The 252,928-nt window shown below is 54.2% G+C and overlaps 9 protein-coding genes across 10 annotated transcripts in view; 4 read left to right on the top strand and 5 right to left on the bottom strand.

The window, feature by feature from the left end:
• Positions 1-16,866: 16,866 nt before the first annotated feature.
• On the bottom strand, positions 16,867-58,170 carry IGFN1 (immunoglobulin like and fibronectin type III domain containing 1). Its single transcript, XM_036398573.2, has 25 exons — positions 57,995-58,170; positions 51,802-51,975; positions 47,072-47,140; positions 46,470-46,592; positions 44,122-44,261; positions 43,458-43,557; positions 42,604-42,651; positions 42,016-42,061; positions 41,152-41,326; positions 40,486-40,599; positions 39,131-39,302; positions 38,269-38,541; positions 31,871-36,541; positions 30,545-30,669; positions 29,969-30,110; positions 29,203-29,499; positions 28,287-28,586; positions 27,241-27,414; positions 26,732-26,860; positions 25,994-26,299; positions 21,928-22,016; positions 20,649-20,844; positions 19,177-19,476; positions 18,392-18,718; positions 16,867-17,663 (listed from the first exon to the last, which is right to left on the bottom strand). Exons 3-25 carry the CDS (start codon positions 47,088-47,090, stop codon positions 17,650-17,652), a joined length of 8,280 nt encoding a protein of 2,759 aa, XP_036254466.1. The 5' UTR covers positions 47,091-47,140; positions 51,802-51,975; positions 57,995-58,170; the 3' UTR covers positions 16,867-17,649.
• Positions 58,171-81,131: 22,961 nt separating this feature from the next.
• TMEM9 (transmembrane protein 9) lies at positions 81,132-87,741 on the top strand. Its single transcript, XM_036398523.2, has 6 exons — positions 81,132-81,205; positions 83,543-83,644; positions 83,741-83,832; positions 84,284-84,392; positions 85,278-85,409; positions 86,706-87,741. The coding sequence occupies exons 2-6, from the start codon at positions 83,552-83,554 to the stop codon at positions 86,853-86,855; spliced, it is 576 nt and encodes a 191-aa protein (XP_036254416.1). The 5' UTR covers positions 81,132-81,205; positions 83,543-83,551; the 3' UTR covers positions 86,856-87,741.
• An 881-nt stretch (positions 87,742-88,622) lies between these two features.
• On the bottom strand, positions 88,623-94,371 carry LOC118696374 (alpha-1,6-mannosyl-glycoprotein 4-beta-N-acetylglucosaminyltransferase-like). The gene is made up of 4 exons (XM_036398521.2): positions 94,328-94,371; positions 91,562-91,685; positions 91,124-91,271; positions 88,623-90,163 (listed from the first exon to the last, which is right to left on the bottom strand). The coding sequence occupies exons 2-4, from the start codon at positions 91,664-91,666 to the stop codon at positions 89,022-89,024; spliced, it is 1,395 nt and encodes a 464-aa protein (XP_036254414.1). The 5' UTR covers positions 91,667-91,685; positions 94,328-94,371; the 3' UTR covers positions 88,623-89,021.
• A 5,063-nt stretch (positions 94,372-99,434) lies between these two features.
• TMEM183A (transmembrane protein 183A) lies at positions 99,435-112,764 on the bottom strand. Of its 2 annotated transcripts, none has more exons than XM_036398568.2 (8): positions 112,636-112,764; positions 111,824-111,913; positions 108,794-108,946; positions 106,463-106,622; positions 104,892-105,072; positions 101,646-101,726; positions 100,869-101,024; positions 99,435-99,913 (listed from the first exon to the last, which is right to left on the bottom strand). In XM_036398568.2, the coding sequence occupies exons 1-8, from the start codon at positions 112,730-112,732 to the stop codon at positions 99,728-99,730; spliced, it is 1,104 nt and encodes a 367-aa protein (XP_036254461.1). In that variant the 5' UTR covers positions 112,733-112,764; the 3' UTR covers positions 99,435-99,727. The 2 variants fall into 2 exon arrangements, with proteins under 2 accessions (XP_036254461.1, XP_036254462.1); XM_036398569.2 differs by having other exon boundaries at positions 106,463-106,619.
• Positions 112,765-116,438: 3,674 nt separating this feature from the next.
• Positions 116,439-177,290, top strand: PPFIA4 (PTPRF interacting protein alpha 4). Its single transcript, XM_054517265.1, is given in 32 exon segments — positions 116,439-116,520; positions 142,065-143,033; positions 150,804-150,905; positions 151,013-151,177; positions 151,669-151,743; positions 153,297-153,392; positions 153,915-154,136; positions 154,552-154,698; positions 154,802-154,940; positions 156,415-156,494; positions 157,291-157,422; positions 159,039-159,101; positions 160,272-160,363; positions 163,130-163,271; positions 163,501-163,706; positions 164,127-164,367; positions 164,561-164,596; positions 165,185-165,318; positions 165,460-165,617; positions 166,269-166,362; positions 166,584-166,665; positions 167,437-167,469; positions 167,471-167,638; positions 169,556-169,618; positions 170,830-170,856; positions 171,715-171,890; positions 172,616-172,713; positions 173,320-173,495; positions 173,720-173,788; positions 174,378-174,555; positions 175,699-175,786; positions 176,156-177,290. Coding segments are annotated over 30 exon segments (3,690 nt in total). The 5' UTR covers positions 116,439-116,520; positions 142,065-142,796; the 3' UTR covers positions 175,758-175,786; positions 176,156-177,290.
• Positions 177,291-177,885: 595 nt separating this feature from the next.
• Positions 177,886-182,464, bottom strand: MYOG (myogenin). Its single transcript, XM_036398458.1, has 3 exons — positions 181,909-182,464; positions 179,033-179,110; positions 177,886-178,154 (listed from the first exon to the last, which is right to left on the bottom strand). The coding sequence occupies exons 1-3, from the start codon at positions 182,450-182,452 to the stop codon at positions 178,033-178,035; spliced, it is 744 nt and encodes a 247-aa protein (XP_036254351.1). The 5' UTR covers positions 182,453-182,464; the 3' UTR covers positions 177,886-178,032.
• Positions 182,465-194,852: 12,388 nt separating this feature from the next.
• LOC118696387 (adenosine receptor A1) lies at positions 194,853-219,179 on the top strand. The gene is made up of 3 exons (XM_036398541.2): positions 194,853-195,151; positions 195,623-196,005; positions 218,211-219,179. Exons 2-3 carry the CDS (start codon positions 195,665-195,667, stop codon positions 218,845-218,847), a joined length of 978 nt encoding a protein of 325 aa, XP_036254434.1. The 5' UTR covers positions 194,853-195,151; positions 195,623-195,664; the 3' UTR covers positions 218,848-219,179.
• A 3,366-nt stretch (positions 219,180-222,545) lies between these two features.
• MYBPH (myosin binding protein H) lies at positions 222,546-233,474 on the bottom strand. The gene is made up of 11 exons (XM_036398429.2): positions 232,925-233,474; positions 232,576-232,710; positions 230,612-230,779; positions 228,091-228,179; positions 227,001-227,196; positions 226,524-226,663; positions 226,229-226,388; positions 225,346-225,482; positions 224,739-224,925; positions 223,058-223,099; positions 222,546-222,772 (listed from the first exon to the last, which is right to left on the bottom strand). The coding sequence occupies exons 1-10, from the start codon at positions 233,280-233,282 to the stop codon at positions 223,089-223,091; spliced, it is 1,581 nt and encodes a 526-aa protein (XP_036254322.1). The 5' UTR covers positions 233,283-233,474; the 3' UTR covers positions 222,546-222,772; positions 223,058-223,088.
• Positions 233,475-245,110: 11,636 nt separating this feature from the next.
• Positions 245,111-252,928, top strand: part of DENND2D (DENN domain containing 2D) — a 14,022-nt gene continuing 6,204 nt past the window's right edge. The window contains 7 exon segments of the mRNA XM_036398623.2: positions 245,111-245,402; positions 247,049-247,204; positions 247,207-247,569; positions 250,696-250,880; positions 251,411-251,523; positions 251,654-251,723; positions 252,834-252,911. Of these exon segments, the coding sequence (XP_036254516.2) occupies positions 245,111-245,402; positions 247,049-247,204; positions 247,207-247,569; positions 250,696-250,880; positions 251,411-251,523; positions 251,654-251,723; positions 252,834-252,911 (1,257 nt within the window).

The raw sequence follows: 252,928 nt of genomic DNA, 5'->3' as shown, positions 1-252,928 counted from the left end.
CAGGGCCGGGTGGGTGATGCCCAGTGGGATGAGTGGATGGGGTGGATGGGGCGAGTGGTGCCCTCCTTTCCTGCTGCTCCTGAGCATTTCCCGGGTGGGGATCAGGCCGTGCTGTCCCGGTGCAGGCAGGAGCAGCACAGCAGCAGTGCCCGGCTGTTGTTTTCCCCTGCCCCACTTGTTTCTCCTGAAAGCTTGATATCGATGCCAAGCGGTGTTTTCGCAAATCAATGACAGGCTGTCAGCGTCAGGTGGCTCCTGCACAACAAAGTGCCAGCTCTCGCAAACCTGTAATGTCACTTGGCCCGGGGCGAGGAACAGCCCTGTCCCTGTCCCCGCGGGAGAGCCGCGTGTTTATCGCATCCCGTCACTGCGCTCTGGCATCTCCCGGTTTCATAACTCGCCCAAATTGCTGAGCTGGGCTGCGGAGCTGCGGACAGAGAGCTCAGGGAGGCTTTCAGGAAACAATGGTTTCTTGGGGCGAGTTCGCACGGTTTAGCCCAAGGGAGGGAATCTCCCGGGATTCTGCAACAAATTCCAAACCCGAATCTGGAAGAGCAAAAGATGCTTAAACGAAGGTTTTTATTGCAGTTCTGTGCAAACTGCGTTCTGGTATCGGGCTGGGGGTGTTCCTGAGCGGGGCAGGGGAGCATCATCCCAGCGCAGCCCCGGCAAAGCAGCAGCAGCAGCAGCAGCAGCAGCAGAGCTTTCATCCCGCAGCGCCCCGAGCAAATTCCCTGTCTGCCTTTGTGTCTGGAGCTCACGGGCACAGCGGGCAGGGCTGGAAGGGACGCAAACCCGTGCCGAATCGGGCTGCGATGGGCAGGGGTCGGAGGGTTGATGCAGTCGGTGTCACGGAGGACGCGGGCGCTGCTCCGGGGGCTCGGGGGTCCCGGCGCTGCCCCAGCGGCGCACGGCGAGGCCGTGACTCACCCTCCGCACCCACTGCGGGACACGCCCTGTGCATCTGGGCTCTTCAAAGCATTTTTGTGAGAGTTCCTGGGATTCCTGCCAGCTGCCTGATCGCAATCAAAGCGCTCGCTGGCCCAATGCTGCTCCCAGAGAGGCGCAGGGTGCCTGTTCAAACTTGTCGGGCGCTCCTGAGCTGGAAGTGTCTGAGGCGCGCTCAGATTCTGTTGGGGGGAATAATGGTCCCCAGCCCTGGTGTCAGGAAGTCCCGCTGTTGGGGGTTACTTCAGCACCGGGGGTTGATCCTTCCTTCGGACAGGTGGTCGCCAGGAGGGGCAGAGGTGCAGATGCTGGGAATTCTTGTATTTCCCAGGATTACGCTGTTTTCTGAGAGTGACTCATCCTCGCCCCAGCACAGCTGAGACTTTCCAGAGCCTGGCAAGGTTCTGCAGGAGGGAACCTGCTCTTCAGACTTGCACACCTTGGTTTCACTCTGCCTGCCTTGAAAGTGTCTCTTTTATGGGACTAGAAAGCACCATAGGAAAGGGGCAGATGGAGGGCTCAGACCTAACAGACTAACAGGATACAGCTGGAAGGGAATGTGGAGCTGCCACAGTGAGGAAAGCCAGGCAGAGGCCTGCTAAGACTTGTGGCAAGGCTGTTCTTGAGCAAAACCTCCCCTCTACTCCTGGCACACCTGTGGCACTGAGAGGTTTTTGGGGTCGTGCTGTGGGAGGACAAGAAGGCAAAAGTGCCAGGCAGGTCGTGGGCTGGCCCTTGGCAAAGCAGGGACACTTCTCCGGCCCCAGAGATCTCCCAGTGTGCATAGAAGCTTGGAAAGAAAGGAAATCCCTGATTTCTCCCCAAAACAAAAGGATGCATCAGGCAGAACAGCTGCATCCAGCCAGCTGAAAGCCTGGGCTGCATAAGGGAGATAAAAGACCTGGGAACATCACTGAGGTGTTCCCTGACAGAAACGTGGAATGTGTGAGTGAGGAAGGGGCTGCCCCTCTGCCCAAAGCAGGCCTGAACCAAGACAGGACCCAGTTGCTCCAGATGTTGTCCAGTGCAGGTTTGATGGAGATTCCACAGCCTCTCAGGCCTCTCTCCCAGTATTTGACTGTCCTCATGGTGAATTGTTTTTCAGGTATCTAAAAGGAATTTCCCATGTCCCAGCTTGTTCCCGTTGCCTCTGCTCTCCCCATGCACCTCAGAAGGTGTGACTCCACTGTCACAGAATCCCAGAATGGATTGATTGACTTGGAACTGACCTCAAAGCTCATCCTGTTCCACCCCCTGCCACAAGCAGGGACACCTTCCACTATCCCAGGTTGCTCCAGGCCCCATCCAGTCTGGCCTTGGCCAGGGATGGGGCAGCAGAGCAGTCCCTAATGATTTTAATAGAGTTACCTGTGTATTCCAACGTCAGCAGCTGCAGTGTCTGTAAAGCTCCTTGGTGCCACAGAAGGGGGAAGCCTCCTCTGCAGCCTTGGCAGCTTCCACTGGCCAGCAGGAGCCTTGAGTTGGCAGAAATGGCAAAAAACCACAATTAAGTCCCCAAATCAGCTGTGTTTTGCTGTCAGACCCCTCAATCCCCCCCTCTCAAATAGGGGTTTGCAGTCCCCTGGATGTTGTGAGTTTGGAGTTTAAAATGGTTCTACTTGGCCAGTTTTGGTTGCATAATGTTCACTCCTGGTCTGTGCATGGAGGCTCTGAGTCCATGGAGTTGTTGTTTAATTTGCCTAAACCCCCATTTTTCCCTTCTCAGGGAAGACCTTTGGTGCCAGAGGAAACCAAACCCAGCGCTGAGTGAGGAGGTGACTCCAGCCTGAAGAAGCAAAGGTTCCCCAAAAGTTCCTCAGAGATTCCCCAGAGGTTTCCTTGTCCCTCTGGGGAAGGCCCAGAGCCCCACAGGGTGCTCTGGAAAAGGAAGAGTGACACCGTGCAGCAGCTGCAACAGGGACAATTCCAACTGTCCATAAGGAAAAAGCTTTTCCCATGGAGTTCTGCAGCCTTGGGATGGGATCTTCTCTGAGCACTCAGCGGGGCAAGGACTGGAGCTGGCCTTGCATTGAGCCCTGCTTTGAACACGGCCTGGGGCTCAGGACCTCCCAGAGTCCTTCCAACCTTTCCTGATTTCCCTGACCTGAAGGGCACTGACAGTTCCCACACATGGAGCTCGTGGGTCCTGCAGGAGACACAAGAGAGGGAGATGTCCCCTGACAGTGACAATCCTTCCTCGGCTTTGGCAGCCTGGAGCTGAGTGTGGCCCAAGCACCACCTGCTCTCCCTGCCCCAGGACAGGGCTGTGTGGGACATTCCTGCACAGATGACTTGATCAGTCTTCTCCATTCCAAACAGGGATGTGTGGCAGGAGGGCAGGGATGCACTCCGGAGCATCAGCCTCCTCCTCTTCTCCTTGGCTTTTGTGCCATGCTCAAACACCAGACCCTGCCTGAGGGCCAAATGCCTTCTCTGCTCCTGGCTCCCCTTTGGATTTGCCATCGAGTGTCACCAGCTCCCTCTGCAGTGCCTGAGGCTGCTGGGATGTGGAGCAGGAGCTCAGCCAAGCACCTGGGAGGTGGAATAAATCCCTAAAGAAGGGCCCAGAGGAGGTGACACTGGCCTTGCCCCGAGCTCCTCCAGCCAGGGGTGGGAGTCTGGCCAGGCTGTCCCAGACTGGGGTATCCATGCTCACTCCCTGGAGTGTGGAGCCACAGGGAGAGGGGATGCACTGGCAGTGCTCAACTTCCCAGAGCACCCCAACCTCCCCTCATACACAGAAACAGCACTGCAGAAGTTCAGCCTGGTGCTTCAGCACATTTCCAGTCCAGAGGGAATTTTGCATGGACAGACCTGGCAAAAAGGACTTGCAAAATCAGCACCAATTGTGCAGGGATGACTTGGATCTTGGATGCTTGGACACCCCCTTGGATGTAAGGAAAGCTCCTTGCTTGTCTCTAACACTGTTCCCTGACAATGTTTCAGGTTCCAGGTCATAAATTCTCTTGAAAAATCTGTGTTTTCCTGAAGTTTGAAGGTGAACATGTGGATATTTGTCCACCTTGCAAAGCCAATCCAGGACAGACTGTTCCTGGAAAGCAGGAATGAAACAGAGAACCTCTGCAGGCCATGCTGGTTGGCCTCAAATGTGATCTCTAATCTCTGGTGCTGCGTTTCAGTATTAAAATAAAAGATATCCTTCAGTAATCGTGTCAGTAACATGATTTGCATAAAGCTATGGAGTGGTTCAGAGCAGTTTTTATTTAACAGGGTTTCAATGGTTATTTAGAAAACAGAATGAACTTTCTGTTTATCCTGTTCATCCTTTCCTGCTGGAATTGTTATCACCAAAGTCCTTCCCTGCAGCCCTCAGTGGGTGCCAAGGGAGTAAATAAAACCTGGAAGAAGCAGCTCTGCCCCACACTTAGCATCCAGTGCTGTCTTCATCCCCTCCTCCTTGGGTTTGCCCCCAGCACCACAGGACCCCTGGGTCTCAGGAGTGGGGTGGGATGGAGGATGAGAGCCATGGGTCAGCCCTGCTCTGTGTGTTCCTCCTTGTGAGTGACCCCAGAGTGGTGCTGCCACAGCCCTTGGCATCCAGAGCCTTCCTTGGAGGAAGTCTGGTGCTGCTCAGTTGGTCCTGAAAGTAACCTGGGACAGTCTATGCTCTCTTCTCAGCCATCTCTTCTCCTCATTTTCCCAGGGCTCCCTCACAGCAGCAGAGGCTCCTCAGGGATTGCAGTGGGATGCCACAGGACACACGTAGGGGGAGGATGGTCCCCATCAGCACAGCCTGCTGCATCCCACCCTAGGGAGGAATCAGGTGCTGCACAGGAATCAGAGCCTTGCCAGTGCAGACAGCAAGGTGGGTGGAGAGTCCTGGAGCAGCTGCTTTTGCAGAGGAGGGGATGATCATGATCATGGACTCAGTGATACTCGATACTCGTCTGCCATGGCACGTCCTGGTGGGCAGCAGTACCAGGCAGTGCTGGGGCCAGGGCACCATGGGCATGGGGCCAGCCCAAGGTCTTCATCTGAAAGGGACTGACCTGTTCTGGCAGCAAAATCTTCCTGGAATTCAGGAGGGCGGGAGGCCAGGCCTGGAGATGGCATCACTGCAAAGCTGTGATCCCAATGCTCCGCTCCTCCCTGTGACAGGACAAACAAGGCAGTGCCACTTGGCAGCCTGTCATGGGGACACAGCCCTGCTGAGGGGCTGCCACGTCCCCATGGCAGCCACAAGACCCCAGGCCTGAGGGGGGTCCAGCACAGGGCACGTGTCTGACCCAGGCACTAGGGCAGCCTCCCACACTGACCTCCCAGCAGGGCTCATTTTCAAGGGAAGGCTCTTGCAGCCACCCTGGGTAATGGGGCCCCAAGAACAGGCTGCACCCCCTGCCACCAGCACGAGGAGTTCCTCCTTGCACCATGTCCTCCCACATGTCCTCTCTGAGGATGTCACACCCTGCCACGGAGGTGGCACCAGCACCAAGGATCCCTGGGACAGGGCCAGCTCCAGGGATCCTGAGCTGGGCTCTCTCTGCAGGGTCCTGGGCTCCATCTGGGTCTTTGCTCCCAGACTCAAACTCCACTGCAGGCTTTGCCCTTGGGCTGCTGGGCCGGGTCTGTAGCAAGGAGGGGCTTTGCCAACAGCATCCCCAGGTGAGTCTGTGATATTATCTCCTTGAGCTAGGTCTTATGAGCTCTTGGAAAAATATATCACACCCAAGATAGCTCAGCCACCTCAGATGTCCTAAAATCAGCAGGATGGCTTCTGTGGCAGTGTTGGAAACAGGAAAGTTTTAATAAAAGGCAAAATAACAAAGCTCTTCACAGAGAAAACCCAAGCCAGAGCAAGAGGTTCTTGCTCCTGGTGAAACGCCTCACAAAAGTGATTTGTTCCTTCGTTCTCTTCTTTTTCTAGTAAATTGTTTAGGCAGGACTTTTTAGCTCCTGTCCAATTGGCTATCTGTAAGTTTGAGGTGAAGTCCCCCAGGTCCCATGAAGTGTCTTTTTACCTAATTGAGGAGAGAAACTTCTGGGCATTTTTCCCTTTTAAGAAGACAAAGGATAATTTGGTCACTCCGTCAACAGGAGGCACATTCCTACAAGTCTGGGTGTGAACATCTCCCCCCAGTGCAGCTCCTTCCCAGAACTGGGACAGGAGACAGAGCAGGGGCAGCTCCCCCTGACCAGGGCACAGAGGAGGACACACAGAGAGGACTGGGAAGACATGGGAGAGAGCAGCAGCTCCTTGGCCTGTTCTGGAGAGGCTTCTCAAGTGAGATGGGGACACAAGGAGATGGAAACTGGGTGGGTTGTTCTTGTCCTGGAGGGGAAGCAGAGATCCTTCCTGCTCCATCACCATCCTCCCCTCCCAGGGCACCTCCCTGGGGCCAGCCCTTCCCTGGCAGCTGCATGACCAGTCCTGGTGCCTGTTTTCAGTGTGACCTGCTGACCATGTCCCTTTTCCCTGCTGACCACATCCCTTTTTCCCTGCTGACCATGTCCCTTTTTCCCTGCTGACCATGTCCCTTTTCCCTGCTGACCACGTCCCTTTTTCCCTGCTGACCAAGTCCCTTTTCCTGCTGTCAGGCCTGCACAGCCCTTGGAGCTTGGAGCAGTTCAGAGTTGTGATGCTGTTGCTCATCAGAGGTGGGACCTGTTTGTCAGGGGATGTCCAAGGATGTCCAGAGGGGACAATCTGTGTTCTCAACCGTGATGGAGCTGAGTCTGGAGCTGTTGTCAGGCCCCTGCACTGAACTCTAAGGGCCACCCTGTCCTGCCTGGTGTCCCCCTGTCCCCTCCATGTGCCATTTACCACCAACAGGGGAGCCAGGACTTGAGCCCATGGAGGTCCAGTACAAGGGCTTGGCCTGCCCTTCAGCCCCAGGGTGGTCAGGCCTGGAGAATAGGAGACAAAGGAAAGGCTTGGAGAGCTGGGTTTGCTCACATTGAAAAAGGGAAAATTGGGAGAGATCTTTCAGCTCTCTGCAGCCAATTAACCGGAGTTGACAGAGAGGCCATGGAGAAACCCCAAGGGCTGGAGCCCCTCTGCTCTGGAGTCAGGCTGGGAGAGATGGGGATGCAGACCTGGAGAAGAGAAGGCTCCACCTTAGAGCTCCTTCCCCAGTGCCTAAAGGGTCTCCAAGAGAGCTGGAGAAGGATGTGGGACAGGGGCCTGGAGGAACAGGACCATTCCCAGGGGGAAGGGCTTCCCACTACCAGAGGACAGGGTTAGAGGGGATAGTGGGAAAGAATTGTTCCCTGTGAGGGTGGGGAGGCCCTGGCACAGGGCCTTAGGGGTGGCTGAAAAGGAAATCTTACATTGTTTCTGCAGATTAAAGTGCCTCGTGCTCCTCCTGTAATCACACCAGGCTGACATTTGTCCAATGAGTGCTCTGGAGAACCAGGGAGGTGGTTTCAGGAGTGACTGAGTAGCAGCTGTCCTGAATGGGTTTTAATCTCTGATTGAACTTGATTTGACAAAATACAATAAAATTTAGAGCCTTCTGGGCAGAAATGGGGTTTAACACAAGTTTCCCAGACACTTCTACTCCATATTCCACTTGAGGCCTCATGTCCTGGGAATTTCCTGCCCTTGTGGGGAACTGAACAAGAGAGGAAGAGCCCCTTGCTGCAGCCCAGCAGCAGCTTTGGGAGGAGGGAACCTCCTTGGGAAGAGAAACTTCTCGTTCTTGGCACAGCACATGGCATCCAAAGCATTTGCCCTGGCTGTGGGAAAGCAAAGAGGACAAATGTGCAACTAGGACACTTGTTCAACATGGGCCAGGATGATAATTCCTGTCCCAGTGGCTGGGACAAGGAAACAGTGGCAAGGGGACCCCCACCCACCCACCCATGGGTGTCCTGAGGTTCTGCCCTGCTCAGCAACATTGGAAAAGTCATCACAACAAGAGGCACAGAGACTGACCTGGGGTCCTTGGATCATCCATCATCCATCCATGGATGGGCTCCCAGCTATTCTGCTTTGGACACCCCTCCTCAGAGCAGGTTGTGTCCATAGATCCTGCTCTCAAACCCTTGTGGTGGCCTGTGACACAAATATTGTTCTCAGAGGGGTTTTTCCTGTGTCAGAAATAGCTGGAGGGAAGGTGAGGTGGCTTTTTATAGCACAAGCCCCAGGCTTTGTCCTGGAGAGAGCTGGGTGGAACAGCTCAGAAAAAGCTGAGGAGGGAGCTGGTGGTGGAGGAGCCTGGGCTGGAGCTGCTCCCTGAGCCCTCCCTGCAGCACAGGGACAGCAGGACAGGCTGTCACACAGTCGAGGCACCCACAGAGGATCCAGTGGGGGACAGGTTTCTCCAAGGCCCACAGAAACCCAAAAGCCCAAGAGAGATGCTGAAACAGCCTGGGCAGAAGCAGAGCCCCTTCCCTGAGTGCCTGGCTATTCCCAGAGGGAACAGGAGTGTCCCAAGGGCTCTGTGTGCTCCCAGTTTCACCAGGCAGTGCTGCCCTCTGGGCAGGAGGCTGCACCTGAACTCTCCCTGTCTTGGATGCTGGGGAGGCTTCGTGGGGAGAACAGTTCCTGGACTCTTCCTATCCCTGAATAGCGGGGAAAAAATGAGCTGTTGATGATTTGAGGTAAGTGCCTTTTACCCATGGAGTTGCTGCTCTGGAGCCTTTCAGGAGGGGTCACAGTGTCCTGCACTGGAGCAGGGAAAAGACCCAGAGACTGTTTGTGCTTCCTTCCCACCCTGGACCATTCAAATCCTGCCCTTCCTCAAGCACCATGAGGTTCCCCCTGGCAGCCAGCACAGCAGCACCTCACAGCAGAGACAGGGGTGCCAGGGGAGCTCTGGACTCTGCCCTGGGACCAGTCTGGATGTGACCAGCCATGCCTGCGGTCCCTGCTGGCTCCTCACGTGTGCCCAGGGCTCAGCTCTCAGGGCAGGGAGGAATGGTCAGGTTGCCAGGCTGCCCTGGCAGCACCGGGTCAGTGCTGGCCACAGCTCCCGGGACCATGGGGTGGGACTGACTCACGTTTGGGACTGGGCTAAAGGCAATGAGCTGTTCCCTGGGCACTTTTCCAGAGGTGGCACAGGGAGGTGGTGCAGCCCTGCTGAGCCAGGTGCCCTCTCCTCAGCCTGGCTCCCTTTGGACAAGGCTCCAGGAGCTGTGAGTTCCTGGCTGGACGAGTTCTAAAATCCAGCTCTCAGCTTCTTCTCCCAAACACGTGTCCCTGTAATAGAGGAGTTTATCCTCTGCTGGAATGAAGCAACTCAACCCTCCCCTTGCATTGCTGAGCCTTTCAAGCATCCTTTGATAAGCAGTGTGAGTGCAGCTCCCTGGGCATTGCCACATCTGCTGGCGTGCTCTGCCCTGCCAAAGCCGAGCTCCAAGTAGTTATAAATTAGCACCACGCTGGGCTTTCATCTGCTCCCGAGCAGGGGCGGGGGCAGAGGCCACGCCAGGGCAGGGGAGCAGGGCGTGGGCAGGGGAGAGGCAGCACCAGGCTGGGGAGCAGAGCCCCTCAGCCCCTGCCAGCCCTGCAGCAGGGAAGGAGCTGAGCTCTGGGGCATAGCAACAGCAGAGAAACCTGGGGTTCCTGAGCAGTGACAGCAGCAGGAGCAGCAGCAGCACCAGGCAAAGAGGGAGGAGAACATAGGGAAGGGGCTGGAGGGGAAGTCATGTGAGAAGTGACTGAGGGCACTTGGTTTGTTCAGCTGGAGAAAAAGAGCTGAGGTCGAACCTCAGCAGGGACTGCAGCTCTGATCTCTGCTCTCTGTGAGATGGGATAGGACCCAGGACCCCAGGGAATGGCTGGGGCTGTGTCAGGGCAGGGTCAGGCTGGAGATCAGGAAAGGTTCTTCCCCCGGAGGATGCTGGCACTGCCCAGGCTCCCCAGGGAATGGGCACAGCCCCGAGGCTGCCAGAGCTCCAGGAGTGTTTGGGCAGCGCTGCCAGGGATGCCCAGGGTGGGATTGTTGGGGGGTCTGTGCAGGGCAGGGGTTGGACTGGATGGTCCCTGTGGATCAATTCCAACTCAGAAGATTCTGTGATTCTCTGAGGCAGCACCATCCCATCAAAAGGACCACACAGAGGGCAGGTGGCTGTACAAAGACAAAGAGGGAAGAAAGGCAGAACTGTGGGCAGAGGAAAAAAAGATGCTGCGCAAACCATCATGTCTGGAACCTCCAACTACTCCAAGGCCATCCTGGAGGGAATGGAATTGCCCAGACTGGAGCTTTGGGCCAGGTCACAGTGAGGCTTCCCTGCAAGGAGTGAGGAAATGAGAGGAAATGTCATCTGCAGGGTAACAGAACTTCCCAGGTCAGAGCCTCTGGGTCTGTCATGCAAATCTGCATCTGCTGCAGAGGCTGAGCCTGCCCAGGCCGAGGAGGAGCCCGAGCCACTGGAGGGATGAAGGAAACCAGTGTGAGCCACTGCAGCAATGGCAGTTTGCTGCTCACAATGGTTATGTGCATGTTTCATTTCATAGAATCCCAGAATGGTTTGGGTTGGAAGGGACCTTAAATTCATTCCATTCCACCTCCTGCCATGGCAGGGACACCTTCCACTAGCCCAGGCTGCTCCAAGCCCCATCCAACCTGGCCTTGGACACCTCCAGGGATGGGGCAGCCACAGCTGCTCTGGGCACCCTGTGCCAGGGCCTGCCCACCCTCACAGCCAAGAATTCCTTCCCAATATCCCATCTATCCCTGCCCTCTGGCAGTGGGAAGCCATTCCCCTTGTCCTGTCCCTCCAGACCCTTGTCCCAAATCCCTCTCCAGCTCTCTTGGAGCCCCTTTAGGTGCTGGAAGAGGCTTTAAAGTTCTCTTCAAAGCCTTCCTTTCTCCAGGCTGGATAGCTCCAATTTCAGCATGTTCCTTTCTCTCTGAGTTTTCAGATACCTCTGACCCCCTGGGCAGACCCCCAGTCCTCTCTCAGTACCAGGGTTGGGCACACACTGAGAAACCTCAAAAGTCCCTTTATAGAGCAAAACCAGCAGCTGAGGCACCCGGATGTGGAGATGGTTTCCTCATCAAACAGCTCCTTGTGTGTAACAAGATCTTCTCCATGGATCAAGGTGCCTCCCAAGGCTGCTGTCAGAGCAGCACACACAGCATCACCTTCACTGAACTGGGGCTGCTCTGCTGCATCCCTGGATACAGGAGCTCCACCAGGCACAGCAGGGGTCGGTTTAATCCCACACTGTGGCCCCCAGGCTGTGTTCCATGAGGATCCCCACATGGGGGATCCAGCCCCCACTGCATTCCCCAGACATGGCCTCAGCAGGGCAGGGCAGGGCAGGACAGAGCAGGGCTGGCACCATCCTACTGCATGGCATTGGTTTCCCTTCCTTGTCATCAGCCCCAGAATTAAGATTAGGCAGGAAATGGTGGTCTGGTAGACACCTCCATGCAGCTCTGCTCATGGCTGACAGATCCACTTCAGGGCTGGACAAGCTCCTTCATCCAGACACATTCCCTGCAGGAAAAGTGCCATGGGTGGGAAGTGCCCTGGGAGCTGCAGCTCTGCAGCCACTGCCCAAATCTTCAGCTGAGCTGGGCCCTGCTGTGCTCCCACCACAGCTGAGCCACTGCTGGGACACTGCAGAGGGTTTCAGAACACCCCACACTTGTCCAGGTCTTGTTGACTGCAGTGCCAATGGCAGCACCTCCAGCTGGAGCCTTTGGGGTGACTGAGCCAGGTCATGTGAGCTGTCAGTGTCCCCCTCCAGCCTCCACAGAACCCCTTTCCTGTGCAGGAAAGAGAGCCCAGCTCTGAGGGTTCACACCAGGACCCCCAGCCAGAGGGGCACAGGGAAGGCACCCACACCCCCATGGCATCCAAACCCACAGGAACAGAGAACGAGGACTTGAGGTAACAGCAGAGCTTCCCCCCATGGGAGCTTCATCCCTGCACATGGAGGGCTCCAGGGAGGGAATGGCAGCCAGTGCAGATCCAGGGCCAAGGGTCAGATAGAGGCTCCATTATGTCCCCATCTTGTCCCCTGCCCATCCTGTCCAGGTGTGCTGGAGAAGGAAACCCATTTCCTGTCACTTCCCATGAACAAACTGAGCTGCCTGACCCTGTAGAGGGGGTGCTCCAAACCCTGCCCCAAACAAGCCATGGAGCAACCCAAGGCCCCACTGGGGTCCCATTCTTCCTCCCCAGGATGGCCACATCCCAAACCAGCCTCCTCCAGCACAGAGCATCCCTCCCTGGCTAGACATTTCCAGTGTGGGTGTTACAGGACACGGGCTGGGATCACCCCCTAAGGAATAGACAGTGCTGTACAATCAGTGCCAAATTCATTCCTCTCATGTGGCCTAAGCAGCTGCCCCAGGACTGCTCAGGGGTCCTGCTGGGACCAGTGGTATTTAATGTCTTCACCAATGGCACAGGAAGGGATCTCTCAGCAGCTTTGCAGCTGCCAGGGCACCCTCGAGTTTACAGCTTTTCCTGCCCGAGTCTCCTCAGCCAGGAGAGAAGAGCTCCAGGTGAGTGATGCCAATGGCAGCTCCTAGACGAGGCTCACGGGGGCTCCGGTGTCTGCAGGCTCTGAAGGAGCTGAATTGCAGAGCACAGAAAAGCCCTGTCAGGGAGAGCCAGGGAGCTCCGCAGTCCTCCAGCACCACTCCCTGGAGAGGGAGGGATGGGACGGGCTGTGCAGCCAGGGCGGAGCTGCTCCAAGGCTGCGCTCCCTGCTCAGCCCTGCGAGACCCAGAGGCCCCCGGAGCCCCTCCTGCAGCCAAACTCGGCTGCCCAGCGTCAGTCCAGACCCGCCTCGCTCTGCCAGGACCTCGGGCCGTGGAGCCACAGAGGAGTTACCCTTCACAAAGGGAAAAGGACCCAAATTCACCCCCAGGGACTGCTGGGGGACTGACACCAACATAGCCAGGCCGTGCCCGGGGAGGACTCCACACCGCGGGATGCACCGGAGCTCTCTGGGACAAAAAGGGGCTGAAGACACGAGCACAACTCCTGCCCCCACTCCTGCTCCCACCAGAGCCAGACCAGCATCCAAACTCCTCCTGGAGGCAGCAGCAGCTCCTTCCTGAAGGCCTCCAGCAAGAGCTGAGTCCTAAGCCCTGAGCAGCTCTGTCCTGGAGGGAAGGGATGGGACACACAACTGAACAGGGCAAACAGAGGGACATGGACATTCCCAGCCCACAGAGACCAGGAACCTGCAGAGGGTGAGGAGGCACGGCCTTGGTCACGGTGCTGGATGGAGAAAAGCCTTTCCTAAGCAGGGCCTATAGAGGGAAAATCGACAAGGAAAGAAGGTGCAGTGCATTCCTGAGTGAGATTTCAGCACTCAGAAACAGCCTGGAAAAGCCTGCTGATCCTGCTGATTCATGGGCAGACTTGGTCTTGCTCTCCAAGTCTCCAAAGATGAGATGGAGTCCAAACAAAAGAATTGGGAGGCATGAGGGGAGGGGGAGAGGGTGGTGGAGGAGGATTGGTACAAATCAGCCAAATACCCCAAAACTCCTGCCCAGGAGGCTCCTGTGTGAGGAGCTACTTCCTGCCCCAGCAGGATCCACCCTCCCTGCTCAGGGGCTGAGAGGGGATTTTGCTGTAATGCTGCTGGAACCTGTTCCCCAGCTTGTCCATGCCAGGCTGGCACAGCCACTGACCTCAGCAGTGACACCAAAGCCAGCCCAGGAACAGGGGAAATCCCAGCGCTGGCAGAGAACAGCTCAGCCCATCAGAGCACAGCCTGCCCTGCATGGGCTGGGAGCCCCAAGCTCAGCTCATCCCTCCCTCCCAGCTCGGGAGCATTTCTCTCCTCGGTGCTCACAAACTCCACCAATGAGACACTGCTGCTCTCTCATGGGATGGGAATTTTGGGGAGTGGCCCCAAGGACTCCCAAGTGCCAGCAGAGGCTGCAGCAGTGCCACCCCCAGCAGCACCACTGAGACCCTGGTGACAGTGAGCCACAGGTCAGGATCCTTCTAGGACATCCTTTGGCCATTACAAATAGTTCCTGGAAGGAGGAGCAGCCCCCCAGAGTCACAGAATCTTTAAGATTTGGACTGGAAATGATCTTAAAGACCAACCAATTCCACTCCCCTGCCATGACGAAATACCTTCTATTAGCCCAGGTGGAAAAGGATGAAAGAAACATTCAAGTTACAAAAAAAAAATTTATTTATGTGTTATTATTAATAACTGCTAAATTGAATTAAGAGCTGGACCTGCTGGATTGGACCCAACTGGGAAGGTTTTCCAGTTGTTTTGACAGCGAATGAAACAGGTGGACAAAGAGCTGCTAAGGAGATGCTGGCACTCAGGGAGAGACAGCAGAACCTGGTAGCCAGTGGGAAAATGGTCCTGTCCACCCTGTCCCACCATGGCAGTGCCCAGGCCATGCTGGGTGTGCTCTGAGCTGTGCCCACACCTCCCAATCCTGTCTGTGGGAGAGCAGGATGGCAGAACAGTGTCACCCTCTGCAGCCAAGTGTGGCAGGTGAAGCCCTTCAGCAGCTGCCAGGGCAGGATGTTCCCGTGCCCACCCCTGCCATGAGGCCGGGCACCACTGCCCAGGATGTGCTGCTGAAGAGGAGCTGATCCCAGCCATGTCCAAGTTCTGCTCAAAGGGGGGCTCCCCCCGTGTGCAGGGGACACACAGACTGTCCCTGCCTGCCTGAGGCAGCGCTGGGGATCCTCTCTGGTGGGACACACACCCTGTGCCTGTGGGATCCACAGGGACGCTCCCAGGCCCTCACCGCATCACCCTGGGATGTGGGACTGCCCTGCTGTGACTCCCCTGCCTTCTCCCCACACCTCACTGGTTTACAAATTCCAGGCTGGAAAAGGAAGCTGCCGGTGTTGGAGGAGGACAGCGGGACCCAGGGAAAGGCCGGACCTCTCTGGTGAGGAATGAACCCACCTGCGGGTGGGGAAAATCCTACCTCTGCTCCCCTGAGCACGGCCAAAAACTTCATCCTTTTTCCCAGCAAGGAGGGAATCTCTCCTGCCCTCCAGACTGGACCCAGTGCCCAGGACCGGGAACATCCCCAAGATTTATCCACGAACTGGGTGTGCAACAGGTCCTGGACAACTGTGCTGGAACCGAAGCCAAGGAGCTGCGCCGGTGCCCCGGCCCGGGGGATGCCACCTCCCGCCCGGTGTCAGCGCAGCGCCCGCGGAACAGCCCTCGCTGCTCTCCCCGGAATGAATCCCCGCTCCACGATGAATTCCAGGGGATCCCGAGGGTGCTCCGGCCGCTCCAGCGGCGGCGCGGAGCTCTGGGGGAGCTCGGACCGCCCCCGGAGCTGGGAGAGGCCGCAGCAGCCCTATGAGAGCGCCCGAGGCGCGGCACCAGCCCCGCGGGCACTCGGAGCCGGTGGGGGAATGGCGAGGGCGCATCCCCTGCCCAGGGCATCCCCGGTGCCCCGTGCCCGTGCTGGGCATTCCCGGCCGTGCTGGGCATCCCCGGCCCGGGACGCTCCGGTACCCGGTGACCCCGCGCCCGTTCCCCCGCTCCCTCGCAGTCACGGAGCTCCTCTCGCTGCCGCCCTACGCCCGGATCACCACCTCTGTCTGTTTCTCTTTCTCTTCACTGTTGTTCTCCCGCCCTCTCACCCCTCCCCGGCGCTGCTCGGCTCTCCCGGGCCCGTCTCGCGCTGCCGCCGCTCCCTCAGAGACCGCTCGGTGCCCGCGCCTTTCCCGAGGCCAGAGCAGCGCTCGCCGTCCGAGCAGCCTCGGGCAGAACCGCGGCACCCTCGGGAGGCACAGACCCGGAGCCCAGGGACGCTTGGGAGGCACAGACTCGGAGCCGAAGGATGCTCCGCAGGCACAGACCCAGCGCTCAGGGCCCACCGCTCCCCGGGCCCCTGAGGGACAGAGGAGCCCAGACCAGTCGGGCTGGTCCTGGGCGCCGCCATCTTAGCTCAGGGCAGGAAGGGCCGCCATTGGCTGGGTCGGGAGGGCCCCGAGGATCGACCAATCACTGACAGCATTGGCGTGATGGACGTGTGGGGGCGGGACCTGTTAGCGGGGCGGGAGAGACCATCTACGGGCGGTGCCGGGGGCGCTGGGGGGAGCCCCGCTCCGGGCCCGGGCGAGCCCATAGCGCTGCCGCGGGGGCGCAGGCCGATGCTGAGGGCGGCTCGGGCTCGGGCCGCGCTGGCAGCGCCACAGCCGGGCCTGGCCGGGGGAACCCCGAGTCCCGTCCCAGCGCACCCTGCCACGGGCGGGGACACCGGCCGCACTCCGGGGTGCCCTCAGCCCCTCCAGCCCCGCACTGGGGATCACGAAGGCGATCCCCGGCAGGGACCCGCCTGCGGCTGGGATCGCAGCTCGCTGGTAAAGCGGCAGCCGAGCATTTGCTGGAGCTGGTGCAGACACCGCAGCAGGGCTTGCAGGAATCTCCTGCTCCTGCTGCGCCGCGGCTGCCCGAGGTCCCTCAGCCCCAATCCCAGCTTCCATCAATCTTGTCTGTTGTGCTCATCAGCCAGGAAGCGAGTTTGCCCTGCAGGTGATGTCCCGCTGCCTCCGTCCCCGCAGCAGGAGGAGCTGCGGGAGCAGTTCCGTGAGGGATGACCATGTGCAGCAATGAGATGTGAAACTGCAGCAGACAGGACCCAGGATGACCATGTGCAGCAATCAGATGTGAAACTGCAGCAGACAGGACCCAGGAACTGACTGGGATTCCTTCTCCAGAATAAACACGGACTCGGGGTAGATTTCCCTGAATTGTGGTTTAATTTCATTATCTACTGCTGCTACATCTGTACAACATTGTACAAAATGTAATCTCAAGAACATTCCAGCCCCACAGCTGTTTGGCTCTGCTCTCTCCTGTCTCGAAGTACCCTTGGTGCTCTCTCTGGCTGTCACACCCTCCCACAGCCACCAGAACATTTTGCTGTCCAGGCCCAGTGCTGGGAGCCCCTGGCCATGGCAGGAGGACCCTGGGAGTCCCTCGGATTTCTGGTCACACAGGAAGGATTTTTCACCTCTTTTGCTCGAGGCAAAGGCTCCCAGCAGTGCCATGACCAGGGGCAGTTGGGATGCACAGGTGGTGCTGGGGGTGATTCAGGACTGGCACGGCCTTTGTACAGCACATGCTGAGGGTTTGGGGAGTTGCTCTGCTCACATGCTGGTTGTAGACTGTGAGTCCTTCCCACCACTGCCTTTGCACTGGGAGCTTTACCTGCCCCATGAAGGATGGTTTGAGATTTCATCTCATGCTCAGACAAAATGAGCAGGCAGATATCTTTTAAACTTAGGGGTTAGGGAAGATAATCTACTTAGCAGCTACTGGTAGTAGAACATATGCAGAGCTGCTTTTGCCAGATTTGGGAAACCTGCAGAGAATCACATGGAATCCAAAGTGACTGTGTTAGCTTGAAAAAGCATATGTGAAAGGACCAGAGATCCCTGATGTCCAGAAAGGTCCTTGTTGTGGGGGAGTGCTGTGGCAGGATGGTCTCTCCCCCCACCTGTGTTCTCCACTGAAAGTTTCAATTTGGCCAATTATTTTTCCTCTCATCTTCTGTGTTCCTGAAGCTTCTAAGCTGTGTTTTAAAGGTCTCATAGAAAGCCTGATTATTAAAAAAAACATACAGTGCTCTTAAAGCTTTTTTCCCCCAGTATTGATGGCAATGCAGCATCATGTTCAACATGCAATCACTGGATCTGAAAACAACACCCTCAGACTGTGAAGAACATCTGGCAATAAATGCACAGCCTTCATATGGACGAGTCCTCACCAAAACCTTCTTATCCTTGGAGCCAGGCAGGGATGTTCTCAGCAGGGCCACGCTACAGGGAGGAGTCTGAAAGTGAGAGTGAGAGAGAAGCAGCTCAGGGTTGTAGTGAGGAAGATCAGAAATAGTCTGAAAAGCTCCCTGGGAGGGGGAGCTGAAATATTACAGGGCCTAAAACTCTGCAAGAGGGTGACAGGGGTTTAACTGACCCATTTTGCCACTCCTGTAATCCCAGCAAGGTATTTTGCATTTAAAGAAAAATATTTGACTCCAAGTAAAGGATATTTCCCTGGGTACGGTCACCAACAATACTTATCCCTAAGTATATCCAAGAGTCTATCCCTAGCCAATCCCACTGCCCTTCCAACCACATGAGGATCCCAATGCCTCTGACCATGTCACTCTTTTCTCCCTTTGTGTTGGTTTTGGCCAAACATCAGCTGCTCCCTCAATGCTCCCCTCACCTGGCACATTTGCCAGGGTCTTTATTCTGCAGCTCCTGCACTCGAGAAGAATCCTTGATATTATCCTACCTAATGATGATGGGATTGTTCCTTCTAAAAAATTTGTTCAAGCTCAGCCAAAACCTCTGGGTCATGTAGAAATCAAGTGGTCTTTCCCTTTTTATTTCTGCTTCTGTTTAGTACTTGATCACAAGTATCATGATCAGGAATTCAGTTAAACAGCCCAGATGTCCCATTGCTTTGTCAGCAGGTGGAGCTGGCTGGGGACCATTTCTGAGGCCCTGGGCAGCAGTGACACCCCTGGATCTGCCAGGGAAGCAGCCCTGCAGTTACCTTTGATGGCAAGGAAGGCTTTGCTGAAGGCACGGCCCACTTCATTGCTGGCTTCCACCATGTACTCCCCCTCGTCCTGCTTGGTGACCCCCAGCACCACCAGCGAGCACACGCCGAAGTCGTTGGTGCAGAAGTAGTTGGGATCTCTGGAGAGGTCTCTGCTGTCCTTGTACCAAGTGACTTTTGGTGGGGGATGGCCTCCAACAGCACAGCTCATGTGGCACTCGCTGCCTGTCACCACCACGTGGCACTTTAGTGGCACCAGGAACCTCGGGGGCTGGTTCTGGTTAACTCCCCTGTATTTCTGTGCTTTCACTTGAAATTCAGCTGTGAAATATAAAGCACCAAGCACACACTCAGATACTGCTCCCAGCACTGCAGGGTTTGCAGGGGTTTGTTTGTGCAGTGTCTGGAATTCTGCAAATTACCAGAGATCTCATGCACCTATGGATTGTAACCTCTGCTGCTCCTCAGAACTACACAACATTTAACTTCAAAGTCAGAAACTTTGGTTTCTACAATACTAAAGCCTCAGATTTTGCTGGGAATTCATTTTGGGGCAAATTGTATGTCATAATGGCTGGGAATGAAGGGCCTGTCTGCATAATGCCCCTGCAGAAAGGACAAACCTTCCCTGCCCAGCTGGAATTCCTCAGGGCATCTCTGTGCATTCCTGTTCTGGGCCACTGAATATTCCCAGGAGGAGAGATCCATTTGAGGGTGGGGTGTTAGAAGCAATGAAAGGAACAAAACACAACACAGAGAAATACTTGAAAATGTTTTACCCTTTTTTTTCCAGATCCTCCAGGGCTGCACAGTCTCTGATGGATCACTGGCTCCCAGGTCATTTTTTGCCACAACCCTGAAGTAATAATCCCTGCCTGGGACCACCCTGGTGAAGGTGAACTTGTTGTTGTAGATCAGGTCCCCCAGCACATGCCACAGGCCCTTCTGGGATTCCCGTTTCAGGACAGTGTAGTACAGGTTCTTCTCCCACTGCTCAGAGGCTGAGGGCTCCCAGGTCACTGTCACTGTGTTGGGGACATTCTCCTCCAGCCGGATGGCTCCAGGGGGCTGAGGGACATCTGCCAGGGAGGGCACACAATGTCACAGCTGTAGGGACAGTGGCACAGAACCCTAAAATCCTGGAGTCTGTTGCACGTGTAGGGCTCAGTGACCATGCTGGTGACTGGAAGGGACAAAATGCCATTCCTTCTGCAGGCACACAGCTGCATTTGCTATGGACTGAGCTGCTGCTGCTGCACAACATCTGCACTGGCTGAGAGGAGGGTGGTACAGCTCAGCTGCTTCTCCTCCTGGGGTCACAGCTGGGAGAGCCGTGCTCAGTGTCCTACAGCCTGTGCTGATCACCATCATTCACAGGACAGTTTTAGTCAGTGGATTGCTCTGTCCTGCAGATAAGTGAGATCCTAAAGTGCCTAGACAATCTCATAGAAAACTGTACCCTGGTTCTCCCTGTGCCTGCACAGACAAACTGCAGCAGAGCTCCTGCTGCTAAACTCAGCTTGTGGCCTTCTGCCTACTCACAGTAAATCATGGAATCCCAGACTGGTTTGGGTGGGAAGGGACCTAAAAGCCCATCCAGTCCCACCCCCTGCCATGGGCAGGGACACCTTCCACTATCCTGGGTTGCTCCAAGCCCAGTCCAGCCTGGCCTTGAACACTTGCAAGGATCCAGGGGCAGCCACAGCTGCTCTGGGAAACCTGTACCACCCTCACAGGGAGGAGTTCCTTCCCAATATCCCATCTAACCCTGCCCACTGGCAGTGAAAAGCCATTCCCCCTTGTCCTGTCCCTCCAGGCTTTTGTCCCAAGTCCCTCTCCAGCTCCCTTGGAGCCCCTTTAGGCACTGGAAGGGGCTCTGGGCTCTCCCTGGAGCCTTCTCTTCTCCAGGTGAACATGCCCAGCTCTCCCAGCCTGGCTCCAGAGCAGAGGGGCTCCAGCTCTCTGAGCATCTCCGTGGCCTTCCCTGGAATTGCTCCAGCAGCTCAACATCCTTCCTTTGCTGGGGGCCCCCAGGGCTGGGGCAGCTCTGCAGGTGGGGTGCCACCTGAGGGGGCAAGGGGCAGCATCCTCCCCTCCCCTGCTGCCCATGCTGGGGATCAGCCCAGGGCATGCCCAGCTCTCACCCACCAGCAGCCCCAAGTCCTTCTCCAGGGCTGCTCTCAGTCCCTTCATGCCCAGCCTGGACAGGCTGGGAGTTGCTGGTACATTTGCTCGGATGACAGTGAGTTACCTGTAATTTGAACCTGGAAGCTGAAGGTTTCCTTTTTGCCCAGCCCATCCCCAAGCTCCACAGTGTAGGTGCCGCTGTCGCCGAGCTCGGCTGCCCTGAGCAGCAGCTGGCTGCTTCCCTCCTCGGTACTCACGGCGGCGCGGCCGGGCAGGGGGAGCCCGTCCTTTAACCACGTCACCACCGGCTCGGGAGATCCCTGCAAACAACAACCACTCACAGCCACTTCTTTCACCTCCAGACTGTATCTTGTATCTTTAGCTTCATTATCTTACCCCAAACATGCACCTCCTCAACATAGTAATGTTTAGAAGTACAGATCCACAATGGATCTGAGAGCCCTGATCTGTTCTACAGTTTCTTTACAAATTGTTTTTCCTTTTTGTCCTTTAAGGATGTAATTGCAGTAAAGTGTTCAGAACTGTGTCAAACAAGCTATGCCAGATCAAGGACAGATAACTTCAGGAGACAGTATTTTCTGCTTTTAAAAAAAGATCTGTTAGTTTTGGAAAGAAAAAACATCCTTTAAGTCTTTATTTCCATTGTGCCATCTTTGGTCTCTTCTCCCAGAGGAGAAAGGCCAGCAAATACACACACAGTTCATCACCCTCCTCTGGTGTCCCAGACTTTAGAGGATCATGGAATCATTTATGTCTGGAAAAGACCTCCAAGAACATCGAGTCAAACCCATGCACCATCCCCACCTTAAAAGCTCTTTTACAGTTTTTACACAAAAGATGTTCCTTGGACACCTCCAAGGATGGGGACTCCAAACCTCCCTGGGCAGCCCCTTCCAAAGCCTGGCCACACTTCCCATGAGGAAAAGCCTGTGTTGTTCCAAGCTCACTCCAAAGCACTGAGATTTCTCTCAGTGCCTGCCAAGTTCTCAAGTGCTGCTGCTTGGTGAGACAAGCCCAGTGAAGGTGCTGCTGGAAATGGTGCCCCAAGGCCTCCTGAGGGAGTCACAGGGAAATCTCTGATTTGGGCTGTCTGACAGAGCAGGACCAGATGATGATAACATTGATAAGGCTAGGTGGACAGCACTAAGCCTTGTCTGCAGAGGTTAAGGAATGATCACAATGTCATAAAACACCACTGCCAAGACTGACTGCTCGATTCTGGCTTATGTTTTCCTCACCCTGAAAGTCTACACAGCACAGGCAGGCCAAATTATTTGCCCAGTGACTTATAAACAAAATTCCATGACATAAAAACAGTGGCTCAGTTTTCCTGCCTGCTATAAAACCAGGCAGGGAATTCCTCCAAAGCCCTGAATACCCACCTCAAAGGGAATCTTCACCCGGATGGGATCCCCTGCTTTTATAAGCAGGAAGCTTTTCACCGTGTCATCTATCAGGAACCTGGGAGAGACTGAAAGAGACAAAGATTGCTCCCAGAAGGTGGATGTTGGTGCAGTCACTGGTAACAATTGCAGTGTTCCACCCCCTGGTGCCTCTCCCAGCTGAATGAGGCTGCTGAGGGACTCACAGTGGGAAAAAGCTCCCTGGTTCAGTTCCAGAGTGAACACCTCTCAAATTTCATTACTACTTATTTATCACCATGACTAAACAAGGGAAAATGATGTAAAAATACATTCACAACAATCTTTGTATTCATGTGATGTCTCAGTTACAGAGAAATTGGCTCTTTGCCACACTTTATCCCATCACAGGGATCATCTTTTGTGTTTAAATGGTGTCTGAAAAAAGGAAATTCCAATGGACACTTATAAAATATATATGCAGTACAGAGGACAGAACATCCACAGGAAAGCTGGCAGAGTTTATCTAAAATAGTATTTTTTAGTATTTAAAATATTTTCTTTTCTCTTTTCAACAATATACTACACCAGTTAGTATTTATCTAAGCATACCAAATACGGTAATGCTAAATTGCATTTAGTGTTTCCAGTGTACAACTGAACACCTGCTTTAGATGGATTTATTTGATTTTATTTATTTTAGGTTTTTTATTGATAAATGGAGTCTCCAGGCATATGCCAAAGAAGACATTTTCACTTAGGATCCAAGTTAAGGAAGATGAACCCCTCAGAGAATTATCTCTTAAATCTGTAATTCTGCAATGTTCCCAAAGAGCAGGGAAAAAACAGCTACAGATTGTAAATAAAGATGGAAAACTGAAAATGGTGAAAACTTTCAAACTAAACAATTAAAAAGTAAAATAAAGTATCCAAAACATAATTTAAAAATGTGATTTAGGAGAACAAAATAAAATTTTTAATTTCAGAAGATTGTCTAAAAATGGAGTGGAAACTCTATTTTTCCCTTGGAAGAGTGCAAGCAGGGGTAAGGCACATACAGGTTCTGTCTGGTGACTGTGGTGTGGCCCTGCACAGAGGGCAGAATGTAAGTACAAGGAGAAAATGGAGTTCTGAGGGTTGTTTTATCCAAAGGAGTCTCTAAATGAGCTGAGCACTGTGCACTGCCTATGTGGTATCAGTTAATATTGAGACTGCCCTGCTGAGGTGAGCAGAGAACCCCGAGGTGAGCAGGAGCAGCGCTGCCCTGTGCGAGGCTGGGCCTGGGGGCAGCTGCTGCCGGTGTGCCACAGCCCGGCCTCTCCTGCTCCCGGAGAGTGCCCCGTACCGGGACAGAGCTACAGGAGAGTGCCCCGTACCGGGACAGAGCTACAGGAGAGTGCCCCGTACCGGGACAGAGCTACAGGAGAGTGCCCCGTACCGGGACAGAGCCCCGGGGAGAGTGCCCCGTACCGGGACAGAGCTACAGGGAGAGTGCCCCGTACCGGGACAGAGCCGGGGAGAGTGCCCCGTACCGGGACAGAGCTACAGGAGAGTGCCCCGTACCCGGGACAGAGCTACAGGAGAGTGCCCCGTACCGGGACAGAGCTACAGGAGAGTGCCCCGTACCGGGACAGAGCTACAGGAGAGTGCCCCGCACCGGGACAGAGCTACAGGAGAGTGCCCCGTACCGGGACAGAGCCGGGGAGAGTGCCCCGTACCGGGACAGAGCTACAGGAGAGTGCCCCGTACCGGGACAGAGCCGGGGAGAGTGCCCCGTACCGGGACAGAGCTACAGGAGAGTGCCCCGTACCCGGGACAGAGCTACAGGAGAGTGCCCCGTACCGGGACAGAGCCGGGGAGAGTGCCCCGCACCGGGACAGAGCTACAGGAGAGTGCCCCGTACCGGGACAGAGCCGGGGAGAGTGCCCCGTACCGGGACAGAGCTACAGGAGAGTGCCCCGTACCGGGACAGAGCTACAGGAGAGTGCCCCGTACCCGGGACAGAGCTACAGGGAGAGTGCCCCGCACCGGGACAGAGCTACAGGAGAGTGCCCCGTACCGGGACAGAGCCGGGGAGAGTGCCCCGTACCGGTACAGAGCTACAGGAGAGTGCCCCGCTCCCGGGACAGAGCTACAGGAGAGTGCCCCGTACCCGGGACAGAGCTACAGGAGAGTGCCCCGTACCCGGGAGAGAGCTACAGGAGAGTGCCCCGTACCGGGACAGAGCCCCGGGGAGAGTGCCCCGTACCGGGACAGAGCTACAGGAGAGTGCCCCGTACCCGGGACAGAGCTACAGGAGAGTACCCCGTTCCCGGGACAGAGCCGGGGAGAGTGCCCCGCACCGGGACAGAGCTACAGGAGAGTGCCCCGTACCGGGACAGAGCCGGGGAGAGTGCCCCGCACCGGGACAGAGCTACAGGGAGAGTGCCCCGTACCGGGACAGAGCTACAGGGAGAGTGCCCCGTACCGGGACAGAGCTACAGGAGAGTGCCCCGTACCGGGACAGAGCTACAGGAGAGTGCCCCGTACCGGGACAGAGCTACAGGGAGAGTGCCCCGTACCCAGGACAGAGCCCCGGGGAGAGTGCCCCGTACCGGGACAGAGCTACAGGGAGAGTGCCCCGTTCCCGGGACAGAGCTACAGGAGAGTGCCCCGTTCCCGGGACAGAGCTACAGGAGAGTGCCCCGTTCCCGGGACAGAGCTACAGGAGAGTGCCCCGTACCGGGACAGAGCTACAGGAGAGTGCCCCGCTCCCGGGACAGAGCTACAGGAGAGTGCCCCGTACCGGGACAGAGCCGGGGAGAGTGCCCCGTACCGGGACAGAGCTACAGGGAGAGTGCCCCGTTCCCGGGACAGAGCTACAGGGAGAGTGCCCCGCACCGGGACAGAGCTACAGGAGAGTGCCCCGTACCGGGACAGAGCTACAGGGAGAGTGCCCCGTACCGGGACAGAGCCCCGGGGAGAGTGCCCCGTTCCCGGGACAGAGCTACAGGAGAGTGCCCCGTTCCCGGGACAGAGCTACAGGGAGAGTGCCCCGTTCCCGGGACAGAGCTACAGGGAGAGTGCCCCGTACCGGGACAGAGCTACAGGAGAGTGCCCCGTACCGGGACAGAGCTACAGGAGAGTGCTCCATTCCCGGGACAGAGCTACAGGAGAGTGCCCCGTACCCGGGACAGAGCCCCGGGGAGAGTGCCCCGTACCGGGACAGAGCTACAGGAGAGTGCCCCGTACCCGGGACAGAGCTACAGGAGAGTGCCCCGTACCCGGGACAGAGCTACAGGGAGAGTGCCCCGTACCGGGACAGAGCTACAGGAGAGTGCCCCGTACCCGGGACAGAGCTACAGGAGAGTGCCCCGTACCCGGGACAGAGCCCCGGGGAGAGTGCCCCGTACCCGGGACAGAGCTACAGGAGAGTGCCCCGTTCCCGGGACAGAGCTACAGGAGAGTGCCCCGTACCGGGACAGAGCTACAGGAGAGTGCCCCGTACCGGGACAGAGCTACAGGAGAGTGCCCCGTACCGGGACAGAGCTACAGGAGAGTGCCCCGCTCCCGGGACAGAGCTACAGGAGAGTGCCCCGTACCGGGACAGAGCCGGGGAGAGTGCCCCGTACCCGGGACAGAGCTACAGGAGAGTGCCCCGTACCCGGGACAGAGCCCCGGGGAGAGTGCCCCGTTCCCGGGACAGAGCTACAGGAGAGTGCCCCGTACCCGGGACAGAGCCCCGGGGAGAGTGCCCCGTACCCGGGACAGAGCTACAGGGAGAGTGCCCCGTTCCCGGGACAGAGCTACAGGAGAGTGCCCCGTACCGGGACAGAGCCGGGGAGAGTGCCCCGTACCCGGGACAGAGCTACAGGAGAGTGCCCCGTACCCGGGACAGAGCCCCGGGGAGAGTGCCCCGTTCCCGGGACAGAGCTACAGGAGAGTGACCCGCTCCCGGGACAGAGCTACAGGAGAGTGCCCCGTACCGGGACAGAGCCCCGGGGAGAGTGCCCCGTACCGGGACAGAGCTGGGGAGAGTGCCCCGTACCGGGACAGAGCTACAGGAGAGTGCCCCGTACCGGGACAGAGCCCCGGGCCCCTGACTCACCCAGGGCAGCAGCGGCAGCTCCAGCACACGCCTCCAGCTCCGTGGCCTCCCCGGGGCTGCCGTCGCCGAGGGCCCTGACGCGCAGGAACACCTTCTCCCTGGCCTGCAGGCCCTGCACCCTGCACGAGGTGCTCCCGGCAGGGAGGGTGAAGCACTTGGTCCAGCTGAGGCTGTTACAGGGCCTCATCTCCACCTCGTAGCCTTTCACATCATTCCCATCTTGTACTTCAGGTTTGTTCCATGTCAGGGTGACACTGGTGCTGTCACTGCTGCTCACTTTAAGGTCCTGCACTTGTCCTGGAGATTCTGGATGAAGAAATTTTATTTAAACTATTTTTTCTAGGATTTCTCTTCCCTCTTCAGTCACTGCCTGAGATTGCCAACATTCTTGCAGTGCACTGGATTTCCACCGTGCTGTGTTGCCCCACATTCCAGTTTTTCAGAGCTGGATCTGGGTCCTTGCTCCTACCAGCCCCGCAGTAAATCCACAACATCCCAAAACACTCTGGCCCCTCCTGAGTGTTCCTCTACACTGCACATTTCCCCCCACTGGGGTCTGCCAAATCTTGACTTGGACATCCTACAGGAAATCCTTCCATTCCTTCCTCCAGCTGATTCTTAGCCATGAAACATTCCCCAATTACTGATCGTTGTCTCCACACACTTTTACAGAGGATTTAAGAACATCTCTCCATGAATACCCTGAAAGCAGAGCACAGGGCAGGGCAGGGCACTTACTGGTGGGGTCCCGGGCAAAGGCAGGCTCTGAGGGGTCACTGGGCTGTCCTGTGCCAGCAGCATTGACAGCTGCCACACGGAACTCATACTGCACACCCTTCTTGAGGCCCGTCACCTTCAGTTTCTTGTCTGCAGAGAGGAGAGAGGAGAGAGGAGAGAGGTGTTGCCTCAGGGGAGCTGTTCCCCATCAGGAAAGGTGGCACAACAAAGCTGTGCCTTACTTCAGGCAGAATTATGGACAGAAAAAGTCTCAGGAGCCATAAAAGCTGTCACTGATTCCCCTGCCATTCCCTAGCCAAGTGCATGTGATCTTCTGGGATGTGTTCATTGTATTCCTTTCAAAATCAAACAGCCCTTGAATCACAGAATCATTTAGTTGGTAAAGACCTCCAAGGTCACCCATCACCACCTTGATGTGAAAGGTGTAAGATCCTAAGCAGCTCCTAAACCCAGCTGACATTTTTGCCATTTCAAATCCACTGGGCTGTTCCAGGAGTCAGAACACCCACCTTTGACAGGCACATTGGTGACTGGCAGCCAGGTCACAGTGCCCTTCTTGCGTTTCTGAACAATGTATCCCATAATTTGGGAAGTGCCGGTTTTACAGGGAGCTTTCCAGGATATGGTGATGGTGTCCCTGCTGGCACTGATGATCTCAGGGCGATCTGGGGCACCAGGGGAACCTATAAAGAGACAATGGCTTCATTATTGGCAGGTATGTTTTTATGGCAAGATAAAATGGTGCTGCGTGGAATTTCTTCTTCCAGATTCTCCCAGGTATTCCTATGGATGTGCTTTGAAAACCTGGCTGAGACCTGAAGCTGTGGATCCTGTTCCCCACACAAACTGGATCCAGCATAGACACTGTTCCTTAGTTTGGATTTCACAAAAGACCTGCTGTCATCAGGACTGACAATTCCTCTGCCAGTGGGGTGTGTCATTCCTACATATGAACAATCAGCATCATTCTTGCTTACAACAACAGGAACTGGTAACAAAACGGATTTTCTTTGCCCTCTGCTAAAGTGTCCAAGGTACAGAATCATGGGAATGAGAATGGAGAAAGAAGATAATTAGAACTGAACATTGCTCTCTCTAGTACTGCATTTGTGCTCATGGCAAACCTGTTCTAGTATTTAAACTTCTTGAAGGACAAAACCAATATTCAGTTGTTTGGAGATTGGGGGAGTGGAGTGCTCATGCTGAGAGGGGCTGCACATATAAGTTCTTTTGTCTGTGGAATTAGAAAAGGCCTCACATGTTCCCTTTGCAGCCACACTGAGAAAAATTTCCTTTGATCTTGATGTGTTTTGCATTTCCCCCATGAAACTTCCTTTCCAATCCAAAATAGAGAATGACCAAGGAATAATTACATCTCACTCAGCATCAGCAGAGCCTACAACAAACTGCTGCTCTTGCTGGGCAACCTCCACAGCTTTGTGTGGAGACTGAAGTTGAGATCTGTAGCAACATCCACAATGCAGTGAGTTCCCTCTGATGTCAGCTTTGATAATGAATTTACCAATTTGAATTATGAATTATGAGTTCTCCTCACCTTTACCAGCAGCCTTCACTTCCCCTGACTCCAGTGCATCGCTTACTCCCTCGGCATTCGTGGCCCTCACCCTGAAGTAGTAGCTCATCTCTTCCTCCACTTTGTTTGTGGTGAAGCTGGTGCAGCTCCTGGGGGTTTCTCCCAAAGTCTCCCAGTCGTTCCTGCCCACCTGCTGCCTCTCCACGAGGTACCTTTGCACTGGTTTGCCCCCATCGTCCTTTGGGGGCTTCCACTGGATCGTGATGTTGTTGGCGGAGCTTTCGACAATTTTGATGGGTCCTGCTGGAGGCTGTGGCTTGTCTGGAAAGATGAACAGACACACAGCTGGCTCCAGACCCAGACCTGCTCCTGGGTTTGGAGCAGACACTATCCCTTGCTCACCAGCAGGGAGACTGTTCTGATGAAATGCAGGCACAGTTGTAGGATGAGGGCTGGACATGTGAATTGCCTCTTCCAAACTTGACCTCTTCTAACTTTTGATGGAGAAGATGGAAAGCCATGCCCTTGCTCTCCCCGAGTCAATAGTTCTCATAAGCATTGCACCAGTTCAGCTTGCTAATACAGGCAAAACATCATTTCTGGTCTCCCAAAGGAGACATTTATGGGAGGGCTGAATTGGACCTTGATATCCTATTTCAGATTTGCATGTTGGTTACAGTCACATCTCCCACAGTGTCTGAACACCCAAAACTCAGCTGCTGAGGCCATGAAACACCAAACTAGGTTTGTTTTCCCTTGTACTAAAGGGCATGAAGCATGTTCAGCAATCTTTCCTTGTACCCTGATTTTGGGGCAATATACAGAGTCTTGTTCCCTTCTAAATACCCAGTCACTCCAAACAAGGTTGTCACCATGTCAATGGATTCCCTGCCTAAGCTTTACAGTGAAAGCCACAGTGAATGTTATAGGATCTTACCTATCACCATGAGCTTTAGGTTGATCTCCAGGACACCACTGTCATTCTTGAGCCTGACTTTGTAATCCCCACAGTCCCTCCTGTCGCAGCTGGAGATGGACAGCGTGGTGCAGGTATCTGTCTTGTCCACACGGATCCTGGAGTCATCCCCCAGCTCCATCCTGTCCTTCAGCCACGCCGCCCTGATGGGGCCCCGACCCTCGAATGGGATCCGCAGCTTCACCCCCTCCCCGGCCTTGGCCACTGTGGGGACACTGGTCAAGTTCTTGAGGAGAACTTTGTCCACCTGGGGAGGATCTAAGCAGGTGATACAAGGTCATTAAAAACCACAATTCAAGGAGGATAAGGTTCACCTTGGAGAGAGGGGATCCCCTCATGGTGCTGCCAGCAATGCTTAGAAGCTCACAACACTTGGATCTGAACCTTTAGTTGTGCTTTGCTACAGGATAATTATCACAAAATTTTGTGGTATCCCACTGTCCTTTCACTAGAGAAAATTTCTCCTAGGCAACACACTAAACACAAGAATGAAGAGTCTGCCCTGGTAAAGTGTTTTGTGCACCCCAGAAATATTTGAATTGCTGGCAGAAGGGTCCTTAGTTAAATTTGCAAATGCAAAATGAACCAACCTGTACAAAAAACATTTCTAATTTATTTTGTAATTCTTTATAATAAATTTATCTCAATAACCAATAACATGTCTCTGAGTAAATATATTACATTTAAAGCCCATTTCATGCTGCCTTGGTGGTTTGAGTAGACTCACCTTCAACAAAAATTGAAGCTTCAGTTTTTACATCTCCACCTTCAAACCTGTATTTCCCAGCATGAATATCTTCAGCCTTGTTGATGATCAGTTTGTGGACAAGACCTTTCTTTTCAAAGACGACTCCATCCATGCTTGTTAACTACAAAGTAAAGGATAGAGACCTATCCTTTTTAAAAAAAAAGTAAACATGCAATCCAAACTAAAACTGGACAGACTACAATTTGAAATGCAGTTGAAAAGATTTAGGAATGTCATGCATATTTAATGACAATATTCTGGTATTCTGTTGCCCAGAGAAGCTGTGGCTGCCCCATGCCTGGAAGTGTCCAAGGCCAGGTTGGACAAAGCTTGGGTCTAGTGGAAGGTATGTCTGCCCAGGGCAGGGGTGGGACTGGATGATCTGTAAGGTCCCTTCCAACCCAAACCACTCTGAGATTCTGGGAACCCTTCCAGGGCCCCAGTCAGACTGCAGGTGACTGTCGGGGGAAGGACACCTTGACACCACCCTTAGGAAGTAGAGCCAGAGAGCAGAGCATTGCTACCCAAAGCCAACAGCAAGCTCAAGGAACCCACCTTTAGGCCATCCTTAAACCAGGTTCCTGTCACATTGTCCCTGCTGACAGTGCAGGACAGCTCAGCCGGCTCCCCCTTCAGCACTCGCATGGTCGCCAGCTGCTTGTTGAGGTAACAGCGCGGGACTGAACAGCACAAAGGAAGGGAAAGAAGCTAAGTCTGTGCTACAGAGAGACACCTAGAGCTGAAAATGCATGTGCACGTGAGATGAAAAGAGCTTAAAAAAAAAAGGTCCTCTGGTCAGGAGAGGCTTTTGTGCCACCTTGCTGTGGGCCAGCTGGATACACCCAGTGCCTTGAGGACCATCCCAACATCCATCTCATGGACAATGGATTCACCACAAATCACATTTTCCAGCTGTGGATTTGCTAGTTTATGTCTATGCTAATTATCTTGGCTCCCTCTACAGCCAGTGGAAAAAAACAGGCTGCTCCAGGGTGTGAATACACTGCTTCAACCTCCTCTTCCTCTGCACTGACCACACATGGGCTGCCCAACACATCCCCTAAACAGCCCCAGGCACACTGTTCTCCACCCTTGTATTCCTCTTTCTCTTACCAAGTTCTCTCCATTACCATCACGATTTCCTCTCTAATATATACCCCACACTTCCTCCTGAACCCCAGTTTTGATGATTTTACTTCCTTGTTTATATTTATGGTTTAGCAATGATAATTCCTAACTTGTGAACCATCCCATTAGGTCAATATTCCTCTCCAATTATACACCTGATATTTCACATTCCTACAATTTTCACATCATCATCTTGTTGGTGGAGCCACAGGTTTTACTCAAATGACTGCAAACACATTACTCCCCTCTTACTCTATGCAACACCTTATTATTCCTGATGTTACAAGAGAAAAGAGCTCTTTACATTATATAATCCCATATATGCAGGCACAGAATTGTTCCCAGAACTTAGAAAACACAGTTCTTTACAGTAAGTATATGAAAAATAAAGTGAAAGCTTCATTTTGAATGGGAACAGTATCAAAGAAACATGATGATATTCCTTGAAATCTTATAGGAACTGGTATGTTTGTGAACTGGTCTGTTCCATGATATGTGAAACACAAATGAAGAGATGAGACCTGGTTTAGATCATTTAGACAAAGAAAGTAATTTAGACTTCTAAGGCAGTTTGATCAGAGCACACTGTGTAAGATCAAGCAGCCAGTCAGTGGAAGAATTAGGAATGGATCATGGGACAACCAAATTTCTATACAGTTGTGTTTATCTAAACCATAACATCCAATTTCTTTTCAGGATTAGGGATGTGAGTATCAAAATGCAAAGAGCAGGAGTCACCAGTTAACCACGTACCTTTGAGATCATCCAGGACACTCCGTCTCTTTTGTGCTGTGCTTTCCATCTTGTTCAGGGAATCGTTTGCTTTAAGATCCAGGTCAGGTTCCTGGTTTCTCTGGTTTGCTGAAGGAGGTCCACCAAAAGGACCTGACCCCTGGCCATAACTCAGTGGACCTTGACCAAACCCACCTGAACTACTCCCATCAACAGATCTGTCATGGGATTTACTCCCTGCCTCTCCAAAGGCAGAATAAAGGGAGCCCAACTGTGTGAAATCTCTGCCCTCTCCCCTGGCTCCTCCTGGACCTGACAGGGACCCTCTGTCACCAGCTGAACCTTTGTTCCCTGGCCCTCTGACATCACTGGCAGTGCCCTTTCCAGTTTCACCTCTCAAAGATCTGCCAAGATGTGCATCCAGCACATATTCACCTCCTGGTCCACCAGCAGCTCCCACACCTCCTTTACCACCGACTGAATCCCATCCGTCCCCTCCCAGCCTCCCAACTCCACCTGCACCAGCTGTGGCTACACCTGACCCTCTGTCCTCGCCATAGGGAGACCCTGCACCCCACAGGGCAGAGCCTTCCCTGGAAAAGCCCTCTCCTCCTGCTCCACCTGCATATCCCAGAGCTCTGCTCAGTGTGGCATCCATGCCATGGCCCAATCCCATCGCTTCCTTACCTCCAAGAGGGAAATGAGCAGCTCCTGCCACAGCCCCAGCTGGGAGACCATCCTTTCCATAGGGAGCTCCAACACCCCCTGCACCAGCACCTGCTCCAACTGGGAGACCATCCTTTCCATAGGGACCTCCAACACCCCCTGCACCACCAGCTCCACCAGCACCTGCTCCAACTGGGAGACCATCCTTTCCATAGGGAGCTCCAACACCCCCTGCACCACCAGCTCCACCAGCACCTGCTCCAACTGGGAGACCATCCTTTCCATAGGGACCTCCAACACCCCCTGCACCACCAGCTCCACCAGCACCTGCTCCAACTGGGAGACCATCCTTTCCATAGGGAGCTCCAACACCCCCTGCACCACCAGCTCCACCAGCACCTGCACCAACTGAGAGACCATCCTTTCCATAGGGACCTCCAACACCCCCTGCACCACCAGCTCCACCAGCACCTGCTCCAACTGGGAGACCATCCTTTCCATAGGGAGCTCCAATTCCCCCTGCACCAGCACCGCCATCTCCAACTGGCAGACCATCCTTTCCATAGGGACCCGCAACACCTGCTGCACCACCAACACCAGCACCAGCTCCAGCTAGGAGACCATCCTTTCCATAGGGACCCCCAACTCCCGCAGCACCACCACCACCACTCCCAATTGGCAGACCATCCTTTCCATAGGGAGCTCCAACTTCCCCTTCACCACCAGCCGCACCAACACCAGCTCCAACTGGGAGACCATCCTTTCCATAGGGACCTCCAACACCCCCTGCACCACCAGCTCCACCAGCACCTGCTCCAACTGGGAGACCATCCTTTCCATAGGGAGCTCCAACACCCCCTGCACCACTAACACCAGCACCTGCTCCAGCTGGGAGACCATCCTTCCCATAGGGAGCTCCAGGTCCCCCTGCACCAACACCACCAAAACCATCTCCAACTGGAAGACCATCCTTTCCATAGGGACCCCCAACTCCCCCTGCACCACCAGCCCCACTAGCACCTGCTCCAACTGGCAGACCATCCTTTCCATAGGGAGCTCCAATTCCCCTGGCACTCGCAGAACCAGCGCCACCAACACCTGCTCCAAGTGGCCGACCATCTGGACCATACAAAGCCTCTCCTGCACCAGCTCCACCAGCTCCAACTGGGAGACCATCCTTTCCATAGGGAGATCCAAATCCCCCTGCACCAGCCCCACCAACACTTGCTCCAAGTGGCCGACCATCTGGACCATACAAAGCCTCTCCAAGTGCTCCTACACCAGCTCCACTAGCTCCAGCTGGCAGACCATCCTTCCCATAGGGAGATCCAAATCCCCCTGCACCAACACCACCAAAACCAGCTCCAACTGGGAGACCATCCTTCCCATAGGGAGCTCCAACACCCCCTGCACCACTAACACCAGCACCTGCTCCAAGTGGGAGACCATCCTTTCCATAGGGACCCCCAACTCCCCCTGCACCACCAGCCCCACTAGCACCTGCTCCAACTGGCAGACCATCCTTTCCATAGGGAGCTCCAATTCCCCTGGCGCTTGCAGAAACAGCACCACCAACGCTTGCTCCAAGTGGCTGACCATCTGGACCGTACAAAGCCTCTCCAAGTCCTCCTACACCAGCTCCACTAGCTCCAGCTGGAAGACCATCCTTCCCATAGGGAGCTCCAGGTCCCCCTGCACCAACACCACCAAAACCATCTCCAACTGGGAGACCATCCTTCCCATAGGGAGATCCAAATCCCCCTGTACCACCAGATCCACCAACACCAGCTCCAGCTGGCAGACCATCCTTTCCATAGGGAATTCCAAATCCCCCTGCACCAGCACCACCAACACCTGCTCCAAGTGGCCGACCATCTGGACCATACAAAGCCTCTCCTGCACCAGCTCCACTAGCTCCAACTGAGAGACCATCCTTTCCATAGGGAGATCCAAATCCCCCTGCACCAGCTCCACCAACGCCTGCTCCAAGTGGCCGACCATCTGGACCATACAAAGCCTCTCCAAGTCCTCCTACACCAGCTCCACCAGCTCCAACTGGCAGACCATCCTTTCCATAGGGAATTCCAAATCCCCCTGCACCAGCACCACCAACGCCTGCTCCAAGTGGCCGACCATCTGGACCATACAAAGCCTCTCTTACACCAGCTCCAGCTGGCAGGCCATCCTTTCCATAGGGACCCCCAAATCCCCCTGCACCAGCCCCACCAACGCTTGCTCCAAGTGGCCGACCATCTGGACCATACAAAGCCTCTCCAAGTCCTCCTACACCAGCTCCACCAGCTCCAGCTGGCAGACCATCCTTCCCATAGGGAGATCCAAATCCCCCTGTACCACCAGATCCACCAACACCAGCTCCAACTGGCAGACCATCCTTTCCATAGGGAATTCCAAATCCCCCTGCACCAGCACCACCAACACCTGCTCCAAGTGGCCGACCATCTGGACCATACAAAGCCTCTCCAAGTGCTCCTACACCAGCTCCACTAGCTCCAGCTGGAAGACCATCCTTCCCATAGGGAGATCCAACTCCCCCTGCACCAGCCCCACCAGCACCTGCTCCAGCTGGGAGACCATCCTTCCCATAGGGAGATCCAAATCCCCCTGCACCAGCCCCACCAACACCTGCTCCAGCTGGGAGACCATCCTTTCCATAGGGAGCTCCAAATCCTCCTGCACCACCACCAGCACCAACACCTGCTCCAAGTGGCCGACCATCTGGACCATACAAAGCCTCTCCAAATCCTCCTTCACCAGCACCACCAGCCCCAGCTGGGAGACCATCCTTCCCATAGAGAGATCCAAGTCCCCCTGCACTACCAGCCCCACCAGCACCTGCTCCAATTGGAAGACCATCTTTCCCATAGGGAGCTCCAAGTCCCCCTGCACCAACACCACCAAAACCAGCCCCAGCTGGAAGACCACCCTTTCCATAGGGAGACCCAAATCCCCCTGCACCAATTCCAACAGCACCACCAGCACCTGCTCCCAGTGCCTGACCATCTGGACCATACAAAGCCTCCATTTCTCCTCTGGAATTGCCACCTGTACCAGGTGTAGCCCCACCTCCACCTGGAAGCCCTCCTGGCCCATACAATGAGCCAGATCTTCCTGTCTGCCCTAACTGACCACTGACATGAGGTGTCAGGCCATCCTTACCATAGGGAGTCCCTGTTTGTCCCTCTCTGTTTATACCTGCTCCATTCATATCACCCACAGTGGCATCCCCATCCTTGCCATGGTGGGACCTCATTCCTCTTGCCATTCCAGCACTTGCAGCTTTCCCCCCAGCTCCAGTTCCTGGACCAGTCCTGCTGAACAGATCACCCACACTGGCTCCCACTCCAGTTGAATCAGGATCAAGCCCATCTGGCACAGAGCTTCCACCACCCAACCTCCCAGCACCCCCAAATCCAGCTCTGTAACTGGCATCACCTAAATTCCCATCCTTGTCATGCTGAGAGCCCAAACCTTCTCCATCACCCATGTCAATGTCAACAGCACTCAGCAAACCTTCACCTCTGCCATCTACAGAATTCCCTTCACCTGCCCCTCCTCCTGCACCACCAGGACCTGCTCTGCCTGACACAGAGTCCATGCCATGGACAGCTCTTAACCCACTTCTGCCCCCTTTTAGTCCAAAGATGCTGCCATCATTGGCTGCTGAGTCTCCATCTAGACCTGCTCCAGAAAACTGCCCAGACCCCATCTCTCCATTCATGTGGGTTTTGCGTAGCCCTTCTTTTCCCAAAAAAACTTGGCTTCCATCACCAGAATCAAGGGAGTGTCCTTGGCCCCTGCCTTGACTGCTGCCTTGACCTGTTCTGTGCCAGCCACTTTTCTCCCCACCAGAGGATGTGGAGAAGGAAGCACGATCTTCAGCAGCAGCTTGTTCCTGGCGCCGAAGCTTCCTTGCCCTTTCGTTGTCTGCCATTGTTTCTTTCAGCCACTCAGATGTCTCCCTTACAATCTTTTCTCCTTCATCCTGACTCCTCTTTCCTTTGGCATCTGAAGTTGCATTGTTTCATGGCAGCAGATTTACAATATACAGAAAAAGAAGGGAACAAAATAACAGAAAATCAATAGGACATGCACTGCATCAACAACCAAAGAAAATTTGTTACCACTTTTTGAATTTCATTTTAGGACATACAAACACAATACATTTAAATAAATTTAAAATAATTTCAAATCCTGAATTTTTCAATGCCACACTCAGACAATGAAATGTTAGTTAAAAACAATTATTTTTAGTTAAAATACATTGGTTTTTAATGGAAACATGCTCATTATAACAAACAAACAAACCAACCAACCAACCAAAAATAACAGAAAAAGGGACTTCCAGCATGGCAGATCTGATTTAGAGGGGCTGAGATTGTATGTGGGATTCATTCATTCCATCTGCCTTCACCCTCCAGATATGGAGGAGTTACAGAATATTCCATGCACAGAAGAGCCATCAGTTCCCACCCTGGAACTGGGATTTCACTGCTCTGGAGGCAGCTTGCACATCTGGATAATGGCTGGTTTAGGGATGCCCAACCTGAGGACTAAAGGTTTCAGATATGTGAATAGCTTTGGATTAATCTGAAATTCAGGCTGTTCTGAGAGCAGGTCACTCACTGCTTTGGTTTCCAGGTCAGATATAATTTATCAGAGCTCACAGCTCACTGAAATCCATGGGAAGTTTCTTTGTTTCAGAAACCTACATTGCTTTGGAGAGGCCTTTGTGAGAGAGATCCCTCCTGCTGCTGCAGGAGGATCCCAAAGGAAACCAGAGTCAAAGAGAACCAAAGGAACCACCCTTCATAAGCAAACAAATATAAGCCAGGTGACTGTCAATGTGCCTGCACTGTGTTCCCACCTTCCCAGCTTCCTCTGAGCTCCTTCCAGCATGTTTAACTCTAACTGGGAATGAAAAATATTATCTAACAAGAAGAATGGCATTGATAGTGTAGAACTGAGAGTATCAAAAGCTCCCTGAGCCCCTGCCTGCTGCACTGTGATCCCTGGGATAGCTTCCTCAAAAACATGTGGGGAGATAGGGAGCATTTTTCCAATAACTGATGAAGAATGTGCTACTTCATCAAAGCTGTAGAGCAAACAAGCCAATAGGATTTGTCAGGACTAATTAAAAGGGGAAAAGTTGGTCTCATATGAAGAGGAAAGAGGGTGTAACCAGCCATTCATTTTTCCAAACAAGATTTAGAGTAATGGAATCACAAAATGGTTTGGATGGGAAGGGACCTTAAGACTCATCCCATTCCATCTCCTACCATAGGCAGAGACACCTTCCACTATCCCAGGCTGCTCCAAGCTCCATCCAGCCTGGCCTCAGACACTTCCAGGGATGGAGCAACCACAACCTCTCTGGCACCCTGTGCCAGGGCCTGCCCACCCTCACAGCCAAGAATTCTTTCTCAATATCCCATCTAACCCTGTCCTCTGGCGGTGGGAAGCCATTCCCCCTTGTCCTGTCCCTCCATCCCTTTGTTCCAAAGTCCCTCTGCAGTTCTCCTGAATCCCCTTTAGGCCCTGGGAAGGGCTCCAAGGTCTCCCTGGACTCTCATCTTCTCCACACTGAACACCCCCAGTTTTTTCAGCCATGATTTCGGAATTAGAGGCTCAGCAATTCATTTTCCAGCAGAGCAACATCTCCCTGAGCCATCAGGCAGTGAGAAGAATGCTTTGTGCCAACACACCACAGGAACAACCCACTGCCAAGCACTCACACTCCACGAGGAGCCAGGCGCTGGAGGAGCCCTGTCCCGCGTCGAGCGTGTACAGGCCGCTGTCCGAGGGCCCCACGTTCCTCACAGTCAGCTTGTGGGTCAGGCCATCAGGTGTCACAGAGATCTGGTGCTTGTCACTGGCCTGGAGGGGGTGGCTTTTGTGCAGCCACAGGGGCTGGTGGCAGGGCGTGCACAGCACACACTGGAACTCGGCGTCCCCGGCCTCGGCACAGCGCACGTCGGAGAGCGGCTGCCGGAACCGCACCGGGATGGCTGCAGGGGAAACCGAGAGCTATGGGAAGGAAACAGCTTCTGTGCTCCCAGGGAAACTGTTACAGCTGAAGGAGGAAGGAACAGGAAGTTGTGGTGCCTCTGAGCAAAAGGAAAAACTCAGATGTGCTTCTGTGCCCAATTCTGCAGAAAAGCAGAAAAGTAGATTTTTGTCTTTATTATCTTCTGAGACATTTGTACCTCACAGCACCGATGTGTTGCCAGTCTGCAGTCATTGATGTGTTCCTGCAGTACAATACTTGGATTGAATTTGTTATTATTCTGAGCTCACAGAAGCAAACTGTAATGTGGGGTAGTTAAGGCGTGTGTTCACTGTCACCCACTGCCACACTGGTACTCGAGGTTAGGCCTGCTCCCTGGGACTGCAAATGCAGCACCTAAAGCATTTAGTCACCCTCCTGCTCCTTTTCACCTGTGCCAGACAAGGAGCCCTTACTGGGCAGCACAAAACCAATCCTCGGTGGTGGTCCGGAGTTACTGAGCTTTGCACTTGCTCCTAGACACATTTTTCCAGCAAAAAAATAAACTTTTGTCACAGTTGCACACCAAAACCATCAAACTAAATTCATACCTTGAGCATCCAGTTCGGTTGAGAAGACAGGGACGTCCTCCACCCTGACCTGGTACACCCCTGCGTCCTCGGGCTGCACATCGTTGACAGTGAAGTAGTACCTCCTGCCGACCCTGCGCAGGCAGTGCTTCCTGTACTCATCCCCTGTCCCGTAGCGGAGCCGCTCGCCGTCCTGGCCAGGGGAGGGCAGGGAGGGAAGGAATGTCCTCACAAAGGCTCAGCCAGTGCCAGGCATTTCAAACACATCAGGACAGGTTGGCGCTACAACCCCCTTGTTGATATGAGTACCCTCACAGTGCATAGGGCTCTTTGCAGTACACAGGCAGTGTCTGGGCAGTGAGTCCTGCACAGAGCAGGGCACCAGGCTCTGAAACTCAGCAAAACAGCACCTCTTGGCTGCCCACATAAGGGTCTGAAGCTTAATTAATACACAGTTCTTGCAGCTACAAAGACAAAGCACTTTCTTTTCTAGATTTCAGCATCCTCACAGCTGGATGAGCAGGAGAGTTCACCACTTTCTGTAGCACACTTGGGTTACATTGTCCAAATTGTGGCTCATCGACTTCATGTCATATATTTGATCCAGAAGATTCATAGTTAGTCTGTCCTCCCCCTCGGGGCATTCTGATTTCCCCTGGATTAAAGCCTCTAACCAAAATTTGACTAAAAATTATCTTTCAGACAAACACACCTAGCACTGAGCACCTGCAGATTCTATCTATGGGACTATGGATCTAGAGGGAATGTTTTACCTCTCTGAGATCTTCTTCCACAGAGGGAGTTATAGTGCAATAACACACTTGAGAAAGTGAATAAAATTTATATGAAACTGCACAATTTCTGTGGCCTGAAAGACACTGTTGGGGTGATGGTCTTAAACTGAAGGAGGGTCAGGTTAGATATAAGAAAGTGGGTGGGGAGGCCCTGGCACAGAGTGCCCAGAGCAGCTGTGGCTGCCCCATCCCTGGAAGTGTCCAAGGCCAGGTTGGATAGGGCATGGAGCAACCTGGGCCAGTGGAAGGTGACCCTGTCCATGGCAAGAGGTGGAATGTTTTAAGGTCCCTTGACCTTTAAAAGGTCCCTTCCAACTCAACTGTTCTATGAATCTCCTGAAGACACAAGGATGTCAGTAACTGACTGCATGCTCTGTACTTGGATCTACAAATCCACAGGGATATCCACCACCAAAGGTCACCCCACACCCACACTTCTCCCTAACCAAGCAGGGAACTGCAAAAGACAGACAACCTTAAGGCATTTATGTACTCTCAGCCACTGCCTAGCAGATGAAGCCTTTTCTGTAGAACACTTGAGGGGCTGCTCTGAGCTGCTGCTGCCTAACTCATCCCCCTCACCTTGAGCAGGTAAACGTTGTTGTTGCTGTTTTTCAGCTCCATCTCCAGGCTGAACGTAGCATTTCCCTCCTTGTTGACTTTGATGTGTTCAAAGTTTTTGAGACTGTGAATTAACTGCAAAGAAATATTGAAGAACCTAGTAAATGGTAAAGCTGCCATGACAAAAGTTCTTAAGCTGTTGAATTAATGTGAAATCTACTTTAAAGACCTATCTCTAACATTATGTAGTAGAAGTATGTGTAAGTCACAGTTCTGGTACAGTGACTTGCAATGTCTGTAAGTTGCCACAGTTTCCTCCTGTGTATAAATTATTTTTTATGTGCTGCGTCCTGGTCACTCCCACACTGCCCATCCAGGTCTCTACATGCCCCTGTATGTGAAGGCCAATTTTTACTTTTGGACATATAATTTTTAATTTGGCATCCAAATTCTCATCATAGACAACTGAATTACCCTGTGGTCACTATCTCCTAAAATCTGTGAACTGAGCTTCAAAAACTTCATTAGCATTTTCACCTGCATGAGTAAAGAAGTGGAACTTCTTTAAAATATTGTCATAAATCACTGTCATACAACAAAATTTTCATCTCCAAAGCAATTCAGGAAAATATAGCCTGTTTTCAGAAGCTGCAATTTCTTAAAAATGAGTGGTTTCAGTTTATTTACCTTGTCTTGTTCACTCTCTGTTTCTTTCCTCATCTCCTGCAGCTTCCTCAGCATCCCACGGAAGTCAGCAATTCCATATTTTATACAGATTTTCTCATAATCTCTCCTATCTGCATGCAGCAGCAGCTGCCACACAGCTTCTTTGTCCAGGGGCTTTGGTTTTGGTACTGCAGCCCTGAGAACCAGGGGGGAACCATTCAGACGTTTTCATAGACAACAAGATGTCCTATTTTTCTATCCCTAATTCTCTTTCATCTCTCTTCATCATTCCTGTAGTTCATTTGGCCCTGTAGGTGCAGGCAGAAAAGACTGGGACTCTTCCAGAGCAGGTTTTCTGCATCTGTACTACAAATTAAATAGTGCCAGAGAACAGCTTCCACCCTGCTGAATTATCACCAGAGGGTCTGGCACAGTTTGGCCCAGGCCAGGTAACTGCCTAGCACAGCTCAGGACTCTGCACAGAGATCATTATCAGCAGGCAATCCTTAGAGCTTCCCACCTGGGATGGGAAGGATTCTGCCCTGTGCACCTGGCAGTGCAGCTGGGCTGGCAGCCAGAGCCAGCAGTGCATGAAGAGTTGTCCTTTGGACAGGAAGCCACTCGTGAGCTAAACACAAGGAATCAGAGAAACAGCCTCCCTTCAGAACCTCGTGGTGCAGAGGAAGTACCCCGCAAAATGAGGCTGGAATCTTGTGTTTATCTCAGTCCAGCTGGCAGTGTCAAGCTGTTGTGGCCTGTCTCTCCACAGGGAGTCTCACCACAACTTTGGACACAAGAAGTGTTGCCCTGAAGGTCTCTGGAGCTGTCCCCTAGCACTGAGAAACATCCAGAAGTGGGAGCATGGCCCTCACTCCAGAGCCTTACCTCTTCCTCAGCATCTTCCTGGAGTCCAGGAGTGTCTTCTTGAGCTCTGTTACAAGAGTGGGGGAAGCAACAGTCACATAGCCAGCACTGTGAAATACATCTCCCCAAAGAAGATATGCAGAATAGCCACTGACAACAGGTCATTCTGCTGGGGTCTCTGGTGGTTTTTTTCACATTTTACCAAAAAACTGTCATGAAACTTAGTTAGTTCTCACTGCCATTCTCATCCTTTGAGTGCCAGTGAAGTTCATCTTTCCCTAAAGGGCTTCCCTCTAGACACCGACTCTTTTCAGCCATGTTAACAAGTTTGATGTTAAACACAAGATGTGTTTAACATCCCCAAATCCCTTTTTCCTTTCCTAATGATTCCATAATCACTAATTACAACAGCCCAAAACTGTGTCTAAAATCATCACTTTAGCAAAAGGTAAAGAGCAAGCAGACAGAGATGACAGAACATCAGAGGCTCATTAATCCTTCTCTTACTCCAGTCTTTATGAGTTTGGGGTAGCAATAGTGTGGCAGAGAGAGTATTTTTCTCTCTGCTCCCTCCCAGTAATATATTACACAAATAGATCTTTAACTTACCATCAGCAGCATGAACAGGAACATATTTTGCCTTCCTCTTAAAGCCAACTGATCATTTATAAAACAGAAGGAAAAAAAGCCATAGGATGAACAAGATTAGATTAACAGCAGTGAACCAATGAGCCATGAAACCACTGTATCTGTTACCAGTGCAAGAAGGAATCCCAGTTTGGATTTCCTTGTCAATCTGACATTTGCTCCCAGTAGACTCCATCTATAAAGGTTATATTCCTATTGCCATTGACTCTGTGCTTGCTGCAGACTCCACACAGAGGAGGAGAGCATTTTTGCCCTACCAATTTTATGGTCTAAGCAATGGGAGGAAATATCAACATCTTGTGTTAGAGATGGGAAGCCAAGGTGGAAATGGCAACTGCAGATAGGTACCTTCTAAACTTCTAACCTTGAAAGGCACAGAGGTGACATGGACACTTCAGATATAATCCATCTTCTGCTCACGTGGATTCCAAGAAAATCAGTTATATCTGACCCACCAAGTGCCCATTTCTCTGCACTGACTGTGACAGAAGAAGGAGCAAGGAGCAGAGACAGCCACAGAGGGATGGAACCTTCCCAAAGGGCTGATTCATTCAACACCATAAAGGAAGAACTGGGGCAGTTCAGCAGTAAATCCAGAGTGTCTGATTATGGACCAGTGCAGTGAGCACAATTCCACTTTCTTCCCCCTTGCCTTAAAGCTCACAGTGTTAGGGAGCCACCAAAAGATCTCCAGTCTCAATGAAGGGAATACCAAACCTTCACACCAAGAATGCCCAGACAAAGTCCAGACACCCAGCCCAGGAACAGCACAGGCACAGCCTCTGGCCTGTGGAGCCCAGAGCTGCCAGTCCTACCTTGGAGGATCCTGAGGCCAGCAGAGCACGAGGCCTCTCCGTAGGCATTGACAGCACAGCAGCGATACAAATCACTGTCATCTGGAACCAGGCTCTTGATCTTCAAAGGGAGAGCACAGAAACTGCTCACAGAAAGGGCTGGGGTTCAGTTCACCTTCAGCTTCTCATAAAGCAGCTACTCAGTGGTACCTCAGAGGCTTCTTCTGTTCCCAGAAGGGCTCTAAAAAGCTTTGTTTGCTTATTTTTGTGTTTTCTCAGAGCTAGGGATCTACACTCTTCCATCAGTGTAGAATCATAGAACACCCTGAGTTTGAAGGGACCACAGGATCATCCAGTCCAGCTCCTGGATAGGACACTCACATCAATCCCACCCTGGGCATCCCTGGCAGCGCTGCCCAAACACTCCTGGAGCTCTGGCAGCCTGGGGGCTGTGCCCATTCCCTGGGGAGCCTGGGCAGTGCCAGCACCCTCTGGGGGAAGAGCCTTTCCTGATCTCCAGCCTGACCCTGCCCTGGCAGAGCTCCAGCCCATCCCTGGGGTCCTGTCCCTGCTCAGAGGGAGCAGAGATTGGAGCTGCCCCTCTGCTTCCCCTCATCCCACTGCAGGTTTTTCTTGTCCATTTCTCTCAGTTCCACAAGTCCTTTCTGAAATATTTGATCTTTACCTGCAGAATGAATTCATTTGTAGCACTGTTGAAGGACATTTGATATTTGGCAGGATCATCCATTCCTTTCCGTGTACGTGACCATTTCACCTCAGGAGCTGGAACACCTTTGACCACAGCTCTGAAAATGGCATCTTTGCCTTTGAAAAGAAACAGGGATTTAGTTATTTAAGACAGGCTTGAACATGAGGACACTCAGACCTGGTCCCTTTTCTAATCAAGAGTTATCCCCAGAGTGAGTAATTTCTGTTATTTTATGTAGAAACATTCTTCAAAAGTAACATTTTCTTTTGCACATCAATAATTCAGGTTTTGTGTGTATTCAATCATAAAAGGCCTTTAAAACGTGGCATTGCCCTGCCAGATGTGGCTGCTGACATCTCTGACCATCACTGAAATCAGAAGCCTGACAGCAACTTCAACTCAGACTTGCTTTTTACCCATGAAATGTCCAAATCCCTTCTCATCACACATATTCTCTATCAAATCCCACTGTTTCTCCAATCTTTAACTGGCACCACCTTGCACTCCAAACCCACCAGGCACTGCTGTTTGAAGAGACAAGGGAGGGAGAGGAGAAGGGGGTTCTTCTCCTTCATCCCTGCTCCCCAGGAGCCTGAGTACCCACCAGCCCACCACAGAAACCTCCAACAGCTTTCCCACTGCCCAGTACAAACCTCTTCTCCAACAGGTTCCAGAACCACAGGAAACACTGGGAAATAAGTCAGAGAAGTGACTTGTGGGAGTGAGAGGGAGTAGAAATGGAGGTGAGTTATCCATGGAAAAACCTCAGAGTAGAAACGATCACTCTCTCTTATTTTTTAGTACTCTTGGTCTTCAGGTGACCAACACTGGTAAAGATTCTCCCTGGAAAATCTGGCAATATTTCTCACACCTTTCTGCAGTCACCATCACCAAACTTATTTGATGGAACAAGTTCCTGCCAGCAGATCCTTATCAAAATACCTCTTCCAGCCTCTGAGATTGCAGTGCTATCTCTTATTGAAGTCTGATTGCAGTTTGTTATCCCTCTATTACATTTTAGCCACTTTGGCTGCACTTCTCCAGGCTTGCCACAGACCACCCAGCCAGAAGAATCAGCTCAGCCATGCACTGAACACAGTGGGGTGATGACAGAATTAAAGGCCCTCGTGGTGCCTCTACACAGACACAGAATTACAGTGACCAACATGAATGCACAAAGAACCTGCTGAAAATGAAGTAACTTGGAAAATTTACACAGGTGAAAATATAGACAGGTGAAAACTTAGCCTTGGGTAGTTGCTGAAAGGTGCAGGTGGAGGAGGAGGAAGAGGGACAGGTTCCACTAGAGGCCACTGTGCTCCTTCATAAAACCTCAGTGGCTCCTGGAAATCCATAGGTCAGTGTGGAACACCAAAACCCAAGCTGCTGGTTCAGTCCTGGCAGGGAAGAGGAGCTACACAGGAGCTTCACAGGCCACTCCCCACCAACAAAAAAGAAAAGACAAAAGGACTCTGCAGGTGCACAGAGACACCTCTGGGAGGCTCTTCATTGATTCCATTTATTGGCTCATCAGCTGCCTGCTCTGTGCTCTGTGCAAGATCCTTATGTTTTTCCTTGCAGAATCATCACAGAACCATGGACTGGCCTGGCTAGGAGGGACCTCAAAGCCCATCTCATTCCACCCTCTGCCATGGGCAGGGACACCTTCCACTATCCCAGGGTGCTCCAAGCCCTGTCCAACCTGGCCTTGGACACTTCCAGAGATTGAGGGGCAGTCACAGCTTCTCTGAGCACCCTGTGCCAGGATCTTACCACCCTCACAGCCAAGAATTCCTTCCCAATATCCCACCTAACCCTGCCCTCTGCCAGTGGGAAGCCATTCCCCTTGTCCTGGCACTGCAGGCCCTTGTCCATCTCTCCTGGAGTCCTTTTAGGCACCGGAAGGCTGCTATAGACTAAACAGCACCTCCAGTCACCATATCCTACTTTAAAAGCAGCTGATTTTAGTGCTGAGCACAAGTTCTTTCAACAGGAAAACAAAAACAACAGCTTTTTCAATGTGCTTAATCTTTTGCTGCAAAATCCTTACTGTGAGAGCTTCCTGCAGAATTCACTGGATTTGCTGTACACATAAGAGCCAGATGTTGGTCTTTCATACACATAGTGACAACTCAGGACACCTTTGTGAGTACTGATGGAATTGTCATCAGTGTAACAAAGACTTTGGCCACACAAGACTTTTTTTGTGGTCATGTCAAATCACTTTAGAAACTCAGTTGATTTAATCATGATAATTTTTAATGTAGGTGGGACATGGAGTCAAACCCCCAGATCTGTGGCTTTGCCTGTTTATCAAGTCTCACCTTCCTGCAGTGTCAGAGTGAGTGGCTTCCTCTCAAAATCAGGTGTACTGCATCCTTCTGGAACATCATTCACAAACTGAGTGACAACAACTCCTGGGATAGAAGATTTCTTGAAGATTTTAACTAGAAAATCAAGAAAAAATACATTCAATTTACATGTCTATCCTTCAGAAAGAATCTCTCAGTCTGCATTGCCTCCTGCAGAGCAATAACTGCTCCTGCTCAGCTCCTCTTGAACCACAAAGGTCCCACCCACTCCAGCGCCACAGGCTGTAAATGTGTCCCAAGGCTTGGGGAGTAAGGTTTGGGTGGCTTTGGTAAAGCCACCTCCTGGTTGTGGTGGCTTTGGCAGAGTTGTGTCCAAGTAGGAAATTCTGCAATCAAAGTCCTAATCCAGGACCACCTCGGCTCACAACTCCAGCCACGGTTTGAACAGGGAGAGCTTTGCATCAGTTCTTGTTCCAAATACAAAATCTGGCATGAGAAAAGCCCCACTGCCAAGTCAGAGCCTGGTGGGTCAGTCCCTCCCATCTTCAAGGTAGAGAAGCAAGCTGGAGTTGTTCTTAGGGGAATATTCTCCAGAGCTGTGTCTGTTCTCTCACCTGTCTGATGGCTGCTCATGATGCTTTGCTCAGCTTTCTGGGGTCAGCACAAACAGATTACAAGTTCTCCTGTGAAAAAGACAAATACTTTCATTATTTACAGTTTGCAAGGTAAAGGACAGACCGTAACACTGCTTCCTTTAGTGACACAGTTTGTCCTTCCTCACTTGCCACATCCTTGTAGCCAAATAGAGGCAGACCTGCCAATCAGCCTGTCATGCCCAACACAACCTGGGTATGAGGATGATTAGCAGGGCTGAATGGAAAATGTACACATCCAGTGGCATCCCTCTGTGTCACCTGGCTTTCCTCTAAAGACCTCCTCTCGTGTTTCAGGCAAACATTCACCACATGGCACTCACGTGGTGGGTTCTGATGGATGGCAAGAGCAGTTGCTGAGAAGAAAACCACAGAGATGGATGTCTAAACTGGGGCATGGAGCAGAGGTACATCCTGATCTCATTTAGCTTGGTTAAATTAGCAACAGACCTGAGAGCAGACAAGAAGCCTTTAGAAGGGAATGGTGAAGTGTGAGCTTGGCATTAAGGAGTTATTGTTATGGATCATTCAGGGGACCTTCTGCCAAAGGAGTCTCTTTCCCTGTATTTTAAATCAGACAATGTGTAATGTAACACATCCCTGCCTTGCAGCAAGCTGGGAAAGCAGATTCTCTGTCATGTGAGAGATGCTCAGGAACTATAGAGTTACTGCAGCTCTGAAAGAGCAATTAGATTGGATTGCCTGTGGCATTAGTGCTGTGTCTCTGCTTACCCTCTGCACTCCTTCAGTCAACAGAGGGACACAGGAACATGCAACTTCCATCAGTTTTGAAAGGCACAGGGACTTTGGGAGCACACTTACACCAGGCATTCATCCAGCTGAGCTCTGGCACCTGGCACCTGATGAAAACATAGGGGTGACATCTCCTTGTCACACATTCAACTTCGAGCTGCATTGTCTGGGTGAGAATTGGTTGCAGCTAAAGGTAAGAGACAACCTAGTTGAGCAAAAATAATTTGTGCTGGATAAACCATGCCCAGGCCAAAGAGAATGTCACTCACAGTACCTCTGGGTCAGCTTCTGAACCAAAAAGTGTTTTGCCATTACTCAGCAGCTGCAAAGAGCCACAGACACCCCCCTACAAAAAATGACTGGCTCCACTTTGTCCTTACCACCAATCTTGTTTTGGGGCACTGCACACACCAGAAATCTCAGCAATAACTGACATCTCTGAGCCTCCCTGGCCTCAGTGGAAATGCACTGAGACAACAGCACTGGGAAATGGGAGAGGGCTGTGTGAGCACCAGCCAAGCCCTCTCTTCTGTCCCCTCCTGGCCTGATCTGGATGTCCTCTGCTGCTCCCACCACACAACTGTGTGCTGCTAGTCTGGTACATCACACAGTTACTTCTGTAACCCCCTGGGAGATGTCTTAAAACCTGGGAATGAAGGGAATGAGGAGCTTGTGGGAAGGAAAAGACACAAAACAGAAGTGAAAAGAAGCTGATTCCAGGGCACCCTGTCCTGCCCCAGGCAGGGCATTGCACAGTGAATGGCTGAGATTTTTAGAGGCTCTTGATCACCCTCTTATGGATTTAATTTATCCTCCACAGTACTGAACCACATTAACAACAAACATAATCCCCTATTGCCTCTTGTATATTCCTAAACATGTCACCACTCCTGGAGCTGGAATGCCTGATGCTTACAACACTCACCAAACAGGATGACCTGACACCAGCTTGCAGCAGCTTTCCCCTAAGCTCTGTTTATGTTACACTTGCATTTATTCTTTGCTCCTCCTGACTCCTTTCCTCCACGCTGGGCAGTGGAGAGGAGCAGCTACTCTGAAACAGCAACGGGTACAAACTCAGCTCCAAAGCCTTTCCTGGCATCTCCAAATGTTTCATGTCAGAATGTTTCATTCTCAGCCTGGTGCAACGGTGGACATGTGTTACCATAACAAAAACTGCTGAGAGAGGGCTAAATTCAAATCTAGTTTGGTAAAAGCCCCAAATACTGGCAATATTTGCACAGGCAGTAACAGGCCCCATCTCCCAGTGGACAACATGCACTATGTGCACTATGTATAAACTGCTGAGTTTACAGAGTCTTAAAGATTTCAGAAATTCACTTGGATTAAAAATAAGCTCCTGTGAGTCCTTAAACTCCTGTGAATTCCTGACTTCTGGAGAATGAGAAGGAAGCATGTTAATGCCACACATTGATTACAGGGTTAAAATAACAGTGCTGGATATGAAGGGAACATTCCTTCAGTGTAATGAATCCAACCACATTGCATTTTCCAGTGTCTTGTGTATTAAATAAGGACCAGAAAATAACACCCTGATTGGCACAGAGCCCCTAAAACCTACCCCTGCTTACTTTTAAAATTTTTACTCCCTTGTTACATGAATGATCATGGCTTTATTCTGACTTCAGTTCAATCTAGTAAAAGAAATCACAGGATTTTTAAAATGAGACAGCAAAAGCCTTCCAAAAATTGTCATAGTGTAATTCATATCTTCACTCACAGGTGCTTGAAACATTGGTGTCCAAATGAGGACGATTTATTCAATGGAATAAATGCTTCCAAGAGGGAGTCACCCCTCCCCAGGTGAATGCTGCTAACACCCCCAGCACAAGAGAGTGACACTGGAAGCAGCTCAGCACTCTCACTCCTCTGTAAAACACAGCCCTGTCATGCATTAGCCTTGTTCATGTATCCAGTTGGCCATTCCTCATTCCAGGCAGAAGTCTGTCTGCTCTGCAGCTGCAGGGACATCCCCACTGGAGACACAGGGAAAGCTTCCATGGCTTTCAGCACAGAGCTGGAGCAAGCCCTTGGCTACTGACAACATTTTTAATGTCCCAAAATAAAGCAAGAAGCCTGGCAGGGTGGGAGGTTGCCCTTCATCCTGTGTGTTCATCAATCTGTCTGGATGAGACAGAACAAGAGACCATTCCCTGTGAGCCTGACTGGACACCAGTGCTGGGGCCATAAATCAGCTGAGTGAATAAGCAAAACATTTGGGAGTCAGAATTTGTAGGTGTTGGGGGCGTCACATGGAGTTATTTACAGGCTTCAGACAGTGCAATACACAGACAAGATGTGACATAATTGCTGGCAGACTGGTGAGCAAAATTAGCCAAAGCTGTAGGGAAGTGATACGCAGTGAGTGGTTCATGGGGAGGGGATGGGTGCAGAGGCTCGGGATGTGCCACGGGCATTGCACAAGCACAGACACAGCGGGGACAAAGCCATTACCACTTAAACCAGTGATAGTAAAGTAATCAGCAACACAGGCAGCATTTCTTTCATAGGAGCATGTATCACAGAATCTGCTGAGCTGGAAGGGACCCACAGGGACCGTCCAACCCTGCACAGACCCCCCAACAATCCCACCCTGGGCATCCCTGGCAGCGCTGCCCAAACACTCCTGGAGCTCTGGCAGCCTCAGGGCTGTGCCCATTCCCTGGGGAGCCTGGGCAGTGCCAGCACCCTCTGGGGGAAGAGCCTTTCCTGATACCCAGCCTGACCCTTCTCTGACAAAGCTTTTCTCTTTGTAATTCTCTTTGAATTTCTCTTTGTAAATCATGAAAATCAGGGTGGTCCTGACACAGAAAATATTCTAAACAAAATAGCAAATTGTTGTGAGCTCAGTCAAATTCTGGCTGTGCTTTACCCCAGAGATCCCGATACTCAGTGAGTATATTCACCTAAAAGTTCTCTTCTAGCTTTGGGTCGGCTTTCTGTGGTTTTTTGTTAACTTGAAGTAATCTTTTGAGCTCGAGTCTTCCCATTTCAGATGAATTTTCAATGAAAATTTCAAATGCTTTGGTTAGAACCACAGAACTGAAGGCCAACAAACTGCAGAAGGGAAACTTCATGAAAACTTCTGAGCAGGTCACAGAGCGGGAATGTCACAAGCTCTCCAGTGATGAATGGAGGTCTTGTGCAGAGTGGGGAGGAATGCCCAAGGATCAGATTTTGTGTGACTTATCCCTTTGGTAAATCTATACCTGACCTGATCTTCTCCTCTGCTCCAGGGATTATGAACACGACCTAAGTGCTTGCTCAGGATCCATAGAAACACAAACTAGATACCCTGCACCCATTTATGTATGAAAGTGGCACTGATACCAAAGGCCAAGGGGAGACACACACCATCCCTATTTTCTAAGGCAGCAAAGGCCATTCAGCCCCATCAGTGAGCAGGAGAGTGAATCCATGTCCCTTTGGAGCAGCAGGGATGGGATGGCAGCAAGAGAACTGCTCAGTCTGTGCCTTCCTGTGGCCACAACACTCCCATGGATTTTTCATAACAGAAACAGACTTTGACACAGGCAATAGATTTACAGCAAGGATCACAGAGCAAACACAACAGTGTCTCACTGCCAGGAAGGAAAGATAACATATCCCTACTCACTGTTCAGGATGAAAACCCGAAGGAACCCCAGTGTACCTGTGTCACAAGTCCCCTGCCAGCTCCAAGGGACAATGACAGCAGATCTTCAACAGCCTGGCATCTTCCCAGGGAAATCCAGGGAAATCAGTGTAGCCTACAGGAGCAAAACACTACAGGAGCCCACTACTCCCAGAACGTTTACAACCATTTCCAGACCTACTGCAACACAAACCCACATTCAGTGTGACAACAAAGGTGTCACTTCCCAGTCCCAGTTCTGCATCACCCCCACACAAATCAGTGCTGACATGGCCAAACTCACCACTCTACAGGCTGAGCTTCTGAGAGGAAGTCACTGGAAGTCACTTCTGGAAGTCAATGGAAGTCACTCTGGAAGTCACTTCTGCGTCTCGAGGCCCACAGTGCCTTTGTTCACTCAGAGAACAGAGCTCTTCATAGCTGTCCAGTGGGTCTCCTGGTCCCAGATATCAGTGACCTGTGGGAAGGAAGATAAGCCCCTTATCTGTCTGGTGTAAATGTCACTAAATGGCAAAAGAAACAGCAAACTGCCATCCCCCTCACACCTCTTCAGTCTCGCAGAAAGTGGGGCTGTGCCCAGGAGCTGTTGGGTGTCTCCACACTGAGCTGGAGCAGCCCTGGGGGCTCATTATAGCCCCACACTCCCCCAGCCCAGGGGAGGTGCCCTGGAGCCCTTGGCAAGGCCAGCCATGGCCGGGGCCAGCCTGGACAGATGCGACCATCAGTCAAGCCCAGGCTGCATCTCCAAGGCAAGACCTTGGGCCTCAAAGGACAAACACTTGTGCAGATCCAAGGAAAGGACAGGCTGTACACCAGGTTGTGTAGGACACACCAGAAGATGGGTGTGTCCTACTAAGAGGCCATGAGTCCTTAGGAGATACCACAATTCCTTAGCAGAGAAGGAAAAACAGTGAATTATTGCATCTGTATGTGGGTCAACCATGCCTGGGCTTGGCCCTCAGCACAAGAGTCCCTCAGTCTGTGCTATTCCAAGAGGCCTGAAAGATATCCAGTTGCTCTAGAATAGCTCCACTGCTACAGCCAAAAGACACACCTCAGTTTGCTCCTTTCCTTCCAACACAGATACAAGCTGATCCCCTTCCCATGAGCAGCAAACAAGGCCACTTATTCCACCAGTGGAAGGTTCCCTGGCCCTGGCAGGGAGTTGGAATTAGATGGTTATAAAGTTCTCTTCCAACCCAAAGCACTCTGGGATCTCTGATTTCCATGGACAGGAACCCAGATGTACAAGTTCAGTGCATTGTGACCTCAAATCTTTTGCTTCTGGTCTGCCCTTGAAGACCTTGTACACCTTCCTTCCTCTGCTCAGAAAGCTCCCCTAAAGCCGAGGAGCCTTTGTGTAGTTCCTGATGTTCACAGAGACGGCCAGTCTGGGACTGCAAGTTCCCTTCTCCCAGGAGCTCGACCTGCCTGGACTGAAGGCTGCTGTCACTCACTTCAGCCTGAGAGCCCACAGTGGTTGCTTTCCTTTGCATTGGGTGAATAAATTCATACTAAATCTCATGCTCAGCTGGAGAGGAATGGCTGGCTCCAGAAGATGGCAAGAGAAGAGTTTTTACTGTGATGGCCATGGCTCATAGGCTGTGCTGGCAGAACCAGAAGAAGGCTTTCCTATGAGAAGATGATAATTTTAAAATCTGAGGCCAATGGGAAGGGAACACAGAAAACCCTTGGTGCCACAGCTAGATTCCTGTTAGATTGCATCAAGACAGAAGAACCACAAAGAGCACCATTTCCACTAGCCTGAGAAAGAAGATTCTCACTCAGGTATCAAAAATTTCTCCCTTGCAGGGCTGGGAATCACCATTTCAACCAACAATTTTAAAGATAAATGTGAAAATTAAATTCTGGAGTAATTTTCTTTACTCCTTCTTTCTTTTTGACCATTGTTGCTGTTGACAGTGTTTAAAGCTTCCCAGTTCATGAGAAAAGCATGTCAACAGAGGAAAATGGAATTGCTCAAACTGATGCCTGGGCTAAGATCCTTCCTGTTACCTTTGCAGTGATGTAAAAGTAGAAAGTAGAAGCAATTACAAAGTGAAATATAAACCATTTGAAAGTTGACAAGCCAAGAAAAGAAGACAACAAGGATCTGGGAAATCTGGACTGCTGCTGGAAAACCCTCTCAGTAGCAGCCACTGTTTTCTAGCAATGTGGGACTCCCACAGCATTTTCACCTGCTTTGGACAATGATCATTCCAAAGATGCTCCCTCAGACATCAGCCCTGCTGGTCCAGGACAGCAGTTTGTGGCTTTGCTGACTGGATGCTGCAGCTTTAATAAACCCCATTGCCAGACAAGTGTCAGAGAGAGCAGCACTTTGGGTAAGGCCTAGGAATGCTCCCACAGGAAGCATTTACCTGCCTCCACTGAAACCTGAATTCAGCTCTCCTCAGCTGCAGCAGAAGCTGAGTTATCCCAGAGGCCTGAGCTATCCAGGACCACAGGGATTTCTGCTGTTCCTCTTCGCATGTGTTCTCCCTTTGCAGGCATTTGCTCCCCACAGGAAAGTGCCAATGGTATTGAGTCTCCAGTCACATTTAGCTGTTGGGTCTCAACTGAGGAATTCCTAATTAGACAGACAGTGGGGTCTAATGGGTCTAACAAGTCCCAGGAGATCCACAACTGCTCCTGTTCCACTGATCCCACAAAACTGATCGCGCTTTGCCTCATTTCCAGCCCTGATTTTACAGTTTTCGTGGGGCCTCTTCTCCAGGGAGACTGATAATTTAAAACCATCTGCAACAGAGCAACCTCCTCCAAGAGCTTGACCTTCTTCCATTTCACAGCTTGTTTTCCACCCGCCCACCCAAGGCCCTGTTAACCCCTGTGTGCCAGGGCTGAGCCACCAAGTGCCACTGGGAGCCTGCAGAATTGTCACGGTGAGGCCGGCACGCTCCGTGGGCACTGCTTCCCCTGCAGAGGGAACACGTTTTTCCCTGAAAGTGAGGCCATTCACCTAAGGAAGGGCAGTGAAGAAATGTCCAGAGGCAACAGCTGAAGGACAGTTATTTCAGATTGAATTTAAAACTCTGATTTAACTGGAAACAAGACTCTTCCAACGTTCTGTTTTCCCTGTAATTCTCTTCTTGGAAAATTGGTGTCAAGTCTTCCTGCTCCGACCGGTGACAACTGGCACAGCTCTTCCTACAGACTTTGGCACCCACATGGCTCAGAAAGGGCAAGAACTCAACAAACCAAGACCTGGTAGGTCCAAGACCCTGTCTAGATTTTCAGTTCATAAAGAAATGACCAAGATCAAAAACCAGGCCAAGACACCCCATTTCCCTGCAGCCTGGTGGACAGTCCTGACTGCTCTAAGGGTGGCATTGGTGGCAGGGAGGCTTGTTTGGGACAGAAATATTCACATATGAAATGGGTGAAGATGTGCAAAACTCAGTGGTTGTGTTCCAAGTCCACATAACAGCAATGAGAATCCCATAAAAACTATACAAGAAAATGGGCATGGAATAAAGGCCCACATTCAGGGAAGATTCCAGGTACCTGCAGCCCTCCAACCACCCAACACACTACACCAAATCAGGTGAGTCTGGCAGTGCTGGTCATGCTGGTCATGTGTGAGCACAGGGACATTGTGTGTTCAGATCAGGCCAGGGGCCAGCTGGGTGACAGAAGGGCATTTTGGTTTTCCCAGGAGAATGTCCTACACCACGATGAGGAACAGTCACACCATGCATGTGAGTGCCCCAGTGAGTCTTCCGTAGCCACAGCATTTGAATTTAAGTAAATGTGATGTTCCAGTTACTGAGTACTTGCTGCTCTTTTAGTGAGAGATGCCCATTCCCATTCCATTCCCTCAACACCAGTTCATCCATGTTGTAGAGTCCAGAAGAAATGGAAGGGACTTGTTTCAAGCTTGAACATGTGGTGATTTTCCCTCCCCACCTGAGGTTCCAGTATGTCCCTCTGTCACCTGCAAGCTGAGGGCTGCTGTCACTGTGCACACAGAGCCAGGGTCAGACCCACTGCAGTTCACTGGACCTTCACACAACACAAGGAGCTCAGAACCAAGGAAATGAAAGCAAGAGGCACCAGTGCTCTGCTTTCACAGTGCAATCAGCTCCCTCATTCCCACACTACTGAGAATTCCTTCTGTTCTTTTGCTCAGTTCTCTTCTCACTGGTCCAGTGTTTGCATCCATGACTGACTGAAGGGGTTTGCTAGCAGTCTAGGATATAGTTGCAGCCTGGTTGCCTATAAACCCAACACTCCCACTTTTCCCAGTAATAGCTGCTCCCATGACTATCTTCCTTGCATGTCCCAGTCTTGGGGCTGGGATTTACTTACCATTTCCATCCACGAAACAAAATAGCAGACAACAGACATTTAATAAAGACTCACCAAAGATGTGATTAAACATCAACTTATTACCAGGCATATCCCTCCACCAGGACTTTCCATTCCCCTTGAGACACTGAAGAGAACAAGGGTTTAAGCCCCTCTGGGCTTTAATGAATGCAGAGAACAAGAGGTGCCTGTACACCTTCCATTTGACCTTACATGGCCCTCGGGTTTTGCTAAATGTCCCTCTCCAGCTAAAATTAACTCTGTGTGTTGGGAGCACCTCACAGACACCACCCCTTAGGCAGTCAGAGGGTTAACAAAGCTCACTGCATGTAACATATTAAACAATAAAATGCAACCAGGGATTGAAGGATTTATCTCTGTCCCCCTCTCTGCTTCAAACCAGAGGCACAGCAAACCCTCCAGCACTGAGTTCTTTATGTTGTTACAGGATTTATTGTGCCCCAGACTGCAAGTGGCAACAGATGAAACAAACCCCACCCTGGCCTGACCAGCTGTTTTAATGTTTCATTCCCTGATGTGCTGGGAAGTTTCCCACTGAAATAAATGGTAAGAAATTATCTCTGGAACCTCAAGAGGCCGCAGCATGTGCCATCTTCCCGTTGTCTATGTGGGACACCAGAATTAATCTCAACACTGTCCTGGTAGTGCCTGACCTGTGCTGGCAGTGAATGTCTGGCACCTACAGAGGTGCCAGGGACTCACATTTCTGGGAATGCTGCCCCATTCCTTCTGAAGTTTGTTCACTGTCACACTCTCCTTATCCAGCACTAAAATATGAGAAGAAAATGTCATCTTAAGCCAGAAAATTGTAAGAGCATATGTACAAGAAAATAGACATGTACTAAATGAACCAGCCTAACCTTCTGGAACTAAAAAATGAAGTCATCTTTATAGATAAAAAAGCTAGTATTACAAAAAGAAAAAAGAAACAAAAAAATTACTAACAGACATAAGGGTGTCAACCCCAGTAAAATAACACATCTAACAATTAGACTAAGAAAGAGATGCGTGCTTACCTCATAACCAAAATAAAACTACTGATCCAAAGATGCATAGACAAAACAGAACTACCAATTAAACAATACGTGACTGTATAAACCAAGAGAAGTAAATATAATCAATGTTTAGAAGCACAATAAACAACTTTTACTTAATTCACATTGAATCGTACAAAGTCTTTTGTCTTCTCTCCTCAGAAAATTATGCCAGCATCCAATGGAGAAATAATCAAAATCACAGAATTATAAAATCATAGAATGATTTGGGTTGGAAGGGACCTTAAAGCTAAGCTCGGTCCACTCCGCACCAAGGGGAGAACATCAGGTTTCTTGGACCCCTCTCCAGAAAACGGAACTACAGGGAAAAAAACCCCAGAAATACAGAAAAACATGGAAATATAGAAAATCAGAGAAAGAGAGGGCATCTCTCTCCTTTCATCCCCACTCGTTCCTTGAATCCTGTGGTTTTACAGAAGGGTCACTGAGCTCCCCTTTCTGCAGGAATGAACCTCCCAGGGTCTGCACCTCTACAGGGTCTGTCCCTGTGCAGGGTCTGTCCCTCTGCCGGGTCTGTCCCTCCGCAGGGTCTGTCCCTGTGCAGGGTCTGTCCCTGTGCGGGGTCTGTCCCCCTGCTGGGTCTGTCCCAGTGCAGGGTCTCACCCTCCGCAGGGTCTGTCCCAGTGCAGGGTCTGTCCCTGTGCAGGGTCTGTCCCCCTCCGCAGGGTCTGTCCCTGTGCGGGGTCTGTCCCTGTGCAGGGTCTGTCCCCCTGCCGGGTCTGTCCCTGTGCGGGGTCTGTCCCTATGCAGGGTCTGTCCCTGTGCAGGGTCTGTCCCTGTGCGGGGTCTGTCCCCCTGCCGGGTCTGTCCCAGTGCGGGGTCTGTCCCCCTGCCGGGTCTGTCCCTATGCAGGGTCTGTCCCTGTGCAGGGTCTCACCCTCCGCAGGGTCTGTCCCTGTGCGGGGTCTGTCCCAGTGCGGGGTCTGACCCTCCGCAGGGTCTGTCCCTATGCAGGGTCTGTCCCTCCGTGGGGTGTCCCCCACCTCCCCTGCCCTCGATCACACGGAGCTCAAACGCAGCACAGCTCGCAGCAAATACGGCTCCGGGTCCGGAGCAGGTGCCAGCACTCACCTGCGGCTCTCAGCCTGGCTGTCCCCTCTAGCCGAGTTCTGTCCCTCTAGCCGAGTTCTGTCCCTCTAGCCGAGTGCTGTCCCCTCTAGCCGAGTGCTGTCCCTCTGGCCGAGTTCTGTCCCCTCTAGCCGAGTGTTGTCCCCTCTAGCCGGGTTCTGTCCCCTCTAGCCGAGTGTTGTCCCCTTTGTCCCCTCTAGCCGGGTTCTGTCCCCTCCGCAGCTGCACCAGGGCCGGGCCGGGGTCAGTGCGGGTCCCTCGGACCGGGCCAGGCTGGAGCCTGCTCAGCCTCCCGTCGGTGCCGCCTCCCTCCCGCCGCTGTCCCGCGGTGTCGCCGCGGGCGGGGCCGCCTGTCACAGGGCTGTTAGCTTGCGAGACATCCAGAGGATTGGGATTTTTATGGGCACCCGGGCACCTGCCTCCTATTTGTTATTATTTCAGTCCATTCCAGTAATGGTGCTGAGCAAATTTGAGATGAACATAATTCTTCAGCATTTCACAAGTCAGTGGGATGGTGCTTTGTCTGTGGATTGTGTTTCCTCTTCACAGCAACTTGGTACAAACTTTGACACAACTGAAGGGCTCTCGATGTTTTAAAGGGAACTGGAGTTCAGCTGGTTTGAATCCCATTCCAGGAATAAGTAGGGTCCCTAACAGAACAGATAAATTGAATTTCAGATAAAAGTCAGTGGCCAAGCATGGTTAAAGATGAGGCTTCTTCACATACACTCTTTTTTAAAAATAAGTCCTTGAAAAGTCATATTTATAAGGGATGGACAGACCCCTTCAGAGCAGCAGTTCACAGTGTTAATGTGAATTTATCTTATAGTGTTAATGTGAATCTGTAGTGTACACTGAGCAGTCTGAGTCTGCACTCTTGTTACACAGCCAAGAGCGGCTGCTGTTACCTACAGTCCTTTGTACACCTTTGGATAAAAACAGCTTTAACAGGGAATTAAGAACAAAAAGGTCAGGGTGGAAATGGAGATCAGACACCTCAGCAAACTTGCAGTAGTAATTCTCTGCTGTGAGAATTTATCCAGAGTCACCTGGAGTGAGGGAGATAAGTCTTGAGAAAAACAAGACAGAGGCTCAAAGTAAAAGACCCCAGGCAGGGAATGGAGAGGTTACAGGCACAGTTTCCTCAGCTTGCAGAGGGCAGTGGGCACCAAGGGTCACCCAAAGGGCTGCAGGTTGCAGATGTTCCAGGTGTTTCCTTGCCCCCATTGCCCATCTCAGGGACAGGGACATACTGGGGGAATGCCAGTCACAGTCATTTCAGAGACCAATACTTCCTGGTACACATGAGCTCATCAGTGCTTCTAAAAAGCAGATTGGGATAAAGCTCAACTTTCTCTGTCTTGTCCTCTTCAAGGAAGCCAATGTGCCTGTGGGAGAGGCTGTACCCGGAGCTCTTCCAGCCTACAAGGTGGGCAAACCCCTGTCCCATGAGACCTGCCTGGAACCACACCAGCCTTAGCCCACACGAGAGGCAAGGACCTAAAGCAAACATCATTTCCAAAGGTTTTGCTTCTACCCAGTGAAAGCAATGTCCCCACAGCAGGCAATGGGCCTGTTGTGCCCTGGATGTAACTGTACCTCAAAAAGGGCTCGTATAAAGGAGCAGCCAAGGCAGGAAGATGAACCAGGAGGATAGCAGGTTTGCCTGTACTTTAATGTACTTTCCAAATGAGAATATAATTCCCTAATTTTTACTTTAGATTAAACAGATTTTTGAGTTCAGATTCTCAGTCCCTTGATACCACAGAAGCCAGCTGAAATCTGCTCAGAGTTTCCTACCTTGCCCCTCCATAGCCAAACATCTTTCCTGTGGAGGAGAGAGCTGGGGCACAAATTGCTGAGCTTCTACTGGAACAGATTTAAGCCAGAAAGTGCAAGTGACACATCCCAAAGGATCACATTTACAAACCTTTATGCACCTTTACAGTTGGCACAACACAAAAGATCCCATTTAATGTGGTAGAAGAGAAAAAACATCTGCTTCAAAAAAACAGAGAAGTACTGACAACTCAGGAGATGCTGAAATCATTCTGATAGACTTGAAAATATGTCCCAGTTATGAGACCTTAGCACCCCAAAGGGCAGTCTTATGTAATGTGCTTTACTTAGCAATCCTCTGACATGGGCATTCCCAATAAAACTGTGCAAGGATTTGTAAGCCTGAGTATTCCCTTGCCTCTGACAGCCTCATAAAGATTATTTCCTATCAGACATAGAATCTCCACTGGAAACCCACCAACACTGCATCTGACCTGACCTGACCATTCAAATTCTAATTTCATCCCAAATCAGGAGGTGGTTATTGGTTGTCTCAAAATGGCATTTGTCAGGAATGAAAATTCTTTGCCAAAATAAGCCATTCAGTGTTATTTACGACACAGACAGATTCTGTTACTCTCCCATAGGGTATTATGCTCAAACACTGTTGACTCAGCCAGCCCTGGCCCTCTCCCCTTTTATGTTTGAATGCAGCCATTAAATTGTCTTTTAGAAGTTGCACTGAGGGCACAAAACCCCCTCACTTCTCCATTAAATGAGGACAAAACACAGAAATGAGCCAAACTCCTCTCCCAGGTGTCCTACAGCCTTGGACCAAGGGCTGGGAGACCTGTGAGGCAGAGAAGTTACTGTGAGGGCTGGGTGTTGGGGAGCTGTTCCCTGGTGGAAGGAGCAGCCCCAGCAGGGGCAGGACAGGAACCTTTACTGACCAGGTAAACTCAACCCAGCACCTGAAGGGGGTGAGCAGAGAGGGAATGGTGACAGGCTCCATCAACTGTCCCCCTCAATGGTCCTGTGATCATCAAAGGCCAGGGAAAAAGTTGGGTCCAAGGTCAGCCTGGGAAGGCCAAACAATTCAGGAAAGCCTGAAAACTGGTGCAACTGCAGCAAAGCACAGGAAGGGGGTGAAGGCTCAGGCCTGAGTTTAAGCAGAGCCCCTTGGCCACGGGCAGAAGTGTAGGAAGGGACCCCTAGTGAGGTTGCTCAGGATGATTAGGCCCTAATTAGTGCCCTCATAGCCCTATCCCTGGATTCCAGGAGAACATTTCTGTGACACATCATCTCACCCAAGTCTTGCACAACTGGGGCTCTCAGCACCACACTTCAAACTCAGCTCCCTCCCCTCCCACTCTCCGTAAACTCTCCTGCCCCTGTGGTGGTTCTGCTCTCCTGCTGGTTTCCAGGCCTGGATAGTCTCTCTATCCCCTCTGCCAGTCTATACTCTCAGGAACACTGGTGTGCCCATGTGCCCACCCTGCCATGGCTGCAGGGAAGGGCAGGAGCAGAGCCCTGGGAAGAGGCAGGGAGCAGGCAGGGAAGGCACCCAGCAATGGACAGACAGTCAAGCAAACAGGGATTTACCTCCCTCTTCTCTCACTCCCCAGCATGTGACAGGAAAAACTGTACCATTTCATGAACGTGCCATTCCCTAGTTTGGAACTGAAGAGGAAAGTCCTTTTTTTGTTGGGAGTTTCTGTTCTTCTGAGAAATCCAAATGACACTTTTTCTCAGTCTCTAGAAAGAATCTATGAGATCCCACTGTCTTAACTTTCAAAACCATTGCAAGACTTTTCCCAAGGAATTTAATTTGATTCCTGTGCATATGCAGTGAATTGATCAATGCTCTCCAGCACAAAAGTCCTTATCCAGGCTCATCCCTGCAGGTGCAGCTTCTACCCTGCTTTCACACTAATGCTGAAAGTGTCACAGGCAGCAATGCTTCAGTTTAGGATCAAAGTTACAGCAAGGAAGATCTCAGAAGTCTCTGCCAAAGTAGTTCCTTGCTGGGGCTATGCTGTGAAGCTGAACCAGATGTGAACCCAACCACAGGAGTCTCCTGACAGTTATTTCTCTGCCCCAGGGAGGAGGCAAGCCCAGAACTGGAGATGCCCAGGAAGATCATGGTCAGATGGCCATGTGGCCTGGCCCAGGCAGTGGGAGAAAATGAAGCCACTTCAAGGCTCCTGAAGATGCAAAACTTCATTTTTCAAGTGACCTCAGTTTGAAGCATCCAGACCTAAGAGGTACTGAGTACCTGGAGCCTTCTCTAACATCACTGGGTTCATCTGAATGCACATCTCTTGGTGCCTGCATGCTGGAAAAACCACTGGGATACATCCTGGTGCTCAGGGGTACCTGTATTTGATCCTGAGTGAATGAAAACATTCTGTGTTAAAATAAACCACCTTCCCCTCCTTTGATGCCTCTGGGCTGGGGAGGGACAAGTGATCAGGTCACTTTTCAGGTGATGGATGGATGGGGAATGGATAGATGGATGGATGGATCATTGAAAGGAGCAGGATAATGTCAGGGGTGCTGATCCATCCTGGTCAGACTGGGAGAAGGGAGGAAAGGAGGGGTGGGTGTCAGAGAGGGATCCTGTGTCAGAACTGTGATGGATGAGGGAGATCTGTGTTCTGGGAAGGGTGGCTGGGGCAGACAATGCCAGCGCCAGGAGCTGAGCAGGAGGAAACCAGACCCACGCAAAGGCCCCGATTAACCCTGCATTGAGAGAGACCTGGGCTGCTGCTCTGGGGCAAACTAAAGGGCAAGCAAATTGCTCATAGTTTGAGCATTTCCAAATCCAGTATGTCCTTGTCAATCTCTTGGACTGACAGACTGAGTGTCCCAGGTGGCTCAGGGCTGTGTGTGACCATGACAGTGAATGGCTCATGCTCTCATTCATGAGCTCTTCAGCTTCATTCAGCTTATTTTTTAGACATCTCTCATTTTACATTCACCACTCACTCCTCTCTTTGCACACAGTGAGTTCCAGTTTGAAGGCCTAACCAGAGCAAAGTTTCTTTCACCACAGTGACCACAGAGGGGCTGAGCTGTCCAGGCAGCCCTCAGTAGAGATGAGAAGGAGAGAAGCCTCACATGTTTATCACCCACACCAGCTGACCTGTACTCCTCAGTTCCACTACCAGTCTGGACTCCTCCTGGCTCCTCAGGCCAGCTGGGTCACACTGACAGTTGCCCAATCCTTGCTGGAAGCAGGAATGCACTGGTGAGATGCTCTCCTGGCCACCCTTCCCACCCCTTTCATGGCAATATTGAGGGACTTGGATCCCACTCCAAGCTGGCAGCAGAGCAGAGAGCAAGCTGCCGGTGCAGGAAGGTCAATCCAACAGAGAACAAGGTTCTCAGCAACCCAGAGGAAAACTCTAAGGAGCTCTAAAAAGCAGGGAGCAATCCAACAAACCATTAACTGCTGCTGCTTACCTTCTGCAGGTATATGAAGACAAAATTTCTGGGCTTTGTGCATGTTTGTCTTTCAAAGCACAATTTTAGCTCTTTCTCTGATATATCTACACTAAAAATCCAGCTTTCTCTTCCTGGTGTAGGATTTTCCCATTTATCCATCATCTTCTAAGTGACTATCTGATACTCCAGGTGCCTTTCATGTCCCTGTTCTCCCTCTTTATTTATTCTGTTGGACAATTTGTATCTCCTTTGCAGCTTATGAATATACACCTCATTGATAAGGACATTGAGATCTGCAGTTTGTCTTCTCTGGAATGGTTCTGGCCTCCTTCCTGACTCTCTAGGTATGCCTGCAAATATAGCACAAGTGCATCGCTCACTGCTGACCACAGCCTTGAGAAATAAACTTCCTTAAACAACAAGCCACAGCCGTCTGCGGCAGAAGCCAAGACTCACTGGCCTTGCCACATGCCACAAAGGTCACCAGCCCCACACTGCTCCAGCAGACAGGACAGAATGCCAGAAGCAAAGGACATATAAATCTAATGACTGTCAGCTTAACTATGTCAGCTGATTGCTGAGCTCAGCCAGAGGGGGAAAGGAGAAGATTGGCCCCAGTTTAACTTTATAAGTCTCAAGGAATTGGGACCCTTTTCAACACAAGTGGTTTTAGCAATTCCTTAAACGTTTCTTAAGGGTTCTTTAACCCTCAGCTCTGTGGTGTATCAGTCAAACCATCCACCAGTCCCAAAGCTGGTCAGAGGATGGCAGGAAAGCTGGGAGTCTCCACAGAGGAGCTGAGGCCTGTAGGATTTATTTATCTGCTGTAATTCTTAAAAAGGGTTTATTATTTGTCACCTTCCATTGGCCTAAGCATTGTTTCCAGAGATGCAAGGGCAGAGCACTCCTACAAGGCTCAGGGTCAAGCAAAGTCACACAGTCACAGAATCATGGAGTCATTTAGGTTTAAACACCTCAAAGATCATTGAGTCCAACATTTCCCCAGCATTGCCATGTTCACCACTACACCCTACTCCCAAGTGTCCGCATGTTTTTCGGGCACTTCCAGGGATGGTGACTCCACCACTGTCCTTGGCAGTCTGGTCAGGCCTGGTGAACCTGAAAGACACCTGGCCTGGCAGGTGACAGAGGGATGCAGCTGATAGTCACTGAACCATGGAGGTGGCAGTGACCAGGGGCTCTGGAGGTCCCCAGTCCATCCTCCCACTCAGGGCAGGACTAGCTGGAACACCAGATTGGAGCAGCCAAGGCTTTTCCACTGAGTCTCAGCAAACACCCCAAACTCTCACAAGGATGGAGATTCTCCCTCTCTTGTGACCAGTCCTAAGCCTGCAGCAGCTTCCTGGAGAGGCCTTTTCCTAGTGCCCAACCTGAACCTCTTGAGATGGAACTTGTGGCCATTGCCTATGGCAATTTGGAAGCACAAAGAAGAGTTTGTCCCTTTGTCCCCTCTGTGACCGCCCTTGCTCTCCTGGCCACATGTCTGTGGATTTAGCCCAGTGTGCAGAACTTTATGATGGGCACATAGAACAGGTTCATCTTCAAGTGGCACCCACCCAAGAACATCTCCTGTCCAGGTGGAATGGTTGTGCTAATTTTGAGCAGTGAACATGAGATAGTGAAGTTTCTGTGTACAAGTACCAAGGCAAAACTGCAGAAACTTGCTTTGTTAAATGTGTGGAAATGGATAAAGGGCTAAAAGGAGGCAACAAAAGTTAATACAAGAGAGCTCAAGGTGAAGGTTGGAGTGACAGTGCCTGTCTGCAAAGGCAGGACATGAAGAAGGGCAAGCACTGCAGGAAGGAGAACTCCTGAGCTGAAAACCATCCTGACAAATCACATCCCATAAGGCAGTTTGGAGATGGAAGCTTCTAAACCTCAGCATGCCAGAGTCAGGGATTTAGGATTCCTGGCAACATTTCCCTTCTAATGATTTTGCTTACCAGAAAGTCTGTCATTAAGGCCCTGTGAGGAATTGGTGTCATGCTGCAGTCTGATATCAGCTATTATTAATAACTGGGGAGTCCTGGCTTATGAAAGGAGCACATTTGGGTGTGCTCCGAGAAGATCCATGTTGTTTCATCTGTGTTCAGTGGGGAGGAAACCATGAGTGATCAGGTTCCTTTGACCTTGTACAGGTGCTCTGAAGATGCCATTCTTGCCAGAGAATTTGGTCTATTGCTACATTCAGGGGCCTGGCTCTGATCCTCAAGTTTTTCGTTACAGTGCAAAGTCAACTTTAAGTATAAGACTGCAGTTCAGGTGTTTCATCCCTGAACTGGGGCAGATTTTCCTCTCTCTGGTCCATTTTCATATCTCTGTTGAAAACTGCTGGTTTCCTTCATTTCTACATTCCATAGCTTCCTGAGGCTTCACTCTGAGACTGACTTAAGTGGAGACATTCACAAATAAGAGACCCAAGCATAGGGACCTCCACACCAAACACAGATGGAAAAAAATAATAAGTTATTTTTATTTCTACTATGACCTTGGTTCCCCCAAGGTACTCCTTTCACATCTTCTTCACACCTACAAGACTGTGTCATGTTTTTTGTCCTGATGAGTCTGAGAAGAGATGTTTTGCCAGCTTTCATGCCTTTTCCAACCTGGTCTGTTTGCAAAGCCTGGTTAAGTGATTAAGTAAGAATTGACAAATATCAACCTAGGCAGGACAGCACATATTCCTTAAGACAAGCAGTGAAAAAAATCTAGACCAAAAAAAAAAGGGCTGACTCTGCAGCACTGACTCTGGAGCGCTGAGAGAGTGAGAATATGTGAAGCCTCCATTTTAAATCATAATGATGGCAAAAATGGTGATGACAAAGATGACTGGAGAGCAGAGGACACAGGAATGTAAATCACCATGAGAGTGTGGATGGAAAACTCCATGTGCAATTCCAGCACAAGCTGGTAAGTAATGCTGTTAGGGAAATATCCAATTTCTGAGGCCTCCACCACAATCCAGGAAACACAGTTAAAAACCAAGTTTCTCAAGCAGGTGGAGGTGGCACCATAGGCTGCTCAGGTAGTGGAGGGCAAGTTGTATTAAAATAGAGTGAGTAAGGTTACTTTGTTCAGCCCAACAAAAGAGAAAAGGGTGATAAAAAATATTAAATATCTTACAAAGGTAAATAACAAAAGGGGACACAAGGTAAGAGAAGGACAAAGAAAATACCTGTCCATAAAGAGGAATATCAGGAGACTTTTAACCACCAGATGTGGTTAGCCCAGCCTCCTGGCTGGAATAACAAGGTGGAATATCTGACAGAGTTATCATAGATTTATTTTATAATGGGAACTTGGTGTCACAGCTTTCTGCCACTCAAATTCAGAGGCCTTTTCTAAGGTCAGGAGATCTGGGAGGACAAATGGCCAGGAGACATTGAGGTCAGAAACTCTTGGCTGCAGTAAATGCCAGTTGGGGGTGACTTGCTATACAGCTATTTTGGCAATTTGTTGTCCTGACCCTTGGACATTCTCTTTCAATTGCCAGCCTACAGTGAACTGTGTGCACAGCACGATGGCCCCCACGTCCCAGCCCAGCAGCAGGGCCATGGGGAGAGCTCTGGATACCCCAGTGCACACATCTGGGTGAACAAGGCAGTGTCACAGCAGGCTTATAGGCTGCCAACACCCTGCCAGAGAAGCCCTTGGAACAGGAGGTCCCAGTTCTTACCCACTGTAAGACCTCCATGTCCTTTAGACAGAAATCCCAGATGAGTGTTTAATTCAAACAGAAATACACCTTTTGTGTGTGTCTGTTCTCTGCTGTGATGGTTCTTCCATCATTTGTGTGTGGGTGCCTCTGACAGCATTTCATGGGACGTGCTGGGGGCTCTGGGGCCTCAGAATCACCACAGTTTCCTGGGGTTTCTGTCTCTGCTGACTTGTGTTGGAGAATGTGGGAAGCTGTGACCAGGGAGTGTCCCCTCCTCCCCCTGTACACCCAGCTGACAGCAGAGCTCCTGCCCCAGCACCCTGCACCATAAATTACTCACAGCCAGCTTTAACACCTCCACAGAGTTATGCCCCAAAGCTTTCAGTCCCAGTGGCTCTGGAAGGGGTCAGTGCTTCTGCATGTCCAAGCAGGTGTTGATAATAAGGAAATGCCCCCCCGTGGTGAGAGGAATTTTAGAAGCTGTGAGGAGAGGTCTCAGGCGCAGGGAGGGCAGTGCAGGTGGCTGCACCCACTGACTGCCCTGGGCACTTGGCCTCAAGGACAGAGCTCTCCCTGCAAACAGATCCCTGGCAGAGCCTGTGCCAAACACAGCTGCTACAACAGCCTTTGGGCCATGCCTTATGGTTAGGAGCAGTCTGCTGCAGCAAAAGTCTCCATGCTTTCCTGAGGAGCTGGGAAACGCAGAGCTCTTGCATCATTTCACTTGAGAAATGAGCATTCCTGAAGCAAAGGCTAAAAAAATCTTTCTTCAAATTTCAGAAGAAAACACCCAAGACACAACCATTCTACAGTCCACAGTCCTTTTTGGAGCTACAGAAGCTCTCAGTCCTTTCCCCATGTTTGGTGAGATGCACTGAATAATTTGGTTGTGAATCAAAGTCTCAGTGCCACCGTTCAGAAAGGAAATTCAGCATGGAAACAGCAGAAAGCAAGCCAAATAAAAGTCACTTCATGTTCATAAATGATGTTTTCTCACACTCCATCATTCCCCAGAGGTGAGGAATTGCCTTGCTTTGATTACTCTGGATGAAGCAGGTGAGGGGGACCCAGGGTGAGGTGCTAAGACCAGTGCTGTGCTGACACAGCCCCATCACCACCTGCAGCATTTGGCTGTTTGTGCTGGCTTCCTGTGAGTACTGGGAGTAACCCCTGTGTTCCCAGCATGCCCATTCCAAATGAAATCTTCCAGCAGAGCCTCTATTCCTGCCAGTGCCAGAATCCACCTCTCTTTCATGGCCCATTTCCTTCATGGGACTGCAGGAAGGGAGCTGGCCAGGGCCTGCTTAAATTGAATATTAGGAAAAATTTCTTCACTGAGAGGGTGATCAAGCCCTGGCACACCTCCCTGGGCAGTGGTGGAGTCACCATCCCTGGAAGTATCCAGAAAAGAAGTGGATGTGGAGCTTAGGGATGTGGGTTAGTGGTGGCTTGTGCAGTGCTGTGTTAATGGTTGTACTGGATGATCTTGGAGGTCTTTTTGGCATAAATGATTTTGAGATCCTGTGACTCATGGTCACAGGACCCCCAGCCTGAGTACTGCTGGTCCTTAGAAGATGCCACTCCTGCTCCTGGCTTTTTGTTTGCACTGACATGGCCATAATGTGCTCTCCGGGTCTCCTATTTTCAACAGTGTAGGACAATTAACTCCATGTTAAAGCTAAGGATTGACCCTGTAGAGGAAACCCTGGAGCTGGGAAGGTGTGAGCCCATCCCAGTCTCCCAGAACAGGCCATTGAAGCAGGTCTCTGTTCCTGTGTCCTACAGTCTGTGTGAGGAGGGCCTCCCCTGACCCATCAATTACAGCACACAGTTCCACTGAGCCAGAGTCTCCCAGCACAGTCCTGGCAAACTGCCCTTCCTCCCACTTCTCCCTCATTAGGCTGCTCCTCCCTTGCTTGGTCTTTAATTAGCTTGTCATCAGCAACTTGGCCTGGACTGAATACCCTGCATTGTCCCAAATGAAACTGTGTAAGACAGATGGGACACCAAAGAGAGAGGGGGGCAAGAAGACTTGCAAAGCCATCAATACATGTCTGACTGCAGGGACAGGCTTGCCAGGAGCAGCAATAAGATTTCATCTGGCCTGGGCAAACTGGGGATGTTCAAACTGTAGATTGGCTGAGACCCAGCAACCCCATTTCAGCAAACCCAACAGAAGTCCAGCACAGGGAGAGACAAACCCCAGCAAAACCAGTGGCCTTAAGGAGTGAAGCTCTTTATTGTGGCACTAAATTGTCAGGAAAATTAATCCAAAACCACTAGAGGTTTATGTCCAAAATGGAGACAGAGGAGTCCTGTAACCTTATTCAAATAAAGGGAGAGGCCATGGCACATTTCCCCCGGGGTCTCTCAAATTTTCAGAGGGCACAGCCTCCTAATTTCCCAGCTGCATTTCCCTCTCTCTTTCCCCATTGGCTGAGGTACTTGAGAGGTGAATTGCCTCATATAGACTCCCTTCTAAAGTATACCCCCCCATTTTCTTTTTCTATGGGATTTATTGTTCCTCCCATCGCTTCTTTCATCTCTCAGTATCTAGCTTTACCCACAGTTTGTTTATAAAAACAGATCCCTTTCATTCCTTTCAAAGTGAAGTGCTCAACCTACCCACCTGGTTTGGAGCAGCTTCACAAGGAAGCACCACACCCTCGACTCCCTTTTTTCCCTAGCTCAGAAGCCAGGCAGTGGCCTGAGATCCCCTTTTCCCTGCATTCTGCAGGAGGTTTGTTCCCTGTGTGCCACACACAGAGCTCACAGACACTCCTGGTGCCGCTGCAGAGCCTGGAGCCAGCACACGGGAGGGGACGGGGCAGCAGCAGTGCAGGAGGGGAGGGCAGCCCAGCAAACTGGCACCTGTTGTCAGGCAGAAGCCAAGGCTTGTGTCAGCCTACTGAAAATGTTTCCCCCTCGACCTTGGTGACCTTTCCCATCACACTTTATGAGGCAGACTGCTCCCATTAAGTGCCACTTGATCCTCTGCTAATGCAGCAGTTATGAAAGGCCCATAGCACTTGTCACTAGGATAAACACCTTCTGAGTGGGAGAAGCTGTGGGGAAGGGGTACACACACCCTCCCCTCTGCTCCCTCACGTCCCCTCCCTGTCTGTCCATCAGCACTGGCACAGGCCCTGGTTTGGAGCAGGAAAGCTGAGCCTGGCTGCAGCACTGCCCTGCCTCTGCTGCCAGGGCCTCAATGATTACACAGAGAGGGGTGCTTGGGACGGGCAGACATTGCCCTGCAAGAGGGGTTCAGGACACAGCACTGGGTGTGTACTGTCCCTTCAATCCTGCGGATCACACAAGCTCAACCAGCTCTGATGGGGACAGGTCCTGCTGAGGCCACCCCTGTCCAGTCAGGCCTCAGAGCCTCTGCAGCTTCAGCATGCTCAGGAAAAAAGGCTCAAGGTGTGCCAGGGAAGGTTGGACATTAGGAGGAATTTCTTCACAGAAAGGGTTATTAAATATTGCAAGGGGCTGCCGAGGGAGCTTTGAAGTCCCCAGCCCTAGGAACAACTGGATGTGGCACTCAGTGCTCTGGGCTGGGTGACAAGGTGGGGGTTGGGCACAGCTTGGGCTCAATGATCTCAAAGGTCTTTTTCAACCTAAATGATTCTGTGATTCAGTCTCAGGGGAAGCATAAACACACCTTCCCTGCTGGAATGCTCCCGCACTGCCCACAGCCTTCACAGCTGAGGCTTGGCTGTTTGGGTGACCTGAGCAGGATCTCCAAGGGGCTGGCACTAATGGGGGGTAGGTGGGCACTACTGCCCTGCAGGACTTGCCCAAAGAAAAGAAGGGCTTGAGGGCCAGGGCAGCCTGCTCAGAGTACAAACAAGCTGCTAATAATGTCCTGCCAGCCAGCCCTCCCAGCTCCTCACCACGCTCACAGGAGTGACCAGCACCAAGGGATTTTGTCAACCCTTTGAGAAGGGTGACTACATTGATTCTTCTACCCCAGAACAGGTCTGGACACACACAGAATGTGGCTCATCACCCCTGTGGAGAGACCCCCAGAAAAGGGAGTGACTTTGGAAGAAATAGCACACATGGGCAGATTTTAGTGAGTTGAAAGGTTTTCAGCATCTGCACTGAAATATTTGTCAAAGGAGAAGAAAAAGCAATCAAATGAAGTCCCTTTCTTTTCCAGAAGCTCTGGTGCTCCAGTCCTGGCTCTCTGAACTGTGTCAGAGGCCTCCTGGGTCTCAGGAAGCAAGAGAGCTGTCAGCCAGCAAGAGTATCTGAGGTGTTTTCAGTAGCTGTGATGGATGGTGATGCTGGCAGCACTGTTTGGCCTGTGGGTTACCTGGGTGAGGAGTGCTCAAGGTGTGCACATTTCCCTTGTCCCTGTCTGACAGGGGCTGCATGGGCTGAGATTGCTTTGGGGCAGACAGGAGGTGAGCTGGCAGAGACACTTTAGTATTATCTGCTCTGGGTTTGAAATAAATCCCTTCTGGACCAGACATCTACAGATGGTTCTGCTGGTCACTAATCCCTGTGCAATGCCTTGAGTCATGACTGTGTCACAAAACAGAAACACAGAAGGGAAAGTCTAATCCAAACCCAAACTCTTCAAGAACTCTGCCTGCTCAGGAATTTTTGGCTCTTTTGGGAGCAAACATTAAAAACAGCAGTGGTTTGTAGGATCACAGCTCTCTGCACCAGTAAGAGCTGGATATTGTCAACACAGTGGTGATCCCTGCTCCTGGGACACCCTGCAGAGCTGGGACCACTCCTAGGGACTATCTGGTCATTCCTGTATTACCCATCATGAGCATTCCCCAACAAGGAAAGCCTGGGAAGGAGCTGTGAAATCTGCCTGTTGCAGCAAGATCAATTTTCAGGAGAATTTCCCCTGTTATTTAGCAGAAATGGGGACGTGAAAGACTCCCTCCACTGTCCTTGAATGTCTTGTCTTTCCACAGGAGACATTTCTGCCCATCTGACCTATGGCTGAGTGGCTTCTCCCCCTACCTTTCCCTTGCATGGAAAAGACAAATTACACAGCTCTGGGAGATCAGACTGTTGAAATAAAAAGGGAGTGAGATCATCTTAGCCCTCAGGAGAAATGTCCTGATGTGTGACTGCCCTCCATGGGGTGATAACGGGGTATAATTTATATGGGTAGAAATCCCTCTTCCCACTCTAACAATGTTTTGTTTGCTTTGTCCTGAATATTGAGCCCACTCGTGCCCTGGAAATGGTGATTCAGAACACATGGGCAGAGTTCCTAACCCTGGGCAACGACAAGAAGTTTCATCAGCTCAAATAAATATCCCTGGCTCACCAGAACAGGCCCTCATGCTTCAAATGTCTCACTTCCCTACCTGCCAACACTGGAACTCCATAAACAGGGCCAGCTGGAGGGGAGCTGGGATGTGCACTGCTGCCCACGAGATACCCGTGAGGCCAGGCCACACTTGGAGGGAGCTCAGGGTGTAAAGAGCACAGCGCAGGGAGGAGAGGCCTGGCCCCCAGGGCTGGAGCAGCCTGGTGGCTCACTGAGCCATCCAGAGCTCCCTCTGGAGCAGGCTGGCTCTGAGCATTTGTCTGCTCTCACAGCACCCCTGCACTGCTCCAACACCTGCAGCAAGGCTCCAGTGGAGACTCCGCATCCCTGCAGCAGACTGTGGTTCAGGACATGCTCAGAACATCCAGCGCGGTGCTTGCTGACATTGGTGTCAGTCTTTCCATCCCTGCCAGTGCATTCTGAAGCAGGATGTGACCACCTCTTGCCAGCACCTTCCCATAACCCACCAGTATCTTCCAGTGCAGCACCAGATACCTGCTGGCACAGCAGCTCCCACCCCCTTTCCCAGCACAAAGGCTGCCCTCAGAGGTTTGTGATTCCCAACACTGTAGGTCCCCCCTGTTCCACAGGAAGGGCAAGCACAGCCCTCCACAGGTGTTCTTCACTCCTACAGCCATGGGCTGAATCTTGCTCTGCATTACACTCCCCTCCCAGCATTACACAGCCCTCTGTCACTGAGCCCAGAACAGCAGTGGAAGGAAATGGGACTTTGGCTCACTCCCACTGCTCCTGAGCCCATCTGTTCCACAGGGCAGAACCATCCAGCACAGCATCAGTGATGTGGAAGCATTCACTGGTGATGTGTCCCACCCTAACAGGTCATTCCTGACAGAAAACACCACTTGGAACCAACATTTGAAATAATCCTGCCCAAAGAGAAAGCCAGCACAGCAGAAGTGTAGAGCAGGTTCTGTGCCCAGGCTTTGTCTTCCCTTCCAAGGGGAAGGCTCTTTGACAAGTTGGGAATAACCTCAATCCAATCAGGCCTGCATGCTGGAGAAGCTGTTAATTGCCTCTTGAGGTTTTCTGTCAGCAACATTATCCTGTCCTGCCCTGCCCAGCCTGGTCAGTGGCTGCAGTGGGACACGGAGAAGGGGAAGGTGAAATATGATATGAGAAATAAAACCTACGGCAGCAAGCAATGCTAATAAAAAAATCGTGAGGGAAGCAGCATTCCAAGGAGGGGGGAATGCTGGGGGAGGAAAAGCATGGACCTCTCTTGACAAAGGTCCAGATAATTTTAAAAGGACCCAAGAAATTATATTTTAATGTCTATTTTTAATACAACCTACATGTATGCTGAGAGCACTGCCTGCCACACCACTATCTTGTTACTTCCCAAATTAGCAGCAAAAATATTAATTTAGACAGGAGGGAATAATTTTTGACAAAAGTGTCACTGTCTTCTGGGGAAGACGTCTGACCTGGAAAGATCATGTCCAGGGAAACCCCACACCAGAGACAATCCCTCGGGGCTAGGAACCCCACAGCTGGAAGCACAACAGTTTGGGGTAGTTCAGCACAGCTGGGTGACTGATGATGATGTCAGATGAGTGTAACACATCACTTTAACTGAACATAAATACATGTTTGTCACTACAGCTGACAACAAAAGGTGTGGAGATAAAAATGACCAGTGTATTACTGGGAGCCTTTGGCAGCTTCCCACCTGCATGTCTGTGTTTGCCTTTCTGGTTTACATTTTATTTCATCCAAGCAATACAGAAATGAAAGGCTTGTACTCACTCCCTGTCCCTTTTCCAAGGGCTGCAAAAGCCCCTGGCAAGCCCCCAGCCCTCTCTGGGCTGAGCCCTACAGGAGGAGACAATCAGTTACTGTAGCTGGAGCTTCCCTGGCTCTCCTCCTCCCTGAGGTCAGCCCTGCAGGGAGAGGCAAAACTCCCACCCACACTGCTGGATGCACAGGGATGACCCATCTGGGGCCCCCAAATTAAAGGCTGATGGCAGAGCTGAGAAAGCACAACATTAAGTTGCACTGAGGGAACCTGCCCACCTAGTAACATTTTGTGTTCTCCTCTGTGCCAGAGGAAATGAGCATATACTTCACTTGCACTGAAATCACTTCCTCCGAACACAGCTGAGTCACTTCTCCAAGTCTCTGCTAAGGTTTCTGGAGAGCATCCTGCTCCAAGGGGGCAAATACAGGTGGGATCCTATAACCCACAGTGCTCTGCCGGTCCCACCAAACAGAGAAATTAATCCTGCCCAGGGGTCTCCCCAGGAATTCTTTTATCCTTTCCGAAACAGAGCAGCTGTTTAACACAACTCAGCATGGCAGGTCAGAAGATGATGAATTCCGTATCCACTTGGGAATTTTTAGGGAAACAAAACCCCAACTGTGCAAATTGGAAGAAGCCTGAGACATGTGGTCCAATACTGCACTGAGCAACTCTTCCAAACCATAGGGTCTTGGCTATAAACTGCCCCGAAGGCAGTGACCTCTATTAGACTTCCTTGGTCTCACGTGTAGAATTACTCCCCCATTGTTCCTGCTGTTGGGACATGTGAATGAATCTCTTGTTTTACTTTGTTTGTGTGCATGGCTTTTGCTTTACTTAGTAACTGATTTATCTCGAGCCACCAGATGTCTCACTTTCACTCCTCTGACTCTCCTCCCATGACACTGTGAAGGAGTGAGTGTGGGGCTGCCTTGGCAGCTGGGTTAAACCAGGACACCCACTGGGGGGCAGGAGGGGTCCCTGACCATCAGCCCAGCCCAACAGCTCCAAGCTGGCCAGGTTTAAGGAGCAGTCACAGCATGAGGTGTACTGGGGTGACTGCAGCCCCCCTGCACAACCTTAGAAGGCAAAACCAAGCCCCAGAAGGCCTCATGCCAAAAATACACTTAGGCATAATTGTTCATGCAATTCCATCAAAAGTCTTGGAGAAACTTATTTTTGGCTGAATCAGGTGTTTCAGAAAAGGCTGCCAAAGGCAGTGATTCTCTGCCAAGTAAGGAGGAGCCAGACTTCCCAGGACACCCACGCGGAACAGGAGTGGGAGCAGCACGGAGCAGTCCCCAGAGGCTGCAGCCACTCAGTCTCACAAATAGGATCCATCACAGCCATCCTGATTCTATTCCTTCCCCTCTTCCCTCACATCACACACATGGCAGGGGGAGGACAGCAGGGAGGGTGGCACTGGAGCTTCACAGACATCTCTACACCCAAGGAGCTGGAAGCATCCCTGCTGTGGGCAGTGCTCCACACCCCTGGCTTGGAAGATGGAAGTATTTTGGGTCTGGCTTTGCCAAGTCTCCACCTGCCTTAGTTCCATCAGAGCACAGTTCCCTACCCCTTCCAATGGCAGCTCCCTCCCAGGAGGCTGAAGTTTTTGTTTGGTTCACAGCAAGACTGCACCACCACACAGGATTCCAGGCTTAGGGAAGAGCATCGGCTCTTGAAAAATACCTCAGGCCACAGAGAAAATCAGGCAGGGGGAAGCAGTGTGGGCCAGAGCACTGCTCTGGGGTGCAGCCACTCTCTCCTTTAGTCTTACCACTGCAGAAGGCTTGGCTGAACCCAGAGGAGGTCCTATTCCTCAGCCATCCTGTTTCACAGAATCACAGAACCACAAAATCACTGAGGCTGGAAAAGACCCCTGAGATCATTGAGTCTAACCTGTGACCAACGCCCACCTTGTCAACAAGACCATGGCACTGTGTGTCACTCCAGGCTTTCCTGAAACACCTCCCTGGGCACCCCCTTCCAATATCTAATCACCCCTTCTGTGAAGAAATTCTTCCTAATGTCCAATCTGAGCCTTCCCTGGCACAAGGTTTGTGACTGGCAGTGGTCTCCTGTCTAGGAGCAGAAATTACTGAACACAGCACAGGTGGAGAAGCAGGAGTCCCCTCTTTTGGGGGTCAGCCATGTGTGGGTTGGTTCCCCCTCACCAGCCCAGAGCCATTCCATCACCAACTGTGAGTGTCCTCCCCACCACACCTTCATGGCCGCACAGCTGTGACCCACAAGAAGCAGCTCCAAATTCCATGGTCCAGAGTTACCCTTCATGGCTGGACATTAATGCTTGTTCTCTGCCCATCCATGCCATGGGAGGTCATGCTGGACACAGGGTCCTGCACAACCCCAGCCTGTGTGTGCATGGCCCAAGGGCACACACTGACACTGGATCTCCCAGGTTATCAGAGCCCAGCCTGCTGGGCAGCCACATCTTCTGTCAGCTCCCACGCACACAGCAGCTGCTCCTGCCTAGGACTGACACCATTTGTTCATTAATTTGTGCTCACAAATCTCCATGACACTTTTTAAGACCATCAGGTCTTTCAGGGTGAGAGAAGCCCTCAAGAACTGACTGTCACAAGCAGCTCTTGTGACCCTCATGAGCTCTTCAGCCACCCTTACAGAGCCCCTCCCTGTGCTGTGGTACCATTTGACTTAGGAAACTGAGGCACAGCACCACAAACCACTTCCTTGGAGCTGGAAGGGAGCTGACAGCATAAAGAGAAGAAGAATTGCCATTGTTTGGTCTAACCACCCATCCTGCACAAGGAAGAGAGCCCCACAGGTTGACCCAATGCTCAGGCACCCTGAAGTCTTCTCTTGTCAGCTTACAATTCCCAAAGCATTTCATTTCACAGGCAATAGAAAGACCAAATAATATTGTTGCAGGTGAAGAATGAAATTCCTTCCCCCAGAATTATAGGATGATTTTTATAATGGCAGGATGTATTTCTAGAATATTTACAAGTCAATGTATCTGCTTACAATTTAAAATAAACTGCCCTTTAAATATGTGCCAGCTGCTGTGACCCTCAGCGCTGGGCCGGAAGGAGGTTTGCAGTGTTGTCACCAACACCCTTGTCCAGAGAGAACAAGGACAAGCTGTTCCTGTGTGTCCTCAGCCACTGCTGTTGTTAACAAAAATGCCACCTGTCCTTCAGATTGACACCACGAGTGCCAGCAAGGCCTAATTACGTGGGTAAGGGGAAAGAACAGGGCAGGATATTAACAGCTGATGCACTTCCCCTCTTTTACACATTTGTGTTTGTCTCCCATCTCCCATTCCCTCTCCCTCTGTGCCACATGAATTGTGTTTGGCATCTATTCCTAGGGCACTGTCCATGGAAGGCTCCTCTGAGGCACCTCTCACCTTAGTGCTGCCAGCAAGGTGGGAGGCAGAAATCAGGAATGAACAGCCCCACAGTGTCACTGGGAGTCCCAAGGTCTCCAAAGCCTCTTCCCAGACCCTGTGTGAGTCACAGATCCCTACAGGGTGGTGTCAGTGGCTAAAATCAACCCAGATTACTGGGAATTCAGGGCAAGATCTCTTATAGGGTTCAGACCCCATTGCTGGAGAGATTTTTGAAGGGACCTGCATTCAACACACACAGAAATTCAGGAAATAAGACCACATCTGTTGAGTGTGTACAGTGGTGCACTTAGGAATGAAGACAAGACTAAGCAACAGGTAGGAAGAAATAAAGCAGCAAATCTGCTCCCTTCAGGCAAACTCACTTTTCCCACTGCTGCTGGGCTTTAAACACAACAACAGGGATGACATCCAGCAGATAATCGAGCCTGCTCCATCCAAGTTATCTGGAACAGACAAAAAGGCAGCTTTGCCAGGGGGAAAGTCAGCAAGGAAACAGGAAACAGTCTCCTGGAAATGTGTGTGAGATCTCCCACTCATCACTGCAAGGAAGTGTACATACAACTCACTCTCCCATCCAAGAATTCTGAAACCAGTCTCTTGGAAAAGGCACTTGAACTGAAATGCAACTTTCAAATTCATCCTGTATTGGTCAGTCTGTTTTTGAGGCGCTCACCCAAAAAAAACTGATCCCTGGATGTGGTCTCTCAGCTGCCTGGGCTATTCCTTTACTTCCTCCAAGGATATTTCCAGTGTCTTGTCACCAGTCCAGGCTGCTTCCTCCCAGTGTCATCTGTAGCTCCACAAGAAGCAGTGGTATGGACCTTTGGGCTGCAAAAGACACAGAAGAACAGATTGCTGTGACAACAGGCATGTCAGAGATAAAAACACCTCCTCACCAGCCAGAGGAAAGTCAGTCACAGAAAATCCCTGTGGCCATGGGCTTTTAAACCTGAAAAAACTCAGCTGTGTCACAGCACTTAATGTCCCATGAGGAGGCCCAGTGTTCTGCTCTGAAGGGAGAGCTCTGATTTAGCACCAAAGAGCTTCTTCCGCTCAGCAACACTGGAGTAGGAGGAAGGAATTAGAAGTCCTTTGTGCATCTAATACCCAGGATTATTTTCATGGGATGTTTCCTTGGATCAGTCCAGCTGACTTAGACCACTATCCTATGCAGACTTCAGTGAGTGGAGGTAGAATGCAGCCAGGGCAGGGCCAGAATTTTAAACATTACAGCAATGGGGTGAGAAAACTCTTTAGAATATTATTTATGAGGCTATGTACAAGAACATGCAATGACAGGACAAGGGTGAATGGCTTCAAACTGAAAGAGAGTAGGTTTAGATGAAGTAATAGAAAAAAATTCTTCCCTGTGAGGGTGGGGAGGCCCTGGCACAGCTTGCCCAGAGAAGCTGGGGCTGCCCCATCCCTGGAGGTGTCCAAGGCCAGGCTGTATGGGGCTTGGAGCAACCTGGGCTAGTGGAAGGTGTCCCTGCCCATGGCATGGGGTGGGATAGGATGAGTTTTGAGGTCCCTCCCAACTGAAACCACCCCATGACTTTATGACTCTGTGGAAGCACTTTGACATCAGTAATTCCTATGGCCGGGGCATGGAACATTTTGTGGGACATTTTAAAACCTAGCAGTCTTCACAACTTATACATTCTACAAGCCCTAAAACAAGCAGTCTCAATTATTTACTCATTTCTAGAAATTTAAAACTATTGGAGAGACAGAACTATCTGCCAAACAGACATTTACCCTCTGATCTACACCTGTTTCTGGCTGAATGTATCTCACCTTATTATTTTCATTTTTATTTTCATCAAAGGAGCAAACTCTGTCAGGACTAGAAACACCCTCCCATGAGGGGTCCATGGCAGATGGGTTCAGGATGGACATCGAGGGGCTGGAGAGAGTTCAGAGCCAGGAAAGGAGCTGGGAATGGAGCTTTGGAAGGGACTGGAGCACCAGGAGGGGCTGAGGGAGCTGGAAAGGGGCTCAGCCTGGAGAAAAGGAGGCTCGGGGGGACCTTCTGGCTCTGCACAACTCCTGACAGGAGGGGGCAGCCAGGGTGGGGTTGGCCTCTGCTCCCAGGGAATGGGGAAAGGACAGGAGGAAACAGCATGAAGTTGTGCCAGGAAAGGTTCAGGCTGGACGTCCAGAGGAATTTCTCCATGGGCAGGGTGGTCAGGCATTGGAAGGGACTGCCCAGGGACTCGAGATGGTGGAGTCCCCATTCCTGGAGGTGTCCAAGGAATGCCTGGACCCAGCACTGAGTGCTCTGGACTGGATGACAAGGTGGGGGTCAGGCACAGGTTGGACACGATGATCTCAGAGGTCTTTCCCAACCTATTTGATTTTGTGATTCTATTTCTAGAAGTTAAACCAGGGGTTTGGGTCTCTTCTTTTTCCATCAAGGGATTTTTTTTACCTGAAAAAAAATTACATCCTGACTTTATCCAGCAGCACAGACCAGGTAAATCTGCACCAGGTAAAGCAGCAAAGTGCCAGAGAAGCAAGTGAGGCCCTTGAGAGGGAAGTTAATGTCTTTACAAACAGTTTGATGGGTAAAGGTATGGGTGTTAACGTCTTTGAAATGGGTCTTAATGTGTATCTACTAACTTTGGGCAGGAGGCTTGTTGCAGAGCCCAGACTTTAAAGCAGACAAGTGTCTGCACAAGCCTGAACTTTGGGGTAAAATAACGGGTTCAGGAGGGAATATGTGGTAGGCGGTTCCGGAAGGCTGTTCCTTCCTAGCACCCCGGCCAATGGGGAAAGGAAGAGGCAACGTGGGGCCGGGAGTTTGGGATAAAAGGAGGCTGTGCCCTCCAAAATTCGGGAGGGAAGGCTCTGCGGGTTTGTGCCTCGGTGGACTCTCTCCTTTTATTCGAATGAAGGTGCAGGACTCCTTTCTCTCCTCTTTGGACATAAGCCTCTGGCATTTGTGGAATTTTCCTGCCGCCCTCAATCCCTCCAGCTCTGAATGGAACCTCCTGGGAGCTGCCACCAGAGCAAAGCCAAGGCTTGGGGGTATTTGCACACCTGAAGGGTGCAGACACAGAAAGTGGGGCAAACCCGAGGTACTACAAGAACCACATCTGAGGAAAGTTCTCTGGACAAACACCAGACCCTGTGGCCTTGGAAACGCACAATGTTCCTCTTGGCACAAGGACCAGGCTTTTAAAATGAGTCACAAGTCTCAAACACAAGAGGTTCCTAGCGAGACTGAAGCCTTTGAAACTGAAGGATCACTGATATCATCTATAACCACAAATCACCCAAAAACAGAAGCAAGGGCACCACTGCCGCCCGGGCTTTTCCCTCTGATAGACACAGGACCACCGCCGGTGTGAGGGGAGAGCAGGGTGTGAGAGGGGAACGGGGTCTGTGAGGGAAGAGAGGGGCCATTAGGGGGGAGTAGGACCGTGAGGGGAGACCTGGGGGTGTGAGGGGAGAAGGGGCTATAAGGGGAGAACGGGGATGTGAAGTGAGAAGGGGCTGAGAAGGAGCGGGGCTATCCCGCGTCTCAACCCCAGGACGCGGCGGCGCAGCCCCGCGGGTGCTGCCCCAGGAAGCCAGGCGGGAGCCGCCCGGGCCACGTCCGCCGAAGGCCCCTCCGGCCACGGCCACGGCCACGGCCACGGCCACGGCCACGGCCGGCGCCGCCACCGCGACCGCTCAGCTCCGCGGCCGGGGCCGCCCTCAGCAGCGGCCGGGCTGCTGCCGTCCGATTGGCCGGTGGAGCTGTCCGTCACTGTGCGTCACGCTCCATGGCCAAGCGGGCAAGCGGGGAGGGCCTGGCCGGGGCCTGCAGGGAGGGGCCGCGCTCGGGCTGCAGCGAGGGCCAGGTAACGGGCAGGTGTGGGGTGGGTATGGCCGCGGGCTGAGGGCGTCGGGCCCTGGCCCTGCTCCGCTCCCGGGGCGGGACCGTGCGGGGCTGTGCAGGACTCGGGGCTCGCGGAGAGGCGGTGGCCCGCATTGCCGGAGGCATCCCGGGTGGGAACGGGCGGTGGAAGCCCCTGGAGGGCTGAGGGGGCATCCGGGCCCTCGGCGGGAATTGAGGGGTCCGGCCCTGCCCTGGGTCCGGGTCGGGGTCGGAGATGGTTCGAGCACAGGTCCGGGGAGGGAAATGGGCTGGAGTCTTAGAAGTGCTCCATGTGATGTTCACAGAATCATCCCAGAATGGTTTGGGTGGGAAGGGACCATAAAGCTCATCCAGTCCCACCCCCTGCTGGGGGTAGTCCTATGGACAAGGACGAATTCCACGAGACCAGGCTGCTCCAAGCCCCGTGCAGCCTGGCCTTGGACACTTGCAGGGACGGGGAGGTTAAAGATGAGGTGATTACTGGGCAATCCCAGGTAGAAGAGGGGTGGTTGTGTGCAGCCGTGCTCTGGACAGCCTTTTGTGGGGGCTCATCCTGGGAGCTGCCACACTCACAGCTCCTGAGAACTTCACCTCAACCATGCCCCCCCTCTGCTGTGCTTAATGCTCTGGCAGATTTTGGTCCAGATGCAGCTGGTTTTGGCTGCATAGCTGCTGTGGCCCGGGCTGATGGTCTGAAAAAAACAGCTGTAAGGCATGTGTGCATGTATCCCTTTGCTGTCAAATATATTGGAGATAAATATGCCTTGATTATCCTTTGTGTGGTTGAGGGTGTTCTGCAGTTCAGGGTGCGTGAACTCTGCCCAGGTTTTAAGTTTTTGTTTATGGTATAATAGATCACGTGTTTTCCCCTCCTGTTTTTAAAAGTGACATTTATGAGTTGTTCAGATATTCTAAACTCAGCTGAGAGTTGGGCATTGTATGCCCAGCAATGGTACATGCCCCGTTGTTGTGTTAAAAATTCAGACAAAAGTCCAGACCCACTTAAAATGGGGAATGTGCACTGGGCAGCTCAGATCAGTCCTGTTCCCCAGATCTGTGATGAAGATCTGAACCCCTGATGTACAGGGGAGTCTCCCTGGAAAGGATCATTGTTTGAGGAGATTTTTGAAGCTGTAGTGCAAAACCTTAATAAATCATGGGATGAGGTTATAGGACTGGAATGCATTTTGGAGGTCTGGCAGCTTGTTAGAAGTTGCTGGTGTTTTGTTTAGATAAAGAAGAAAGGAACTTCTTGTTTGTAATCCATTATGTGAATTTAAGGTGTTGACATAAGATAAAGCAAAGGGAACGGAATATCACAGTGATTTAAATCCCAATGGAATCAGGTCAGGTGATGGAGTACAAGTACCTGGAGTAAGCTGTGGGATTACCTGGGAGCTGATTAATGTAGGTGTAAATTCCCTTCCCCTTCCTCTGCTGAAACAGCTCTTCCTTGCTGTCTCAAGGTCCCCCAGCACCTGCTCCACCTTTTCCCTCTGAGGGTGAATGCAGCCTGACCAAGGCAAACTTGCCTTTTGTGACACAGGGAATAAATTCATCTTCTTATGGATTTCTGGAAGCACACATCTCTGGAACAACTTTATCCACACACATGGGGGCTGGAAGGAGATAATCTTTAGGGTCCCTTCCAGCCCAAACCATTCTGTGATATGTAGCAGAAGGCGTTAATGAATTCACCAAGCTACCAGCTTGAAGTAATTTTAAAATCAGGACTTACTGAACAGGTATCTTGAGATAAAGGAGGTTTAGGAATTGATTTGGAATACTTAGGAATATTCCACCCCTTTCCCATAGCTCATGACAGGAAAATACATAATTCCCTTCAGCAGCAAGACTTTGAGTGTCAGAAGATGAATGATTTACCACTCATGACAGTGCTCATGACAGTGCAGCAGGGAGGCCCCAGTGTACTGCTTTAGGTCACTCTTGCTCCTAGTTCTGCATCTTTTAGTGAGCAAAACTGTCAGCACCAAAATATCTGTAGCTGGGCTCCGGGGTAGTAAGAGATGAATAGGAGGTTTTCTGCAAGTCCAGTTGTAAGGAAATCAGCAATAGTTTTGCAGAGCTGGTGTAGTTTAGATGTGGGGTTGTACAGGGTGGAAGCTCTTCTGACAGGAGCATTGTTGAGATCTGTGTTGTTTCCAAGAGTTTCTGGCTGGCATCAGCTGCAATTCAGGAACAAATTTCTTCTTCCTGGGCAAAACAGAGGCAAGTGGGCCAAAAAAAGTCTCTTGACTACCTCGTTGTGGCTGCATTCAGCTGAGATGCTCTATCCTGGATGTGAATTTTGTTCCCTCAGGCTCCCAGGATGTTCACCCCAAGCTCCCGGAACTCTGTGAGCCCCGTGCTGCTGCTGGTGCTGCTGGGCTGTGTCCTGTGTCCTCCAGCACAGGCCAACAAGGTGGGTGACACTGAGCCGTGTGTGGGGCACAGCAGAGGTGGGGTGTGAGGGGACAGAGCTGTGTCCCCTCCTTCACATGGCTCCTGTGTCCTGCAGAGCTCTGAGGACATTCGCTGCAAGTGCATCTGCCCCCCGTACCGCAACGTCAGCGGGCACATCTACAACAAGAATGTGTCCCAGAAGGACTGGTGAGTGACTGAGTGAGTGAGTGAGCAGCCTCAGGGTCGGTCTGTGCCAGCCAGGCTCTGGAGTTCCCAGCTGATGCTGAGGAAGGGATTCCCTGCCTGTATGTTTGCAGAGGGAGCTGCTATGGTGGGTGATGTTCAACCCAGGCCAGGGGCATTTTTTAAACAGAAATTGAGGAATCTGGGATGATACGTTAACCCACCACTCTTGGCAGATGTAGGGTGTGCCCTCCAATCCTTTCCACCTGGACCAGATCCCTGCCAAAGGTGCTGGGACAACCTATCCCAGGGACTTTGGGCAGCTAGGCTGTGAGGGGAGCTCTTAACACCACATCGGTGTTATCAGTCTGACTGGAAAGCTGGGACACAGACAAAGTCACCCCAGTGTCCTTGCCCAGAGCACTGGTTTCACCTTGTGCTGCTGCTGATTGTGGTTTGTGTGTTTGTGCTGCAGCAACTGTCTGCACGTGGTGGAGCCCATGCCAGTGCCTGGGAATGACGTGGAGGCCTATTGCCTGCTCTGTGAGTGCAAGTACGAGGAGCGCAGCACCACCACCATCAAGGTACCTGAGCTCAGGCCCTGCCCGTCCTGCCCCCTCCTGTGCCACACAAGCCCAGGGTGACTGCACTCCCTGCCTGTGCCCTGCCCCTTGCCCTGCCACAGCAGCACCAGCACTGCCACACTGGAAGGTTCCTGGAGAAGAGCCCAGAAAGTTTTCTTTCAGAAAGGAAACTGTCACAGCGAGTACATGGTGGCAGTGCCAGGGGCTCACTCTACAGCTCTCTGAAAGAAGGCTGTAGCCAGGGGGGGCTTGGCCTCTTCTCCCAGGCAGCTAGTGACATGACAAGAAGACATAGTCTTAATTTGCATCAGGGAGATTTAGGTTGGACATTGGGAAGAATTTCTTCACAAAAAGGATGTTGGATCCTGGAGGGGGCTGCTCAGGGAGTCACTGTCCTTGGAGGTGTTCAAGGAACCACTGGATGTGGCACTGAGTGCTCTGGGTGGGGTGACAAGGTGGGGATTGGTCACAGGTTGGACTCCATGATCTCAGACATCTTCTCCAACCTCACTCAGTGATTCAGGGATTCTGTGACTTCTGTGATTCCGTCTGAGACAGGGGCATTCCTGGTAGTGAGGAGCTGTGTGGGAGCCCAGTCTTCTTGCTGGGGATATGTGACAAGAGTGCCAAGCATCTCTGACCAGGGCCCTATCTTGTTGTCCCCTATGTGCAGAATGTGCCCTCAGTTGGCACAGTGAGAGCGTCAGCACAGTTTGTGCAGTGATGGCACAACCTCGGCCTCCTGGCAAGAGCAAGAGACTCTTGTGAGCAAAATGAGAAGAAGAAATCACACATCAGAGGCAGCTGCAAAGGACCTTCCTGACCTCTGTGGTGCTTCTTATCTCCACTGCTTATCCTTTCCCCCTGCGCTGTCCTCAACTGCAGGTGATCATCATCATCTACCTGTCGGTGGTGGGGGCCCTGCTGCTCTACATGGCGTTCCTGGTGCTCGTGGACCCCCTGATCCGCAAGCCAGACCCCTACACCCAGCCCCTGCACAATGAGGAGGACAGCGAGGTGAGGGGGCAGGGGGTGCAGACAGGGGGACAGGAGAATGGGGGACAGGGAAACAGCGACCTCCTGCTGGTCTCCTCTGATCCACTGAGGGACCAGCGCTGCTGCTTTGGGGGCACTTACACAGGTGAACATTTAGATTTCTGCACATCATGCAGAAGCACAAGGAATATTCAGAGTTCTGTGTAACAATCCCAAGGCAAGCCCTAGCCTCAGAGGCAGAGGGGACTTTGTAGCAGCTGGCCTGAATTTGGTTTGTCCATCTAGAGGGAAAAAAAAGTCAAACAGATCCTGTTTGTGCAGTGTCCCAGATGGAGTTTTGTGGTGCTGAGCTTCCAGGGAAGGACGAACTTAAGTGTTGGCTAAAACATCTTCTAGACACTTAAAACGCTGGCCTACAAGGTGCTGTTTGATCCTGCTCTGGGGCTGGGCCCTGGGTTGTATCCAGACTGTTGTTCCTTGTGCTCCTCTGCTGTGGTTCTCCCAGAGCACAATGTCATTCAAACCCCATCTTTTGGGACACTGGTGTACAAACCCTGGGCAAAATGATTTGGCAAAATCCCAGTAGCAAAGAAAGAGCCACTCTCTCCCCCTTTCTCTCTGTCACACACCTAGTTTGAGGGAAGAAAAATTTCTTGCTGCATAAAATTCATGCGGTTGCAGCACTGGGTTGGATTGTCCTGTTTGTACTTTGTTGTGAGTACAAACTATTTGTCCCAATTCCTTCATACTCGGATGTGAGGAGCAGATGCTCCAGTGTCCACAGTCCATTCATTGCCTCCCTCTGCTGAAAAAAGGAGGTCCTGCAGGAGGATATGAATTGTATTCCAAAGTCATGGGTTTGCACCCTGCTCTGCAGCAGTAATTCAGATCCAGATCCATGGTAAATGCCTGGTGTTAAGTGAGGTTTATCTCCCTCCAGTTTGCTGGACTAAGTCCTCTGGGATAGGCCTTGCTCCTGTGCCATGATGGAGCTCCATTCATCGTCAGCCTGGTTTTACTGGGGGGATGTGGTTCACCTGGGCACTGTGGCTCCTTGCAGACTCCAAGAGTGGGCTTCCAGCAGAGCTCTACACTTCGTGCAGTTCCTCTTCTGGGAGCTTCTGTCTGGAGCTGTGGGTGATCCCCAAGAGCAAGGACTTGGGGGCTGGTGTTGAGGAGCTCTGAAAAGGAGGTTTTTCAGCAGAACAACTCAAACCTTGCACTGCTCTTTCAGGTGCAGTTTCTCCCCAGGTCAGCTGCCTCGCTCTGTGCTCGCTGGGCACTGCCTGGTCTCCAGCGCTGTTCCTTTCCTTGCAGGACACTCACTCCCTGGCCGCAGTGCCCACCCTGGCTGGCGCCAGGGCCAACACGGTGCTGGAGCGGGTGGAGGGGGCGCAGCAGCGCTGGAAGCGGCAGGTGCAGGAGCAGAGGAAGACGGTGTTCGACCGGCACAAGATGCTGAGCTAGGCCCTGCCAGGCCCTGCCGCACCAGGACACCCCGGCGTTGGAATGGAACCTCCAGCCCTCCCTGATCCACCGTCTCCAGAGGGAGCAGCAGCCCCAAAGGCTTCTCTGGTCATGTCCCCTGCCCTTCCCCTGCGCAGCCACGGGGCCCCTGGGCTCTGGCTGCCATGGGACTCCATCAGCCCATCCTAGCAGGGACAGGGGCTGGGAGCAGAGCGCTGAGAGCTGGCTGAGTCCTGCTGGGATAAAAATGGTGGGAGAATTTTGATGTGGGATAAATTATGTGATGTTTCTCCAGGGTGCAGCAGCCACCTCCTCCTCCAGTATGCACTGATGGTCCTTGGGCATTGTGGTGCTGAGCCACACAGGAACAGCACAGGAACAAAGGGGAGGGGGTTTCTGCCAGTGCACACTTCCACTTATCCTGATGTAAATGGAGTCTGTCCAGGTTTACACCAGCATAATTGAGACTGCAGCTTGCTTCTGGGCATGTGAATTATCACAAAACCTGTTAGTACCTACATCAGTAAGAGTCCAACAGGTAAAAAGCTGATTTACATTTCTATCTTTTGTGCTTTACCAGTAGATAAAAACATCCTGGGGTGAAATTTCTTGATATGTACCCACACTGCTGACCCTTGGTATTCTCCCACAGTGGGCAGCAGCATTTGTGTCCAAGAGAACTAGGGCAAAGGCTCTCCTGGAGCACTGGAAACACCTTTCAGGGCCCTGGGAAGTGGACACTTGTGCCACTCAGAACACCCCAAGAGCTCTGACAGGACTTGGTCTGTGTGGAGGAAGCTGCAGTGGTTCTGCCATGTGTATTGATCCCACTGAGAGCATCTGGAGTTTATGGTGTAGCACCTCCATATTAAATGCAAAGACCTACTACCTGAGTGGCTTTTTTTCAGGGGAAAAACCCCATCATGCTAAGTCTGGGGCTCTCCATCTGCCTGCCAGTGCCCAGCAGGTGAGCTGATGCCACCTCAAACCAGAGCTGTGGTTATGGTGCTGCAGGAGTGGCACTGCTCCCTGCTGACCGTGACTGTCCTGCTCTGGGAGAGCCAGGCTTGGAACACGGGCAGACCAGAGTTCTGCTTGGCCCAGGTTAGTGAGTTCTCTGGGCTATCCCATGGGAATGCTGAGCAGACTGGAATTCTTCCTTTGCAGGAAGCGGAGAAATTGTTGCTAAAAGCCTAACTAGAGAGGTTACTGCCAGTCACTGCCCTGCATGCTGGGGCCCACAGCTGCTAGTGGAGCATCCAGCCCTCCAAGCTGACCTTGCCAGACAAACCCAAACAGCAGCTTTTGGGATCCTTTGTGTTACCCTTCAGCACCTTACTGGGCTAAAAAGGACCCAGAGCTTCACATTATACCAAGGTCACATTTTCCTTGGCTTATCTTTGCTCCCTGGTGCTCAATTCTGTGCGTTCCTCGCCTTTCTGGATGCCCCATCTTGCCTGTCCTTCCCGCTCCGTGTGAACCAAGCAAAAACACGAAGTGAGGTCTCTGGGAATTGCGTTTTTTCCCTTGGAGGGCGGGAACAAGGAGCGCTGGTGGGAGGCGCTGCCCGGGGCCGGGCCGATGGGTCCATCTGGTGGCCGTCGCCCCCGATCGGCACCGGGAAATGGCCGGGCACCAGTGGGAGCTTGCTGCTGCCACGAACCTGCTGAGCCTGCAGGGTGAAGGGTTTGGTGAGCAGCACCCCCAGACTTTCCCCTGACCCCTGCAGGAACAGCTAGGAAATGGGATCAGAGAGGAGGGAATTAGAAATTGAGAGTTTTGGAAGAAGTTAGAAAAATTATAACAGGTAAGGTGTGGAGAGGCTCCAAAAAAAAAAAAATACCACTGCATGATGAATTATTTGGTTTGTTAATTAGCTGATCAGCTTTGTCCTGTACATCATCCTCCCCGGGAGGAAAGGTTTTCTACTGCTCAGCCCTGAATTCCCAAGTGCCTTCCCCCTCCTTGGCTCATTGGGGCATCCCCCAGCAGGTACATTCTGATGGGCCCTGCTCCTAGATCCATCCACAGCCCACAGCAGTGTTTCCCATCTCTCCAGACATGGAGCAGTGAGAGCCAATAACTTAATTTCTTATCCAAAAAGGCAATGTGAAAAATAAAGGAACCAAATCCAGCTGCTTTGACATCCTGCCACAGGTGTTGTGCTCAAGTGCCTGCTGTGGTCCAGATGTCGATGCTCTCAATGATGAGCCACTCGCTCTGGTCCTGGGTCACCCGGATCCTCACGCACTCCACGGGCCCAGGCAGGACCTTCTCCAGATCCTGCTGCTCCAGGGTCCCCTTCTCGAAGGAGCCCACAGGGACGTAGGAGGAGCAGTCCCGGCTGCGGTCGCGGCGCTGGCCCAGCTCCAGCAGCCCTGCGTGCAGGAAATCGCCCGGGCGCTCCACGGAGCCCGTGCGTACCCGGACACGGCTGACTCGGGCTGGCTGCTGGAACACGATGGTAAAAGTACTGCCAGCTGCTGGGTCTTTGCCCCAAAAGTACCCCTGTGCTGAGCTGTAGGCCTTGAGGGGCACGTAGTTCTCAAAGATGGACATGCTGGTGTACAGGGATGCTGGTGGGTTATCCGGGAGGTCCAAGGCATCGGCCTGGAAATCCTCGTCCTTCAGCCGGTTGAAAGTGCCCTGGAAGGAGGAGTAGAGGCCCATGTGCTGGAAGAGGGATGGCTTGAAGCGGATCACATCCTTCTGGGTGAGCAGCTGGCGGAAGTGGACCAGCAACCAGTCACAGGGCATTTCCTGGTAGAAGAGGAGGAGGAAGCGAGCCAGGCGAGGAAGGTCGCTGGAGTGGTAGAGCTTTCCAATGTAGCCCAGCTTGGAGAATTCGAGGGTGGCCCAGTTTGAGCCCTCCTGGGAAGCCAGTGCCCTGCGGATGGACGTCAGGAAGGACCTGGCGCTCCACACGTCGTCCTCGATCATCAGGTAGTAGGAGGAGAGGTTGGCGGCGAAGGCGAGCAGGAAGGCATAGTCCACATTCTGCTTGGAGCGGAACCTCACCCGCTCCTCTGCATCGTTGAAGTTCCTCTTCAGGCCTTCCAGGGTGGGGTAGAACTCAGGGGGAGCGTGGATGAGCAGGAGCCGGCCCAGGAGGATGTGGCGAGCAAACTTCTGGGCGATGGTGGCGGCAACGCGCGCGTTCCAGCCAGGATCGGTGTCAGCCAGGTGCACCACCACCACCATCTCCTGCAGCTCCTCCTCCGTGGACTGGCTGAACAGGGACTGGAGTGTGGCCAGGAGGTAGAAACCACGTGGCCTCTGCACGGATGCCATTCCCACCGCCAGGAATTCTGCAAGGCAAAGGAAAGGCATGAACAGGCAGAGGGCTAACCTGGGATCACCATAGTGATGCTCTTCCCTTCAAGATGTAACTAAAGGGCTCCAAAAATCTCTTCCCATGGCCAGCCTGCAGGGTCAGTGCTGCTTGTAACCCCATGTCTAAGGCTGTTGTCTCCTTCCTGAAGCTGAAGCCTTAAGCATCTCACGAAAGGCCCAAAATTGGTCCAAATGGCAGCAAGAGCCAGGCTGAGGAGGCAGGGGCTCCACTCAAGAAATATTCCTGAAAAACACCTTAAAAAAGCCAAATCTAGGCAAGTAACAGTGTAGAGAGAGAGTCTATAGGGCAGAAATGGCTTATTGGTATGGCTGCACATCTTGGAAGCATTCCCCACTCCACACCTCATGGAGATGCACCCACACTGGGATCAGGCACCTTGTGTACTCCCCATGGCTCAGCAGTGGCTGCGTTGATTCAGCTTCTCTTGCTGATGGTTGGGACAACACCATTCCTGTGCTGGCTCCAGCACAGCCTCACAGGTTGCCCTGGGCTCCTTCCCACAGAGTTTGCATGGGAATTGCTTCTTGTGCACCTGTCCAAGAGCTTGGCCCACTCCTCCCACACTGTGGGGTTGTCCCAGTGGTTCACCTCACCATCTCCACTGGAACCTCAACCCCAGGGAGATGGGATCTCAGCAACCCCCAAAGAGAGGTCTGGGAAGCCCAAAACACCTGCAGTCACCCAGTCCCAAGGTGCAGAAACTTGGACCCTGTGTGGAGCACGTGGAGCTTCCCCAGTTCCTCCATCCCCAGAGCGAGCAGTGAAGGCTGTGGAGGTTGTGGGCAGGTCCCCACCCAAAAAGGCAGGACCCAGCCTCTCCCTGCCCCAGCAGCACTCAGGGGGCAGGCCTGTGCTGGGATGTGCAGCTGTGCACACCCAGAGGTGCATACCCACAGGGTCCAGGACCACTCACTTTTTTGGGGAGCCGGGGAGCCAGCGAGGAGCTGGTAGGAGATGTTGTGGAGTGCAGAGAGCTCAGCTGTGTCCCTGAGGATGTGCTGGGCTCTCTCCGGCTGCAGCAGCTGCAGGATCGTGTCGGGAGCCAGGCCCCTGAGCTGCACCTGCATGGGAGCCACAGGCAACAGGTCACACCACGGAGCACCAAGCAAGGGGGGATGACAAGAGGGGGACCCAGAAGCGAAGGGGAGCCCCTGTCCTGCCCTCCCAACTTCTGGATTCAGGGGGGTCCATCTGCCCAGGGCAATCTGAGGCAGAGGAGAAGGTGGGGGGTGTTGGGGTGACACGGGGCAGGGAAGAGAGCAGAGCTGAGGATGGGGTTCGTGTGGGGCAGGAAGGGATAGAGGATGCTCCACTAGCCTCTCCAGTGGGATGTCTCTGGTTGGGGACTCACCTCCAGGGGATCCTGTTCCTGCCAGCTGCTCCCATGAAGGAGGAGGAGGAGGAGGAAGGAGACAGCAAGGAGAACTGTGAGGGAGCGTTTCAGGGAGCATCGCATGGCTCCTGCTGGCTGAGGCCTGGGGAGAGGGGACATGTCAGGGCACAGCCTGGGGAAAGCCATCACCCCCTGGATGGGACAGTGGGACAGCACCTGGGTACACCCCTGGGACTGACCCCCTGCCCCAAGCACACACAGGTGCACACCTGTGAGCAGCCATGGGGCATCAGGGGACACTTGTGCACTGTCCCCTTTGGGCAGGCAGGGACAGGGAAACCCCAACCTGACCAGGACAAAATCAGCCAGGTACAAAATCCCCCCAAACCAGCCCCAGGGACACCCCAAGCAGCACCCCAGAGCTGGAAGCAGAAGAAATACAGGTTACAGAGCCTCAGAAAAAACTTTCGGGTCATGGGGACACCCCAGGAGCAGTCACCAACACCCCAGGATTTGTCACCAAGCCCTGAGAAACACTCAGGTCTCAAATGGGCCCAGGCTGCTCTTCCAGCACTGAGGAAGAAGCAGCTCCCCACCTTCCTCCAGGCAGGCACCAGCTCGCCCTGTCCCAGCCCCATCCCCTGCTTGGTAGGACAAGAAAAGTGTCCCTGAGGGGACAGTGTCAAGCAAGTGGCAGTGAACTTTGATAATGTACATTGTAGCAGAGGTGTGGCAGGAGGCTAAAGGGCTCCTGTGTTTGCCTGGGTTTTTTCCATTATAAATATGACAGTGCTGCCCTGGAAGAGAAGCAGCTGAGGCTGGGCAAGTGCCCAGCCCGATGGGGCAGACACCCTGAGCCCCATCCAAGCTGTTCACAGTGACTTGGCTTGGTCAAGGCAGCTTTGAATACAAACGTGGAGGAAAAGCCCTCCTAAGCCTTCCCAAACCAAGGCTGGGCTTCCTAGGACGGCGCTCTGAACACTTTCCTGCCCCAACCACCGCTGTGCAGCTGAGCAGCACCGCTGTGCCCTGAGCCCCCCCACAGGCCCCACAGATTGGAGCTCAGCACCTCTGGGGCCGCTGCCCTGAAGCGTGTGCTGGGCTTATTTTAAGGAGAACCCTCATTTTTGCACCCAGGAGTCCTCTGGAGGGGTTGTGAGCTCCCCAAGAGGCTGGTGCCGCGCAGGTGCCCCGATCCGATCCGCAGGCGCTTCGCCCTTGGAGCGCTGACCCCGCCCAGGGACACGGCTGCTCCCTCGGAGATAAGCACGGAGCCAGAGCCGCGCTGCTCGGCAGGGCAGGGCAGGGCTGACCCGCAGCAGCAGAGACAACCAGCTCCTGCAGCTGCTTAATCTCTCTGTCCAGGTCCCAGCAGAGAGTGTGGCCTCTCCGTCCCTTACAGCTCTGGAGACATGGGGGACCTCACCAGCTCAGGGGGGAGCAGCATTAGGGATCTGTCCGAGCCACAGGGACATCACACCCTGGTGCCACCCTGAACGTGGATTTCCAAGCCTGCACCTCTGGGATCTACAACCAGGGCCACGGGGTGAGCTGGGAAGGGTCACCAAGGGCGAGGCCTGGCCACATGCCAGGCTGGGCATCTGGCCACTCTGGGTGGCCAAAGGTTTTCCTGGCTGCTGGGGAATGTCTGGCTGCCAACGGCCCATCCTGCATGGAAAACAAGATGCTGCTGAGCACTCCCAGCACTCACAGGAGCAGCTTCACCCAAGGAGCAGGCAGCCCATGGGGAACAGGGGTCACCAGCACAGAACAGAACAGAAGGTAACGAGTGCAGCCCCATAATTAGCTCCCTAACTGTACTGGGCTTTGGATTCCTGCCTCCATGGAGGAACAAAGCAGCCCAGGTAAGTGGGCACAACCAGGGGTGCAGCATCCTCCTGCTCCAGCTCAAAGTGCCTCCAGAGAGTATCCTGTCCCCACACTTGCTCCAAGCACCTCATGCACCTTCCCCACAGCCCAGCACCCCACTGCAGATGTCCCCAAAAGCCACCCTGCTGTAGGGACATTGGCCAGGAGGAGCTGAGAGCCACTTGCTTGGAGCCAAACTCCTCCCCAGCCTCAGTGCAGGGCAGGGGAAGGAACAGTCCATTCCCAGCCTCAGTCCCACGGGGCTCCGAGGAAGCTCCCGGTGTGCAGGCAGTTCCAGCTGCTTCCGCCGGCACTGGGGAGAGCAGGGCTGGTTGCACAAGAAGGGAACAGCCAGGGCTCCCTTCCCACTGCCAGGAGTGCCTTTCCATGCTGGGGGAAACTGAGGCACAGACAAAGGCTGTGTCACCCAGCAGGGTAAACACCAGCTCTCCTGCAGCACAGCTCAGTGCCCCGCCCTGAGGGTCCCCGGGGTGGAAAGGGCTGGGATGGAACCCAGCACCAGAAATGGGTGGGGGACACTGCAAATTGTGGCAGCACAACGTCCCCCATGGGCAAATTGTGGCCATTCGGGGCTGTGGGGGATGGGGGCTCCTGGGCCCCCTGGGAGTCAGGCCAGGCTCTGGCCCCACTGTACCTGAGTGTCTCTGCTCCACGGGTTGTCCCACGGGGACAAAGGGGGGGAAATGCCCTGTTCTAGCAGCACACGGCTCCGGAGGACAAAGCTTTCAGTCAGCTCAGGTGTCCCACAGCACAGGGAGGTCCCTGCAGGGAGGGACTCTTACACCGATCCTGTCCCCAGCCCAGCCCCCTGCCCTCACACCCGCTCCCACGGCAGCAGGAGATGGCTCCTGGCCAGCCCCGCTCTGCACGCACCCGCCGAGGGCAGAGACTCACGGGTGGGCGGCAGCCTCGCCTCTCCGGGGTGCTCGGTCCTGGCAACTTCCCCGGGCTGGCCGGACTCAGGATTCTCGCTCGGCAAAGCCCCACCCCGAGTCCTTGCCTGCCTCCCGCAGAGGAGGAGCGTCCGCCGGCGCCCTCAGTCCCAGGAGCTTCGGAGAACCCGCCAGGTCGGCGGGGACCCACGTGGGACGGGCCAGGGCCCCCAGCCCGCCGTGGGACCTGCGACAGCCCCACCGACCGGCAGCCCAGGATGGCATCAGCTGTGCCCCACCGACTCCATCCTCGCAGGCAGCTCCAGTCCCCCGGGCAGCAGCAACCCCCGCTGGGGGCTCTTGCCAAGCCGCAGCGTCCCAAACTCTGGCACGAACCTGACACTTCACCGAGCCAGGAGCTGGTGACACGGAGCTGGCAGAGCTTTTTGCCCATTTCTTTTCCAGCTCTTGTGCTGAGGTGGCAAAAACCTCTGGGGCTGCAGAGCCAGAACTGCATGCCTGGCACCCTGGGGCAGGGCAGAACCTGGATCCCACCCGGGATGTAGCCCCAGGACACCACAGCTTCCCCACACACTGCAGCTCCTCACTGGAGCATTGGGCATCACAGCTGGGCTGGGAATGAAGCCCCTTCTGAAGCCCCTTCATCTCAGTGAACCAATGTGGGCCACATAGGGCCCTTCCAGGGCCCGGTTTGTTGCCACCTCCTCCACCCTCCAAGCTTTTTCTCCCACTGCTTCCCTCCTCTAGACCCAGAGCAGGAACATGGCTCTGGAGCATCCACAAGTCATCAATGGCATCGCTTGTCCCCAGCTCCCAACCAGATCAGCTCCTTCCCACAGCAGCCCCATGGAGAGGAAACCCCTTCCCTTCCCTTCCCTTCCCTTCCCTTCCCTTCCCTTCCCTTCCCTTCCCTTCCCTTCCCTTCCCTTCCCTTCCCTTCCCTTCCCTTCCCTTCCCTTCCCTTCCCTTCCCTTCCCTTCCCTCCCTTCCCTTCCCTTCCCCCTATTTATTCACACAAAGTGTGGATCCCACTTCCCTTCTCTCCTTGCTGGCCTGGGCCTCTCCTACCTTCAGGGAGGAGACCTCACATCTCTTGCCAGGCTCCATCTTCTACAAATTCCCCATGACAACTTCCAGCCCCAGCTGCTCCCGTGGGAGCACATGGAGCTTGGAACTCCTCTGTGAGAGAGAGAAGGTAGAGCAGGAAGCAGGTGATGGTGCTGGGAAGGCGGAAGAGACGTCCCCGGGCTCCCGGATCCGCTGGTTTTCGCTTTTCCTCCATCATTTGGGTTTAAATCCTTACATTCCTCTGGTGGAGTGGCAGTGGCTCTGTCCCAGTGGGGTCCCAGGGGCTCAGTGGGGACACCCCACCTGCTCTGGAGCAAGGGCAGTCTGGGATTCCCACCTGGGCAGGGGCTGGAGGACTCCAGGAGGGCCAAGGCAGCTGGGATGGTGCAGCCCAGCAGAACTTTGCTGCTCAGTGGCCCAGGGTGGGAAGGACTGTGGGGCTTGCAGCAGCTGCAGGAGGGGGAGGGCTTTTCTCACCACAGCTGCCCCTGACCACCACCCCTGCACAGGAAGGAAATCTGGTGCTTCCTGTCCCCGCAGAAAGGAAGAGGGGGAGGGCTGTGACACCCAGCACAGCCCTGGGTCCCCAATGCTTGGTGTGCAGAGCCCTGCCAATAGAACAGCCAGCACTGCCAAGGGGAGCCGGAGAACCACCAAATTCCCCGTTAGTCCTCACAGGCTGCTTCAGGGTGCAGTGCTAGGGCAGGATTTGACCCTCCCCGGGGACATCCACGAGCAGGCCTGGAGCAGGAAGGGAATCCAGCTAGGAAACAGCTCCTGGTGCCCAGACAAACATCCTGGGTCCTCTTGCCCTCAAAGCAAGTCCCACAAGCCCAGCCTTGGCCAGTTCATCCAGTCCTCCCCTTTGTGCTATGGAGCAAGTCCCAAATGGTTTTTGGGTGCTGAAAAAGGGTCCCTCCACCTGCCACCCTGTGAGGGCCACAGCATAGCCCTAGTGCCCAGGAACCAACCAAAGCCTGGCACCAAAGGCTGCTCTCAAACCTCCCTCTGGCCCCAAACCCAAACATGCTCTGCTCACCAAAATGTTTGACATGGGGGAACAGGGAGGTGGCTGAAATGAGGCTAAAAGGCACATTTTTGCTTGCTTTAGAATAAGCTGAAGAAGAAAGAGAAGCCTCAGGTGCAAAAGCTGCTCTGAGAGGGCCCTGTGGCTGCACAGGCACACCCAGCTCAGAGGGCCAGGGAGGACCAGTTCTCCCAGTTGAGGCCAGAGCAGAGGGACTGGGATGGGACAGGCACAAGGGAATCCAAAGCAGGGCCTAGCCCCTTCCCCAAGCCCCCAGGCCTCGCCTTACCGAGCTCAGCTCCTGTTGGACACCGGATCCTGACAAGGACAGGGGCAGGGTGAGGATGGTGGCCAAGTCTTCCTGTCTCCCCTAGGAAACCAGAGAGCCAGGCAGGATCTGTTTACAGCCCTTGCATTATTCAGGAGCAGGACAAAGCAAAGGTAGAATGGGGCCTCACACAGCAGGGAGAGCACAGGGAGAGCCACCATGATGCTGATCTGGGGCTCCATTTCCACATCCCTGAGGACCCCTCTGAGCTGTGTCCTATAGAAATGGGTGACACCGAACCACAGCCACTCCTGCCTGTGGACTCACTGCATCCCATCCTGGAGGACACTGAAGAGGACTTTCCTGGCAATGAAGCTTCAAGAGAGGCTGGGCTCAGGGGCCAGGGTGGAAATCCCCTGCTCGGGGCTGAGCTTTGGTGTCACTTCCTCACTGAGCAAACCTCAGCCCAGGATTCAGGATCTGATGCTCTGGGTAGGGACCAAGGGGAACACCTGTACCTGCAGCTCTACACAGAGGCAGAATTCCCCTTCCACAGCACCCCTGCCACTCCCCATCCTCCAACGTGGATCAGAACAGGTTCCCAATCCCTGCCAGCACTGCTGATCAGCACAGCTCCAGCACCAGATCACCAGGAGCTTTGTAAAGGGAAAGACTGAGAATTGTTCTTGTACATTTTATACATTTCAGCCTACCAAAAGCCTGGCCTGGGAGGGGCACCTCTGGCTTAGGGGCATCTGTATCTAAATATCCATATTTGAATCCAGCAAGTCTGTTGGTAGCAGGAAACCTCCCATTCACCTGCTTCCTGCTGTCACAGCCTGCGCCGCCCGCTCTGGCTGCACTGCCCAGGATCAGCCAGGGAATTCTGGAGCTGCCAAGCACCTTTGCCCCCGGATTTGCCATATGCCTGATCAGAAGGTGTTCCTGCTCTGCCAGATGGCAGGAACACAGAGCCCTAGGAGCTGTTCTGTAGCTCTGCACAGGAGCCAGAGCAGGGCCCAGGCTGCCGCTCCCAGCACCACTCAGCCCGAGCAGCCCCCCACAGGTAAGGGCACAGCCCCCCACAGACACCAGCCTGCTCCGTGCTCCTGCCATCAGCCTGAGCCAGGAAGCAACTCTGCTCCCACCCTCCAGACCCTGCATCAATAGCAATCACCAGGCACGTGGCCATGGCATCATCACGAGGGAGTTTTCAGGGAACGTAGCAGGAAACAGCCTGAAGCACAGCCAGAACCAGGCTCTGAGTAAGCAGCCACCTCCCTCCAAGACAACCACAAAGTGCAGCCTGACCACGTTTCACTGCCTGAGCTCGCCACCTGTCCCCGCGTTCAGTGGTGTTCAACCCCACAGCAAAAGGCAGACTGTTGTCCCCTACTGCCCTGGAGCAGCTTCCTTGGGGACAGAGCCCCTGCAGCCCTTAGACACAGCTCCAGCCCCGACCCTGTCCTGCCTCTCCTGCACAACCACGACACAGCCCAGGCTCTGCTGTCATGGCAGCCCCAGGTGCACAGGGACAGCACATTTTTCTTGCCTTTTATCTCTAATAAACCAACTTAACTTCAAAACTTACCTGTGGCATCAACAGTTCAGCAGTGGTGGAAAGGGGAACTGTGAGGCAGAAGCTGTCCCAAATGTGTTTGAAGTCAACTTGAAGAGTCTCCAACTCTGGACATCCAGAGGGATGTGCTGAGTTCCCACACAGCAGAGATCCAAGGTCGGGGCAGATGTCCTTAGTGGTGATTTACAGAGTGGCAAGAAACTCCTTCTGGGCAGCTACACCAGGGTCATGTGGGGTCACAGAACCACTGGATATTCTGAGCTGGAAGGGCTCAAAGACCACCGAGTCCAAACCGAGATGGCAGAACTCCCTCTCCTTCAGGAGCTTCACTGAACATTCTACATGGACAAGTACTGTTCCTCCTGCTAGGGACCAGATGTGTGCAGTAGGACTGAGGGGCTGATATCTGATAAGCAGCAAAGCTCAGTCCAGGGTCTGTATCTGCACAGCTGTTCCCCTGCCCTGTAGCACCTCCTCTGCACCTCCCCAGGAAGCCATGTGTTCAATTAAACCTCCAGCCAGGTTCCTTCTGGTCAGACCACACTTCTGACAGGCCCAGCCCCTGCACCTTTCACTTCTCAGTCAGCCCAGAGCCACAGGAAGTTTCATGATTGCTTCTTCCTCACAGAAATCAATTTACTTAGTCAAAAGCCAGATCAGTGGTTGCTTGGGGGCTTTCAACAGAAACGATTTCCGCACTGCTCTTTGAAAAGACAGAGTTGAGTCCTTCATCACTTCATCACTGCTTCAGTTATTTTAGTTTGTCCCCTCCTCTCCCTCCCTGTTTATGTTCTCTGAAAAGCACCTTCTGGTTTTAAAAGTTTAGATCTTCTTTTCAAAGAAAAACACCAGTGTGAGAACTTAAGTACCTTTACATACTTTTGCCTTACAACTCCTCTTTCAAGTAATTCCTTTGTTTGATCATTTACACCTTTTTCTTTCCTTAAACTGGTATCTGCTGGGCTGGGAATTAAGACTGTTGTTGATCACTGCTATCTTGCTCACTGCTTCTCAGACACTGAAATATCACACTGTGCATGAACACAATCCTGCTGCAGTAAAACAAACATAGATTTTGTTTGTTGATTGTTCCTGGAAAGCAAAAAGGAAAGTTCTTGGAAAGCAAAACCTCCTACTTTTTCCCGAACAACAGAACACAAGACCACTTTGATTAGCACCAAAAGGATTTTAAATGAACAGTTCCAGGGAGCTCCTTTCAAATCATAAAATGTCAATTTTACATAAAAGTGTGTTTACAAATAGTTTCTGCTTTACACTCAGCTCTGCTCATTACTGACCAGAAGTTATATACATACAAACTAGCTCAGCAGCTTCAACCACTTGCAAGGAGACTGCAGAATTTATTTCAGAAATAAAAATAGGATTTCCTGGTTCCTAGAAATTCTCTTCAGCCTGCCAGATTCAGTCCCCTGTGGGCTCCTGCAGCCTCAGGAGAGCACTAAGCCTTTGGGGAGAAGGGGTACTGTGGGTGCCACCAGTCCAGGAGCCTGACACTGTGCACAGGGTCCAGTACCACCTGCACCCCCTGCTCCATGCGCGGCTTCTTCCCGTTGCGCACGGGCGTGTCCTGGAACACCAGGCGCACGCGGTGGTGCCGCATGTCCGTGCTCACCGAGATGGAGAACTGCAAGAGAGGAGACCAGAGCTGCTTCAGAGAGTCACAGTGACAAGAGAGCTCTCAACACCACACTTCTAGACTTTATAAATTCCTCTGAATGGTACAAGGTGTTTCACAGTCACATTCTCATTCTCATCCAAACCAGCTAGCTGGCTGGCAGCCCCAAATAATCATGCTGGAAACTGGAAGGGTTGTAAAAGAACACTGGAACTGCCTGGGCAGTGGTGGTGTCACCATCCCTTGCAGTGTTCAAAAGGCCTGTGGATGTGGCACTTGAGACATGGGTTAGGGGTGAACATGACAGTGCTGGGACTGATCTTAAAGGTCTTTTCTAATCTAAGTAATTTTATGACTCTGATTCTAAGTGAACCTGGAAACACATGGCTGTCAGGAGAAGTCTGGAACTCACTGCCCAACTCCTAAGTGAGGCCAGACTGAACCTCTCCTGAGCACTGGCCACTTCTGAAACCCTGAATCCCAATCAGGGACCAAACACACAATCAAAGAGTTTGCTCATGTGGGATTTTCCTCTCAGAATTTACTGCCATAAAGAGATATTCCTGTGAGGGGCACACCTCCACTTCTACTCCTCCCTGTCTCCTGAATCTGCTGCAGTTCTGGTAACTGACCTGCGGCCAGACACTGCCTAACCACAGCTCCTGGCACATTCTCTACATCCTCTCTATTCACTGCACCAAACAGGGGAAATGGAGAAGTTAAACTGAAATTCTGAGCACTTCCTCTCTTCATTAACCGTATGATTCCCAGAAATGGTCTGCTGATAGAACACTAGGATTTATACAGCCCAAAATAGGTACTGGGTGGGATTCTTGGGGTTGTCCTGTGCAGGGCCAGGAATAGGGGACCCTGTGGGTCCCTTCCAACACAGGAGATTCCAGGTGCCCTCTCATGTCCTTACAGGAACCTCATCTGCAAAGCCTGGCAGCTTTCTCCCACTCACCAAGGTGAAGGTCATGCCCATGACGATTGGCACGAAGATGAAGTTGAAGGTGGTGATCTGCAGCAGGCAGCAATCCTGATCTGGGTTTGTGTGCACTTCCTCATACTGGATTGGGGGCTGGAGACCTTTGCAACACTTGCTCTTCAATCTGGGAGACTTGAAAGAAAGAGAGGCCAACTTAGCAAAGCAGGAACCTCTGCTGGGCTTGGCTGCTCCTCCCCAGTGTGGCCTGGCGGGGTCTCTCCTCCTCCCCAGGTATTTGGGCAAAGTGTCACAATAACAATAAAATGCCATCACTCTGGATGGACAATTTTCAGACCCATTTCTTTAGAGGGGAAAGCTGCACAATTCCCAAGGTTGCCTGAAATTACTGGCTTCTCCCAACACCCACACTACTGGAGGCTTTCCCTGGCAGTGCTGGCTGTCTTCACTTCTCTGAGAAATCTTGGCAATGGCATAACAAAAGGTTTCAGATTTTGGTCAACATTTTGACCACTACGGTCAGACAGTCTGGTTTTTGGTAACAATCAGTAGTGATGATCCACATCTTATAGCAGGGAAAGGATACTGAAGGAGGAAATAAAAATGTGGAATTCTAAATGTCTTGGTAACACAGACTGAAAACTGAGTGTAGTTCTACAACGTGCTTTAGTTTACCATGGAAATCTGTTTGCATTTATTCTCTGAATGGACAAAAAGTATCCACTTCCCTTCTACTCCCCAGAAAAATAATTTCTACTTCAAACAAAAGTCACAGCTGATCTGGTTCTTTCATACCTGCTTTTTGAACTTGAAGTTGAATTCCCACATTGCTTCTTGTCTGTTCCCTACAATCTTTTTGCACCAGAAAAGCAGACACTGAGGTGGAAAAAAGAAACACAAAATTATGAAACCCTTAGAAACACCACTTTAAATAACTTTTAACAGATAATAAAGGCTTCCAATTGAAAACACAATTACATAGGAGCAATTAGGAGCCACTTATTCAAATTGATTATGTTCAAAGAACCCTCTCAGCAGTGTAGATCTCCCAGTTTCAAGCTGGCCAACTCCTCATGCAACATGTAGTCACTGATGTGCCAAACAGCAAAATCCTGATGTGCCATTTGCCCCTTTCCTAGGGCAGGTGTGAGTGGTACAGGTTCACCCATTCCCTCTACCCACAAGCAACTCCCATTAAACTGGGTTCCAAACAAGGTTAAAGCGAGGAACAACAGAGAACAGAATAAGGATTGAGAAGGAAAGGATCCAGAGGGAAATACAAAGACCACCACATGAGCTATGAGGTGATGGATGAAGAAGTTCCTAAGCCATTGTGGTGTCAAATGGAGACCTTGACCTTGCCATTACCAGCACTGACTGTCATCATTTCGAGTCCAAAACCACTGCCAGGACAGCACAGTCTGACCTTCTGTCTCTTTTCAAAAGAAAATGAGAAACCAGCCTCAACCAGCCTCAACAGTCACCAGCATTGCCCTCTCATGCAGACATACATCAGGACTGCTCCAATTTCACTTGGTTATCACTGTGTGGGCCACAGGCTCCAGCCCAGGAGCTTGTTCTAGAGCAGGAGACTCAGAAAAACTGTAGGAGGGAAATCCCTGCCTACCAGTCACAGTACAAGCAACCAGCCTTCAACAGCCAAGGAAAGAACCTGGCAAATCAGTCCAGCCATCCCACAAAGCTTTTCCACACCACAGATGCCAGCCCACCACAGCTGGTCTTATCTTTCATCAGTGTCAGCAGGTAAAGGAGGAATAATGTGGGTAAAGAGAAGTCCCTGTGATCCATACACAGTCTCTCCTGAAGAGAGAAGGCCTGACTGGGTTGCAGGGCAAAGCACACATTTAACTTCATTCCAGGATGGAGTGATCCTAATAAAACGAAGCCAGAGCCAGTCTCCACCACAGGGGCTCTGAAGAGACCAAGGGGGATACAAGACCCTCTACTTCAACTCTGAGTCACATTCATAAACAAGTCCTTAAAAGACCTTTTTTCTCCACAATCCTCATGAAGTGAACAACAAAGCTCTGTGGAGTAAAGCTCAGAAACATGCACAGAATAACCTCCACCTGGGAGGAAGCAGCCCTCAAGTATTTTTCCAATAAAAACACTCTCCAGATCTTTTAACTCAGATGAACAGCAGATGCTGCTGAGTTTAACTCCACCAGTGGCATTTGTAGTTCACCTACAGAGGCAGCCTGGTCTAGCAACCTGTTTGGTCATGGCAAGTAGTGAAGCACAAAAGGTCAGTACCTCCTAAGGGGCAGAGGATGTCGTCCTCGGGTCAGCCGTCCTGCCCTTCAGACGCGCCGTGCGGGGCCGCTCCGCCCAAAATAATGGGGTGTCTTTAAAGGGCAAACACCTCTGCTGACACCATAACGGCTCCAGTGTCCCACACAAGCTAGGCTAGGGAAAGAAAAAAGGAAATTAAAGAGGAAAAGCTAGGTTGGATCACACTTGGGGCTGGGCTCTCCTCTAGCCACATGCACTTTAGGTAGGCATTGCCGTTAGTGTCAGCAACCCACAAAGGTACAACCAAAGCCCAGGAAAGCCAGAACGTGGGGAGGCAGTGCCAGGTCCTCCTCCAAACCCTCTGTGCTGAGGGATTTGTGTGCACAGTCACACAAGTGGAGCTCAGAGTCCTGCAGTGCAGTAGTACAGCAAGACCAGACTCAGGGTGGCTCTTTCATGCTGCAAGGGGTTAGGTCAGACCTCTACTGCTCTGACAAAGTCTCGTCCCCATTTAATTTCCTTTTTTAAAAGCTGAACAATGAAAGACTGCACTTAAACGATCCTCCTCCAACTGTTAGTACAGGAGAAGCACTAGCAGTGGGCACCAAAGCCGTTATGATGTCATCAGGAATCCTCCTGAAATGTCGACCCTGCCAGCACCGCCTCGGGGCTCCAGCTCCTACAGCCATGAGCAGTGGGAGCTTGGGCTCAGGACTACTGGAATTTCCTCAAAGTGTCTTGTTTTTTTCAGTTGGCAAGAATGAAGATCCTCAGCCTGGGGACTCAGGAAGAGAACAAGGAGCTCTGGATGCAGAGATAAGACCGCACACAGAGCCACGTGCTTTTCCCTGTGCTGCAGCACCACCTCCTGTGTGCTGCTGGATGCTCCCGAGCCTAGGACAGCCTGTGACAGGGAGAGGAAGGAAGAAAGGTGGGATGTCATGTACAGATAGATGAGGTTCCTCTCTTTTGAATAGAAAAGAAAGAACAACTCCTAAATGAAACCCACTTCAGTTTGGCTCCAGAAACCTCTTTTGATCTAGGATTTGGAGGGTGGAGAATTCGCATCATTGTTTAAGCTGCTCACAGATTATCAGCCAGTTGCAAGTTAAAACCAAACAAGAGACACAAAGGCATTTCAGAGTTAATGGTCAACAGCAATTAAAGAGGAATAATATGTAAGTGCTCCAAGCTGGGATAGCACAGGGAATTACCTGCCCACACCACAGACAAGCCCTTCACAGCCCAACACAAGTGCAGGCCAGTCCCAAGCAGGCACTGGCTCTGCATATTTGCCATGCATCTGCCATTCCCAGCATCACCACCTCGCCTCACCCACACACCAGACCATGGATGACCTGCAGGAAAGCAGAGTGACACAACTCCTGGCATCAATGTCACTCCTGAGCTCTCCAGAGGCCTGTTACAGAGAGAAGATGTACTCTGGCAGGCAGTGTCAGAATAAAGCAAAACATATAAAAGCTGATCCTATGGAGCCTTGATCAGAGGAAGGGAAGCTGCAAACATCCCTGGCAGTTCTGATATCCAGTGATACCAGGACCCTTTTGCTGGTTAAAATGGTGTAGTATAGGACTTAAGCAGAAGTTACTCCAAAGAGTAACTCTACACGCACAAGTAATCAGCCCACTTTTACAAATCCCACTGAGAATACCCAGTTAGTGACCATCCTACACCAGCTTCACTGGTGACCATCTCCATATCATGTTTTTCTTCTAGAAAGAAAAAACCAAGCCAAACAGAAAACAGCTCCTCAGTGATGCCACTTACTCTGGAATTCTTTAAAGTGCTGGGAGTACTGTCTGGGATGGCGGGGTTCCTGGAGAGGCGGGCGGCGAAGGGCTCGTACATGTGGAACAGGGAGCGGATGACGCAGGCGCGCAGGCAGTGCAGCTTCTCCATGGACTCGGGCCGCAGGCGCAGGGGCAGGTACGCGTCCAGGCTGTAGTGCCTGCACAGCCCACAGCAACGGGTCAGCTCCAGGGCACGGCAGGGCAGGACACAGCCACACACACACATCTGACTGACTCTGGTCAACCCTGAGGGCTGTGAGGGGGTTGTGCTGCTGACAGGACACCACATGGCAGCCTCAAAGCCCTGACCTGCACCAGGCAGGCTTCCAGCCCACACATCCTACTACAATGCCCAATAATTTCTAGTTTGCCCAGAGACCAGCCAGGGATGTAGCTGCAGGCTGCACAAAGGGCTGCAGGTTGCTGTAGGTTCCCAGGGACTTCCAGCTGAGCTGACTGCAGCTCTCAGCACTGCCTGAGCAGCCTGAACACCTGCACTCAAGGGCTGTTACTTGATCACATTCCAAAGGAGCCTTTGCTAGGGAATGTCACACTAAAAACCAGGGGCGGGGCAAGGATGACCACAGCCACTCTCTGTGCCCCTGCTGCTTGTGCCTCCTGGGCAACAGCTGTGTAAAGAAAATGTTCTCTCCTGAAGGAATGTCCCAGTGGCATGTACTGGGACAGAAGCATTTGTATCAAGTGTTGACCACCCCTTTGGCCTCCTTGCTTTCACTTACTTCTGTCACTGTACAGCTCCAAAATTCCCAAATTACAGGGAGGTGGCTGTGATTACAGCTTGAGGCAGGGCAAGTTGTGCATCAATGATGTTTGCTTTTCAGCACTGACCCTGCCATACACACTTGGACAGGTTGATATATACAAGTGTTGGGCCATGGCAAGCAGAAAAGGACACAAAGCTCTGAGATTTTACAGGGAACATACAGGAAAACACCACAAAGATCCATTTCCATACCCAAACCAGATGTGATATTAGAATCTTATAATGGTTTGGGTTGGAAGGGACCTTAAAGCTCAGCTCATTCCACCACCTGCCATGGGCAGGGGCACCTTCCACTATCCCAGGGTGCTCCAACCTGGCCTTGGACACTACTGGGGATGGGACAGCCACAGTTTCTCTGGGCAATCTGTGCCAGGACCTCACTGCCTTCACAGTTAAGAATTTTTTCCTAACATCCAATCTAACCCTGCCCTCTGCTCCCAGTTTAAAATCATTACTCCTTGTTCTGTCACCACTGACCCATATAAAAAGTCCCTCTGCCCCCCTTTTTAAGCCCCCTTAAGGTATTAGAAGGTCACAGGGATGTTTTCCCCAAGCCTTCTCTTCTCCAGGATGAACAACCCAAGCTCTCCCAGCTTGTCCTTGAGGGATAAGAATATTCCACAAGAGAGGCTCACATCACGATGTCAATGTGCAAACACAGGGCCCAGGCCTACAGAGAATTATTCCCTAATTTCCAGCTCTGCAGAGAGCTGCTCTCTACTGAACCCTCCCACAACCAGTTTTAAAACCCTCTGGAGTCTCACCTTCTGTAGAGCCTGGTCCAAAAGGCAGCAGTGCAAGTGACAGTCCAGGCTTTCTTGCAGATCAGAGAGAACCGGACAATGTCCTCAGGGCGGATGTAGGAAGCCAGGAGCAGCCAGATGTCGATGGGATATTCCTCTCCTCCTCCCCCTTCAGCATCTTCTAAAGGCAACGCGGGTGGATTAGTTCAGGACATCCCATCTGCACCAACTCCCACCCAGAGACACGTGCTGCACACCTGGCAGCACACGAGGGCCCCTGACTCACACCCAGGGACAGCCCAAGCCCCAGTGTGCACTGCCTCAGTGGCCCTGCTCCCACTGCCATCAGTGTCCACACAGCCAGACACCTCCCCTGGGCTGGACACCTGCCACTGCTATCCCTGCTGCACAAATGGGCAAAGTGGCAGATTCATAAAGGAATTCAGGCTGAAAGGGTTCGCTGGAGGTTTCTAATCTAGCAGCTCAGCTCAAAGCATACAGAATTAGGTCATTTTGTTCAGCATCTTGTCCAAGTGAGTGCTGTGTGCAAGGATGGAAACCACAAAGCCTTTCTGGACCCTGTTTTGATGCCTGACCCTGGCACAGCTGAAATACCACACTGAAGTTGAGAAATAAAAATTGGATGTCAAATAAAGAGGCAACTTCACATAAAAGGAGGGCCAAGTTCCTGCATTTTTAATGAAAAGGGCACATTCAACAGGTCACTAAAATAGCTTCACACATGAAGACCCTGATCACTGGTACTGCCAGGCTTATCAGGTCCTTGTTCCAGTGGTCACAATATTTTGGTAGCTCTGTCAGGGAGGGAAATTCTGTTCTGCATGTGGCAATTAGCTTCTTTTCTTAAATCTCCTTATTTCATTAAAACTTTTTGGATAGAACTTTTAATGCAATTCAGATGGAGAGAATGGCCTGTTCCTCTTAGAGGTGTCAGAACTGCTCAGCCAGAACTGAGGGCTCACACTCCTTTCATTCCTGGAGTGTTTTGTAGTTTACACCACGTATTTTTGCACACACATTGCTCCAACTTTAGGAGTAAAAAATAGTTTTAGAGTAGGTGAACAATACTGAGCACTAGGAAGGTTAAGAACAGAGAAGGAAAACACAACTTGTGCACACTGCTAATAGGAAAAGCTGCTGTGAGATCTCTGGCATAGAAGAGGTGTTTGGGAACTTGAGGTGCCAGATCTAACCCTGAGACAGCAGGTTAATACAAAGGGCAGTTCTTTATTCTCATGTGATACTTGCCAAAGAAAGCTCTGGATGTGATCACTTCCCCACAGCACTTCAGATTTATGGCAGGCACACCCACAATGAGCTGCTACACCCATTTTGCTGGGTCAGCTCTGGCTCAAGAAGCCATCAAACTTCACACTGCTGAACTCAGAGGGCAGCCAGAAGCATCACTGTTCTATCACCATTTTTTCCTCCCTAAACGTGTAGCAGAAACAAGACAAGGCTGTGGTAGAACAGAATATTGTCTTCCCAGATTCATAGCTCCAGCCACTCAGATATTATTTTGCCAGGATTCTGAAGGATGCCTTAATAAAAGAGATTAACCTCTTTTCACTCCCTTCCCAGAGGAAGTGCTGTCCACCCTCAGTCTGTGGTGGATGGATGATCACGTGCTACATAAATTGTTATTAAGCTCAAGAAAACTGGTCAAAATTTGCTTCCCAACCTGAAAGCAACCTGATACTAGAAACTTCTGCAGGGTTCCCCAGTCCAGCAGAGCTGTTTGATGCTTACACTGCATTGTCAATGGATTTCTATGGGGTTGCACAAAGTGCAAATGCTGAAGGATACATCTCCCTTGAATTAATGTATTAAGGTGCCAGTAGGATCAAATGCACTTCCTTGCTGGAAAAGGAGCCCTTTAAACCCATTTGTAACAAACCACAGCCTTGGAAACACTGAAAACAGAGCTTGTGTTTTGCCAACAAATGCATCATGGACAGCAGCACTTCAACCCCAAAGCAAACCTGCTGCCACCACCCCATGTTCAGTGAAGCAACATATCCAGTGGCACAGTTGCACAACTCTGGAATAGCAGTGTTTGTTTTCCAAGACTGAGGGATATTTGTTAAAAGCAAGGAGCTCTCTGGGCTCTGATTTCATGCCCCAGGCTCTGCCTTTGTGCAAATACAGCTCCTGTGACCAAGTGCCCGAAGATTTGCAAGTGACTAAACCCCTGGCATTTCTTTGTGCAGACACAAATTCCAGAATGCTCCAAGAGCCCCATGACCATCCTGTAAATCCTCAGCATGAGCATCCCCCACACTGGACATGTAGCAGGAGCCCACGGAGCCCCAGGACAGCAGGTGACCACACCTTTGTGCCTTTTGCTCTTCTTTTTCCTCGCAGCTCTCCCGTTGATGCTCTCCTTGGTATCCATCTCATCACTGCTGTCACAGGACTCTCCTGACACAGAGAGAACTTCCTCAGTAGGGACACAGGAAGCTTCCAAACCACACAGGGATTTTACTGGAATGAAAAACAACAGTAAGTACAACAGCAGAGAGGAAAAGGTGATCCAAGTTCAGGAGATGCTTCAGTGGAACCACTGCCTTAAAGCTTTCTGGTGAGTGACACAAGCAAGTAAATCCTGAGCTCAAGGATTACCTTGTCAGAGAAAGATTAGCAGGGATGAGTGAATGGGAAACATAATTATTCAGCTGCTTGTTTTAAGTCATGAACAATGAAGATGATTACCAGCACATTATGCAGATCCCACTGGTTTAGCTGAAGCTATTTACAACTCCAAATAAAACAACAGCCTCTTTATAAAGGGTAACTGGTTTCCCTAAATAGCAAAGTTGCCTTGCATGGCCATGTTCAGCCTGGAGGCAGCACCTGCTCTGGAACTGTTTTATGAACATGGAGAAGACTCACTCCCTTTGCAGCAGGACAACCTTCCTGTGGCTGATCACACAATCCACTGGGGCTGGAACTCAGTGTCAAGTGCACACGAGTTCCCTTACCCTGGAATTTAGTGAAGGGGAAGGCCCTGGCCTAGTGAGGAAAACAGCCAGTTGAGTCAGCTGGAGCTTGGGGCTGGCTTTTTCCTGTATCTGGGGACATGTTTAGACATATCCCTGTTCAGAAATATTATTTTTAAAACTTGATCTGTAAACTGAGGGCTCATTAGGGCAGAAAAATACACATGAGAGTCAGTAATGACAGTCTTGGAAAAAGAAAGGTGTGGTCCTGCATTTCAGCTGTATGAGGCACTGCCACAGAGACCAGCACTGCCACAGCAGCACAAAGGCTAACAGGCTGTGAAACTCATTCGAGAGCTGAATTTCAACCCAACAAACTGGGTGAAGAATAGAACATGACCAGTGAGGTCAGAGGAGGCTTACAGTGTTCAAGCTTTTCTACTCAGCACAACCTGAGGCCCAGGAAGGTTTTATACATCCCAGTTCCAGTCACTGCAGTCACCAGAGCTACTGAAGAGCAAAATGTGCTTTTTAATCACAGAGACAGATAGCAGAAAAACAAACAACAACAGCAAGAAACCAAACATAAACTCAGGTGAAAAATATTCTCATTTCTAACTACCAAACAAGGTTTTAAAATGAAAAGACAGCAGATGGAAAGACAGTCTTTAGACAGGGCTTGATTGTACCCACTGACTAGACACACCTCAGTGCTTTGCTAAACCAGTTCTACCTCACTTTGCACAGTTTGTTCTGTAAACTGGAGGCACCTGGATGTATTCATGGCAGTTGTTTTCCCCCTGCCCTCTCTACATGACCTTTCATAGGTAAAAAGAGAGTGGAACAGGTGGCAACACAAATGACAGTGAGTTAGGACATCAAACACAGCCAAGCAAGAGAGGACAAAACTGACAGGGACTCAGAGTGGGGTTTAGAAGAAGAGTCCACCCCACTCTGCTAAGGAAAAGTCAACCTCTGAGTCACCAGCACGAGTCCACCGAGCAGTGAATGGCTGCACTGCAACCCTGCAGAGGCACCCTCTCTTCACCTCACTGTTGCAATCCTCCCATCCTGGGCGTTAAGAAGGAAGCCCAGATAAATTCCTCCTGGCCGCAGCTCCCCCGTGGGTGAAGCTCCCTCGGGATGCTCGCTGGGGGAGGTGCCCTGCCCGCTGCAGCCACGCCCAGCACGGGCTTTACTCGGAGCCCAGTTTCCGGAGGGCAGCAAGGCCAAAGGTTGGAGCTCCTGTCCCCACTGCGTGGCACCCCGAGACACACAGATAAGGCTGGGCCAGATAAGGCTGCAGCACGGTCATGGCCGGGCCAGATAAGGCTGGAGCACAGCCCCGGGGCGGGGGAGGAGAGATCCCGAGAATCCCTGAATCTGGAGGGGAAACCCCTGAGACTGCACTGCAAAGACCTGGGAAAGGGGTGGGCATGGAACTGCTGTGACCCGGAGGCACCAGGATGAGGTGGAGGTGAGCCAGAAACACAGCAGGGAAGGCGATAAACTGGATGAAGCAGATGATGCTGGGCGCAGGGAGAAGAGAACACCAGCAGTTTGCCGGCATGATGCTGAAGTGCTGGACTTTGCCTCAAGGAGACAGAACACAGATGGGTTAACAGGAGAGGGACTGGGAGGAGGGAAGCCCCAAACAAAGGAGGCCACAAAAGAGGGAGGTGCCCTGATCCTAAAAGCTTGAGAAGCAGCAGCTGAAGAGAATGTTCAGGAGCACCACTGCCCCTGACAGGCACTGATGCCAAGTGCATACTGCCTCCAACAGTGCAAGATTTCAGAAGCAAACCAAGAGTTTTCCTTTATGTAAAGTTCAGTCACCACTGTCAACACAACATCCATCTCCAACACATGTGACAGCTACATTTAAAAGGCCAAAACCTCACCATTTCTCAAGCAAGTGGGGTGTGTTAGCTCAGAAAGCTCCCAGACAAGGAGGAAGCAGATAACAAAATACTGCACTACCTTTCCAGGAAAACTCCTCCTTTGCAAAGTTTGCCAAAAAAACAGCAACAGCCTCTCAAGACATCCTCACAACACATGTTTGACAGACCTATCACAACCTTACTCCCCCAGCAAAGAACTTTACCCGCTAATAAAGTTGTCTACAGTTTTATATGTGGTAAAGTAATAAGACTTTTATAATGTTATTTTCTGCTTCAAGCAGGAGATGACACCCGAGCCTTTCCATTTCAGGCACTAACAAAGACTCAGCAATTCTTGCAGCAGGCTTTCTGCAGAACCTCCTAAGTCCTTAACATCTGGTTGTCTACAGAGTAGCACACGCTCATTTTCAGCACTAAAGGACAACAAATTTTCTCAGTTTAAGGAAGAAGAGTTTCCCATGTCATGCAGAGCAAAACCTGAAGGCAGTGTGGGGAAGGCTGGGGCCCCAGGGCAGACTCACCCTCCTGCTGCACTGCGTTGGCCACAGCCTTCTTCACCCGCCCAGACTTCACGACAGCTGGGTCTGAGTTGGCATAATCTGCCACCGTCACTGCAGAGAGGGGGAAACAGGGGTCAGAGTGATTAGGGATTATGGGGAGAGGACAAAAGGGCTAAGAGTCACGATGACTAAAGGGAACAGTCCCCACAGGAGTAGAGGCTCGAGGAGGAGATGCACAAGCAGGAAAATGAGCCTCAGCAAAGATGTGCAGGCCAGGAGTCCCCAGAAAGTCTCTACTCCACACCATCGGTCTACCAGGCTTAGGGGACCCACGCCCCCGCCCAGTCCAGCGCAATTCGCCTTCTCCCACCACCTCAGCCAGTGATAATCCCATTCTCCCTCACACAGCCCAACTCGAGCCTGGATGATCCTCTGGTCTCAGGCTCCTCCTCCACAGGCAAAGAGGTCTTATTGCCACACATCCGTCCAGAACCCCGCTGGGGAATCCCTCCTGGACGCAGCTCTCTGCCTGCACAAACCCGAGAGGGCTCAGCTCACTCCTAGGTGAGAGTGGATCGTCCTCCTTCCCCTCATCCCTCTCACCCAGGCCAAGCTCAGGCTCTTTAACTATCTCCTCCCTCGGGCCCTAATGCGGGCCCAGGCCTCCTCTCCGGCGTGCACCAGCAGAGCTCGGCCCGGCTCACCTCAGGCCCGCCTTCCCTCACAGTCCCCGCTCCCCTCATCTGGCGCCGCTCCCCTCATCAGCCTCGGCCCCCTCAACCGCGGCCCAGGCCCGGCTCCGCTGGCCCGACCCGGCCCGGCCCGGCTCTCACCCCGCTCGGAGCACACGTCGTCGGCGCGAAACTTGAGGCGTTTGCGGGCGCCCCTGCGGGGCATGGCGGCGGCGGCGGGGCGGCCGCGCGGGGCCATGTCCGGCCGGGCCCCGCGGGGACAGCGGGGACAGCGCCAGAGCGCCCGCCCCGCGCCGCGTCACCGCCGCGACACCGCGCGCCGCTCTGACATCACTGGGGCTGTGACATAACCCGCCAGTCCTCCCCGTGCTGAGGGGACCCCCCCGCAGCGCTCCCAGGAACGGGGACCCCTGAGGGGATTCCCCCTCTCCCAGTGCTGAGGGTCCCTGAGGGTTTCTCCCTCCCCCCACAGTCTTATCAGTAACAAGAGCACTTCAGGAGATTCCCCCCAGTAAAGGGGATCCCTGAGGAGATCCCCCCTAGTAATGAAGATCTATGAATTGCCCCTCTCGTAATGGAGGTGTTTGAGGGATTGCCCCCTCCCAGTTCTCCGTTAGCAGGGGCCCTGAGGGGCTTCCAGCCTGCCCCAGTCCTCCCAGTAATGGAGGCCTTAAGGGGATTCCGTCCAGTACTGCGGGTCTGTGAGGCAACTGCCCCCTCCCGGTAACCAGGGTGCCCGACGGGATCCCCTACACACCAGTCCTCCCAGTACTGAGGGTCGCTGAGCTGAAGGGATCCCCGTCCTCCCAGTCACAAAGGATGCTGGCTCCCCAGTGCTCCCAGTAACGAGGGCCTCTGAGCAAGTGGGTCCCCAGTTCTCCCAGAGTGTGGATCTCTGAGGGAATTGCCCCCACGTCCTCACTGTAAGGACAGCCCCTGAGGTAACTTCACTCTCCAGTCATCCCAGTAAAGGGGGGCTCTGAGATGATTGCCCTTCCCAGTCATCCCAGTAAAGGGGGGCTCTGAGGGATTCCCCCCATCCTCCCAGCAGGGAGGGTCTCTGAGGAAATTGACCCCCCAGTAAAAGGGTTCTGTGGTGATTGCAGGCCCCCCCAGGGCTCTCAGTAAGGAGGAACTCTGAGGTGATTGCCCTGATGCACCCCCTGTTGGAAACAATGGAACTTTTAAATAATAATTTTAGTTAATGGTTTTAATTAACTTTTAAATTAATTGCTTTAATTAATCATAACCTATATATAAATTATAAATAGTGTGTTATTCTTAAATTACTCTTTTCCAGCATTTAGCAAAGTTGCCATGAGCCACTTCTGTAGGAGCACAGATTGGAAAAAGTACTGAAATTGAAGTTTTGATAAACTAAGTCTGATATGCTTCAATGAACAAAGCCAGGGAGAGCAGAACATATTGGTGAGGTTGGACATCTGGAATGTTGAATTTATGAGCTACAAGGACGTTTTGCAGAAACCTGAAGATAAAGAAGAGGCGAACAAAACTCCATCTATGTGTTAAAATTTTCTATTTTCCAAAGATGCTAAAAAGACTAAAAAGATGGACTAATTAACATAAGAAGTGAGAAATCAGTAACTGGTAGAGGATAGAATAGTATTAAATGGAAGAGAATTATGGAATTTAGACCAAATGAAGTTTTGTTTTGTTTGTTTGGGGTTTATTGTTTGGTTGCTTTTTTTCTTCTAAAAATGTATAAACACATGAAAAGGTTTTGTATTTCTGTCCGTGGGGAGGCTGAACCCTGTTGGCCACACACACTCTGGCCAAGGATAAAGTAATGCTACTGACACTAAAAAGACAGTGTTGGTGGGGTTTATCCTGATGATTTCAGAGGATTTGGAACACACCCAGGAGACACCCACTGAGCAGTGCCCAAGCACAGCCCACACCACAGGCTCCCAGTGCCACCCACGCCTCTGTGGTGGGAGCAGTGATGGGTGGCCACCAGCTGTAAACTGCATTTGCTATTTTTTAGGGCTGAAATGAGTGCTCAGAGCTTGCTGAAGGAGTGGTGCCACCCCATGGGGGAGGAATTGATTCCAGGGGATCTGCAAAGGGAAATCGTGACTGGCAGCCCAGGAGCTGATGGTGATTTTGGGGCCTGTGTGCCCCTGAGGGCTTGTGCCCTGCTTACAAGGGGATTTGGGCACTGCCAGGAGCTGGCTGGGAGTCCTGCCCAGTGCTGGGGTAAACTGGGCAGGCAGGTGGAATCCTGCTCCCCTCCTCTGGGATTTACACAGTGACCAAAGAGCCCAGTCCTGCCCCATTCTCCCTCAATGACTCTGAACACTCCAGAGTGCTGCATTCCTACTTGTGCCCCTTTCCTACAAAACTTCAGGAGAGGGTTGGAATGACAGCGAGATGTTTTCACAGCTGTGGTGTCAGCTCTTGAGCCTCTCCAGAGCATGATAAAGCAGGGAATATGGACAAATCCAGGAAATCCACATTCCTTCTGCTTCCCAGGCATGGCCAGGAACTGGTATGTCCGTAACCTCCCTGCCCGACCCTATTTCTCTCAGCATTTCTTAAATAAACAAAGAGCATTTTATCAGCAAGGAACATATTTGATTGAGAAAACTTCTGATCATCCCAGGCAGGAAAGGCCATTCCTTGACAGAAAGGCTACTCCTAATCCATCTGTTCCTAAGGCAATGGATACAAATTAATGTGTATGGCAGTCAATAAACCAGATCCTGGTGCTCCTGGCTGCACCCACCTCTTCACTTGAAAATGTTTTCCTTGGATTATCCTATTCATTACAGTTATTTGAGAACTGTATCACAGTATTATTTTTAAAAAGTGAAGCTTGTCTTGGCTTAGAAAACTCTGGCACGTGGAAAAGAGATGAAGTGTTCTTGGGATTGAAGGCAGTTGTTCCTGAGTCTGGCCGGCGGCGGGTGGATCCAGAACACTCCCTCCCTCTGGTGGGTTGGAGGCATTTATGTGAGACCTCCTCAGGGTCCTCCAGCAAAAATCCTGCGGATGAGCTCCATGTCCTTCCTGGAGAGAGGAAGGTGCTGCTCTGTGATGATGCTACTGATCCCAGTCGTTCCCTGTGGGGTCACAGAAAGGAGCTCCTTGTTGGTAGACTGGGTGAGGACTGCTGAGGGATCCCAAAGGCTGTGTCAGGGGCTCTGCTTCCAAGGCCCCCAAATTAATTGTTTGTGAAGGATGCCCCTGTGCAGGGCAGGATGATGAAGCAGGGTGGGCTTTTGGCTGCTCCCGCTGAAGTTTATGGGCGCCCTGTCCCAAATCCCATTGATGATGCCGAAGACATCCTTGAGGGGAGCCCGGGGTGACACATCTCATCCCCCAGGGCTCAGAACTGAGCCTTGCAGGGTGAGGAGGGGGCTGGGGCAGTCCGGGAGTCACTGCCTGGCTCCATTGCTGCTCCCCACATGGTGAGGGGGATGGGGCACCCAGGGCTTCGGACACCCCAGCGCTGCCCAGGTCTGCTCCTGCCTCCCTCCCTTCCTCCGGGGTTGGACAAGACCCCTGGGGAGTCCTGCCCCTGTGGGGACTTACAAACCCCGAAGAGGTTGCTGCCGCCAGGAGAGTCCTATGCCCATTCCAGGGGGATTGCTGTGCCTCCCCCAGGGAGGAACCTTCCCCACAAGAGAGTTTCCTACTCCCACGGGGGCATTTCTGCCCCACCTCAGAGTCGTCTGTCCTCCCGGTGGAATTCCTGCCCCCAAGGGGGTTTCTGCCCTCAAGGAGGGTTCCCCTGGGGGGATTCCTGTCGCTCCTGAAAGTCTTGTGACGCCCAAAGGAGGGGTTCCTCCCCTTTCCAGGGGTACCCTGTCCCCAGGGAGGTTCCTGTCCCCGGGAGCAACCCCCGGCCCCCGCTCCTGCCCCGACCCCCGGCCCCCTCCCCTGGGGGCGTGGCAGCTCGGGGGCGTGGCCGGGGCGTGGCCAGGCGGGGACGGTGACGCAGTGGGCGGGGCAGGGCGGGGCGGCAGCGGCGGCAGCGGCGGCTTCCAGCGACTTCGGCGGGCGGTGAGTGCGGGCGGGGCCGCGCTGCCCACGGGGGATGCTCAGCCCCGCGCGGGGCCGCCCGGGGGGAGCTCTGCCCCCGTGACCCCCGTGGGGCCGCCCGGGGGTGCTCAGCCCCCCCGGTGGGGCCGGACCCGGAGGGCTCTGCCCTTATTGCCTCCCCCAGGGATGCTCTGCTGCCCCCCGAGAGGATGCTCGGCCCCCCCGTGGGTATGCTCAGCTCCGGTGGGGCTGGACTCGGCGGGCTCTGCCGTTTTTGCCACCCTCCGGGGATGCTCTGTCCTCCTCCCCCCCACCCCCCCCTACTGGGGATGCTCCCCATTGCCCCCCGGGCGGGGCCGCGGTAGGGATGCTCAGCCTGCCGTGCCCCGGGGGTTGCTCTGCCACCCCGGAAGGGGCTGACTCGCTCCGGGGGTGCTTCATCTCCCACCCCGTTACCCCTTGGAGGGGGTGTCTGAGTCAGGGTGTGCTCAGCTCCCTCATTTCCCTTGGGTTGAGTCTGAGCTGGGGAGTGTCATTCTCACCCCGAGCTGGGTTGGAGGGGGGACTTTCTCTGCCCCGGCTTTACCCGCAGACCGAGCATTTGTGCTAGGGTTGCTCCCCTCAGTGCACAGGCCCCGGACCGAAAGCGGGGGAGATGTGCTACCCCATCCCCACTGCGTGTGCAGGCAGGAGGGTGAAGGGTCGGCACATCCTCCGAGGCTGCATGGTATGGGGGGCAGGGAGGAGGCAGTGATTCCTTAACCCGGTAGAGAGGGTCTTGATTTTCAGCTGCTCTCTGCCTCTGGCAGACCCCCATATGCTCCCAAGCTGTCCCTTTGCATCCCCTCCCCAGATTCTACCTTACACTAGGGGGAGGGCAGGAATGCGGGTGAGCCTGGTCCTCCCATGGCCTTCTCCTTGTCCTCTGATTTCCCAGCGCTGTCTCCTCCTGCCTTCCTCGGTGCTGCCTCCAGCCCTGGAGCATCCACCCAGTGCTGAGCTCTGTGTCAGCCCCACTGAGCATCTGCCTGGCTCCAAGCCCTGGGCTGGACTGGCTCGTGGGGATGCTGCCACACACACGCTCCTGGAGCTCAGCACCTGGTGAATGCCTTCCAAGCTGGGCCAGCTCAGAACTGGGAAGATGCTCATGGATCTGGTTCAGCCTAAACATTGGCCTGTGTGCTTGGGCCCGGCCAGCAGAGCATCTGGCCAGCTTGGCTAGCTCCAGCTGTGCCCACACTGCTTCCCAGCCTCTGTTAGCTCTGTTCACAGGGCTGCTGCAAGCTGCCTCCAGACAGCACTGTTTGCTCCTGAATAACCAGCCTTGAAGGGCTTGTTTATCCCCTCAATTGCATCATTAGAGCAGCAATTGGCTTAGGGAGCTGGGTTTTGTTAAAGCTGTGCAAACCCTTCTGGGGAGGCCCTGGTTTTGGCCAAGTCAGGATTGGCAAAGTGTTCATTTTAGCTCATTTGCCACCATCTGCTGGATGCTGGAATGAGGTTCTCCTGGTGGGTTTAATACCACCAAGCCACTGTGTGAGCAGGAGCTGGTCCAGAGGCAAGCATGAGCTAGAGTTTGGGACCTGGATGAATGTGCCTGTGTGGTTTGGGAGTTTCTTGGTCGTGGTGCTGCCCACACAGCAGGAGGTGGAAAGTTGGGTGTCTTTGTGTCTCTGATGATCAGTCTGACAGTCTCAGGTACCTGTGCTCTTGGGGCCATCTCGGTGTGCTGCTCCCTGCATGTGCTCACTGGGAACAGCACTGATCACTAGGGACTTCCCTGGAGATTGTCAGGGAGCCATCAGCACAGGTCCCTGCTGCCATCTCCCTGGCACCCTGTAGTGCTCAGGTGCCTTCCCACCTTCAGTGCTTGCTCCTCCTGTAGCTCTTTCTCAGGAGTCAGACCAGAGGCTGGGACCAGTGTCACCAGCAGGAGGGCAGGGGTGCCTCTGAACTGGCTGGTTCCTGAGACACCAGTGGTGAGACTGATGGGCAGATCCAGCTTTCTGGAGTGGCCAGCTTGGCAGGTGTGGGATTAAACATCTCATCCCTGTGGACCTTTGTGTCTTTGTGGTGAGTGGCTCTTGCTCTGTACCGGTCCAGCTGAGCTTGGCAGCAGCTCCAGTGCAGATGCAGAGGGACTGGACAGCTGGAGATTTGGGTTCCTGCCTGACTCAGCTGTCTCAGAAGACACCAGGGCTAAAACCCCCATCGAAACCCTTCTCATCTGCATCTTTGGAGGGACATTTTTGCAAGTCTTGTCCTTTGGGGCAGCTCCCACTGGGGGCTGGGAATGAGGACAGGGATGAGGAGGAGGCTGAGTGAGGCTGAGTTGGTGGGTCCCGCTGTGCTGGGTGAGGATGTGGAGGTCCTGAATCAGTGCTGGGAAAGAGCCTGACACTGTGCTGGAGCTGGAAGTTCACACTGGAGCTGAGAGAAACATTCTTGGAGCCTCAGAGGGAGCTGAATTCAAATTGGGGCCCAACTAGGAGTACCTCTGGAGGGCTCCACTCTGGGCGCATGGAGACACGTTGACATGAGTGTCCATCCTCTGCCTGGGGAGTGCCATTTCAGGGTTTCCAGCAAACCAGAAAGATATTGTATTCTTTATCTAACCTTGAAACCTTAATTCACAATTAATTTCCTCCTAAAGAGTGCTTTGGCGAGCCAGAGGTTTCCCAGATGATTCCCAAAACTGAGCTGTGAGGTCCCTGAGTATTAACTGGAGGAGAAGGTTGTTGGATCCCTTGCCCAGCTGTCTCCCAGAGAGGTGTGAATGACAGAATGACAGCACCTTCCTTACAGATGATTTCTGGGATGTTCCAAGCACCAGGTGTGGGATGACAGAGCTGACCCAGGCTGAGGGCTCTGCCGTGGGCCCTGCAGGTGGGTCCAAGCCTTGGCCAGGCTCCTGGGGGGTGTGGTTGGGAGTTTTCAGTGCTTAAAGGCCTCCTCTCTGAGCAGATGAAAGGCTTGGAGGTGGGTGCCCGTGTGGGTGTGCTCACACAGGCTGGCATTTAGGAGGGAGGAGGGAAAATATCACATGGAACAACTGCAGTGTTGGGGGACAGGTCTGTGCTTGGGCCCATCTGGAGCAGAAGTTGTGGGAAATGATTCCAGGCTCTTTGCTAAAAAATGTTGTTGATAAAAGTTGCAGATATAATTGGATTTTATTTCTGTTTGTTGTGTGGTCAAGCAGGTTGAAACCCTTGTGGGGACAGGGTAAAAGCCTGGAGTTCATTTGTAGGGTGAGGATGCCCTGAGGAATCAGGCTGAGAAGGCTGGGGTAGCTCAGCCTGGAGAGGAGGAGGTTGTGTGGAGACCCCAGAGCCCCATCCACGGTGTGAAGGGGCTACAAGGAAGCTGGAGAGGGACTCTGCATAAGGAAATGGAGTGACAGGACAAGAGGGTTCACACTGAAAGAAGAGAGGTTTAAATTAGATATTGGGAAGGAATTCCTCCCTGTGAGGGTGGGGAGGCCCTGGCACAGCACCTGGTTCCCCAGAGAAGCTGTGGCTGCCTCTCAATCCCTGGAAGTGTCCATGTCCAGACTGGACAGGGCTTGGTTAGTAGGGGTTATAGTAGGAGGTGTCCCTGCCCATGGCAGGAGGTTGGGAAGAGCTGAGCTTTAAGGTCCCTTCTAGCCCAAGCCATGCTGTGATTCTGTGGTTTTATGAATGAAGTATCTGCTCATCTCTCTCATTTTTGTGCAAAACTTGCTGCCCCTCAGCCCTGGGCAGCACTGGCAGCGCAGTGATTCCCATCCCACAGGAGGGGAGCTGGGTGTCAAACCTTCTCCAAAAGCCACTGGCCAGGAGGGGACTGACCCTGTGTCCTCCACGTTGCCCTTCCTTAGCTGAATCTTCACCCTGATGTTTTAAACAGCTCGTGGGTCGCTGTCTCCAGCTCTGTAATCCTGCAGGACTGACAAGGCTGGAATTTATCTGAAATGCAGATTTTTTTTTTTTTTATGCTCCTGGTTTTCAGTTCCTGCCATGCTTCTCTTAGCAAGCACGAGGAGGTGCCGGCTGGGTGCCTGCCTTTAATTGCATCCAAACATGAAAAAAAGAAGAAAACAAGTGGCAGATGAGAGCTCGTTTCCCCATCCTCCTGTCCGTGTCGAGCAGTTTCCAGGAGAGGGCAGTTCCCGGGGATTTTTGCTGCGTGGTGCCTCTCCCTGCAGCTCCTGCCGTGTCCATCCCCTGGTGTGGCTGGTCCCGGAGGCAGAGCCGTGCTGGGAACGCGGGCAGCTCCTCCGTAGGGCGCTGAGGCGTTGGCAGCGGGGCGAGAGCTTTAAATAGCGGGCGCAGGGATGTGCGGCAGGGAGGGAAGGAAGGAAGGAAGGAGGCTCCTCCTGCCTGGACTCCACATCCCGCCTTCCAGAGGGGGCAGCATCCCTCGCCAGGGCAGGATGACACGGCAGGGAAAGGGCCCCCTCCCGGAATTGCTGCCCATACGGCAGGTGCATGCATTTAAACTTCTCATTTCCATCCTTTCCTGGTGGAATTTTCTCTGCAATTCCAAATTCCCTCCTGGCCACATCATGATGTGGTGTGCTGGTACAGGGCAAACACTGCAGCTATGAGGTGCCCGGGGGCTCCATAGCCCAGAGGAAGGAGTTGGGCTGAACATGGGATATCTAGAGCCTGGAGAAGGGGACGTCTGCCCCCAGCCCAACTCTCACCTTTTCAGAGTCTCATTAGTGCAGAGCATCCTCACATGGATTTTCTTCTGCCAAAGCCTGGCCTTTCTGGTTCCAGAGTTGGGAAGGTGTTTATAGGCTCGCTGTGGCATTAACACAGGTGTCATAAAGCTGATGGCTCTGGATCATGAGTTAAATAGGCTTGGTGGTGGTGCCTAGAACTGCTCCCCATGCAGACATTCCCAGTGCCAGGGGCTGCGAGCACAGAGGGGAAAGATGGGCTGGTACAAAATCCATAATCCACTTAATCTGCCCTGTAATTCAGTGTCTGGCAGCTGTAACTAAGTAGATCTGGGCTTCTTTCAAGCAGCAGCCCCAAACTGTTTTCCAGGAAGGAGTCAAAAAATGTCCAGAGGTTATTTTTGGCTGTGGCTGATTTATTCACACACTGATCAGCCAGGAGAGGAGTTATTCTGGTCCCACACTGCCCCACATAACACCAAGTGCTGTGTGTAGGTGTGGTTTCCCTGGGAGACATTGGGGGATGGCACTCCTGTTTGTGGATGGAGCTCTCAAGAACCACCTTGGACCTTCTGTGTCCTGTGAGCCCACTCAGGGTCCTCAGATAAGGCCAGAACCAGGGGACATGGGCTCTGTGCCCTCCCACCCTCTGTCCCTGGGGATGGAGCTGAGCCCTGTGTCCTGGGGTGGTAGAAGGCTCTGTGCCTTACAACTCCTGCTCCATCCCGAGCAGTACCCAGCTCAGCTGGGGTCTCCCTGGGTGGCACCTGGATTTGGGGAGTGCAGGGATTTGTTTCAGGGCTCTTTTGGGCATGGTGTTGTTTCGAGGCTCAGGAAGGGCCGTGGTATCTGGGATGGTTTCTCTGCAGGATGTAGTGGCTCTGGTGCTCCTGGATTTTTCCCTCCTGTGTTTGCTTTCCCTGGCATGCTGTGAAGCTGAGCTCCTACTCTTGAGAAGGGGTGGTGGGAGTGAAGTGTGAGGGTGGCACGGCCAAATCCTGCTTTTCTTCTGTAGCTGCAGAAGAGAATGTTTCTCTGGGGCATTCTGGTGTGGCCACAGCTGGTTTCTGGCCAAGGATTGGGATCAGCCAGGGTGGGAATCACTGGGATGTAGTGCTGCTGCAGCCTTTGCCATCCCAGTGTGCTGGTGACATGTCTCCCACCCGGCTGAGGATGGAATCACTCTTGGCTGTGTCCCTGTGCAGAGATGCAGGCAGCAGCAGAGGTCCCGTCCCTCCAGGTTGCATGGGACTGGAGCATCAGCAAAGGCAACGTCCAGCCTGGATGCACTGCTGGGTGGGCAAAGGGGACCCAATCCCCACATCTCCTGCAGCCAGGGTTGTATCTGTCAGCAGTTTGGGCTAAGGCAGGCTGGGGAGGGTTGAGGAGGCCATGTGGGGGAAGAGGAGCAGTAAACCAAAGCCTCTGAAGGATCCATGGGGTTGTTGACCAATCCAAATTTTCAAGCTTTGCTGCTTGGAAAACCTGGCTGTGCTAGAGAGTGGATGGGTGGAAGTTCTGGAGATTCCCATGTGCCTGTGGAGAGCTGCTGTCCTGTTCCTCCCCTGTTCCAGCACCTGGAAGCAGATGTGTCTTTACTGGGACATGGGGTGGAGTCTCGGGTCACTGCCAGTGTCCCTGGAAGAGCCTCCTCCCAGAACCCTTCCAGGGGCTTGCGCTCTCCATGTGCTCAATAACATGGCTTTACTCATTTTAACCCATCAGGTTTTAATTAGAACCAGAAGGCTCATCTCTCCTGACCTGAGCTGTCTTTCCTTTGATCCCAAATCCAGAAAGGGTTTGCTTTGCTGCTGTTATCTATCTGACATCCAGATGTGCCACCCAGAGAGCAGCTTGTGTTTGATGGAGAGAGAATCTTCTCCCCAGCATCAAAACCTGGGTGATAATCACTTGATTACAGCCAACACTTTGGGCTGCCATATTAAAAAAAGAGCATTTTTCCTGCTTTTGATCATCTGCTTCTAGTTAGTTTAGTTAGCAGACTTTCACAGTGGCCATTTTTGGAGTTGGCAGCCAGAGCATCCCTGCAAGCAGAAATGGCTTTTGTTACATGTGTCCTTCATGTTTACACATTTATAAAGAAATTTTGTCTCCTAAACTGAGGCTGCCATGAGCCCCAGCACTGCTGAGCAGTGCCTGGCTCTCTGGGAGCACCGGTGTTGCTTTCAAATCACACGTTGTCAATAAATCTCATTCTGAGTGCCCTGCAGCAAATGGCATCAGCCTGCACGGGGAGAGCTCTCCCACACGTCCTCCTGCTGCCTAAAAATACCAGGAGGTATTGAATACCAGGCTTGAATTCTCCAATGCCTTCGCTACTGCACAGCCTCCATTCCTGCTTGAGATCCTGCTCAAGGCTCAGTGCAGGACATCTGCTGCGCTCCCAAGGGTCACACCCTGCCCTCCAGATGTGGCCTTTAGGTAATGCAGCACCTGCATTTACCCCTAGATCAATTTGGGGGTAAATGAACATTTATTACCTTTACTCTCCGTGCTGTGGGGTGTGTTCCTGATTAGGGGTGTGGGGTCCAGGAAGGTAATGATGGCACCTTCCCTGGTGGCCACTGAGAGCTCATCTTATTGAGGAAAGGATGAGTTTTGAACACTTCATGTAGCATCAAGCAAAATACCCTCAAACCCCTCTGTTAACTTGTGTATGTTTGTCTTGGGAATCTGTTCCATCCTCTTTGTAAATAAACAATTTACCTTTTCACATCTGGTTTTGAGATGTGGGATACAGAAAAGGTGGCCAACTGGTGGTGTTTTGCTTTGAGAGCCAAGTCTCTGTTCAGTGGGTGAATGCAGAGGGCTTGCTGGTGTTTCCAGTTCACACAGAGCACTGGGCAGACTGGTGTGCAGGCAGCAGGCTCTTGTCTCCAGCAGCTTTCAGCTTCCTGACCCCACTGGCTTGTGGTAGAGCAGGGAGAGCTCATCACTTGAACTAAGAATGAAGCCAAGGGCTGATCATGTGCTGTGATCTTGGGAAGTGACAAACTGGCTTTGTGGCACTGACAGAGATTCAGGAGCAGAGCTGGGTGTGATGGATGTGCACACTGAAGTTCAGCACAGCTGGGAGGTGCTGAGCTGTAAAAGAGGAGTGATGCTCTAAAGGGATGTGTTTCTTTAGGAGACCTTGGATTGAAGGTAGTTGGATTTTCCTGTCTCCATCTCCATGTGATTGCCCTGTTTACAGCTAGGAAGTTCATGAGGGAGCTTGAATCCAGCAGTGCAGGGGCAGGGGCTCGAGGAACACATTCACAGGGCTGGCTGCTCCCTGGGAGCCCTACACCCTGCTGCAACGTGGTCAGGCCATGGACACAGGCACTGATAGTTCCCCCAGTCTTGCAAAGAAAATAATGTTTATTTTTGAGGCTGGAAAGGTGAGGAAACCAGTCACCAGCCCCACCAGTTAGCAGACACTGGCTGCTTGATTTCCTCCTTTCTCTACTGCAACTTAAAGGAAATCCAACCACTGGAGATGCCAGGGAGGTGCTGTCACTGCCCTGGCCTGGGGAAAAATGTAGTGACCCATCAGGAAGAGCTGTCAGACCAAAGTGTGTCAGGTCCTCCATCACTCAGTGCCTGGACTTTCTTCTTCCAAGGACTCTTGACTCCTCATGAACTGCCCTGGGGTGCCTCAAACTTCCAAAACCCTGGTGTGAGGAAGGAAGCAGAAGAATCTTCCCATGCTGCTGCTTGCCCCTGGAGCTTTCTCTCTTTTCTCTTGGTGCAGGTGGAGAGGAGAGTGACAGTGGTCAGCTCCTGTGTGGTCACTCTTGAGCTGGACCCTTGTCTGAATGTGTTCTCCCAAAAGGGTGAGAATTTGCAGGATTTATCCCTGAATCATAGAATCAAAGACTCATAGAATCATTGAGTTTGGAAAAGATTTCCAAGATCATCAAGTCCAGCTTTTGATTTAATACCACTGTGGCCACTAAAACATGATCAGAAGCTGCTTGTGAGCACCCAGTTTAACCAGTCTCTGAGGCAGCTGGGACCTCATGGTTTCCTTTTGCCCCTGTCATGAATTGAGTGTTATCACTCTGATGGAGCTGCTGAGTGCACTTGGTGGTATCCAAAATGTCTGTAAATATGAGAGGACTTCCAGGCCCAGGGCAGGTGCTGATGGCAAGGGTAACCAGAGCAGGCTGGCAGGGGAGAGCTGGTCCAGACTGCTGGTGGGAGGAGAATGCTGAAGGTGATGGTGGCTACTGGGACGGCTTTACTGCCTCTGTATTTTCTTCTGAAGGTGACAAGTCTGGGTTTGGAAAAGTCCAACCTCTGTGTAGGCACAGCTCCCAACTCCCTGCTGCCCTCGACCTTACTCTGGGAGGAAATGTGTGAGGTTTGACTCTCAAACCCCAGAGAGTGAATCTTGTCAGATTCACCAGAGGGCTCTGGGCACACCGTGCTGTGAATGTGGGGCAGAGCAAGGCTGAGCCGGGGTTCTGCAGGGGAGGATGGAGCCGTGTGTCCGCACACGCAGCTCTGGGGAGGCGCTGGAGGCCAGGAGAGGAGGATGCGAGCGGCTCCTGCTCCAGAATTCCTGGCACGGCTGCGGCAATGCCGGAGGGATCGCGGGTTGGGAGCAGGACGGGCTTTGTGTCCGCGCCGGGGGAGCGGGGACAGCGCGGCTCCGGCCCGAGCTGTGGCAGGGATGGAGCTGCCGAGGCTGGAGCGGGCGGTCCCGCAGTGCTGCGCGACAGTGACAATGACAGTGACAATGACAGTGACACAGGACACAGCCCCGACACTGCCCGCCCTCCCCCCCGGCAGCGCCGGGGCCGTGCGAGGCCGCGGCCACCCCGGCTCAGGGTGGTCCCGGGGCTCACAGGGACGGGTGTCCCCTCCTGGCTGATACCAGCTACTGTTCCGCTCGGGATGCTGGCGGTGCATTCCCGGCCGTGCTGTGCTGTTATTATATTGCAAGGGTTCCGCTGTCATTGTATTGCAAAGGTTCCATATTGCTAGAGTTTTGTACCTCCCTGATGTTTCTCGTAGGCAGCTCCTCTAGGCACTGACTCTTCCTTCTTCTCACAGCAGCCAACTGACTCCAGCTCCCCTCAACCAACCAATCCACTCTTTTATAGCACTCTTCTTATCATCGGCTACAGCTGTGGCCTGTTAAAATCAGGCCTGCTCCTAATCTTTAATAATTAACCCAGCTGCAACTCTTTAGTGGGTAAAGATACTACCTTTATTTATTTATATTCTATCTCCCTACACTGTGGCACCACAGGAGCGTCCCTGTTCCTGTCCTCAGGCAGACACAGCAAGGAAGAGGTGACAGGAGGGTGGGATCAGCACCTCTGGAAGGTTGTTTCAAAATCCAGGGGGATTTCACTGCGTCTCTTTGGGATTCGCTCGTCGGGGGTGGGGGACATCCTGGGGCTGCTGTCACCCTCCTGATAGGCATGGCCTCTCAGGACCCCAAATTCCTCACAGGTCCCCCCAGGCACAGCTCTGGAGGTCAGCCCACCCCTGTAGTCACCAGTGTGGCTTTCAGAGCCATTCTCGGGTGGTTGCTCCCCCACTTGTTCTCTGTCTGTTCAGCTTCCCCCATCATATCCCTGTTCTCATCACTCATTATTTCTCTCCAGGTGAAGGCTTTTTAATAACAGCTGACATTTCAGCCATTTTTGAGTCATTTCCTTTCTTCTACTCCAATTTTCTTCATCTTCTTCATAGCTAGGAAGCCTTTCTTTGTCCTTGGCCAGAGGGGAGGTGTCTGTTATTGCCTCTGTTATCATATTCCAGGAGGTTTGATCGGGTTAATAAAAATCTCTGGGTTTTTATGTGTCACTTCCACTCTCATCTTCTTTAGCCTGGTTTCTTAAGGAAATTAAACCAAAAGCCTTGTTCCATTGTGGCCTTTACTCTCCCCCTGCTTGCTCTTGAGTGTGTTGGTCTCTGATGGGGTGGAGAGCTCGAAATGCTCAAAGGTTTGTGATGGTTGTTGGAGAGGACAGAGCCAGGGAACAGCCCAGAGGGACATGGGGCACAAGGCCAGTGGTGCAGGACTGGGGCTCATTGCCCAGAGAACAGGGCTGTGAATCCAGCCAGGAATATGAGGGACAGCGGGGCTGTATCCCCCAGCCCATGAGCTGGGATAACAGGCCACAGCACTGGGCTCTTTGTGCTGCACAGCAGCTTTTCTGAGCTTAGGAAGGGATTCAGAGGAGGATCCAGCCTCACAAATGCAGGGTTAGCCTGGGATTTGGGAGGCCTAGGCTGTGTTTGCAGGTGCAGACTCACACGTGGCTGTGCTTGAGGGCTTTTCCTGCAGCAGCAGGAGCTGCAGCTGCTTTAAGCTGGTCTCCTGGAGTGTAAACTGCAGTGACAGGGGAGCCAGAGGAGATTTTCTGCTCCTGCCCATGCTACAGCAGGGAGAGGCAGTAGAGCTTTCCCAGTGGCTGCTACAAATCTGATTCCTTTGGTAGTAATGTGGGTATCGTAGCAGTGCTGGTGAGGGAAATCTTGGGGGTCCTGGAAGAAGCACGGTGTGGAGTCAGGAGCTCAGGTGTATTGGTGGAAAAGGACCAAGGTGCTTGTTGGGGTATCCTTGGAGCTTGTTGCCCTTTGCAGCAAGGGATGGGGCACCTGTTGTGTGTGTCCCCTCCTGTCCCAGCCCAGCCTGGGGACAGGGATCATCCCTTCCAGCTCAGAATATTCTGTGGGTCTGTGCCAGGCTGGCGAGGAGAGTTTGCTGGGAATTCATGCAGCCTGGAGAAGCTCTGCCCACACCTCACTGTGAGGGAGCAACGTGTCTGCCTGGCAGTTCAGCTAGGGACTCCTCTGCTGTGCAGGTGAGCCCCTGCTCCTTGGCACCAAATCTGCTGTGGAGCTGCTCTCTGAAGGTTTCCCCCTTCCTTCACTTTGCATCTACCTCTGGTGTTTATTTTGGCAGCCTGTTCTGCTGATTTCTCTTCAACCAGGCCTGGCTTAGCCCCCGGCCTTTGCCCAGTCCCTGCTGGAGGAAATTGGACTTGCCATTTCCACCTCCTGGTCCCAGCTCCCTTGTGGTCCCTCCCAAGGTGAGGAACCTCCTGGGTGATCCCCAGCATAAGGGCACTTGTAGTCTGGCAGTGGATCCTTACCAGGTCCTCACAGGGTCCCTTCTGCTGGGGGATCCCCAAACTTGTGATCTCAATAGAGGGGGATGCACAGAGGTGGCTCCATGTCCCAGCTCATCCCATGTCCTTTTCACCTTGCTTGTGCTCTGCTGCGCACAAAGGCCTGGTGGGAAGACAGGTCACATATGATGCAGCTCTTTGGGTGTGGTTTGGAGTGAGGTTTCCTGTCCAGCTGTGAGAGAGACCTGAATAAACAGAAAAGGGCTTGGCAGTGACTCCTGCTTGTACAGGTGCTTCATGGTTCCTCTTTCCAGGAAGCATTTTGGGCTTCCTTTGTTCTCTCCAGCCTCTTTTGTGATGGTGGTGAGCTGGGCTCTGTAATTGAGGAGATCTGAATAATCCACTGAGGAAGCTGCTAATTTGAAGACATGTCTGTAATAATTAAATCATTATCTGGAGGGAAGAGAGAGCAGATACCAAAACGGGGCTAATTAAAATCCAAACCCAGGATGACTTGGGCTCTGGGCCAGAGCAGAGCAGAGTCTGTTGGGGATGTCTTCATGTGTAATTGCTTTTCAGCATCAGTCCCCACCAGAAAACCCATCTGTTTCCCCTCAGGAGACTCAGACTGACCCAGAAACCCTCTTGCCTTGCCCTGTCCCATGTTCCCCTGACCAGACACAGCTGGAGGAGGCCACATACTTTGTAAAGGGCAGAGGAGATGGTGAGACCCAGTTTGGGAGAGTGTTTGGTTCTTGAGCTTCAGGAACTGGATTCCACCTTATCTCACTTCAGCCCTCAGAACTGGCTGATGCTCTTCAGAAATTTCTGAGAGCAAGGAGCAAGGTGGGCTTGGATCCATCCCTGCTCTGTGGAAGGATTTGGACATGCAAAGGTGCCAAAGGACCCAGTGCCTGGGAGGAAGGTGGCTTTGACTGTAGGGAGAGATGAATCCTGTTCAGGTTCACTCCACATCTGGGGTGGGAGCACCCTGGAGAGGCTTCATGGCCTGTAAGGATGCAGATCACTGCTGGATGTGAGCCCAGCCCTGGAGCTCCCTGTCAGCTCTCAGCAGGTCCAGGCAGGTGAAGGTGGATCTGCTGAGATGAAGGATGGTGACCAACAACTGTGGTTGTGATGTTGGAGGGGAGAAAGGGCCTTTGGACAGCCCCTCATGCTGTGCCATGAGGGTGGGAGGGCTGCAGGGTGGGTGTTAATGTATGTTCCCAGAGCTTCTGGGAGTGCTTTGCCTGTCAAGCCCAGAGTCCACCACGTTTTCAGAGTCCACCATGTTCTTCAGCAGGGCCAAGCACTTTGCAAAGGGCAAGGCACAAAAATCCCACCTCCAGTTACATACCAGTTGGATGCAGGGTAAATTCCATCCTTCTGAGTGCCTGCACTGGGTGCATTCCCAGGGAGCTGCTGCTGCTGTGTCTGCATGGGCTGAAGGTCCTCTTGTGGTGGTGAGGTCTGGAATTGCTGTATTTTGGCAGGGAAGTGATTGTAGCTGTCCAAACCAGGCACCTCCCAGAGCTGGTGAAGATAAGTTGGTGCATTTACCCCGGGAGACAAGGTCAGGGGCTCTGTCTATCAGGTGTTCACATGAGAGCATCACTCAGTGAATGTCTCTGGATCAGCACGACAGGTGAAGGTCACCTCAGGTGGGCTGGTGCCTGCAGGCAGCTCTGAACTTGGGGAGGTGGGAGGAGGGCAGGAGGCTGGGCAGGGAGCCACTTCTGCTTGGGTGAGCATCCCACCAGTCCTGACACATGCTGGTTTTTCTGCCTGTACTGCCCTTTGGGGCTGCAGCTCTGCAGCAGCACAGCCTGGCCCTACTGAGTGCTGGGGCCCAGGGAGGGCCTGACCCCCCCAGCCAGTGCTGCTGGAGCTGGGCTCTGCCTGCTGCCACATCTGCAGGAACAGGCACTGGGGGGTGTGCAACGTCCAAAACTGTGCTGTAAAAGAGCCAGAAATTTAAAGCTGTCTGCAGAAATGGTCACTAAACCCTCTGGAAAGCGTTGGCTCAGCTGCTGTTCTCGGGTTGTGTGTGGAGAGAGATTCACAGCCCCAGATGTGTCCTTTTGCCTTGTGAGCTTTGATATGCTTTTGGCTTTTAACAGAAAGCACACAGCATCCTCAGCTCAGGCAGCAGATGTTTTCCAAGGCATTGGGATGTCCCCTTTCCTTCATTCCTCCCCCAAGGGCGTTTAAGGCCCCCATGTTTTTGAGTGCCCACAGGAGCAAACAGGGGGACCAGGTAGAAAACCACCCCACTTGCAACTCTTCCCACCAGTGGTGCACCAGTGTAATCACCCACATTTCATTCCTTTGAAAGCCTGCTGAGCTGCAGATGTGTCCCTCCTCCTCTGGTGATGTCTCATGGATTGGCCACATCCTGCTCTGACCTCCTGAGGTGGTTCAGGGGATTGTTCCTGGGGCTGGGATTGGAGCAACCTGGGATAGTGGAAGGTGTCCCTTGGCAGGGGGTGGAACAGGATGGGTTTAAAGGTCCCTTCCAACCCAAACCAGTCTGGGATCCTGTGAACTCAGTATGCAGGAGCCCCCAAAGTACTGGGAGTGGCAGAGTGCTGTTCCCAGGGGCTTTGGGCCAAAGGGTGAAGTGGGTTCAGTGTTTTTTGGGTTCCCTTTGGGTGTGATGGGTGGAAGCAGGGGTCAGGCTCAATGATGCCATGGCTGGGGCTCCCCTTTGGGTGAGCTGGGATGGCAATGGGAGCTTGTGGGTGGCACAGGGAGGACAAGGGCAGAGCTCCTGGGGCTCCCATGCCAGGCAGGGCAGTCCCTGGGGACACTGAGGACACTGCACTAGCTGGGCTCCATGGAGCTGACATTTTGAGAGAGAGCAAGTTAGAAATTGAGTTGAACTAGTGCCTGGTGCTGGATTTTGAGATGATACATGCCCAGATGAGAGCTCTGCTGCCATGGGAGAGGGCTGCCACCCCTCTGCAAACCACCATACTCCCTACACTTTCTGGAGCAATTTGGTGGTGCCTCCCTTTGTCTGTTTTTTCCAATCCCCAAACAAGGGGAGCAGTGGTGGTACATGGTGATTCCTCTGGTCCCTCCCTCTGCTCATTCCATGCCCTCAGGGGCTCTGCTTAGAGCTCCCTGCTGGATCCAACACAGCTCTTCACATTGATGCAAACCTTGATTTATTCTTCCTGATCTTTTCCAGTACTTGGGATTTCTGGAGGGAACTGAACTTTTATATCCCTTATATCTTCCTTGTGGCCTATATCCAGGAGGAATGAGCTCCAGATGGAGTTTTTTCCTTGGCAGGCTATTTTTGAGGTGCTTTTTGTGGTTCCTCTGATGCTTAATCAGGGATGAGCTAATCCTACAATTCTCCTAAAGAGGAACAACTTGAATTTTCCTTCTAAAGCACAGCATCTCCAGGCCCTCCACCTCGCTGGTGCCACGAGTGGGCACATCCTCCCCTGTGTCAGGAGTTGGGATGTGCAGGGCAGAGAGTTCCCCAGAAAGTCCTTCTTGCATGAAACAAGGCCTTAAATGCCAGACAGGAGTAGGAGGAGTCCTTCCTGCAGCACTGTCTCTTTGGCTGTGCCAGGTGTACTGGGTGTGCCAAGTGTGCCAGGTGGGCTTTGGCTGGGGCTCATTTAGGGGGCTCACTTTGCACCTGAAGGGTGTGGGTTGAAGATGTGACCCTGCTCAATGTGGATTTGGACAGAGCAGACAGGGCTCCAGTGCCTGAGCCTCGCCCCAGCCACCCTGTAATGTCCCTGTCCCCAGCTGTCCCCTGGCTGCTCCTGCCAGGCCCTGTGGCTGTCAGGGCTGAGACATTGGGAGCTGACACTGCCCTGGGCTCTCCCTGCACGGGCACTGGGAACAGCACCAGGGCCATTCCAGCCTGGACTGGGGGCTGGTTATCTCCATCTCTGCCTGCTCCTTGCTGGGATTCATCCACCCATTCCAAACCAGCCACAGTGCCAAAGGAGCCTGGCTTGGCAAGGGAGGGCTGTGCTTATCCGTGGTGTGAGGGTGCTTGGGAGGAGGAGCAGGTTTCAGTCAGGCAGGGATTTAACCCCACAGTCCTGCCTTGTCCTATGTGGAGCTGAGCACCCACGTGTCCCAGTAGGGGTGGAGATGCTTGTGGTAAATCCTGTGAGGTTTCCTTGCCAAACGTTGCAGAGCTGTCCCAGTGCTGGGTCTGCTCATCCTCAAAGCCTGAGTGTCCAGAACTGAGAGTGCCACTGATGTCCCACTGCATCTGGGCAAAAGCTCTTCAGGAACTGGCTCTGCTATCAGCAAAGAGATCAAGCAATTGCTAAAGCCCCTTAGCACAGGCAAGGAGCAACAGAAGGGATGAAACCAAGGGGAAATCTTCCCCACTCCCCATCACCTGAGTTACTGAAACCATCCCAGGCACCTCTGCTTGGGGTCATCCAGTGCCCAAGCCACGATGGAACAGGATGGACTAAAACCTTCTGTGCTTCAGGAGGGTGGAGGAAAGGGGAGCCCTGCCTGGACTGTCTGCAGGTGGCATGGGGAGTACAAGGGGAACTTGGGGCACAGTCTGGCCGCTGTTGTCTCTGTTTGTGTGCTGGGGTGGTTGGTGGTGAATTGCTGAGTTCTGGAGGCCTCCCCAGGGCCAGGGTCACGCTCCAGGACCATTGGTGTTCCCTTGCAGGTTGTGGTGCCTGCAAAACCCCAGAGTGTGGTGCAGGGATATGTTCCTGAGCCTGCTGTGGTCCAGCCTGAGGCCAGCAGCACCAGACACATCCCTACTGTGACACTGAACACCCTCTTAACACTTCCTAAATTTCACTAAAAGCCCCATCTGCCTCTCCCCCAACTCCAAACTCCCTCCCTGGGCTCTTCCTCAACCCCACTCATAATTTAGAGTCTGGTGAGGGATGGTTGGCCAGGGCTTGGAGCATCCTGGCCTTGTGGACAGTGTCCCTGCCTGTGGCAGGGGTGGAACTGGTTGAGCTTTCAGGGTCCTTTCCAAAGTGAACCATTCCATGACTCCGTGCTGGCAGAATGCTGGAGACCTGCTCAAGCAGGCCAGGGAGTGGGATTTCACTGTGGGCCTCAGGGAGCTCACTGAGCCCCTTTCCCTTTCCACCAGTCACGGAGTTGGGGGCTGAATTTTACCCTGGGATTGGGCAGATGTGCAGCTGCTGTGCAGGACTGGCTATCACTGCTGAGGCTCCTGGCAGGGAGGGCCTGCTGAGGGTGTGGAAGAGACTCCAGTGGGATGGGTGGTGAGGGAAAACCCTGGATCTTGGGCAGACCAGGCATGGCAGCTCCTCAGGTGCACGTGGGGTTTGCCCCGGGGTTTCTCTGCAAGCACAGCCTCCGCTGTGCCCTGAGCTGGGCACGGGCTGGGCACGGGTGCCAGGGCTGGGTGAGTGGAGAGGCCCCTCCACAGCATTTGGCAGGGCTCGGGTGCATCCTGGCACAGATTTCCCCAGCCCCCCTCGGAGCTGGTGACTCTTCCCTCGTCGCTGAATAAATTAGCACCACAAGTGCTCACGGGGTGTGACTAAAGCAGGGCAGCGCTAGCGAGGGGGAGGAGGCCCCGGCTCCAGCCCGGCAGGCTCCTAGATGAGATAACTCCTCAGCAGAAGTGCGACGGGGGCGGGAGGGATGTACCCGTGGCAAAACCTCTAGTGAAATCATGGAAAATCACCAGCCATGCCTCTGTGTCTCAGCAAGGATTGAAGCTGTGCCGTGCTCATGGAGAGACTGAGGCGCAAGGCCTCACTTTCCCAAAGGTAAGGGGACTTTGCAGCGATGCTCCCTCTGTGACAAGCGCAGGATTTTCTCTCAATGGTTGTGGATCACTTCCCTGTCAGAGGAGTCTGCATCCACCTTGGGCTGGAAACCAGCCCTATTGCTGGGATGGATCCCAGTGCTGTGTTCCCTGGCAGAGTCAGGGGCTGCTTCACCTCCATGTGCTGCTTCTGTAGGGAATGCATTTCCTTCTGCTGCTGTTTAAAGCAACCTTCCTTGAGACAGAAATCAAAGACTCTCAACACCTTAATACAAGGAAGAACTTTCTCCAGAGAACCAGAACAGCTGCCTGGGGAGGGTGTGGAGTCTCCCTCCCTGGAGACATTGCAAACTCACCTGCATGTGTCCCTGTGGCACCTGCTTGGGGTCTGACCTTGCCTTGAGAGGGTGTTGGACTAGATGATCTTCAGAGGTCCCTTCCACCCCCAACTATTCTGGGCTTCTGGGATTCTGTGACTTCAGCCTAAGAGAGCAAAGGGCAGGGGGTTTGGTTGCAAAGTTATGGAACAGAAGGATGGATGAGCCATATGACACACAGCAGAGCAGCAACTAGAAAAGGAAATGGTTGTAACAGGAATTGTGGCTTTTTTGTGTTGGTTTGGTGGCTGCTGAAACCCCTCCTTGTCCCTGTGGATGGCTTTGAGTGCAGACCACATCCTGGAAGAGCAATGTGAGCTTGGTCTCATGGATCAGGTGCATGTCTCCTCCCTGCCAGAGCACATGGTTGTTTTCCAGCCTCTTGTACATCAAAGGAATTGGGATGTCTCCAGGATTTCCACAGCCCTGTCTTTCAGTGATGCTGCTGGGTCCAGGTGACTGGAGTGGGGTGTGATTACAGGATTTGGGGGTTTGGTTTGTGTTTTTGCTGGTTCGGGTGAACCCCTCGTGCCAACTGGGGCAGCTGTGCCAAAGAGTGAAATCCAGCTTGTGTTCCAATCTCGAGCTCCTCCAGAACACTCCCTGTGCTTCCACACAGCCCCTGGGATCCTCGGGGCTTCAGCAGCCTCCTCAGACCTGTGGTCCTCCTTGGGATACCCTGAGATCCCACCTTTCCCTGGGGTCAGGGCAGGACATGTAGCCCACTTTGGAAACAGGGAAACTTGAGTCAGGACCCCCGACACAACCCCCACAGCACATCCCAAGGTGACAAAGTCCTGTGGATTCCTGTGGGTGTCTGTGTGACCGTGTTTGGGTGCCAGCCCTGGGGCTTCAGCTCCCTCCTCCCCCCCAGGGCCCGGCGCAGATTTTGGCTCCTCGTCTGACAAGGTTTTGCTGAGGAACAATTGTGTCTCTGCACAATGAGGAGCAGGTGGCTGTCTGAAAATACCCTCTGGAAGTGGTGTGTAATGCCTCCCCTCCCACTGGGAAGTATAAATACCAGTGCAATGCTAGCATTTACTGCTCCCTGCAAAGAAACTGTCAGATCTGGACATTTTTCCTTGTGGATTCTCCTCTGGTTTAGCAACTTGAGTGAGCAAGGGTTGAGGTGGGAACTGCTTCATGGGTTTGGAGCAAGTCTTTGGGGCAGAAGTGTGTCCTTTAAGGTAAGATATTGGGAGTAGCTGCCTTTTATTGCTTGCAATGTCCCCCGTCCCCACTCTTTAGGGGCACCCAGGGCTTCCCAACACCTGAGACAGCTCCAAACCCTGGAGACGCTGCCTGCATGTCCTGTTCTGCCACTGCTGCATCTCCAACAAGGTTCAAGTTGGGCATTGTCCCACTGGGGGCAAAGGACACACTGCTGCAGGGGTGGGGACCACAGGAGAGAGAGGAGAGAGGAGGCACCTCTGTGTCTTTGCTCAGGTCTCCGCCACGTTCCCAGCCCCAGTCTCAGCAAATCCATCTCACCTTTTGGAACAGGAATCCAATCCTGTGCTGCTGAAAAATGGCACCTTATTTCCAGCCAGAATGCCTCATTTCCCTTGTTATCCCTGGGTGTCCTGGCCACGGGCAGCCCCTGGCAGCAGCCAGGGACCATCTGTGCAGTTCCCTGTTGGTGGCAGGGCTGCGTTAGGGAATTCAGGAGCGCTGTTACCATCCGGGCCCCATGGAAAACTGCATCTTCCTTGTCCCTCTCAGGGGACTGCAGGTCCCAAGAGGCCACAATGTATCCTGGGAATAAATAAGGGGGCCTGGGAGAAAAGCTGGGATGAGGCTGTATCTTTTCCCAACCTCTAATTACCACATCTCTCACTGAGGGTAGGAGAAATGGGCTCTATGGCTTGGTAGGGATGGTGAGGAGGTTCCCACCCTGCCATCCCACTGCTCAGAGGGTCACTACTGACCTTCCCTGGGGTAGGTAAGGGTGGGTTGGTGTCTCAACATGTCCTGGCTGCTTCCAAGTGGTGTCTGACTGCAGTGAGGGTGAGCAGGACTTGTGCTGGGATGTGGCTCTGTCTGCAGGGGCAGTGTTTGGGATGAGCTTGCTGGGAATGCCAGGATGTGGCACTTGCAGCCTGTCCTGGGGTCACAAGTTCCTGAAAGGTAAAGCTAACAGCAAAAGGGCATCAGACTCTGGTCCCCTCCTAGATCTGGCAGAGAGGGGTCAGTGTGGAAGGTCAGTGTGGGTGCTGGACCCCGAGTTTGGCCGGTTGGGCAGAGGGGAGGCTGTTCCTGTGCCAGGGAGCTGGGAGTGACGGGTGCTGGTGTGGACTCTGCCACCCCAACTCTGTGCTTCCAAGGCCAAGCTGGGCAGCTGAGAAGGATTTTCCAGGAGCAGAAAAGATTAGAGTGACATTTTTATGGGATGATCAATCTCTGAGAGCTTGTTGCCTCCAAGGAGTGCGTTAAAGCCTCTTTGCCAGCTGCTTGCTGGGTGATGGTCCTGCTGACAGAGCCACCGAGGCTTTTCTCTTCCTCTTGTCAGGGCTGGGATGGGAGTGGAGCTGTTCAGAGAGGAAACACGAGGCTGTCTCTATCCTCTGTGTGTGGGTAAAGCTGTGGGTGCTTCTCGCCCTCGTTGGGAAGGGAAAGCCTGGGTGCTCCCTGGGACCCAGCATCCCATGGGCAGCCTGACTCACTGCAGAGCTGGGCTGAGCAAATCATCAGCTCCAGGGCAAAAACCCCTTCTACTCCCCATCAGCTCCTCCACATCTGGGCACCTTTGTGAGGAAGTGGCCTCTCTGAGCAGGCAACATGTGATGGTGCTGTTTTCCATCCCCAAAAGTGGGAAAAGCATCGTTTTGGGGTGGAGGGGGGAGGGATAGTAAAGCAAGCACGTTTTCCCTGGCAAGAAACCTGCTCCCAGCAAGCCTGTGCCTGGCAGCCCCATGGGACTAAAAATACCCAGCAGGGGCTGGAGCTGTGCAGTGTGTGTTTGCTCAGCTCCCAGCTGTCTCCTTGCAGCCTCTACCCAATGATTATCCCAGCACTTAAGGCCCTCTAAAGCCAGGCAGAAGCATTTAGGGAGTTCTCCCAGAGACCTGTGAAAGGTTGAGATTTACAGGCACTAATTGGGAGCGAGCTCAGGCCCCTCTGACCTCCAGCAGCACAGAGCTGCTCTGGGTGTGTCCTTGCTGCTGCTGCAGTCACAGCAGAGTGTGGGGGGTGTCTGGGCTGTCACCCACACTGACGTCCCCAAGGTCCTTCAAAGTCACCACTGGTATGTGTGGGTTTGCCTGGGAGCTGCTGAGCTTTGCTGGGGAGGGACAGAGCCTGGGTGTGCCCCCTCAGCTGGGCTGAATGGGAGAGGCACCTGGGAATGGGTGAGCTGGAGCATGGAGAAAAGCCCAAGGTTTGAGGTGGGACAGAAATGAGGGGAGTTGACTCTGGAAAGGAACATCCTGCACATTCCTGCTCATGTGCACTTCTCTGGCTGCATGGATGTTGCTGTATCCCTGTGTGCACATCCCTGCACACTCACCTGTGCCTGTTGCTTACTGAACTCACTCCCTGCTCCACAGCCCTTGAAGACAGCAGGGATCAAACCCAGCCTGGTCCTGGCTCCTTCATGTGCCATCCCAAATAAACCCTCTGCATCTGCCCTGACTCTGGGTGTTGGCCCTTCCCAGAGCCTGGGCTACTCCTGGGACTCGTGGTGTTGCTGTGAAAGCTGCAGTGGTCAAATCCAGAAATGATCACTCACGAATCCATGGGGTCACAGAGTTCCTGTGGTTGTTAGAGGAGTGGATCCAGGATGGGGATGCTGGAGGCAGCTCAGTGCCTGTCCATGGAGGTGGACGGTCCCACTGCAGTGCAGGGAATTTCCCACTCTTGGATTTTGCCATGGTTCCAGCCAGGATGGGCACATGGGGCTGGATTGTGTCCAGAGCCACACTCAGAGGTGGCAGAGCACCCCCCTGGATTTCCCTGCCAGGGGCCCTCTGGCAGAAGGATTCTCAGAGTGCCACAGCATCCTGGGAGGCACAGAGAGCCCTGAGAGCCCTGGGCTGGCTGTCCCCACCTGTCTGGGGCTCTCAGGCCAGGCCAGGGGGGCTTTGGCTGCTCTCTGGGATGGTGGGAGGTCTCACCCTGCTCATAGGGCTGCTCCAGCTGCAGGGGTTTGTAGCAGCTGCTGCCTTACACCTCTGTTGGTGTCCTTGGTGGTTCAGGACAAGTCAGTGCCGACAACCCCAGGCCCTGGGCACAGAGGAGCTCGGGGTCACCAACGTTGCCTTGTCCAGGAGAGTTTGATGCTTCACTGAGCATCCTCAGGGACAGGGCACAGAGGCTTTTGGGGACCAGAGGAATGGGATGAGTCCACCCTGGACCAGCTGTGTAAGATCCCTGTGATTCTGTGATCACCCTCCCCAGGCTGAGGGACTGGCTGTGCTCATCTCCCCATCTCCCTGCACAAGCACACAGGAATAACAGGATGTGACTGTGGGCAGGAGCAGGTTTGCAGTGAAACAAAACCCCCCCAGAACAACTCGTGCACGAGCTCAACCATGGGGGAAGCAGAAAGAAAATCAGCTCTTGGATGTAAATCTGTGCCTCTTGCTGCACTGTGTGGGTCCAGCCCCATGGGGGTGTGGGAGGCTGCCATGGCCCTGCTGGAACTGGCATCTGCAGAGTCTCCTCATGGTAAGGGTGTCTCTCCTTTGCAGCTGGGATAAATTTCCATCCCGTCATCGCTCAGGTCAGATTTATGTCTTGGTCATTCCCTGCAGCATTTCCCTTCCCTGAGGGCTTGCAGGGCTCTTCCCTCCCTCCCTTGACTAAAATCTCTTAATTCATCTGCTAATTTCTCCCAGTTCCCCACCAGCAGTTGGCTGGGGGCCATGCCCATGGGGCTCATTTTGCCATTCAAGTCGTCCTTAGGAGGTGCCAGACTTTGCCCAGCCTGAGTGTTCCTTCTCCATGCTCATCCCTCAGGCAGAGGCACAGCAGAGGAGGGGGCATGCAAGTCACCTCCTTTAGGCTTTGCACCCAAATAACAGGGCTTAGCCCTGGGGTAGGACTGGTTTCTGCTCTTCTTGGCCCTGGATCTCCCTGGTGTCTAGGACCTCTTAACCCCAGGAAAGCTGGCAGGGAGCCCCATGGGTACCCCTGTGGGTACCCCTGGGCCTGTTCATTAGGGGCGTAGAACTGGAAAGCATTTTCCCTGCTTAATTACAGGGAATTGGATGAGGCTCATGTCCAGCTCAACCCAAGGAGAGCAGGGGCTGGAATAGTCCCTCACTCTGTGCCTTTTGCTCCACCAGCCTTGTTTTTGTGGGATCCCGCTGGGATGGTATCCTGGTTTAGGGCAAATTGGGGAGAAAACTTCCAAAAGGACCCCCCCAGAAAGCAAACCCACACAGCCCCTCCCCACACCTGGTTCGGGAAGGATTCCTTGGAAAGAAGTGGAAAGAACCTGTTTATTTACCAGGGAAAGCACTCCCCAGCACATAAAATGAACAATACCAGATGACAAAACTCAATCGCCGCTCTGAAGAGACAACAAATTCAGAAAGTCTCTCCTGTGGATGCTTGCTCTGTTATCAATCCCTCCAGCACTAGGAAAGGCTGCTGCCCAGGGTAGGCCCCCATAGGCCACAAAGTGCAAGCTCTCAGTGCTCCCCAGATTCCAGTCCAGAACAGTTCCAAGAAAAGGGAAAGAAAAAAAGACAGTCCAGGGAAAACTCTGCCTCAGCCAGCTAAACCAACTGAAAAGCAAAGGAGGGCTCTGTTCTGCCCTGTCCGTGCTCAGACACCACAGTGCAGTTCTGAGTTCCAGCAGCCTGTGGAGGAGTGAATGCAGTCCCTGATAACAAACTCCGTGCTTCTTCTTCTCCCCACCTTGGCTCTCAGAACCAGTCTTGAAGGCACAGAATAGAATATCCAGCATTAACAGAACACATGATTGGGGATACAAGCATTATAACCTCACCCTAGGACAGATGGGATGTCCTCAGTGCAGTTATCCCATGAATCCACAGTTACCCTGGTCATCCACATCCCAACAGCCAGGACAGAGCATGAACAACCCTCAAAGCTTCAGGACAGTGTCACATGTCCACAACAGGTTTTATCCCACTTGAGGATCCAACCTGTGAAGGGAGGGGAGGACACCACCTGTGGGACAGCCCTGTCCTCTGTCCCCTGAAGCTGGCTCAGCATCACACAGGAGGCACAGTGAGGGGCTGCTGCTTTTGCCAGAGCCTCTCTATTTTTAGAGAGTTTTTTGTGTCAAACTTCCTCTCAGCTGATGAGCCAATGTCATCCAAAGAGCAGAGTTCTGATTCCCCTGCCCTGGCAGTGTCTGGTGTGACAAAGGCGCCTCCTCACAAGTGTCACCTTTCATCAGGGCAGGTCCCTGCTGTGCCACTGAGCTGTTGGGCACAAGAGCTTTCATCCCAGCCCAAAGCACCAGAACAGGCTGCTCTGGCCCAGGCCTGTGTGCAGGTCCTTTTTATCCATGTGTGTGGGGGAGAGTTTGAAGGGGAAGTGACACAGAATCCCAGACTGGTTTGGGCTGGAAGGGACCTTAAAGCTTATCCAATCCCACCCCTGCCATGGGCAGGGACACCTTCCACTTTCCCAGGTTGCTCCAAGCCCTGTCCAACCCGGCCTTGGACACTTCCAGGGATGGGGCAGCCACAGCTTCAGATGCATCCACAGACTCAGAATATTCAGACCTATCCTTGAGCATTTCATCTGCAAAGTTTAAAACTGGAGCGGGGCCTGCCCCAGAAGCAGCTCTAGACCAGCACTGCTCACCCTGGGCCTGCTGTGTTGTGTTTTGCTGCTCAGCTTGAGCCCTGCTCATGGTTTGTCCCCTGGCACAGATGGTGACCGGGGTGGGCAGGTCCTCACTGGGGTGGCAGTGTCACACTCACCCTTGCTGCTGGGGACCCTTACCCAGCTGCAGAGGGCTGAAGTTCCCCCACAGGACTGTGAATCCCCACCTGGCACCTTGTCTGGGATGGTTTAGGGAAGGTGGGGCTGTGGGCTCCAGCATCAGCCCTGGGCTAGGTTCTCAGGTCCAGCCATGCTTTAATCCAGCCTATATATTGCCCAAATGCCAGCTCTGCCTCTTCCCTCCAGCCTCTCATCCGTGGTGCTTGTGCTTGGGCAGGAATTTGGGGATGCTGCTGCCTTCATCCCATGGGAGAGGTTTGACCAAGGGAAGATGTGCTGGAGTTCAGTTGTCACTGAAAGGCTGGGCCCAGCACATCTGTCTAGAGGAGGGGGGAACATAAATCCAATCATTCAACTCATTTGTTGCTGTGACTTCCTGCCAGGTTTGGGCTAAAATCAGCTGGAGCCTGATTTTCTGCAAGCTCCCTGAGGCTAGGGAACAATGGGGCTACAGGGGCCCTGGGCAGCCAGGAGTTCCACAGAGGGCATGGGATCCTGGCCCAGGATATGTGAATGCCAAAGACAGTTGCAGGATTTTGGGTGCCAGGGTTGCTGTTTCCTGCAGCTTGGTACCATCCTGGATTTGGGGTAGTGGGTGCAGGAGGTACAACCTGGCACAGCCCATTCCTGTGGGTGCTGAGCCCACCTGGTGCAGCTCTCAAGGGTTTGATGGGGGGCAGAGGGGGCTGGGCAGGTCTCTGGGCATTTTGGGACCAGCAGGAGGGATCTGATCTCTGTCCCCTCTGCCACAGGTCACTGCTGGGTGTTTGAAGAACTGTGATGCTCAACGGAGACATGCTTCCACGTCAGCAGTGACACCTCATCCAGCTTCAGGGAAAACAGCTCATCCTCACCAGAGCCCCCCTCAGCATGGCCAGGCAGCCCAAACATTCCCTGGACCCTCCCTGTGCTGGCTTGGGCTCTCCATTGGGACAAATCCTCAAGGATCGTTTTGTCCCCCTCTGAACAGCCCGGACGCTGCAGCCCCTTGGAAAGGCATCAGGGAGGTGACACACGGGACCCAGCAGAGGTGACACACGGGACCCAGCAGAGGTGACACACAGGACCCCAGAGAGGTGACACACGGAACCCAGCAGAGGTGACACACGGGACCCAGCAGAGGTGACACACGGGACCCAGCAGAGGTGACACACGGGACCCCAGAGAGGTGACACACGGAACCCAGGAGAGGTGACACACACGGCACCCCAGAGAGGTGGCAGCAGGAGCTGGCAGTGACAAGCAGCAAGCAGGGCTCTGGTGACTGCGAGGACCCTGTTGGTGCCCAGGACATCCCTGCACCCTGCTGGAGTGATGCCAGCTGCTGCTTAGCCCACAGGAGGAAGGGATGGGGAGTCCACCTCCTTGAACACCCCCCTGTCCCCTCCCGTGCTGGCTCCCCTGGCCCCCGGGAGCCCGCAGTGATGTGACTGTGCTGAGCACACCCCCAGCCCCGTCGGGAGCCTCCCCCAGCCAGCCCAGCCATGATGTGCGAGGTGATGCCCACCATCAGCGAGGGGGACCCGCTGGGCCCCCCCCAGGGCTCGGAGGCGGACGCTGACTTCGAGCAGCTGATGGTGAACATGCTGGACGAGAGGGACAAGCTGCTGGACACCCTGCGGGAGACGCGCGAGACGCTCGCGGTCACCCAGAGCCGCCTGCAGGAGACGCTCCGGGAGCGGGACCAGCTCCAGAGGCAGCTGAACTCGGCACTCCCGCAGGTGAGGACCTGCCCTGGCACGAGCCTGCCCTGAGGCACACGAGGGGCATTGGATGTGGGGTTTAGCTCATGGCCCTGGGGGGTTGGCTTGGTGTGACAGTGGTGATGCTGCCACGGGTGTTGCACCTCATGTCAGCAGTAAATCCTGTGGGTTCTCTCAGGCCAAGCCATGACCAACTGGGACATCTCCCCTTCTCCTCCGTACCCTTGCTGGTCTTTGAAGAGGGGTAGGAATGCAATGCCCCTGTCCACATGGGAATGGATTTGGAGAAGGGGCAAAACCTCTCCAAGGACACCCCAGGGTGAGAGCAAGGCAGGTGCAGACCCTTCGCTTCCTATGGGGACAGTCAGTCTGCTGGGGGACAGCACCTGGGGAGCAGATAGCTCATTTTGGGCAGCAGATCTGGCTTTCTGCCTCCAGTCAACTTCTTGGGATGTCAGTAAGTGCTGAGCCCACCGTGGCACTTTAGATGGGGACATTAACCATTCATCAATCACTCTCCTTCCCCACTGTGCAGAGCAGCCCCACTGCTGCCCCTTCCCTCACCAGGAGGGCTCCTTTCCATCAGCCCCCTTTCCCAGTGGGGCAATGAGACTTCTGTGTCTCAATCTTGGTCCTGAGAGGGGACACTGGACACAGAGCTGGTGCAGGGTGGGGACTGGGACATCTCAGGGAGCAGAGGACAGCAAGGCTGCCAGGGGCTCGTGCTCAGTGAGCAGCCCAGGGCTTGGGGAGTCAGGGCTTGCCTTGGGGCTCTGCTGGTGCTCTGCTCCTGGTTCCTCCACCTGCAGGACCCTCTCCAGGTACTCCAGAGGCCTGGTCTTGATTTCCACAAAGATATTCAGGCTAGAAGAGGGTGAGGTGGATGAATCCAGTGTCACAGGGCTGTGCAGATTGAGTCTGAGCTGCCCACCATCCCTGTGGGGTCTTTTGAAATAGCACAGTGTCCCAGGGCTCAGACTTGGGGTAACAGAGTTTTGGGGGGGCTGTTGCTTTGTTCTGCTGTGGGTATGGTGTGGGAGGAGCCCAACAGCCAAGGGAAGCAGGAGGCTTCAAATGTTTGCATCTGTTCTACCTCTGCAGTGCTGAAACCTGAAATCCTCCTTGCCTGGGTGTTGGGGTTTGGAGCACCTTGGAGAGATGGGAAATGGGTCAAAAATAGTGGCATGACCTGGGACAGAGCTTGGGCTATTGGCTGGCCAGCTCTCTGCATCCCTGCCTTGTCTGGATGGAGGAAAGCAGCTTGGGAACAGCTGCTCCATACACAGAGCTCAGCTGGTCCTGGCTCTGCCCAAGAGCAAAACACCCAACAGTGCTTCCCAGGAGCTCCTGGGGTCCCTATGGATGAGTTTACCTTCCTGAAAGAGTTGCTGAGACATACCCAGGTGTTGGGTGCATCCAGTCTCACCACCACCTCCCTGTGCCGAGGGCTCGGTCCCTCTGCTCCCGGCTCTGGAGAGAGCAAGCCGGGTCACCCTGACGCTGTGCCCGCCCCAGCGCAGCATCCCGGATTAAGGGATGCGCGGATTTAGCCTCTGCTCCCGCTCCGGGGATGGGCCCTCGGAGCCTGGGGTGTGCTCGGAGCAATCTGGGTCAGCACTCAGGGCCGCCGGCAGCGCTGTGCCCCCTGTGTGCCCAGCTGGGGCCGCCCTGGCCCCTCGGCCCCGGGATGTGACTGGGGCGGCTCCCATGGGGAATCCCCCGGAGCTCCTGCTGCCTCCCGGTCCCTGCGGGCAGGGGGCTCCGGTGCCCCCCGTGCTCTCCCCCGGACATGAGGGCTCGGCATGAACACGGGAAGCAAATCCAGAGGTGCTCACCTGCCCAATGGGATTAATGCCAGCATGTGCATGTACCAGGTAAGTGGGACCAGGACGCGCGGGTCTCTCCCCAGGGCACTGGGGAGCATCCCATAGGTCTGTCCCATCCTCTTCCTCCTTCTCTGTGAGCTCTTTTACCCAGGAGTGGTAAAAGTGTCTCAAACCCATTGGGAATGGGATGCAAGCTGGATTTCTGGGAGAATCCCTTCTTTGAGGGCAGGATTGGGCACCGAGGCTCATCAGTAGTGTCCCCTGAGTGCAGCCAGGCTGGGGGATGCACTGCCTGCTGAGGCTGGGATGGGTGGCATCTGGGGATGTGGCACTCTGCAGCCTCTCAGGGCACAGTGGCAGCTGGATGCTGCTGTGTTGGCATGGTTCCAAAGGGACAGGCTGGGAATGTGCATCTGGTGCAGATCCAGGTGTGGGGCAGGCAGGGGATGTTCCTGTCCAGGGCAAACCCCTTTGCAGGGATGCTCCAGGCATGCTCCTGCCTGTAGCTCCCATTCCCCCTTGCCTGTGCTGCATGGCTGAACCATCCCCACTCCCAATCCATGGGGGCATCCCTCAGCCCCCAAAAGGCAGAACTCCAGGGCGATTTCCTGAGGAGACTAAGCTGCCTTAATGCTTCTTACATGATTTATTTATTCATGTGGCAGTGCTGAATGTGACTTAATCGGGCTGAAAGCTCCAGCTCCAGCCCCCCTGTTCTGCAGGGAATTTGTGGCTGAGGACTGAGCCCTGAGCAGGTTCTGGGTGCTCTCTGTCCCCCAAGGCCCTGGCTTTGCTCCCAGCTGCCTCCTGCCCAGCCCCCAGCTCAGTTTCTCCCGGGGGCAGGCGCCACGAGGGGATGTGACACTCAGGGCTCCCGGTGCATCCAGACGTGCTCCCAGTTCAGAGTCCTGTGTGGGATGGAGCTCCTCCCTGTCCTGCCATGGCTTGGGGGTTTGGCAGGAGTCCCTGTCCCCAGCTGTGTCAGGGGGAGAACATGCTCCAAGATTTCAGCAGGGCTGAGGGCTGTGGGCTTCCCATGGCAATGCAGACCTCCTGCAGTTCCTCCTTCCATGGAGCTCTGCTGCACCTTTGCTGCCTCTTGGCTGCCTATAGAGCTGAGATCTGGCCTTTTTGGGGTGAGCAGACCCCCTAAGACTGCCCAAACTCCCGGGAGGTCCCCCAGGAGCCAGGGCAGATCCTGACATCAAACAATCACATATAATTTCAAAGTATATCTCGAGTTATCTTGCAAAGACCAGCAGGTAAATGGGAACCTCAGGAGCCCCAGGTGGGGGAAAACACCCACCGGGAAAGACCCTTAAAGCATCTCCAGATTTTGGGAAGGATGGAGGGATCTGGCAGCTGTATTGGAGCTGGTTGTGCTCCTACAAGACTAGGATGCTGAGATGTTGGGTTCCTGCTTGCCTGGCTGCACAATGCTCCTCCCTGAGCAATCCCAGGTGGAAATACACATCCTGCTGAAGGGAGGACCCTGATTCTCCATGGATGCTCTTGCAGAGGCCTGGTGTTGTATCCTGGAGGTCTGGGAGGTGCCAGTGTCCAGCGCTGGGGGTGGGTGATGGTCGAAGCCCTGGGTTTACCCAGCAGGATTTAATCTGTGTAATCCCATGCTACAACTGCTGGGGCCATGTTTATCCCCTCATCTCTGATTTGGGGCTTTCTCTTCATTCTGCTCCACTCCTGGGAGAGAAGAAGTGGGGTGGTGGGGCTGCCACACGGGCAGACAATGGATGGGACTGTCCCTCTCATGCCGAGTCAGCAGCGCTGGTTTCCCAGCATGGGCATCCTTCCCAGCCATCTCCTGCCACTCCCTCAGGAGCAATCTCTCCAATTAGGGGCTTTAAAATGCCATTAACCCTACAGCTGGAGCTGGTTTGTCCCCAGGCTTGGGTGCCTTGGAGCAGCAGCCGTGCTCCTGCCACAAACAAGGAATTTTGCTGCCTGTGGTGTGATCCTGCTGCACCCCTGTCTGTGCTGCAGACGGCACTGGGAGAGACACGAGGGGGCCCTGGGCTGAGGACTTTGGCATTCCAGCTTTTCCATGCTACAGGCCTTGGAGCCTTCTCCCCCCAAGCTTCCTAAACCTCTCTGTGCTTTTCCAGCCATCTCCATGCTGCTGGTTCCCGGCCTGCCTCCAGCTCCTTTCTGTGCCTTCCCCCCTGATGCAGCCAAGGAGGAAAACCCCAAACCCCCAACATGGCAGGTGCTGACTAAAGATCCGAGTCCCAGTCCACAGCATCCCACTTCAACACCTTGTGTGGTGCTCCAGGTCTCCCTCCCTGCTCTGAAAACAGCATCTCTATATCCTGCTCCATCACTCCATTCTGCTCCTTCCCTCCATCCTGCTCCATCCCTCCATTCTGCTCCATCCCTCCATTCTGCTCCATCCCTCCATTCTGCTCCATCCCTCCATTCTGCTCCTTCCCTCCATCCTGCTCCTTCCCTCCATCCTTCTCCCTCTCACCCCAGGACTTGGGGCCAAGCCCAGTCAGTCACTTGGTGGAGGTTTGGTTTTAATCCAAATTGGCCCCTTCCTGAACTGCTGGGCTTGCAGGGCTCCTGGGGACTCCCAGGCTGTGTTTGTCCACCCTTGGACTGGAGATCAGCCACCTCTCCTTCACTTTCTAATCTGTTTATAGGCATCCCTGCTTAGTCCCAGAGCCTATCAGAGCTGTGCAGGCACCTCTGCCTTGCTTGGGAGACTCCTGGCCATGGCCAGGGCAGAGGAAAATCATCTGGATCCTCTTTATCTCCAGTTTGCTGGGATGGAGGGCCATGGCACACCTGTGGATGGGGGTGGAGGCTGCACTCCACAGTGTGACACTGCAGCCATGCGCTGGGACAGCCTGTCATGGTCCCCAGCTTGCCTGGTGCCCACCAGTGACCCAGAGCAAGGTGGCAACATCGGCATCTGGCACAGCTGGGGCTCTGGGAGGTGGCTGTAAGCGGGAGCTGCAATGGTTTATTCCTATTTTTTATTCCCAAGGCATCATACTCAGGCCCTGTGTACTTGGCTGACCTCACTGCTGGCCTGGCTCGCCGCAGGGCTGTTGCTATTTTTGATGTAAATGTTCATTTTTGCAGCTTTCCCTGAGGGGGGACAGTGACTGAGGGCTCTTTGATTTGCCATGGGGTGCTCCAGGCCTGGCACAGGATGTGGGACACAGAGCACAGGATGCAGGCAGCATTCCTGTCGGGATGAAGGGCTGGGAGAGGAGCAGCCCTGGGGGAGGGCTGGTGGCAGCTCTGTGCTGTGCCCACCCTGGCTGTGACCCGCTGACCGCCTGGGCACTGGGCTGGCCGCAGCAGGGGCTGCCTCTCTCTCCAGAGGATTTGCTCCCTTTTAATCCCCTCTTTCAGGATGAAATCCTGATTGCAGGAGCATCTGTACAGCCTGGCCATCACAGCAAGGGAATGCAGGGAGAGGAGACCAGGTGCTGGTGATCTCTGTCCCCAGCACTGGCCATCCCTCCTCTTGCTGCCTCCAATGCCTTGTCCTACCCATCCCACACTGCCCTGCTCTGTTCACTCCTGTGGGAAAGAGCATCCATGTCCACAGCCAGTGTCCCCTTCCAGCCAGACTTTGGATCCGCAGGGTGCTGGCCTGGTGCTGGAAAAGCACAGAGCTGATGCATCCCCCATGTTTTCAGCTCGGGCTGCTGGAAGCCATTCCCGGGGCCATCCCAGTGCCAGGATGCTTTTCCCAAGCTCCTGGAGCCCTGCCGCCTGTCTCTCGGCGTGCTGAGGGACTGGGGGAGTGACAGATCCCTGAACCTGTGGCGATGCACAGGCACCTCTCTGGCACATCTCCCTGCTGCTTTCTGCTCGCTGGCATTCCCAGCCTGGCTCTAATCCGCAGGGATGCTCGGGAGCTGCTGGCAGCGCTTGCATAACGCACGGAACGCGCACGTGTGCCTGCGGCCGGGCCTGATTCCCTGAGCCCGCCGGGATCGGGGTCAGGATCGGGTTTGGGGTTGGGATCAGGATCGGGATTGGGGTTGGGATCTCATGGAGATTGGAATCGCACCGGCATCGGGATCGGGATCGCACTGGGATCGGGATCGGGATCGCACTGGGATCACACTGGGATCGGGATCACACTGGGGTCCCAGCGCCAGCCAGGGCACGGCTCCGGGAAGGGCTGGGCTGGCACAGCGGGATCCCACTGGAGCTGGGTCTGCCGAGGGTTCCCTGTGCTCTGGAGGCTCTGGGATGGTCCCAGAGCAAGGATGGGATGGGGCATGGCAGAGGTTAGTGATGAGGTTTGGGGTGTTGTGACAGATCTGGGGGAGAACTGGTGGGGAGAAGGGTGATCCCAGGGCTGGAGGGATCCCTGGGGAAGGGATGGGGCCAGGGGTGATCCCAGATTGGAGCAGTCCCTAAGAAGGGATGGGAAGAGAGAAAACTGCAGGGCTGGAGTGGTCCCTGGGGAATGGATGGGGCAGGAAGGGGTCTGGGAAGGATCTGGGGACCTCAGGCCCTGGGGCAATGCCAGAGCAGGGATGTGGAGCACGGTTGTGGGGTGGCAGCTGCCTGAGGCAGGTGACAGGCAGGAAAGCAGCTGTTTCTAGGATCAGTGATTCTTTCTCTTTCCTCTCACTGCAACCTGCTCAGGTCCTGTGCCACTGTGGGGGTCTCAACTGCACCAGTGGCACCAACATCCCCACCAATCCCAGGCTACAAACCCCAGCAGTGGGACAGGTTTGGGGAGGGGAGGGAGAGGGAAAACCTGGCTGGGGCAAGCAGATGTAAAAGCTCTGGATTTCTCAGAGCTTCAGCTATCACAGGAGGTTTCACTTGGAGCTGAGCAGAGCATTTGGTTCAGCCTAAGCCTCAATGCTTTGCTTCAATTTGAAGGGGTTTTATTTGGTAAACCTGAAAATTAAAGTGAAAAAGAATTTCATGCTGTAAAGCAGCTCTCAACCCCCTCTTGAAATTTGGTTTGTTAATGCTCCATCAAATCCTTCTTGGCTTCTTCTGAAATCCTTTGCCTTTTAAAATTCTTTCCAACACTGAACATGGTGTGAATTCATGGCACGTTCCTGCATTTGCATTTCTCACCCTAAGAAATCCCAGCTGCAAAACCTCACTTAGGCCTGGCACCATTGAAGAGACACTGGGAGCAATGGGAGGTGCTCCTGGGCTCACCCAGGTGCCTGGGTTTCATTTTTTATGGGAAAGGGAGCCCTCCTGCATTGAAGGGACTTCAAAGTGAATTTCCCTTCCCCTCCAACACAGCCACAAGTGTGATTGTGGCTTTCATCCTGTCTCGAGGGATGTGCTGGGTGTGCAACATTCCTTTGGCATTGCTCTGGGCTTGGCTCTTCCTTGCTGGCTGGAGGAAGCAGTGGCAGCAGCGAGAGCTGGTGGCACCTGGCTGTCTCCTGCTGTGCCCCATCCCTCTCAGCTGGGACTCGGGACCTGGGGGTGCCCCATATGCAGCCCACTGGGGCTCCACGTGCTAGACTGAGGCAGCAACCTCTTTTTTGCAAGGAAGTTTTGGATGATTCCAGGTCCTGAGGCCATGGCAGAGGCTGGCTGAGGGCCAGGGGACTCATCCTGACCAGCTGTGGCTTTGTGGTGAGTTTTAGCCTGGTGGGATGCTCCGAGGTGGGATCTGCATCCAGGGGACAGTGGGAATGGGAATGTGCTGGTGGTCTTGACTGGGATGCTTTCAATGCCATCAACCACCTCTGCAGCTGTAGAACAGTTTCTTGTGCCATTGGACACCAAACCAAGTGGGATAAATCTTGAGCTGCTGTGTTCTCCTTGTCCAGAGCATGAGGGAAGCCAGGAATAAATCCCCTCCTGGCCTGGCTGTGCCTCTCCACTGGTTTCTCCACATTCCCTCAGTGCTACCCTGGTTGGGTTTGGATGGGAAATGCTGTGCTGGAGGTCCAGCAGTGCTGACTCCACCATGCTCTGTCCCTGCTCTCCGCAGGAGTTTGCGACGCTGACGCGGGAGCTCAGCGCCTGCCGGGAGCAGCTCCTGGAGAGGGAGGAGGAGATCTCAGAGCTGAAAGCCGAGCGCAACAACACCCGGGTAAGCCTGGAGACCCTGCTGGGAGGCCCTCAGCCCTGGGACTGTGGGAGCCCAGGGGCTGCTGGGCCCATCCTGGCAGTGACAGCCCCTCTGTTGTCCCCCTGCAGCTCCTGCTGGAGCACCTGGAGTGCCTGGTGTCACGGCATGAGCGCTCCCTCAGGATGACCGTGGTCAAGCGGCAGGCCCAGTCACCTTCTGGGGTGTCCAGTGAGGTCGAGGTGCTCAAGGCACTCAAGTCACTCTTTGAGCATCACAAGGCACTGGATGAAAAGGTGGGAAAGCTGCTGGGACCTCTCCTGCTCAGAGTTCCTTCTCCCACCCCTCCATTCCCTCCCTGCTCCTTTGTGTTGTTAAGGTTTGGATATCCCAAAGCTGCAGTGAGGAGCTGCTAGGGCTGCCCAGCATATCCTCTGGGTTTGAGGCTGTTGGGGACAGGGAACCCTCCCAGGTCACTCTTGGGGTGGTGGCATTTGACACCCTGGGTCAGTCTTCGTTGGTTCTCCTCATTCATTCACCTCAAGCATCTCCTTCCTCTGCTAGGAGACCTCTCCAGGCTGTTCTGGCCATAGATCTCCAAGAATTGACCCAGTCTGTTTTCTCCAACACAGTTTAACCCCCTGTGATGGCCTGGATGATCCTGAACCTGTGAATCCACCTGAGCCTGGCTGTCAGCCTAACAAACAAGCCTGGGAGCATGCCTAAATCCTGGATCCCCTCATCCTGGATAAATAACAGACTTTCCCATTGTTTCACTCACCTGCAGGTGAGGGAACGCCTGCGAGCAGCCTTGGAGCGCGTGGCCACCTTGGAGGAGCAGCTTGTGGATGCCCATCGGCAGGTAAGGGGTACCTGGGCACCTGCTGGGCTGGGAATGCTCCCCATTACCTTGGGCAGTTCATGTGGTATTTGCATTTGGTCAGGTTCTTTGTAAGGCTTTTGTTCTAAAATTGCTGTTTACTTGAAGGTTTGTCTGTGTTTAAGGAAACCCTGTAAAGATTCTGAGAACTGTTTGTCTCACAGGTGACATTTCCCTGTTGTTTGCTGTTTGGAATTCATGTCACTGACAAAAACAGTCTGAATCTGAATCATTCCAGGGGGCTGAGGGTGACGTGGGATTTGCCCTGATTTGGCAGAGACCCAAACCACGCTGTTACAAGCACCTCATCTTGCATCCCCCATCTTCTTCCCTGCTGGAGTCTGGGGTTGTCCTGTTCACTGTCCCCAACCTCCAGCCGTGGTCATCTCAGAATTCCAGACTCATTTGGGTGGGAAGGAACCTTAAAGCTCATCTCATTCCACCCCCTGCCATGGGCAGGTATGCCTTCCATTATCCCAGGTTACCCCAAGCTCTGTCCAACCTGGCCTTGGACACTTCCAGGGTTAAAGTGTTCTTGAAGAGACATGAATTCTGTTTTCCTTCCTGGAGTTTGTGCCCAGCCACTAGTCCCAAAAGGAAGGAGCCATTCTACAGCCTCTGCTGGCCAAATTTTGCTTCTCTTTCCAGCTCCCAGGATAAGTCTCATGGTATTTCCCAGGCTCCCAGGCCCCTCTCCTTTCAGGGACCATTCCCCACTGTCCTCTATCAGAGCAGGACACAGGGCCAGTGTTTACCCCCTTCTCCTGCTGCACTGGGTTCAGAATCTGTCTGGCTGTAAACCAGTGAAATGAGCTGGGAGGGAGCCCTGGGCTCACCAGGAAAACCTCCCTCAGTACTGAGCCTTCCCAGCACTTCTGACTTCCTCTCTCTTAGAATCATGGAATCATTAAAGCTGGAAAAGTCTCCAACCTTTGACCAAACACCCCCATGCCCACTGAACAATATTGTGAAGTTTCACATCCACTTGTTTTTTGAACACTTCCAGTGATGGTGACTCCATCACTGCCCTGGGTAGTTGTGCCAGGGCCTGACCACCCTTTTAGGGAAAGGCTTTTTCCTAATGTCCAACCTGACCCTCCTCTGGCATAGCTTGAGGCCATTTCTTCTTGTCCTGTCCCTTTGTTCCCTGGGAGCAGAGCCTGACTGCCCCCCACCCTGGCTGCCCCCTCTGTCAGGGAGTTGTGCAGAGCCAGGAGGACCCCCTGAGCCTCCTTTTCTCCAGGCTGAGCCCCTCCAGCTCTTTCAACCACTCTTGGTGCTCCAGTCCCTTCCCCAGTTCTATTCCCTTGCCTAAACATGCTCCAGCCCCTCAATGTCCTTCCTGAACTGGGAGGCCCATAGCTGCCCCAGGATTCCAGCTGTGACCGTGCCAACTCAGGGCTGTTCCTCACCCGCTCCCTCTGGTCCCCCCAGCCACGAGCAGGACTCTGGCAGGGAGCTGGTGCAGCCCTGGCTGCAGCAGGACTGGCCTCAGCTCCTGCTGTCCCCGGTGCTGAGTCCCTGTTCCCATGCAGGTGGCAGCTCTGCAGCAAGGCTCTGCCCGGGAGCCTGCGGCGGGCGAGCGCGAGGAGAGGGAGCCCAAGGAACCAGCAGCCAAACTTCCATGGAAGGTGAGAGCCCAGCAAAGCCCTGCTCTGACCCTGCTCAGTGAGGCTGTCATTTCTCCCATCTCCTTGGTGCTGGCTCCAGGGTGCTGAAAACCGTTTTCCCTCTCCTCTGGGTCCAGTCCTGTGGGAAATGCCCTTCCTGGTGGATACAGGCCATTTCTGAGCGGGGTGCACTGAATTTGTGCTTGGGTGCTCCAGGGGGTTCTACTTCCCAGAGGTCACAGGATGGTTTGTATGGGAAGAGACCTTAAAGGCCATCTTGTTCCAACCCCACCATGGGCAGGGACATCTTCCACCAGATGCTCTGGTAAGCCCTCAGCCACCCCTATTCCATCATTCCTGTAAGCAGCCCCATCCCTGGCTTGTGGAGGCTGTTGATGGAGGTCCCAGAGCCCCCTGTCTCCACTTCCACCCCTTCACTGAATCCCTGCGGGGCCACATTCCCACTTTGAGTAGCTGCAGGCAATGCCACAGCCTGGGAGCTTTGGAGCATCCCAATATCCTCCTCCCTCTGGTGCCTTGCAGCGTCTCTCCAATGGCTCTGTCCACCCGGACGATGAGGCCGGGCGGGTGGTGGAGCTGCAGGAGCTCCTGGAGAAGCAGAATTTTGAAGTAGTCCAGGCCAAGGAACGAATCTCTGCCTTGGCTGCCAGCGTGGCTGAGCTGGAGGAGGATCTGGGCACTGCCAGGAAGGATCTGATCAAATCTGAGGAGATGAGCAGCAAGTACCAGAGAGACCTCCGAGAGGTGAGTCCCTGTCCCCTTGCACTGCCCAGCCTAGGGCAGAGACCTCACAGCTGCTTCCACTGGGCTGGGAGGGGATTGGAACTCCTGTTGTGTGCAGGGTGTTCTCCAAAAGAGGCCACTGCCTTTGGGAAATTGTCCCCAAGTCCATCAGCAGGACTTCCCTGAGGTTACAGACAGGTTCTCAGGTGTGCAGCACACCTGGTGCAGTGACCTGTGTCCTCTCTAGAGGGTTTTCCTGTGATTGTTTGACTCTCCCTTTATCACTGTCCCATTCTGCTGTCCCTCATCCCCATGTCAAGGGGGGTTTTCCCACCCCTTAGACTCAGGGTGTCCCAGGCTTGAAGGACCTAGATGGCCTTGCTATTCCCAACATGCTGTCACAGAGCAGGATGTGACAGCCCCATCACTTCCCCAGGCCCTGGCACAGAAGGAGGACATGGAGGAGAGGATCACCACGCTGGAGAAACGGTACCTGGCAGCCCAGCGAGAGGCCACCTCCATCCATGACCTCAACGACAAATTGGAGAATGAGTTGGCCAATAAGGAGTCCCTGCACCGCCAGGTACTGACCCTGGGCCCTGAGTGTCCCCTTGCCCGGGGGCTGGGGCAGGAGGGGTGCTGGGGGTTGGCCATGCCGGGGTGGCAGACACCCTGCTGTCCCACAGTGCGAGGAGAAGGCGCGGCACCTGCAGGAGCTGCTGGAGCTGGCCGAGCAGAAGCTGCAGCAGACAATGAGAAAGGCAGAGACGCTGCCCGAGGTGGAAGCCGAGCTGGCCCAGCGCATTGCTGCGCTCACCAAGGCAAGTGGCAGGGCTGGGGCCGGGCTGGAGGGGCTGGACTGGAGCTGCAGGGGAAGGCAGAGACAGGAGGGAAAGGGAGGAAAGGGATCTGAGAGGGAGGGCAGGGGTCAGAGAGGGAGGGCAGGGATCGGAGAGGGAGGGCAGGGGTCAGAGAGGGAGGGCAGGGATCTGAGAGGGAGGACAGGGGTCAGAGAGGGAGGGCAGGGATCTGAGAGGGAGGGCAGGGATTGGAGAGGGAGGGCAGGGGTCAGAGAGGGAGGACAGGGGTCAGAGAGGGAGGGCAGGGATCGGAGAGGGAGGACAGGGGTCAGAGAGGGAGGACAGGGATCAGAGAGGGAGGACAGGGGTCAGAGAGGGAGGACAGGGATCAGAGAAGGAGGCAGGGATCAGAGAGGGAGGGCAGGGATCGGAGAGGGAGGACAGGGATCTGAGAGGGAGGGCAGGGATCAGAGAGGGAGGACAGGGGTCAGAGAGGGAGGACAGGGATCAGAGAAGGAGGCAGGGATCAGAGAGGGAGGGCAGGGATCGGAGAGGGAGGACAGGGATCTGAGAGGGAGGGCAGGGATCAGAGAGGGAGGGCAGGGATTGGAGAGGGAGGACAGGGGTCAGAGAGGGAGGACAGGGATCGGAGAGGGAGGCAGGGATCAGAGAGGGAGGACAGGGGTCAGAGAGGGAGGGCAGGGATTGGAGAGGGAGGACAGGGATCAGAGAGGGAGGACAGGGGTCAGAGAGGGAGGGCAGGGATCGGAGAGGGAGGACAGGGGTCAGAGAGGGAGGCAGGGATCAGAGAGGGAGGACAGGGGTCAGAGAGGGAGGACAGGGATCTGAGAGGGAGGACAGGGGTCAGAGAGGAAGGACAGGGGTCAGAGAGGGAGGCAGGGATCAGAGAGGGAGGGCAGTGCTGGGACCGGGGGATGAGCTGGGTCTCGCCGCCCCCTGCAGCAATGGAGTCCCTGGCAGCCCAAGGCATCCCCCTCTGCTTCCCAGCTGTGGCCTCTCTGTCCCCTGCTGTCCCCTCCTTGCAGGGACAAGGCACTGCCTTTAAAGGACACCTCAATTTATCCTGCACATGAGGGGTTTGCTCCCTTCCCTCAGCCCCTTTCTCCAAGGCAGGGATGGCCCTGTCAGTGTGGATGCCCTTTGGCTTGGGTGAGACCACTCTAAGATGAGGAGAAAGAGGAAGCACCAAGCTGGATTTTGGCGGGTGCAGGCCTGCAGGGAGGAATGGATGGGGCTATCCCTGCCTTCCTGGGTTCTGGAATGGTGTTTAGGTCCTCACAGAGCACCTCCAGTTCCTGTCACTGTGCCAGCAGGGCTGGTTTGGGCTCGCAGGGAGCCCTGGCAGGGATGCAGGCAGTGGGAGAGAGCCCTGCATCCCAGGAAGGACTCACATGCAGAGATGGACACCAGAATGCAGCAGGGCCCTCATGGCTTTGGGGAGCATCATCCGAGAAGGCTGCTCTGCTTTTCCCAGGCAGAAGAGAGGCACGGGAGCATCGAGGAGCACCTCAGGCAGCTGGAGACTCAGCTGGAGGAAAAGAACCAGGAGCTGGCCAGGGTAAGTCCTGATCCTTGCCTTGGTGCCTGGGTACCTGGGCACACCTGGATTGCAGTTTGGGAGCAGCTTGGGAGAACAGCCTGGTTAATCCTTTCCCATCTGGGATCACTTAAACTTGAGCCACACAGGAGCTCATGGCACTCTCTGCTGTGATTTCCCATCTCCCAGGCACCCAAGACTTGCTGTTAATATTCCACACCCACTCCTCTCTCAGCATCACTCCCTGGGGAAAGCTGGAACCCCAAAGGGTGGAAGGAGAGGCTTCAGCAGCTCTTCCCCTGAGCCTGGATCAGCAGAATGAAAAGGGCAGGGAAGCTGAGCTGCTGTGCCCTGGGCTGCACAGTCCATTCTTCAGCTTCTGTGCTCCTCAGCTGGGGCTGGGCTGTCCATGCAGGAGGCTGTGATGCCCATTTCTCAGGTCACCCGGGTGACATTACAGATGTGGCCCTGGGGAAGCCCCCAGATGTTTTGCCTTAAGACAGATATTTGAAAATCCAGAGTTTCCATATCCAGTGGGGTCTGGAAGGTGCCCCCAGTGTGGGTATTCCTGGCAGACACACAGGAGAAGCTTTCTTGAGGGGCAGGCAGGCATGGTCTCCTTAAATCCTTTTCTCTCCTGTTCATCTCTGGCTGGGAGGTGGCACCGAGTAGCAGGGCCAGCACAGAGGGTCCAACCAGGATTTGTCCCCAGATGCTGGGCCTGGTGGGCCAGCTCTGACACTGCAGCAGGCACAGGAAGGCAGGAGGGCACTGAGCCCCTGTGGATGTGACACAGGTGTCACTGTGTCTGTCCCAGGCGCGGCAGAGGGAGAAGATGAACGAGGAGCACAACAAGCGGCTCTCGGACACTGTGGATCGGCTGCTGAGCGAGAGCAACGAGCGGCTGCAGCTGCACCTCAAGGAGAGGATGGCAGCCTTGGAGGAAAAGGTACTGCCTGGGGCAGGGCTCCTCTGGGGATTGAGGGGTCTGCAGTCCCTCTGTGCCTCGTCCAGCCATGGCCCAGGGCTGGAAGTGCCTGTGCAGGGCTGGAGAAATGGTAACATGCAAGACATGGCTGTGCTGGGGCTGGTGGAGCGCAGGGAAATGCTCTGGTCACCTCACTCAGGGAGACCCCCTCCCCACCACCTCCCAGCTCCCACAGCAGCAGGATTTGTCCTGCTCCTTTCCCTCACCTCCCTGTCTCTGCTAGTGCAGCCCTGATGCCACCTGTGCCCAGCTGTCAGAGCAAATCCCAACTGCATTTTGCAGGAAAAATTGCAGTGTTCATCCTGTCCCAGTGCCCATCCCTCCACGTGCTGCCTTAAAACTTTCCTGCCCCCAGGTGCAGACTGATTTCCCTTCTCCAAGCCAGGGCAGTGTCCATGAACATCTCCCACCTGACTGCCGGGGAACTGGGTTTCCTGGGAGGAGCTGGCTGGAGCTGTGGCTGCCTCAGTGTGAATGGAATTAACTGGGAGCAGCTGGCTCCAAGCAAGCATCCAGCCAGAGTGCCAGTGAGAGGTCAGGCCTTGGTGATTCAGCTCTCTCAGGGTTCCTGCCTTCAGCAAGTTGGAGCATACAGGTGATCCCCCAGCTGATGCCCCCCGGGCTGGCTCTGTCCCCCCACCCCATTGCTCTGCTCCTCTTGTCCTCAACCAAATGTGGCTATGCCAGCATGTCCAGTTATTCAGCAGATTTCTCTGGATAAAGAGCAGGACCCACCCTGCAGGGATGAGTCCAAATCCCACCCGAGCAAGCAACAGGGACCAGAGTGGTGACACGTTTTGAAGGGCATTGCCTGCTCCCCAGTCTGGTGCCAGCACTTGCCCACCCTGAGAGTTCATCCAGGAATTCCATGCACAAAAATGATCCTGTTTGGCTGCCAGCACTTACCAAAAATGAGCACTGGTTCGGGCAGTTACAAACTCTCCTGGGGAGGTTTAGACAGATATTAGGAAAAAAAAAATCAAGGAAATAACTATAGCATTGGAATAGACTGCCCAGGACAGTGGTGGAGTCACAATCCCTGGAAGTGTTCCAAAGACATGGATGTGACACTTGGGGTCATGGTTTAGCTATGAACACAGCAGTGCTGAGGGGAATGGTTGGGCTCAATCTTAAAGGGCTTTTCCAATCTTAACAATCCCATGATTCTGTGACTCTATAAGCACATCTCCTTTCCCCCCTGCCTACTCCCTAGCTTAGATGTAAGGGACATTTTTCCCTTTGATCTAGCTGCTTGAGGAGTGGTTCTTCTCTCAGACATATTTCCTAATCTTCAAGCCCTGTCCACCAAGTCCCTCATCACCCTCCATGGCCATGCTCAGTCCCAGAGTGGGGCAGGAGTTGAGCTGTGGCCACCCTGCTTGAGAGGCAGGAGCTTTGCAGAGGAGAGCTGTGCACAGGCAGGTGAGGAATAGCCCAGGGAGCCTTTTCCAGGTGTTCACTACACAGGAATTCTACAATGGCCATTCTGGGGAGGCCACATGGCCATTTCCTAAATGGTCTCTCTTTTTCTTTCCTGTTTTTGTTTCCTTTTATTTTATTTTTGGTTTTTCTTAAAGAATACATTGTTACAAGAGCTGGAAAATACCCAAAAGCAGATAGAGGAACACCAGCATGACAAGGTAAATGCGGCTGCAGGGACCTGACCCAGTGATGGCATTGCCTCACTCCCAACCCCCAGTTAGGGGCACTTGCTTCTCCTAAAATGCCCCAGTTTGTGGGGAGCAGAGCACCCAGCAGCAGGAGGCCACACACTCACCCACGCAGTGGCTGGATGGAAGCTGCCACCCCCTCCCCAGAGAGCCCCGGGTCAGTTCCCTGCCATCCGTGTTCCTGTCACACTCATCCATCCCTGAGCCCACTGGTGCAGTGCTGAGGCCAGGCTGGCTTCACCCATGCCTGGAGGAGGGCTCAGGCAGCCCCAACCCCTGGCCCCTGAGGCTTCCCCAGACTGGGGGTGCTCTGCCCCGCGCCCAGCTTGCAGGGACCCCGCAGTGTTCACACCCTGCTCTCAGATGAGGCATTTCAGTAGCATCTGCATGAACCCCCATGGCCTTGCTAGAAAGCTGGAGGGACGTGGCTTTTTGGAGCAATGGGAGCTTTTGGGATGTGCTGCATGTCTCATGCATGGTTTGGGGAATCAAGGGGCTACTTTTCCCCTTGCCTGCAGGGAGCATGTGTGCTTATTCCTTGTGCTTCCCAGCCGTGGCTGCTCAGGTCTGGGCAGGGCAGAGCTCGGGGACTCATGTGACACTGCTGGCACTTTGCCCACCCTGGCTCAGCCTGTTTGTCCCCCAGACTGGATCCTGCTGTGCCTGGGAGATCCCTTCTCCCCTCCCTCCCTGTCCATCTGCAGCCTCCCCCTGGCATCTCCCAGCACTGGGTGCAGGCACAGCTTCCCCATGGGGATGGGACTGGGAGCAGGAGGGACAGGGCCAGCAGCAAGTTTGGCTGGGGGGTCCCTCACTGCCAGTCCCTTGCCAAGGGAGCACACACACATGCAGTCTGGAGGAGAACCAGAGCATCCAAGTGGGACCTGTTTTCCTTCATCTCCCAAAGCAGCATTCCTTGAGCACCTGTGCCTGTCTGTCCTGATCCTCCCTCCCCAGCACCCTCATTCCCCCTACCTGCATGAGCTGTTTCTCTGCTGATGTGCCCAAGATGCTTTAAACCTGGGGTAGGGATCTGTAAAGGGAATGTAAGCATGGCAATAGCCAAGGATGTGGATTGCCTCAAACCTGGCAGCTCTCCAGAGCAAACCCAAGCCCTGCCTGTCTCATCCCCCCAAACAGCGGCGTTTGTCTGACGAGATCGACAAGCTGAGGCTGGAGGTGGATCAGCTCAAGACCAGGAGTGGGACATTTGTGGAGAGTGTGCACACTAGGTAAGTGCCAGGGCAAGCCCCTGCACCCCTGGCTTTGGGGGCAGTTGGCTTTGGGAGCCCCAAAGTGGTGCTGGCACTGGGTGTTTCTGGTGCCCCCAAGCTCCAGTGCTGGGCTGCAGGGTCTTCACGGCAGGGTCAGCTCCAGCTGTGCTGTCCCACCATGGATCTGTCCTAGGGTGGGACATGGACTCTTGAGAATAGCCCAGCCCAACTGAATGGCCCCAGATTTGCTCTTGTTTTTCTGCACAAGTGGCTTAGGACTTATTTTGCTCTGAAAGCTGGATATTCACTAGAGGACATTTCCCCTGTGGAGTACAGGGGATGGGCTGGGGCAGAAGGAGGAGTTGCTTTGGAGCTGTTGCAGGCAAAGGAGAATGAGGCCCCTCTTTCTCCAATGCTATGGTCCTCCCACACCCTTTCATTTAAAGTCAGCTGGGATATGGGGACATCCCAGCCCAGGGCACCAGGAGCAGAGGTGAGTCCATCAGGTCTCAGCCTCCAGCACTGACCAGGATACCCAGAGCTGCTCCAGGAGAATGGAGGTGGTAAAGGAGAGTGACAGCACAACAGCCCCACCTGGGATGCCACACCCTGCCCTGAGCACTTCCAGCGTGGGTTCAAGGCAGCAAGGAGTCAGTGGGAGCAACCAGTGAAGAAAATTTCCCTCTTGGCAAGGCTGGAAAAGATGGGGAGGAGCTGATGTAACCAGCCTTGGGTCTGTCAGCAGAAAGGAGAGAAGGCCTGGAGACCCTGTGTCTGTCATGGAGAGAAAAAATGGGGAGGGTGAGGAAGAGCCTGTGAGGATGAAGGAGAGCTGGGTGCTGGAGCAGAGTCTGGAGCATGTGTGGGACCTCTTTGCATGGGTCTGTAAGAGCAGGATGGACAATTTGGTGATTTTTTTTGTATTTCTCAGGTGAAAAATCAGCAGAAATCGTGAGTTGCAGAATGATCCCCCAGCTGAAATGTCAGCTTTTGTCTAAGGTGTTTTTATCTGGTTTTAGCTGGGCAGCAGCTTGTCAGCAGCTCTGAAATCCCTGGAACTTGGCTTGTGCCTTTGTCTGACACACCAGGCTCCAGCCATGCTGCTCGTGGTGCTGATTTTGTCTTCAGGCCTGTATCTGCCTGACCTCCAGGCCTGACCTGATTCTGTATCCACGCCTGCAAACCAGGCCCACCATGATGGAGAAACACCATCTGCCTGGGGCTGCTGCTTTTGTCATCTTAAATTCACCATAAATTAAACAAACCTCGAGTCTCCAGTGGCGCTGTATGTGGGGAGTAATCACCCTGTGCCCAGGAATGTGCCTGGCTCAGCTCCATGGTTGGGTCTTCAGGGCCAAGAGGAGCAACTGGGCAAAGTGAAGACATGGAATGAGCACCACAAGTGGCTCCAAGTGCCCTCCTGTCAAGCTGCTGCCTTGCTCTGCCTGGTGTGGGACTCACCAGGGCCTGGTCCCAGGCACCAGCCCTGGCAAGGAGGAGGAGGGTGAAGAAGTCCCAGCTGGTTCTTGCTGGGAGGTCCCAACAACGCTCATGTCCTCACACCTGGAAGATGTTTAAGGTGGAATTTTATTCACTGCAATCACGCAATCATTGAGGTTGGAAGAGTCCTCCAAGGTCATCAAGTCCAACCTTCACCCAAATACTAGCATTTCCACTAAATCACATCACAAAGTGCCTCATCTACCATTTTTTGAACACTTCCAGGGGTGGGAATTCCACCACTGCACTCCCTGGGCAGCCTGTGCTGGGGCCTGACCAGCCTTTCCATTAAGAAATTTTTCCCGATATCCAACCGGAACCTTCCCTTGAGGCCATTTCCCCTCATCCTGTCACTCACTGCCTGGGAGAAGAGACTGACCCTCATCAGGGTGTTTTCTCATGAAAATGTTGGAACATGAAAAGGACAAGAGCTCCCTGGCCTGGCTCCTGCTGGGTACATGGAGATGGAGAAGACACAAGCGTGTTGGGACATTCCAGCTGCTCTGGAGAAGGAGGGGCAGGAGGGGCCTGTTCAGCCCTGGCTCCACAGCAGCCCCCCAGTGCAGGGGCTTTGGGGCAGAACTGGCTGGATGCCCTGATGGGTGCACAGAGAAGGGGGAGGGAGCAGCAGGGGAGGGCCCAGGGCTGAACTTCTGGCAGTCTGGGAAAGTTGGGAGTCTCCAGAAGTCAGAGATCATCAGAGGCTGCAGATTCCTCAGAAGAGGCAACTCCAGTCTCTGCTCTCTGTGAGCAGGGACAGGACCCAGGGAGCAGCTGGAGCTGTGTCAGGGGAGGGTCAGGCTGGAGATCAGGAAAGGTTCTTCCCCCAGAGGGTGCTGGCACTGCCCAGGCTCTCCACGGAATGGCCACAGCCCCGAGGCTGCCAGGGCTCCAGGAGTGTTTGGGCAGCGCTGCCAGGGATGCCCAGGGTGGGATTGTTGGGGTGTCTGTGCAGGGACAGGAGCTGGACTTGATTGTTGTAGGTCCCTTCCAGCTCAGGATATTCTGTGATTCAATGATTCTGTGAGAGATTCTGTGAGTGCATTTCCAGGTCCCCTGTGGGGGAATGGGGCACCTTTTTCCAGAGCCTGGTTTTGCATCCTTTCATGCCAAGCAGGCAAACATCACTGGGATGGGCATCCTGCAGTGTTCTCCTCCTCCTCCTGCTCCTCCTCCTCCACTCCTCCACTTCTGTCCCAAGAAGCCTGGGCTGCAAGGGGAGCAGCCTGAGGGTGAGGGTGTCCTGCACAGAGCAATGTCCCCCACTGGACTCTTTCTTCCCAGGTCCCACATGGGCAGTGCCACTGACCTGCGCTTCCCACTGGGAGCTGTGGTCCACGGCCCGGCCGAGCCCTTCGGAGCAGCTCCGGGGCTGCCCCGGGCACAGAAGGGACGATTCAGTGCCCGGAGAGAGGAGCCAGCCAAGGTAAAGCCTGTGCACCCCAGAGTGAGGGTCTGCTCCTGCCCTGCATCCTGGGATTAGGGTCACATCTGGAGACTTGGGGCTTTTTCCTTCTCCTGGTGCTTTGATGGGGGAACATCGGAAGGGTTTCCCGTTCAGGTCACATTGAGATAGAACTCCTGCATGGAGATCACCAGTCTGGCTTTTGGAGACGTGGGAATGCTGTGTAGGACTGTGGCCCTTGTTCCCCCAGGACTGGGAGCAGGCCCAGGCAGGTGGGGTCCTGGCCGCGGGGCCTCACGCCTTCGACAGCGACCCCGACATCTCTGACGTGGACGAGGATGACCGTGAGACGCTGTTCAGCTCCATGGATGTGCTCTCTCCTGGTGGGCACTCAGACGCCCAGACATTGGCCATGATGCTTCAGGAGCAGCTGGATGCCATCAATGAAGAGATCAGGTATGACCATGGCCAAAACCCACCACTGCCTTGTGCAGAAATGGCTCCAGGGGGACAACAAATAGTCAGGAGGCTCTGCTGGCCTAAAATTGGGGCCTTGATGTGTCTTCAGCCAGGGAAGTGGCTCCAGGACATCCAGCCACAGGGATTGGTCCTTCCTGCCAAGTCTCCCTGTCTCTCAGCTGCACCAGTGCTGGCTCAGAGTGTCATTATTTCAATCATATTTCATATCCTCCATGGATATTAAAAGGAATCAGGGTGTGTCTCAGCTCTGGTTTTTATGGATCCTGATGGATCTTGTTGCCATTCTGGGAGACTGGGGCTTGAGGCACAGTACCAAGGTGCATTTCCCCAGGATAGAGGTCCTGTGTCCCTGGGGAGGTGGGGAGCCAGGAGCCCTGAGCGCTGCTGCTCCCTCAGGATGATCCAGGAGGAGAAGGAGTCCACGGAGCTCCGTGCAGAGGAGCTGGAGACGCGGGTCACGAGCGGCAGCATGGAGGGCCTGAACCTCACCCAGCTGTGCAAGAGGGCCTCCATCCCCACCTCGCTGACAGCCCTGTCCCTGGCCAGCTCGTCCCCCCCGCTCAGCGGCCGCTCCACGCCCAAGCTGAGCTCCCGCAGCGCGGCGCAGGACCTGGACCGCATGGGGATCATGACGTTGGTGAGGAGCCGGGAGGGGCCATGAGGTGGGAGTGATGCCCGGTGTCCACACGGGCCTGGGGGGGGGTGTGGGACAATGGGGTGCCCGTGTTTCTGTCTCCAGGCTGGCAGCCTGGCCCCGGGACTGCTCTGGGGGGGTGCTCCATTAACTGCCCCCCTTTCTGTGTCTCTCTCGCTTTCCCCCTTGCAATCAGCCCAGCGACTTGAGGAAGCACCGGAGGAAACTGCTAGTGAGTGGCTCCCATCCCGTTGGTTTTTGTCCAAGCCCTTTTTCCAGCCTGCTCCTGGCTTTGTCCACACCAGGTCAGGGTGCAGCAGGCGCGGGATGGAGCTGGGGACCCCAGGGATTCAGCAGGAGGATCATGGGGATCCCGAAAGGTGCTTGGACATGTTCCCACTGGCAGCCTGGGGGGTCTGGCAGGACATGGGGAGGTTCAGAAAGCCACTGGGTCCTCAAATGTTGTGTCCCCTCTGGCAACAGGGTGTCCTTGGGACATTCCCATCTGTGCTCCTCAGAGCCCTCTGATGAGGGCCAGCAGCTTCTGTCCCCACACCCTGACCTGGACCATGGGGCTGCATCCTCTCACCCCCCATTCCCAGGATCTCAGCCATTCTGCCACATCCTCCCCATCCGCTTGGGCATCTGGAACCATTGCCAGAGCTCTCATTCAGGCCATTCCTGGAGCGTGGCAAAGCCCCAGCAGGGCTCTGGTGGCTCTTTTGGCCATGCCTCCATGGAGCAAGAGAGAGGCAGGCAGCAGGGCAAGGATGGAGCTGGGGTCTGGCCTCCCACCCTCATGGCCTCTCCACTTGTTCAGTCACCTGCAGCTCGGGATGAGAGCCGGGAGGACAAAACCACCATCAAGTGTGAGACATCCCCGCCCTCCTCACCCAGGACACTGCGGCTGGAGAAGCTGGGCCACCCTGCTCTGAGTCAGGAGGATGGCAGGAGGTATGTGGAGACCCTTGGCATCTCTGTTGGTTTGAGGATACACCTGGGGCATACGTGGGAGGGGTGGGCTGGGGTTTGCCATGTGCCCTGCTCAAGAATAACCTAAAGGCTTTGCTTTTCCTGTCCCTCTTCCATCCCCAGCTCACTGGAGGACCAGGCTAGCAATCCCAGCAGCAGCCAGGACTCCTTGCACAAGGGCTCCAAGAGGAAGGGGATCAAATCCTCCATCGGGCGCCTGTTTGGGAAGAAGGAGAAGGGTCGTTTTAACCAGCTGAGCAGAGAAGGGTCCACAGGGCAGGGTCCGTGAGCAGCCCTGTCCCTGTCTGTGCCAGGCCCTCCTCACCCTCTGGCTCTGTCTGCCATTGGGGTGCTGTTGGGGTGACAGGGAGGGGCAGGGACACCCCTGCTGGTGTGGGGATGCTGAGGCCATGGCAGCTTCAGGGAAGTTGGAGCTTTGTGTTTTCTCCCCTTGGCCTTTCTGGCCTAAGCATGGTGTCACCTTAATGCTCTGTCAGAGCTGGGGTGTGGACAGTGGCCTCCTGTCCCTGTATCTCATCTTTAATGTCTCCAGATCTACTTCCCCACCCCATGGATTTTGCAGAGCCCTTTGCTAGGAGCTGCTTTTCCACTCCCAAATCCTTTACTACTTCCATGTTGAGCATTGCTGGACTCACTGATCTTTCTGGGTCCCTTCCAGAAGGGACTGTTCTGTGATTTTGGGATTCTGGGATTTGGAAATAGGAGGAATGGCAGGAGGGGGTCTGCTTGAGCTTCCCGAGGGTGCTGGGGGGCCATGGGGGTGGGTTGCAAAGGGACACTGTCACCTTCTGTGCTGTCACTGTGTGTCCCCCTGGCGTAGGGATGGTGACAATGCCCACACTGGGCCTGTGGGAGGTCACACTGACCCAGGGACATCACACTGACCTGAGGGTGTCTTGCTTGCCCAACAGTGCTGCTGACTGACGTGGAGGGGGGCATCCAGGACCCCCTGGGACTGGGCAAGCTGGGGGCTCAGGCTGAGAAGGATCGGCGCCTACGGAAGAAGTGAGTAAACTTCCTTCCCTACCCCAGCAAGAAACTGATCTACTGGGAAACCATGGCACAGGACTAGGAATTGCTGGGAAATCTCATCTTCACCCTCCCTTGGGCTTTGTTACTTCCTTCACAGCTTTGTATTCCTGCTGCTCGGGGCGTGTTCCCTTCAAAGAACTCTCCCTTCCCCACAAGTCCCCCATAAATCACTCTTCTGCTTCTGTTCCTGCCAGGCATGAACTCCTGGAGGAGGCTCGGAGGAAAGGATTGCCCTTTGCCCACTGGGATGGCCCCACTGTTGTGTCCTGGCTGGAGGTGCGTGCCCATGGAGTGTCCCCATGCTGTCCCCACAGGTCTGTGTGTGCCACAATGTCCCAACACGCTCGGTCCATGTGCACAGCTGGGGCCTGCAAATCCTGGGAGAGCAGAGGAGATCCCTGCATCCCTCCCAGGGCCTGTGGAATTGTAGTTTGAGTAGAGCTTTGGGTTTGAGCACAAGTCTGAGGAGGAGTGGCTGAGGAGCGGGGGCCTCAGCCTGGAGAGAAGGAGGCTCAGGGGGGACCTTGTGGCTCTCAACAACTCCTGACAGGAGGGGACAGCCAGGGGGGTCAGGCTCTGCTCCCAGGGAACAGGGACAGGAGGAGAGGAAATGGCCTCAGGCTGGGCCAGGCGAAGCTCAGGTTGGATATTGGGAAAAAGGTCTTCAGTGAAAGGATGGTTGGGCCCTGGCACAACTGCCCAGGGCAGTGGTGGGGTCAGCATCCCTGGAAGTGTTTGAAAGATGTGTGGATGTGGCACGTGGGACATGGCTAATGGTGAACGTACCAATGCTGGGGGAATGGTTGGAACTGATCTTAGAGGGCTTTTCTAACCTTAATGATTTTATGAAAAGCTCTGTGGGTGCTCTCTCCCTGTGCTGTCCCCATCAGGCACAGGGGTGCTGGGCCTCCCACAGGCCACCTCTGCAAGGTACAACCAAGCCAAGAATCCCCATGTGGATGTTCAGCTTTGATCCTGGGCTTAGAGAGGGTGGCCACGGGAGCCAGGGTGGCAGTGCCAGGCAGTCACTGCTGTCCCTGTCCCCAGCTCTGGGTGGGGATGCCAGCCTGGTACGTGGCCTGCATGCCGGGCCAACGTCAAGAGCGGGGCCATCATGTCGGCCCTGTCGGACACTGAGATCCAGCGCGAGATCGGCATCAGCAACGCCCTGCACCGCCTCAAGCTGCGCCTGGCCATCCAGGAGATGGTGTCCCTGACCAGCCCCTCGGCGCCGCCCACGTCCCGCACGGTGAGTGCTCCCTGCCCTCCATGGGCTGCACAGCGTGCTCCCTGCCCTCCCTGCCCTCCCTGCCCTCCTTGCCCTCCCTGCCTGTTGCTGTTTGTGGTCCCTGGGGAGTCCCCCCTAAGCTGTGTGTTCTCTGGTAGCAGCAGGCAGGCAAGGAGACTCCACACGGCTCCTGAGGGTGCTGATTAGATGAGGGTTTATTGGGGGTCCCACCCCCAGGAGCAGCATGGTTTCTGAGGGAGAAGGGGGGAAGGGGGAGGGAGGGGAAAGGGGCCAAGAGAGAGCCTGGTCTGCCTCCCACAGCTTAACAGGGAGATTCAAAGTGGGCACGGAATAAGCCTTGGGCCAGTGGGATTACAGATCCATGATACTGCAGGGGAGGATCACAGGCTTGCAATAAACCTTACATTTTCAAGGGGTGAGACAGAGCAAACCATTTAACTCAAATGTAACAGCACACTTGCCCTCCTTTCCCTTGGGACCACTGTGGCAAACATGGCATGGAGGGGTGGTGTCCCCTCATGGACTGGTCAAACGCTCATCCCCCAGCACAAATGGGGATTCCCAGCTGGAAGCATGAAGCTCTTTCCAGTTTCAAGGCTCCTGCCACTCACATGGGGTTCTCAGCAGGAGGCCACTCCTGCAAAGAGAAGAACTCAAGGCCTGGCTGCCTTGGAGAGGCTAAAACTCCATCCAAAGAGCAGAAATACAAACATTCCTGATGTTCAGGGCCAGCTTGGTTGCACAAGCCTCTTTCCCAATCATTTCAACACAAGACTTTTCCATCTGAAATTCCTGGGGCAACTCAGAGCAACTGCAGATCCCTGCCCTTGGTGGGATGGAGGGATTTTGTCTTTTCCTGGTCCCCAGAGGCCTTGAGGGGTTAATGGTGGCCAAGTAATGCCAAGACACATCTGTAGACTTGCAGCTGGCAGAAGGAAGGCTGCTATGCCCCTTCAGATGGCTGTGTCTGGGGTCACAGCTGGTGGGGATAGGCCTGCAGGCTCCCTGAGCATCACACTAAAGTGGAAAGGGAGATGAATGAAGGTCCTTGGTCTGCTCTCTGTGTCTGCATAGACAGCCCAGGGTCCCCTTGGGCATTGGGGTGTCACCAGGTTGAGCTGCAAGGATGTGGGGTGTCGCCAGGACAGCTCCAGCACATGGTGGTCTGATCCTCCACCAGCCTGAGCCAGGCTTGGTTCCAGCACAGTTGGTGCAGACAGAGGCTGGACATGAGCCCAGGTGTGCTCAGGTGGGCAGAAAGGCCAAGGGCACCTGGGCTGTGCCAGCGCTGTGGTGGCAGCAGGCCCAGGGCAGTCCCCATCCCTGTGCTGGCACTGCTGGGGTCACACCTGGAATCCTGGGGGATTTCTGGGCACTTGACCACAGAGACCTGGAGGGGCTGGAACATGTCCAGGGAAGGGAACAGAGCTGGGAAGGGGCTGGAGCACCAGGAGGGGCTGAGGGAGCTGGGAAAGGGGCTCAGCCTGGAGAAAAGGAGGCTCAGGGGCCCTTCTGGCTCTGCACAACTCCTGACAGGAGGGGACAGCTGGGGGGGGAGCTGGGCTCTCCTCCCAGGGAACAGGGACAGGAGGAGAGGAAATGGCCTCAAACTGTGCCAGGGGAGGTTCAGGTTGGATACTGGGGAAAACCTCTCCCCTGAAGGGCTGATCAGGCCCTGGCACAACTGCCCAGGGCAATAGTGGGGTCACCATCCCTGGAAGTGTTCAAAAAATGAGTGGATGTGGCACTTGAGGACGTGGTTTAGTGCTGAACACGGTGGTGGTGCTGGCTTGGGGATTGGACTTGATGATATTTCAGCCTTAATAATTCTGTGATTCCATGACTCCATGGTGGTTGTGAACTGAGGCCATGTTTCTGTGGTGGTTTGCTCTGACCCCTCTTCTCTCTTCCCTGCAGTCCTCTGGAAATGTCTGGGTGACCCATGAGGAGATGGAGAACATGGCAACTTCCACCAAGACGGTGAGGCTGGGCAGCCCCAGGGTGCTGGGGGAAGCCCCCGGGGTGTCAGGGTCCAAACAGCTCCAGGTGTGTTAACCCAGAGGGAAGGGGATCCCTCACATGTCGGCTCTTGGACAGCACCCTGCAGCTCTTTAGAAACCCTCTTTCAACCTTTTATGTCCCAGCAATTTCTAAAACCCCATCAGAATTTTTTTTCCCTTGTGGATATCTCTGGGTTTCCAGAGCAGCCTGGCTGTTTGGGAATTAAAGACAAAACCCAGGAGTGACCTCAAGACACATAAGATCCCCGAGCCATTTTGCACCCAAGTCATGGTCTAATCCCCCACTGACCTCAGCGTACCCAAATATTGTCCCCACCATGTGTCCCTGCCACTGGCTGACAGCTTGGGGTCCCTTGCAGGGATGTGTCCATGCTCCCAAAAGCTCTGGCTCCTTTGGAGAGATGGAGCCACACTCCCTTCCCTGCAACCTGATCACCCCCTGTGTGTCTCAGAGCAGGGCAGCATTTCAGATTTGGGTGGGAGCTGTGTGTCCAAGGCCAGGTTGGCACACCCTGGGATAGTGGAACGTGTGCCTGCCCATGGCAGGGGTGGAATAGGATGAGCCCTTCCAATCCAAACAAGTTTGGGGTTCTCTGAAATAGGCATTTTCTTGAAGCTTTTGTTGAGTAGCAGGGATGTGCCACTGTCCCTTGGCAGGTTTTGTGAACTCTTTTCTGGGGAAAACCAGCATAAGTTGGCAATGGAGGAAATAGCTACAAAATCAGCAAATTGGCTTGGGCAGCCCCCTGTGGATCATGACAGATGTACTGAAGCTTAATTCTCTTTCATCCATCTGACCTGGGGGGACCTAAGAACTCTATGTTTCCCAGGAAAGATGAACAAGCCCCAGGGTTGGTGCCATCTCCAGCCCAAGCTTCATCTTCATCTCCTCCTCCTCCTCCTCCTCCTCCTCCCCCTCCTCCTCCTTCTCCTCCTCCACCCTGTATTCTTGGTTAGAGGAGGGGTGGGAAGCAGGCTCAGCAGGGTCGGGGTGTCCCCAGCACCCTGGGGACAAGGCTGAGGTCCCCAAGGCATAAGAGTGAGCCCTGTCCCCGTGTCCCTCTGTGCTGAGGGGTCTCAGTGTGCATGGCAGGCCCTGTCCCTGTGCAGGGCCAGCAGGTACTGACTGCACTGTCCTTTCTGTTGTCATGCTGCGTGTGTCACACTTAGGACACAGAGGAAGGCAGCTGGGCACAGGTGAGGTCCCCGGGTCACTCCTGTCCGTGGGCGGTGCATGGGGTGGTCGGGGGGGACCTGGACATCCCAGGGGATGTGTGGGGCATTGATGTTTACCTACACCCCGTGGCTGCTCCTCTGGGCCATCTCTCAGGTACAGGATGTCCTCCTGGGCCCTTCTCTGCTCCAGGCTGTGGCTTTTCCTGGGACCTCTGTGAGATCCAGAGCCTGTGTTAAGAACCCCCACCTGTGTGACCACCCTGCATGCATGCAAGATTCAAGCTGCACACTTGCTTTTCACCTATTTTGTAGCCCCAAGTCCATACAGATGATTTTTATGAACTAAAAAGGTGGGAGGAAAGAGTCCTGCTTGGATCCATCTCTTCTGGTTTTATCCCTCTCAAATGTTTTACTTTCCTTCTGATGGATTTTAATTCATTTTTGGACCCAAAATCAGTTTGCAGTAGAAGTGAATGGGTGGGTTTTTTTTTCCCAAAACTGACTTTTTTTTTGTTGTTTCAAAGTCATAAAATAGAGATTCTTAAAGTAGAGATTCTTAAAAATGAGTTGGGAATGCACTGGAACCTGTTTCTCGTTGTTTTGTCTTTCAACGAGTGTGCTTTTTCCAGAGGCAGTGCTCATAAAGTCCAGTTATCCCTTGTCATTGCTTTTGGCTATGCTTTGCCTCCTGGGGGCACATGAGTAGGTCACAGACCATGGCCAACAGGACTGTTCCCTCCAGCTCCTTCAGTATCACCCAGGGCTGACTCCTCTGGCCTGGCTCAGGACAGTGACCCTCCTGGGCTGTCATTGATCTGGGATTCTGCAGCTCCACCAAGCCCTGGGTTCTCCCCAGCTTCTCCATATGCTTCTGTGCAGACCTTGGCCTACGGGGACATGAACCATGAGTGGATTGGGAATGAGTGGCTGCCCAGCCTGGGTCTGCCCCAGTACCGCAGCTACTTCATGGAATGCCTGGTGGACGCGCGCATGCTGGACCACCTCACCAAGAAGGACCTGAGGGTGCACCTGAAGATGGTGGACAGCTTCCACCGGTGAGTCCTGGCCCTTAGAGCTCCCCAGCATGCACATGGAGCAGAGGAGAGGGGGATTTGAGGGATTCTCCCCTGTCTTGGGCAGCCCTGGATCGCTCTTCCAGGCTGGACTCACCACCCTGAGCTGGGGCAGCTCTTGAGGGCAGAAGTTCTCCTTCACCTCACTCCCTGCTGCAGAATTGCAGAGGACCAGGCCATCCCCTGGCTGTGAAGCAAACGATGGGCAAAACTTCAGGTTCATCCCACCTGGTGCTCCACTGCTGTCTGCCAGCAGCCGAGTGGGAGAAAGCTTGTGCCATCCAAGCCATGGCTCCAGCACTAGGATCCAACCCTGCCATGGGGTTCCCACTGCCCACCCTGACCCATGGGCCTGCCAGGGTCACCTCCAAGGGTGAGCCCTTCAGCCTGGTGCAGCCCCCATGGGCTGGTTCCCCCTTCCCTCTCCAGCAACCATGTTGTGAGCATTGTTTGGATCTCAGGCAGCTCTCAGGCAGCTGGGACAGGCTCAAACTGATGGAGTGGGGAATTGCCATGGAAGGGAGGGACATTCCCCATTGGCCAGCTTTGGGTTCTGTCTGTTCCGACCCATCCCTGGCCTGAAGCATCCTTTGGGCATGTGGGAGCACACAGAGAGGGGGGTTCCTACCCAGGTGCCTCCCAGCCAGGTGTCCTGGAGCTCTGGGTGACCCCCCTTGTGTCCCTCATGTCCCCTCGTGTTGTTGCAGCACCAGCCTCCAGTACGGCATCATGTGCCTCAAGAGGCTCAACTACGACCGCAAAGAGCTTGAGAGGAGGCGAGAGGAGACCCAGCATGAAATCAAAGGTCAGCACCCCCCATCCAGCTCCAGAACAGGACAGAAACCTCCCAGGAGATATCCAGGGCTGGTCTCTCTTCTATCTCTTATTTTTAACCCATTATTTTGAGCCCCCAGTGCTGTTCTCCTGAGGCACCTTCCTGCTGCTCCAAGTGCCTTTATCAGCTGGCCCCAGGCCGGCATGAGGAGGGAGGAGGGGAAAGCAAAGATGCAGCCTGAGCATCCCATGATCTTCTCTGCCCATTTCACTGGTCAGGACATCCTCAGCTTGCTCAGCCTCCCCTTCCTCGTCACTGTTGTGAGATTCCCTGTGCATCTGGCTGCTGCTTGGATTACATCTCATTATTGATAATGCCCCTAATTACATCAGCAGCCGTGGGTTCTTAGGATTAATTTTCACAGTTGTTTTCTGCCTGTTATTTCAGCTTTGAGCTTGGTAAATTGAACTGAGCTGGTTTTGGCACTTGAGCTCCCGGTTTTGCTACTGGCTTGGGAAGGAGAGTCCCAGGATCATCCTGGAGCAAAGAGAAAGGGCCTCAGGACATCCCCAGAGCTCCTCAGAGCCACAAGTGTGTTGTAAGGTGGCCCTGAGCCGTGCCCTTGCTGTCCTGCAGATGTGTTGGTGTGGACCAATGACCAGGTCATTCACTGGATCCAGTCCATCGGGCTGCGCGAGTACGGGAACAACCTGGTGGAGAGTGGTGTGCACGGGGCCCTGCTGGCCCTCGATGAAAACTTTGACCACAACAGCCTGGCCCTTGTGCTGCAGATCCCCACTCAGAACACCCAGGTAGGAGCAGCATCCTTGAGGGATTTTGGAGAAGAGTGGCCAGTGTGGGACATGGCTGTGGCGTGACCACACCTGTGTCACCAACCCAGCTCTGCCTTTTAAAGCAGAGCTCTCCTATGGCATGGGGGCTCTTTCTGTCACACTCAGGCTTTCCTAGAATGGAAGTTTGGGCTGGAAGCCCATTCCCCATTGATGGGGGAACATAATTTTTTGGTTAATTGCAGGCTCGACAAGTGCTGGAGAGGGAGTTCAACAACCTGCTCGCCTTGGGCACAGACCGGAGGCTGGATGATGTGAGTGCCAAACCTCTCCATGTCCTGTGTGACTGGGGAAGGACTTGGGGGTGTTGGTGGGTGAGAAGCTCAATGTGCCCCTGCCACGTGCTCTGGCAGCCCAGAACCCCTCTGTGCTGGGCTGATCCCCCAGCGTGGGCAGCACGGCAGGGGGGATTCTGCCCCTGGGCCCTGCTGAGGTGAGACCCCACCTGCAGAGCTCCCTCCAGCCCCAGGCTCCAATATCAGAAGGACATGGAGCTGCTGGGGCGAGTCCAGAGGAAGAGGTCTGAGAGCTGGAGCTCCTCTGCCACGAGTCCAGCATCCCTTGGAGTCTTTACTGGGACTTTTGTGTTGATGTTTCCAAGGCATCTCTGCAGGCAGGCTGCAAAGATGATCTGTCCCTTCTCTACAGGCTCCTGTAGAGAAGAGACAGATGAGCTGGAAAGGATAAAGCCAATGCCATGGGATCCCAACAAGATGTCCTATGTCCTTTGATCCCACACTTTTCTAGAGCTGGTCACCAAGGACAGGCGTATCCTTGTTAACTCACAGGGCCAGGAGGTGCTGCTGGCACTGACCCTGGCCTGTCACACACTGTTCCCTGCAGGGCGATGACAAAACTTTCCGTCGGACGCCATCCTGGCGCAAGCGCTTCCGCCCGCGGGACGTGCACAGCATCAACCTCCTGAGCGGCTCTGCCGAGACCCTCCCCGCCGGCTTCCGTGTCACCAGCCTCGTGCCACTGCCCCCTCCGGCTGCTCCAGCCAAGAAAATGCCCCCGGAAGGTCGGTCAGCCCTTCTCCAGGGGGCCCTCTCCCACCCCTGCTCAGAGTCTTAGGGAATGTGGGGAAGGATGGGGAAAGGAAAGGGATGAGGGGGGGAGAGGGAGGAGGAGAAGGAGAAGGAGAAGGAGAAGGAGAAGGAGAGGGAGAGGGAGAGGGAGAGGGAGAGGGAGTGACTTGCTGGTCAACCAAGATGCTCAATCCATATGACCCTGGAGTGGTGGCCTGCTGGCAATGTTTTTCTGAAAGGATTGCTTCAGACCTGTGTGTGAGTTCTTGGTTATGAACTACAAGAACCAGTTAGGGGCCAGGATTGTGTCATATAGTGGGATATGTCACCCAGCGGCTGCCAGGATGCAGGAGTCCAGTCTGGGCCAGTTTTCTCCATTCTGGTTTTGGGAACCACCCCCCAAAGGGATGTATTAACTGGCTTCATTTGCCTGAGCTCTCCCAGGGCTGGCAGGACCTGCTGGGACACCCTGCCTGCCCTGCCCGTGGTGCTGGCTGTCCTGTTTTATGTCCCACGATCTGCCCCCAACAGACAACTCCTTTCTTCAAGGTGTCTTGGTCCTTTCCAAAGCTGTAGGGAGGCAGAAGCTCCAGCCAGATCAATCTGATTTGTCCCCTGGACCAGGCACCCTGGTCCCACTATCCCAAGGCAGCAGCTGCTCCCCACTGGAGCAAAGCTGGCTTCATCAGACAGAAATGAGGATGGGAATGAGAATTAAAAAGCTGTGCACTTACCTTCCAACTCCAAACCCCAGATTCAGCTCTTCTCCTGCCTCTAGTTTTGCTCAGATCTCCCAGCTTTCCATCCAGCAGTTTGGGTCAAGCTTCTGTTTGACCTTTTCCACCCCATCCCTGGAAACTTCGGTTCCCCTCTGGCTGAAGACAGTGAAACCTGGGACTGGATCCCACCCAGACAGGGAGCAGGGTGCTCACTGCCCAGGAGTGGGGATGGCAAGTGGCAATTTCCGAAATGTCCTGGAGCCTCAGGAGCATCAAGAGCCAAACGTGGCTCTTCCTCTGACCCTCATCTTCACGTGGCTGCAGTGCACAGTTGCTGCTCAATAAACACAGGATTTGGGGATGTTTGGGGCTAACTGGAGCAGTCACTAATTGCTTTGCTCTTTGGTTCCCTTCCAGTCAGTGCCTCCGGGTCCCCAAGGCTGGAGACGTCCACGGTCCGGACGTACTCGTGCTGAGGGTCAGAGAGATGGGAGCCAAGCCCTGGGTGAGTGCTGGGGACCAAGGGCAGAGCAGGAGCCCCAGCAGCACCCAGGCAGGGGGCTGCCCTCACCAGGGTTTGGCCATGGAGAACCAGGGAGACCTCAGTGGTGGGGGAGGGATGCTCAGCGTCCCACCACGTGTGGTTTGTCCACTCTTGGGCAGACGGCTCCACTGGGGACCCCAGGATGCTGTTCCCACTTGGGTGAGGGAAGGATGGTCAAGCACTTCAGGGAGGCTCCTCCTGTGCCCTAGGCCATGGTTGCCCTGTGCAACCATGATCCAATGCTGATTCCATCTGGGTTTGTTGGCTGGTGGGTGCACGGGTGGAGCTGAGCCAGCATCCTCACAGGGACTTTCCCACTTTGCTCCTCAGCAAATCCCCATGTCTGTACGCCACGTGCTGGCTGCCTTCCAGGACAAGAGCCCAGCCTGTGCCTGTTCCTCGGCCCTGACCCACAGACTGTCACTGCTGTGGACCAACAAGATCTGTCCCTCCTGCTCATGCACCCCCTGCTTCCCCCGGCTCCCGTGGCTCCCACCGTGGCCTGTCCCCCACTTCTCCTGCGCTGGCTGGGCCATGGATGTGCTCCGGATGCTGTCCTGGCATGGTGCAATCTGGGGAGCAGCACAGACACCCCCAAAGTGTCTGCAGTGTTTGGAAACCTCTCTCCTGCTTGGTTCATGTTGCCAATCTGCCACGGGGCTGCACTCACTCGCCCAAGCCCTGGGCATCAGGGATGCTGCTGCCCACAGAACTTGAAGCCAAGGAAGATTCAGGCTCGTGAAAATCCTTCCTCCAGGGTAGCTGGTCAAGGAGCTGCCCTTGGGGGGGGCAGGGCAGTGACAGGGCTGGTGCTGGGTGGGATGAAGGGGGCCCTGCGTCAGGCGAGGAGGGCAGTGTCTGCCCAGGGCTGGGTGGGCAAGGTGCTGATTTTGGTGCTGTCAGGTGCCCTGTTCGGGGGGGCTGTGCCTGGGACCGCCCCACACGGCTCATGGGGACGGTGTCCAGCACCCACAGGAGAGGGGACCCTCCTTGGGTGCCCAGGGAGACAACGGGAGCCCCCTCCACCCCCGGGATGTGCCCACCCCTCCCCTCTGGGTGCAGAGGAGATGCTCTCCCCTCCTGCCTCCTGGCAGGGGTCAATCCAGGAGGCTCTTAACTCTTCCCATTTCTTCCATAGGGTAGGATCTCTTTGTCTCCTCATGCCACGTTTGCCTTGTGTGGCCCCTATTTCTGATGTGATATTTATTGATGGCTGGAATGACCTTATACTTATCATGTGCTGTCTGGAAGTGCAATATCTGAGAGACTCTACAGTCACAGCGTCTTTTTGGTGTATCATTTGCCTAATACAGTACTAAATATTTTTTTAATTTGAAGAGTCAGTGAGCCCTTTATATCGATGCCCTATTTCTTTCGTCATACTACTGGTACTGCATGGACTCCAAACCCTGGATCGGGTCAGGAAAGGATGTATGTGTGTTCCAATAAACAGGATTTTAAAACAGTGCTGGCTTTGAGCCTCCTTTGTAGACCCCAAATTAAAAATATCATTAATCTCTAGCTCCCTCAAGATTTTTGGGGTGCAAGGCTGAACTCCAGTTAAACACCAGTGAAATCACTGGTCATTGTAGGGCTAACTGAAGTGTGGCACATCCACTTTCCAACTGAGTGAATGTGCTGCGATCCAGCTGGATTTACTGACATGAAAATCTCCAACCTGGATTTGGGGATTGTGGAACTGAGGAGACCTACACAGGGCAGGACAACAGTAAATAAAACCCCAAGCTGTCCAAACAAGAATGCCTTTATTTAAAAAAGAATCCAAATAAGTTAGCAAAAATAATAATTAAAAAAACCCTAAATGGCAGCTGCACACAGCGTTCAGTAGAAAAGACAGGTGGGCTCTGGGTCAGCACCACCAGACAGTGGCTGGACAGAGACCTTGGTCAAGGAGCATCTGGAAAACTCAGCAAAGCGAACCCAGCACACATTGGCCCTAAACCTGCCTGTCCCTGGCTGGGCAGTGGAGCAGGGCCTGGCCCTGGGAAGCCCCTCCAGGACCACCCCACCCCTGCCTGTTCTTCTTGCAGCCCGGCAGGAGCGCTCCGAGGAGTGGGGAGGGAGCCGAGTGGTGTCAGCCCTGCAGCCCACAGCAGGAGGGGGGGATGTGATTTCCAGCTGGACCCTTCTGGCATCTCATTCCCACCCCATTACCATTTCAAGGAGCCGCCAGGGTTTGCACCAGCTCAGTTCTGACCCCGCTCCTCCGGGAACGTCACAGCCACGTCCTCCACAGCAATGCTCTCCACGATGGAGGACAGCGAGTGCAGATTGCGCTCCTCGGCTGCCTCGTCGGCCAGGAGGTGATCTGGGGAGACAGAGGGGTGAGGACACTGCTGGGAATGGGATCTGGGGAGACAGAGGGGTGAGGACACTGCTGGGAATGGGATCTGGGGAGACAGAGGGGTGAGGACACTGCTGGGAATGGGATCTGTGGGAACAAGGGGAGCAAGGACACTGCTGGGAATGGGGACTATGTGCAGGAGATGGCTCCTGGTTCTGCTCAAGGGGATGTGGATTACTGGTGAACATGGCTGAGGGTTGGACTTGCTGATCTTTTGCATCCATAACAATTCATTGATTCTCTTCTATGATTTTATGACCCCATGATCCTCCACATGGCCAGAGGGACCTAGAGACCTGCTGCCAGCCCCCACCATGGGAAAGGATGAGAGAGCAACAGGGAGTGGGACTTTTGGATCCTTTATAGGTTTTAATCTCCACTGGAAAATGAGATTTAAGTTTCTGCCTTCTGAGGAAAATAACAGGTGGATTTGGCAGGGGCGGGGATAATGGCAAGCATGGAAAAAAAGATCAGCAGCTGCCAAGGGGGTGTAGGGAGGGAAGGGGGGCTGGGGCAGCGCTGGCCAGCCATGCTATCCCCAGCCATGCCCAGTGATGCCCAACCAAGCATGCCAAGCTGAGGGATGGCAACAGATGAAAACCTTGCTGGGGATGAAGGCACCGGGGCCCAGGCTGCTGCAGCTCCCAGGGGTTGGTGTTTTGGTGAAATCAGGGCTCGGAGAACCCTGAATTGCTGAGAATTGAGCCAAGTAGGTTCTGTAGGATTTCTGAGCTCATCACTCTGCAGCAGGGGGACGGGGAGAGAAGGGCAAGGTTTCTTCCCACTCCCTGCAGAGCCCAGCGAGGCCGTGGGATGCGCCAGGGGGGCGAGGAGGGCGTTACCTGCAGGGTTGGTGCTGAACTCCAGCTGGCTGCTCCACTCGGGGCTGCAGGAGGAGCTGCCGGACCCGCAGTCGCTGGCTGCCTGCAGGAGCCCAGAGCAACCGTGTGTCACCTCCTCTGGCACAGCAAACCCCACCAGCATCCCCAACAACACCCGGGGCCCATCCCACAGCGGGGGCATGTCCCTCCCCACCTGGAGGAGCCAACAGCACACAGGGTCTCTAGGACCCATCAGGGCCAGGTGCTTCCTTAACCATAAAAGCTGGAAAAACCTCCTTGTTTTGGGACACTGGCCACAAAGAAATGGGGCTCCCTGCACGTAAAAAGGTGTCTCTTTCCTCACTGATTATGAAAAAGGGCTGGAGATGAACAAATGTTCTTGGGCAAAATACCTTTTTACTGAGAATCACCTAATCGGGCTTGTAAAAAATGATACATGGGCTGGATGCCCTCAGGCCATCCTGGGGGGGGACTGGGAAAAGCTTTTGGCAGTTTGATTTGTGGATTTGGGGCTGAGTGGTTTTGGAGAAAAGAGCTGACAGCATGAAAAATGAGAGCATTATTCAGCACAGCTCAGAATTTACTTTTTTTGGGTGTGTCTTTCCTGTGAATGGGTGTCAGCTCAGGTAAAACCCCAAAAGTGATTCATATGAGCAACCCCACAGACCCAACTCTTTGTAGCAGACTAGAATGGCACTTTGGCTCTACAAGCTCATGGCAACACAGGATAATTAATTAACACTTGGACTTATTTCCCATTAAAGCAGGAAATTCTTCCAGGTATGATCTTTTTCCCCCAAAATACTGGCTTTTGCATTAGTATGTGAACCCCTGGCTGCACCTGGGAGAAGGAGCAGCTCAGAACAGAAGTAACAAAGGGACAGCTCAGCACAATTTTGGGCACATTCGCAAATCTAAGTGGATTCTGGGAAGTAGATATTAGATTCTGATATCCAAGTGTATTCTGGCATTAAAGTGGATACTGGGAAGTCCCACAAATACTTAGGATGGAGCCTAAATACTTTTTCATTCCATTATTCAGCATTAAATTGGACTCCCTGGATACCTACTGGTTTGGCCCTTAAATCCCTTAGTCTGGAAGGAGATGTGGGATTCCCTCTTCTGGGCCTCTGATAAAGTCCTCCTGTATCTGTATCTGTATCTGTATCTGTATCTGTATCTGTATCTGTACCCCTATCTGTATCTATACCTATATATATATCTGTATCTGTATCTATCTTCATCTATATCTATATGGATCTCTCTCTCTCTCTCTATATATATATATATCTGTATATATATATATCTCCATATATCTATGTGTCATATTTATATCCATATCTACATTATCTATTTCTGTATCTATTCATCCATATCTACATTATCTATATCTCCATAATCTGTATCTATAGATATACCTGTATGTCATTTACATATAAATATCTATAGATAATCTATATAATCTTTATCACTGTCTATATTATCTATATATAATCTATCTCTATAATTTGTATCTTTCTCTATAGCTATCATATCCATATCAATTTCATCTCTAATTTGTCTATATGGCCTCTGGATCTATAGAACCCATATTATCAATGCCTATACCAATACATAGCCCTACATCTACCTATTCCACCTCTCCCTAGACCTGTAGCTGTAGTTTCAGCGCTCTGTGCATTCGCAGATCCAAACTTCAGAGCAGAAGGGAAGCACATAGCCAGCCATCCTGGCTGCTTTTCCACAGGAATCAGGTGGAAATACCTCTCAAAAACTTGGTTAAATGACTAAACTCTTGTGGAGTGAAAGGTCCTGACTCTCTGGGGATGGTGACACGACACAACTACTGAGTGTCCTCAGCCAGTGCCCAAATGGGCCCCTTCAGTCCTAGAAACCAGAGCTGTCCCTGTGCCATCCCTCTCATCCCTTCCTCTGCCTGGGTGTGAACAGAGAGTGTTAATTTTATTTTATATTTTATGCTTTATATTTTTTGTATATTTTACATTGGTGTTTCTATTTTTGCATTTAGTATTTAATATTATTAATTGTTATGTTCTGTTGTGTTATATTTTCATTTAGTTTAGTTCTATGTTGTTTCCTTCATTTTCACCATTCCCACCCCTCCCCAGCCCAGGCCCACATGTCACGGCCCCAGTGCAGCCATTCCCAGGGTCAGAGTGGCAGTGGCCCCTTTCCCGCAGGGATGTGAGCACTCGGCAGGGTTGCATCATTGTCTCTGTGCCCCCGTGCAGGACACACATCCACCAGTGTCCCAAGATGGCAGTGTCTGCCCCACCCCAGAGCTGGGGTCCTGTTCCCCCCAGCAGGACCCAGTGCCCCAGAGCTTCTGCTTGGGGTTACCCCCACAGGGCATCACCCCATAAAGCCATGTCCCTATAGAGAATCACTCCCCTGTGGCATCACTCCCATAGGCCTTAACCCTGAAATGGCATCAACCCCTTAAAGCATCCCATAATGCATCACCCAGGTAGAATGGACAGCCCAAAATGACATCATACCCATAGAACCTCATTCCCATATGGCATCAACCCCACAGAGTGGCATAACCTCCATAGGGCAGTGTCCCCTTAGAGCATCTCTGCCACAGAATGGCACTCCAAAATGCCCCACATTGGGCATCGCCCCCAGAGAGCATCACCCCTAAATGGCACCCCCCTATAGAGCATCATCCCATAGAGCATCACCCCATAGAAAGTCACCTTCACTGGGCATTGTCCCCACTGAGCATCAGTCCCACATGGCCCTTCTCCCATGGAGCATCCCCCGAAATGGCATCACGCCCATGGAGCGTGACCCCACACTCATCACCGCACGGGGCACCCCCTCCCCTCCCTCCCGGGGACACCCTCGGGCACTCACGGCGGGCTGGGCCCGGTAGCGCAGCTCCCGCTGGTCCCGCTCCTGCTGGTTGAGGGAGCTGAGCAGGCTCTGCAGCCGCTCGATGTACTGGATGGCGCTGCGCAGGATCTCCACCTTGGGCAGCCGCTGGTTGGGGTTCAGGAGCGTGCTGCGCTTCAGAGCCTCGAATGCCTCGTTCACCTTCTTGAGCCGCCGCTTCTCCCGCAGCGTGGCGGCGCGGCGCCGGTCCATGGACACGGATTTCCTCTTGCACACCTTGCAGGCCCAGGGCAGGCACTGCCCGGGACAGTGCTCGGCCAGCGCCTCCTTGTCCTCCAGAGCCGCCCTGCCCTCGGCGCACAGCGCGGCCTCGGCGCGCTCGGGGAACGCCGCGGGCTCGAAGGCCTGCAAGCGGGAGCCCAGAAAGTTTTCCCCATCGTAAAACCTCTGCTCCGGGAAGAAATACGGGTTGGTCTCGAAGAGCTCCATGGGCGGCTCGGGGACGTGTGCGCGGCTCGGCGACGGCTGCTCCCTCTCCCCGCGCCAACTGCTTGGTGCCATTTAAACCCCGGCGCTGGCATTAAATCACGGAGATAAATATAGAAAACCCAAAGGAAACCTGAGCCCACCCTAAGCTGCTGCCTCACATCAAAATTGTCTGTCTGATTCTATGTGCTCTCCCCACGGGGATTACAGTGCCCGGCCCGGCGGGGCTGTGGGGGCTGGCACGGCTCGGCTGGACCCGAACAAGGGCTTTGTGTGAGCCCCGAGGTGCCGCTGGGGACGGCGGAGCTGCCAGCTCCCCCCGGCATTCCTGCCTCATCTGGTGCCTTCAGTTACGGCCGGGCTGGGGGGGTCGTGGTGGCCTCGTGGCCGGTCTGCCTGACCAGGGCACCCCCATCCCTTCACGCTGCCCCCCTGGATCCCGCGGTATCCCAAAGCCTTCCCTGCGGTGGGACTCAACACCAGCACAGCATCGTCCCCTTCGCAGCCCTTGCCACCTCCCAATCCTGCTCTCCCCCATATTCCTCATGGTCCCATCCTGCCGGTCCATATTACACTGATCCCACTTCTGCTGAAGCCTCGGGAAAGCCTTGGAATCCTGGGCCCCAGTCCCGTCTCTATGGACACCCCTCTCCGTGCTCACCAGTCCTGGTCCAGCTGCTGTGCCTGCTGCCTGTCCCACAGTAATGGAGCAGACAGGAGCAGGCAGGACAGAGCCAAAGCCCAACCTTTCCTCTGCTGTGGGTGCCCAGTCAAATTCCTTATAACATTTGTGTCACAAAATCCACATTCGTGGCTAGTGCCATGCACCAAACCCAAAGGACACCTTCTCCCATGTGTCTCCGGGTTCCAGCAGAGCCAGGCTGGGCTCAGCCCTCTCCCAGCTGGCACTGCCTCATCCCACCTGCTCTCCTGTGCTGGCCTCTGTACCTGTGGATAACCAAAGCCCCAAATGCCATCCTGATGCCCGCCTCTCCCAGAGAGGACACATTGCTCCCGTATTCCTGATGGGGAAAATGAGGCTCACCCAGCAGCAGCAGCATGAGGGGGATATTAACTCATCCCCATCCCTTCTCTGCTGACTCCAATGGCTTGGCTATATCTCTCCAGCTTTGTCTTTAATTCAGAGGGTTTTTTTGTTTTTTTTTTCATCTGGAACATCACAAACCATCTCTCATCTCATCCTATTCCTGCTCCAGGCCAGATTCCAGCTGAGGGATTGGTCAGTGGAAAGAATGTCAGCAAAGTGCAGGGCCAACCCTGCTGGGATTCTCCTTCCCCAGATTCCCCCTCCTTGGAGAGGCTGTGCTGTGGCACATTCCCTGTGCCAACTATCAGCACCCTTGCTCACTTGGGATTGATTTCTGGCCTTGTTGGAACCTGTCATGATGCTCTTCCCTTGTTGTGATTTCTTTGTGGCCAGGAGCTTTCCAACACCTCCTCACCCCAATTCCGACTCTCCTGGGGTCCCAGCCCTGTGGATTTGCTGTCCCCATGCTTTTAACATCTATGAAAGCCTGCACTAAGGAAAGCAGGACCTGCAGCCTTGAGGTTCACCCTCAGCACAGCTCCTGTGCTTCCCACAGTCAGTCAAACTCTAAAATACTCAAGAAGGAAAGAAATCAGAGCATCAGCTTGGCCCTTGCCTAAAGAAAAAGCACTAAAAGGGTTGGGAAGAGGCAGGATTCATCCCTCAGGTGTGCACAGGTGCCCATGGCAGGAGTGAAGGCTTTAGGAGTGGATAACCTGAGCCTGAGGTCTTCATATCAGCCCCACACCATCACATCAATCATCTTGAGTCACTCATGGGGACCTTTATCAGTGGCACTTGGTGGACATGACCCCAGTGAGCCTCTTGAGCTGCAGCCGCATCCCTTGGTGAGAGGTGTCAGGTATAAATGGGTGTTTTGGAATTGCAGGAGCATGTCTGGAGGGTGAGAGACACAGTGGTTGACATAATGGCCTCCAGGGCCACGTGGCTGATCTGCACAGGAGAGCAGTCAAGCATTTGTCAGTTCATAAACAGGGGCAGCACTGGTCGGGCAGCACCAGCCATGTGTCCCCGGCTGCAGAAGTGGCACAAGCCAGCCCCAACAGGGCCACCGAGGCCACTGGTGCCCATGGCTGAGCGGGCAGGGGAGGCAGAAGGCAGCGTAAGGAGATGGGGAGGAAAGGGCACTCAGTGCCAGTGTGGGGTGGACACTGGGGAGAGGGATCCCTCTGGCAGCTGCACTGCTGCAGCTCCATTTGGGTTTCTCACCCAGTGATGTGGGAGCAGGGATAACGTTGTGCCCACCCAACTGCAGCTCTGCAGCTCCTGCAGCCCCTCCATGCCGTGGATGATCCCTCCTGAACACGGAGGAGGGGCACGGCGGGGTCCGGGGTCTGTAGGTCCAGCGGTGTCATCCTGGTGAATATCAAATCATGGATGATGAATCCCATGGGACACATAGCCATCATCAAGGCACCCCGTGTCTGGGCTACAGGGGGGCTCCCATCATGGCACCTGCTGGGTTCGGGCGAGCCCGACTTTTCCTGGTCCCGTGGGTGCCCACGGCGGCCGAGGCTGCGCCCCGGGTAATTGGGAGCCGAGGGGGGATTAGGGCTCTGCTGCCGGCTGTCAGGTTATCCCGTGATGGATGGTGGCGGCTGGGAGGCAGCACAAAGTGACGCTGTGTGAGCCCCGGGCAGAACGTGCTGCGATCCGTCACGGGGTGACCTTTCCCCGGCCGCGGGGGCCTCGCGGGGACGGCTCACCCCGACACAGCTGGCGGGGAGGGCAGCCACGAGCCCAGAGCTAAAAATACCCATCCATTGAGAAAATCCAGAGAGGAGCGTTTGTCCTTGCTCCTCCGGGGCAGCTTCCCAAGCTGGTGGCTGGGGTCACGGAGAGACACCCAGGGGCTGCCTCCGCTATTTTGCTTTCCCACCACGTCTGATGGTCTGGATTTGCTGAGTTTTGGGGACACACGTGAGCGTGTTGCAGCCTGGGGAGTGTCCCTCCCAGTGCACAGAGCCTTAACCAGTGCATGTCCCTGTTCCCTGCTCGGAGCTGCACACACGGATTGCCCATCTCTGCCTGGGGCGTGGAGCTGCGCCATGCCCACGCTGAAGCAGTGATGGTGGGGGTGGTGCCGGCCAGCTCCTACTGGAAAGGGCAGAAAAACCTGGGTTTGTGGGCTGGTGAAGAGATTTGGATGCCCCAAGCAGCATGTACAACCCAGGGTGCCGGGACCATCCCACTGATGGGGAAAAAGAGGGAAAGCCAGGGCTCAGCAGATATAATCCCTCTGGGATTTCAGCACAGGAAGGAGACTCACCAAAATGTGACTTCCAGTTGGACCCACCCTCCGACCTCCACAGGGCACCCCACTGGGCACCCCACCGTCCCACATCCCCTCTCCTTTCCAGGCTCATCGACATCCCTTCCTGCCGCCCTGACAAGTTGTAACATATTTGGGAGCAGCTGCAGGCGGCGGGGAGATGCTTGGCCCCGTCCCCACGCTGGGCCGAGGAATGTGGAGCAGAGCTCTCCTCCGACACCCGGGATTTCCGACGTGTTTGGGACGGCGACAGCTGCTCGGCCTGGATGGGGCTCGGCAGAGCCTCCCTGTTCAGCCCCAGCCCGAGGCTCTGCACATCCACGTCTGGTGCTGCTGGGGATTTGGGGTTAGTTTGGGGTCCAGCCCGTGGGGAGCGATGGGGGAGGATGTCCTGCTGTCTGTGCCGGCAGGGATGGCAGCAGTGGTGACAGCACCAGCAGACAATCCCTCCCTCACCCGTAAGTGCCAACTGGCCCAACTTCAGCTCCCTGGTGGGACAGAGCTGCTCCTGCAGCTCTTGGGTCCCCATGGGGCTCAGCACCCTTGGTGCCCCCTCACTCCCCTGCACTCTAGGTGCTCTACTTTCCCTATAAGGAAATCAGGGATCATGATGGAGGTCTAAAATCTCTCTGGAGAACAGTTTTATTTCTGTTATTAACTGTCTTTGTCGATCCCTCACCTCCCTCCCAGGTCAAACCTACAGAGAGGTGCTGGTGGCTGAGTAGCCCCCAGCCCACTGGATCCCAGTTTGGGGACAATACTGGTTGCCCCAGCATACCAAGCCCTGTCTATGAATTTCAGTGGGTGACCTGCTACAATCACCCTGTGTGCCCTGACCCACCAGGATCCCCATGTGGAGACAAAAGCAGGTACCCTGACCCACGAGTCTGCTGGTTCCTAGCCCAGGGACCACACTGGGTGCCCTGACCTCCCTCCTTGCTCACATGGATCAGGGGATGCTCTGCCCCACTGCAGCACTAAACCTCCTGTGTTTCTCCCCCTCCGTGGCCTCCCTTGCTCCATAACCCCATGGCCTGGACATGACCCTTCCCCTTCACAGGCCCAAGCCCCAGATTACAGCTGGAGGGGGGATTCCCCCAGCAGGACCCCCACTAGTGAACCCCACAGCAGGGTTTCCCTTTTGGACCCCCCTGCCACTAGGCCAGGGGCATCCCTGGCTGCTCCATCCCCTGCAGGGTGGCACTGGCTGGGCTGTCCCCACATGTGTCACCAAGGGAGGAGCAGGGGGGACTTGGGTTGTCAACAAAGGGTTGTTTTCCCTGGAGTGGGACACTGTGGCAGGAGCAAGCTGCAGGACAGGTGGGGGTTCAGAGGAAGACCCATGAATGTGAGGGATTCAGCAGTGACATGTGGCGGCTGTTTGACCCCAAGAGGGGACAGCTGTCCAGGCAGGGGAGGGCGTGAGGCCCGAGGATGGGACCTGGGGACAGCAGTGTCCCTTGGCAGGGACAGCAGTGTCCTTTGGCAGGGACAGCCTTGACACGAGATGCCTGGAACCAGCAGGGAGGGCAGGGAGGGATCTGGGTGACTGCCAGCCAGGTGTCCTGGGTGGGTGACCATCAGCTTGCCCCGTGGTGGGCATGTCCCCTTCCCCCCATGGCCTGACTGGGGCTGATGCTGCAGGACCAAGGTCTGGTCAGTAGAGGAAAAGAGCTCGTGATGCTCATGTCGAGCTTTCCTACACCAGTGACTCTTGTATTTTTCTGCTCCCACCCCAAGTGACAGCAAATTTTGGCACAAGGAGGGGTGACACTCAGCCTCCTCTCCTCGCCATGAAGGGCACCCCGTGCTAACTCGGAGAGACAGGGAGGGAGGGTTGTGACGATTTTGTGGCTTCAGCGTGGGATTCCCCGGGGGACAAGGGTCAGCAGACTCCCCCCCTTGACATGCCAGCAGTGATGCCAGACGCGCCGGTCCCCAGGGAGGGGCCCCCAGCCCTTCCGGAGGGGCCCCACCCTGAAAATTCCCCTGGCAGGGGCAGAGCTTTCCGTGCCCCCCTCCCCGATTTCCCCCCCTGTCCGGGGAGTCTCAGCAAACCCCGAGCCCCTCTCGCATTCCCAGCTGTCGCCGCTCGGGCACCGCTCCGGGGCTGCAGGAGAATCCCGGCCCGGGGCCGGGCGGAGCTGCTCCCCGGGGGGGTCCCTGGGCCAGCCCCGCCCGGGGATGTCCCGCTCCCAAAGAGCCGATGGAGCCGGAGCACTGGCGGGGAGAGGAGAGCCGGGGGATGAGGAGGGGTTGGGAGGGATGAGAAGGCCAGGTGGGTTTTAGTGTAGGGAACAGAAATGGGGTAGGTGTTTTTGGGGTGCTCCCCGTGCCCCATTTCAGGGGATCAAGCTCCTCCCAGCCCATCTCAGCCACTGAGGAAATGCAACCCCTGGCTGCCTGCTAGGAAAAATGCCTTGAAAGGCAAAGTCGTGGAACATGAGGTTGTGACCGAGGATAAACCCTCCGTTCTTGGTCAGGTCGCCCGAGGGCCCCATGAGACCTGGGAGGCTCAAGGTCTGCGGCTCCGTGCAGGAGGAACGGCAGCAGTAGGGAGGAGGGATGGAGGAGGGATGGAGGAGGGATGGAGGAGGGATGGAGGAGGGATGAAGCAGGGATGAAGCAGGGATGCAGGAGGCATCAGCCACCGCAGCTGGACGGGAGAGGGCACCAACAGCCCGCTTATCCACAGCCGAGTCCGGATTTAGGGACGCACACCTCAAGCCAGAGCCCAAAAGCATCTCAGACGCCTTTGGATTCCCCTTTTTTAGGGGGAACCCGCCCTTCTCCCCCAGGATCCAGGGTGGGGCCTCTGGCGGCTGAGAGGGGGGAACAGGATTTGGAAACCGTGGAGCGTTTCCCTTGTATCCAGATCCAGTTCTCCAGCAGGATTGATCCCAGCTATTTATTTCCGACCCCCCATGGGAGAAAATCTCGAGGTTTGTTTTTTCCCGCGGCGTAATGACCCCAACAGGTGCTTTTCCTGCCTGACGGCCGAAAATAGCTCCCAGGGTTTGGCTTCCTGCAGTTCCTGCTCCAGTCCCAGTTCCCTCATTCATCCTTTGGGCCAAAACATCCTAATCCGGGAAGGGGAGGCTCCAGGAAAGTGGAGGGACTCCCCGGAAACACTTTCCTTTGCATTTTCCTGCTCATTTGTAGATGAAGTTGTCCTGGAGAAGGAATTTTTGTCAGCTGAAGCAGACACATTTGCCCCCCAAATGTGTCTGCTTTGGGATGCTTTGGGAGCAGCTGGCTTTGATCCCATAGGGATCACAGGAGTGTGATTTAAGGGGTTCCCTTGTCTATTTATTCTGCAGCAGAAATATAAAATAATATAAATAATATTAATAATTAACAATCAGACATTAACAATTTATTATTATTATTATTATTATTAATTTATTTATTTTTCTATTTGTTCTCTTTCTTCTCTGTCCCTCACAGGATGCTCTTTCCCAGTGCCCGTGTCCCATCTGGTCCCTTTGGCTCCATGGATTTAATTGCCTTTGGGAAGTGCAATGGCTGGGGTAAGGGGGTAACTCAGCCACCAGAGTTCATGCTGGTCTCTGCCCTTTCAAAAGCATTTATTTAGGGATATGAAACTGGGAGCCCCAGTTGCCCTGGGGATGGGGAGGTCCCTTGTCCCCAGGAGGGGTCCCTGGGCTTCTTTCCCAGTTTCCCAGTTTCCAGTGCCTGGGTGCCTTTTAATGCCAGGGGATACCCAGAGGTGCAACATCCCGGCTCCCGGCCCCCTGGAATGTTTTGGGAAGGGTGAGCTGGTGTGGGTGTCATGGGCACACAACGGGAGGCTCCTTCCCTGCTCCATCCCCACTGCCCAGCCCGGATGGAGGAGATGGACATGGATGGCAAACACTGCTCCAGACAAGGCTTTTCGGGGGAAGGGCTGCTTCTGTGGTGAGGAGAGGAAATTTGGGGTTACTGCCTTCACAACGCCTGTCTGGGTCTCTGCCTTTCAGCCCGGTGCTTCTCGCAGCCTTTCCCAGGCAGGGATACGCGGTGCCTGCATCTCCCCGCCTCACCCTCTGCTCCCCCAGAGCTCGGAGTCAATTGGGGGATGTCAGCCCCCCAAACTGCCGCCGCCCAGCTGACACCCCTCCTTCCCTCCCCCGCAGCCCCGGAGCCGTGCCGGGGCTCCGCTGTGCGGCAGGTCCGGGCTGAGGCTGGGTGAGGCTGGGTGACCCCCCCGGCCCTGCCCGGACCCCCGAGCCTGGCCGGGAGCGGGCAGACCCCCCCCGCCCAAGGGAGCCGAGGCACCCCGAGCTCCTGGCAGGGACTCGTGGGCCCGCGTTCCCGAGGGGGCTCCCAGCTGTGGGAACGTCTCCCCGCTGGTCCCGGCTGCTGCGGGGACACTGCGGAATGTCCCATGTCCTGCAGGAGCCATTCCCCGGGGATCGGCCGGGCCGCTGCTTTGGCCGGCGCTCGGGCTGCTCCAGCCGTGTTTGTGCGCTCCAGGGCCGCGGGGAAAACGATTACAGATGGAAGAGAAGTGGAACGAGGCAGGAGGCGGATCCCCTGTGCTGATAAGAAATTTTCCACATCTTCCATAGGAATCTGCAGGTTTAGGCATGTGGGAAGGGTTTGAACAGCTTTCCCTACAACACAGAGAACCTACTCAGTGAATCGCTGTCCTGAATTAATTTCTGGATACAAAAGAATTTGCCTTAAATTGGTTGGAAAGCAATAATTCGGGCAGCAGCAGGGTGCAGGGCTCAGAGGCTGCAGGGGCTGGGTGGAAGAAGAGCTTTCCTCTTGGGGGGTGGTGAGATGGTTACAGTCTGTGAGAGCCTGAGTGGGGGGGAAAGCTCCCTTACCAAACCCGAGAGCTGTAAGTGACAGCTGGAAGCTAAAAGCAGGGAATTTAAAAATAGAAATATGGGACAAAATGCTGAAGTGAGAGATATGGGCTTGGGGAGCAGCAACCATGGTTTCTTTTTTGCCACCTCTCTCTCCTCACTCAGAGCCAGCAATCCAGCCCAGCCTGGTCCTCCTTGGGCATTCTCACTGTGACTGTCACTGCTTCATCCCAGTTTTTTCCTTCACCCCAAATCCTCATTTTCCACCACCCCTATGGTGTCCCCAGGTGTCCCCAGGCCATCACAGGCCCAGGTCTGGGAGTGGCCCTGGGCTTTTCCAGTCACAACACCTACTCAGCTCTCCGTCCCCTCCCCAATATTTCCCCAAAGATCAATCAGAAAATTATTTTACCATCTCTGAAATCCATCAAGGGAAGTGGTTCCCCTCATTCAGCCCTTGTAGCAACTCACATTTTTCCTTTCGCATTTTTGTCCCTCACAGCCTTTTTTTTCCCTTTCTTGAGCAGTCACTGTTTCATGCCAGTCTCTGCCCCAGAAGGATCTGTCATCACTGCTGGGTGTTCCAGAGCCCTCACAGCACCGGCCCCCCCTCCCTGACCACGGCACTGTCCTGCCCTTCCACAGGCTACTGCAACTGAAACCAGAGGCCAAACAGTGCTGGGTTTGGTCCAGGGGTGGCCCTGGAGAGGGGGCAAAGGATTTGAACCGTCCTCAGAACTGCTTGGCAGCATTGGAAAGGTTTAACCCCCTCCTGCCCTGCAGAGACGGCAGGGAAGCGGTGGCAGGAATAGCTCCTGGCCCTCAGCCTGGCTCAGTAACACCCCCGGGGCTCCCTGGGGAGTAAAATAACCCCAGTGTGGTGAGGAAGAGGCAGCAGTGCCGAGGCAAAGGGCCCGCATTGGGCCGTGGGGGCGGACCCTGGGAGAGACCTCTGCCCTACCCCACTGCCCTGCCAGGGACAGCGCTGCCAGAGCTGCCTGGGCTGGGATCAGTTTTCTCTTCCACCCAGTGATGTCTCAGCAGTTCCTCCCTGACAGGGCAGCACAAAAGCCTGGCAATATCCCGTTGTGCCAAGGCACAGTGACCCAGCAGCCTGTGGGCAGCATCTGGCTGGAATCTGGCAGGGATCCGAGTGGGGCCTGACCCATTTGGCTGCTGTGGGAATCTGCAGCATTGTGGATGGGGCATCTCCCCAGGCCAGAGGGAACTGGGGCACATCCTTATGCCAGCTCGGGGCTGATGGATCACAGGCACCTCTCAGGATTCATTTTGTCCCTCGGTGCACTGGTAGCACTGCCAGCCCTCTTCCCAACCTGCTCTGAGTGACAGGACTGCTCTGTGGGAATGGGCAGTTCACAGGAAAACAGCCTTTCTTTCATTCACTCTCTGAGACTTGCCCATTTATCTTCTGGGATATTTTCTGTGCTGTGTCATTGCTGCTGAGCATCTCCTGCCAAGTCCAGAGAGGGATGCACCACCCTACAGAAGTCTGGGGCTCCTTGCTCCTCAGATGGGTTCCCAGGGCTGTGTATCCCATAAATGGGAGAGAAACTGAGCACAAATGGAGACCAGCGGTGTCCTGAGTGAGGTCCCCAGGGCTCTGTGTCACTGGCACACACAGAGTGGTGGCCCCAACAGTATAGGGTGACCATCACTCCAAAACATCTCAACACAGTAGAGGCCTCCTTGGAAAAGCTCCAGGGTTTCCCTTTGTTTGCTGCTTCTCTCTTTGCCTTGTGCCATCCTATGTGGACCCACCAGACCATGGCACTCGGGGGGTCACTCATCCTAATTAATGTCTCTCAGAGCCATCAGCCCTCCAAGCACACATCCCTGCGCTGCTGGCACCAGCCACACTCCTAATCAACTTTCCTAGTTAAGAAGCCCCTTTCCATGACCAGAAGTGCTGTGGGATGGTCACCATGATGGAAGAGGTGGAGAGATCCTCAACTTCTCCTGCCCTCATCACCCAGAATGGCACCATGGAGCTGTTCTTCATTCAGCTAAACTAAGGCAGGAGAGGGAATCTCACACCCCAGAGAAAAGCTGAAGAAAGATGGGCAGAAATGAGCTCCCCATGCCCTGACTTGTCTCCCTGGAAAATCATTTCTTGGCTGCTGCCAAACCCTGGGGGTTCAGTCAGGGTTCGCTCTCATCAACCAGCCCCGACACGCCACAGCCCCGGGTGCATCCCACTGGCATCAAGCCAGACACCAACCCTCCCCTCCTGCCACAGCCACAGGCTGCTCCTGTCCCCAGCTCACAGGAGCTGGTGCAGGAAGCCACACCACGCCCCTTGTTTGTCCCACTTCATCCCATCTCTCCCTGTGTGCCAAAAGTATTTATCCATGGCAGCATCATCCAACACTGGGATCTCCACAACCCATTGCAGCTCTCAGGACATTTTTCTCCTTAAAACCCCCAGAAAGAGCCTGGAAGACCTGAATAACTTTCCCAGTATTTGACGCTCACCAGAAAATTCTTTGTCATGGGTTTTTAAGGATCCCTGACATTCTTCAGACACATCCCCAGCTCGGTGTCAGGAGAATGAGCTGATGATCCCTCTCTGTCAGGAATGGGCTCTGTATCCATTTGGTCATCCCATCCCTGCAGCCTTTGCCCATGCCCTGGGCTGGTGAGAGAGCTCAGACCCCCTCTGGCAGGTTCACAGCCAGCAGATCATTCTTGGCATAACATGGGGGGTTTTAGGGGTGCTGCTAAAATTGAGCATTCAGGGGAACGAATCCAGGGAGGGAGAACAAACTGCAAATCCACAAAGGAAAAGGAGTGGTTTTAATCTCTGTTTGGGCGATTTGCATACAATTAGGCCGGGCCCTGCCTGCGTTTGCTTCCGCATTGCACTCCCGTGAGGAACCTGCTGGTTTTCCTGCCCTGCTCCCAGCCAGAGGTTGATTGCAAGGACACTCCTCCTGGGAAGGTGGTGGGCGAGGGGTTTTGGGCTCTCTGGGAATGCCCTTTTCACTCTCAGTAGCCCATCCTGAGCACCCCCATGTCACCCCCTACCTCTGGATTTATGCTCAGCCATAGGGGGCATCACTTTCCCCTGCAGTGGAGGAGGTGTGAGGAGATGCTGCAGGATGCCAACACTCCATAAATAGTGCTGTGTTTACAGGAGCCCATGAGCCTCGGTTTATTTTTCTCTCTGCACAGCAAACAGATCATTCAGACCAATCTGAGCTCACCTCGCCCTGCTGCTGGCACAGCCCAGTGCCCAGAGGTGGCACAATGCCACAGTCCCCAGACAGCCCTGGGACCCCCAGCTCTTTGCTGGCCACTTGCCCAAGGAGGAGAGCAGGCACCCCATGGGACAGCAGCTGATGGAAAATCAGCCCTGGATTGGGATGGTCCCACAGCTGATCCCATCCTGCTGTGGGGTGGGCAGGCTCTGATGAAAAGAGGGATGAGGGGTAGCCACAAGGGGCAGATCCAAGGGTTGGGACATCTGTCACGAGGCAGAGCAGAGCAGGGGACAACTCCAGCCCGAGTCTCACTAGAGGAGGGAGAAAGGACTGGGAGAGGTGCAGATGGGGGTCGGGAGAGTCCCCTTGTCCCACGTCTGAGGTCCTGTTCCTTGCAGCATTTGGATAAACCAGCCGCACTCCTGGGAAGTGATTTATGTAAGATGAGCTTTGCAGGTGCCTGGTGTACATCCGGAGGTCCCTGGAGGGATTGGGGGGTTCAATCCATCAGTGAGATTGAGCCCCCAGACCCGTTTTGTCTGTTCTGCCTGGCCCGGAGAGGGGAATTGGGGGGTGACCATATTCCAGCAGCAGTTCGGGGCCCCCATTTCTCCAGACGCCGTGTGTGGACAGAGCCTTCCTCTGCCCCGGGGACGCAGCCCCTCCGCAGCCCGGCGGTGCAGTTCGGAGGATGAAGAGCGCTCTCGGGGTTTCACCCCCGCCCACCCCAGCAGTGATTTTGGGTAAGGCAGTGCCAGCCACAGCCCAGGTGAGCACCAGAGCTCCTTGAGGCCGTTCGGGTCTGACTTGGGGTCCCGACGCCGTCCCGGGGCACAGTCCCGAACAGCGCTGCCCGTGCCCGGGCCGGGCCGGGTCCTCGCCCACCCCAGCTCAGGCTCTGCCTCCCCTCCCCGTCCCGATCCTCTGCTCACACCCGACCTCAAAAACCGGTTTTAGCGTTAAATCCGGAGCCCGACTGGTGGCGGCAGCGTTGGGGCTGGGACTGGCTCGGCTGCTCCCCCCGCTGCCGCCTCTCCCCGCTCCGCCCGGTCCCGCCGCCTCCGCCCGGCCCCCGCGCACCCCCCCCCCCCCCCCGGTCCTTCCCGGTGCCGCGGCGAGCCCCGAATCGGGTCAGTCGCTCTTTAAAGGCTGGAAGGCGGCACCATGTGATGCTTCGGCTCCGGCGGGGAGGGGGCAGCGCCTGCGGGAGCCGAGCGGTGTCGGGCACCGGGGACCGAGCGCAGCCCCGGCGGCCGCGGCCAGCCCCGGTCCCCGGCGGCCGCAGGGTCCCCCCGGCCGCCCCCGGCATGAGCCCCGCCTTGCCCTGCGGGGGGACAGCGCTGGCTCTCTGTGGGTGAGAGCACCCCAAAACAAGCCCTGGATTTGCAGGACAAGGTGAGAGGGGTCGGCTGCCGGGACTCGGGACTCGGGTGGCTACAGGAAGCAGCGCAGAGCAGGGAGGGGATCCAGGGATCAGAGACAGAGGGAGCCCCGAAAGGCTCCGACAGCGGCCCCCGGGGCGGCCCCAGGGGCGCGGGGCTCTGCCGCTCTCCCGGGACTGACCGGCGGCTCCCGCTCCCTCTTCACCGCCGGGAGCGGTCGCGCTGCGGGATGGAGATGGGTGCGGGATGTGCGGGACGGAGAAGAGTGCGGGACGGAGAAGGGCGAGTGATCGAGATGGGTGCGGGATGGAGGTGGGCGCGGGGTGGGTGCAGGATGAGCTCGGGGCGGGGGCGGGGGGGCCCGGAGTCCCGGGGGACGGCACAGACAGGAGAGGAGTTTTTCCCACCCCCTCGCACAGGCTCCATCCCGCTCGCAGCTCTGGCAGCGATGCCACTCTCTCACCGTCTCCCTGTGCGTTTGCAGGTGACCGAGGACCCCCACGGGAGCGGGGCGGACCGGAGCATCATGGCACACCCCATCTCAGCCTTCCAGGCTGCCTACATCTCCATCGAAGTGCTCATCGCTTTGGTGTCCGTGCCGGGCAATATCCTGGTCATCTGGGCTGTGAAGATGAACCAGGCGCTGCGGGATGCCACCTTCTGCTTCATCGTCTCGCTGGCAGTGGCAGACGTGGCCGTGGGGGCTCTGGTCATCCCCCTGGCCATCATCATCAACATCGGACCCCAGACGGAGTTTTACACCTGCCTCATGGTGGCCTGTCCCGTCCTCATCCTCACGGAGAGCTCCATCCTGGCGCTTCTGGCCATCGCCGTGGATCGGTACCTGCGGGTGAAGATCCCTGTCAGGTAGGAAAAGGCGTCGGAACCACGTCTGCTGTGGAGGTTAAAAGGGACTGAGGAAACCCCAAATTCTTGTAGAAACACTGGGAGAACGCTGCCATCCCAGACACATCTGGCTGCAGCAGAAACCGGGGCAGGCTGGGTAGGGGGGTGTGTGTGTGGGGGGGGTGTCCTGGAGCCTCCAGCAGCTTCTTTTGGGGGCTCAGGGGGTGCTGGGTGTGCAGGCAGAGATCACACTGTGGCAGCTAGCTGGCAGTGAGGAACAGCCATGGGATGCCCATGGCCAGGACAAAGTGTGACCCCACACACGGGACAGCCCCAGCCGCGTGCTCCAGGAGGAAAGCAGGTGACAGCTTTGCCTTTCACCCCAGCTCTTCCCTTGCCATGGGGAGCACGGGGGTGGCTTGCTGTGGGACACAGCTTTGACAGTTTGAAGAACCAGAGGTGACAGCCTGGCACGCTTCATGGGGCAGCCTCACCCAGGAGAGATCCCAGCTATGGAGTGCCCCACAAATTACTCCTTTCCCCCTTTTGCCCCTTCTGTATCTGTTGCCATTCCAAGCCCAGAGCAAGTGCCTCGTGGTGTAAAGGAGGGAGGCACTTTATTTGAGCACTTTGTTCGAACTCTGACACTCCAGGAGGAGATAGTTAACCCTTTATGCCCCACTCCCTTCCCATGGTGGGGCCATGCTGGTTTGGGGAAGCATTTCTGGGGTGCCACGGTGGCTGTGAGTAGGCCTAGAAGGGGACAGGACACCCGAGCTCGGTGTCCCCGAGCAGAGCCAGGCTCAGCCCCTCACTGTGAGTCCCCCTCACTCTGTGGGGATGCCTTTGCCAGCCTCATCTGCCCTGCAAGGCTCCGGATGTGGGAGCATTGCTGGAAAACAGCCCAGGCCAGCTGAGCACTCGTGTCCCCCCATTACCCCTCAGCAGTTGAGGCAGTTGGCTGGAGGGGTCCCAGACCCTCCATCAGCACAAACACCCCAGAAAGGCATCCCTTGTGTTGGTGCTGCCCAGACCCCAGCAGGTGTAGGACCCTTCCTGGGGCAGGGAGACAGGGACAGGAGGCACCCCAGGTGTTGGGGATCACCTGACTGCTCTGGAGTGCTCAGTGCTCCCAGATGCACGGGGTCAGGCCAGAGATGTGCTCCTTTGGGCTTTTGCTGCAGCCACCACCAGCAGAGGTGGAGAGGAGGAGTGTAAGACAGAGGAGGGGGCCCAGGATAAATCCACAATCCCAGCCCACCCCCTCCCTGCCACACATGATTTTCACAGACTGTTCCTGACTTCCTCCCTAGGTGTGATTTTCCCAGTCACTGTCTCCCAGCCCGCCGGTGGCGCCAGAGTGATTCCCACCCTGTCACTGCTCTTGGAGCTTTTTTGGGCTTCGCACATCCCCTGCCTGTGGGGAAGGCTCTGCTGTGGGAGTTCTGCGGCTCCACAGGAGCAGCACAGCCTGTCAGGCATTTTCCTAACAAACCAGTCCATTTTTAACTCCTTGTCTGCCTCTGAGCATCAGATGGGCCTTTCAGGGGAGATTCCTGCCCTGATCCCAAGAGCTTTCCTGGGAGCAATATTAATATTAATATTATGCTGTACACAGTTTGGGTGGGTTTTTCTTATGAAATTTCTACCCTGAATTTTGTGATCCCATTGTGTGCCCAAGCACTCAGCAGCAAGAGATTTTCCTTTGTCTTTTCAGAGCCTATTTTAATATTGAAAAGCTTTGTAACCTCATCAACTTAATAGATGCACTCAAGTGTCTCAGAGATCTTTCCCAACCTTAAAAAGATCCCACAGCTTCATGAATTCCTGGCAGTTGGCACATGTGGAGATTTTAGGAGATGTAGTGCCCTGTAGATAGCACACAGGACAGGAAACACCACTAAGGAATATTTTCTGAGTCTGAAATACCTCAAGTTTCTCCCAGTCTGTTGGAGGATGCTAAGGATGACAGGGATGGCATTTTTGCAGTGCTCATGGCTCTTGTGGTGTCATTCCTGACTGTGACACTGAACCCAGCAATGGCAAAGTGAGAGCCCCGAGCACCTGGAGGACTCAGGGCCCTGGGGAAACACGTGAGGCCACTGTGCTGGGAGAGCTCTGGGAGAGCTCCAAGCATCCCTGGAGGGCTGCAGGCAATGATGGCAGCCAGACCTGAGCAGAGATTTGCAGGCAGGGGTGGGGAGTATCTGCCTCAGGCTTATCCCTACGGCAGCCCCTCCAGCCCAGGCATGGACAGTGTGCTCGCTGCAGCCCATTCCTGTGCCAACAGGACTCCTCAGACAAGCCTGGCACAGGCTGGATCCTCACCAGTGTGACCTGCACAAGGCTGAGGGGGTCTCGGGGGCATCCCAAACATTCCAGCCCTGCCCCTCATCCACAGGCAGCCCTGGTGCTGCCGAGGCTCAGGGAGAGGGAATGCATTTCACAGAGCCACAGCATCCCTGGGAGGTTTGTTTGTGAAAGGACCTTACCCTGCCAGGGGCTGGGACACCTTCTACTACCCCAGGGTGCTCCAAGCCCCTTCCAGCCTGGCCTTGGGCTCTTTCAGGGATGGGGCAGCCACAGCTGCTCTGGGCAACCTGTGCCTTCCTCACAGGGAAGAATGGCAGGGAGTGGGGAACATGGTGCATGGCAGCTGGTTCCAGCTCCAGGCTCCCCGTGGACACCCCAGTCCTTGGACTGCGAGTTTGGGAACTTGGTGTTCCCAGGGGTGGATATCTCCTGGAAGAAATGGTGCCTTGAGACATTTGGGGTGTCTCTACATAGCAGTGGGAGATGTCAAAGCAGCATCCAAAGCTGCATTGCTCCAGTGGCCACTTCCCATGGACACAGAAGCACAGAGGGATGTGGGCCACCCCTGCAAAGCAGATTTTATCAGATGGAGATGGGTCTTGCTTGGATTTGAGTTGGCACGTCCTGTTCTTCCTTCTTCACCCAGCGTGGTCAAGGGACTGGGATATCCCACCAAACCCTCTCCATTTGCCCCTGGGGATGATCCCTCCTGGCTGCTGGGCCCTGAGGGATGCTTCCTCCCCGCTCAGGGGCCTTGCCTTGACTTTGGAAGGATGCAGGAGCATCAGTTGGGCTGAGCAGGCTAGAGCAGAGGGTCCCCCACTTCCCAGCCCCCACAGGAACAGCTGGAAACCACCTAAAATAGATTTGCTGGTGGAAAACTCCCCCTCCCCTCTCACATCCTTCCTCCCTGCCCGGCAGCCAGGCAGGACCCCCAGCCTGTGATCCCCCCGTCCGGGCACAGCGGGGTCCCTGAGCCCAGCCCAAACTTCCCTCTCACAGCCGTGCTTGGGGAGAATGAAAGGAGTTCAAAGGGAGGGGAAGCACCAGCTGGGGGTGTCTGGCAGGAACCGGCCCCTCGGCATCCCGGGGCAGGCAGGATGCTGGAGGAGACGGGGCTGCAGGAATGTTTTGGGGGGATGCAGCTCCTTCAGCGCCAGCCTCTGCTGCCCTGGGGGCCCTGTCTCTGCTCTGTGTTTTGGGCCTTTTGGACAGGGCCATAGCAAAAGGAGCTGCTGTCCTTGGGATGTGCCAAACCACCCCTTGGCTGGGGATTCTGAATGTGTGGATGCAACCCAAGCCTATCTTGAAACGTCCCTGAGGGTCCTCACCTTGTGCCCTCACCCCAAACGCTTTGAAATGTCTCAGGAAGGAAAAACCTGCAGGAATCTGATATTTGCAGGAGCCCTCGTGTTGGAGTCTCTCTGTCCACAGCCAGGACCTCCTCCCTCTGTGCCTGGGCCTCAGCATTGGGGTCTCCTCCTAGCCCTGCCCTTCCCAGCCTGCAGCATCCCAAGGAACATCCCACCAGGGAGAGCTGCCTTTGGTGCTGCTGAAGGTTTGGAATGCGCCCCTGTGAGGCTGCAGAGCCATGGAAGTTAGGTCAGAATGGTTGGAACTCCCTAGGAAATGGGGGCCAGGAGGCTGGAGCACAGCAGGAGAAGAGCCCAGGGTAAAATCATTGTCAGGAGGTGGCTCTGTGGACAGAACTGGCATTGTCTGGTGGTTCAAGAGTGCCTGTCTGGAATGAGATAAAACAGCTCAGATGGCAGGAACATCCCTCAGCCCTGGAGTGCAGTGCCTGCAAGGCAGGAAGTGAGGGAGATGTGCAGGGGACCTGTGAGCTCCTGGATGGACATGGAGGGGGAAGCTTCCCCCTGGACTCGCTGTTTCCAGGCTCTTGCCCGAGCTCAGGCTCTTCCTGGGATTGTAGTGCTCTTTCCCCTTCTCTCCAGTCCTGCCAAGGGCCACAGGCATGGGGCCAGCTACGACTAGGTCATGGTAAGCCTGGGAAGTCTTTTTGCCCTCAGCCAGCTGAGTGCTGGAGCAGGACACATCTGAGGGGCTTTTCCCCAATGCAGGGTGCCCAGAGAAGCTGTGGGGTGGCTGCACCACCCCTGGAAGTGTCCAAGGTCAAGTTGGATGGGGCTTGGAGCAACCTAGGATAGTCAAAGGTGTCCCTGCCCATGAGTGGAACAAAATGGGCTTTAAGGTCTCTTCCATCCAAACCATTCCATCACCAAGGGTTCATGGAGGGGAGTGATGGGCACCTGCTGCCATGGGATGGGTGAGGAGGAGAACACTGGGATGCAAATTCCCACCTCCCAAAACATCAAAGGGCCCATGGGACATCTTTCCAACACTCTCAACACTTAGTGCCAGGAAACCTTCCTGTCCAGCCAGGCCAGTGAACAAGCCAAACCACAGCCCTTCCAAGGCCTGTTTTACATTCAGAGGAATTTCAAAAGCATCCAGGTGACTCAGAGCTCTCACCCTGGAGCTCATCTATTTTCTTTCACCCTCCACTAGTCAATGAAAAGATGCCATCCATCCATACAGGCCCAGCCCCCGAGAAAGCACATTTCATTTCCAAGGAGAATACTTCCATTTTCCCTAACCTGGAGGAATTTTGGGGACTGTAGGTCTTTGCAGCCTCTTTTGTTTCTTTCCTTGCTGCCCTCCTCCAGGTATATTTTTAGCAAGTGAGAGTGATCTGTAGAGACCTTCATTCCATGGAACAGGCAGCTCTGAACCAAGGATGGAGATTAAAATGCAGGAATTACAGTCCAGGGAGGTTTCTGCAGACTGGAGGCTGTTTCCAAGCCACAGTTTCCAGCACACTGCACCAGCTCAGCATGTGGGTGCTACATCAGAGCCAGCATTTCCCACCGAGCTCTGCTCCAGCCAGATCTGGCTGCAGGGACGAGCTGTGCCAGGGCAGCACCAGGAGATCAATTCCAGTATCACCAAAATCCCAGAGCCCTTGAGATGGGCAGGGATTTACCAGCAGGTTATGTTGGTTTGAGATCCTGGTAAAGACCTGTAAATACCCAGGTGAGCTGGTTTTCAGCCCTTCTCTCTGATCCACAGAATAATTTTCAGCCATGAACAGGCTAAGTCAGGGATCAAAGCCATGAGGGCTCTTCCCTCAGTGAGGGGATGCCTGGATTAGGCTCACTGGGAGCTCACACAGCTGCTGCAGCAGTGCCACGAGATCTTGGCTGGCAGACGCAAAATCAGGTCACTCCCAAAAGCTCCAGACACTGTCGTGAGTCTGCAGGGAGACAAGTGGGGCTGTCTACAGCATTCCCAGCTCCTGGAATGGCAGGAAAAATCCTGGGGCTTGGGGATGTCAGCTGGGGATGCAGTGAGGGGCTGAGTGTGGGATGCTCCATGGCCAGTAGAGCAGAGGGAAGGGGAGGAGAGCCCTGAATCCTGTGAGGGGATGCTCAGAGCCTGATATTCAGAGTTATTCACAAATTCTCTGAATCAAAAGGGCAAAGGAAGTGAATGGCCTCAAGAGATGCTGTGTGGGCTCCCTGAGCAGCAGGACCCTGTCCCCTCCTGGTCCTTGTGTCTCCCAGGAGGGCGAGGTGTGGTCCCTGTGCCGGGTAATCGCTCTGACCCCAATAGCAGTGTCACATCTGTCCCTTCACAGAGCTCACATCTGCCAGGGCTGTGCTGCAGGGCCATGAATGAAAACCTACTCCTTCCTGGTGCTGCACCCCAAACCCCTGCTCTGGGAATGTTTTTATTGGGCTTTTTACCTATTTCTGTTGATTTTCAGGGTAAGGAATTGACCCTTAGCAATGTCTCGCCAGTAAATCTGAGGGCGTGTTCCTGGCAAGGGCACATCTGCAGATGGGGAAACTGAGGCACTGAGCTGCACCATGGCTGGCTCAGGGTGATCTCACAGGCTGAGGGATGGAGGCTGGAACAGGGAAGGTGTGGAAGCTGAGATTTCTGGGACAACATGGCCTCTCTGTTCCTGCACTGGAGTGCTGCCATGACTGTGCCCAGGGCTCTTGAGCCGGGATCCAGTCCCAGCCCTGCTGGTCCCTGCAGGAGTAACCCCATGAAATTAAATTGTTTCTTTTTCACAGCCCAGGGAGCACCACAGCATGGGTTTGTAGCCTTATGTGGTATTAAAGCAGATTGAATGTGTCTTCAATGGGCCAGGTTGGCTCAACCATAGGACAGGACAAGGAGCAATGGGTTCAAACTGAAAAACCAGAAATTTCGGTTCAATACTGGGAAGGAATTCTTCCCTGTCAGGGTGGTGAGGCCCTGGCACAGGGTGCCCAGAGAAGCTGTGGCTGCCCCATCCCTGGAAGTGTCCAAGGCCAGGTTGGACAGAGCTTGGAGCAACCTGGGCTAGTGAAAGGTACCCCTGCCATGGCAGGCATGGGGCTGGATGAGCTTTAAGGTCTCTTCCCACCCAAACCACTCTGGGTTTCTGGGATTCTGTGGCTCCCCACGAACTCGTCCTACAGGGAGCAGACACCAGACCAGGTGGGGATGTGTGGATGGAACCCAGCAAGGCTCTGGTACCTCCATGGCCATGGTTCAGGTGTGGTACCATCAATCCAAGAGGATCTACTCTACCAAGCTGGTGGGACACAGCCAGACTGTGTTCCCTCATCCTGTGGCAGCAGGGAGGGTCCACGAGCAGAAAGTGAGGAGCATCCACAGCCAGGACCACTCAGGCAAGGTGGGACAGGCAGCAGGGCCCTCACTGGAGCTGAGACGCTCCTGTGTCCGGGGCACAGGCCTGTGGATGAGTGGCAGGGCCCCAGAACTGCCTGGGAACACCCAGACACGCTGTCACACTTCCAGGAGATGGGTGACATCTGGCATTTCCCTTTCCTGGAGTGGCTGGGCTGTGTCCCAGGGCACTGGGCTGGTGGAGGTGACAGTGATGTCCCTCAGGGCTGCGTGTCTGAGGGCCTGTGCAGCTGCTGGCACAGAGACAAGGCACACACCCCGGCAAGGAGGCTCTGCCAAAGCCAAAGCTGCTGATTCAGCTGCCCTGGGCCTGCAGGCTGGGTGTGGGGCTGAGTCAGGCCCAGCTCACCGGGCTCTGGGCTGAGCTGGCTCAGGGAGTCAGGAGCCCTTTGATGGGGTCCCGGGTCTTCCCCCACCCCCGGGATGTAGGAATGTGACTCCATCCAGAGGAGGGGCCATATTATCACCTGACATTCACCAGGCCAGTCTCATCTCTGGTTTCACCTTCGCCAGAGCCGGTGACAGGGCAGGTATAAATGACTCACAGGGGTTGTAGAGAAGCTCAGACATCACTCTGGGATGCAGGCTGGGAGTGCAGAGGGGCTCAGATGCTCCTCTTGACCTGGAGCCTTCCCCACTGAGCAGCTCTGAGCTCTGGGCTGGTCTCTGTGCCCTTGCCCAGCCCTTGGCACAGGCATGTGGCCTCTGTCTTGCTCTTGTTGGACATCTCCCATGTGGCCACCAACAGCCAAAGCACCCTCAGCTCCTTCTACACCCCTAGGTCAATCACACCAGGGTTTTTTAGTCCATTTGTGGTGTCAGAATAAGCTTAACTGTGTTGTAAAAGGGCCAGATTGGCTCTGTTGACCAGGAAGGGGATTTTGGCCATGAGACATCTGGGACAAAGCCCACCAGCCTCCACTTCCACACTCGGATCTGGAGGAAGCCTTGTGAGGCCAGACCCAATGAAATCTCCTGTCTGGCACACCTCAGAGTAGCTTGTACCCAACACCAGCCACCGCTGGCCGTGGGGATCTGCTCTGAGGGGACCTTTCTGGGTGGCCTGGGACGTGCAGGCTCATGGGTGTCCAAGGCAGAACAGGCAGGGCTGGACAGAGGATCAGGGATGGGCACAATGGAGCTCCTGCATCCCAATGACTGTGCTTGAAATCAGCCTGACAGCAGGGAATGGCTCATCCAAGGGTCACAGTGCTGCACTGGCAGGTCTGTGTCCTGGGGTGGAGGCAGGGGGGAGAGAAAGGTCATAGCAACACAAAGAAGGATGGAAAAAAAGAGGAAAATATGTGGGAGGTACCACAGTGAAAGAACCTGAGAGGTGAGTTTCATTGTGACACACACCAGAGTCATTTCAGACTGGACAGGAACTGATGGGCTGGAAGAAAATCTCTGTCTGGAAGGACAGGGAAAAGCCCTGAAGGATCTTGCCCACAGGGGTGTGAGGAGAACCCAGACACAGCTTGGGGAGGGTTGTGGTCTCTGCAGACAGCAGGACATGGAGCATGGAGGGGACCACAGGAGCAAGAGATTTCTGGGAGGGATGGGGACAGCTTGAGAGGCTCATCCCCTTGGGGACAACAGTAGTGTCTCAGCATGGGGAAATGACAGCCAGCACAGCTGAGCTGACAGGAACAGCATTAGATTGTCCTGGAGACAAATGGATGATTTTTCACAGGAATCCTCCCAAAGCAGCAGGGATGGACACAGCAGCAGAGCCCCTGCTGGAGGAGTGTCCCAAGGGGCTGGTCCTTTTGGGACACCTCTCACCCAAGGTGACCTGAACTGTCAAGGCTGTGGAATAGGAAAGGTGCTGTCCCAGAGGCTGCCTGGGCTCTAGCAGGGAGTTGCTGCTCTGGAAGTGCAGCCACCCAGCTGCTGGGGCTGGCTCCTGCATGGGATGCCCAGTGGCAAGAAAGAACAATTGATGCTCTCTCAGGCAGCCACAAAAAGCCCACAGAGGCAGCAGGCTGGCTTGCAGCATAGCAATGAGCTGAGCACACAGGCAGTCCCACTGCACCTCTGGCCCTGCATGGAGATGCTGTTCCCAAGGGTGGCTGGATGGGCAGGGCAGGGGGAAAGGGAGACAGCACTGGTGATGCCACCAGTGAGAGAGGATGAAGTAACCCTGAAAGACTGAGATCCTTCTCCTCACAGACTCCTTTGGGCTGAGGGCTGGTGGGCAATGGGGACAAACAGAGGAGGAAGGGCTGCATTTGGTGATGTAGGGAGGAGCAGAGCAAGATCAGACACTGGAAAGATTTGGAGCATCTGAGTTTGCCCTTCTCTGCCCTGTGGGACCCAACACCTCCCCTGTGCACCCTCACCCTCCCTCTCAGTGCATTTCCCATTGTTCTCTCATCCCTTCCTTGCTTGGGCTTTGCCCCACAGAACTGAGCAGGCAACTCTGACCAGCAGCTGTCCCAGTCTTGGGCGGTTTGGTTGGGTTTTTGTCAGGTACCAAAGCCTCTGATCACAAAAAAGAGCTGGAGGAGGACAAGAGATTTCTTCCCCAGCCTCTTTCCTGTGTGTCCCTCGCCAGCCTCCCTCTGTGCTATCCCTGGTCCTCTTGCACACAGATCCCAGGTACCAGCCAAGCCCAGCAGGACTGTGGGGACACAGAAGTGACATCCCCCTGTCCCACCCCCTGCCTGGGGTGGCAATATCACCTCTCCATCATTCCTCTAAGGAAGGCACAGAAGGCTGGGACGTTGCTGCCACGACAGTATATCCACCTTCTCCAGGCCATTTCTCTCTCTGCAGCCAGAGATGGGGATGATTTTCTTTGGCCTCCTTCAAAGAAGGGAAGCGCCAGCTCCTGGCACCAGGGATGTTTTCTCATTCAGATTGGTCCATCTTGGCAGATCACAGCTCCCCTCTGCGACTCAGTCTCCCCATCTGTTCACAGAGAGAGTGATGCTCTCTCTGACAGCAGCGAGGGGCTGATGCTGAGAAATGCTTTCTCAGACATGCCAGAATTAGCACAGTCCTACAGATTAAATTATTCCTCTTTTTTTTTCTGCTCTGGTAACAACACTCAGTGCCTTTACCCATGGAATACACAAATGAAACACTCATTTCTCTCAGTGTGAAGGCTCCATTCTCCACTGAGTGCTCCCGACTGGGAGAGGCAAGGGCTCAGCCTGGGTCCAGATGGACTTGGCAAAGCCTGAGCAGAGCCAGCATGGGTGCAGCTCAGATGGGTCTAATCTTAGGGAGCTCATTCCCCACATTCAGCACTGCTGGGACACAGGTTCTTTATGAGCTCAGTGACGTTTGTCTGCTCTAAGGAGCTGAAAGTGCTCCAATAGCAGAAAACCTGGAATCCCAGAATCCAGGAGATGCTGCAGTCAAATTTTCTTGGATTGAGGATGGAGCAGTCAGTGACACCCCTTTTCTCCAGGGGATGATGGAATCCTAGAATGGTTTGGATTGGAAGGGTCCTTAAAGATCGTTCCACCCTCTGTGTGACCCATAAATGAGGGGGTCTTGTGGGGATCCTCCACATTCCAGCCCTGCTCCCCACCCACAGGCAGCCCTGGCTCTGCTGAGGCTCAGGGAGAGGGAAATGCATTTCCTAAAGTGCCAGAACCCCCAGGCAGGTTTGGGTGGGAAGGGACCTCAAAGCTCACCCAGTCCCACTCTGTGCCATGACACCTTCCACTATCCCAGGTTGCTCCAAGTCCCATCCAACCTCTGTCTTGGACACTTAGAGGCATGGGGCAGCCACAGCTTCTCTGGGCAACCTGTGCCAGGGGATCCCCACCCTCCCAGGGAATAATTCTTTCCCAGTATTCTATCTAGCCCTGTCCTCTGGCAGTGAGAAGCCATTCTGCTTTGTCCTGTCCCTCCATCCCTTGTCCCAAGTCCCTCTTCGGTTGTCTTAGGGTCTCTTTAGGCACTGGAAGGGGCTCTAAATTCTCCCCAGAGCTTTTTCGTCTCCAGGTGAGCACCCCCAGCCCTCCCAGCCTGGCTCCAGAGCAGAGGACTCCAGCCCTTGGGGCATATCCATGACCTCCATCCTGCCTGGTCCATGTGTCCCTCACCTCCATGAGCCAGCCAGGCTGCCTTGGCAGCCTCTGGCTGTGTCTGCCCATTGTTCCTTGCTGGAATTAAGACCAGAGTAATTAGGAACATGCAGAGGCTGTAATTTAGGCCCAACTGAGACATTTCACTGCAATACCTGATCTTGGGTCTCAGATCTCTCCACCGTCCTGATGGAAATACTGAGCTGTTACCCCCCAGGGAACAAGGCCCCTCAGTTTTCTTCCAAGTGAATAAATAATCTTTTAATCTAAATGAGAAAACAGAGTGCAAATAAACTTCAGGTTTGCTTTGCATTTGCACTTTTTATTTGTTTTCCTGTTTTCTCAGAGGTGAGGGAACATTTAATTGTGGTGTTAACTGGAGTCTTCACTTCCAAATTGGTATTTCATTTGACTGACTGAGATATGGATTCACTGTTCAGACTCATTCCAGGATAAACAACTCAATGGCTTTACACTCATGTCCTCTGCTTGTTACTTCTTCCATCTTTATGGTGTGTGGAGGGGGTAATTACACAGGTTTTACTTAAACTTTGTGGGGAGTTGTGTTTGGACAGAAGTTGGAAGCCGACTGTAGCCCAAATTGGTACCTCCAAAATTATTTCCCCCAGCTGAACTACATATAACCAACTCATTTAAAAAACCTTAAATGAATCCAGCTGCTTTTGCATTTGAAATTGATCTTTTAATCAGGGGAAATATGCATTGGACAGAAGGTGCTGGACTGGTTGTTTTGGGTTACTGTGTCCTCTGAGGTTTAGAAACAGTAGATCTCATCAGCACTGCTAATTCTCCTCCAGGCATTGGGTGGAGAAAACAACCTCCCTCGCTTTGGGAACCTCCAGCCAATTTTTCAGTCTTGAATGTCCTAATCTTTGAACTGGGTTAAGTGCAAGAAAGGAAATGTTCCCTTTGCAGTGACAAATTCTGCTATGAGGATCCTGATCCAGTAACAAGTTGCAGCCTAAGGAAATCAGGAGTTTAGTTGTTGACTGCAAAATCAGGAGTCAGGTTAGCAAGGGAAGTGTAAAACTCAAGAAATTAAAAGGCAGCCAATACCAATCTCTTGTTCCAACTGTAATTTAGGATATATCTTTTTTTCTGATGAGTCCTTCTGCACTGGAGAGATAAAGACCCACCTAAGCCTTGCTCTGAGGCTTTCTTGGTGCCTTTCTTAATCGAGATTCTATCTCCAGTTTCCTGCCTCCCATTTATCTGGGAAGCAGATCTCAATGTCCTGTTGAATGCAAATACAACCACAACAGCAGCTCTCAAGACCCCCCTCATTTCCCTTCTCCTTGGGATCCCTGATCTGCTCCTATCTTTTAATGGCTTTTGATGCTTTCCAGCCCCCCCTGGCTGGAGCCCTCCCCTGGAGACCCAGCTCCCTTTGTGTGGCAGTGGTGGTGACAAGCAGAGAAGGGGCTGGCACTGGGCACTTCCCCAGCTGGCACCTCCCTCCCAGCACAGCCTTTTCCCTCAGCAGCTCAGTGTTTTGTGGGATGGACTCTGAGCCACAGAGCCCTTGGGAGCCCAGTCATATCAGGTACTTTATATCTGCTGTCCCATTTCCATTTCCCAGAGCCACATTTGTTGCATTTGGCATTTAAAGCAGGTTTTAGAGCTACTTTCTTTCTTCGTCCTCCCCTCTTCCCCCTCCCTTCTAAATTTTGAGGGCTGACTTTCAGAGGCCTCGTTTCAAAGAGTTTCTTTTGCATAAAGAATCAAAATATGCAATGCATAGAAAAATCAAGTGCAATACAAGCAATAATTAAAAACCCACTGCTTTTATCCAGCCAAGCCCTGGATTTGCACTGAAGATTGGCAAAAACTGCCTTTTATCCTTCTCCTTTGTACTCAGGGAATGCCTCACCCTCACTTATCCAATCACACAGAGACTCTGCTGAGTTGGGTCTGGACAATCAGTTCCTCACTGGTTGCTGTGGCAGGGGCAGGGCTGTTGTGTGGCACCCCTGGAGGTGGCCAAATGCACAGGGAGGTGGCCCAGCACAGCAAGGGAAGATGACCTGAGACTCCTCCTGAGACTCCTGGCCAAGTTGATATCCTACCACAGCCCTGGGTGAGAAACAGCTCCAGCACTGTCATAGAATCATGGAATGGTTTAGATGGGAAGGGGCCCAAAAGCTCATCCTGCTCCATCCCCTGCCATGGGCAGGGACACCTTCCCCAGACCAGGATGCTCCAAGCCCTGTCCAGCCTGGCCAGAGAGAGATCACATGGGGATGAGTGGCTGCACCTGAAATTGTCTTCTGCTGGAGGTGGGGTTGCTCCCACAGCACATGGGGGCTCATCCCTGTGATGATGCAGTTGTGTGGGAGCCACCCTCCAAGGCAATGCTCACACAACAAATCCCTATTTTTGACAACAAAACTGTTTAGACACTAAAAATGTCCAGGAAATATATTGCACAGGGGCAGCACCAGAGACAAGCCTGTGGTGCTCATCAGATTGTCCTGCAGCTTTCACAACCTCACCCCATCTCTTGGGGACCAAGCTGTCCTTCTCTGTGTGTCCTCATTCCTAAATTCCTGGGTCTATAAAAGAATCTCAGCTTCTGCTTCTTCTTCTTTTTTTTTTTTTTTTTAAAGCACCATTTCTCACACTTTGCTTTGCTCGAAATCTTGTTGCCTGAAAGCAGCAGCCAAAAGACAAGAACATCGCATTTTTTCAGAGAACATCACCAGTTCTGAGATTCTGCAGGTCGTTTCATGATTTTGCAGCCATTGCCAAGAGTGTTAAATCACTTCCCTCCCTTCCCTCCCTCCCTCCCTCCCTCAGGGTCCTGGAGGAAGAAGCCAGAGGTTCAGAAAATTCAGGGGTCCTGGAGGGCCCTGGCCACACATGGTAGAGCTGGGAGGGAGCCCCAGAGCTGCCTGGGTGCAAAACTCTGGCTCAGTGGGACTCATGCCCCACTGACCAGGGCCATTGGGTGCACCCTCACACTGTCACATGGCAGCAGGAGGGTGATACATCCAGAGCAGGGCCACTCCTCAGCACCCTTGGAAGGACTTGGTGCTGCCCATGGCACCAGGGGTCTCACAGCTCCTGTTTTGGGCATGAAGGGTCTGCCTGGGGTTGGAGGGTGGTGCTCACTCACAGACACAAATTAAATTGTCATTTCCCTCGGGCATTGGATGGCCTGGGCATCCCAGCTCCCTGCTTAACCTCCACAAACACATTTGGGGCTGAGCATGGGGTGAGTGGTCCTTGCTGAGAATCTGCTTGTGCGGTGACAGAGTCCACATCAGGCTGCAGCCTCAGGCTGAAAACCAAGCTCAGTTTGGAAACAATATTAGTTTTCTGAGCAGAAAGGATTGATATTGGCTGCTGGGGTGAGGGGTGCTCTGGAGGATGTAGGAAAACCCTCTCTGAGCAGAGGGGATGACCAGCCCTCCTTCACCTTCCTTGGACAGCAGCCGCATCTCCTCCACACCAGGGCAGAACCTGAAGGAAGGATGCTTCAGTGTGAGCTCTCTGTGCTTTCCATCCTCCCTCCCAGAGATCCCCAGCCCTCCTGTGCTCCCCCTTCCCCTGCAGCCCCTGGTCACAGTGGGAGCCACAGGGATACCCCAGGGGAGCTGTGGGTGCTGCTCTGCTCTGGGTGGAACGCTGTGGTTGCTCACCCCACACCTCTGAGCTGAGCACAGCTGGGCAGGGGATCTGAGAGCAGCTCTGCAGTTCCTGGAAGCCTGAGCTTTGTTCCCAAGGCTGTGACTCATTGCCAGAGCTGGGGCAGCGCAGCAGCACAGACACCCAGGGGAGGCTGGATCCAGCTCCAGCAGGGCTGGGAGCAGTCCTGGAGGGGCTGTGGGGAGCCCAGCCAGCCTGCTGGGATGTTGTGGCTGTTCCCAGGGACCAGAGGTGTGATAGGATAAATCTCCTTGGCTCTGCAGGAAAAGACGTGATCCTGTCACTGGAACCTGAAATAGGGCAGGTTTAGCTCAGAACCAGATGGGCACTGTGGGGTGTGTGGGGATATGGGGGAGCAGGGAAATCTCCTGGGGCTCTGGGTGATGCCCACACAGGAGGTGCCAAGCTCAGGCTGGGCTGATCTCTGGCGTGTGCTGTGCTTTGAGGTTTGGTCCTACTGAGACTGGTGGCATCGGGGGAGTGGCAGAGTTGGGGGGACGTGGCTCTGTGTTGATACAGGCTGGAGCTGGGGGGTCACCTTTTCCCTCACCCCTAACCACCATCTGGGTGGGCATCCCCGATGGGCCCTCATTTTGGTACTGCCAGTCTGGGCTGAAGATAACCTGGCATGGCCAGGCCGCCCCATGGAGGCCTCATTCCCACTTCCAACCATTTCAGCACATAAAGCTGTTTTCTACCTTATCTCCTCAGCTTCTTGTGGGGATGTTTGTGTCCCTGGGGCTGCTTTTGGATGTGCTCACATCCCTCTACAGTCCTCAAGGATTCCAGGATGCCTCCAAGGTCCTGAGAGCTGTGTCAGGGCAGGCTGAGCCCACATCAAGATTGAACCCACACCAAGGCAGCAGCATTTCCCCAATCCCTGTTTGGAGCCCAGGACATGTTCCAGGTCTCTCCACAACATTCTCTGACAAGTTCAAAGCACGAAATCCCCTTTTTGTGTTGTTCTCTTGCCATTTGCTGGAACTGTGACAAGTTCCAGCTTCTTCCACCACTGAATGAAGCCCTCACCAAAGTCCTGGGGGCTCCATGTTTCCGTGTGTGGGGACCAATCAATTTTGCAGCATGAATTTGTTCTCCTCAGCCTCATAATGACCCTCACCCACATCCATTAGAGAATTACTGGCTATTAGAAGTGATTGCAAACATCCAGAGGTCTTGCCAGACGCTTTGCCTGGCTGGAGTTCTTTGTGCTTTGCAGGCACTCTTTGCAGAATGATTCCTACACTGAATCACCTTTTAGGGATGGTAAAACCAAACCCTGAACACGGATGGACCAGGATGGTCAGCAGTGGGATGCACACATCCACCCTTTCCCCTGCCTTTCTCCTGGTGGCTCTGGGGGAGGTTTGCATCAAGAAGCCTCCTGGTGTGGAACCATCTCCTCCTGCTGCAGTGGAGGAAACCCAAAGTGTTTTGGGAGCAGAGATCCTCAAAGACACTTCTCATGCCCAGGTGGTCTCTGGGGAGGCAGGAGTGGCTGCAGCTCCAGGTCACCACGTGTGGGCTGAGCTGCCAGTTTAGGATGGTGTCAGCTGCTCCCAGAGCTGGGCCAAGCAGAAAAGACACCATACAGTGAGAAAATCCTTCCCTGTCTCTCAGTGGGGGAGTCCTAGCTGGGCTTGGGTGCCCTGCAGGGCCAAGTTACAGCCAAGAGTGCTCCAGTGACAGCCACAACCTCTGGAATCACAGCTCAGAGCACACAGGGACAGAGGTGTGGGTGGGAGGACCCAGCAACTGTGGGGAACATCCATCTCTGGACTCCTTCTCACCTTTGGACCTCCTGTGCCCTCCTCTCCTTGCAGCACATGGCCCCGGGAGCACCAGGCCCCCTGGGCTGTCCCAGTGCCAGCCCCAGACTGGGACAGCTGGTGGAAATGGGAGCAGGGCAGCCCTGACCTGGGCTCAGTGGTTGCCAGAGAGGTTCCAGGTACAGGTTTGGGATGCAGCCCCACCCGTGTTAGTGGTTGGTAAAAGGTTCCTGTTGCCATTGCTGCCTCTCCTGCCCTGGGAACCTCCAAAAGTGACACCTGTAGGAAAGTGATCATTGTCCTCATCCAACTGTCCCTCAGCCCAAGCACACAGACATGGGTGAGGCACCAGGGAGAGATTTTCCTCTTTTCCTCCTCATCTCCTTTTAAATCAGGTCCCCAGGGCAGAGACTGAGGCCAGGATTCCATGTCCTGACCCCCTGGCTGTGCCCTCCCACCGTGTTTCCCACTCCCTCTTGTCCCAGGGAGCTGCTGGCACTTCTCAGATTTCTCCCACAGCTCAAATCTCTTGCAGACCAACCAGCCAGAGGTGCTGGGAAGGGAAACACACAGGGTGCTCCAGGTCCGTTTGGAGCGGGGACACCTTCTCCAGGAAGTGGGAAGGGGCTCTGTGGTTGGATGAAGGTGTCAGGCTGGAAATGTTGTGCTTATGGAGACTGCTGGGCTACTTTGGTACAAGACAGGGGCTCCAGCACCAACAAACACCAATGTCCTTGCTGCATGTCCTTCTGGCTTGTCTGAAAGACCAGACCATTTTCTATGCCTTTACTTGCCACCTGGGTTTTAACAAACAATCAGTCTGGATTTGGGGATCAGGACAGTCCCCCATGTATCCTAAGGCAGTGCTGACAGGACCAGTCTCTCCATTCCAAGCATTTGTAGGAGCAAGCTGTAATATCCATCCAAATACCAGCTTTGACTGATATCGGTTGACCTCTATCCCTCCCAAGGCCACCACTAACATGGTGAGACACCCACCTGTGGCCACAAACCCACATTTGCTACCATTCTGTGGTTCCATGAGGAAGGAACCAACCTTTCCCTTCCAAGATCATAGTGACAAAGGCTCTACGATCAGAGTTCTTTCTGCACCACTTCCCACTTTGTGTGAGTACCCAGGGACCCCCTTGTCCCAGCCCTGAGCTGTGGCTGACCTCACCCTTGCAGAACCCAGACGCCACTTTGCATTTCTCAGGCTCTCATTCCAGAGCAGTGCTCCAAAAATGCAAAAGCAAAGCTTTGAACACCAACAATCTGAGTTTTCCCACCCAGCAGCCTCCAGGACACTGAAAGATCTGAAGGGAAGATACAGCCAGGAGAAAGGAGCAGGAATCCAAATCCTCTGAGATCAAAGCACTTTTGTCTAGAGACCTTCAATTAGATCAGGACATGGTCTGGCTGCTTTTTCTTGCTGTGTTCATCGTGCAGATGAGCTTCATGTCAGCTTGGCCTCCTTTCTCCCTGCCACATTGGCTCCAGATTCTTTTCATTAGTAATGGTCTGTCTTCATTAGTGAATTAATTTCCCAGGAATTGCACTGCAATAAACTCTCCAGAGCAAAGACCAGCAAAGCCACATCTTGGCACTGGCTGGACAACAGCAAGTGTTTTGTGGACAGGAAAACTAATCACAGAACTGCTAAAAACCTTCACATTTTATTCAAACCAGGCCTAGAGCCTTTGAATCTTTTTCAAACAAAACAAGAGATGTTTGGTGAGTGTTGGGTTTGGATTTATCTCTGGGTTGGGATGTTGGAAATGAGCCCTCATCTCTCTCTTGGGGAAAGACCCCAAGGCAAAGGTGAAATCCATGAAAGCAAAGAATGCTCTGTTCTCCAGGTGAATGCTCTGTTCTCCAGGTGCTTTCAGACATGCCCTAATATCTGAAATGGTCACAGGGCCTTTGCCTACCTAGGGCTGGGCACCTCCAGAGCAGAGCCTGGGCTGAGCTGGGCTCCCTGGGCTGCAGCAGAGAGGGTTGCAGAGGTCTGGACACATCAAGATGTGGCAGAAGAAGTTGAATTTAGTCTGGGAATGAAGACCAAAGGGAAAGGAGGGTGGATGGTATCTTCAGAATGATGGCCAGGGGGCTATTACAAAGGTCTGGAGGGACAGGACAAGGGGGGAATGGCTTCCCACTGCTGGAAGGTGGGGTTAGATGGGATATTGGGAAGGAATTGTTCCCTCCGAGGGTGGTGAGGCCCTGACACAGGGTGCAGAGAGAACCTGTGGCTGCTCCATGGCTGGAAGTGTCCAAGGCCAGGCTGGACATTGGGGCTTGGAGCAACCTGGGATAATGGAAGGTGTCCCGGCCCATGGCAGGGGTGGGAAGGAGATGGGATTTAAATCCCTTCCCTATCAAACCATTCTAGGATCCTATGATCTTCATGAGAAAAAGAGTCTCAGTGTCTGCTCCATCCTCAGCCTCTCCTGGAGACAGCATCCTGCCCTGGAGAGCTGCTCCCTGTCTCCCTGCCAGCTCTGTGCAGCCCCTGGGGACAATTTGTTGGCCTCTGCCTCCACCCATCACCTATTCCCTTCCCCTGGGGAGCAAACAGCTCTATCAATAATTGCCTTTTTGCCTCTTGGCATTATCTTCCAAACCCTCAAAGGCAATTTTGTTCCACACCACAGTTCCTGCCCATCCCTTCTCATGATGAGTCTGGATGGTCATGGGTCCTTTCTCCTCGACTTTGCATCCAAGAGGGTTTGGGTCAATGCCCATCCCTGTGGGGATGGGATGATGCAAAAACCACCACTCAGGGAGAGCAAGGGGAACATCTACCAATTATAGTCAGGCTCAAATCCCCAGGGGAAAAGGAAACAAACCCAAAGTGGATGAGGATGGGGGTAATGATTACCATGGATGTTTTAGTCACAGCTGTTAATAAAAATAACAGCAGTAATAAAATTGCAATGATGCTGGTAATCGCTCTGGTGCTGATGAGAATAATAAGATTATTTATTAACTATGAGCCATTATCAGCATTTTCTAGTGCTTCTGCCTCCCATACCATCCCAAACTCCAGCCCTATCATATTAATGCAAAATGAGACAAATGAGAAAATATTTTCTTTATGGCATAACCAAGAATAATGCTGGGAACAGCAAGGTCTGTCCCTGTCCCTCTGCTAACTGTCCTCCCACCATGTGGCAGGGGTTGAGAATTAGGTAGGATCTTGCATTTCCACCCTTTACAGAATCACAGAATCAATTAGGTTGGAAAAGGCCTCTGAGACCATCAATTCCAACCTGTAACCTATCCCCACCTCATCATCCAGCCCAGAGCACTCAGGCATTCCTTGGACACCTCCAAGGAAAATAGAGTGCAAAAGGAATTTGGACTTTGGACCAGCTGAGCCCCATGAGAGCTCCATGAGAGCTCCAGTGGATGGATGGGCCTGGTGAGCTGGAGGGAGGAACCTGGAACAATTTTACAGCTTTTGTCATTCTCCATGTGGGGCTGATGGAGACAGTGGACACAGGTCCCTGGAAGCACATTTCCTGCAGCTGCCTCTGCCCTTGGCTTGTTGCTTGAAGAAGAAAATATGGCTGTTTTCTATGGGTTTTTGGTTCACCCACTTTTCTGTGACCATGTCACACACAGGCTGGAGGAGGATGTCCCGGCTTCCCCTGGCTGCTTCTGCAGGTGCACCCTCAAACCTTGTGGGGCAAAGGGAAGGCAGGAGCTGGGAGAGGCAGGTCCTGCTCCCAGGCAGTGTCAGAGCAGTCACTGCAGCACAGGGTGAAGATGGATATGCACCATGGCAGAGAGATGGACATGCAGGGAGGAGGGATGGATATGGACCATGGGAAGAGAGGGGTGTGCAGTGAGGAAAGATGGACCCCGTGTCTGGGTGGTGGCTGCCAGCCCTGGGACCATATTTGGGGGCCGTGGTGACACCGCTGCTGCTCAGCAGCTTTGTCTCTTGGGCAATGGCTGCCACACAGCTCTGCAGGTCAGGGAGCACCCCGAGTGGGAGCATGTCCAGTAGAAGACCCCAGAAACCCCCAGGAGTGAGAAATGGGGCACAGCTTGCAGGGGTTGCAAAGAGGGAAGGAGCTGGGGCAGGGGGTGCTGCTGCTGTTTCTGGTGTCACTCCCCAAGCTGTTCAAGCCTGGCGAGGTGGCAGTGGGGTGTCAGAGCTGGAGGGCACATCAGCCCCCCGCCAAGGACCTGCAACCAGACATGGGGTGCAGGGGTCAGCACACAGCCCCACTCCAGAGGGAGTCTCTGGCATCCCTCTGCCACCCCCTGCTCCCTTGGACCCTCCTTGCCATTCCCTTCACTTGACCCCCAGTGCTGGTTCTTTCCCACCACCCCTTGCCCTCCCTGTGCCCCAGCTGTCCCTGCCCTGAGCCTTTCTCAGGGTCTCCTGCCCTCTCTCCTCCCCACAAGGAATAAATCACCCTCCAAAGCCAGCCTTGGCTCTCAGCGGAAACAGCTGCCCATACTGTCACCTCTTTCCCATGGGACCTGGCTGCCACCAGGATGTTGTGAAGCTTTTCCCAGGGCACAGGAGGTTCCTTCAGGAAAGCTGAAGGGGACCAATGGCTCTGGACCCTCTGGACTCACAGGGACTGAAGTCCTCTCCTCCAGCCTGTGCCACTCCAAGCACCCACCTTGATGCCTTGCCCATGAGAGGGGTCTTGAGAAGGGAGAGTGGGTTTGGGTCCTTGGCTGTATAAAAAAGGCCCAAAATGATCAATTTCCATCACAGGTAAAGGCTACAGACCTGCAGTGGAGAGCTCTGAGCAGCAGGATTGGGAAACCAGGTTTGCCAGCCACCTCCACATGGTCCCCATGGTTGGGTTAACACCAGCAGCACTGAGAGACCCAGCAAACAGTCAGGAAAACATTCTTTATTCAATCCCCTTTGGTGGAAAGCAATAACTCTTGGGCTAAGAATCTTCTCAGCCTCCAAAGAAAAGCTTTCTGGAGAGCCAGGGGAAAAATCAATCCAGCAGACTGCACTTCCCGCTTGCAGAGCTCTGGAGAAATGAGCCCAGCCCTGGTGGCTCCCCAGGGGCATCAGGGAGGGAGCAGAGCCTAGCCAGAACACAGCTCTCCTCCTCCTCCTGCCCCTGGCATCAGCCCATCAAGAAAGAGTGTTTTGTCAATCCAAGCGCATTAGGAGAGGAACAGGCTGTGCCCAAAGCTTCCCCAGGGGTCCATTAGCACCTGCAGATCCTTCCTCCACCCAGCACATCCCAGGGGATGCTTTTGCTGGCCATTTCCTCCCCAGGCACAGGGCAGTTGTCTGGGACAGTGAGCTGGTGGGGTTGGTGCGCGGCAGGAGGAGAGGGCGACCTCCTGCTCTGGGTGCAGGTGCTTGGACGGGAGCTGGGCATATGAGCATATGAAATCCCTCCAAATCATGAGGGTTGGACACTCAGGCCCATTCCAGGTGCTAATGCATTCCCTGGCTTGACATCATCCCCCGGAGCTCATGGACTGTGCCTGGGGTCTCTGCCATCCCAGGACACAGGCAGGGAAACCAATCTGTGAACACAATTTTCAGAACAGGCTGTTAGCCACTTCCAGGGGAGGGAAGGAGGAGCATCCTCCTACCTCAGCACGGGCACTGCCACCCCACCACTACCACTCCACCTGGAGCTACACAACCCCCAAGCAGAGCATCCTGCCCATGTCTAACTCCTTCCTGTGGCTGTTGTCTCTCCCACAGGTACAAGAGCGTGGTGACACCACGGCGGGCAGCCGTGGCCATCGCCTGCTGTTGGATAGTCTCTTTTCTGGTGGGACTTACTCCCATGTTTGGGTGGAACAACCTCAACAAGATGCGAAGGACTCAGGAGCTGAACAGCAGCCACACGGAGTTTGTCATCACGTGCCAGTTTGAGACAGTCATCAGCATGGAGTACATGGTGTACTTCAACTTCTTCGTCTGGGTCCTGCCGCCCCTGCTGCTGATGCTGCTCATCTACCTGGAGGTCTTCAACCTAATCCGCAAGCAGCTCAACAAGAAGGTGTGTTCCAGCTCCAACGACCCCCAGAAGTACTATGGCAAGGAGCTGAAGATCGCCAAGTCCTTGGCGCTGGTTCTTTTCCTGTTTGCGCTCAGCTGGCTGCCTCTGCACGTCCTCAACTGCATCACCCTGTTCTGCCCGTCCTGCCAGACCCCGCACATCCTCACCTACATTGCCATCTTCCTCACCCATGGCAACTCGGCCATGAACCCCATTGTCTACGCCTTCCGCATCAAGAAGTTCCGGACAGCCTTCCTGCAGATCTGGAACCAGTACTTCTGCTGCAAAACCAACAAAAACGCCACCAGCACCACCACAGCCGAGACAGGCAACTAGGAACTGGGAGAGGGCAGGGAGGGGCATCTGTGCCCACCCAGTCCCACCTGGACGCTGTTCCTGCTGTCTCAGGAAGGGGTAGCAAGGACCCGATGGCTTCTGAGTTCAGCAGCCCCCTGCAGTCCCTACAGCCACCCCAGGGGGTTATTTATTCACAAGCATTGTACTGTTTGGATATTGTAGCCTGCACTGTTCCTTTCTGGTTTAGGATTTTTTCTCCCTGATTGTTTTTGTTTTTCATTTTTTTAAGCATTGCCAAGTATTTAAGGAGAAATTGTACAGACAAATACGCAATTTATCTTCATGCAAATAAAGTCCAGTGATCCAAACCACCCAGGAGGTGCTCTGCCATTGATGGAGACCCTCAGCTCCATGGTGTTGGTGGTGCTGGGGGCACCTCACGCTCTGGCCCCATGTCCGTGGAGCCATGGGGGTACCTGGGCACTGGGACAAAGGGGTGCCCTGTGGGAGTGAAGGTGTTGAGAACCAGGAGAATCCAGGGCACTGGGATTTTGGAAGAAATTAAGTTTGAAAGCCCTTTCTTTCCCCTCTGCAACCAGGGAGAGGTGAGCTGGGCTGACACATGGGAAGAGATAGGAAAAGTCTTCCCATGGCATTGCCAACACCTATAGGGTAGTGAACCCACTACCCTGCAGAGCAAAGGGTCAGTCTCCAGCTCTCAGTACTACCAGAGAGGTAGGCAGAGGTGGGTGTTGGTGAAACACTTAAGCATAATCCCAGAGAACTCTGCAGAAACTGCTTTTGCTTCCCAAATGGTTCCCCATGGGTCCCAGCAGCACCCACCACCCCTGTGAGCTGTACCCAAGGGAGTGTATCCTCTCCACTTGTCTTCTCTCTCCTTTTACTCTGGTTTTTGAGTCATTTTCCCTCCTTTCTCCTGGCTCTTTTCTGTGAAAAGCAGTAGCAAATCTCTCCCAGGCTGTTCATCTCACACCTCCCATATTGTTCCCTCCCACCCTTTCTGTGCAGCCAAACTCTTTTGACTCAAACATTGTGGGTTAATGCAGACACCTCCAGAGCCCAGGAGGCAGGGGGAACATGGACCCCTCTGGGAGCAAGTGGGGGACAGCTACAGGCCACCATGTGAGTGCTGATGTTGCCACAGGGCACTTTGCCACCACTGAAGTTCAGCTGTGGAGAGATTTGAGGAGGGGTTGGCTGGACGGACTATCCCTCATCCAGCTCTGGTCCTTCTGGAAGTGCCAGTCCCTCCTCCAGGGCTGAAGCGGTGGTGGAAAAATTTGAGTAGATTTGGATTCTTTTCTTATCAGCATCCCTTGTTCACCAGGCTCCCATTGGAAGCAGATCCTGTGGCCCTGCCCTGCCCCAGCAGGGTCGTGCTCCTCAGAGGGGACGTCAGCAATGAGCAAAGTGACTGCAGCAAGTTCCCACAGAGACTGGGGGTGCAGAGGGGAGAAGGACCTTGGATGGGTGAGATTTATGGGTGATTTTTAGCAATATTGGAGTGTGCAGCACAGGCATTGGGGCAGCCAGGAGTCCCTTCTCCCACTGCTGCAGCCAGCTCTATTTAGCTCAGAGGGATGAGGAGGGCAGCAAGGAAGAGAGGAGATGAAAGGCTCAGCCACCCACATTTTGCGGGGGCCTTGATGTATTTCCAGGCTCCTGGCTCAGACAGCACTGGGGACAAACGGAGCAGAGCAGAAAAACAATGGCAAGGACAGGAGAAAATCCTTCCCTTAGTCCTCATCACAGTAGAGGGGTCCTGAGCACCCTCCCAAACTTCCCATGGTGTAGATGGTGCTGTGCTGCTGCTGAGCCTTTGGGAACAGCAATTCCCCACAGACTTCAGCCCCCACCCCCCTCCCAGGCATCACCTGGTAGGTGCCCTGGGGCCAGCACTGAGCCTCTCACATGAGGCTTTGGCTCACCCCATATCTGCCCAATGCTCCTCTGCCCAGTGCAGTGACTCCTGTGCTCCCACTCTGCCATGTCCTGTGCCAGCTCTGGCCGGAGCCAGCATCTCCTGGAAAGGGCAGAGAGAAGAGCCTCAGGTCTCATGGAGCACCAATATCAGTGGTACCTGAGGATGCTGCAAGCCCAGGTTAGTGAGGACGAGAGAGAACCCCAGGCCAAGGCCGTGGTCCCCTGGCTCTGCAGCCTTCAGATCAGTGCTGCTGTCTGCCCAGCTCTGACTCCCACTTGCATCTTATTTCTGCTGCTTTTCTGGAACTGACCCTTTGGCCTGATCCTTGCTAAAGTAACCAGGAACCTGGCAACTGGGATGCTCATAAATTAAAGGGCATGTGAATGATTGCTTCATTAAAAATAGCATAAAGTGTATTTTTCCACTCTGTGCTCTCCAGACCTGTCCCTGAGGGGGAGCCCTCACTAAAAGTGGATGTTGTCACCCACCTCCATCCCCTGTGGGATTACAAACAGGTTACAAACCCAGTCTGTGCTCTGTAGGACTGAAATAAGGGCCTGGAAAGGGCACGGCATGCAGCATGACAGAGTCCTGGAGATCAGCTCACAGCCTGCTTCCAGACCCTGTCCCTGAAAGAATCCCACTGGTCAAGGCCACGTGCCCAGGTACCAGGGACACCAAGGGGACAGGACACCCCCAGCAGTGTCTAGGCTGGGTATGAGCATGCTGGGGAAAACAAGCTCTGCCCTTGCCAGCTGGGACTGCAACCTCTGCTCTGTGGCATTACCACCAGTACCAGCCACCTCGAAAATCCATCCTGACCAGCAGTGGGATAAAATTAATCCAACAATGCCCTCTGATGGTGGAAACAAACAACCCTGGTGTGAACGGTGCTGCACCTGGCATTACTGAGCCTCATAGGACTAGTAACACTCCTGGACTTCATTTTGGGCTGTAGGTGCCTGGGAACAGATGGGGACAAAGCAGAGGGGCTGCAGGAGAGATGGTGCAGAGAGGGGTTTGATTAACCACAGGCACTGCCCAGCTTTGTTCTCCATGGCACCAAGGGTGGGATGGGCTCCGATCTGTGGCTGCCAGGCTGGATTTGCATCTACACTGACAATTCCAGGGCCAGCCAGGACAAAGGCAGGACGTGAGTGTGGCCCCATGACAGAGCTGCCACACAGCTGGGAGAGCTCCTACCCTCATGCCCCGGACTGAGGGGGGAGGCAGTGCTAGTGGAGAGATCACCCCACGCCACTGGCCCCAGGTAACCTTGTGTTCCATGGGTCCATCTGGGCTTTGGTGACCCTCAGTGTCTGCCCCGAGCTGGCCCAGAGCTCAAGTGATGACTCACCCTGCGCATGAGCCACCAGCTCACAGGGATGAGTCCCCTCCTCTGGGTAAAACATCAACATGTCCTGTAACTTGGGGAGGTGAAAGCTCCTGGCTGGATCATTGCCTCACTGGTGTGGATAAAAAAAACTGTGCTTCAATAAAGAAGCATTAAGATGCTGTAACATTGATGTGGCATTTCTTTTTCCCCAGCCAGAATCATTCCCCTGCTCCAGAAGGAAATCTTTCTGCATTCTCTTTCTCTTTGTTGGGCTCCTTCTGGTTCAGTAATCTCTCTATGTGCTGGTCCTTCCTTTCCAAGCTCAAAACCCATCTCCTCTATCCTTGGCTGGGTGGGATCCTATATGACTCTAACAGCAGCTCTCCAACTCCCTGGCAGCTCTCCACATCTCCCCACCCAAGCCAACCCCACAATAAGCAGGACAGAGGCGTTTGGTGGCTTTTATTAGGACCAAATCCCCTCAGCTGGGTTTGTTTTATTGTCACAGCTAATGACAGGTTCAGAGAGGGCTGTGCCATGGCAGGCTGAGGTGCAGCCCCCAAAGCACTGCCAGGGAGGGGCAGTGCAGCAGGCAGCAGAGACCATGGCCAGGGGCACAGCACCGGCCCCACCATGCCTGGCACCTGCAGGATCCACCTGGGAAAAGGAACGAGATCCGAGTCCTGCAAGGGCACCAAGAGAGCCCTGGTCAGGGATGGGTGGGAAACACGTCCCTGCCACAGCTCTAATGCAAGACAAACCCAGCCACATTTACAGCCCTTCCCTCCACCTCACTAAGGGACAGGTTTCCCTCAGGTTCATCACCCCACCCATGCATCTCCATCCATGAGACAAGGAAGACCTGAGCTGGGACTCCATCATCAGGGCTAATCCAGGACACTCAGCCCACTCCAGCTCCCTGAAGGGATCCACCTTCCCTCCATCCTGGTGCCCCAACCCAGACCTACCTTGCTCTTTGTCTTGTCCTCCAATCCGTCCTCACTTTGGCACTGTAGGAGAGCACAGGAGACAAAAACCCCTTGAACTCCCCTGGTCTTACTCTTCTTTTGACTCCCAGAAGTGCTGTGTGCTCACCCCAATGTGCACCAGCACATCTCAACCCTGCACACCCCATCCCTGCACACACCTACTACAAGCAATCCCACACTCCACCATCCCTGCCTGCTCCTGGCCAGTGTTCCCGAGGTCCCAGCCTGGGTGACTCCCAGGTGTTTGTGTCCCCAGCACAGTGCCCAGCTCATCCTCCTTGGCCAGATGGGCTGATCCCCCAGGGGGGCAGCAGGGCAGGAGGGGATTCTGCCCCTGTGCCCCACTCAGATGAAGCCCCACCTGCAGAGCTGCCCCAGCCCTGGGCTTCCAGCACAGGAAGGAGCTGGAGCTGCTGGAGCCAGCCCAGAGGAGACCACAGAGCTGCTCTGAGGCCCTGGAGCCCCTCTACTCTGGAGCCAGGCTGGGAAGCTGGGGGTGTTCACCTGGAGAAGGGAAGGCTCTGGGGAGACCTCAGAGCCCCTTCCAGTGCCTAAAGGGGCTCCAGGAGCACTGGAGAGGGACTTGGGACAAAAGCCTGGAGGGACAGGACAAGGGGGAATGGCTTCCCACTGCCAGAGGGCAGGGATGGATGGGAGAGTGGGGAAGGAATTGCTCCCTGTCAGGGTGGTGAGGCCCTTGCCCAAGTTACCCAGAGAAGCTGTGGCTGCCCCTGGATCCCTGGAAATGTTCAGGCCAGGTTGGACAGGGCTTGGAGCAATCTGGGCTAGTGGAAGGTGCCCTGCCCATGGCAGGGAGTGGGACTGGGTGAGCTTTAGGTCCCTTCCCACCCAGATCATTGCTCTGTTGAGAGCCCCTGCTCAGCTGCACTGAGGATGTGCCTGTGGGGCCACAGGACCGGGGCCAGCTGGGTCAGTGCTCGCGGAGGGTCCAGAGCAGCTCCCACAGAGCTGAGCACTGACCCTGTGCCACACCAACAGCTCTGGAGCTTCCACAGGGACTGGGGTGCTGGGGTTGCCAGATTGGAGCTCTGCCTGTGTGGGAAGTGGGGCAGAGTGTGTCTGGGGGCAAGAGTGTGCTTGGAAGCCACAGGAGAGGAAATATAAGTGTTCAAGGACACCCAGCCAGCACAGGAACACACAGAGGGTGTGTGGGCAGTGATCCTCCTGTGGGCCAAGCAGGAGCTGTGGGGAGCAACACGGGGCAGGTCTGCTCTGGATGCTCTGCTGAGGCAAGGAAATGTGAGTGGGAAATGTGGGCAGGATGCCAAGACATAAATCAGAGCAGCCCAGATGCAGGGGAGGAGATTCACAGACACCCCACACCCCCCCCCCCCCGCCACTCCTGGGACAAGAGCAGGGGCAGCCAGTGCTGGGCTTGGCCTCCAGCAGCTCTTCTGGCTCTGCCATTTCTGATTTCCTCCCCATATTTTCCCCATGAATAAGGAAAGGTGATTTCAAGATGCTTCAAGACCATAAACCCAAGCAACCAAAGGTGTAGCTCCACAGGGCTGCCCAGTGTCCTTAGACTCCCTCACAACCAGGATCAACCCAAAACAGGGACAAACCGCAGCACTGGGAAAGTGAGACCTGGAAAAGGCAGGCAAGGGTTCCTGCTCCTCCTTCTCCAACCCACTCTCACCTTTCACATCCAGTTTGCAGTCTACTGAGGCTTCCCCCAGGGGGTTCACAGCCTTGCAGGTGTAGACGCCCCCATCAAAAGGGCCAGGCTTGCGGATTTCCAGGGAGCACACACCCTGATCAATCAGTGCTATGTATTTGGGATCTTCCCGGATCTCCATCTGATTTTTCAACCAGATGATTTTGGGCTGAAAGTTTAAAGCAGGGAGAGAAATGAGAAATCTAATTGTCCCCAAAATACAGCCACCTGTCTCTGCTTTTGCCTTGGCCCTGCCTGAAGCTTGTGGCCATGGTGGGATTCACAGTCAGAAGTATTTTGAAGATCCAAATCTCCCACTTGTGAGCCCTAACCACTGCTCCACCCTTCCTCCCCCAGCACAGAGGAAACAGGACATGGCTTGATTTAAGACCAGTCTCCCATCTCCATGCAGAAACACCCCAAACGTGCCCCAGTTTGACTCAGAGGGCAGTTTCAGCTCCTTAACATCACCCAACCCTAATCCAACAGCACCAACCATATCCCAGATGGTCTCCCACCTCCAGCCACCTTGCCAACCCCCCCAGGTGTCCCCAGGAAAGGTTATGGTGTCCCTGGAGGAGGCACTGACCTGGGGGAAGCCCCGCACGGAGCAGAAGAGGTGGGTGCTGTAGCCCCGTGTGGTCGTTCGGTCTGTCAGGGGCTGCGTGAACTTTGGAGGCTCCATCATGTCCCGCTGGGGGATCTTCTCTGGCTGGTAAGTGGTTTCTAAGGAAATAATTAATTCTAGCTAAGACCTCAGGCTCCCAGGCTGACCAACACAGGAATTCAGCACAAGGTACCCAAACCCACTTCTGTTCCCTCTTGTAGGAAGCAAGATGTCACCTGGCCTGACCCAAGGACCTGGCCCTCAGCTCAGAGCAGCCCTGTTTCCTCATCCAATCATGACATAGAAGTGCCCAGGCCCTGCAAGGAACAGGGGGGATGCCAACCCCACTGTGACACATCCTGTGTGCAGCAGGTGAGACTCAGGCCGGGCACACTCTGAATCTCCCACTCTATCCCCAAATCTCATCCACAGAAATAAGAGTTGGAGGGAAGCTCTGCAGATGGCAGAGACCCTAGGCCACTGTGTGCTACCAGGGAGCAGGATAGAAATAGATGGAAGGAGAGCAGGGCTGGTTGGAAGTTTGACCCTGAGCTGTGGACAAAAGGCCAGGGCTGGTCTGACTCTTCCCAGCTCCTGCTTCCATCTCATCCCAGGGATGTCCATGTCTTGGTTCTTCCAGGGGGCTGAGCATGGCACAAGCTTTCCCCAGAGGAGAAATGAGGTGCAGAGAGGGGGCTGGGGACCTCTGGACCTTGGGGGTGCTCAGCCTCACCCCTGCTGGTCTTGTCCTGGGGACCAGCCCAGCAGCATCAACACAACTCCAAGGAAACCCCAGTGGCCCATTGGTCAGGACCACTCTTGGACAGCACCCTCCCCAGCCCCTCAGCCAGGGACATGTCCCCACTTGTCTTCTCGATGTGGGCCACTCCAGAGGCCACAGCAGCGCTCTCGCTGAGCCCACAGATGTTCTCGGAGAACACTCGGAAGGAGTAGGTGTTGCCAATGATGAGGTCGGAGATGGTGCAGCTGGTGCGGGTGCAGCGCTCCAGCACCGTGAACCATTTCTGGAAGGAAAAAAAGGAGGAAAAAAGAGAGCAGACAGGCTGTGATAAGGATGGAGAAGGTGTGGGGTGGGGCAGGGAGTGCAGCGGTCCCTCTCCCATCAGGGCATCACCAGCAGCAGGAGTGCCCAGTCTCACCCCACTCTTCTTGTCTGACTTCTGCACCCTGTAGCCCTTGATCTCAGCATTCCCATTGTCCGCAGGGGGGGTCCACTCCAGGGCCACATTAAAGCCCCACACATCCACCAGCTTCAGGTTCTGGGGAGGGCCGGGTGGCTCTGCAAACACAAACACCCTCAGGGTGACATCCCAGTTTGCTCCCCCCACATTCTGTACCTTGGCCATCCCTTGACCTTGCTTTTAATCTCTTCTCACCCTGGTGCAGCACACAAGGGATGAGAAGCTGAGGGGCAAGGCTGGCAGAAACTCTGCATTCCCACCCAGAGAAGTTCACATGCATGATCCTGTTGAGGATCCCACTGGAACAGGGACTCCGGAGTCCTTTGCCTTGTTGCTTGCCTTGTCACATCACATCCCAGCCAGAACAAGACCTACCCAACTAAGGAGGAGAAAAGAGCTCCAGAGTGATCCTGCAGGGTGCCATCCTCAGCTTACCAACCACCTGGATGTCCAGGGTAGCCTTGTCCTCGGCGCCGTTGATGTGCACGGTGAGCTCGTACTTGCCCGAGTCGGCGCGCTGGGCCTGGCGGATGTAGAAGATGGTGTCCCGGGCCGTGGTGCGGATGTTGATGTGGTTGCTGTCCAGGGGCTGCCCTCCCTTGCTCCAGCTCACCTCAGGCTGTGGCTTTCCCTGCAGACACAGGCAGGTCAGCAGCCACTCGGGCATGGGTCCTGCTGGGAAGTATAGGTGGCAGAGCCACTCCCCCTGTCCAGACAGCAGCAGCCCAAGGGCCACCTCTCCCATCCAGCAGGAAAGAAACTGATTCCTGCCAGACTCACTAATGGGAAGCCATCAGGATCCAGGGATGAGGTGGGAACATGCTGGCTCCCCAAGGTCCTCATGGGGCAAGCCCAGCTGTACTTGCTCAGCTGTGCTGAGCCCAGGCTCCAGCTTAGCACCAGGGCTTGAACTCAGCATGCAGGGAAAATTCATATCTGAAGCATGGCCAGCACAGAGTCTGTGAGGCATGGCATGGACAAGCCCCTCAGTTCAGGGGCCTCTCACTCCCTCTGCTTGCCCAACACGTTTCAGAGCCAGCTGCCACTACATCTGGTGATGTCCCAGACATGATGAGAGAGATAGCTGAGGAGACGACCTCCAGCCTAGCCCACCACTGTCAGCATTGCTCCACCATCACACAGCCCTGGGCCTGCCCTCCTCCAAAGGCAGCTGGTCCCCTCCAGGGACCTCAGTGCTGTGCTATGGGGTCCCAAGGCATGTGGCCATATCCTGGCCAGGAGCACGAGCTGAACTGGACTTATTGGCTGAGACAGCAGCAACAGCCAGTCCATGTCCAAATGTGTTTGGGGCTGTCCCACTGTAGCATCATCAACAAAGATGTAGCAGGGGGAAAATGGAATCTGGGCAGGAAGAGGAGAGAGATTCCCAGCCCATCACTCACCCTTGGCCCATAAGACACAATGACCACGCCAAGCCAGAGCACAGTTGGACCCATAAGATAACCTGCAGGAGCTAATCTGGAGTGAAATGCCCAATAGATTAAAGCCCAAATTGCCCAGGTACCTGAAAGGGGATCATGATGTTCACAGCATCCCCCACACGCCTGATGTAAGTCTCCCGCAGGTGCCGAGGCATGCGGATCTTCGGGAGCTCTGGGGACAGAGTTCACATTGTGAGACCAGGAGCTCCCATTCCTCAGCTGGCTGGCCCTCTCCACACATACCCCTGCTTGGTCACCAAGAAAATCCACCCCAACATGGCCACCTTCTCCCTCTCCTCTCCTGGACAGCTCTGCTCCCCTGCAGGGCTGTGCTCGCCTGTCCCACTGCCCGTATCCCAGAGTGACAGCTGTCCCTGAGATCCCGGTCACTAACCCAAGGGCAGCATTCTGATGGACCATTCACCCCTCTTCAGTACTTCCTGGCCATGACACAGCCTGGCCTCAACCAGAAGAGCCACAACACAACTTATATTGTAACAAGGCAGGGAACAGCATCTCCCAGTTGGAAATATTTCTCCCCCTTGACTTTCCAGAGGCATACAGCCCAACTTTCAGCAAGGACAAGGCTCAACCTCCACCTTCCCTGTGCAGTCCAGGCCTCTGAAACACCAAGGAGGTGCCTGGTCATACCAGAGTTGTGAAAGGCAAACATCTCCAAGGAAACACAACAAAGACAAGCAAAATGCCCACTGGAGAATGCTCATGGAGCGTGTCCCCTTCCCAGGGCAGAACAGGAGCCGAACAACTCTGCTGGCTCAGTGATAGCCAGGGATCCCTCTGGAGCCCCTCAGAAGGAGCTGGGAGTCTCTGCCCGGGTTAAATGTGCACGAGCTGCACCCTGGGGAGGGGGCCCAGGCAGAATAAACCAGGCCTGAGCCAAACAGCTGTGAGGGCTGGGGAGCAGGGACAGGCCCTCCCTGACAGCTGAGACCGTCCCTGCTCTGCTCGTGCTGCCATTTCTGCAGGGATCCATCCCCCTGCTGCCACTTGGGCTCATCAGTCTCAGCAAGGGAGGGAAACCTGACCTCGGGCAGGAATGTTAATTCATGGATGTTTTCCCCAGATCCCCAGTGCTTCTCTCAGAGGGACTGGGCTGGCCAAGGTCAGTGGCCACAGTGACAAAGTGCCATGGTGGGAAGGCTTTTTTTCCTGCCCTTGTTCCCAGGAAAATGTGACTCCCATACTGATCCTTCATCTGGTTTCTCCTTGTCTCTCTCCACCTCCCAAGCCCACTCATCCCACCTGTTGTTAAGCTCCGTGCTGTCCCATTGCTGCTATTTAAACTCCCCTGGGGTGCTATAAATGAACTGTTGAGATGCACAAAATGCAGGCTGAGAGAAAATGTGAGGGCCAGGAGGCAACAGAGGGAAGGGAAGGGAAGGGAAGGGAAGGGAAGGGAAGGGAAGGGAAGGGAAGGGAAGGGAAGGGAAGGGAAGGGAAGGGAAGGGAAGGGAAGGGAAGGGAAGGGAAGGGAAGGGAAGGGAAGGGAAGGGAAGGGAAGGGAAGGGAAGGGAAGGGAAGGGAAGGGAAGGGAAGGGAAGGGAAGGGAAGGGAAGGGAAGGGAAGGGAAGGGAAGGGAAGGGAAGGGAAGGGAAGGGAAGGGAAGGGAAGGGAAGGGAAGGGAAGGGAAGGGAAGGGAAGGGAAGGGAAGGGAAGGGAAGGGCCCAGTAGATCAGGTTGTGTGGGGGTCTCTCAGCTTTTTGGGTTTTACACCTGTACATGTGCCTGGAACAAAGCTCAGGCAGCAGGTACAGGGTGTGGAAAGCATGAGCTGTACATTGACCATCTCATACCAGTCTCTCACACCTCAGTTTTCCCAGTCCTATGAGGTCTGGTGGGATGGTTTTGAGATCAGAGGTGAGCAGGTGCAGCCACCACCCCAAAGCCAAATTCACCTCCTCCAAGCACACTGAGAAGATGGACCCTGCAGGACCCTTTCCATGGGCTGATAGTCTTCTCCAAGCCTTTTCTTATGAAAAGCTGGTGGTTCCAGGAATAATTTTTCTTAGTATTTCTATTTTTAAGCAGCTGAAAAATCTGATGTGCTAAATAACAGGAAACCTTGAGCATTAATAATTCCTCCTAGAGGGAAAATGATTCTGTATTTGCTGTTTGCTGGGTGCAAACAGGCCCTGCCCTCCCGCATCAGCCTCTGCACATTGGCAGCACCCCGAGAGGAATGTGAGTCTTGCTAAGCATGGGAACAACTCATTCATTAGCGAGTTCAGCATGATTAAAGTTCCCATGCTCCAGACAACCAGCTCTTGACTTCCCTGAGCTAAATAAACAAAGCTGTCCAATGTGTGCCGTGGCATATTTGGGATGTGACACTGCCAAGGGAGGAGACATGCTCAGGGGAGGTGGATTCTAAGCTCTTGCCATTAAATGGGAAAATGTGGCTCTGCCTTTTGAGTCCTTCACCCCAAAATTTCTACATCAGCAAGATTGGAGAGGTCAGCAAACAGTCACTGAGAATAACATCTGTCAAAGACTGGATGGGGACCCATGAGAGGCTGCTCATGCTGCCTCCAGGGATGGACAGAGCTTTGGCACAGAAATTGTGCCCTCAGGAGCAGTACTCACGGAGGATCTCCCTGATGAGCACGGGCTGCTCCAGCGTGGCCGGGGCGCTGGTCCCGCTGGCACTGACGGCCACCACCCGCACATGGATCTTGTCCCCAGAGCTGAGGTCTGGGACTGTGCAGCGGGTGGAAAGAAAAGGCTCCTGGTTCACAGCTTTCCAGTCCGAACCTGCAACAGACCCAGCACAGCACTTTGGATGTGCCATGGATAGACAGACACACCCTGAGCAGCAGGATCAAGGCCCAGAAGGTGAGACCCAGAGGCAAAGAATCCTTTCCTTGGAAATGGGGAAGGATTTGGGGCACCAGCAGAAAAAGGAGCTTTGGCAAGGAGGTTGGCCACCCCTGCCAAGGAGTGTGGGGTATGAAGTGCTGGCAGGAGCTCAGCACTGGAGCACGAGGACATTTGCAAGCAAGAAAAGGCATCGGGCCAGCGAACACGTCCCTGCTGACCAGGTGCATTTCTGAAACGAAAGATCCTTGGAGCTCCCTGCCAGCCACTCTGCTCCTCTCACTGCCCCAGGACAACACTGGGACTCACCATGACCTCCACAAACCCCTCCACACCGATCAAGGTCTGCTCAGGACCTGCCCCTGGCCAGATGGACCTCTCCAAGTGTTCTTCCCACTTGTAAGGGACGTCTCAAACTCAACCCAGAGTCCAGCCCCAGCTAACCTGGCTTTGCCATGTGCCAAACCTCTCAAGATGTTTCTCACTTAGAAAATAGACTGCCCCAGTATCCCAGGGAGTGAGTGTCCCAAGTGGGCAATGAGAGTGACCCACAAATGCCAGGGTCCCCCATGTGCACCTTCAGAACAGGAAAGTTTTCTTGTCAATGCCACTGGAGCAGCCAAATCCCATCAGATCCTCTTTCCCTTCACCACTGGCATTGCCCAAATCAGCTCTCACTCAAATCTCACCATATTTTAGCCAATCAGAGTCTTGTACCCACCCAAATACAGCAGGCCCGTGGCTCCTGGGTGCTGACAGAGGGACTGGAGTTCTCCTGTCCTGAAGCAGACCCAAAGCAAGCCAGGAGAGCACTCAGATTGGGCCCTTTGCGTGGCTATCAGACAGATCCCTCCAGGAATGGCTGCATCTTTCCTTGTCCCATGCAAAGACCTCCTCACGCATCCCACCCAGTTGTGGTAACCTCTCCACCTGCAGCCCAACAGTGGGAGCCTCCCACAGCCAAGAATGTGTCCATCATGTGTGCCACAAGCTAAACAGCTGAGGATCAAGTTCCCTGAGGTGCATGGGCCACCTGGGTCTCCCAAACCACTCCAGCCCAGCCTCCCCTTGCAGATCCCCCCATCCACACAGACCCTTCAATCTTAGCTGAAAGCCCAGCAGGGCTTCAAGAGAGTGCCCAAAACACAAATCTTATCCACTCACCTTGTTCCACCTCCCATCAGTACAACTGGAGAACCATGGACACTTGCTGGACAACTGCTGCCACCTCCCAGCCCACCTCCATCCATCACAGCCACCCTCCTTCCAGACATTATCAAGTCTGCTGATACATGCCCAGGACCCTTCCCTTCCTCATCCTCCCATTTTATCCCCATTCCTTCCATGCTTCATTTTGGGCAAACATGGGAGGGTTGAACTTTTTCCTCCTGTTTTCTTGAAATGCCATCCCAGCCCCGGGTCTCTGCGGCTCTGGAGTTCATCAGAGACCATCCCCAGAGGGTGTGCTGGTCTCTTCTCCCTCCTAGAACTGGACACAGCAGTAACTCTAAACCTGCTCCAAGCCCCTGCTAAAGTCACTGCTACTGTCTGAAGGCAATGGGATTCCCTGTTCCTTCATGGAAAAACAATAACCATTCAAAATGGATCCATTTGGGCAAAGAAAGGGAATTGTTGCTGGGGGAAATACTCTGCTGGGATCTACCCAACTTCATCCCATCCCACAACCATGCACCACCTCTCCATGCCCATGAGGCAGGAAAGACCAAACCTACTTCCATCTTTGCAGATCTCCACCACATATCCATCCAGGCCTGCCCGGCCCATCTGCTCCGGGGCTTTCCAGGTCAGCGTGAATGAGTTTTCACTCACTTCTTCCACAGCCAAGGACAAGGGGCAGCTGGGTGGCTCTGTAACAAACCCACAGTGGTGATGGCCGGGCTCGACTACCGGGGCTCTTGGAGGGCAATCACTCAACCTCCAGGTCTGTCTTCAGTCCACCTAATCCCCAGCCCTCTCCCACTGCAAAAATATCCTTGATGACTTCATCCCCCCCTCCCCCCAGCACATGCCCCCTCCCAGCCTTGCTTATGTCCCCTCCCCATTCCAGTGTTCCCCACTCACCTTCCTTTGGTTTCTCCACTTCAGGTTCAGGGGCTGGGGGTTCAGCTGGGGCAGCTGTGGAACCTTCTGCAGGCGCTGGAGTTGCTTCTGCTCCAGCTTCCGTGGGGATGGGAGCAGATTCATCTGTGGGAGCTGGGGGCTGCTCCGGGGGATGCTCGGGGGCTGGGGGCTCTTCGGTAGCTGCTGCTGGGGCTGGGGCTGCTTCTTCCTTTGGGGCCGCTTCTTCCTTCAGGGCTGCTTCTTCCTTTGGGGCCGCTTCTTCCTTCGGGGCTGCTCCTTCCTTGGGGGCTGGCGCTGCCTTTTTCTTGGCCGCGGCCGGTGCCGGTTTTTTGGCTGCCGGTGCAGTTTTGCCGGTCATGGCTGCAGAGCGTAGGGGCTGGGCGAAGGGATGTTCTGGGGTCTCTGCTCCGGGATGTCTGCTCTGTTTTGGGGTTCCTGCTCCAGATAAAAGTTCTCTCCTCCGGATCTGGGGTCTGGACTCTGAGGTTGGGGTCCCGGCTCAGGACCAGCTGTCTCCACTCTGGGCCAATGGTCTCTGCTCCGGCTGTGCTTGAAGGGGGGAACCAGGTCACTGAGCCAGAACAGGGGCTGGGTGACTTTTATAGGCTTTGGCTGGCACTTGTCACCTCCCTGCAAACCAATCTGCCTGTGCAGGCGGGGCAGCCAGGAATAGCCACCCGGGACCTGCACATTCAGCAGCCCCAGCTGCCCCCTCCTATGGGATAGCAGCACATGGGCCCGGCCCCCCCAGCGGCCCCCTTGGGCTCACTCAGACTGGGTAGGCCAGGGCCAGGTCACCTTTCTTTAGGGACATGGCTCCTGTCCCCAGCATCAGCACCCCTCTGGCTAAGGGCTTCCCCACCCCCCACCACCTCCTCAGTCACCTACTGCCTCCCAGTCCCCACAGAGTCTCCCTGGACCCCCTCATCCCCCTTGCCTTCCTTAGCCCCTGGATTAACATCAGAACCACCTCAAGCCCTCCCTGTTAATCCTGCATTGACCCCCCTACCCACCTGCTCCCCCTCAGATCCTCCCACAGTCCCTGTAGCCCCAGACCCCTCTGGTTCCTCTGCCCTTCTTCAGCCTCATCCCCAAACCCACTGGGGTGAAAGAGGTTGGAAGACAACCTTTGAGTCACCTGGACCAACTCAGCTGCCCACACCCCTAATCCACATTTCTGGGGAAGATAAATCACTCACCAGCCCCATGCCATGTTCTCCAGCCTTTGTTCTGCTCAATCAGCCATTCTTGTCCATGGAGCATGGAGACAAGGTGTGTTATGTCACCCCAGAACTCATGATCAGCCACCCTACTGTTCCCCCCAAACTCAGATTCACCCCAAATCCCCCCAGTGACCCAGGAAAGCCCCATTAATTCTATGGGTCATAAACTACTCTCTCTCTCCTTGCTCCTGTTCCCTTATTTGCCCTCATGCTGTGCATGACACTACTAGAATTGTCTCTGTATCACTAACCTTCCTGCAATTAGGGTTGAGAGAGTGTTTTTCCCATTTTCCAGCTAATTCTCATCTCCAGGGATGCTGCTCTGAAGTAGCCAAGCAAGCCTGGCTCTCCTGGGTGCTGGTCCATGGGCTCACAGTTCTGTGGTCCCCAGGAAACATCTCCAGACATGGACATGAGGGCCAAGAGGCATCTCCAAGACAGCCAAAGCATGAGGCACGTTCTCTGCCAGGGCCAGATAATCCCAACTTGCTAACAAGGGGCTGGTTTTCCAAGTGGGGGGAGCTGTGATCATCCAGGAATGGGAGGGAGAGAAACAAGAGCAAAGCCCCATTGGCCAGGCTGGTCTTTGAATGAATGGTGAGATCCCAAAGAAGAGCCTGAGGGGTGCACCCAGCTGGAGCAGCATAACCCTCCTGCTTCAGGGATATTGTTTTTGTCTCCTGGTCTTTTGGCAGCAGGACAAAGCCAGGATACCATGAGATAATGTTGGTGCCTCAGGGTGGGTCTGTTTGCCCCAAACTGTGTGATAACCCAGATGTTCCTTGATTATTTCCCCAGTGAGGAGGAATATGAGTAATAAAAGTTCTGCATTACCCGATGTTCCCTTGGAATGCCTGAGGGATGAGACCCTCGAGGCAGGAGAGAGTGATATGGGGCTCCCAGGCATTTCTGGTGCCTGCATGAATGGATCCTGACAGTTCCTCTTCTGCCCAGAGCACCTTGGAGGCTCAAAATTGCCAAGAGGGTCATGAACCAGAAAATTCCCTGCAGCTGCTCTAGCCAGAGAGAGGACAAGTCCTGCTGCCCAGCAGGGCAAGGAAGGGCTGGAGAGGATCATCCATCCGTCCTGCTCCAGCTGTCTTTGGCTCCCAGGGGCCAAGTGGAGAAGCTCTGGTTTCTCCATACCTTGGCCCACCAGGATTTCATTGTGCCTTGGATGACCTTGGCCCCCTCCTTGACTCTTCTGCTTGACCCCTCCACATGGGCCATGCCTTGATGACTCTTTCCATCAGCTCACAGGTGGCCAATTCCAGACTCCCCCAAACATCTGCTCAGGCATCTTCCCTGTGTCTTTCTCAATCATGATGTCTAATCTGAACAAAAAAACCCCACTTCATAGCAAAAAAAAAAAAAGGGGGCTTGTTTTGATTATATGTTAAGATAAGTAATTTAAAGAGCTCAGAAAGAAAAATAAATCAATACCAAAACTCCATTTCATAAGGAAATGAACACTCAGATTTCTCTCTGATTTCTGTTTGGGGGAGTGCAGCTGAAAATGAAATACTTTCCCCAGGAAAAATAAAGACCATCAATGCAATAATTTCACTTGAAGCTCTCAATTTGAAAGAAACTTGGGTCTGTCAACCTGCTCCATGATGTTTGGATGCTTCTGCTCTGTTGACTCAGTGGGTGACTAATAGGTTATGAGCAGATGAATCAACATGGTTTGTCACCCACTCTTATCTGGGCCATGTTACTAGAGTTTATTGGCATCTTGTTTATTCACATGGTGGGCAAGTGCTGGGTGCTGAGCAAACCCCAGCAGGGAAACACTGAGGAGCTGCTGCTGTTGACGGCAAAGGTCCCGATTCCAAGTAAAAGGGTTTCCCACAGGCTCCAGAGGTGGGATTGACCTTTCCTTGCCCACCACAATGGCTTCACTTGTGGATTCACAATGGGGATGGAGAAACTGCTGCCAGGAGATGATTTCACCTCAGGACAGGAGTGGGCTGTCCTAGGCCCCTGTATTCCGTGAGGAAGCTCAAATTAGTCTGGTGATGGAAATGAAAATCACATGGAGGGGGCTGCTCCTGCAGGCAGCTGGGAGAGCTGAATATTAAAATTTTAGTGATAATTTAAATATCAGGACATTTTTGCCTGAAACTCGAAGTATTTCAGGATTTAGCTGAAATACAGGTTATCCATGTCTTCCAGTGAGAAAAAGATCTCTTCCTACAAAAACTGGTACTTTTATAAATTGGCTTTGACCCACATTTCCAGCCCACGGAGTCACTGATACATTTCCTTACTTATTTTCTGAGTGAGTATAGGTTTAAATATAGGCAATATCATTTGTGCCAGAAAGGATCAGATCCTCCTCATGCCACTGTTATTCCAAATCCCCCTGATTATGCAGCACAGTGGTCGATCATCTTCCAGCTGTGTTTGCTTGACAGAATCTCATTGCAAAGAGGTGAATTTGTTCCCCCAAAACATCAGATCGGCCCATCCAGCCAGACTCCCAGTTCAGGAGAGCAGAATTCCATTGCAGATGGGATGGGGGAGGCCTTGGGAGCGCTTTCCCCACCACGACAGCTGATGTGCTGGTGCAGGGAGAGAGAAGATGCCTCTGACAGCTGGGGCAAAATCATGGAGGCTTCCAGAGATTAGGACCATCCCCTAAACAGGACTCCAAGATTCGGCAGGAGGTGGTGAGACCTTCCCACTTGCACATCATAAAGCAAAGGGAAGATGCCAAAGGCCTGGAATAAACAAGGAGCTCTCTGAAGCTGTCACATCTTCTGTGCTCATCCCCTCCTGTCCCTGTCCCCATGAACATCCCTGGAGATTCTGGTGGCCTCTTTGCACCCCAGCAAGACTGTGAAAGCAGCAGTGGATGTCACACCTGGGCCACCACAGGCTCTGGGCATGGCATCATTGAGTCCTTGGCACAGCCATGGGTTTGGCCAGGGCAGAGTACAGAGCACCAGGGCATCAGTGTGGGTGTCAACAAGCAGAGCCACCCACGGCCTGGATCAGGGGATACCTGGGACTGACAGGGCCCCCACTGCCAACCCCAGGGAGATAAATTCAAAGTCACCCAACAGGACAGAGGAGAACCATGCCCACCTCCCTTTGGCCACATCCAACCCTGCACACATTGTGTGGACTGTGAGTCCATGGGAGACATCACAGAAGGCCAGAAAAATGCCCAAATCTCCTGAATTTCAGCAGAAAGGAGGTGTCCAAGCCCCGTCAGGGAGGCTGTTGCTGGTGGTTACTGGAGCTGATTCCTGTGTGGGCCTGTGCCCTCCCTTCAACTGCTGTACCTGCCTTTGCCTGTCCCCTTTCCAGGGTTAATTCAGATCTCCATAAAACTAGGGAGCTCATCTGGAAAGCACACAATGGTCAACCACAAATGCCAGCAGGTTGTTTAGGTAGGCAGGCTCAGTGCCCTACCTACCACCTCCCAAATCCCACATCCCTGCTCAGCATTTCCAGCCTTGCTGTCACTGTGATATTCACAGAGCACTGAGTCAAGCAATCGGGGCAGGCAGCAGGTGGGCTGGGACCAGGCTAGATTTCCATTTGTCTGTCACACACAAGTGGACACTTACTTCATCCCAAAGCAATGACTGCAGGCAGGGGCTCCAGCCCTGAGCTGGGACACGGCCCCAGTTCCCCTCCCAAAGCCCCCCAGGAAAGGGCCTGTCTAGGTGTCACCCTGGGAAAATAATTTTAAGCAAGTATTGCTTTGAAATATCCTTGTCTGGTCCAGAAAAGTCAACCAAGTAATAAAGGGACATCAGCAGGAGCATCTCTGAGGTGCTGAGGGGGCATTTCTTGCCTGGTGGGCATCCCTTGGTGGACACAGGGTTCTAACAGCCACTGGCTCCAGAGCTGTCCCTGTCACTGGGTGCAGCCCAGCTCACCCCAGCAGCACTCAGCAGCATCAGTTTGATTCACTGACTCTCCAGTAACCCTTTCTTCACAGAAAAAGTTGTTCAGCCCTGACACAAGCTGCCCAGGGCAGTGGTGGAGTCCCCAGCCCTGAAAGAGTTCAAAAGCCATGTGGATGTGGCCAATGAAGACAGGGGTTAGTGGTGGCCTTGGCACTGCTGGGTTAAGGGTTGGACTCAATGATCTTAAGGGTCTTTTCCAACCTAACTGATTGTCTAATTCCATGATCAGTCAGGATTCACTCACCTCCAGGTCCCCAACATCAGCTCATGGAGCAGCAGGGTGGGTGCCCAGACCTGCACTGTCCCTGCTGGGATCAGGAGCTGCCAGATGCAGGCAGGGGATGCAAACACCCAGAATCAGTTTTTGGGCTGCTATTTTGGGGCTGTAATGGGATCATTCTCCTCCAAGATGGATGAGGTAGAAAAATAGGAAAACTCATGCAGAGATGTCCTGATTTTGCCCCGTGACTTGGTGGGAGCTGAGCCAGGGAGCTCCGTGTTCCCTCCAGCCTGAGACAGCATCGCAGTGGAAAAACCATCACAGAGAGGCATCAGCTGCTGCCCACAGCCAAAATGGTTTCCCCAGGGCCACCTGTGGGGCCACCACAATTACAGTCACCGCAGGAGGGGACAGCAGAGCCCGAGCAGGAGCTGCAGGGCAGGAGCTGCAGCAGCTGCACCCAGGGCCAGCTGGGCCTGAGCGTGCCGGACCAGCAGGAGCCCTCACGCACCTCGGCACCACAGCTGTCACCTGCAGTGCTCCCAGAGCTGTGCAAGTCCTGGGGCAGTGCCAGCCCTGGGACACTGCTCTGCCTGGGGTGGGTTTTTTCCAGCCCTGCTTTACTTCTGGAGCTGCCAGCAGGAGCTCACCTCGGACAGAGAGCCTGCAGGGACAGGGCTGTGTCAGCCCCTCTCTCTTCAGTCTGTGCAGAGTCACCTCTACCAAGGCCTGGGGACGGCAGCTGGAGATGCCAATAAGGCTCTGTCACCACCTGTCCGGGCTGGCCCTGCCCTGTGTCACGGAGAAACTGCAATTAGCAGCTCAGGTTTTCCTTCTTCATTAAAACTAGGAGCTCAGGAAGGCCTGAATCGTTTCAAAGCCCCTTTGCTGGTTTATTCTGAGCATTTGCACCCAGGGACCAGAGCCACACCAGCTGCTTCTCTCTCCTGAGCAAGGAGCTGGGAGGCTCTGCAGAGAAGGGGGAGGGAACAGCTCAGCCCCAGGCTCCCCCAGCACCAAGGGCAAATTTCAATATGGATTAGAACCAGCAGGGAACTCAGTGTTTGCTCTGCACAAGGACAGGCACCACTCCTCAGAGCCTGCTTTGCTCCTCTCCTTGCTGCAGTCCCAGGCAGGACCAGGCACTGCTGCTCCCCAGGAGGGTGTCCAGCCCTGCCCTAAGGCCTGTGAGAGACTGAAACCCCTGCCAGGATGCACGGTGACATTGGCCAGAAACAGCCCAGAGTCAGACACTCATTTGACCTTCAGCATCCCCTTCATCAGGTCCCTGTTCCTCCATCAAGGACTTAAAGGCCACCTTGAGTGTCTTCAAGGCCAATGCTTCTACCTAGTCCCTCCTGTAGGACTAACACTGGTGTTTCCACTTCCCCTCCCAGATCTTCCCATATTTCCTCACATCCAACACCTCCTTTCCTTGCCTTACATGCTTTCACTGGCACCCTCACCTTCCTGTGCTCTCCCCATCCCCTCCTCCCCCCTGCTCCCTTCAACCCACTCCTGGTCCCTGCAGGACTCTGCCAAGCTCCATCCTGAGCATCGCTGTTCAGCTGAGAGCAGGTAGGACCAGCAGGATGTGCTGCAGCCAGACCTGCCCCAGCCCTGGGGACACTGGAGCTACTGGGACCAGCCATGTTTCAGATGGGGCACTGATATCCCAAGGCAGTCCTTGAGGCCAGTGTGGTGGTGGCCACAAGGGCTCCTGCACCTTGCCATGTCCAGGGTGTTTGGGAAGGGCTGTCCCTTCCCAGGATTCTTGGAAGCAAATGGGATCTGCTCCCTTGTTGGGACAACATGTCCTGGCCCAAACCACAACCCTCCCTAACCCAATGTCCTTTGTCTGAGAATTTCCCTACTGTTTCCCCTTCCTGGGAGGTTTGCTAGGTTGGAGGGGCTATGAGAGGGTTTGGAGCATCCCCAAATCCCAGTGACTTCCGCCAGGTCCCAATAAACTGGGAATGCACACCAGTTTGGGTTGTCCAACAGGGCACAGCTGCATCCTTTCCCTACTGCCACCAGGGAGCATCGTGGGGACATTCAATCCAGCTGTCCCTGTGCTGGGTGCCGCCAAAATCCTGCAGACAGTGAAATTCTCCCAGCCAAGCTTTGGAAATGCCTGGTCCTTGGAGCCCCTGGTATACCCAGAGCCAGCTGTGGCCCAGCCCTGTTCGAGATGCAGGGGCTTGCACCCAGAAGCTGCTCCCTGCCCTGTTCAGCACAATGTGACAGCCCCATGCCATCCCTGGGGGAAGCATTTCCCAAAAACACCTCCAGAGCAGCTGGGCCAAGAGATGGTGCTCAGAGAACAACGGGGGGTTGATCTGTGGATCCAATAACCTGCAAAGAAACAGCCATGGAAGCTGCTCCAATCTCATCCTCCTTGTCCATGAGCAAGTCAATGCCAAAAGGACACTTGGGTAATTGCAGGGAAAGGCCAAAACCTCCAGCTGGACATGACCAAGGACAGTGAGAGCCAGGGATGATGAGGCTGGAGGTGGCTTTGGCTCTTACCCATCTCCTGGCAGAGATCTCAAGGGATTCAGAGACAAGAGGAAGAGATGGGGGATCTTCGGCCTCCCAAGTGCTGTCTCTTAGGAAGGAGGAGAAATTCAACCACACAAAATCTGAGAGCAGCCCTGGGAGAAGGGCTTGGGGTGTTGGTGCTCAGTGTGCCCCAGCTGTGTGTGCTGGGTCTCACAAACCCCCCAAGCCCTGGGCTGATCCCCCAGGGGGGCAGCAGGGCAGGAGGGGATTCTGCCCCTGTGCCCTGCTCAGGTGAGACCCCACCTGCAGAGCTGCCCCAGCCCTGGGCTTCCAGCACAGGAAGGAGCTGGAGCTGCTGGAGCCAGCCCAGAGGAGACCATGGAGATGCTCAGAGGGCTGGAGCCCCTCTGCTCTGGAGCCAGGCTGGGAGAGCTGGGGGTGCTCACCTGGAGAAAAGAAGGCTCTGGGGAGACCTCAGAGCCCCTTCCAAAGCCCAAAGAGGCTCCCAGAGCTGGAGAGGGACTTGGGACAAGGCATGGAGGGACAGGACAAGGGGGAATGGTTTCCCACTGCCAGAGGACAGGGCTGGATGGGCTGTTGAGAAGGAACAGGGATTCCACCTGTGATGGTGGTGAGGCCCTTGCCCACGTTTCCCAGAGAACCTGTTGCTGTTCCATCCCTGGAAGTGTCCAAGGTCAGGTTGGACAGGGCTTGGAGCAGCCTGGGCTAGTGGAAGGTGTCCCTGCCCATGGCAGGGGGTGGGAATGGGATGAGCTTTGAGGTCCCTTCCAATGCAAACCAGTCTGGGATTCCATGGCACAGGGAGCTGGATGCAGGGACCCAGCCCCTGCTCTGTGACACAGCAGACATGCCGAGGGAGCCATCCTGGGGCATTTCCATCCTTTCTACAGGCTGGAAGTGCCCCAGGATCCCCCCAGGTGGCTGGAGGCATCATTCCTGCCCAGCACCTGTAAAGCCCTTGGGATCTCTTGGGGTGCTCTAACGTTGCAGGAATGCCAAACGATGTGCAGGGTTGTCACCCGCCCCTTCTGGCACTGAAGGTGAGAAGCTGATTTATTTTCACAACCTGCAAAGCCCTGGGGAGGTGGACATGGCCAGGCTCAGCACCAGGGTTGGCTCTTTTCTGTCCCTGGCACTGTGACTTCAAAGTAGAGCATTGGGACTCTCCAAAAGTTCACATCTTCCTGCAAGCCAGGACACAACCCAGTCCCATCCCACCACCTGCACAAGGAAAAACACCTTTGCTGGTCCCTTTTTTAATGCTGCTTGTGACTGTGGTTGGATCTTCTTTGGGGTGCAGGAGAAGCAGTGCTGTCCTTTTGCACCCCAGCACGGCAGCCAGGAGTGGGGGACAGGAGGGAGCTGCCAGGAGCAGTTATCTGATCCCAGCAGCTCCAGTGTAAACTTAGCATGGCCTTTTGGAAAATACTTGCTGTGGCAAAACACGCAGTAAATCACTGCTCTGAGTGCCAACAATATCTTGAGATTAGCAAATCTTAAAGCTCGCTTTAGGGTCGTGGGTTGGAGCCCTGCCAGGGTAACTGGGGGGGTCTTCCTCACCTCACACCCTCCAGCTCCCAGGGATTGCACCAAGCTGCAAATCCTTGCTTTTTGAAGAAGATGGGATAAAGTCCAGGGTCAGCAGTGGATGTGGGGTCCTGCAACCCTCTCCTGTGGATTCTCACCCTTTGCTCCCAAGGAGCAGGACTGACCCTCTGATTTCTTTGCCTTTTCCTTTCCAGACTACCTTGGAAAATCCCCAGTTTCCTCTCTTATTTTATCAAACAAACTCAGCTCCCGCCAGTTGTCCCGACCCTTTCCAGCATCATCCTCTGTTCTCCAGGACAAGTCACTGTGACCTCCACCCCATCACCCTCCTCCTCCCTCCCCAGTGTCCCCAGAGCCCCCGGCACTGGGCTTCCCACAGTGCTTCAGGGTAAGAATGCCCAGGATTTAAAAACACCCAGGAGGTGGGACCCTGGTGCTTCCAGACATGCCACAAATTGTCCAAGCTCAGCTGAGGGCTCATTCAGCCTGTGAGACAAAAAGAAGGGAGAAGCCCTTGAAACTGAGCAGGAAAAGGGGCATCAAGTACCTGGGAGCCCCAACTAGGGGCATTCCAATGGAAAATCACCACAGGCTCTGCATCTTGCAGGAGATTGACCCCTGAAACACCTTCCCAAGGACAAATTATCCTGGAGATGGCATTTTAACCCGGGATAAATCACTGGGTCATCACAGGAGGTCCTAGGGAAATCCCAGGCTACACCTGAGAGTTCTGTGGCTCGACCCTTTCCAAGCCATTTTTTAGTTTAGATGCAGCTGTCTGTGTTGAGAATGCCATGGAAGAAACCACTTCAGTCCAGAGCAGCATTCCATCAAAGTTCGGGAGGAATGTGGGACTGAAACCCCAACTGCTGCTGTTCTTCCATCCATGCTGTTTGAGTGAACACCCTGATTTATTTCAGGTTTAGAGCTCCTGTCACTGAATTCTCAAAAAGATTTGTGTTGGTCACAGGTCATTCCTGTTTGTATCAGGGAGAGCAGAAAAAGTTGCTTGTCAGAAGGACATTGCCAGTTGAGCTCCTGTTCCTTGTGGAAATATTACAGAATAAAAAGCTGCCAAGGTCAAGTGCAACAGGAACACAGGCTGATATTAAAAATAATGTTCCTGCTTATTGGCATTGTGGGACAGCTCCCACCTGTGATGCTGTATGGAACTGTCCTCAGGGCGCAGGCAAAATAATTCAGCAACAGCAGCACAGAGCTGTGTCAGGGCAGGCTCAGGCTGGGTATCAGGAAAGGTCCTTCCCCCAGAGGGTGCTGGCACTGCCCAGGCTCCCCAGGGAATGGGCACAGCCCCGAGGCTGCCAGAGCTCCAGGAGTGTTTGGACAATGCCCTCAGGCACCAGGTAGGATTGTTGGGGGGTCTGTGCAGGGCAGGGGTTGGATGGATGGTCCCTGAGAGTGCCTCCCAGCTCAGGGGCTCCTGTGATTCTGTGATCTGTGGTTTCCCATGTGCCAACAGCAATGCCAGCCCAGCTGGAAGCCTGTAAGCTGAGATGTCCCCTTGGCCAGAAAACAGCCTTGGAGCACTTGCCCTGCACTGTATTTGCAGAGGGGCTGCAGCCCAGCATGAACCTAACCTGCCCACCCAGCACTGCACAAGCCTTTCTGCCCATCACCATGTCCATGAAATCCCAAAGGTGGATTGAAATATTTGGGGTTAAAACCATGAGGTGCAAGGAAAAGTGGCCAGACTGTCTTTGTTTTCCAGTGCCTGGGAGCTTTGGAGCCTCCACTGCAACCACCATGGAAAAATTGGGCCCAAATCTTTTTCCATGCAAAAATGGGCCATTTTTGGGTGTGTGACTTTCACATGGGGGTCTCTGCACCCCAGCAATTAGAACATGGAGGGCTTTGGGCAGATAAAGGATGTGCCTTATTAAGAAATTGTGATTTTGGTGTACCATGAGGGCTGACATCTCTTTTCCTTGCCTAGTCTGGGTCTGCTATGCACCTGGTTGTGGCTCAAAGTGAGTCCAGCTGAGCCCCCAGCAGGTCCCTCTGCACCCACAGGGAAGAGGAGCTGGCAGAGGATGCTCCATGGCTTCCTGTTTTGGGGTTCTGGAAGGGACCATGGAGCATGGATCAGGGCAGAGAGCTAAGCATCAGTGGTAGGAGCAGTGCAAACAAGAGTGTGCTGAACCCACACATCCTCAGCCCGAGCACAAACGTCCCGGGAGCCAGAAAACCAGGGGGGGAAAGTCCCTCCAGTGAAGGTCACCTCTCCCAGAGAGATTTCTTTGCTCTAATGCCGCCATCCAGTGGGAGAAATTCCCTGGCATGGAAAGGCTGGAAAAGAGGGCATTGGGTTCCCCACCATCCTCGGTGGCCTCCCTGCCGGCGATGCTGCGGCTGCACTCCACCCTCCGGTTCTAAGCCCCGATCCCAGCCTGGGTGCCAAGTGGGAGCAGCGCGGCCGCCCCGGAGCTCCTGCGGCACCCAGCGAGGGGATGGGGAAGGAGGGAGGATGCCCTGGGCTCAGGCGAGGGCTGCAAGCCCAGAGAAGGAGGAGGAAGCTGAGGTGCAAGCAGGGTCCCTGCAGCGATGAGGCCACGCCAGGGCGGTGCGGGCACCTCCCAGCGCTCCCGTCCCGCTCCGGCGGGGTATTTGCAGTCTGAGCACACCGTGCCTGCAGAAAGCCGAATTCCAGCGCGTATTCAGCAGCACCGGGACTTCAAGGAGGGAAAAGCAGCCAAACACAAAACTCTCTGGGGTTGATCAGGGAAGCGAAATGGCTTTGGCAGCGGCCGAAGAGCAGCGCGACGGCGAGCGGGGGAAGCGCGGTGGCTCCAGGATCCCACAATGCGCCCGTTTGTTGTCCCCATGGGCGGCCGGATTCCCGCAGAAAGGAGCTTTCAGTGGGAATATTCAAAAGTTCAACCTCTCTCAGCAACGCAAGGTTTGCTGGATTGTGCAATGGCACAAAGGGACAGTGTTTCCTCAGGAGCGGGAGGTTCTGCGGCTGGAACGCGGCTTTCACTCCCGCCTGAGCGGAATCGCGGCGTTATCGAGGCGGGATCTCAGTCAGAGACTTGCCTTAAAGGGAGAAAGCAGGAAAAAAATTCTGCTTATGGGTATAAAATGAAAGCATTTCGGGGGTTTTCTTCTGGCTGAAAGCAGCAGCTGTTTTCCTAAGGTGGCGCCAGTTTCCAGGAAGCAGGCGTATTTCTCCAAAATCGAGGGGAAACCCCCTAACTTTTTCTTTTCCCTTTGTGCCAAGAGGGAATTTGTCCTGGGAGCAAGCCCTGTGCACAAACAAACACACTGTCCTCTCCTCCGAGAAGCACAAATGCTTTCCCACCCACTCAAAATTAGCCAGAAAAATGACTCCTGGACCAGCAATTCCCTGATAAGCTCAATGAGGAGGCAGCATCCTGGTTGAATCAGAGGCACGTGTCCCGGTGGGGATGAATTTTGGAAGCATCCACCACCTCTGCAAGCTGGTGAAGGCCATTCCTGGCGGCTGCAAACCCATCCTCAAGCTCCAGCCCACACTCGGCAGAGGAAGAGGAGATGTTGCAAAATAAAAGAGATGAGGACATTTGGTGTAGGGAATCTGCTCTACAGCCACAAACGGCCTCACGCCGGCACTGGGGCTGAGAACTGTGCACAGCTCGTCACACCTGCAGTCTGATAACCCATAGCTGTGCCCAAGGTCCCTCTGCATGTTTAATTAAGATCATAGAAGATATTCATTACTTCAATTTTTGGATCAGAGAATTGTTTGGTTTGGAATGGATCTTAGTTACTGCATAAGGACTACCCAAAAACAGCAGAGGAAATACAGATGGATAGGCTGAGAATGGGAAACCAGGATTTTTCTTTTAAAGATATCATTGTTTTTTAAGGGACATTCCCTGTTGGTGTGTGCAGAGCAGTGAAACCACCCAGCAAAGCCGAGCAGCTCCACAGTGTCCCGGCATGCCCAAGACAGGGAAACCCCCGGATCGCAGCACCAGGACACTGCTCTTCCTTCCTGCAATGAATGCAGAAGGCAACTGGCCTCAGCCCCAGACCTGGACACAGCACCTCTCAGTACCTCTGGGAGGGAGGATAAATCTCTGACCAGTGAGGAAACGCCAGCCCAAGGTAAAGCACACCCCAGCTGCCATGCCTGAGTGGTCAGGACGAGCTCGCAGCCCACGTCAGGGGATTAAAGCACGGTGGAGTCACCGGAGCGGGTGATGGGCTGGCTGCAGAGTGAGAGACACCAAACATCTGTACCCTGGAGACACATCTGAGACACATCTGTACACTGGAGGGGTCAGTGCCATCTCCGACCCCGCAGAGGCTGCGCTGGGCACTGGTCCTGGCACTGGTGGGGTCCCAGAGAAAAAAGGGCTTGGAGGAGGCCGGGAGGCAGGAGCAGGGTTTGGGCAATGCTGTAGCACTGGGGAATGAGTGTTCTGTCCTCTGTGATGCAGGGCAAACCTTGTTCCAGGTGTCCATGCCCCGATTCCCACCCTGTGCCCCAGCCTAGGCCGGCTCCCCACTAGAATGGCCAGCCCCGTTTGAGGGGATGCTCAGCTCCTTCTGTGTCCGGTGCTCCGGGTGTCCCCAAGCCCGATTCTCCTGGATGTCCCATGTCTGGCTCCTCCTGGCATCTTATAACTGGGGTGTTCCCAGCTCCCCCATTCCCACTGCCTCCACGGCCATCGTGCCTGCTCAGACACAGATCCCAGTGCTGCCTGTACCCCTGTGCCCGGCGCTCCTGCTCTTCCCGAGGCTCCCAGGACCCCTGCATCCAGGTTCCTCCCAGGACCTCCGTGCCAGGCGCTCCGACTCGTCCTCCCCAAGGACTCTCATTCTCAGTTCTTCCCTTACCCCCATGTCCCGTACTCCCGGATCCTCCTGACATCCTAGGCTCCCTGCTCCCCTCATTCCCGATGCTCCCGGGCCCCCATGCCCGTTTCTCCCGGTTTCCCGGACTACCCCGTCCCCAGTGCCCGCTCTCCCCGGACGAGTCTCCCGTGCCCGACCGGTGCCAGGTGTTGCCCGGTTCCCCGCTCCTCCTCCTCTCCGCCCCGTGCCGTCCCTCCTCCCCCGGCAAAGCGAAAGCGCGGCGGGCGGAAGCCGAGCCCTCCGCGCCGGGCCGGGCCGGGCCGGGGCTGCACCGGGACCGCGCCGGGGCCACCATGGCTTCCATTGGCAACTTCTTGCGACGGAGCCTGCGGCGCGCCGGCCGCAGAGGTGAGGGGCGGGAGGGGCTCCGGGAGGTGCCGGTGCCGGTGCCGGTGTCGGTGTCGGTGTCAGGACAGGTCCATCCCCGGTGCCGCGGCTGCGGGAGCCGACGGCTGCCGGCGGAGCGGGGACGGTCCCGGGCAGCGCCGGGGGAACGGCGGCAGCGGCTCGGTCCCTCCAGCCCTGCCCGTTCGCTCCCCACCCCACGGAGCACAGCTCGGGCCGGCTGCCTCGGGACTCGCCGCATCTCTTGCTCCGTTCTCGGGGGTTCAGCCCATCCCGAGAGCTGCACCCCATCTCCCGGGAACCCACCCCTTCCCAGCTGAGCCCACCCCAGCCAGCCGCAGGGATCCCCAGCCCCACAGATCCCCTGTCTCCCCACATCCCCGCTGAACGGGGATCGCAGGGCATGCCGTGGCATCTGGGACAGCCGTGAGGGGGACCCACGAGGGAAACGGTGCCCCTCAGGACAGCTGGGTGTTGCAGAGCCTTCAGAAGGCGCTGCAGAAATTGGTCCTTTGGGATTTGTGATCTTTTCCGAGATACCGAAAGGATCATCAGAGTTTTCTGGTTGCCGTATCTCAAGGCAGAACAAAGCAGGTTGGAGCAATCCATGGATTGGGGGGGGGTTTACTGCGCTCCCTTCCCCGTCTGTTTTGTGCTGGCTCCGGCTCCGCAAGACTCGGTGCTGCCCGAGGTTCGCTAAGCCAAAGCCGTTTCCTCTCCGCTGGGGCGGGTGGGCAGCTGGGCGGCACGGGAGGCTGAGCTCCCCCGCAAACCAGGTCGGGAAACCTTGGCACGCCAGAGGTCGGGAGATTTCTGGGAGGAAAGAAACCGGTTGTGCCACAGGCAGAGCGGGGCTGAGCGCAGCCCTCGGCGATAAGGAAAGCCCACGGCAGCCTTTGCCCTCTCCGTGCCCGGTGGATGGAAGGTGAAGATCCACGTCACCGGCAGCCACTTTCCATCCGGGAGTTGCGAGAGCACCCCTGGCCACCCGCCTCCTTCCCTTCCTCGTAGGGGATACTCCCACCCACTGCTGGGGGGCTGGGGTGCTCTCCGAATCTTCCTGACACGGGCTATGGGAGAGTCATTGGCTCTTGTGACCCTGGCTTATGTTCCCGGGAGACACTGTGAGCCCTGCCGCTCTGAGACAGCGCAGGGATCTCTGATGCCACATTCAGCCTGCCTCACAGTTCACTCCTTACATCCCTGGAGCTCATCTTCCAGCCCAGGGATGGGAGTTGAGGTCTTGGAGGGATTTAGGCTCTGCCAGTGAGGGCTTTACAGCCAGACCTGGCACTGCTGGGGGATCCACACTTCCACGTGAGAGAGGCAGAGTTGTAGCCTGGCAAGGCCAGGCTCTCCAGAGCAGCAGGTTTGGCTTGTTTGCTTCTAAACCCCATGGACAAAATGCAAATGCAGTCCTTGCTGAAGAGCAGATCTGTCCTTCTATGAAATCAGAATGAGACTGGATTGGCAGGAGTTAACTGCACTTTCATCTTGCCCTGGTGATGGGAAAACAGCCAATGCCAGTGTCCAGCGTGGATGGGGGACACCAGCAGCCCTCCCATGACACAGCCTTCTTCCCTGGGGTCCCCCCAACAAGAACCCCCTGCCTGGGCCACAGCTGGGAGCAGACCAAAGCCATTGCTGGAGCACCCCAAGGAAGAGCAGGAGAAGCAATGCACATCTTGTGAACCTTTTTCCTGGCCTGGAGCACCTCATTGGGCAGGTCCAGGATGATCCCCAATGAGGATAAACCAGAGGAATCCTCAGCCAGGTCTCATCCTTCACCTGCTGCAGAGGGTCCCCTTCGGGATGAATTTCACCTTGCCAAAGGGGAAGGATTTTGTATGTGGAGGTGGGGCAGCCCCAGGGTGCACAAAGGGGTGGCTTTGAGCATCCCCTCACCCCAAGATGGGAAAGGAATTTCTGGTCCCTGGGAAGTAACATCCTGTGATGAGACCATGAGCGTCACCTCCTCCTATGAGCCTTCTGTTCCCATCAGCTCCCAGTGACCTGGAACAAAGGCTGGAGAGGTGATTCCAGACTAAAGGAGGCAGCTCTGGAGCTGGAGGACATGTGGGCAGGATGTCCACCAGCACTGCTTTTGGAGGAGGATGCCATACATGGAGAAGGATAATGGCAATAGCTGATCACAGCCATGCCTTGCCCTAACCAGCTGTGGCACAACTAGAAGAGCTCAGGGACAAACTCTGGGGTCTGGGGACAAACTGCAAGAGCCAGTAATCTCATCCAGCCACAAATTTATTTTCCTTGATGTTCCTAAAAAAGCAGCTCAACTTTTCTGCTCCAGCTCCCCACCATAATCAGAGATGGGGCAGTTTCTGTACCAAGAACAAGGAAACAAGGTATAAAGGGAGGCAGAAGTGGCCTCTGGTAGAGGGAAGAGCTGTGGCCTGGCCTGGCTGCAGCCTCTGTCCAGCATTCAACTCCTTTCCAGTCCTCGGATCTCACTGTCCCACTGTGGTCATCCCAGGGCCCTTGGAGATGCTGGATGGGGCTCTTTTCCCTCCTATTCCTGGTTGTTCAGGGTGTGCCTGCTGATGCTTCCCAGCTGCCCTCCCCAACCAGCCCAACAAGAACTGGGGTGTAATCTCCAGGAACTGCTTTGCTTTGGTTTAGGGAAAACCCTCCAGTAGCTCATTTGCAATCAGCAGTTCCCAGGACACCTGGCAGGGAGAGGCTGGGATTCATCTGACTGGAGCTTTAGGAGGTGCTCAAACAAGATCTGGGCTGTTTACTTGTTGCTGCTTACTTCTCCTAAGAGAATTAAATTAATTGCTATAAACACATTCCCACACCTCCCTGCCGATGCTTAATGCAGAGCCCATCTGCTCTCCTCATTCCTTGTGTCTGCTTTGCTCTGGGCATCCTTCTGCCCTCACTGGGCTGGGGCAAAGGAAGGCTGGAGGTGTCAGGATTTTCCCTAAAAGACTCATAAAAACCATTTCTCTTTCCTTTTCATGTCCCCATTTTTGGGGGCCAAAAGTCCTGGGCACCAGGACCTGGTTCCCTTCAGCCAGTTCACATGTAACTCTGCAACTCCTCCCTTGCCCTCAGACCTTTCATTGCACTCTGATCAGATTTTTTTTGGGATCTTTTTGGCTTCAGAAGGAAAAGATGGGGCCTCTGCTGCAGAAAACACCCCCCCACAGGTACCACAGGGGAAGCAGGGGGAGCGGAGCTCAGTCTTCTACTCTGCTGGACAGTTCTTCTTTGAGTACCTGGTGGTGGTGTCACTGAAGAAGATGCCAGATGGACGTTATGAACCCAAGATAACCTACCAATTCCCAAAGGTATTTAGTCCTGTGTTTCTGATAAGATTAGTTTTCCACATTTAGAGGAGAAAGGGGTGTTGTTCCTTCCCCATCATTAAAGCTATGGAAGAAGAAAGGTGCCCCATGCTCTTGAGTCACAGTCTCAGACCCCAGGGCTTTGCCTGCCCTGGGTTGGGGTTGCTGGGACCATCTGTCCCTCCCCATGATCCCAGCCCAGGGCCACACACCCCAGGAGGAAACTCCAGGGGCTCTCCCTGGCCTCCTGTCCCAAAAAGGGAGACCACAGTGGGGAAATCACATCTCAGGGAGGTGGCACAGGAAGGGATCCCATTTGCAGAGGGTCCCTCTGCTTTGCCTCACTGTCCATGGGGTGAAAGTCAAAATTTGGATTTTTGGGAGGTGCTTGTCCAGACATGAGCAGGCCCCTTCTGCATCATTCAGAGGCAGGGGTCGCTTTGGGACAGACCTCATTCCACTGAATCCCACCCCATTCCTGGTGACAATGGGGACCCTCCATCTCCCTGACTCTTGGCATCACTTCCATCCAGCGTGAGAACTTGCTGAAGGGCCAGAAGGAGGAGGAGGAACGTCTCCTTCAAGCCATCCCCCTCTTCTGCTTCCCCGACGGCAACAACTGGGCACCTATCACTGAGTTCACCAGGTACCTGCCCCACTGCAGGGTCTGGGCTGGGGTCCCCACCCCTGTTGGACTCCTGAGGGCTGGAAGGAGCAGCCCAGCCCAGCCCAGTCCATCCCAGCTCATCCCAGCGCCACGTTTTCTCTCCTTGCAGTGAAACCTTTTCCTTTGTCCTGACAAACGTGGATGGCAGCAGGAAGATTGGCTACTGCAGGCGGCTGCTGGTGAGCCCTCCCCTCCCCTCACCCGCTGGGGGTGTCACTGTCCCCCCCCCCCACGGGGGACATGTCACCTCCCGCCAGGCCCAGAGTTCAGCTCCTCAGAAAGCCACCGCCCTTGACCACAGTGATGAGGAGCAGCAAGAGGGGACCCAGAGGGGTTTTTAAAGCTCTCTGCTGAGGCATAACTCAGATGTTGGATGGAGGAAACAATGAATGTTCACAAAGCCAAGTGGATGTGGCACCTGGGGATACGGTTTAGGGGTGGATATGGTGGTGCTGGGCTGCTTTTGGACTTGGAGATCTTGGAGGGCTTTTCCAAACTTAACAGTTCTGTGATTCCCCACTGGCTTCCACAGCTTCCCTGGCTCCTTTCCCATGTCTGCAGTGGTCAGGATGGCTGCAAATCCCACTTGGGATCAGGATGGGAATGTCAGTGCAGCCATCTAGGTACCAAGGAGCTAGGAGCCCTCAGCCCCATCCCCAAAAGCTGCATGTGAGCAGTGGCTGTTTCTCAACTCATGGGTTTGACCAGCTCAGGGGCTCTGAGATGCAATGGTCTTCCCTGGCTGCTGCTTTGAACAGGAACATAAGTCCAGGAGGACATCCCTGTGCCACAGCCTGGGCAGCAGCTGGATCCACCACACCTTCATCCTGGTGCACCTTCCCATTTCAGCATCCAGGGATGAGCTCAGGCTGTTGGAACTGGATGTCTGGAGGGCTGAAAAGAGCAAACAGACACAGGATAATCCAACTGGAAAGGGAAAAAAAACCCAAAGAACTCATCCCAGTGGCCCCTGTTGCAGCAGGAGGCAGGATTAACCCCAAGGATGGTGGGGCAGGGTGTCTTGGAGAATGTGTGCCTGGGTGTGAGGACAGTTTGCAAATATGCCAAAGGACTTTGCACCAAAATAATTAACAGCTTAGGCACCCAAATCACCTCCTCTGGGCACCCCCTGCTTTTCCAGCATCAGCTCCATCACTGGCCTAGGCCATAGCTTTGAAAATCTCCCAGTGAGTGACTGGGAACTTGAGGGGAGCAAGTGAGGATCCCTTTTGGAGAGTTTGGTGCAGGGGGCTGGGAGATGCTCAAATCCTTTTCCCACTCTCTTCCAGCCATCCGGGCGTGGTGTCCGACTCCCCGAGGTTTTCTGCATCATCAGCTGCCTGGGCTGCTTTGGGCTCTTCTCCAAGGTAGGGATGTGGTGGCT

Source organism: Molothrus ater, chromosome 25 (assembly GCF_012460135.2).
Source record: "Molothrus ater isolate BHLD 08-10-18 breed brown headed cowbird chromosome 25, BPBGC_Mater_1.1, whole genome shotgun sequence".
In the NCBI taxonomy this organism is placed as follows: domain Eukaryota; kingdom Metazoa; phylum Chordata; class Aves; order Passeriformes; family Icteridae; genus Molothrus; species Molothrus ater.
Note: the sequence above shows the minus strand (reverse complement) of the source record. Positions and strands in the feature narration are given on the sequence as shown.

Coding starts and splice junctions, on each gene's coding strand:
- IGFN1 (XM_036398573.2), bottom strand. Junction 36,542..38,268: donor CGCCTGGCTCCTCGTGGAGT/GTGAGTGCTTGG, acceptor ATGCAACTTCAG/ATGCCAAAGGAAAGAGGAGT. Junction 28,587..29,202: donor CCTAAAGCTCATGGTGATAG/GTAAGATCCTAT, acceptor TCATCTTTCCAG/ACAAGCCACAGCCTCCAGCA.
- TMEM9 (XM_036398523.2), top strand. CDS start 83,552: ATGTTCACCCCAAGCTCCCGGAACTCTGTGAGCCCCGTGCTGCTGCTG. Junction 84,393..85,277: donor GCAGCACCACCACCATCAAG/GTACCTGAGCTC, acceptor CCTCAACTGCAG/GTGATCATCATCATCTACCT. Junction 85,410..86,705: donor ACAATGAGGAGGACAGCGAG/GTGAGGGGGCAG, acceptor CTTTCCTTGCAG/GACACTCACTCCCTGGCCGC.
- LOC118696374 (XM_036398521.2), bottom strand. CDS start 91,666: ATGCGATGCTCCCTGAAACGCTCCCTCACAGTTCTCCTTGCTGTCTCC. Junction 91,272..91,561: donor AGGAACAGGATCCCCTGGAG/GTGAGTCCCCAA, acceptor GCTCCCATGCAG/GTGCAGCTCAGGGGCCTGGC. Junction 90,164..91,123: donor CTCCCCGGCTCCCCAAAAAA/GTGAGTGGTCCT, acceptor TTTGCCTTGCAG/AATTCCTGGCGGTGGGAATG.
- TMEM183A (XM_036398568.2), bottom strand. CDS start 112,732: ATGGCCCCGCGCGGCCGCCCCGCCGCCGCCGCCATGCCCCGCAGGGGC. Junction 106,623..108,793: donor GAAGAGCAAAAGGCACAAAG/GTGTGGTCACCT, acceptor CGTTGCCTTTAG/AAGATGCTGAAGGGGGAGGA. Junction 105,073..106,462: donor TGGACCAGGCTCTACAGAAG/GTGAGACTCCAG, acceptor TGGGCTGTGCAG/GCACTACAGCCTGGACGCGT.
- MYOG (XM_036398458.1), bottom strand. CDS start 182,452: ATGGCACCAAGCAGTTGGCGCGGGGAGAGGGAGCAGCCGTCGCCGAGC. Junction 179,111..181,908: donor CCGGGCCCAGCCCGCCGTGA/GTGCCCGAGGGT, acceptor TCCTGCAGGCAG/CCAGCGACTGCGGGTCCGGC. Junction 178,155..179,032: donor GTTCAGCACCAACCCTGCAG/GTAACGCCCTCC, acceptor CTGTCTCCCCAG/ATCACCTCCTGGCCGACGAG.
- LOC118696387 (XM_036398541.2), top strand. CDS start 195,665: ATGGCACACCCCATCTCAGCCTTCCAGGCTGCCTACATCTCCATCGAA. Junction 196,006..218,210: donor CGGGTGAAGATCCCTGTCAG/GTAGGAAAAGGC, acceptor TCTCTCCCACAG/GTACAAGAGCGTGGTGACAC.
- MYBPH (XM_036398429.2), bottom strand. CDS start 233,282: ATGACCGGCAAAACTGCACCGGCAGCCAAAAAACCGGCACCGGCCGCG. Junction 230,780..232,575: donor GGAGATCTGCAAAGATGGAA/GTAGGTTTGGTC, acceptor GGTCTGTTGCAG/GTTCGGACTGGAAAGCTGTG. Junction 226,664..227,000: donor CCTGGACATCCAGGTGGTTG/GTAAGCTGAGGA, acceptor TTGTGTTTGCAG/AGCCACCCGGCCCTCCCCAG.